This window comes from Mobula birostris, chromosome 32 (genome assembly GCF_030028105.1).
Source record: "Mobula birostris isolate sMobBir1 chromosome 32, sMobBir1.hap1, whole genome shotgun sequence".
Taxonomy (NCBI): domain Eukaryota; kingdom Metazoa; phylum Chordata; class Chondrichthyes; order Myliobatiformes; family Myliobatidae; genus Mobula; species Mobula birostris.
Window position 1 is genome coordinate 3,676,861 of NC_092401.1, and position 288,358 is coordinate 3,965,218.

Sequence of the window (288,358 nt, forward strand, 5' to 3'; positions counted from 1 at the left end):
TTCCTGGTCGCTCTCACTCGTGCTTGCACTCACTCTCTCTCTCTCTCTCTCTCTCTCTCTCTCTCGAGGTCGCTCTCACTCGTGCTAGCTCACTCCCTCTTGCTCCCTCTCTCTCTCTCTCTCGCAGTCGCTCTCACGCTTGCTTTCTTGCTCTTGCGCTCACTCTCTCGCTCTTCCTCACGTGTTCTCTCATGCTCGCTCTCAAAAAAAATCAATTTCCGGGACACTGTATATAATTTGCGGGCATCAGGGAGCCACTATTAATACGCGGGAGACTCCTGGAAGTTCCGGGAGAAGTGGGATGTCTGGAAGTGGGTCAAGTCATGGTCTCCCCTCACACCCAAACTTCAGGCCTTCCTGTGGTCAAAAGTTAACCCCAGTGATCCCTGAAGATTATGTTGGCAGAAGTGGATGGAAGGATTTTAATGACTGCCCCCTGCTGCTTTCCCAAGAGAAAGACAAACATCGTTCAGAGTTGACAGTCAAAACAAGTTTTATTTCAGAACACCAGTAGGGGTCATGGGTCTCTGGGCCTAGCAAATTGAAGCAAGCCTGAGGCAAAGTTACAGCTCCTGTTGGGAGCTTTGGAGATGGGACAGTCAGTTCATTCATCTCAATCTGTAACATATAAACTGTTGGCACAGGAGATATTCAGGTGTGTCTCCCGTTTGAAATACTACTCAGCTTGGAATGTTCCTCCCTTCCCTGAAATTGCCAAATCAAGAGTCCTTGGATCTGGAGATTTGTGTGGATGAAGGAAATTTCCAGCCTCACTGTGTTGGGGATCGCAAACAGCAAATGGGAAGGAACAGCACAAAATGGCTTGTAAATTACAACCCAGAATCAGGCCATTCAAACCAACTAGATTTTCGGCTCTGCATAAATCCACTCCCACCCCTTCTCCTTTCTCCCCCAGGTGTAGATCCAATTTCTCCATTGTATCCATTCCATTTGTCTCAAACGTTCCTCAAGGGAATGAGTTACACATTCCCACCTCTCAGAGGGTGAAGAATTTAGCCCAGAAACTGCACCCATTTTATGGTCATTTCTGTGCATTAAGTGTCCGGGAAAATCATTTTCCTTCCCAGTAAAAGTGGCCCGGGAGGAAATTGGCTCGGGGGCTTCTGGATATGATTCATCTTAAGTCAAACACTATTTTCTTAGTTTCACACAGTCCCACTGATCCCAGAAAGCCACCAATTCCACCATACTCCATACCAACACACTTTGTCAATGTCCTCAATCCTCAGACCACTTCGTGCCTTCCTAATATGAAATTTTCTTTGATATTCACAATGGATGACAGGAATTTTTCAACAGATGGAAGCAACCTGGAAAATCATGTTTTACTCTGGGGAAAAAGGATCAAATTTCAAATTTCAAATTTTAACAAAACATGGGAAGAAACTCAAAATACAATTCAGTTTCTGGACAAGGAGGATCTTAATTTACTGTCTACGACAGAGGGTCCATACCTTTTCCTAGCAGCTCCATTCCCCATCTTGTTTCCCTTCACTCATTTACGCATTCCCATCAGCACCTTTTAATCTTTTGTCATTTTCCTCCACTGGGGCATTTTGTAGAAGACAACTAAACCATCAGCACATGTTTGAGATCTAGGAGGAAGCTCGAGCACCTAACAGAAACCCATGTAGTCACAGGGAGAAGTGGGCAAAGCCCACACGGACTGCACCAGATATCGGGGTTGAGCACGGGTCACTGGAGCTGTGAGGGAACAGTTCTACTGGAAGCACAAGCACAGTAGTCCTAGTGAGACATCTCTAGCAACCCAGGTTCAATTCTGATATCTGGTGCTGTCTGTGTAGAGTTGGCATGCTTTCCCTGTGACAGCATACCAAAGATTTGTTGGTTAGCTAATTGGCTGACTACACTAAATTGTTCCTAGTGTAGGTGAGTGACAAGTGAATAAAAGTGGATCTGCTGAAGGAACTCAATGGGTCAGGTGGCACCTTTGACAGGAAATGGACAGTCAATGTCTTGAGTCGAAAGCCTTTATTTAGGCTGAAAGAGGGGAGATGGCATGAATAGAAAAGGTGGGGGAAAGGGACAGAGCAAGAGCTGGCAGGTGATGGGTGGATCATGTGAGAGAAGTGATAGACAATGGAGGAGGGGAGAGTGGAAATAGTGACGGGATGGAGGCAATAGAGGGCTGAAGATGATAGGATCTGACAGGAGAGGAAGACAAGATATGAAATGAAATAAGGGCCTTGGGGAAGGCAGATGGGAACAGTGGAGAGAGGGTGACCCAGTGGGAGGAGTGTATGGGTGATGGGCAGATGGAATAGTTGGTGGAGGGTGACCCACTTGGGAGGAGTGTATAGATGATGGGCAGTTGGGAACAGTGGAGACAGGGTACCTAGTAGGAGGAGTGTATGGATGGTGGGCAGATGGGAACAGTGGGGGGGAGGGTGTAAATGGTCATGTGTGAGAGAATAGATTGCAAGTAAGAGAGAGGGAGTGAGATTGAAAGGATTTTTCGGTTGGCAATCGGTGTGGATCTAGTGGTGTGAGTGGCCTCTTTCTGTGTCATATTAAGTAATAATAGGCATCCACTTCTTTGATTGATAAAAGGGTTAAGAGGCTTTAGGAAAAGAAATCAGTCATGAGTGAATGGTGGAGCTGAATAGATGGACTGAATAGCCTACTCTTTCTGTGATTTCTGTTGTGTGGCATCATTCCCTTCCAGAACTGATCAAAGACCCACCTTCTTAATATTGGGTTTGCTAATGAAATGATCCTGGGTGACAGGACCATTAAAGTACCTCAATGAATCATAAGACGTAGGAGCAGAATAAGAGCATTTGGCCCATTGAGTCTGCTCTGCCATTCAATCTTGGCTGATCCTTTTTTCTCCTCCTTAGTCCCACTCCTCAGCTTTCTCCCCGTAACCTTTGATGACGTGTCCAATCAAGAACCAGTCAAGATCTGCCTTATATACACCTAATGACCTGGCCTCTACAGATGCTTGTGGTAATAAATTTCACAAATTCACCACCCTCTGGCTAAAGAAATTTCTCCGCATCTCTATTTTAAATAGATGCCCCTCTATCCTGAAGCTGTGCCCCCTTGTCCTAGACTCCCCCACAATGGGAAATATCCTTTCCACATCTACTCTGTCTAAGCCTTTCAACTTTCAAAAGGTTTCAATAAGATCCCTTCTCATCCTTTTAAATTTCAGCGTGTACAGGTTCAGAGACATCAAATACTCCTCGTATGATAACCCTTTCATTCCCAGAATCACCCTTGTGAACCTCCTCTGAACCCTCTCCAATGCCAGCACATCTTTTCTCCGATGACCAGCCCAAAACTGTTCACAATATTCAAGGTAAGGCCTCACCAGTGCCTTATAAAATCCCAGCATCACATCCCTGCTCTTATATTCTAGACCTCTTGAAATGAAGGCTAACATTACATTTGCCTTCCTCACCCCCAACTCTACCCGCAAATTAACCTTTAGGGTGCTCTGTACAATGACTCCCAAGTTCCATTGCATCTCAGATTTTTGGATTTTTACTCTGCACATTTATCTCTACTACCAAAGTGCATAACCATGCATTTTCCAACACTGTATTTCACTTGTCGCACTCTTGCACATTCTCCTAATCTGTCTAAGTCCTTCTGCATCATACCTGTTTCCTCAACACTACCTGTCCCTCCACCAATCTTCGTATCATCTGCAAATTTGGCAACAAAGCTATCTATTCCATCATCTAAATCATTTATATACAGCATAAAAAGTGGTCCCAACACTGACCCCTGCAGAACACCACTAGTCACTGGCAGCCAACCTGAAAAGGATCCTTTTATTCCCACTCACCACCTCCCACCAATCAGCCAATGCTCGAATCATGCCAGAAACTTCCATGCAATACCATATGCTCTTAACTTGGTATGCAGTCTTATGTGTGGCACCTTGTCAAAGGCTTTTTGAAAGTCCAATATAGAACATCCATTTCATCCCCTGTATCTATCCTATGTGTAATCTCCTCAAAGAATTCCAACAGGTTTGTCAAGAAAGATTTTCCCTTAAAGAAACAATGCCGACTTTGTCCTATCTTGTCCTGTGCCATCAAGTGCTACATAACTTCATCCTTAGCAATTGACTCCAATATCTTCCCAGCCACTGAGGTCAGGCTAACTGGTCTATAATTTCCTTTCTTCTGCATTTCTCCTTTCTTAAAGAGTGGAGTGACATCTGCAATTTTCCACTCCTCTGGTACCACGCCAGAGTCCAATGATTTTTGAAAGATCATTACTAATGCCTCCACAAACTCTACTGCTACCTCTTTCTGAACCTGAGCATGCAGTTCATCTGGCCCAGGTGACTTATCTACCCTTAGGTCTTTCAGCTTTTTGAGCATTTTCTTTCTTGTAATAGTAACTGCACTCACTTCTCTTCCCTCACACCTTTCAAAATCTGGTACACTGCTAGTGTCTGCCACAGTGAAGACTGATTAAAAACACTCATTTAGATCATCTGCCATCTCCTTGGCCCCCATTATTATTCCTCCAGCCTCATGTTCTAGTGGTCATAGATCCATTCTCACCTCTCTTTCATTTTTTTACATACTTGAAGAAGATTTTGTTATCCACTTTGATATTGTTTGCTATCTTGCTTTCATATTTCATCTTTTCCCTCCTAATGATTCTTTCAGTTACTTTTTTTTAGAGTTTTAAAAGCTTTCCAATCCTCTGTCTTCCTGCTAATCTTTGCATATACATTAGCTTTGATTTCTCATGTCAGTCACGGCTGTACTATTTTGCCATTTGAGTATTTCTTTGTTTTTGTAATACATCTATCCTGCACCTTCCTCCATTTTCCTAGAACCTCATGCATTGCTGCTCTGCTGTCATCCCTGCCAGCATCTCCTTCCAATTTACTTTGGCCAACTCCTCTCTAATTTCCTTTATTCCATTGAAATACTGCTACATTGGACTTCACTTTCTCCCTATCAATTTTCAAGTTGAACTCAGTCATATTGTGATCATTGTCACCTCAGGGTTCTTTTACGTTAAGCTCCCTAATTACCTCTGGTTCATGACATAACACCCAATCCAATATAGCTGATTGCCTAATAGGCTCAGCAACAAACTGCTCTAAAAAGCCATCTCATAGGCATTCAACAAACTCACTCCCTTGGATCTATATCCAACCTAATTTTCCCAATTGACCTGCAAGTTGAAATCTCCCATGACTCCCAATCCATTAACATGACATGAATTTTCAGTTGTTGTTTCAGGTTTTATGAGTGAACAGGGGAAAGCCACCCAAATAGAAGTAATGAAACTGTGGGAGATCCAGCTGAGGCCCAAATGAAGCCAACTATGATTCAAGCTCCTTCCCAGGGTACTGATCTTGCGATCACTGATCCTCAAAACTCTATTCTGAAAATATGGCATCTAAGTGTTTGGAAAGCCCACATCTGGCTCACGCAGTACCTGGAATTTGATCTGGGGGTTGGCTGGAGCCATGGAGAAAATCCAGGGCATGGGGGTGGGGGGGTCAGAAACTACATGGATTTGCAGCAAGAACCAGTTCCCAACGTGCTGGTACACTTCCCATTCTCTCTAAACACTAAGTTCACTGGAACAGGCATTATACCACCATGATATAATTAAAATCATGTTTCTTATCACTGGCATACATTGTGAAAGTGGTTATTTTATTGAAGCAGTATTGAGCAAACATAAAAAATACTAGAAGTTACAATATAAATAAATAAATACTGTGAACAGGTTATAGTGAGGTAGTGATCATGGGTTTACGGACCATTTAGAAATCTGATGGCAGAGGGGAAGAAACTTTCTGAATCGTTGAGTGTGTGTCGTCAGGCTCCTGTACCTTCTCCCCGATGGTAGCAATGAGAAGAGAGCATGTCCAGATGGGGGAGGGGGGGTCCTAAATGATAGATACCTTGCTCTTAAGGCACTTCTTTTTGAAGATGTCCTTGATGGTAGGGATGGTGGGGTAGAAGTACATCTCTACCAAAGGAGGTGTAATGCGCGCCTTCCGTCCGCTAACCTGCAGGTCACCTTTGGACAAGGCGTGCCACCTGCTTAACCCCCATGATCATGGTCTCATGAAGCCATGGGAGCAGGTGATGGATGGTTGTATAAGCAGCCGGTGCAGATCACAAGTCCTGGTTATGTGACCACTGACATCAGGCAGACAATCTCTGAAGAGTATTGACGATGGCTGGGGTCACCCGTCTTGTAAAGACACTGCCCAGGAGAAGACAATTAGGTCACCCCTCATTCATCTAAATTCTAGTGAATACAGGCCCAGAGCTGTCAAATGTTCTTCACATGACAAGCCATTCAATCCTAGGATCATTTTTGTGAATCTCCTTTGAATGCTTTCTAGCTTCAACACATCTTTTCTAAGATAAGGGTTCCATCTTGCTCACAATACTCCAAAGGATGCCTTATCAGTGTTTATATAACTCCAATACTACATCCTTGATTTTATATTTTAGTCCTCTTGAAATGAATGTTAATATTGCATTTGCCTTCCTCACCACGTACTCAACCTTTAGGGAATCCTGCACAGGGACTCCCAAGTCCCTTTGCATCTCAGTTTTTTTTTGTCTTTTGTCTCCATTTAGAAAATAGACAACCAGTTAGTTTCTTCCACCAAAGTGCATGACCATATACTTCCCGACACTGCATTCCATCTGACATTTCTTTGTCCATCCTCAAAATCTGTCTGTCCTTCTGTAGCCTCCCTGCTTCCTCAAAACTAACTACTCCTCCACCTACCTTCATATTGTCTGCAAACATTTCAACAAATCCACTTATTCCATCATTAATATCATTGAACAATAATGTAAAAAGAATCGGTCCAGCAGCCAGCCAGAAAAGGCTCCCTTTATTCCTAATCTTTGCCTCCTGCTGATCAGCCACTGCTTTATCCATGCTAAGATCTTTCCTGTAATACCATGGGCTCATAGTTTGTTAAGCAGCCTCATGTGTGGCACCTTGTCAAAGGCCTTCTGAAAATCCAGCTACACAACATCAACCGATTCTCCTTTGTCTAACCTGCTTGTTATTTCTTTAAGAATTCTAACAGATTTGTCAGGCAAGATTTTCCCTTGAGGAAACCATGCTGACTATGGCCTATTTTGCCATGTGCCTCCAAGTAACCTGGGAACCTCATCCTTAATAATTGATTCCAACGTTGTACCAACCACTGAAGTCAAACTAACTGGCCTATAGTTTCCTTTCATCTGCCTCTTTCCCTTCTTGAAGAATGGAGTGACATTTGCCATTTTCCAGTCTTCCAGAACCATTCCAGAACCTAGTGGTTCTTGAGAGATCATTACTAATGCCTCCACGATCTCATCAGCCACCTCATTCAGAACCCTGGGTGTACACCATCTCGTCTAGGTGACTTACCTACCTTCAGACCTTTCAGTTTCCCAAGAACCTTCTCTCTAGTTATGGTACCTCACATATTTCATGGCCCTTGACACCTAGAACTTCCACCATACTGCTAGTGTCCTCCACAGTGAAAACTGGTCCAAAATACTTATTCAGTTCATGTGCCATTTCATTGCCCCATTACTACCTCTCCATCACTGTTTTCCAGCTGAAAAAATTTTTGGTATCCTGTTTAATATTATTGGCTAGTTTACTTTTTGTAATCCTTCTTTATCTTCTTAATTACTTTTTAATTGCCTTCTGTTTGTTTTTAAAGACTTCCCAAGCTTCTAACTTCCCACTGACTTTTGCTCTATTATATGCCTTTTCTTTGGCTTTTATGTTGGTTTTGAATGTGGGATTATCATAATTTTAAAGCATTCTATAGTAGTCACTCCCTTAATGCCTTGTTTCTATGGTCACATTATCCTTACTCCCCGCTGTACCTGTTGTAGAATGGCCTGAAATTGACTAACCAAATAACTGCTCTGTAAAACTGATAATGAGGCAGACATCTCTATGGCAACTCCTCCTTCCAAGACTGCAAGGAATTGTGGGGAGTTGTAAATAGACCCCAGTCTATCACACAAATCATTTTCTCCCCCGTGGACTCTGTCTATATTTCCCACTGCCCCAGAAAAGCAGCAACATGATCAAGAGCCCTCCGACCCTCTCTTCCCATTCCTCCCCCACCCCAAGGACCATGCAGGAGATACAAAAGCTTAAAAGCATGAACCACCAGGCTCAAGGACAGCATCTTTCCCAATGCTGTCGGGCTCCTGAGTGGATTTCCTGTGCGCTAAAATGAATTCTTTGTCTGCCAGCTCTGCACAGCACTTCCTCTAAAATTGCAACAATACATTCTGCATTCTGTTTTTTTTAGTACTTCAATATTCTTAAGATCTGTCTGAATGGCATGCAAGCAACAGCTTTGCTCTGTATCTCAGTATCTGTGACAATCATAAACCAATCCCATATGCCAGGAATTTGATAGTGCCAGACCAGTGGATTTTCCAGCCTAGAATTAAAACAACAACACATTTTGAAATGACTTGTTCTTAAGTGTTATACGGTGACATCCTGAGTAAGTCCATGAGTTTCAAGGGAGCTGGGGAGCTGTGTACTGTAGAAGGTGTGTTCAATGGGTCCCTGGAGAATCAATAGAGAATGTGTCAGAATCTGGTTTACCACCATTGACATATGTCATGAAATTTGTTAAATTGTGGCTCCTGTACTGTGCAAAACATAAAAATTATTATAAATTATAATATAAATAAATAGAGCAAGAGAAGAGTAGTGAGATGGTGTTCATGGATCTGATGGTGGAAAGGAATACACTGTTCCTAAAACACTGGGTGTGCATTTTCAGGCTCCTGTATCATCTAGCGAGCCAGACACCCAATTAATCAGAATCAGGTTTATTATCACCGGCATGTGATGTGAAATTTGTTAACTTAGCAGCAGCAGTTCTTCAATGCAGTATATAATCTAGCAGGGAAAAATAATAATAATAAATAAAATAAAAAAATAATAATAAATAAACAGGTAAATCAATTACATATATTGAATAGATTTTTTTAAAAATGTGCAAAAACAGAAATACTGTATGTTAAAAAAAAGTGAGGTAGTGTCCAAATATTCAACGTCCATTTGGGAATCGGATGGCTGAGGGGAAGAAGCTGTTCCTGAATCGCTGAGTGTGTGCCTTCAGGCTTCTGTACCTCCTGCCTGATGGTAACAGTGAGAAAAGGGCATGCCCTGGGTGCTGGAGGTCCTTAATGATGGACATTGTCTTTCTCAGACATCACTTCCTGAAAATGTCCTGGGTACTTTGTAGGCTAGTACCCAAGATGGAGCTGACTAAATTTACAACCGTCTGCAGCTTCTTTCAGTCCTGTGCAGTAGCCCCTCCATACCAGACAGTGATGCAGCCTGTCAGGATGCTCTTCACGGTACAACTATAGAAGTTTTTGAGTGTATTTGTTGACATGCCAAATCTCTTCAAACTCCTAATAAAGTCTTGCTGCTATCAATGATAAGAGATTGGAATTATTGGAGTTACATATATTCATTGATGAACAAAGAGGTTAGCTTGAATGTGGTAGGACAAAGAACCTACCATTATATGCTGGGCAACTCGACAACTCAATTCACATTCTCAGAACAATGGCAGGATTATTTGAGGCGATACTCACCAGCTACACTCTACCTCATCAGCAATCGGAAGTGTTGCCATCTTCCCAGTGCAAACAGTGGATAGATCCATGATGAATCACATCACAGTGGTGAGATTTTGTGCAGTGTACTCTCCGAGCAGAGAAGTGGCCAAACAATTAGGGAGCCATTGAGCTATACATCATGGAAACCAACCCTTTAGTTCAGTGCATTCTTGGATCAGAGTGTATAAATATTATTCCTCTTACATTTTCCTGGTAGTTTAACTTCCCTATGCTTTCTTGTATTTTATATATAATCACCCATGTACATAAAATTGTTTAGTGAATTTTCCAGCAATTATGGTACAGTTGCTTCTTTATTTTTCTAGAAACTTCTTAGTCTTATGTAGCAGGTATCGTGCGAGTTGGATCCGGCTATTCTATAAATTAATTGTTGTCGCTGGAATCTTGTTATCTCCATCTGGCCATGACTACATTTTCCTTTGTCTTTTCTTTGTTCTCTTCGTGCATCTTTCTTTTTTTGTTGTTTTGTTCTTGTAACACTTAATAAAGTTGCCTTGCAATACATTTTATACCTCATTCTTGACTTGTGAAGAACCTTTGGATTGCAAACTCATCGATGTCCATGCTGACCAGGATGTGTATCTGACCTAGTCCCAGATCCTTGCATTTATATTGTGTATGAACAGATGAGACTTTGGTGGAAAATCAAATGGAACTATTATTTTGTGCCAATTCCATTAAATTCCATTGTACGATATGATGAGTGATTATGGTTCTCCATTTTTATGGAGAATGTTGCATACTTCTGGGAAAGTTTGGGCATAATTTGCAATCTAAGGCAGACAACAAAAATGTAATTATGTTGAACTTGTCTCATAAATGACACTGAAGGAGTATTGAATAGACTATCAAACAGAAAGCTTTAATGCAGGAAGTCTCAATAATATTCATAGGGGTTGATGATATTCTGCCTTGGATCATAAGACATAAGAGCAGAATTAGGCCAATAGACCCATGGAGTGTACTTCTCCATTCCATCTTGGCTGGTTTATTATCTCTCTCAACCCCACCTGCCTTCACCCCTTAACTTTTGACACCCTTACCAATCAAGAACCTATCAACTTCCGCTTGGCTTCAATGCCGATGAATATTGTATTCTAGTAACTGACAACTTTTCAACAAATATTCCCTAACATTGAGTTTCCTGCTCTTTCTGTGATTTTGTGTGGATCACTGTTTGTTCTCTTATCCCAAAGCTATGTTGGATGTTAAACAGCTACAGTAAATTATCCTTCGTGTAAGTGGGTGGTGGGTGGTTCAGGGTGGTGTTGATGGGCATGAGAAAGAATACGGGAAGAATGTGGGGGGAGTGGGATTACTCTGAATGCTGGCATGAACTCAATCAGATAAGTGCCCCCTCCAACTCCTATGTTATTAATGAAAAACAGTTATAAACAAGTTCAGATGTGAAAAAGTCAAAGACCATCATGAGAGCCCTGAGATGTAAACGTAGCTGACAAAGAATTGTAAATACAGATAAAATGCTGGCATGGTACATTTTCTATGGAATATCACTTTCTTTTACTTTGAACCTTTACTGCTTATACTGATCAAAGATTGCAGTTCAAAAATGTTTGCTGTTTTATGTCATTAAAACATTATAATCTTAAATAGGATTTATCAATGTAAATACGTAACTACAAAAAGCCAAAATTATGCTGATTGTTGCAAACACGAGGAATTCTGCAGATGCTGGAAATTCAAGCAAAACACATCAAAGTTGCTGGTGAACGCAGCAGGCCAGGCAGCATCTCTAGGAAGAGGTACAGTCAACGTTTCAGGCCGAGACCCTTCGTCAGGACTAACTGAAAGAAGAACTAGTAAGAGATTTGAAAGTGGGAGGGGGAGGGGGAGATCCAAAATGATAGGAGAAGACGGGAGGGGGAGGGATGGAGCCAAGAGCTGGACAGGTGATTGGCAAAAGGGATATGAGAGGATCATGGGTCAGGAAGTCCGGGAAGAAAGAAAAGGGGGAGGGGGGAAACCCAGAGGATGGGCAAGAAGTATAGTCAGAGAGACAGAGGGAGAAGAAAGAGAGAGAGAGAGAGAGAGAGAATGAAAGAAAGAATGTGTGTATATAAATAAATAATGGAATTTATTATTTATTTATATTCTGTTATTCCGTTATTTATTTATATACACATTCTTTTTCTCTCTCTCCTTTATCTCCCTCTGTCACTCTCACTATACCCCTTGCCCATCCTCTGGGTTCCCCCCCCCCTTGTCTTTCTCCCCGGACCTCCTGTCCCATGATCCTCTCATATCCCTTTTGCCAATCACCTGTCCAGCTCTTGGCTCCATCCCTCCCCCTCCCGTCTTCTCCTATCATTTTGGATCTCCCCCTCCCCCTCCAACTTTCAAATCTCTTACTAGCTCTTTTTTCAGTTAGTCCTGACGAAGGGTTTCGGCCCGAAACGTCGACTGTACCTCTTCCTAGAGATGCTGCCTGGCCTGATTGTTGCAAGGAGTTTTCCATAGGCAAGTAAACAATGGATGGGCCAGTTGGTGTTGTCTCACCTTCTAGTGGAAACAGAAAATGTGAAGATGTTCCAGGTCTTGCAGTGCAACTCCACGACATTCCTCAGCTATCCCCACCCTCCCTGAATTCTCCGTGACTACTGCATGCAAATAGCACAGGGAGATCTAAATACTGAGACAGGTTAACAATTGTTCTTTTTTACCACATGCCTGGAGGAAGAGCATCAATGCTAGTTGTTAATAGTTGGATTCTTGACCTCGCAATCTACCTTATTATGTTACTTACTTACTGCCTGTTACGCTGCTGGCAGTACATTGGATTACACATCGGCTCGATGGAAGGAGCCAGAGAGTGGTAGTGGAGGATTGCCTTTTCTGAGTGGAGGCCCGATGCTCTTGGAGATGTTATCGAAATTCTGAGATTTATGGATTGGACTGTAGTTCATTTTGGCCTCTTTCAGTTCTATGTTTTTCGTGTTCTCGTCCATTCCTTTTTGTTGCTGATTGGCAGGCTGGAGTTTGGGGTTTGATGTTCTTGCTGTTTTTTCTCCATATGGGTGACCTGTTAGTTTTTGTGCAAAGGAATGGTTGGGGGGGGGGGTTGGGGTTTGTGAGTTTTTGTTTCATTTTTTTTCCATCGGGGTTGGAGATATGGATGTCTTTCTACTGCTTCTATAGGTTACTGTATTTTATGGTTATCTGGAGAAGACAAATCTCAGAGTTGTATTCTGCATACATAATTTGATAATAAAATTAACCTTTGAACCTTTGAACTTTTGAACAATCCAGGGCCATGAATCCACAGTAGCCAGTCTAGTTTGAATTACTGGTCAGGGGTGAACCCTATTGTTTTGATGGGAGATAATACTATCTTATTTGCTTGGGTGTGACAGAAACATTACCTACTACTTACTTGCTCATGTCTGAACATTGTCTAAATTTTTCATATGTAGCAAGGGACAGTATTGTCATCTGAGAAAATCTGAATGGAACTGATAATTGAGCAACCATCAATGTTCATCCCCATCTTTGACTTCACAATGGAAGAAACTCCAGCAGTAATGTTCCTGGGATATGATAATTTACCATTAATAACTTCAACCTCTTTTTATTATGTTAGGCTTGGCTTCAAGTGTGAAGAGATTCCTCAACGACAACTTTAGCCAGGTTCCTTGATGGCACTGTCAGTCAAAAGTGAAAAGCAGTCATACATGCAATGCACATAGAGCACAGAACAGGAGCAGGCCCTTTGGCTCATGATTGCACCTAATCTCTTCTGCCTATGCCGTGTCTATGTCCCTCTATTTTCTGCAAATTCACGTGTCTAAGAACCTCTTAAACACCTCTATCATATCCACCTCCATCGTCACCCCTGCCAACACATTCCAGGCACCTACCAATCACTGTGTAAAAATCTTGCCCTATACATCTTTGAACTTTCTCCACTCACCTAAAACACATCCCCTATAGTATGAGGCATTTCCATGAGACCACAAGGCATAGAACAGAGAAAGGCAATTCAGCCCATCGAGTGTGCACTAACATTCCATCATGTCTCAACCCCTTTCTCCGGCCTTCTCTCCCTAACCTTTGACAACCTTACCAATGAAGAACCTATCAATCTTCACCTGTAATATACCCAATGACTTGACCTTCACAGCTGTCTGTGGCAATGAATTCCACAGATTCACACTCTCTGCCTAAGGAACTTCCTCCTCATCTCTGTTCTAAAGGGATGTCTTTGTATTCTTAGACTGTGCCTTCTGGTCCAAGACTCTGCAACTATAGGAAGCATCTCCTCTGTGTCCACTCTATCTAGGTCTTTCAATATTCAATGGGTTTCAGTGAGATCCTTCTCATTCTTCTAAGCTGCAGTGTGCACAGGGTTTCAGCCATCAAATGCTACTCATACATTAACCCTTTCATTCCCTGGATCATTCACATGAACCTCCTCCAGATCATCTCCAAGACTGACACATCCTTTCTTTGATGAGGGGCCCAAAACTGCTCACAATACTCCAAGTGTGGTCTGACCAATGCCTTATAAAGCCTCAGCTTTGACTAGATTTTGACTCTGGATAAAAGATACCAGTTATCTGCTCTACATGTGCCTAAAACGATTTTGTAGCCTTCTATCAGGTCTCCCCTCAGCCTCTACTCCTCCAAAGAAAGTTTGTTCAACCTTTCCTTATAACACATGTCACCTAATCCGCACAGCAACCCGGTAAACCTCTTCTGCACCCTTCCTGAAGCTTTCACATCCTTCCTGTAAGGAGCCAATGAATGCAATCTCCCTCGGACCTGATCAGATTAAAGATCTGCTTAAAGCTGCATCACAGACACGGAGGTACAGACAATACACTGTACACAAATTATGCATAAAATTAGATAATTTAGTACAAAGTGGTAATGTAAATGGTGGCTGAGAATCAACATGGAGGCTGAGACAAAGCCGTCTGACTCCAGGATCATCTGGTCAGGTGTCAGTGAGCAAAAGACAATAAACGACACCACCATGGCATCTCCCTCTGGTTTCCCTCCTCCCTCCATTTCTTCCATGGTCCACTGAGCTCTCCCTATTACAGTAGACTCAGTATTGCTGAGGCTTTGTAAGACATTGGTCAGATTGGGTTTGGAGTATTGTCAGCAGTTTTGGACCCATTATTGAAAAAAAAAGGTGCAGACATCGGAGAAAGTTGAGAGAGAATAATCTACAAAATGAAAGGGCTTGCTGGAGAATGAAGGAAGATCTCATTGAAACCTATTGAAAATTGAATGGCCGTGACAGAGTGGCAGTAAAGAGGATGTTTCCGATAGTGGGGGGCTGCAGGTCCGTGGTTCCCAAGTATTTTATGCCATGGCCCCTTACCATTAATGGAGGGGTCCATGGACTCCAGGTAGGGAATCCCTGGTCTAGGATCAGAGGGCACAGCCTCAGAAAGGGACAGAGATTAGGAGGAATTTCTTTAGGCAGAGTGGTGAATGTGTGGAATTCATTGCCACACACAACCAAGTCATTGAGCATATTTGAAGCAGAGGTTGATACATTCCTGATTGAAAAGGGTGCCAAAGGTTATGGGCAGGAGGAAGGAAAATGGGGCTGAGAGGGATATCATGACTGAATGGGGATGCAGACTCGATGGGCCAAATGGCCTAATTCTGTTCCTATGTCTGATCCTCAGTGATGAACCACCTTCTAGAGTCACATCCCCTTGAAGATGTCCTGGTTGTGGGGATGGGGACTTAGACACGCGTCTGGTGCTGCTCAAGTGGGTGATGTCTACATCACAATGAGAGTTACACATATGGTGCAAATTGTAGTTACAACAGAATATTCACCCAGTTCTGCTCGGGATATTGGAAACAGGCCACAGTTGTGTTGGAACAGACACGGGAGCCAAGTGCTGAGCAGAATTGGATCATTCTGAAGCGGCAAATAACGCAAATGCTGCTCTGTCCTTTCGTTGCAATGTTTAAACTTCGTGCCCGGCGGTAGACATTGCCCTCAACGCTATGCCCTGGGTATTGGATTGCAATTCATATTGCATCCAATCGTGATTTGAGCTCCTCTGTTATCCCCTGCCAGTATGCGTGGTGAAATACGGAGAGAACTGCAAAGCCGAATCGCCTTGCTAACGCTGCGATTGCGGTGGGAGGCTCGAAGGGGGCGTTTGAGGGATATTTCAGATCTTGGTGGAAGGAAAGGGGCTGTGGAGAGCAGGCTGACTTTGGAGCGAGGGGGAGGAGAAAGGGGAACGGCTGACATAAGCTCAATACCATTGGAAAAACAGTCAGGGCAAGAAAGCAGCTGTGACTAAGCACGGAGCAATCTGACGCCTGAGCCAAGACTGCAGACAGACAGCGAAACAGAGCGCAGCACTAGCACAGACACACATAGAGAGCGATTTAAAAACCCCTTGGATATCGACTGAGAACCAACAACCATGCCAAAATCAGCAGGCGAGTATGTATCAAAGCATTGGGTTTTTGTTTTTCTCGTTTTGCTTAAGATGCACTCAATAAATAGACGGCCTTTCATGCAGGGTGCGTGCAGAATTTCCCTGCAAATCCTTAGAAGCGGCAGGAAAAGAGCCCCGAAAGGCAGAGCATATTGATCTCAGCAGCGATGCCAGTACGTTGGACACGGAGTGAGAGTCTAAACTAATTCTGGTTGCTTTCTGTGTGAAAGTGGGCCTCCATTAACATCTCAACTTCGATGAAGTTGGTTCTCTCTCGTTTCATTTGGGTCAGGAGTCACATGCTGTAATCTGAGTTGCTATTTTGTTTCCCGAGCGGACCGTCGGGGGTTGGGGAACTGGTGGGCATGATCAGACATTTTAATCTTTAAAAGTGGCTTGAAGATTTTGCTTTAAAAAACAACGAGGGCACAAAAAGGCCTGGGCTTGCATTTACTTTGTAAAAAAAAAATTGTCATTTCTGTTCTCTGTAAGACCTCCCTGGTTCTGTACGACTTGTATGAGTCGAGGCGGGGTACAGATGATTTGTTGACCTTCAGTCAGCGCACTGAAGCTGCAATGCCTGTCGTCAATCAACTCAACTATTCTTGAACACGCCACCAGTACAGCTGTCTGTCTATGCCACAACTTACCGTGACACAGGATTTATGTCCACCTTAACCATAACAAGGTACATTTGTGTAGTGTCTCAACACTAACGAGCCTCATTGACCGAATCTGGGCCCCCTAAAGAGAGATACAAGGGGAGAGTTCATTTTCATTTGTACAAATCCTTGCTCCCACCAGTGCCATGAAAAACTTTCTTGCAGGAACATCAGAAAAGCAGCATTCACAAGAAAACAAATATAAAAAATGTACACTTTTTAAATCAGAAAACGCAGGACAAAACATGCAAAGTGGTCATAGCATTGATAGACGAGGCCACCCTCAGGGTGGAGGGGCAGCACCTTATATTCTGTCTGGGTGCCCACCAACCTGATGGGATGAAGATCGATTTCTCCTTTGGGTGAACAGATTTCTCCCCTCCCCTCACCTTCCTCTATTCCCCACTCTGACCTTTACTTCTTCTGACTTGCCCATTACTTCCCCCGGGTTCCCTCCTCCTTCCTTATCTTCCATGGTCCAGTTCCCTCTTCTATCAGATTCTTTCTTCTCCAGCCCTTGACCGTTCCCACCCACCTGACTTCACCTATCCCCTTCCAGCTAGCCTCTTTCCCTTCCACCCCCACCTTTTTATTCTGGCATCTTCTCCCTTTCTTCCCAGTCTTGGCTGAAGACGTTGACTGCTTACCCTTTCCCATAGGTGCTGCCTGACCTGCTGAGTCCCTCCAGCATCTTGTGTGTGTTGCTCTGAACTTCCAGCATCTGCAGACTTTCTCATGTTACTGATATTGCTGCTCGAGTAGTGATCAGTGTTTGGAAGGTAGCTTTAAACTTGCTCTGAGAAGTATGATTTCTGGCAGAGGTGGTGAACCTTTACCAGAGTGTGCACCCAAATTGGTGATAATCTACAGAAAAAAAGCATTCTGCTTGTGTGCCGTGGTAATTTTGAGCAGAGATTATCGTTCATTAATACATTAAGGGAAGTCTGTAACTTGGAGGCATTTTGATGTGGCAGAACCAAGACAAGGCGGCCAAGAGAGAGGAAGACTCGAGGTTCGATGGTTTTAAGCGCTGTGGCGAAGGCCAAATTGAGGCGGCAGGGTCCAGGTAACAGAGTGTACCAGATTGACTGGACTCATTGTTTGGGTGGAGACTGAAACACAAGGCTGAATCGAAACGGTCAATCACTGGCTGAACCGAGGCAGTGGGGTCCTGGCCTCACAGCGTATCGAGGCGATTCAACCCGATGTTTGGCCATTGATTTAGACGCCGGGCCAGATTGAAAAGGTCAGGGTGTCAGCGCCGGAGGTGAGGGAGGGACCAGTTCAGATGGCTGCTCCAAGACTTGGCTCTGTGCTGAACTATGAGACTGTCTTTATAGGCTTCAGTCCAGAACACTACTTGCTCGTGGTTAATATGTGTGTGATGTGTTTCTTTTTCTCTCTGCACATTGAGAGTTCAGTGGTCTTTCTTCATATAGGCTCTTTTGGGTTTCTTTGTTTCGTGGCTGCCTGTCAGACAAATCTTAAAGTTGTATAATGTATACTTACTTTGATAGTAAACATAGTTTGCACTTTGAAATTTGAAATTAGTAGAAATAACTATGGACTTCTTAAAAGAAAAAAGACATGTCCCGTTGTTTATTCATGGTTTTACTAATAATAAAAAACATAAAGCACTTCAGGAAACTTGTTGAACATTATTAATATTCATCTTTCAAAGACAATTGAAAAATACCATCAACTTTAAATAGTGCTAGACAACGGGGTGACCCTTTGGGGCACCCTTTGAGAGAAGGGTAATGCAGTTTGATGTGACCAGAACGAACATTAAATTTTCCAGTATGCTATTGGTATCGCTTTGCTTTGGAAACTGAAGTAGAAAACCTCAGTATATTAAAGAAGAATGACGCGTAGCAAAGCAAATATAGCTCCTCCTCGTTTAACGAAGGACACTTTTGATGGCATCATTTCTGGTTTATCTGCCACCCTTGTGCCTCTTGTTGTCATTCTGGAGACGTGCAGTCCTTTCATCCCTCATCTCTTCATCTCTTCTGCTGTTTGTTGTTTGTCTCTGATCCTGGAGATGGGCATGCCTCTCCTCCTCTGTCTCTTCTTCTCTCATCTTTTTTTGTCCTGACTCTTTGATCCTGGAGTCGTGTGGCCCTGGCCTCATCCGATTCTTGTTCTCTCCCTCTCCTTGCCGCTTCTCAATGATGTTTGATGTCATCTCTTGACCATAATGTCCCCTTTCCCTCTCCACGCGGCATAATTAGGTTGACCATTTTTTTTTACCCTAATGCTGGATAGAAGCTACGAGGCAGTAACACCAAAGGATGCTGATTATTCTTGATGATGTGGTTGGCGCTCTCCTAAATGGATGTGATATAGTCACCACTGTCCTTTGACTGCAGCAAAGGGCTTTATGGGTGTCTCGAAGTATGTTATTACAATAAGATTTAATTATCTCTTATTGATGGGTGGCAGTTAGATCTGTCCCAATCCTGCACATGCTGATGGTGATTAGCAGAATGCGACCCCTCGAAATAGAGCTGCCCTGCCCTTTTGCTCCGGTAGGTATCGCTGGTGAGGCTGGCCGTGCTCATGCGTCGGGCTGTCGCGTCCCAATTTCCATGATGGCAGATCAGCTCTCGGGTTCAAAGGGAGCCTGTTGATTTTTGCGAATGTGCAATTTTATACAAATATATAATCTTGAAGTTTGCCTGCATTCTGTAAGTTAGCACATTTTAATTCGATTTAGCCAAAAAAGTGCCACTGTAATACACCGTTTGCGCTAATTGGAGGTGACAAACAGACAGAGCATGAGAGTTTTAGTAGTATATAGATTGTTATATTATTAATCCTCATCTATAACATAAGAAATGTGAACATGAAATTATAGGCATTGGTGCTTCGATGCTGTTGGCGGATGAGGCCGGATCAAGGTTTAAACAATGTGGATTGTAGACTTGGACTCTAATTCAGTTTTTGTGATGTTTTCTGGTTCTAGTTCCAGTGCTCCTTTCGTTATCACCTTTGGGCAGCTTTTGAATCGGGGCAGCCTACAGATAAGGAACACTGAGCTGAAATACACCTTTTGATTTTGTGTTTTGTATTCTGTGTTTGCACTCATTTTTTTTGCTGGCAGTTTGCATGTGGTGGGAAGGGACAGGGCTTGATGTTTGATGATTTTCTTGGAATGGTTTGGGTCCGTGATTCTTTGTTGTGTGATTGTGGGGAGGACTGCATACATGTACTTTGAATCTTTGAATATTCATAAAAGATCAAGGAATGGAACATAAAAACACCTCACTCTCAATGAGACTTTTGTTGCTGAAACATCAATGGCAAATATTTTATGTCAAGCTTGTATTTGGTTGTTTGGAGAGCTAGGCACGAAGTACTAATTTCATCAGTAAGTCTACTTCTATAATTAGACTTGTCCAAGTTCATTACTGAAGACAATGACTCAGGTGAATATTCATGGTGGTGCTAAACTACATACAGTATTTAATGCAGCAGGCCAGGCAGCATCTCTAGGAGGAGGTACAGTCGACGTTTCAGGCCCAGACCCTTCGTCAGGACCTGCTGCATTTACCAGCAATTTTGATGTGTGTTGCTTGAATTTCCAGCGTCTGCAGAATTCCTGTTGTTTACAGTAGTTAATGTTATTTTTGTGAATATCCAGTGTTCACTCATAAATGACAGGAGGAAAAGATACAAGCGAAGCCATTGCCAACTGTTTACTGTCTAAATACTGATGTGTACACCAGGCCTGTGAGGATTTCAAAACGAATCATCCAACGTCATGTGTTCTCACAGCCATCTAGCTGGTGCCAAGTGGGCGTGAGACATTTCCTGTGAAAGCACCTCACTGTTTTTGGGTCGCAAAAGAATCATTCACTGGTTCGTTTGACAGAAAAGATAATAATTAGGTATCTTTTTATTTTAGTTCAATAGTTCCATTTAATATCAGAGAATGTACACAATATACAACTTGAAATTCTTACTCTTTAGGTGGGGTTTAAAGAATTGAGAGACGGCACTGCATGCTCCATGTCAACAATTGTTTGCATGTGCCATAGGTTCGCCACCTCTTGACTAGACACTTATTAAACACTGTAGGCAACTGCTTCTCAAAGTTCAAGTTCGAACCAAATCTGTTATCAACGTACATAGACAGTGGCATGCAAAGGTCTGGGCATTCCTGGTCAAAATTTCTGTTACTGTGAATAATTAAGTGAGTAGAAGATGAACTGATCGCCAAAAGTCATAAAGTTAAAGATGAAACATTCTTTTCAACATTTTAAGCAAGATTAATGTATTAGTGTATGTAGGAAAGAGGACCGGGTCGAGACAACAGAGACTTATGGAAAAGAGGAATTCTCCACTTGGACTGCACGTGGACATACTCGACCAAAACTTTTCCATGGATGGCTTCCAGACCGTTCGGGCTGACCGGAGGTGCACTGAGAGCGGTAAGCGTAAAGGAGTTGGGGGCTTGCTGTTCTGGTTAACAACGGATGGTACGATCCTGGTCATATTACGATCGACGAACGTGTTTGTAGCCCGGATATTGAACTTTTTGCTGTTGGACTCCGCCATTTTCCACCGAGATCCAACACTGGGCGTCACGGGAGGTTGTTCCTGCCTGTGGCCATCGAACTTTGCAGCTCCTCCCGTGGAGGGTCAGACACCCTGAGCCAATAGGCTGGTCCTGGACTTATTTCCATCTGGCATAGTTTGCATTTTGTTGTTTGATTGTTTGTGGTTTTTGTATTGCTATATTTACGCTCTATTCTTGGTTGGTGCAGCTGTAACAAAACTCAATTTCCCTCGGGATCAATAAAGTATGTCTATGTCTATGTCTGTGTTATTTTTGTTTTATACTATTTTAGGATGAAAAAAAGGAAAGGAGCACTATGCAAAAGTTTGGGCACCCCAAGAGATTTGAGCTCTCAGGTAACTTTTACCAAGGTGTCAGACCTTAATTAGCTTGTTAGGGCGATGGCTGGTTCACAGTCATTGTTAGGAAAGGACAGATGACGCAAATTTCAAAGCTTTATAAATACCCTGACTCCTCAAATCTTGTCCCAACAATCAGCAGCCATAGGCTCCTCTAAGCAGCTGCCTGGCACTCTGAAAATTAAAATAAATGATGTCCACAAAGCAGGAGAAGGCTATCAAAAGGTAGCAAAGCGTTTTCAGGTAACAGTTTCCTCAGTTCGTAATGTAAATAAGAAATGGCAGTTAACAGGGATGGTGGAGGTCAAGTTGAGGTCTGGAAGACCAAGAAAGCTTTCCAAGAGAACTGTTTGTAGGATTGTTAGAAAGGCAAATCAGAACCCCCATTTGACCGCAAAAGACCTTCAGGAAGATTTAGCAGACTCTGGAGTGGTGGTGCACTGTTCTACTGTGCAGCGACACCTGCACAAATATGACCTTCATGGAAGAGTCATCAGAAGAAAACCTTTCCTGCATCCTCACCACAAAATTCAGCGTCAGACGTTTGCAAAGGAACATCTAAACAAGCCTGATGCATTTTGGAAACAAGTCCTGTGGACTGATGAAGTTAAAGTAGAACTTTTTGGCTGCAATGAGCAAAGGTATGTTTGGAGAAAAAAGGGTGCAGAATTTCATGAAAAGAACACCTCTCCAACTGTTAAGCACGGGGGTGGATCGATCAAGCTTTGGGCTTGTGTTGCAGCCAGTGGCACAGGGAACATTTCACTGGTAGAGGGAAGAATGAATTCAATTAAATACCATCAAATTCTGGAAGCAAACATCACACTATCTGTAAAAAAGCTGAAGATGAAAAGAGGATAGCTTCTACAACAGGATAATGATCCTAACTACTACTACTACATTGACTCAGGCCTAGGGGGCCGGCGTCGGGCACGATGATGGACTCTCCACTTCTCCCTCATCAGTGTGTTCAGTTCATCTACATTAGCCGTGCCACTGTCTTCTAGGAGCGTCTTGATCATGGTCTTGGGAGGGCGCCCAGGGTTCATCCTCCCGTGCTTGGGCTCTCATATGATGACTAGGCTGGCAGGTAGCTCGGGGTGGCGTAGACAGTGCCCCGCTAGTTGTAGTCTTCTTGCCTCGATTTTAATGGTGAGCATCAGTAGGTTGTCATAGAGCTCGACGTTCGTCATGTGCTGTCGCCAACTCACATCAAGAGCCATCCGGAGCATTTGTGTATAGCAAACATCAAGAGACTTTCACGTAGTCTTGGTGAGTGTCCACGTCTCGCATCAGTATGTGAGAATGGACTATGAGGATCTTCATAGCAGTCATCGTCCACCTCAAAATCTACAATGAACTACCTCAAGAGGCACAAGCTAAAGGTTTTGCCATGGCCCTCACAGTCCCCCAACCTAAACATCATCGAGAATCTGTGGATAGACCTCAAAAGAGCAGTGCATGCAAGACGGCCCAAGAATCTCACAGAACTAGAAGCCTTTTGCAAGGAAGAATGGGTGAAAATCCCCCAAACAAGACTCTTAGCTGGCTACAGAAAGCATTTACAAGCTGTGATACTTGCCAAAGGGGGTGTTACTAAGTACTGACCATGCAGGGTGCACAAACTTTTGCTTTGGGCTGCTTTCCTTTTTTGTTGTTTTGAAACTGTAAAAGATGGAAATGAAAAAAGTAATCTTGCTTAAAATATTAAAGAAATGTGTCATCTTTGACTTTATGCCTTTTTGGAAATCAGGTCGTTTTTTACTCGCTTAGCTGTTCACAGTAACAGAAATTTTGACCGGGGTGCCCAAACTTTTACATGCACTGTATGTCACCATATACTACCTTGAGATTCATTTTGCTCCAGGTCTTCACAGTAGAACACACAAAATGCAATAGACTCAATGAAGGACGACATACAGACTGACAAACAGCCAATGTACAAGAGAAGTCAAACTGTGCATATGCAAAAATAAACTAATAACAATAATAAAAAAAATAATGCAGAGAACATGAGTTATAGAGATCTTGAAAGTGAGCTCATGTGTTATGTTCAGTGTTGTAGTGAGTGAAGTTATCTACGCTGGTTCAGGAGCCTGATGGTTGAAGAGTAATAGTCATAGTCATAGTCAAAGTCATAGTCATACTTTATTGATCCCGGGGGAAATTGGTTTTTGTTACAGTTGCTCCATAAATAATAAATAGAAATAGAACCATAAATAGTTAAATAATAATATGTAAATTATGCCAGTAAATTATGAAATAAGTCCAGGACCAGCCTATTGGCTCGGGGTGTCTGACCCTCCAAGGGAGGAGTTGTAAAGTTTGATGGCCACAGGCGGGAATGACTTCCTGTGACGCTCTGTCTTGCATCTCGGTGGAATGAGTCTCTGGCTGAATGTACTCCTGTGCCCAACCAGTCCATTATGTAGGTGATGGGAGATATTGTCCAAGATGGCATGCAACTTGGACAGCATCCCTTTTCAGACACCACCATCAGAGAGTCCAGTTCCATCCCCACAACATCACTGGCCTTACGAATGAGTTTGTTGATTCTGTTGGTGTCTGCTGCTCTCAGCCTGCTGCCCCAGCACACAACAGCAAACATGATCTCACTGGCCACCACAGACTCGTAGAACATCCTCAGTATCGTCCGGCAGATGTTAAAGGACCTCAGTCTCCTCAGGAAATAGAGACAGCTCTGACCCTTCTTGTAGACAGCCTCAGTGTTCTTTGACCAGTCCAGTTTATTGTCAATTCGTATCCCCAGGTATTTGTAATCCTCCACCATGTCCACCCTGACCCCCTGGATGGAAACAGGGGTCACCGGTAACTTAGCTCCCCTCAGGTCTACCACCAGCTCCTTAGTCTTTTTCACATTAAGCTGCAGATAATTCTGCTCACACCATGTGACAAAGTTTCCTACCGTAGCCCTGTACTCAGCCTCATCTCCCTTGCTGATGCATCCAACTACGGCAGAGTCATCCGAAAACTTCTGAAGATGACAAGACTCTGTGCAGTAGTTGAAGTCTGAGGTGTAAATGGTGAAGAGAAAGGGGGACAAGACAGTCCGCTGTGGAGCCCCAGTGCTGCTGATCACTCTGTTAGACACACAGTGTTGCAAGCACACGTACTGTGGTCTGCCAGTCACAATATCCGTTCCTGACCCTGATGGTGTGGGACCTAAGGCTCCTGTATCCCCTGTCTAATGACAGCAGCAAGGAGAGAGCATTGCCTGGATGGTAGGGGTCCTTGATGATGGGGCTGCGTTCTTGTGGCAGCGCTCTATGTAGATGTGTTCAATGGTAGGGAGGGGTCTTTCTGTGGTGGACTGGGCTGGGTTCACAACTTTGTCTAGGCTTTTCCGTTCTTGGGTGTTGGTGCTTCCATGCCAGGCATGTGACACATTCCAGGGAGTTGCTGCTCTGTGGGTGAAGATGATCTACCTCAGATCCATTCTAAACCTTTCCCCCCTTATCCTAAACATGATGAAGGGTTCATTCCCCTCTGTAGACAGAGAGTTCCTCCAGCATTTTGTGTTTTGCTTAATATTTCCAGCATCTACAGTCTCACTCATGTCTTGTGTCAACCCATGTCCTCTCATTTTGTCTGATATGGGGGAAAGTTTTCTGCAGTCTACCCTGTTTATATCACTCATAATTTTATATACGTCAGTCATATTCCTTCTTGACCTTCTCCACTCGAGGGAGACCAAACCTTGCCTCTCTTCTTAATCAAAACTCTCCATCCCAGACAATGTTATGGTGAATCTCCTGTACACCTCTGTTTTAAACACCCTGACAGACTTCACTTCCACTGTCCCTGCAGACGGTGAGTTCCACGTCATCTCACTTACAACATGAAACAGTTTATCCTTTATCTCTGTCTCAGTCCAAAATGCTGACTGTTTACTCACCTCCATAGATGCTGCCTGACCTGCTGAGTTCCTTCAACATTTTGTGTGTTACTCCCTCCCTGTACCCTTGCTCAGTACTACAGTACTTTGCAAAATTCTTAGGCACATATATATAGCTAGGGTACCTAACACCTGATGTAGATTGGGCGACCTTCGTTGAGCACCTGCGCTCTGCCTGCCGCAATATGCGACCACCCATTTTAATTTCACCTCCCAACCCTATACCAACATGTCAATCTGAGGCCTCCTCTACACCAACCTGACGGCATGAACATCGATTACTCTAACTTATGGTTAAAAATACTTTGATCAAAAATGCATGTTATTTGTTATAAAATATGTCTTGAGGAAGAGACTTAGAGAGGTCAGAATTGCATGGATATCACGTCCACGTACTGGCCCATACCAACCTCCTCCCAGCTCCTTTCAGCTCACAGCACCAGCTTAACTTCAAGATAACCAGCGCTGATAATGTTTTCCTTTTTCCGTAACGCTTATCCATCTGGCCTTAAACATATCGTATGGTAGCCGCTTGATTAACGCAGTCACTTTACAGAAGCAACTGGAAGACTGCGTCCTGCTGCTGTCTGTGAGGAGTTTGTATGTTCCCCTACTGGGTTTCCTCCATGAGCTCAGGATCCTTCCCACATAACAAAGATGTATAGTTCTGTTTAGTGAGTGTGGGCATGCTGTGTTGGCACCATAAATGTGGTAACTTGCGGGCTGCACAGCAAAATCTTTGCTGTTTGAGTTCACGCAGACAATGTGCTTCACTGAAAGTTTCGATGTTAGCAGTTAGCAGAGCCACTTTACAGTATAGAAGACCTGGGTTCAGTTCCTGCCGTTGCCTGCAAGGAGTTTGTATGTTATCCACGTGGTTACGTGGGTTTCCTTCAGGTGCTCTGGTTTCCTCCTACAGTCCAAAGACATACCGGTTGGTGGGATAATTGGTAATTGTGCATTGTTTCATGATGAGGCTAGGATTAAGACAGGAATTGCTGGGGCAATGTGGCTCGAAGGGCTAGAAGGGCCTATTCCACGCCGTACCTAGCTAATCTTTAATCTCTATCTTTAAACCTCTTTACCCTAAAAGGATTTTGCTCAGTTCGACAGCTTGGTCTGCATAGGCAAGTTGGGCCTAAGGCCTTATTTCAATCCTGTAAAACTCTAGGATGCCAGAACGACTCCTGCTGTGGCAAGTTCAATTTTCCTGCTTGTTCTCTGAGTAAACAAGATTCTTCTGAGTGCCCTGCTGAGTTTATTGCATCTACAGCATTTAGTTTGGGTCTGCTCTAAAGTCTCTCTATGTCCACACTCCTGAAATACCTCACTAGTAGCCAATGAAGATCTTAAAATCTCCATTAGGGCCCCAGCTATCTCCAGCCTGTTCCTCATGACAGCCTAGGATACATCTCGTGGGATTTCAATTCCTGACTGTGACTCACAGACCCAGACCTAAAATACCCAGCAACCTAACCACTACACTATCAATTTCAATTGGTGTTTATAGCATAGTAAGGGTGAGGAGGAGTCATATTCGGACATATTCAGTGCAGTGCTCATGGAAGCAAACACACGGGAGAGGTCATCCCATAAATCACATGCAACACTGAAACAGGTCCTTCAGCCCTTTGAATAGATGCTGACCATCAAGCCCCATTTGCATTATTCTCTAATCTCTCCTCACTCCTATTGCTGGCATTTAAGAAGCTTTTAGACAAACATATGACTATGCAGAGTATAGTGGGATATGGACACACGCAGCAGAAGAGCTTTAATTTAATTTCATGCATTTGGTGCAGACATTGTAGGCCAATGGGCCTATTCTTATGCTACACTATTCTACATGGTGGCTTAGGCTGAGGTTGGTACCCCCATATCTCAACCATAATCCATTTATTTATTTATTGAGATACAGCACAGAATAGGCCCTTCTGGCCTATCATCTAACAATCCCCTGATTTAGCACTAGCCTAATCATGGGACAATTTAGGTTAATGACCAATTAACCTACCAACCAATTCCTCTTCGGTCTGTGAGGGGAAACCGGAGCACCCGGAGGAAACCCACGCTGTCACGGGGAGAAGGTACGAACTCCTTACAGGCAGTGGTGGGAGTTAAACCCAGGTCACCGGTACTGTAAGGCATTGCGCTATTGAGTGCGTGAGGACCGTGTCTCATACACTCATCACAAAGTGGAGGATCCCTACACTCAACCCAAGTTGCAACAGGCAGCCCAATCTGTGTATTTTGCTGGGCTATATCATACTTTCCCTTATAGTTTTCTAAAAGAAGAACGTTAAGGTGGGAGGGAGGGATGGAATAGTGAGTGGGAGGCTGGGAAAGGGGCTTGCGTTGCTGCTGTTTGTGTGTTTTGGTGGAATATTGTGGACATGCTATGCTGAGGCTTGTGGGCTGCCCCCAGCACATGATTAGGTGTGGTGGGTGTCAACATAAACGATGCATGTCAGTGGGTTATTTCAATGTATATGTGATAAACAAGTCTGAGCCAGAATTAAGAAAGGGACAACTTGTTCACTCAGCATCTGAACAGTTGGCTGATTCTCCCCCACTATGCATCTATTCGATAAGGGCAGATGAAAGTGTGCCCCGTGAATGACCTGTACAAGCCCGGTCACCGACTTCCCAAATATAGTAACACTCCAATAACCTGCTGTCTAACTATTGGGAAATCCTGATGGTTTGGTATCTGGCTGACTTTAAAATACCAGGGACCCAGATCCTATGCTCCTTTTAATCCTCCTCTAATCCCCTTTTACCCTCCCCCATTCCCATCAACTATCCACAGATTTGATTCATTCACTGAAGAATATTTACAGTGTCCAAACACATTTGGGGTGCGAGGAAAACTGCCACAAAACGTAGAAGATTGACCCAAAAGCAGAACATCAGAGACAATTTAGCAGTAAAGGGTATTTTCCTAGTAAATTGCAAAATAACAAGCCATGAAGGGACACAAAACAAGAAAGAACAGATTCTAAACTCACAGGTAACAGGGTAACTGATGACTAAGAGCAACTGGTTGAGGCTGGTTGGTTCAAAAGATTTAAAAAAATAGACTGCGGATGAAAGTTGGGTTTAAATAGGTTGCAGGTGAGTTGGAAACGAGTGGCAGGCAACTCTTGAGTGCTGGGTGGAGACTGCGAGGTGCCTGCCCGCGCGAGCCTGATAAGGACTGGAACATGTCGAGGAAACCAATGAACTCGCAAGGAGAACATGCAAACTCCTTGCAGACAGCGCCAGAGGTCAAGTTCAAACTCGGATCTCTAGAACAGTGAAGCATCAACTCTAGCAGCTGCACCACTGTGCCAGCTTTGTAATGCCTTTTACTTTATGCCAGAGTGATCTGTATGCAGTGAAGCACTTTTCAAAATGTGCTCATTTTGTAAAGCAACCAATTGGCACAGAGCAAGCTGTCGTAAGCAACAAAGTGGCAGCAATTGATTGGTTTGAATTTGTGTGAGGGAAATATGGACCACTGCACAGCAGAGACACAAGAAAATGCAGATGCTGTAATCTGAAGCAACACACAAAACAGTGAAGGAACTCAGCAGGTCAAGCAGCTCTTGTGGTGGAAAATGGGCAAGATCCTTCATCTGGACTGAAACATGGGGGGGAGATAGCCAGTATGAAGGGATGAAGATAATAATAATCTATGTAAATCTTCAGAAAGCCACAATACTAAACACCACTAGAGTAGTCTGAAACTTCCTAGCAATTGAGAAATGAACATGCTTGGCTATACCAGTACCTCAGATTTTACCAGCTTGAGCTGAGAAAATATAAATAATGATAGCTTATTTATCAAGCACTTTTTATCCAGACAAAGTGCTGTACAACGGGATAAAGTGCAAACATGAAAATAAGGGACAAAAAGATGTTAGTTAAAAGCAAGATTAAATAAATAGGTTTTGAGCTGGTGTTTAAAAGTGTCAATCGAGTCTGCATCTCTTATAGTTTTAGGCATTGAATTCCACAATTTAGGAGCCTAGTTCGAAAAAGCTGATCTGCCAATTATCTTTTGAGGGAGATTATTTAAAATTAAGAGCCCGGCGGAAGAGGACCAGAGAGCTCGAGCAGAATTATAAAATAAAAGCCATTCTCTGATATTGTCTAGTCCCAGACCAGTGAGAACTTTAAACACAACTAAGAGAACTTTAAAATCAATACTAAAAGATACAGGAAGCAATGTTCCTGCTAGAATTTTCTTACAGCTATATGAATTAAACATTGCTTTGAGCAGGAAATGTTTATACAGCCTGAAAACTGTATGGCTCTTTAATTTTTTTAATATGTATACTTTTAATATTTAAAACAAAAATTGAAAAATCACATACTTTTTTATTAATTCAAGGGTATAATGAATTACAGTACAACAAAGAACATCTTTCACATTTTGTAAACTTTTTCTCCTGTCTTTAGTACAAATCTAGATAAATTTTGCATCCAGATGAAAGATACATCTTAATCCTCTTCATCCAAATGTTCCGGTTCTAGTCTGTTTCTGGATTTACATTTAATCGATTTTATAAAACTGAATCCACATTCACAATCAGTGCTAGGAGACTGAAATGTTCCAATGCTGAAGTCAGAATACAGAATTTTTCGCATCAAACAAACAGAAACCATGACTCACAACACAAGTAAACGTTGTCAGGCCATCAAAACAACTGGCAGGCACAATGGCAAAAGTAAAGTCTTTTGACTGGACGGTGTTGGTGATCAGTGGGTCAGCAGTTTATTAACAATGAGCTACCGACTTCCATTCTGTGTTTATTATTACAATTTGTAACGGTGTTGCATCTTGAAATAGTGGCAGTGTAAATGTTTCAAAGTTTAGGTTGTGGTATGTTTATTATTTAGAAATTTTATAAAATATTTTATAAAGTAGCTATATTTATTAAAATAATTAATTGCAGGGCATTTCACAATCATATTAACATAGATATCAAAATTATATTGGCATAATTTTTAAATGATATTGACATGATATAAAAGAAAATTCCAGCTGAATGGCAACAAGGATTATGTGCACGGGAGCATTTCAGTTACTGCGTAGCCATGCATTTGCACACCTTAGAGGGAGCAGTAGCAGGAAGCCAGTGCATCATAGTGATGGGAGTCATATGTTCCCTCAGCTGAAGGTCTACAGAGGCATTCTGAATGAACTGAAGGGTGGATCCAGATGGGGGGAAGGGAGGGGACTGTGGGAATGGTGTCAGAAGCTGGGAGGTGATAGCTGGAAGTTTCAAAGGGCTGAAGATGATGGAATCTAACAGAAGAGGATAGTGCAGGATAGAATCAAGAGAGGGAGGTGTGGAGGGAATCTAGTGGAAGGTGTGTGTGGCTGATGGGCATGTGGAGAGAGTTGGAGGGGTAAGGAGATGGTAATGGGGGCCAGGTGCACTGGATGTATAGAGTAAAGGATGGAAAGGGAATAATTATTGGAAATTGGTGAATTCATTGTCCATCCCACCAGGCTGTAGACTACCACAGGTAATGGGGTTGCTGTTATCCATGACAAAGCCCAAGGGAGATGTTTATGTTCTTTCTGTAGTCTTGTGAGGGTGGAAGTGAATACATTTGAGTGCAAGGACATTGCTGCAGTGTTTCTCCAGACCCAATCTTCAAACCGCTGCCAACAGTTGCCCCAACCTGGAGAGCGGTCAGTTACGTGATGCTGCACCTAGCAAGATACAGGGAAACTCCAGTAGTCTGTGTTTGGAAAAATCGGAAATCCCAACACACAAAAGGCTGCAGATGCTCGAACCCAGTGTTAAAAATGAGCCTAATGAATCAGGCAGCATCTGTGGAGCTTCAGCATCGGGGTGATGCCAAGGTCTCTAACTGGAATGTTGAGTGTCATATTGCATCCACAGATGCGACCCAACCTGTTGATTTCCACCAGAGTATTTTTTGATTGGGATTTCCCAATAGTTTGACGTCTGACTTCCTGTGTGATATTTGCTGTGCACCTTTCCAGTCACTGGGAGCTCCGTTCACATACTCCCTTTCCAGCCACCTGGATTACTATTCCCACGGAATATGTGATTGCTATTCTGTATTTCAATTCATGTGATTCATTGAGATATTTATTCGTACTGTATAACATTTAAAAGTAATGCATTAAAGGACTGTCTGGATGTTAATCAATACAAAAGTCAATAGTTCAGGAAAAAAAGTAAATTCCAACTCATTCCAGGAAGTCCCCAGTGGCAAAGTCAAAGTTGAGTTTATTGTCATGTGGACAAATACGGTTTGCAGAGGTTTAATGAGTTTGAAGGTCAAACTTCATTTATCATCAGAGTACGACTATGTCACCATATACTATCCTGAAATTCATTTTCTTGAAGGCATTCACAGTAGAACAGAGAAATACAATAGAATCAATGAAAAATTACACACAAGCAAAAACAATGTAACACTACACACACACAAAGCTGGACAAAAAAAAACATGCAGCAGCATCCCAACAACATAGCATCAGATGCACAACATTAACAAGAGAAATATAAATGAAATATAAATTAAACAATCATTACAAGAAAGAACACAATTAGAATTTGCAATGCAAAGTGACTGGATTCCAAAAGTTTTACAGATAACAGGGTTGATGCAATGATCAATTATTAATTCTCAGGGCTAAATATGACATATAGAATCAGAATCAGGTTTATTATCATCGGCATGTGACATGAAATTTGCTAACTTCGCAGCAGCAGTTCAATGCAATACATAATCTAGCAGAGAGAGAGAAAAATAATAATAATAAATAAAATAAAACATAATAAATTAACAAGTAAATCAATTACGTATATTGAGTAGGTTTTTAAAAATGTGCAAAAACAGAAATACTGTATATTAAAAAAAATGAGGTAGTGCTCAAAGCTTCAATGTCCATTTAAGAATTGGATGGCAGAGGGGAAGAAGCTGTTCCTGAATCGCTGAGTGTGTGCCTTCAGGCTTCTGTATCTCCACCTGAATGTGCATTGGTCTAATGGCTTGCCTGTAAGACATTATCCCACTGGATTTCAATCACAGCCTTCCGCTATGGAGGTGTGGGTTGAGCCCAGTGTGTTTCAGCTGATGGAGGAGGATTCAATTACCAGGGTCTACCGTAGTCTTCACCTGACCACTTGGTAGGAACGATAAATGAGTCACCACCCAAAAGCGGGTGAATCTGCACTTCCTAGATAGAGTGGATGTGGAGAGGATGTTTCAAGTAGTGGGTGAATCTAGCACCAGAGGGCACAAACTCAGAATAGACGAACAACTCTTCAGAACAGAGATGAGGAGGAATTTCTTTAGTCAGAGGATGGTGAATCTGTGGAATTCATTGCCACAGATGGCTGTGGAGGCAAAGTCATTGGGTATATTTAAAGCAGAGGTTGATAGGTTCTTGATTTATAAGGGTGTCGAAGGTTATGGGAGAAGGAAGATTCAACCAGACATGATCAAATAGCAGAGCAGACTCGGGCATTGGGATAGAAATAAGCCGTGGCATAAATCCCAGACTCAGTGGCTGACTTTGCCCAGGCTATTGTCTGTGGGACCTCAAGGGAACAGAGCAGCCCAGTGACAGAGTGGAACAAAGAAGAGCTGGGATTGTCACTGTAAGGAAGGTCGCATTCAGAGTGAGATGAGGACCAGACTGACTCGTTGGCAACTCACCGAATTCTCATAGTCACCAAAGCCAGGATAAGTGAGGGCACAGAAAGGAATTCCAGAGAACGGGAAGAAATCCACTCATTGGGAGGAATTGTGGAGAACGAGGAGATGAGAGATAGAGTTAAAGCACAGGGTGAAATTCAGAGAAAGATGGAATTCAGAAATTGGGAAGAAAATCAAGTGGGCAAACTGACAACAAGGAATACTTGGTCTCGTCAAGAACCACATTGTCAACACTTGAAGCAGCCTGAATTTAATGTTCATGTGAAATTCTTCCCACTCCACTCCAAGGCTGTGAGGGAACCCCTGGGTGATGATTGTCCTCATATCCTGGATGTAGTCTGGCACCAGTTCAGGTCCTGTAGTCTTTATGTTGCCAGGGATGATCCTGGGAGTGAAAGGGTTATCGTATGAGGAGTGTTTGTTGTCTCCGGGCCTGTACCTTGTACTCAGTGGAGTTTCAAAGAATGTGAGGAATCTTGTTGAAATATGATGAATATTGAAAGGCCTGGATAGTGTGGCTATACCAAGCATGTTTCCTATAGTGGGAGAGTCCAGGACTTCTGGGCACAGCTTCAGAATAGAAGAACATTACTTTGGAACAGAGATGTGGAAGAATTTCTTTAGCTGGTGAATCTGTGGAATTCACTGCTGGAGACGCCTCTGGAGCCAGGTCATTGAGTATATTTAAAGCAGAGGTTAATAAGTTCTTGATTAGTCAGGGTGTCAAAGGTTACTGAGAGAAGGCAGGAGAATGCGGTTAAAGAGGTAAATAAATCAGTCATGGTGGAATTCTGGAGCAAACTTGTTTGCCCGAATGGCCTAGTTCTGCTCCTGTCACATGGTGTTAATTAATGAGTGTGGATTGACGTAAAGGGACCAGCGATGATCTGCTTTGTAAATGTCTCCTTGTCCCTTCATCACTGCGTTCCCCATGCACCATGTCTGGTACACATAGTGCCTCCGCCTTAAGGCAGTTTGAATAACAGAAGTTCTCCCTTACACAATACACACAAATCATTACCCAAAATTTTCAGATATAGAATATAAAATTGTTCTGATAAAATAAATAAACATAAAATATGAAAGAAACAGCACATTTTATCAGCTGTTATCAAGGGTTCACATGATAGAAAATCACAATATGAACATATTTTAGAAAGGTAAAGCGGGGGGGGTGCGGTGTTTTTCCAGATCTTTATTTTTACCAGGTCATTATTGCCTCAGTGGAGTCTGCCTGGCTTGGTTTGAATCAGATCGATGCTTCTGGCCTCTGTAAACTGACCACACACTCACTGTGATTTTATGATAGAAATCCCACCCTGGAGAGCGAACACAGAAATGTAGAGGAGGGTTAGGCAGCACTGAGAGATCACAGACCCTGATGCAGATACGCCTTTTCAGATTAGCTGTTAAACCCAATCCCCAACATGGGTGACCAGGGAAGATCCCATGTGTGGATATAAGAGACGGGCAACTACTGGATCCTCGAGCAGCAAACCTTTTGCAGCAGAGACTCAGCAGGGTGAAAAACATCCGTGGGAGAAAGAAATTGCTGATGCTTCAACCCAAAATGTTGACAGTTCCTTTCCTCCCACCTGTGCTGCCAGACCTTTTGAGTTCCTCCAGTAAATAGTTGTTTGAGATTATGTGTGTATTGTAGTTATTGCTGTGCATTCAGAGGGTGATGGGTGATTCAAAAGGCAGCACAGTAGCATAGTGGTTAGAGTAACACTTTACATCACCAGTGATCAGAAGATCTGGGGTTCATTTCCCGCCGCTGTCTATAAGGAATTTGTGTGTTGTCCCCATGACCTTAGGGTGTTTTGGTTTCCTCCCACATTCCAGAAAGGTAGCGGTTAGGGCGAGGAGGTTGTGGGTATGCCTTGTTGGTGCCAGAAGCATTTTGACACTTAGAGCTGTCCCCAGCACATCCTTGGGCTGTGTGGTCATTGACGCAAACAACACATTGGCACAGTGTCATGTGATTGATAGTGACATGCGATTGACAGTGTCAAGCGATTGACAGTGTCAAGTGATGTGGGTTGTAACAGTTGTAGAGAACTGCAAAAATAGAGCAAGAAAGCACTGGAGATTAATGGTCCAGCAGTGAGGCACCTGGAGTTATTGTTTTGGAATCAACATGATTGCTATAATTTCCTTCATAATCCTAAAGAACGACCATCATATCACCCGTTAATTCTTTTAAATTAGTAACTACTTCAAACAGTCACCTGTCATAGAATGATGCCTGTTATTGGAAGATGTTGAATTGGAATTGGGTTATTATTGTCACACAGACTGAGATACAGTGAAAAGCTTGTCTTTTATACTGTTCATAAAGATCAGCTGCAATATTAATATCAGGCAGTGTTCATCACTATCATAACCACAGTACTAGTCAAAGCCTGGGCCTCTGTACCTCCTGCAACTATATCCTTGACTTTCTTATCAGGAGACCACAGATGGTAATAATATCTCCTCCTTGCTGGCAAGCAACACTGATTTTCCAATCCTGTTTCAAAGGTATGTGGTTAACCCACTGCTCTCTCTATATCCATGACTGTGTGGCTAGGCACAGCTCAAATGCCATCTGTAAATTTGTTGATTATTGGAGGAATCTCAGATTGTGACAAGGAGGCATACAGAAGGCCATTGGATTACTAATATCTTTGGTTTGACACAACAATATGGGGTGGAGGACCCGTCCTGAGCTGTACTGATCTACGTTCAGTGTTCTGTCAGATTGATCAGCCAGATGAATGGTGTCACAAACAACCTTGCACTCAGTCAGCAAATCCCAGGAATTAATTGTGGGCTTTAGGAAGGGGAAGTCGGGGAAACACACACCAGTCCTCATTGAGGGATCAGCAATAGAAAGGATGAACAGCTTCAAGTTCCTGGGTGTCAACATCTCTGAGGATCTATCCTGGCCCCAATATATTGGTGCAATTACAAAGAAGGCACGACAGTGGCTATATTTCATTAGGAGTTTGAGGAGAATTGGTGGGTCACCAAAGACACTCTCAAATTTCTACAGATTTACCGTGGAGCTGGCTGCGTCACCATGTGGTATGGAGGGGCTACTGAATAGGATTGGGAAAAGCTGCAGAGGGTTGCAAACTCAGTGAGTTCCATCATGGGCACCATCCTCCCCGGCATCGGGCACGTCTTCAAAGGCCGATTCTTCAAAAAGGTGGCATCTATCGTTAAGGACCCCCCTCACCCAGGGCATGCCCTCAGCACTTGAATGGGGCACGACTGCACAAGCGCTCGTAAGTCGGACTGTGAGGCAGCGGGAGTGCTTAAAAGCATGAAGATTGTGGAAGTTGGTCGTTTCTTCGGCAGTTGAACGGGGCATGACTGCGCAAGCATGTGTAAGTCGGACTGTGAGGCAGCGGGAGTGTTTAAAATCGCGAAGGTTGACGGAGTGGGCAACGTTGTAGCGGGCGACAGAGTAGAGGGAGACAGAGTAGGAAGGCTTTGGCTCGAGAGGCTTCAGCGAGCAGGGGCTGAGGACGAGCTTTATTCCAAGTGAGGTAAGGCCGGGTAAGTTCCTTTAATAAATCTAATTACCTTAAGAGTAGGTAATGGAGGCAGCAGTTAGGGCAGTTGAGTGCTCCGTTTGCAGTATGTGGGAAGTCAGGGCGAGCACAATCATCCCTGATAACTACACCTGCAAAAGGCGCATCCAGCTGCAGCTCCTGACAAACCGAGTTAGGGAACTGGAGCTGGATGAACTTCGGATCATTCGGGAGGCAGAGGCAGAAATAAACAGGATTTACAGGGAGATAGTCACCCCTAAGAGTCAGGAGACAGGTAGCTGGGTGACTGTCAGGAGAGGGAAGGGGAATAGACAGAATGAGCAGAGCACCCCTGTGGCCGTTCCCACCAATAATAAGTACATCGTTTTGGATACTGTTGATGGGGACGACCTACCAGGGACAAGTTGCAGTGGTTCCGTCTCTGGCACCGAGATGGGACCGTCAGCTCAGAAGGAAAGGAGAGAAAAGAGGAGAGCAGTAGTGATAGGGGATTCGATAGTTAGGGGGACAGATAAGAGGTTCTGTGGAAGAGATCCAGAATCCTGGATGGTCTGTTGCCTCCCTGGTGCCAAGGTCCTCAATATCTTGGGTCGAGTTCTCGGTATTCTCAAGAGGGAGAGTGAGCAGCCGGATGTCATGGTCCATGTAGGGACCAATGATGTGGGTAGGAAGAGTGAGGAGGTCCTGAAAGGTGAGTTTAGGGAGTTAGGCACCAAGATAAAGGACAGGATCTCCAGGGTTGCAATCTCAGGATTACTACCTGTGCCACATGTTAGTGAGGCTAGAAATAGGAAGATAATGCAGCTAAATACGTGGCTTAGGACTTTATTCCCTGGAGCGTAGGAGAGTGACAGGAGTTTTGATAGGGGTTTACAAAATTATGGGGGCTAGAGATAGGGTAAATGCAAACAGGCATTTTCCGATGAGGTTGGGTGAGACTACAACTAGAAATCATGGGTTAAGGGTGAAAGGTGAAGTGTTTAAGGGGAACGTGAGTGAGAACTTCTTCATTCAAAGGGTGGTGAGAGTGTGGAATGACCTGTTATGGTGGATGCAGATTCAATTTCAATATTTAAGAGATATTTGGATAGGTATATGGATGGGAGGTCTATGCAGGGCTATAATCTGTGCGCAGGTCAATGGGACAAGGTAGAATAATCATTTGGCATGGACTAGACGGCTGAATGTCCTGTTTCTGTGCTGTAGTGTTTTATGACTCTATAGGTCCATGTAGGGACCAATGACGTGGGTAGGAAGAGTGAGGAGGTCCTGAAAGGTGAGTTTAGGGAGTTAGGCGCCAAGTTAAAGGACAGAACCTGCAGGATAGCAATCTCAGGATTGCTACCAGTGCCACGTGCAGACGGGTTTAGAAATAGTAAGATAGCGCAGATCAACACGTGGCTGAAGACATGGTGCAGGAGGGAGGGCTTCAGATTTATAGATAATTGGGCAGTTTTCCAGGGAAGGTGGGACCTGTTCCAGCAGGACGGTTTACATCTGAACTGGAGGGGGACTTGCAGATAGGTTTGCTAGAGAGGCTCCCGTGGATTTAGATTATGAAGACACGTAGTCCCCTTTTATTGTCATTTAGTAATGCATGCATTGAGAAATGATACATTATTTCCTCCGGTGTGATATCACAAAACACAGGACAAACCAAGACTGAAAAAACTGACAAAACCACATAATTATACATATAGTTACAAACGGTGTAACAATACCATAACTTGATGAAGAAAGTCCGTGAGCACAGTAAAGTTCAAAGTTTCTCAAATGTCCCACATCTCACGCAGGTGGGAGAAGGAAGAACAACTCTCCCGAGTACTGAGCGGCATCTCTGCCAGACGATTCGACCTCCTTCTCGGTCGCCAAAAGCAGGCAAGGCCGGGAATTTTGAGGTCTACCCTCTGAAAGATTCCCGACCACACAGTAATGACAGCAGCGGACGGGCTTTTCAGAAATTTCTCCAGATGTTCCTCCGTGCTTTCACGTTCATTCTCCATCAAATCAGAATTGTCCATGGCCCCTATTTAACAGATACAACATCATTTTTCACCGGAGAGCTGCGCACGCGCGGCGCACTGCCATCTTCTCCTCCTGCCAAGATTTAAACTAGATACAAGGGGGGAGGGGAACCAGAGTGCAGGAACAGATGTAGGGGAGAAGGAAGAAAAAGAAAATAGTAAAGTTGTTTGCACCGTTAGTGATAAACAGAGAGTAAGAGGTCGAAAATTTCTTGAATGCATTTATTTTAATGCTAGGAGCATTATAAGAAAGGTGGATGAGCTTAAAGCATGGATTTACACCTGGAAGTATGATGTGGTAGCCATTAGTGAAACATGGTTACAGGAGGGGTGTGATTGGCAACTAAATATTCCTGGATTTAATTGCTTCAGGTGTGATAGAACCGGAGGGACAAGAGGGGGAGGTGTTGCATTGCTTGTCAGGGAAAATATTACAGCGGTGCTCTGGCAGGATAGATTAGAGGGCTCGTTTAGGGAGGCTATTTGGGTAGAATTGAGGAATGGGAAAGGTGTAGTAACACTTATCGGAGTGTATTATAGACCACCAAATGGGGAGCGAGAATTGGAGGAGCAAATTTGTAAGGAGATAGCAAATATTTGTTGTAGCACAAGGTTGTAATTGTGGGAGATTTTAATTTTCCACACATAGACTGGGAAGCCCATACTGTAAAAGGGCTGGATGGCTTGGAGTTTGTAAAACATGTGTAGGATAGTTTTTTTGCAGCAATACATAGAGGGACCAACCAGAGAAGGGGCAGTGTTGGATCTCCTGTTAGGGAGTGAGCTAGGTCAGCTGACGGAGGTTTGTGTTGGGGAGCACTTCGGGTCCAGTGATCACAATGCCATTAGTTTCAGTATAATTATGGAGAAGGATAGGTCTGGACCCAGGGTTGAGATTTTTGATTGGAGAAAGGCTAACATTGAGGAGATGCGAAAGGATTTAGAAGGAGTGGATTGGGACAATTTGTTTTATGGGAAAGATGTAATAGAGAAATGGAGGTCATTTAAAGGTGAAATTTTGAGGGTACAAGATCTTTATGTTCCTGTTAGGTGAAAGGAAAGGTTAAAAGTTTGAGAGAGCCATGATTTTCAAGGGATATTGGAAACTTGGTTCAGAAAACGATATCTGCAATAAATATAGGCAGCTTGGAGTAAATGAGGTTCTCAAGTAATATAAAGAATGTAAAAAAAGTTAAGAAAGAAATTAGAAAAGCTAAAAGAAGATATGAGGTTGCTTTGGCAAGTAAGGTGAAAATAAATCCAAAGGGTTTCTACAGTTATATAAATAGCAAAAGGATAGTGAGGGATAAAATTGGTCCCTTAGAGAATCAGAGTGGACAGCTATGTGTGGAGGCAAAAGAGATGGGGGGAGATCCTGAACAATTTCTTTTCTTCGGTATTCACTAAGGAGAAGGATATTGCATAGTGTAAGATAAGGAAAATAGGTAGGGAAGTTATGGAAACTATGATTATTAAAGTAGTAGTAGTACTGGCGCTTTTAAGGAATATAAAAGTGGATAAGTCTCCGGGTCCTGACAGGATATTCCCTAGGATCTTGAGGGAAGTTAGTGTGGAAATAGCAGGGGCTCTGACAGAAATATTTCAAATGTCATTAGAAATGGGGATGGTGCTGGAAGATTGGCGTATTGCTCATGTTGTTCCATTGTTTAGAAAAGGGTTCAAGAGTAAACCTAGCAATTACCGGCCTGTGAGTTTGACGTCAGTGGTGGGTAAATTGATGGAAAGTATTCTTAGAGATGTTATATATGATTATCTGGATAGACAGGGTCTGATTAGGAACAGTCAACATGGATTTGTGCGTGGAAGGTCATGTTTGATAAATCTTATTGAATTTTTTGGAGAGGTTACTAGGAAAGTTGACGAGGGTAAAGCTGGGGATGTTGTCTGTATGGACTTCAGTAAGGCCTTTGACAAGGTTCCTCATGGAAGGTTAGTTAAGAAGGTTCAGCTTTTGGAATACTGGCCTTTATAACTCAAAGCATTGAGTATAGGAGTTGGGAAGTAATGTTAAACTTGTACAAGGCATTGGTAAGGCCAAATTTGGAGTATTGTGTACAGTTTTGGTCAGCGAATTATAGGAAAGATGTCAACAAAACAGAGAGAGTACAGAGAAGATTTACTAGAATGTTACCTGGGTTTCATCACCTGAGTTACAGAGAAAGGTTGAACAAGTTGGGTCTTTATTCTTTGGAGCGTAGAAGGTTGAGGGGGGAACTTGATAGAGGTATTTAAAGTTATGAGGTGGATAGCTAGAGTTGACGTGGATAGGCTTTTTCCATTGAGAATGGGGGAGATTCAAACAAGAAGACATGAGTTGAGAGTTAAAGGGCAAAAGTTTAGGGGTAACATGAGGGGGAACTGTTTTACTCAGAGAGTGGTAGCTGTGTAGAACGAGCTTCCAGCAGAAGTGGTTGAGGCAGGTTCGATGTTGTCATTTAAAGTTAAATTGGACAGCTATATGGACAGGAAAGGAATGGAGGGTTATGGGCTGCGTGCAGGTTGGTAGGACTAGGTGAGAGTAAGAGTTCGGCACGGACTAGAAGGGCTGCGATGGCCTGCTTCCATGCTGTAATTGTTATATGGTTATTGCTACCATCAGGGAGGAGGTTCAGCACCCTGAAGGTACGCACTCAACATTTTAGGAACATTTTCTCCTCCCCCGTTAGATTTCTGAGTGGACGTTGAACCAACCCATGAACTCTACCTCATTATTCTTGCTCTCATTTTGCACTAGTTATTTAATTTAATCTATCTACCTATCTACACATATATACAGTACATATATATTTTGTATGGTAATTTATCGTTTCCTTGTGTACTGCTGCTGCAAAGCAGCATATTTCATAACATATGCCAGTGATATTAAATCTGCTTCTGATTTATAGTGTATTTACATAAACCAAGGTAAAACAATTACAGAAAGTAGAAGAAAGTGTTACAGTTGCAGAGAAAGTGCAGTGCAGGCAGACAATAAGGGGCAAGGCCATGAAGAGGTTGATTGTGAGGTGAAGGGTACAAGAGGATTTTCCTGGTGGCCGCTGATGGAGTAACAGCTCTCTGCTGGTGCTCCTAACTTACTTACTCCAACCTTTTGAAATGCTACTGTTAGACGGGTTACTAAATTACTCTTACTACCAAAACAGCTTTGGAAGCTATTACGGGCTCAATTCAAAAGCTTACTGAGGAGTTTCATCAGTTCAGAAAAGAAGCGTCAGCTGATTCGCAACAAATCAGCTCTGAAATTAAACAAATAGGTACGAAATTAGACGATATTCAAGCAACTCTAACCGAGCATGACAAGAAGATAAAGGAACATGAAAAGGTTATTACTATACTGGACGAGAGGATGGATGATTTGCAAAAGGTGTACGGAAAACAATCCAAGTCCAACGAAATACTGAGACAGAAGTTTATTGATTTGGAAAACAGAAGTAGGAGAAACAACTTACGAATCTTGGGACTTAAAGAGCAAATGGAAGGAGATAATCCTAAAGAACTCTTTGCAAATCTTTTGATGGAATTATTCCCTGATATTATAAGGTTTCTGCCTTTGATTGATCGTGCTCACAGATTGCCTATCTATGGATCGACTTCAAAACCAAAACCAAGATCAGTCATTATATGTTTCCATGAATATCAAATAAAGGACCATCTGATTTGTGATGCCCGTGGAAAAGGTATGATTGACTACCAAGGTCAGAAGATTTATATTGTTGAAGATTTTTCATCAGAAGTTATGGCAGAATGTGTTAAGTTTAAAAAAGTTATGGCAGAGCTATACAGCCAAAATTTTAAGCCTTCTCTTCATTTTCCGGTTCGACTGAGAATAACAATGGAAGTTGGATCATTTAAATGGTTTTGTACGAAGGAGCAGGCACAAGAATTTTTAGACTCAAAAAATGACTGTATACATATATTGAATAGATTAAAAATCTTGCAAAAACAGAAATACTATATATTAAAAAAATGACTGTTTAATATTTTTCAGTATGAGTAATTGCTCTTTCCATTTGATAAACCTGTGTAAGCTTTTTTACTGTATATTGTTTAGTCTTGGTTGGAACAGTAAATAACCTTGAATTCTTTGGAGTGGTTCCAACAGGCTCTCTAAGGGGACGTTTTCAGTGGGGGTAGATAGCGGTTGTTCTTTAACCAATTTTCTCTCTTTGGGAGGAGGGAGGGGGATGGGGAGTTCTTTTTTCTTGAAGCTGATTTGGGAAGCTAGTCAATTCTGTTGCTTAGCTAATATATCTCAAGGTCTGTTATTTGGGTTTAATATACATTTCTCTGATTGCTACTTTAATGTTTCTTATAAATAGTTTTAAAGTGGATCAAAGTGTTAATTTACTTAGTTTTAATGTGAAAGGGCTAAATCACCCCGTGAAAAGAAATAAGATTTTTGCCTATATTAAAAAACTTAAGGTACCAATTGTTTTTCTTCAAGAAACCCATGTACGTAAGTGTGAGAATTCATGCCTTTTTAATCGATGGAGAAGTCTTATTTCCATTCCTCATTTCAGGCCAAAGCCAGAGGAGTTTTGATCCTTATAGATAATAAAGTTCCCTTTGTTCAACATAAAGTAATTTCTGATACTAATGGGCATTTTGTTCTAGTATCACGGAAACTAAATAACAAACTAATGGTATTTACCAATGTGTATGCTCCGAGTATAGATGACCCAGGTTTCTTTGACCTTTTTTTTCATTTTTGCCAGATCTAAGTCTGTACACATTGGTGGTGGGTGGAGACTTTAATTGTTGCTTAGATCCAGCTTTAGGTCGTTCATCTTCTAAACAAATGATTCCAAATAAATCAGCTGTGTTTATTAAATCTTTTTTTAGTGAAATATGGTATTGTTGATGCTTGGCGTTTTTTTTCATCCAGTAGACAAGGAATATTCGTTTTTCTCTCATGTCCATCATACATATTCCAGGATTGATTTTTTTATTATTGATAGTCAAATGATTCCATCAGTTGGATCCTGTGAATATAAAGAGTTTGCTGTCTCAGAACGCGCTCCTGTGCTCCTATCTTTAAATCTCCCTGGTCTTCTTCAAACAAATAGGTTTTGGCGATTTAATTTAACTTTGTTATCTGATAAAGATCTTTTAAAGTTCATGGAGAGACAAATTACTCTTTTTTTTGAAGAGAATATGTAAGAGGAGACTTCTAGTCTTATCAGATGGGATGCCTTTAAGGTGTATATTAGAGGACAAATTATTTCTTATACTGCAAGTATTAAGAAAAAAGCTAATAAAGAGAGAAATGATTTAGCTTATCAGCTGAAACTATTAGACCAAGAGTATGCCTTGGCTCCAGAACCTGCCTTATATAAAAGATGTGTTGAAACTAAAACTAAATATGATCTCCTTTTAACCTATACAATTCAAACCCAACTCCTAAAAGATAAAAGTCAATTTATATTCATGGAGATAAAACAGGTAAATTATTGGCGGATCAAATTAAAACCTTTATAGCTAAATGGCAGATTAAAGAAATATACAAAGATAATGGTGATAGGACAACTGGTTATTTAGAAACAAATAATACTTTTAGAGAATTTTATTCTAAACTCTATAGTTCTGAATCTTCTAAGGATAATACTGTAATGAATAATTTTTTAGACCAACTAAACATTCCTACAATTTCTGCCGACAACAGGAAGTTGTTGGGACAACCTATTTCTCTTGAGGAAGTTGTTGAGGCTGTGCGCTCATTACATGTGAGGAAAGCTCCGGGTCTAGATCGATTTTCTGGAGAGTTTTACAAGATCTTTTCCTCACTGCTTATACCTCATTTATGTTCAGTTTTCTGGGATTCATTCAAGTTGGGCAGACTCCCTCAGTCTTTTTATGAGGCTTCCATTTCGCTTAGCCTTAAAAAGAATAAGGATCCAACTGAATGCTCTTCTTATAGACCAATTTCATTACTTAATGTTGATACTAAGATCCTATCTAAAGCTTTGGCCCATAGGATTGAAAATATTTTACCACCTGTCATTTCTGATAACCAAACTGGATTTATCAAAAATCAATATTCTCACTTTAATATTCATCGGTTATTAAATGTTATTTATTCTCCTTCTGACATGATATCGGAATGTGTGGTATCCCTAGATGCTGTGAAAGCTTTCGACAGAGTTGAATGGAATTATTTATTTAAAACTTCAGAAAAATTGAATTTTAGACCCGTTTTCATTCGATGGATTAAATTACTTTATTTAGCTCCTTCCGCTAGGGTTATCACTAATTCTCATAATTCCAAACCATTTAAGCATCAACGTGGCACTAGACAAGGCTGTCCGTTGAGCCCTTTTACTTTTTGATCTGGCCTTAGAACCTTTAGCCATTGCCTTTCGAGAATCTAATGATATCACTGGAGAGACACTATTCACGAAGTCTCGCTGTATGCTGATGATATACTGCTATTTATTTCTAATGTTGAGACTTCATTACCTCATGTGCTTTCTTTACTCTCCTGTTTTAGCCAGTTCTCAAGTTATAAATTAAACCTACATAAAAGTGAACTTTTCCCTTTGAATAATTTGATACCAACAAATTCTAACCTTCCTTTTAAAATTGTAAGAAACCAATTTACCTACTTAGGTGTAACAATCACTAAAAACTATGAGAGTCTATTTAAAGAACATTTTCTTACCCTGTTGAATCACGTAAAAAGTATACTATCAAATTGGTTGCCTCTTCCGTTATCGCTGATTGGCCGAATTAACTCTATCAAAATTAATATATTACCTAAATTTATATATCTTTTTCAGGCAATGCCTGTTTTTATTCCTAAATCTTTTTTTTTTGATTCTCTTGACTATTATATTTTCTTTTATATGGAAGAATAAGCATTCTAGATTAAATAAAATTCATCTTCAGAAAGATAAAAAGAATGGAGGATTAGCCTTACCAAACTTTAGATTTTATTATTGGACAGTTAATATAATAAATCTTACATTTTGGTTATATTACATTAATAGTGAGGATTGCCCGATGTGGGTTTTTTTAGAAGCTAACTCTGTTAATAAATTTTCTATTATTTCTCTTCTTGGATCCTCACTTCCTTTGTCTCTGAGTAAGTTAACTGATGATCTGGTAGTTAAACACACTATGAGAATTTGGGTACGATTCCGAAAATGCTTGGGCTTATTGAGATTTTCTCTTTCGAGTCCCATTTTTTCTAATAATTTTTTAAACCCTCTATGATTGATGTGGCTTTTAAAGAATGGGATAGATTAGGTAGTAAATGCTTTCAGGACTTGTTTGTAGAGGGAAGTTTCTTTTCATTTGAACAACTGTCAACTGAATATAGTTTACCCAAAACTCATTTGTTTTGATACCTACAAATAAGAGATTTTTTACGGTCTCAAATAAATACAATTCCTATAAGTCCTGATAAGTACCTACTAGATGTAATTTTTAATTTGTAGCCTTTTTATAATGGATCTATATCTAATATTTATAATATGCTGATGAGAATGATAAGCGTTCCTTTAGATAAAATTATAAATCTTTGGGAACAAGATTTACAGATTTCAATTTCTGAGGAAACTTGGAATCAAATTTTTAAGTTGGTTAACACTTCGTTGTTACGTGCTCGCCACTCTCTCCTTCAATTTAAAGTGATCCATAGGGCCATATGACCAAGAATAAGTTGTCTCGTTTTTATTTAGGTATATCTCCGTATTGTGGTAAATGTAACAATGGAGAAGCTTCACTCATTCATATGTCTTGGACACGTCAGAGTCTTGGAAAATATTGGAAAGAAGTATTTCAAACTTTCTCGATACCTTTCAAAGTAAACTTTAAGCCTAATCCTTTGACCGCTTTATTTGGTATTGTTGGAGGAAAGGATATTATTTTGGAGCCATCTGATTTGCACATTTTGGCATTTATGTCTCTTATGGCCAGAAGGACGCTCTTGCTTAAATGGAAAGATGCGGGTCCTCCTACTCATGCCCAGTGGTTACGTGATGTGATGTCATTTTTAAATTTAGAGAAGATTCAATGTTCAATCTCTGAATCTAGCCAAGACTTTCAAACATTGTGGGGCCCTTTTTTGAATTATTTTCAAATCTTTTGATTTGCTGTTAAAGCACAGATGATGACTAATAATTTTTTTTCTCTTTTTTCTTTACTAATCAGCTTCCGTCTTGGTAGTGGGTTAGATTTTTTTTATATAATAAAATTACTATATTGCAATGTTACAAAATAATTAATCTGTATGAATATAGGGTAAGGAGTCTTTATACGCGATTTAGTATAATGTATTGATATTGTTTTCTTGTACTCTGTATTCTTATATGTAAAATTAATAATAATAAAAATATTGGAAAGAAGAGTACAAGAGAATCATTCAGTAGTCTTTTATTAATCAAGAAGGGGAAAGGAGTTAAGGGGCTGTGGCCATTCCCCTCAACAACCGGTATATATCACTTTAGATACTGTTGGGGGGATGACCTAACAGTGGAAAGTCACAGTGTTGGGTGTCTGACACTGATCTGCTTCTGCGACTCAGAAGGGAAGCGGGGGAGAAGAAGCATGCTGTGGTGATAGGGCATTCATTAGTTAGGGCAATGCACAGGAGGTTCGGTGGGTGAGAACCAGATTCCTGGATGGTACGTTGCCTCCCAGGTACCAGGGTCCAGGGTATCTCGGACCCTCAGCACTCTTATGTGGGAGGGTGAACAGCTAGAAGTCACGGTCCATTTAGGTACCAATGACATGGGTAAGACGAGTGATGAGGTTCTGCATAGGGAGTTCAGGGAGTTATGTGCTAAGTTAAAGGGCAGGACCTCCAGAGTTGTGATCTTAGGATTGCTACCTATGCCATTTGCTACTGAGGCCAGAACTGGGAAGATTATACAGTTTAATACATGGCTAAGGAGTTCTGTTGTTCGTCCATGGTCATCAATGAAGACCTCGACACCATTAGTCACTTTGAGACTGGATGCGGTGTGTCCGAAGGTGACTGATCAGGCTAATTCGGGCACAGAATGTCCTGGTACATGTTGGGCAGACATGCGTAGGCACTGCAGTTGTTGTGCTGGTGGCTCTGGACTTGCGCAGCTCGCGCTTATATTGTGCTTCAGCAATGCGCCTTGCTTCGTAAGCCTGACGGCCCTTGTGGATGAGGCCACGCCTGGTTGGGTGGTTTTGTGCCAGCTTTTCCCAGGTGGTCGTGTCTATGTCAAGCGACTTCAGGGAGGCCTTTTAGTGTGTCTTTGTAAAGTTTATTCTGCCCTCCCCTCCCTCCTGCCCACTCCATGAATCCCAGTGACTCCCTGCCAGGCTGCAGAGTTGCACCCTACTCTTGCATTGAAGTCGCCGAGCAAGATCAGCTTGTCGGTGCTGCTCACTGCAGATAGTAGGGCGTCCAGTTCTTCATAGAACCTGTCTTTCGTTTTGTCCGGGTTGGTCATTGTGGGGGCATAGGCACTGATCAGGGTGGCTTAACTTCTGTTCTGTAGCAGAAGCTGTAGTGTCATGAGCCGGTCGTTCACACCCTTGGGGAGATTAGCAAGTTTCCGAACAAGGTGACTCCTGTCGGTGAATCCAACTCCAGCATCACGACGCTCATCGCTGCCACGACCGCTCCAGAAAAAAGTGTATCCGCCTCCTGTTTCAGTCAGCTGACCCACGTTGGCAAGACGAGTCTCACTCAGGGCTGCAATGCCAATGTTGTATCTTGCAAGCTCTCTGGCAACTAAGGCTGTTCCTCTCTCTGGCCTGTTTGCTGTCGAGTTGTCCAATAGCGTGCGCACCTTCCAAGTGCCAATGGTGAGCGGTGTCACCTTGCGTTTTGTTGTGTTTGTTCGATCGCCAAGACGTGATCCCCGCCAGCTGTGGTAAACTGGCCAGGGTGTAATGAAGGGGCACCTTTTCTAGCCCCTTCCTCATACTACGGAGGTGAGCAGTGCTTTCCTAAAGAGGGCTGCTCAGTCGCCCAGCTAGACGCCGAGTTTCACCACTGCTTGGGTCAGCGAAAAACGACCATTAGCCCTGAGCCGCCTGTGTGCAGGTCCATGACTACAGCTCCCGGTGTATCCAAACCTACTGCTTCGTCGCTCGCCCACCGCCACAGGACTTCACAGGTTGAGGGTGATGATGATGGTGTCGAGACCAGCGCTTGGTTTGGATTTAAGTGAGGGAGAGTTGCGCAGCGTCAGCCTCACTCTCTCTTCCCAATTCCCATCTGGATCCAGTGGCAAGACAAGAGTCGAGATGACTGGAGATGGGACTAGGTGCAGTGGATGACCAGGACGTCTTCTGTGTCTTGTCCTGCTCTACACGTTCCACGACGCTTGCAGAGACTGCCTTCTTGACCGTTGGACCTTCCATTGGTCTCGTCCGCTCAATCCGCCGGAGTCTGTCTTCACATGCTGGGATAGACAACTCCCTATCTCACCGAGGGTTTGAGACCCGTTGTCTACCCTCACTTGGTTTAGCCGGCTTGTTGAGGCCGTTGCCTGGGGTGTGGCCGCTGTCACATGCAAACAGCTATGGGGAGCCACAGGTGAGAGCTGAGTGCCAGGTAGGGACCAGAGGTGGACAAACCGCCTGGAAAAGACATGTTCCCCCACCAGAGATGGTACCCCCCCCCCCCCGACACCCCATACACCCCGGCTAAGGAGTTAGTGTAGTTAGTGTAGGAAGGAGAGCAGAAGGTTTTTGGAACATTGGGCTCTCTTCCAGGGCAACTGGGACCTGTGTAGAAGGGACGGTTTGGACCTGAACTGGAAGGGAACTAATGTCCTAACCTAACGGAAAGGCTTGTTAATGCTGCACGGTGAGGTTTAAACTAGAGTTGCAGGGTGATGGGACCCAGAGTGCCAGAACTGTTAGTGGAGAGATTATGGAGGCAGATGTTGTTAAGACTTCAGACACAGTTAGGAATCAAAAGGTTGAGCATGGTGTGACCAATGTTCTGAGCTGCATATATTTCAATGCAAGAAGTATCGTAGGAAAGGCGGATAATAGTGCGGAACATGAGGTGGCTGGTATACAGACAGGCAAAGTGTAGGGAGGAAAGGCTGTTGATAAGGAAAAACTGTAGTCAACAGGGTGAGTTGCAACGTAAAAGGTGGATAAAATTGAAAAGTGCGAATACAGGACTGAAGGTGTTGTATCTGAATGCACGCAGTATACAGAATAAGGTAGATGAACTTGCAGCACAGTTGCAGACTGGCAGGTATGATGTTTGTGGACATCACTGAATCATGGCTGTACGATTATAGCTGGGAGCTTAACTTCAAACAATACACATTGTGTCGGAAGAATAAGCAGGAAGGCAGAGGGGGTAGTGTTGCCCTGTTGGTAAAAAATGTAATCAAATCATTAGAAGGAGATGACATAGGGTCAGAAGATGTTGAATCATTGTGGATAGAGCTAAGGAGCTGCAAGGATAAAAAGACCCTGATGGGAGCTGGACACAGTCCCACAAACAATCATAAGGAGATGACGTACAAATTACAACAGCAGGTAGAAAATGCTCGCCAAATGGGCAATATTACGATAGTCATGGGGATTTCAATATACAGGTTGATTGGGAAAATCATGTTAGTGATGGATCCCAAGAGGGGAAATTTCTAGAATGCCTATGAGATGGCTTTTTAGAGCAGCTCATTGTTGAGCCCAGTAGAGGATCAGCTGTTCTGGATTGGGTGTTAGGCAATGACCTGGAACTGATTAGAGAGCTTAAGGTAAAAGAACCCTTATGGGAAGTGACCATAATATGATCAAGTTCACCCTGAAATTTGAGAAGGAGAAGGTAAAGTCAGGTGTATCAGTATTACAATGGAGTAAAAGGAAATACAGAGTCATGAGAGAGAAATTGGCCAGGATTGATTGGAAAGGAACACAGGCAGAGATGACAGCAAAGCAGCAATGGCTGGACTTTCTGGAAGCAATTCAAAAGGCACAGGGTATATATATCCCAAAACGGAAGAAGTTTTCTTAAGGAAAGATGACACAACTGTGGCTAACAAGGGAAGTCAAAGCCAATATAAAAGCCCCAAGAGAGGGCATATAATAGAACAGAAGTTAGTAGGAAGTTAGAGGTTTGGGAAGCTTTTAAAAACCAACAGAAGGCAACTAAAATAATTAAGAAAGTAAAGAGAGAATGTTAAAATAGGCTAGCCAGAAATATTAAAAAGGATACCAAAAGTTTCTCTAGATATATAAAGTGTAAAAGAGAGGTGATAGTAGATATTGGACCACTGGAAAATGATGTTGAAGAGGTAGTATTGGGGGACAATGAAATGGTAGATTAACTGAATAAATATTTTGCATTAGTCTTCACCGTGGAAGACTCTAGCAGTATGGCGGAAGTTCCAGGTGTCAGGGGGCATGAAGAATGTGAAGTTACCATAACTAGAGAGAAGTATCTTGGAAACTGAAAGGTCTGAAGGTAGGTAAGTCACCTGGACCAGATGGTGTACACCTCAGAGTTCTGAAAGAAGTAGCTGAAGAGATTGTGGAGGTTATTAATGATCTTTCAAGAATCACGAGATTCTAAAATGGTTCAGGAAGACTGGAAAATTGCAAATGTCACTCCACTCTTCAAGAAAAAAGAGAGGCAGAAGGAAGGAAATTATAGGCCAGTTAGTCTGACCTCAGTGGTTGGGAAAATTTTGGAAGCAATTAATAAAGATGTAGTCTCAGGGTACTTGGAGGCACATGATAAAATAGGCCAAAGTTAGCATGGTTTCCTGAAGGGAAAATCTTGCCTGACATATCTGTTGGAATTCTTTGAAGAAATAACAAACAGGATAGACAAAGGAGAATCATTTGATGTTGTGTACTTGGATTTTCAGAAGGCCTTTGACTAGGTGCCAGCCCATGAGGCTGCTTAAAAAGCTACGACCCTATGGTATTTCAGGAAATATACTAGCATGGATAAAGCAGTAGCTGATTGGCAGGAGGCAAAGACTGGGAATGAAAGGAGTATTTACTGGCTGGCTGCTGGTGACTAGTGATGTTCCACAGGGGTCTGTGTTGGGACCGATTGTTTTTATGTCATATGTCAATGGTTTGGATGATGGGATTGATGGCTTTCTTGCAAAGTTTGCAGGATATGTGAAGATAGGTGGAGGGGCAGGTAGTTTTGAGGAAGTAGAGAGGCTACAGAAGGACTTAGACAGATTAGGAGAATGGGCAAAAGTAATGGCGGATGGAATACATTTGAGAAGTGTTTGGTCATGCACTATGGTGGAAGAAATAAAAGGGTCGTCTATTTTTAACTGGAGAGAAAATACAAAAATCTGCGGTGCGAAGGGACTTGAGAGTCCTTGTGCAGGATTCCCTGCAAGTTAATTTGCAGTTTGAGTCTGTGGTGAGGAAGGCAAATGCAATATTAGCATTCATTTCAAGAGGACTAGAATAAGTAAAGCAAGGATGTAATCTTGAAACTATAAAAAGCACTGGTGAGGCCTCACTTGGAGTATTGTGAGCAGGTTTGGGCCCCTTATCTTAGAGAGGATGTGCTGAAACTGGAGAGGCTTCAAAGGAAGTTTATGAAAATGATTCCAGGATTGAATGGCTTGTCATATGAAGAGCGTTTGATGGTTCCAGGCCTGTATTGACTAGAATTCAGAAGAATGAGGGATGACCTCATTGAAACCTTTCAAATGCTGAAAGGCCTTGATAGAGTGGATGTGGAGAGAAAGCTCCCCATGGTGGGAGAGAGGACACACCCACAGAATAGAGGGGCATCTTTTTAGAATGAAGATGAGGAGGAATTTCTTCAGCCAAAGAGTGGTGAATGTGTGGAATTCATTGCCACAGGCAGCTGTGAAGGCCAAGTATTTATGTATATTTAATGCAGAGGTTGATAGATTCTTGATTGGTCAGGACATGAAGGGACGTGGAGAGAAGGCAGGAGATCGAGGGTGAGAGAGAAATTGGGTCAGCCATGATGAAATGGCAGAGCAGACTTGATGGGCCAGGTGTCCTAATTCTCCTCCTACATTTTATGGTCTTATGGGTAGAAGCTGTTCTGGAACCTAACAGTATTGGCTTTCAAGCATTTGTATCTTCTGCCTGATGGGAGAGGGAAGAAGAGAGAATGTCGGGAGTGGGTGAGGTCTTTGATTATGTTGGCTGCTGTACCGAGGTAATAAGAATAATGAGGCCGCAGGGGCTGAAGGAAGATTATTAGAAGTATAGATAGGGTAGATAACCAGTAACTTTTTCTGAGGGTCAAAACGTCTCATACTAGAGGGCATGTAGTTAAAATGAGAGGGGAAAGTTCAAAGGAGATTTGTGGTTCAATTTTTTTATACAGAGTGGTGGATGTCTGGACTGTGCTGCAGAGGCAGTAGTGAAAACAGATAAGATAAAGGTGTTTAAGAGGGACCCAGATGGGTATATGAATATGGGCATTTTGTAGGCAAGAGGGATTAGTTTAGTTAGGTGTTTAATTACTAGTTTCTTTAGTTCAACACAACATCATGGGCTGAATGGCCTGTTGCTGTGTTGTACTATTGTATGTTCCCATGGTGACACAGGAGACTGCAGATGCTGCAGTCTGGAGCGACACACAATCTACTAGAGGAACTCCGTGGGTCAGGCAGCATCTGTGGGGGGGGGGGCGCGGGAGGAATTGTCACAGTTTCAGGTCAAGACCCTGCATCAACTCTCAGCCCAGAATATTGACAGTTCCTTTCTGTAACCACAACCCGTTGACTTCCTACACCGGATTGTTTCTTGCGAATGATACAGTAATACAGCAAAGAAAGAGGCCATTCGGCCCATCGGATCAGTTCAGTCTCCAGTTATTTCCACCTTCACGCCCTCCAGTCATTATGTTTGGTTGTTTGGTATCTTGACTTTACACAGGGAGAAGGGAAGTTGCACCCCCCCCCCCACTCCCTGTCCCTCTACAGGAACAATGGAAGGACTGATCAGCGCTTAGTTAACAAGTCATTCCATCTTTTGTCTCTGCAGTGCAAAGCCCGAAGATGTCTCGACAGCGATTCTACAGCAGAAGCACCGCCCCAACCGGCTCATTGTGGATGAGGCCATCAATGACGACAACAGCATTGTTTCACTCTCTCAGGTACCCATGGTCTTGCTATCTGGTCCCGTGTCCCAGCTGGGTGGGAGGTTTCACAGAGATGGATTCACTGAACCTGGAAACAGGCCCTTGGGCCTACAAGGTCCACGAGCATCATCGGATATACATTCCCCCTGGTCCTGTGCTCCTGTCTTGTACCACTCACCAACACACAGCAAGTGACAGTGGACAGTCAGCCCACCAATCCACTGTGGGAGGAGTCCTGGGCACCCCAGAGGAAACCCAGGTGTGTCAGAGGGAGAGCAGCAAATTCCATGCAGACAGTACCCGAGCTGGGAATTGACCCCTGGTCACTGGAGCTGTGAGACAGTGGCTCGACCAGCTGCATCAGTGTGCTGCCCAAGGTCCATTAATGTTATCAACCCGTAGCACCCTGTTGCAAAAGCAAACACTGGGATTCCCAGCAGGTGCTGGAGATCATTACCACCAGTAAACCTCATGGTCCAACAAGAAGGTGGATTTCAGTAGCTCGTGTGTGTGGCAGAGACTCTGCTTACAAGGACATCATATCGCCGAAGAAACAGGGAGAATTAAAATGAAAAAGGGCATGGTGAGTACTGGACCAGGAAGGATTTGTCAGAGGAAGTGGTAGAAGTGGGGATATTTGGATATGGAGGTGAGGTGCTTGGAGAGTCATCAGCTGAATGAGAGCAACTGGGACGAGCAAGAAGGAAGCAATGGTTGGCATGGAGTGGTTGTGCTGAAGGTCCTGTTTCCGTGCTGTTCTGTGTTCTGTAACTAGGAAGGATACGAAACAGGCCTTCAAGCTCAAAAGAGTGCGGAGGAGGTTCACAAGGATGTTGCCTGCAGCCTAACTGGACAATGAGGACCAGTTGAGCTAGTCCCATTGCTTGCTTTTTGCCTAAAAGTTTCTAAACCTTTCCTACCCATGAACCTGTCAAAGTACATTTTCAATGTGGTTAATGTACCTGCCTTGACCACTTCTTCTGGCGGGACAGTACGGAAGCAAGGCGGTTAGTGCAACGCTGTTATGGCACCAGTGACCACCGATCGGGGTTCAGTTCCCACTGCTGTCTGAATGGGCATGGGATTCCTCCATGAGCTCCCGTTTCAAAAATCAGTTGGTTTAATTCAAAGGGTTCAACTTAATATCAGTGAATGAAAACAGTATACAACCTGAAATTCATACTCTTCACAGACATCCATGAAACAAGAAACCCCAAAGAATGAATGATGGAAACACCTGGACCCCAAACCCCACCTCCCCACCCCCCCACACACACAAGCAGCAGCCAAAGCATCGGCCCTCCCCTCACTTGCACCAACAGAAACACCAAACCCCGCCCACCGAGCAAAAGTCCCCAAAGAGACCTTGGTCTACAGTCCCATCAAAAACTACAGTCCATAACCTATCACTACAGGTGTATTCACATTGCAAAAAGAGAGAGAGAGAGAGCGCGCAAGGGAACAATACACATGCATAGACAACCGATCAATACGCAGACATGGACTACAGTCCATACATAGTGCCAAGGGGAGTTGTTGCTCTAAAAGAAATAGATCCATACATTACGTCAGGGTTAGTAAGTTGTGGTCACGCTGTGTTTCTGCCGGAGATGTTCTGAGTTCTTCCCAGCACAGTCCTTGCCGATCTGACACACATGCTGCATTTCACTGTATGGTCTGATGTTCAGATGTACCTGTTACAAATAAAGATAATCTTTACCTTTATCTCACTCTAAGTGATGCCTGCGAGCTCGGCGACAACGTTTAAGTGAAGTTTGGATATGTACATGGATAGAATGGGTATGGAGGGCTATGGTCCTGGTGCGGGCCAATGGGAGTAGGCAGCTTAAATGGTTTGGCATGGACTAGATGGGCCAAAGGGCCTGTTTCTGTGCTGCACTTTTCTATGACTATATATACTGACCAGCCAGTGGGTTAAAATGTTTCCCCTCAGCTTCTTATTAAATCTCAGTCCTCTCATCTTAACCTATACCCTTCCTTGTGGGGAGAAGGGAGAAGAATTGGGTTGTAAGGAAATAATAAATCAGTAATGGAGCATCATCTTCCAGCAGTCCAATATCCATGCTCCCCTCTCTTTTACCCTTCATGTATCTGAAGAAACACAGTATTTTTTTTAATATTATTGGCTAGCTTACTTTCATATTCCATTTTAACCTTCCTAATGACTTTTTTAGTTGCCTTCTGTTTTAAAAGCTTCCCTATCCTCTAATTTCCCACTAATTTTTGTTCTATTATATGCCCTCTCTTTGGCTTTTATATTGGCTTTGACTTGTTAGTCATGGTTGTGTCATCTTGCCTTTAGAATACTTCTTCCTCTTTGGGATGTATATATCCTGTTCCCGAACTGCTTCCAGAAATTCCAGCCATTGCTGCTGTGCCGTCATCCCTGCCAGTGTTCTTTTCTTGTCAACTCTGGCCAACTCCTCTTCTCATGCCTCTGTAATTCCCTTTCCTCCACAGTAATACTGATACATCTGACTTTAGCAGCTTCTTTTCAAATTTCAGGGTGAACTTGATCATATTATGATCACTTGATCCTGAGGGTTCTTTTGCCTTAAGCTCTCTAATCAATTACATAATACCCAATCCAGAATTGCTGATCACCTACTGGGCTCCTCCAGGATCTGTTCTAAAAAGCCATCTCTTTGAAATTTCCCTTCTTGGGTTCCATCACCAACCTGATTTTCCCAATCTACCTGCATATTGAAATCCCCATGACTATTGTAACATTGCCCTTTTGGCATGCATTTTCTATTTCTCATTGTAATTTGTAGACCATATCCTTACTACTGTTTGGTGCTCTGTATATAAATCCCACCAGGGTCTTTTTACCCTTGCAGTTCCTTAATTCTATCTACAATGTTTCAACGCTTTTCAAACCTATGTCACCTCCTCCTAATCATTTAATTTGATTTTTTACCATCAGAGCAACACAACCCCCTCTGCCTTCCTGCCTGGCCCTACAATACAATGTGTATCCTTGGACATTAAGCTCCCAGCTGTAATCTTCTTTCAGCCGTGATTCAGTCATGCCTACAATATCATACCTGGCAATCTGTAACCGTTCTACAAGTTCATCTACCTTATTCCATATAATGTGCACAGTCAAATATAACACTGTCAGTCCTGTATTCACCCTTTTGAATTTTGTCCGCCATTTACATTTGAACTCATCCTGTTGACTTCAATTTTGCCCTATATCAGCTTCTCCTTGTTTGGAGTCTCACAACACATGGCTTTTGTTTGTAAACCAACTGCCTCATCCTCAGCACTATCAGTCTGGTTCCCATCCCCTGCCAAATTAGTTTAAACCCTCCCAAACAACTCCAGCCAACCTGCTTGCAAGGATATTGACCCCCCTTGGGTTCGGGTACATGTCGTACCTTCGCCAGGAGGGATCCCAATGATCCATATATCTGAACCCCTAATCCCTGCACCAGTTCCTCAGCCACGCATTCACTTGCCAAATCATCCTTTTCTTACCTCACTAGCACATGGCACAGGCAGAAATCCAGAGATTACTACCCTGGAGGTCCCTTTCTTTTTCAACTTTCTGCTAGCTCCCTAAAATCTCTCTCCAGGACCTCCTCACCTTGTCTGCCTAGATCATTGGTGCCAACATGTGCCAAGACACCTGGCTACTCACCCTCACCCTTGAGATGGATCCAATTCGAGACATCTCTGATCCTGCCACCAGGGAGGTAACATCCCATCTGGACGTTTCTAGGGAGCCTACAGAACCTCGCCTCTGTTCCTCTGACTAAGGAATCACCTATCAACACAGCACCAGACTCAGTGCCAGAGACCCAGTCACTGTGGCTCCCCCGGTAGGTCGTCCCCTCAATAGTATCTGAAGCTATGTACTTTTTCTTGAGGGAAATGGCCACAAGTGTACTCTGCACTGGCTGTACATTTCCCCTCCTTCTCCAGACAGTCACCCAATTACTGTCTCCTGCAACTTTGGGGTGACTCCCTCCTTGTAGCTCCTGTCTATCACCTCCTCATTCTCCTGTATGAGTCGAAGGTCATCGAGCTGCAGCTTCATTTCCTTAATATGTTCTCTGAGGAGTTGCAGCTCGATGCACCCGGTGAAGATGTGTTTATCTGGGAGACTGGAGGTCTCCCATACTTCCCACAACCAACACAGAATATAAAACACTTCCCCAGGAGCCACTCTCCATTAACTACTATGCCCTAACAAATAGGAACAGGAAGAGAGAAACTTTCCAAATATGTTACCTCGCCCAAGCCTGAAGAGCCAAAGCCACTCTAAACACTCAAGAGGATAGCCGTTCTGCTTGCACTTGAGTTATTTTTATTGCCCTTTCTAATGAATCACTCTTTCCGATTGATCGCTTCACAACTCAGAGAAACTGCCGTGAAGCAGTGCCTTTTAAATTTCGATCATTGTCCTGATTGAAAGGAAACTTCTTTTACACAACCCTGAAGATGATTGTCCAACTCAGGTGCCCTGACTGACGAAGACCAGTGTGTCAAGAGCCATTTCATTCTGTCTGTCTGCAATACCACTTTCTGAGGACAATGTGCTTCTATTGCTGGGACCATCTGTTCCGGACCCTGCCATTTACTGTGAAAATGCCACCGCCATTTACCTTCCCCAACTGATTAAGATCCCTCTGTAAATCCCAATAACCAACACTCAGAGTTCAAAATAAATTCATCATCAAAGTGCTTATATGTCGTCATATACAAACCTGAGATTCATTTTCTTGTGGGCATAGTCAGTAAATCCATAATAGAATAAAATCCGTAACTGAATCCATGAAAGAAGCTACCAACTTGGGCATTCAACCAGGTTGCAAAAGACAACAAACTGCAAATGCAAAAAAAGAAATAGTAATAATACATAAATAAGCAATAAATATTGAGAACATAGAGTCTACTAAGGGAACAAAATTAGCTTTATAAAGATCCTTATATTTTTTAGTAATTATAATACCTAAATATCTAAAAGAGTCTGAAACTTTAAAAGGAGTATTATCATATATAGAGACAGAATCATTTAAAGGAAACAATTCACTTCTACTAAAATTTATTTTATATCCTGAAAAACCTCCAAATTCATTCAATAATTTTAGCAAGGCAGGAATGGATTCGTCAGGGTTAGATATATAAACCAATAAATTATCAGCATAAAGAGAGACCTTATGCATGGTCTCATTCACAAAGATCCCATGGATATTTTTAGCCTCTCAAGTGATGCTATGTCTTAGTTTGGAGAAAATTAGAAGTCGAACCTTTGATTCTTTATTTGATTTTGAGAAAGATGGGGCTCATTTGCTCGTTATTATAATTTTTCCACGATCTAATTGTAAATTTTTTTAGTATATTTTCTTTTCTTGCTGGCGGTTTGATGTTTATTTTTAGAAGCTTTTTGTTTGACGCATGGCTCCGGGGTTGTACACCTAATGGGTTCTTTTTTTTCTCACTTTTCTGCTCAGTAGGTTTTTTTCTGCTATCGCAAAATTTTGTTTTCAATCTTTAAGATAATGTATTTTTTTGAGGCATTGTAAGTGTTGTTACTTCGATGTACTCATGTTATTTTTCCTATATATACAATAAAAAGATTTGAAAAGAAAAGAAATATTGAGAACATGAGATGAAGAGTCCCTGAAAGTGAGTCCATTAGTTGTAGGAACATTTCAGTGATAAGGCAAGTGAAGTTAAGTGAAGTTATCACCTTTGGTTCAAGAGCTAATGGTTGAGGTTTAATAACTGTTCCTGAACCTGGTGGTGCAAGACCTGAGACTACTGTCCCTTCTTCCTGACGGCAACAGCGAGAAGAGAACATGTCTTGGGTGATGGGGGTCCCTGATGTTGGATGCTGCTTTCCTGCAATAACGCTTTGTGTAGATGTACTCAGTGGTGGGGAGATCTTTACCTGTGATGGACTGGGCCATATCCATCTCTGTTGTAGAATTTTCACTGTCAATAACACAATCTGTTTTAGTGTCATTGGCACACTGGTTACCCATTGCTAATGGCCTTGAGATATTTTGCTACATCAATGCATGTTGGAGACTTCAGGGTAATTCTGGAGAGGAGATAACTTTCTTTTTATGAATTGTTCTTTGGCTGGCTAGATCTTCTGAGCATGCTCACTTGGGGCTCGGTATTTCTTGCAGGTCAAGATGGACGAGCTGCAGCTTTTCCGTGGGGACACCGTCCTGCTGAAGGGGAAGAAGCGGAGGGAGACGGTTTGCATTGTCCTGTCAGATGACACCTGCAGCGAGGAGCGGATCCGAATTAGCAGGGTGACTCGGAACAACCTACGGGTGCGACTCGGAGATGTTGTGAGGTGCACTTCCCCATCACACTGAGGAATATCTTGAAGCTCTTCGCAGGAGGGCTGATGGACAAAATGCAGTGGTCAGCCAGCTAAGAGATGTGGTAGAAAGCAAGTTCAAAAGAGAAATTTTTGAAAGCAGGGAAGTAGTTCCAAACAGGAAGGGAATTTCATCCTTGTCTGCTGGAACTAGGTTTAAATGATTAACTTTGGTGATGATCCAGGGTACCATCTTGGGAAAATGTAGAGTTGGAGGAGGCTATAGTGAGAGAGTGCAACCTATTTTCAATAATACAATAATAGTTGATGACACAGTCAGCATGTACAGATGACCGAGTTAGAGTTCAGAAGAGTTAGTGCTATTACCTCCTAGCGCCAGGGACCCGGGTTTGATCCTGAGCTCAGGTGTTGCCTGTGGGGAGCTTGCCCTCGCCACCGTGACTCGGCGTGCTCTCTCTGGGTGCTCCAGATTCCTCCCACACCCCAGGGAAGTTCATTGGTGAGTGGAAGTTACATCTAGTGTAGGTTAAGTGTAGGAAAGTCCAGCAGGGAGTTATTGTACATGTGCAGGAATTGTTGGACTGTAGGGGTATAAGGAGCTAAGGAGAGGGAGATTCATTCCAGTGAGGTTACTGATGGCCTCTTTGTTGTTATAAAATAAGATGGGAGTGATCTACATCAGAATTCTCTCTTTAAAAGCACCACTAAACCGAACAACACCCTGTGATAAAATGATGATTTTCTGGTCTCCATTATATTAATTGATTTAATGAATAAAATTTAGAACCCCTAATGGGATCCTTGTTCTGGTCCTTGATTTGCACTTCAGGATCAACATTACCCACATGTTGCTGTGCTGTTGACAGTAAGGAGCACGGTTTTAAATAGTGGTGCCAGTGTATGCCGGGAGTAGGGAGTGGCGTCAGGGTGAACAAGACTTGTGGGCGTTTTCAATGGGATGCAAGTTACAGGTGGTGGCAACTTGAGAGGCTGGGCGGCAGAACACAGGAATGACCAAGTGTGGCGTGACCCAGGTATGGAGACGAAATAAGAAAGCAATCTCCAGTAATAGCCAAGAACAACGCCAAAAGCTGTAATTAACACACAGCCTACAGATACATTTACCTACCTTGACACTAACCCTAACACTGTAGAGATAATAACAGAGTGCCTGAATGACTAGATGACCTTCAGAAGCACTGCCAAAGGCAATGAAACACCTGAGGTAAGGCAGTAGTTGTATAAGCAATAAGCCTAACAATGTCTTCCCTATAGCTGGGTGACCTGGACTTCAAATGGAGGGCTGATGCAGGTGAGGTGTAGGTGCTACTCTGAGGGTAGACGGGGAAGCAGAGAGATGCAGTAAATCCAATAATCCAGTACTAAATACTCCTACAGTATCTGATATTATGCAATAGTTTTTATCACAGCAGATTGCTTGAGATGTGTTAGATACACATATGCCTCCAGCATATATTTTATGTTTCTGGTACACTCTCTTGACTACTTAACTGTTAATAAAACCATAAGATCATAAGATATAGGAGCAGAATTAGGCCATTTGGCCCATCGAGTCTGCTCCACTATTTCATCATGGCTGATCCATTTCCCTCTCAGTCTCAATCTCCTGCCTTCTCCCTGTTATCTCTTCATGCCCTGACTAATCAAGAATCTTTCAACCTCTGCCTTAAATATACATAAAGACTTGGCCTCTACAGCTGCCTGTGGCAAAGAATTCCACAGATTTCCCACTCTCTGGCTAAAGAAATTCCTCCTCATCTCCATTCTAAATGGACATCCATTTGTTCTGAGGCTGTCTCCTTTGGTCCTAGACTCCCCCACCATAGGAAACATCCTCCCCACATCCACTCTGTCATGGCTTTTAACCATTCAATGCGATCCCCACCCATTCTTCTGAATTCCGGTGAGTAAAGGCCAAAAGCCATCAAACGCTCTTCATATGATAAGCTTTTCAATCCCAGAATCATTTTTGTTGACCTCCTTTGAACCCTCTCCAATGTCAGCACATCCTTTCTTTGCTAAGGGGCCCAAAAGTGTTCACAGTATTCCAACTGAGGCCTCACCAGTGCCTTATGAATCCTCAGCAATACATCCTTGCATTCTTGTTAACAGAATGTATAATACCCTGGTATACACAGGGCCTTGGTGGTAGTGAAATACCATGTTTTGCAGGCTGTCAGAGCATACCTTTCTTTCCCTTTTTTCCCATTAATTGTGGCATGCTTGTCCTTCAGTATCCAGGCATGCCCAGATGTGAAATACGGGAAGCGGATTCACGTGCTGCCTATTGATGACACCATTGAAGGGCTGACAGGAAATTTGTTTGAAGTCTATCTGAAGCCCTACTTCCTGGAGGCTTATCGGCCTGTGCACAAAGGTATGACCAACGCGCCATGACTAGATTAAATGAGCTTTATTCGTCGCACGTACATCGAAACATACAGAGGAGTACCTTGATTTGTGTTGACGACCAACGCAGTCCGAGGAGCGTGCTGGGAACGAAGCTTCTGATGCCCACAACTCACTAACCCTAACAGAACATCTTTTAGAATATGGGAGGAAACCGGAGCACCCAGATGAAACCCACGTGGTCATGGCAAGAACACGCAACCGTACAGAGAGTGGTGGGAGTCAGACCCTGATTGCTGGTGCTGTAAAGTTTGGCTTGAGTGTGGCTTCTGTAAGACTTATTTGATCAATGTAGAGTACACAGCACGTGAATAGGTTCTCCGGCCCACGATGTCTGTGCTCTACCTAATGCCATGTTCAACTGGTTCCATCTGCCTGTACATTGTCTATATCCCTACATGTTCCTGTATCTGTCTAAATGCCTCTTAAACATCAATAATCTCATCTCTTCCACCACCACCTGTGGCAGCACGTTCAAAGTACCTACTGCTCTTTGTGTTTAACACAAAAAAGCTTGCCCTGTGGGTCTTGCCCCCACTCTCCTATGACTTCTAGAGTTAGAGAGTCATAAAAACATGTTACAGTGAAGGTGGCCCGGGTTCAGTCCGTGCCACTGCCTGTCAGGAGTCTGTTCGCTCTCCCTGTGACCACGTGGTTTCCTCCTGGTGCTCCAGTTTCCTCCCACATTCCAAAGATGTACTGGTTGGAAGGTTAATTGGTCATTGTTAACTGTCCAGTGATTAGGCTCGGGTTAAATTGGGGATTGCTGGGCAGCACAGCTCGAAAGGCCAGAAGGCCTATTCCATGTTGTATCTCAATAAAAAAAATTAAAAAGGAAAGCACAGAAACAGGCCCTTCAGCCCATCTAGTCCATGCCAAACATTTAAACTGCCTACTCCCATCAACCTGCACCTGGACCATAGCCCTCCATACCCCTACCATCCATGTGCCTATCAAAACTTCTCTTAGGCATTGAAGTTGAGCTGGCATGCACCACTGGCAGCTCATTCCACACTCTCGTGACTTGCTGAGTGAAGAAGTTTTTCCTCATGTCACCCTTAAACTTTTCACCTTTCACCCTTAGCCCATGACCTAAGGTTGTACTCTCACCCAACCTCAGTGGAAAAAGCCTGTGTGCATTGACCCTAGCTACACCACTCTGGTGTTTCATATTTCCACTCTTGGAGAAAGCTTCTGACTGTCACCCCATCTGTGCCTCTCATAAATTGAGAAACTTCCTTAAGCCTCCAACACTTTAGAGAAAGCAATCCAAGTTTTTCCACTTTCTCCTTATAGCCAGTACTCCAGTCCGAGCAGTGTCCTGGTGAACCTCTTCTGCACACTCTCTAAAGCCTCCATCATATGCAACACAAAGAATTTTTTCTCTGTAGCTCAGTATGTGTGACGATAATGAACCAATTTACCATCTTACCGGGGTGACCAGGACTGCACACAACACTCGAGGTGTGGTGGCCTAACCAAAGTCTGGTGTCGGCGCCATTCAGAACAAAGCAAACTGTTGTTCAGTGCCTCATGTAGGTGAAAGGCGGAATACCTGATGGGAACCTAACAGGGATCTCCTTCACCGAGAGGGTGGCGAGAGTGTGGAACGAGCTGCCAGCGCGACTGGTGGATGCAGACTCAATTTCAACACGGAAGAGAAATTTGGATAGGTACAGTATGCGGATGGGAGGGTTTTGGAGGATTATACTCCTGGGGCAGGTAGGTGAGGTAGGTCAGGTCGGCATGGACTCATTTCTGTGTTGTGGTGGGTGAGGGCTCGATTGCAACATTTAAGAGAAATTTAGACAGATGCATGGATAGGAGGGGGATGCAGGGCTATGGTCCAGATGCAGGTCAACGGGACTAGGCAGAGTAATGGTTCAGCAAGGAATAGGTGGGCTGAAGGACCTCTTTCTATGTTGTAGTGCTCTATGACTCTATCTAGCATCCTAAGCATACTTCCCCTACATCACTGGCACACAGTGACTGCAATGTCCGCTGTTTATAGAATATTCTGTAGGTTCTCACCTGGGCTAATCTGACAGCACCTCCCAAACCCTCCAGCTTCGTGACCAAGAGTAGCAGGATACCACCAGCAGGTTCCCTTCTAGTTTATGCATCATCCTGACCTGGAAATATATTGACAGTCATTCAACATCTCTAGGTCTAAATCCCTACCCAGCAGGACTGGGATAACCTTCACCCCACAGACTACATTCGTTCACGGAGGAGGCTAACCACCAGCTTGTCAGGGTATGACCAACACCTCCTGATTAAATATATGGTGTATTTGACATCACATTGCTAACTGTCAGTCTGGATCAGAGAGGCTTCAGTAAAACTTAACTGACGAGGGCAATTGCAGACTTGGGACAGCACAACAGCACGACTAGTAGAGCAGTACCCTTACAGCTCCAGCGACCCAGTTGTGATCCTGACATCTTGGGTGACGTCTTTGTGGAGTTTGCACGTTCTCCCTGTAATCACGTGGGGTTTCCTCTGGTTACTCAGTTCCCCCCACGTCCCAAAGTCGTGTAAGTTAGTGGGTTAATGTGCCACTAAACACATTCTGAATCAGAGTCAGGTTTAATATCACCGGCATGTGTCGTGAAATTTGTTAACTTTGCGGCAGCAGTTCAATGCAATACATAAAAAACATGTATTACTATAAGAGTGTGTGTGTATATATATGTATATATCTTACAATAGTTAAATATAATATGTAGTGCAAAAATAGAAATAAAAAAGTAGTGAGGTAGTGTTCTTGGCTTCAATGTCCATTGAGAAATTGGATTGAGATTGGGGAAGAAGCTGTTCCTGAATCAGTGAGAGTGTTCCTTCAGGCTTCTGTACCTCCTTCCTGATGGTAACAATGAGAACAAGGCTTGTGTGTCCTGGGTGATGGGAGTCTTTACTGATGGATGCTGTCTTTTTGAGGTATTGCTCCTTTAAGATGTCCTGGATGCCAGGGCGGCTAGTGTCCTTGCTCGAGCCTGCCAAGGGCGTGCTGGGGGCAGGCCACAAGTGTTGCCACGTGTTCTGGTGCCAATACCACATGCACACAGTGTTCTGGCAGCAACATCAAAACTGAACAAGGCAACACAGCAAAACAAGCTGCTTTTCCCCATTCCTGCCACTCACTCACCCATCCACCCGGACAGGCCATCTCCAGGCCTCCGGTCCTTTCCCTGGATTCTCAGACTTGTAGACTTTGGGCCTCCAACTTCATCAGGGATATTTGTCGGTTCCTGTTCATCCAATGAAGCAGAGAGTGTGTTTGGTCTTCAGGTGGAAACGTGGATGATTTGAAGGATGAAGAAGACACACTGTCCCCAAATGGATGATCGGTCTCAACCATCTCCCTCCATAAGTGCTGCCTAGCTGCTGAGTTCTTCCGGTGCCTTTCAGGTTGATTTAAAGGAACGGTCATTGTTGTTGGTTGGTGGAGTGAAATTGAGGTGTTGAATAATATATTCACCTTTTTCAAACTAACTTGGGGACTGGACTTTTGATCTTCCCAATACAGGGTTTGTGTCGGGGGTAGCTGACTAACGACGGCCTCGCGTGTGTGTGTGTGTGTGTTCTTCTGTGTTTTCCAGGAGACATCTTCTTGGTGCGTGGAGGTATGCGAGCTGTGGAGTTCAAGGTGGTGGAGACTGACCCTTCACCTCATTGCATTGTGGCTCCGGACACAATCCTGCACTGCGAGGGCGAGCCAATCAAACGAGAGGTAAGGTCAACCCTGCTGGCTTTACAATCGCATCACACCTCAAAATTCAAAGTTCAAAGTATATTTATTATCAAAGTACTTATATGTCATCATATATGACCCTGAGATTCAGTTTCTTGCAGGTTTACAGTAGAACAAAGAAATACAATAGAATCAATGAAAAGCTCACACAAAGACTGACAAACAACCAATATGCAAAAATAGACAAATTGTGCAAATACAAACAAAAAGAAATAATAATAATAATTATTATTAAACAGTGAATTAAATAACTAAATAATACTGAGCACATGAATTGTAGAGACCTTGAAAGTGACTCCATAAGTTGTGTTCAGTGATCAATTCAGTGTTGTGCGGATTGAAATTTTTCATAATCAATAAGCTCCAAGACCTAGGCCTCGACATCACCTTATGCAATTGGTTTTTTGATTTCCTCACTTGCAAACCCCAGTCAGCCACCTCCTTCAGTGACGTCAACTCTTGCAGGCCAGATTTAACTGAGCCAATCACTCTTGTAGTTCAGCCTGACTGTTGAGATGGGGAAGAGGTGACATCTAATATTTGTTTGTTGAGATACAGCGCAGAGTAGGCCTTCCAGCCCCGATTTAACCCTAAGCTAATCATGGGACAGTTTACAATGACCAATTAACCTATCAGTACGTCTTCGGACTGTGGAGGAAACCAGAGCACCTGGAGAAAACGCACACGGTCACGTGGAAAACGTACGGACTCCTCTGGAACCGAGTCACTAGGTGATGAGGGCAAAGGATTCCTGATCATTTCGCGTGTCCCCTCATTAAAGGAACTAAAGGTCAGGCTGCACCTTGAAGCAAAATATTGCAGGAGGTTTGAATGAAGCTGGAAATACCCAGATGATCAGGTAGCATTTGTAAATGCTTCAGTTCTCTCCCTACAGAATATTCAGCCACATAACAGTCTCCCTTCCATTAACTCCATCTACGCTCTCCACTGTCTTACCAAAGCAGCCAACATAATCAAGGACCCCGCTCGTTCTTATCACCTTCTCTGCTCCCCGTTCCTGTTAAGCAGAAGGTGAGAATGCGTACCACCACAGTCAATGAATCAAAGTCAGAATCAGTTTTATATCAGGTTTAATATGTCGTAAAATTTGTTAACCTTGCAGCAGCAGTATGATGCAATACATAATCATCAAAAAATCCATGAGTTACATTGAGTGTGTGTGTATATATATATATATAATAGTTAAATTAAATAAGTAGGGCAAAAATAAAAATAAAAAGTAGTGAGGTGGTGTTCATGGGTTCAATATCCATTCAGAAATCAGATATCAGGGGGGAAGAAGCTGAGAAGCTGTTCCTGGATCATTGAGTGTGTGCCTTCAGGCTTCTGTACCTCTTCCCTGATGGTAACAATGAGAACAAGGCATGACCTGCGTGATGGGGGTCTTTAATGATGGATGCCATCTTTTTGAAGCATTGCTCCCTGAAACTGTCCTGGATTCACTGAGGCTAGTGCTCATGATGGAGCTGACTAAGTTTACAACTCTCTGCAGCTTACTTCAATCACAAGCCATGGATGGACCAGGAGGTTCATCATCTACTGAGGGCTTGATCTGTGGCATTAACGTCTGGCGACCCAGGCCTGTACCAGAAAACCAGGTATGACATGCGGAGGGCTATTTCAAGAGTGAAGAAACAATTCTGAGTGAGGTTGGAGGCGACATTGGATGCACGTCAACTCTGGCAGGGTTTGCAGGACATTACATCCTGCAAAACTAAACTTAATAGCACAAATGGCAGCGATGCTTCACTACCAGACGATCTCAACGCGGTTTATGCCCGCTTTGAAAGGGAGCATATAAGTACAGCTGTGAAGATGCCTGTTGCACCCGGTGGCCCTGTGATCTCTGTCTGGAGGCCACCGTCAGGTTGTCTTTCAGGAAAGTGAACCTTCATAAGGTGGCAGGTCCCGATGGAGTACCTGGTAAGGCTCTCAAAACTTGTGCCACTCAACTGGCGGGAGTATTCAAGGACATTTTTAACCTCTCACTGCTACGATTGGAGGTTGCCAGTGTGAGCTGCCTTAATGACAGTCGTCCAGTGGCACTGACATCTACGGTGATGAAATGCTTTGAGATATTGGTCATGGCTAGAAACAACACCTGCCTCAGCAAGGACCTGGACCCACTGCAATTTGCCTATCACCGCAATAGGTTTACAGCAGACACCATCTCAATGGCTCTTCACACGGCCTTAGACCACCTGGACAATGCAAACACCTATGTCAGGATGCTGTTTGTTGACTATAGCTCATCATTCCTACAGTCCTGACTGATAAGCTACAGAACCTGAGTCTCTGTACCTCTGCAATTGGATGCTCGACTCCTAACCGGAAGACCACAATCTGTGTGGATTGGTATTAATAACTGCTCCTCATTGACGATCAACGCTGGCGCACCTCGGGGGGGGGGGTGTGCTTAGCCCACTGCTCTACTCTCTGTGTGTGCGGCTAGGCACACCTCAGATGCCAACTGTATATTTTCTGAAATACAACCATTGTTGGCAGAATCTCAGATAGAGATGAGAGGGTGTACAGGAATGAGATATACCAGCTGGTTGAGTGGTGTCGCAGCGACAATCTTGCATTCAAGGTCAGTAAGACCAAAGAGCTAATTGTGGACTTCAAAAAGGTTAGGACAAGGGATCACAAACCAATCCTTATAGAGGGATCGGAATTGGAGAGAGTGAGCAATTTCAAGTTCCTGGGGGTCAAGATCTCAGATGATCTAACCTGATCCCAACATATTGAGGCAAGACAGTGGCTATATTTTATTAAGTGTTTGAGGACATTTGATTTGACACCTAAGACACTCAAAAACTCCTACTGATGTACCAGGGAGAGCATTTTGACAGGCTGCATCACCATCCGGTTTGGGGGGGCGGGGTTGCTGCCGCACGGGATCAGAAGAAGTTACAGAGAGTTGTAAAGTGAGTTATCTCCATCTTGTGTACTTGCCTCCATAGTATCCAAGACATTTTCAAGGAAGCGGTGTTTCAGAAAGGCAACGACCATTATTAAGAATCCCCATCACCCAGGGCATGCCCTTTTCCCACTGTTACCATCAGGAAGGAGATACAGAAGCCTGAAGGCACACACTCAGCGATTCAGGAACAGCTTCTTCCCCTCTGCCATCTGATTCCCAAATGGATGTTGAACCCATGAACACTATGTCACTTCTATTCCTGTTTTTGCACTATTTTTAATTTAACTACATGTTAAATTTAACAAGTAGTTAAATTTAAAATAGTGCAAAACTATATACATGTATATACAAATGTTTGTACTTACTGTAACTGATTTACTTATTTTTTCTCCTATATTATCATGTACTGCATCGTACTGCTGCTGCTAAGTTAACAAATTTGACGACACACTCCAGTGATAATAAAACCTGATTCTGATTAATGCCTGCAATTTACATTAAAAACCAAAGGCACCTCATTTAAATCAATCCCTGGTCTAGTCACATAATTCTCTAGCACTTGAATTCTCAACAGAATTGTTCATTTGTTCTGTGTTGTGTCGTATGATGAGGGCAATCATGGTTATTCTTCTACAGAAGTAGTTTGCCATTGCCGCCTTCTAGGCAGTGTTTTTACAAGACAGGTGACCCCCAACCATTATTAATACTCTTCAGAATTGTCTGCCTGGCGTTAGTGGTTGTATAACCAGGACTTGCAATATGCACTGGCTGCTCAAACGACCATCCACCACTTGCACCAGTGGCTTCACGTGAACCTGATCTGGGGAGCCAAGCGGGTGCAACGTCTTGCCCAAGGGTGACCTGCGGGCTAGCAGGGGGAGGAGCCCCTGATTCAACCTTCGGTAGAGACGTATCTCCAACCCAACAGGTTACATTTGAAAAAACACGGCTGCATAGGTTGCGAGGTGCCTGGGATGTCCTGAGGTGGCTGTCACCTTGGTTTTACGCCGGGTGGTGATGCTGTGTCTCACCAACAGGATGAGGAGGAGAACCTGAATGACGTTGGGTACGATGACATAGGCGGGTGCCGCAAACAGCTGGCTCAGATCAAGGAGATGGTCGAACTGCCCCTTCGACATCCAGCCCTCTTCAAAGCTATCGGGGTCAAGGTAGGTGCCGCAAGTGTGGGGTGCTAGAGTTCATCCCACCAGGCTTAACACCTATAAAATCGTGTTTAGGAGCTGTACTCGTTAACTAAACCCTCTTTCTGAGAGGGAATGTTGCCTGTGTCTGATGCACTCTTTGAACACGGCATGGAAACAGGCCAAAGCAACACACACAAAATACAGGCAAAGCTCAGCAGATCAGGCAGCACATGAGTAAACAGTTGCCGTTTCGGGCTGTGACCCTTCGCGATTGAGAAGGAAGGGGGAAGATGACAGAATAAAAAGATGCGGGGGGGGGTGCGGAGGAAAGGCTAGCTGGAAAGTGATAGTTGAAGCCAGGTCAGGGGCTGGAGAAGAAAGATTCTGATAGGCGAGGAGCTTGGACGAGAGGAAACAGTGAAGGAGGAGGGGACCTGGGGAGTGAGAAGAAGTAATAGGTCAGAGTGGGGAATAGAGGAAGTTGGGGGGGGGGGTGGGGAAGGAAATTTGTTCAATGGAAGGAGAAATAGTCCCTTTGTCTAAAATTCCAATGTCACCTGGTCCCATTTGCCCGTGTCTCCCTGACCCTTCCCTATCTGTGTACCTGTCCAAGCCTGATCCATATACAGACCACCCTCCAAGTGAAGAAGTTGCCCTTCAGATCCTTTTTAAATATCCCCCCATTCAACTTAAGCATATAGCCTCTAGTTTCTGGCTCCTTTAGTGATGATGGCAAGGGATTCCTGATCATTGCATTGAGTGTCTGCATTCAGGCCTCTGTACCTCCTTCCTGATGGTAGCAATGAGAACAGGGCTTGACCTAGGTGATGGGGGTCCTTCATGATGACCACCACCTTTTGAGACATCATTCCTTGATGATGTCCTGGATACTGCGGAGGCAGGTGCCCACGATGGAACTAAATGAGTTTAGCTTACTTCGAACCTGTCCAACAGCCACCACATCTCCCCCCACCCCTCATACCAGACAGTGATGCAACTAGTTAGCATGCTCTCCACAGTACCACATTGCCAGACTGAAGAATTACTGCCATTCTTGAACCAAATGGCACAACCTTAATTATTACCTGATTATAGAAACACAGTGCCCATTGGATCACTAAATTTTGCACTAAAATCGGCTGTTTTTGTCCTAATTGTGTCCTTTTTTGTAAAGATAGTACAGGTATATAATTTGTTTGTCCCTGTGAATGCCGATTATATGATGCTAAACAAACATTGGAAATACAGAATAATGCACACAAAATGCTGGAGGAACTCTGCAGGTCAGGCAACACTGTTGGAGAGAAATAGAGTCGATGTTTCAGGCTAAAACTTTTCATCCTTCCATGTAGAATCTTGGCCTGAAACATCAACTCTTTATTCCTCTCCGTAGATGCAGCCTGACCTGCTGAGGTCCACCAGCAGTTTGTGTGTGTGTCGTGTGTTGCTATATGCCTGCGATGCTGCAGCAAGTAGTTTCCTCTTCACCTGTGTGTACTGTACTTGTGTAAGTGACTATAAACTCAACTTTGGCATCCCAAAGGACAGATATAACCCACAATCAATTAATAAGGGTGTCAAAGGTTATGAGGAGAAGGCAGGGGAATGCAGTTGAGGGGGAAGTTAAATCAGACAAGGTAGATTAATGTAACAGACTTGGGCATTGGGATAGAAATAAGCCGCAGCATAAATCTTCAAGTCCCTTACCCAGTGGCTGACTTTGCCCAGGCTATTGTCTGTGGGACCTTGAGGGAACAGAGCAGCCCAGTGACAGAGTGGAACAAAGTATTTCAAGCAGGAGGTCTGGGATTGTCACTGTGAGGAAGGTCACATTCAGAGTGAGATGGGGACCAGACAACTCACTAACAACTCAAAGTTGTCACTTTGCCAACTCACCGAATTCTCATAGTCACCAAAGCCAGGATAAGTGAGAGCACAGAAAGCAATTCCAGAGAACGGGGAGAAGTCCACTCATAGGGAGGAACTGTAAAGAAAGAGGAGAGAGGTAGAGTTAAGGCACAGAGTGAAATTCAGAGAAAGATGGAATTCAGAAATTGGGAAGGAAATTGAGCGGGCAAACTGACAACAAGGAGCAAGAACCACATTGTCAACACTTCAAGCAACCTGAATTTAATGTTCATGTGAAATTCTTCCCACTCCAGTCCAAGGCTGTGAGGGAACCCCTGGGTGATGATTGTCCTCATATCCTGGATGTAGTCTGGCACCAGTTCAGGTCCTGTAGTCTTTATGTTGCCAGGAATGATCCTGGGAGTGAAAGGGTTATCGTATGAGGAGTGTTTGTTGTCTCCAAACCTGTTCCCTGTACTCACTGGAGTTTGAAAGTATGTGAGGAATCTCGTTGAAGTCTGTTGAATATTGAAAGGCCTGCATAGTGTAGGTACAATATATAGAGTATATTTCCTATAGTGGGAGTGTCTAGGACTTCTAGGCACAGCTTCAGAATAGAAGAACGCTACTTTGGAATAGAATTGAGGAGGAATTTCTTTAGCTGCTGGATCTATAGAATTCATTACTACAGACGGCTATGGAAGCCAAGTCATTGGATATATTCAAAGTGGAGATTGATAGCTTCTTGATCAGGAAGGGTGACAAAGGTTAAGTGGAGAAGGCAGGACAATGGGGTTGAGAAGAAAATAAAGGAAAATAAATCAACCATGATCAAAATGCAGAGCAGACCTGATGGGCCAAATGGCCTAATTCTGCTGCTATGTCTTATAGTCTTACTGGTGGTTTCTATCCTCTGGGGTTTTGCTGGAGGCAAACCCAGTACAACAGAGAAAACATAGGGTTGAATGGTTTCCTGTGGCCTTGCTTGTATGACTGTGGTACTGGTAGTGGGTTGGAGGAGTGGATGGAGGGTGGATAGATGTAAATACCAATGGGGGTGTTCTGTCGCCTTTGTATATCTGGGAGACAGAGAGTCATGTGAACCAATGTCAATGCACCCCCATAACCTCTCAATGCATTGCTCCAATCTGTTCACAGCCACCAAGGGGAATCCTGCTCTATGGCCCTCCAGGAACCGGGAAGACACTTGTCGCTCGAGCTGTAGCCAATGAAACTGGAGCTTTCTTCTTCCTCATCAATGGTGAGACATAAATCTGCTTGGAGAAGCCATCCACTTTGACATTGAACCCTCCTACACGGATTCCTGTATTGGTCTCCATATTGGTTCCATAGTTGGATTCCTGGATGACCTGTCTTCCAGGAGATCTGGTCCACAGGTCATATCTGTAGGCTTTTCTTTAAGGGCATTTATTTTCTTGATATGGGAGCCAACATTTATTGCTCCTTGCAAACAGCCCGTAATCTTTCTGGGATGTGTCAGAGGGCATTGAAATGTCAAAATGTTGTTGTGTGTCTGGAATAACTTAAAGCTCAGACAATTAAGATGGTGGGTTTACATCTCGAAACTACTTTAGCAAATCAGGTGACTTTTACGAGATACCCAGTGATTCCATTGACTTAAATAAATTAACAATTCCATTTAATTAATTCCATATTTATTTAATTATTCAAACTTAGATCTGCCAGCCGCTGTGATGGGATTTGAACTTGCGACTCTTAACAATCTGAGCCTCTGCGTAGTTGGCCAATTACCTAACCATGATTTCACAAAGGTAGCTCAGTGAGCAACTTTCTCACTTTGTTTGGAATCACGCTCCAGGAGCTTAAACGTCTATCCCAGGGTGACAGTGCATGTTTTTGATGTCCTATTGGAGAAGTCAGCTCTCAGCCGATGTGCCAACGTGAGCCTGTGTTTTCTTCTTAACAGGATCCCACAGTGCTGTGAGTTTTCCCCAGTTTCCAGCTCAATATTTGTCCCTCACTGTGCAGAGTCAGGAAGAGAGACAGCTCAGAAACAGATCGCTCAGTCTGTGCTAGCCATCAACCATCCATTTTTACACTAATCCTCCATTAATAGCATTTATGGCTTTCCCCAATTTCTACCACACACCGAGTGGTCAATTAACCTACAAACCTTTGGGATGTAGTAGGAAACCGCAGCAACTGGGGGGAAATCATGCAGTCACAGTGAAAATGTGTAAAATCCACGCAGTGCCCAAGGTCAGGCTCGAACCAGCCCACCCCTGAGCTGGGAGACAGTGGCACATTCTGACGGGCTGCTGTGCTGCCTGCTGGATTGTGAAAAATGACCTCAATTCGTACAGTAACTGATAATCACAGCCACCTTGGCAGAACAGAACTGTACCTGCTGGTAATCCAGCAGTCACTTTACTGAGTTGCTGTTGGTGTTGTAAGGAGGGGTAAGGTCTGGCACTCCTGAAACAATCTAACAAATCATGTCAGTCAGTCAAGGACGTAACTTGGTTAGGAGTGGGGTCACATCCAGTGAAACTTCATGAGTCGGGGCATTGCGTTCAAGGGAATGGAAAACTCTGGTTAGACCACACTTGGAGCACTGTATTCTGGTTTTGGCTGCCTCATTCTAGAAAGGACATAGAAGCTTTAGATAGGGTGAAGAGGTGGTTTACCAGGATGCTGCCTGGATTGGAGAGCGTACCTTATGCGGATAGCTTGGGCTTTTCTCTTTGGAGTGAAAATAGGATGAAAAGTGACTTGATAGAGGCATGAAAGATGATAAGAGGCACAGACAGAATGGACAGCAAAGCCTTTTTCCTGGGGTGGAAATGGCTAATATGAGAGGGCATAATTTTAAAGTAGTTGGAGGTAAGTACAGGGGCATGTCAGAGATAATATTTTCTTTTACACAGAGAGTAGTGGTTTCATACAATGTGCTACCAGATAGGCACATGGATGAAAGAAAAATCGAAGGTTATGTGGAGGGAAGAGTTAGATTAATCTTAGAGTAAGTTAAAGGGACAGCACAACATCGTGGCACTGTCTGTGCTGTAGAGTTCTGTTGAACAAATTCAAGGTGAAACTGGCCGACTCTATGCCTTGATGTTACTGTGACTTTGTGGAATTTCTTGCGCAGGTCCAGAGATCATGAGCAAACTGGCTGGGGAGTCCGAGAGTAACCTGAGGAAGGCCTTTGAGGAAGCTGAGAAGAATGCACCGGCTATCATCTTCATCGATGAACTGGACGCTATTGCTCCAAAGAGAGAGAAGGTGCTGTTGCCTGTCACAAACCCACTCTCTTCTCAGTGCCGGGAGCATAGGGAGAGTGTGACCGAGGGAGTGTGACCATAGGGAGAGCGTGACCAAGTTGTGGGTAGACCTGGAGTGGTTGCACACTGAACAGTAAATACTGGAAAGACATTGCAGGTCAGGCAGCATCTGTGGAAGGAGAGACGTTAACACTTCAGGTGTAAGTCACTTCATCAGATAAAGCCATAATGTTCAAATCAAAATCGAAATCAAATTCAAGTTTAATTACTGTTCAACCACACATGAATATAGCCGAATGAAACAGCATTCCTCTTGGGCCAAGATACAAAACTTACAGTGAGCAACACAGCACATTCAAGAAAGCTCACATACAATTACACCAAAAAATATACAGTGCCTATAAAAATTATCCACCCCGCCCCCCAGAAGTTTTCACGTTTTATTGTTTTACAACATTGAATTACAGTGGATTTAATTTAGCTTTTTTGACACTGAGCAGTAGACACTCTGACACTCAAAACTGTATATAGCCCCAAGTCCCTGATTCACATGTCCCTGAAATCGATGGTGCAGGTCCCGGCAGTCCGCGGGCAAACACATGCGATCAGTCCAGCTTGTCCTTCCATCGATCGAACAGTGGAGGGCAGCCCCGCCCTGACGGGAGAGGCCAGTCCCGCCCTGACGGGCGAGGCCAATCCCTAACTGAGAACGGATGCCCTGCTACTCCTTCCACAGATGCAGGCTGACCTGCTGAGTGTTTCCAGTACTGTACGATTTTATTTCAGATATACAGTATCTGCATTTTTTTGCTTGCTAAATGGACTGTTTTCCGCATTTTAAGTGATAAAGGTCATATTTTTTTGGGAACGTATTTACAGTTTGATTAAGGCCTCTGGATACCTTGCTTCAATACAAGGTTCTAAGAAGCAGTGAGGTGAGATTAAACAGGAGAAGGGTGTAGCTTTCAGAACCAGAACCAGAAACAGGTTTAATATCACTGGTACATGTTGACAAATTTGTTGTCTTTGCAGCAGCAGTACAATGCAGTACATAATAATAGAGAAAATAAAAAAATAGTGAGGTAGTGTTTATGGGTTCAATGTCCATTCAGAAATCGGGTGGCAGAGGGGAAGAAGGTGTTCCTGGATCATTGAGTGTGTGCCTTCAAGCCTGGATCCCGGATCATTGAGTGTGTACCTCTTCCTGATGGTAACAGTGGCTGATGGCTCTGTTAAGAAAAGCAAACACTGAACGTGCCTGATGAGGACTTTAAAGTTAAGAAAGGAGTTGTTTAGGGGAGACACCGAGAAGATATTTACACTTGTGAGAAAAGCCAGTGATCAATACAGAAAGTCGACATTTCAGCAACACTCACAAAATGCTGGAAAATGCCATTCTCTCAATTCCTCCGTCTCCACCGCATCTGCTCTCAGGATAAGGCTATTAATTCCAAAAGGAAGGAGATGTCCTCCTTCTTCAAAGAAAAGTGCTTCCCTTCCTCTACCATCAACCACTGCCCTCAACTGCATCTCTTTGTTTGGAGCACATCTACCCTCACCCCATCTTCCCACCACCCCACCAGGGATAGGGTTCCACTTGTCCTCACCTACCACACCACCAGGTTCTGTGTTCAGCACATAATTCTCTGTAACTTCCGCCATCTGCAATGGGATCCCGCCGCCAAGCACATCTTTCCCTCCCTGCCCCGCACTTCCAGTTTTCCTCAGGGATCGCTCCCTATGCAACTCCCTTGTCCATCTGTTCCTCCCCACTGATGTCCCTCCTGACATTTATCCTTGCAAGCAGAACAAGTGCTGTATCTGCCCCTACAACTCCTTCCTCACTACCATTCAGGGTCCCAAACAGGCCTTCCATGTGAGCTGACACTTCACCTGTGAGTCTGTTTGGGGTCATATACTTTGTTCGGTGCTCCCTGTGTGGCCTCTTGTGAGACCCAACATCAACTGAGAGACCGCTTTTCCAATCATCTGAAATCCGTCTGCCTGAAAAAGTGGGATCTCCCAGTGGCCACCCATTTTATTTCCACTTCCCATTCCCATTCCGAATGTCCATCCATGGCCTCCTCCACTGCCGTGATGAGGCCACACTTAGGCTGGAGGAACACCAGCTTATATTCTGTATAGGTAACCTTCAACCTGATGCCACAAACATTGATTTCTTGAATTTCTGGTAATGCCCTTCTCTCCCCCCCCCCCCACATTAACATTCCCCATTCCCATTTCTCTCTCTCATCTCCTTACCTGCCCAATATCTCCCTCTGGTTCTCCTCCGCCTTTTCTTTCTTGCATGACCTTCTGTCCTCTCCTGTCAAATTTCCCCTTCTCCAGCCCTGTACTGCCTTCACCAATCAACTTCCCAGCTCTTTGTTTCATCTCTTCCCCTTCCTGGTTTCACCTATCACCTCATGTTTCTTCCTCCCCTCATCCCCACCACTCCACACCACTTTCTAACTCTGACTCCCCATCTTTTTTTCTCCAGTCCTGATGAAGGGTCTCAGTCTGAAATGTCAACTGTACTCTTCCTCGTAGATAACACAAAATAATCTGCAGATGCTGGGGTCAAAGCAACACTCACAACACGCTGGAGGAACTCAGCAGGGCGGGCAGCATCCGTGGAAACGATCGGTCGATGTTTGGGGCCAGAACCCTTCGTCAGGACTGAAGAGGGAAGGGGCAGAGACCCTATAAAGAAGGTGGGGGTATGGTGGGAAGGAGAAGGCTGGTAGGTTCCAGGTGAAAAACCAGTAAGGGGAAAGATAAAGAGGTGGGGGAAGGGAGGCAGGGAGGGGACAGGCAGGAAAGGTGAAGAAGGAATAGGGGAAAACACAATAGGTAGTAGAAGGAGGTAGAACCATGAGGGAGGTGATAGGCAGCTGGGGGAGGGGGCAGAGTGAAATGGGGATAGAGGAAGGGAGGGGGAGGGAATTACCGGAAGTTGGTGAATTCTATGTTCATCTTCCCCATAGATGCTGCCTGGCCTGCTGAGTTCCTTCAGCATTTCGCCTGTGTTGCTTTAGATATTCAATGACTGGTTTAATTAGTTCAGCTCACCATTATGGGCCTGTTTGCCTGCTGTTTTCTGAAAAGCAGGAGTGTGTTTGATGGAAATTGGGTGAAGGAAAGGCATGAGGAAGGAGTGATGATAGGGTTAGATACAACATAGGGGATGGTTGCTCCATGTGGAGCACTAACGCTAGCAAGTAACGCTTAGAATGAATGTCGTGTTGTGTGCTGTAATTCTACGTAATTTATGCCCGAAAGAATAGGAATGTGGATTTGAGATGAAAGTAAATTAGGATTATATTGAATGGTGGACAGTTTGAAGAGCCAAACGATCTGTTCCTGTTTCTGGTCCGATGTCTCATTGTCTGGGCTGACTCGGGCGGGGTTCAACACGCACCCCTCAGCGGCGAGTGCTCAGGGTGACCTTCCTGATCCCGTATCCCCAGAAACAGCCTGACCAGATCTTCCAGACAGCACTGTTGGAAGCACTGGAGATTTGATATTCAGAGATATTTAAAAATTCCTCAAATATTCCCCAAATATATTAAAATATAGACAAGCAAAGTTAATGTACTTAGAAAAAATTTTAAAAACATTATAATTATGTAAATTAATTTAAAAGCAGTGTATGACTAATTCAATTACCTTTTCCCATTCGGAGTCACACGAGTCTGCAGATGCTGGAATCTGGAACAAAAAACAAATGTGGGATGAGCATCATCTGTGGAGGCAGAGGGATGACTGAGGTTTGGGGCCAGACTGAGAGTGTGGAGGGCAGATGGACGGTATCAAGAGGAGGGGCAGGGACTGCCAGCGGATGGGGTGCAAGCAGCTGAGGAAGTGGGTGACAGGCAGATAGCGCCGGGTGGGTTGAGGGAGGTGTGGAGTTGGGAGGCAGTGTCTGGTGGTTGGACACCGATAAGGGGAGAAGAGAAAAGAAAATGGGAGCTAAAGGAACTTTGCTCAGTTGTTCTAAAAAAAACTTGGGATCTATGGGGCGGGAGCCCCTACTCTGCAAGTTGAAAAACCCATTGGATTCTATGCACAGCCCACCAAAGGAGCGGAGTGATCGACATCCAGGGTTTACACAATGAATCCTGAATTTATTTATCCAGAAATGACAATTCCCACTGTTCCATTTGGGATTGCCAGATACAGCAGGGGCCAGCTCCAGGGATACACTCAGAAGCACTGAATACTCTTCCTAATATCTATTTATCTATCTCTATGTCTCTCATTCTCTCTCTCATACTTTCTTTTTCACACTCCTTCTTATTCTCTCTCACAGTCACTCCCACTCTCTCATATTCTCTCTTTCTCTCTCCCACTCTCTCGTTCTCTCTTTCTCTCTTTCTCATATTCTCTTTCTCTCTCTCCCTCTCTCATGTTCTTTCTCCCTCCCTCATGTTTTTCGTTCTCTCTCCCACTTCCTCATGGTCTCTCCCCCTCTCTCTCTCCCTCACTCCCCCCACTGTGCAGACCCACGGGGAGGTGGAACGTCGGATTGTCTCCCAGCTCCTGACACTGATGGACGGACTGAAGCAGCGAACTCACGTCATCGTCATAGCTGCCACCAACCGGCCGAACAGCATTGACCCGGCACTCCGGAGATTCGGTGGGTTTCAGGTCAGCTCCAGTCTGCCCCGTGGCAGGCCACTGTCGCCGTTTCTAGACCATTAGATACAGCAGCAGAATTAGCCCATTTTTGCCCATTTAGTGTGCTCTGCCATTCAATCATGGCTGTTCTAAATGCCATTCTCCTGCCTTCTCCCCATAACTCTTAACCTCATTACCAACCAAGGACCTATCAATCTTTGCCTTAACTGCATCCAAAGACGTGGCCTCCACTGGCCTCTGTGGCAAAAGGTTGTACAGATTCACCACGGCCTGACTGAAGAAATTTCTCTTCATCCTAGTTTAATTCTGAGGCTGTGCCCTCAGATACTAGACACCCCTACCAGTGGAAACATTCTCTCCACATGCACTCTATTCAGATCTTTCCGTATTTGGTAGGTTTCAATGTGATTCTCCCCTCACATAGTCATACAATACAAAGAAAAGCCTTTGGCCCACGTTCCACACTGACCATCAAATACCCACTTATGCTGTTAGTTGTCCGTTGTGTCGAAAGCTGGCAGGAGAGCCGTGTGGGAGAGTTGTTAAGGTGGAAAAGCCGTCGCTCTGGGGCAGTTCCACTCTCTCAACCCCGGAAATCCAGGCCCTATGGTCATCGCGATTGGGGTCTTCCTTGATTGCAGGGGATGAGCATGACTTCTTTGATGCCTCGGCTTCGATGTCCTTCGCTCTGCACAAAGCTTTGCAGAGCTGTCTTCCTGGCTGTTGATCTCGCCCACCCAGTGCGCCGGAGATGACTTTGCATGCTGGCACAGGTATGTCCCTGTTTCACTGGGGTATGAGGCTATCCGGTTTACCTCACCTGTTAAGTGGTGTTCCGGGGTGTGGCTGCTGTCACGGGCAAGCAGCTTCTTGGAGCCAGAGGTGAGAGCTGGGTCTCCTGTCAATGGTGAGTGAGTGGCCCCCAGAATGGACACGACAAGCCCCTTCACCAGAGGTGCTAACCCCCCGCCACCAGACACCAATCGCACCCCGTTTATACTAAGTCAGAAGGAAACTGTGTAGATGCTAGAAATCTAAAATATAAATAGAAAATACAGGAGATATTCATTCCCAGTTTTGACGAAGCATCTTCACTCTGACATGTCTGTTCCTCTCTGCACAGATGCACCCTGACCTGCTGGGTATTTCCGCTTGATTTTACCCATCCATGCTAATCCCATTTCCCTGCACAAAGCACAGTCCAGATGAAGAGTCTCAATCTGACATGTTGGCTGTCTGTTTCCCTCCACAGATGCTGCCTGACCCATTGAGTTCTTCCACCATCTGTTTCACTCCATTTTCCAGCCTCTGACACCTCTACGTACCTCACCCTACTGTTCCTTGGTGATTAAGTGCTTCGTTAGATACTTCTTCAAAGTGTGGGAGTCTCAGGCAGTGTACTCCAGATCCCAACACCACCCCTCACCCCAGATCTTCTGTAACCCTCTCACCAAACTTGTGCCCTCTAGTTTTAGATTCCTCTTTTTCAGGGTAAAGTGTCCTACAGTCTACCCCATCTTCACTGTTCATAATTTGTGGATGGGAAAGGTTCAGACAGGGTGATAGTTACCAAATGCAGTTATGGACTGTATAACATAGAACACACAGCACAGTACAGGCTCTTCAGCACAAGATGTTGAGCGGACCTTTTAACCTAAAAGCTGCTGCCGCATAGCAACTAATTTCATGACGTGGGTGATATTAAACATGATTCCAATTCAGGGATCAATCTAACCCTTCCCTCCTACATAGCCGTCCATTTGTCCTATCATCCATATACTTAACAGTGCTGTGTAAAGTCTTCAACTCCCACCCTAAGACTTTAGCCTAGTACTGTATCTAAGAGTTTCTGAACTGCCCAGAATGTAGCTCCTCTGTCGTTAGATGGGAATCTGACTGACATGGATTAGTTAGGTTGGAGGGCCTGTTTCACTGCTCTGTGAGTCTATGTGGAGGGCCACCTGAAAACCTCTTAAGACCCACAGCTGAACCTGGCTTTACAGTGGGCACCTCTGTCCATGCCAGCCAACTCACATTTTGTCCAACCCACACCCACCTCCGAGGGTGACCCCTGTAGCCTTTTGCTGTCTGTCTCGACAGGTCGCTTCGATCGCGAGATCGACATCGGAATCCCGGATTCCATCGGCAGGCTTGAGATCTTACAAATTCACACCAAGAACATGAAGCTGGCGGATGACGTGGACCTTGAGAAGGTGGGGAAGGGGGGAGGGGGAGCTCCTTGGGGTGGGAGAACGGGGACTGCGATTGGTTGCAGAACGCATCCACATAGTTAATTTTAACAAGTTAAGAGCTCAAAGTCACCGATTGCCATCAGAAACTGAAGATACATTTCCTCAATTTGCTGGCACCAACACAGGGATTTTAATGCTGATAAATGTGAGATGCTACATTTTGGTAGGACTAATCAAAATAGGACATACATGGTAAATGGTGGGGCATTGAAGAATGCAGTAGAACAGAGGGTTCTAGGAATAATGGCGCATAGTTCCCTGAAGGTGGAATCTCATGTGGATAGGGTGGTGAAGAAAGCTTTTGGTATGCTGGCCTTTATAAATCAGAGCATTGAGTATAGGAGTTGGGATGTAATGTTGAAATTGTACAGGGCATTGGTGAGGCCAAATTTGGAGTATTGTGTACAGTTCTGGTCACCAAATTATAGGAAAGATGTTAACAAAATAGAGAGAGTACAGAGGAGATTTATTAGAATGTTACCTGGGTTTCATCACCTGAGTTACAGAGAAAGGTTGAACAAGTTGTTTATTCTTTGGAGCGCAGAAGGTTGAGGGGGGACTTGATAGAGGTATTTAAAATTATGAGGGGGATAGATAGAGTTGACATGGATAGGGTTTTTCCATTGAGAGTAGGGGAGATTCAAACGAGGACATGAGTTGAGAGTTAAAGGGCAAAAGTTTAGGGGTAACTTGAGGGGGAACTTCTTTACTCAGAGAGTGGTAGCTGTGTGGAATGAGCTTCCAGCAGAAATGGTTGAGGCAGGTTCGATGTTGTCATTAAAGTTAAATTGGACAGCTATATGGACAGGAAAGGAATGGAGGGTTATGGGCTGAGTGCAGGTCGGTGGGACTAGGTGAGAGTAAGCATTCGGCATGGACTAGAAGGGCCGAGATGGCCTGTTTCTGTGCTGTAATTGTTATATGGGCAGGAGTAGAGGTGAGGTGTTTCAGCCGTTTGGGATTTCTCTACCTTCCAAAATGATGGGGGCTGATCAGCCAACTTCTCCCCATGTCCCTCGGTCTTTAAGAAATTTATCCAGCTCCTACTTTAATTTTTTAAAGTTCAAAATAAACTTGTTATCAAAGTATACATATGTTACCATATACTACTCTGAGATTCATTTTTGTATTCACAGCAGACAAAAAAATTACACCTCATCTCAGTCCCAAACCTTATCGACCCACATCCCCTCATAATCTTGAATTCCTGACAAAGTGGCCACATTTCTCTAAATCTTATGGGGTCAGACCAAAAGACTACGAGCAGAATTAGGTCATTCGGCCCTTTGAGTCTGCTCCGCCATCCCATCATGGCTGATTTATTATCCCTCTCAACCCCATTCTCCTGCCTTCTCCCATAACCTGTACAAATCAAGAACCTCTTTAACTACAGGCCCTTCTGACTCGATCTGTTGTCGTGTCAACCCCTCTTCCCTGGAACCAACCTGATTCATCCAGGCTGTTGTGAGTTTAGACCCAGGTGACTCAATCTACCTTCCTCCTACATGGCAGCCCAGGAAACAGGCTTTGCTTGATTTGATTCCCTTCTGCAGATTGCGCACGACACCCACGGGCACGTGGGCGCGGACTTGGCCGCGCTGTGCTCCGAGGCCGCTCTGCAGGCCATCCGGAAGAAGATGAGCATCATTGACCTGGAGGACGAGACGATTGATGCAGACGTCCTGAACTCGATGGCAGTGACGATGGACGACTTCCAGGTGAGGCCTTCCCAGTCCCCCAGACCAGCCCGCTTTCCAACCAACATCTTCCAGTTAAGTGGCATCATTAAAAACATTCCAGCCTGCTTCACAGGAGGAAATTGAATACAAATTGACTTGAAGGGTGGTCCGAATTTCAGGCTGAGAGCTTGAATTAGGACAATTGTGGTGCTGAGCTGGAGTGTTGGCCTAGATCTTTGTGCTTATAGAACGGGGAACAGTACAACCCAGGAGCAGGTCATTTGGCCCACAACCTTGATCCGAACTAATCAAATGGCTAACTAAACTGAACACTCCTGTGTACTCTATGTCCAGATCTGTGTACACTCTGCATATTAATGTGTTTACCTAAGAGCCTTTTAAACTGTGGCTCCTTGAGTTCCCTCCGAGTGTTCTCGTGTCCTCCCATGTTCCAAAGACACAGGGGGTTAGTAGATTCATTGCTGACACGGGCGTAATTGTGCTCGTTGGGCCAGAACGGCTTGTGTCTCGAAAGGAAATAAATGCCTCCGTGATATCGGCCTGCACAACCCCTGGCAGCACACTCTAGACATCTGGCACTGAGTGTTTAAAAAAAATAAAACATCTTATTCAGCACATCTCCTTTGAACTTAACCCCCCCCACACACACACGCCCCCATCTTAAATGCATGCAAGTGGAACTTGAGCCCAGAATGCTCTGACTCGGACAGAAGAGTTTGGGCCTGAAACCTCGACTGTTTAATCCCCACCCCCATAGAGGCCTGACTTGCTGAGTTCCTCCAGACTCTTGTGCAGATTTCCAGCACCTGCAGAATCTCTTGTGTTTACGAGAATGTATTGCCCACTGAGTTATGGCTGATGTGGGATTAGGAGTGAAACTAGGAGGGATCTCGGTGGGCTGAATGGCCTAATGCGGCTCCTAATGTCTTGTGGTCTTAAATTGAAAGAGAAGATTTAGGTGGGCAGAGTGAGGCTTACAAATTGGTAATAATAAGGACAAGAGATTCTGCAGATACTGGAAATTTTGGGTAACACACACAGAATGCTGAAGGAACTCAGCAGGTCAGGCAGCATCTTTGAAGGGAAATAAACAATTGACATTTTGGGCTGAGACCCCTCATCAGGACTTAAGAAAGGTCTCGGCCTGAAACGTTGACATTTTGTTCCCCCTCCGTAAATGCTGGCTGACCTGTTAAGTTCCTCCAGCATTTTGTGCGTGTGTGTCATAGACTGGTGCTTGGTTTAATTAATGCTTCCTGTCCTGTTTCCCCGTGTATTCCAGTGGGCACTGGGCCAGAGTAACCCCTCAGCTCTGCGGGAGACAGTGGTGGAGGTGCCGACGGTCACCTGGGACGACATTGGAGGCTTGGATGAGGTGAAACGGGAGCTCCAGGAGCTTGTGCAGGTGGGTGCGCAGGAAGACAGGAAGTGACAGGAAGTACTTCCCTCATCCGGGGAGGGAAGGCACGGTCGGTGGCAGAATGGTAGTGTAGCAGTCGGTGCAAGGTTTTACAGCGCCGGCTGTAAGATCAGGGTTCAATTCCCACCAATGTCTATAAGGGTTTGTACATTCTCCTCAGTGACCGTGTGGGTTTCCTCCAAGTGCTCTGGTTTCCTCCCACATTCCAAAGACTGATGGTCTGGATTACTGAGGAGTAGCCACGCTATTTTGGTGCCAGAAGCATGGCAATATTTGCGGGCTGCCCCCAGCACAATCCTGGCTGATTTGATTTGGTGCAAATGATACATTTCATTTTATATTTCGACATACATGTGACAAAAGAAGCTAATCTTTCACAGCTAGAAAGAGCTTGCATGTTGGAATGGCCTCCAGGGGCCAACGAGTACTAAATCCACAAGAACCCAAGGGGAGATGAGAGGAATGCCTTTATTTAATCACAGTGAGGCGCAATGATATGTTAATATTTGCTTGTTGGACGGTGAGGAATAGGGGTTTCCAGAACCAATGGCACTGGTATTGGTTTATTAATGTCACGTACTGAGACAGAGTGAAAAGCTTGTCCTGCGTACTGTTCATTCAGATCAGATCATTACGCAGTGCTTTGAGGTAGGACAAGGGAAAACAATAACAATACAGAACAAAGTATAAAAGCTACAGAGACAATGCAGAGCAGGTAAACAATGAAGTGTCAGATCACAGTGAGGCAGATGATGCAGTGAAGTCTGTCAGATTGTACTGTGATGTCCTGAACTGCATCCACAACTCTCGGCAGCTCCTTGCGGTCCAGTCACGTGCAGAGCAGCTGCCACTCCGGGCTGTGGTGCTTCCATACAGAATGCGTTCTCTTGTGCATCGACAAAAGGATATGCTGAATTTCAATGGGATAACTCCCAAACAGGAGGATCCAGCCTAGGCTGAATGGGGATAGCACTAAAATCTGACAATCTAAACCCAACTCAAGGACTTGGGATCTTTTCTCACCTCCTCCCACCATCAGGACAAAACAATCAGGAGCAGGGAGTAAGCCACTCGGTCCCTCTGGTCTATACAATCCCAACCTTGCCCTCAACGTGGCCCTCCCTTGCTTTCCCATACCTTTGTACTGTAAATGTCAAACTGTAAGGAAAGATTACAGCACAGAAACAGGTTCTTTGGCCCCTCTAGTCTATGTCAGCCTGGCCTTCTACCTAGTCCCAACAACCTGCACTGGGACTGCAGACTTCCATACCTGACAGGGTATTGGCTGAAACCAGAACCAGAGGTCAAAGGTCTAGGGTGAAAGGTAAATCTGAGGAGGAACTTCTTCACTCAGAGGGTGGTGTGAGTGTGGAACAAGTTGCCAGCAGAAGCGATAGATGCAGGTTCAGTTGTAGCTTCTAACAGAAGCTTCAATAGGTACATGGATGGGAAGGGTTTAGAGGAATCGGAGCAGATAGGTTGGACTCGGCGGAAGTTGAGGTCAGCATGGACTAGGTGAGCTGAAGGCTGCTTCAGTACTCTCTAACTCTACGATTAACTTCCTGCATTTGTTTCCATCCAGTACCCAGTGGAGTACCCAGACAAGTTCCTGAAGTTTGGCATGACCCCATCTCGTGGCGTTTTATTCTACGGTCCTCCCGGCTGTGGAAAGACCCTGCTGGCCAAGGCCATTGCCTCTGAATGTCAGGCTAACTTCGTCTCCATCAAAGGACCGGAGCTGCTCACCATGTGGTTTGGAGAGTCAGAAGCCAATGTACGGGACGTCTTTGACAAGGTACCAAGTTTCCTTAATTGCTTTGAAGGAATTTGGCAACTTTGTGTGGATAAACATGAGGTTTCCACTTTGCTGGATAAAACGAGGAGGCATTTATTATCTGAAAGGTGATAGATTGCGAAAAGGGGAGGAGCAATGGGGTCTTGTTACCCGGTATAACAGTTGCTGAAGGTAAGCCTCCAGGTACAAGGCTTATTTTTTGCTGGCTTTTGCAGTAAGAGGATTCAAATAGAGAAACAGAGGTGTCTTGTAGTAAGTGTAAAGGATATTGATGAGGCCACATTTGGAACGTTGTGTTCAGTTTACGTTATCGGAAAGGTGCCATCAAGCTGGAAAGAGTGCAAAGGAGATTCACCAGGATGGTCCCGGGACTTGAGAGATTGAGCTATAGGGAGAAGTTCAGCAGGTTGGGATTTTTTGTTTTGTTGGGGGGTAGGAGAATGAGGGAAGATGTTATTGAGGTAGTCAGTTTAAAGTAATGAGGGTCAAGGAGAGGGTGAATGAGTACAGTTTTTTTCCCAGGAGTGAGAATGAGTATAGTCTTTTTCCCGGGATTGGGAATTTAAATATGAGAAGGTATAAATTTAAGCTGAGAAGGGAGAGATTTAATGGGAGACTGAGGGGCAAAGTTTTCACCCAGAGGGTGGTCAGTACATGGAATGAGCTGCCAGGAGAAGTGAAGTGATTGTGGCAGGTACATTAACAAGTTTTAAAAGGAAGTTGGACAACTACATGAATAAGAAAGGCTGATGTGGGAAACAAGACTAGCTTAGATGAGATTTTGGTCAGCATGGACCAGATGGGCTGAAGGGCCATTTTCCCCTGCTCCCTAATTACACAGGGTCTTGATAAGATTGGATTGGGCCAATTAAGTGAATATATACTAGAATTAAGAAGAGATGTCACTGAAATCTAGTGATTTTCAACAGAACCTAATAAATTAGATGCAGAAAGGATGTTCCCGATATCCTGGAAGTCCATATCACAGTCTAAGGATAGGTTGTAGGCCATTTAAGAGGAGAGATTTCATCTAACAGAGACGAGACTATAGAATTCTTTCTAGCAAAGTGCACTGAAGCCAGATGATTAAATAGTCAAGAAAGAGTTAGATATTGGTTGGGTTACAAAGGTCAAGGTCTATGTGGGAAAAACAAGAACAGAAGACTGAATTTGAATGATCAGCCACATTCACGTTGAAAGATAGAACAGCAGTAAGGGGCCAAATGGCCTCTTTCTCCTTTTTTTCTGCATGTTTACATTGGTAACAGTGCTGTTGAGGAAGGATTTAAGTTGATGTTTGGGATGTGTGTGAACGTCAAGCCTGGAGAAGCTTCGATTATTCACTGTGGAACAGAGAAGGTTAAGGGGGGATTTGTTAGACGTTCCAAAATTCAAAGGGTGTGAGAGAAACACTGGTTCATTGGCTGATTGATGCCAAATGTACTGAGATGCTCAGAAAAGCTTGTCTTGCGTAGTTCATACAGATTAGTTTATTACGCAGTACATTGAGTAGAACAAAGAAAAATCATTAACAATACAGAATAAAATGTAAAAGCTCCAGAGAAGGTGCAGCACTGATAAGCATTAATGTACAAGCTCTGACGAGGTAGATGTGAGGTCAAGAGAACCTGAATCAGGTTTAATACCTCCAGCATATGTCGTAAAATTTGTTAATTTAGCAGCAGCAGTATATTGTGATACATAATAATTAAAGCCGTGAATTACAGTAGGGGTGTGTGTGTGTGTGTGTGTGTGTGTGTGTATATATATTTGTCAAATTAAAGAAGTAGTGCAAAAAAAGTAGTGATGTAATGTTAATGGGTTCAGAAATCAGATGGCAGAGGGGAAGAAGCTGTTCCTGAATGACTGAGTGTGTGTCTTCAGGCTCCTGTACCTCCTCCCTAATGGTAGCAATGAGAACTGAGCATCTTATCATACACGATTGTATAACAGTGGGACAGAAGCGGTCCCTATGCCTGGTTGAACATGCTTTTGGACCTTTGTATCTTCCAGCCGATTGGAGAGAGGGGAGAGGAGAGAATATCCGGGCTGGGTGAAGTGTTTGATGATGCCGGTACCAGCTTTACTGAGCCAGTGAGGGGTATGTTCCCACAGACAGCAGCTCCTCCTGTGCTAACCTGCTGGACAACAGGAGCAGATTCACTATCATTTCCAGCCAATGTCAACTATTCATATTTTCATTTTTCTTTCTGTTAACAAATCTAAATTATGGAGTAGCTGTGGTGTGATTGAAAGTCAAATGCATGGTGGTCGACTGGGAACTGTCGCCTCAAACCAGGGGCAAATAGGGATAGACAGTAAACGCTGGCCTTTACCAAGAAAAAAATAGCCCATAATGATTATCCCGGATCCTGGCACCAGTGTCTGCAGCAACATCAGTCAGAAATTGGTTAAATCTGGTCTCTTGTGGAAGACTCCTGTTCTGATTGGCCCTTGCTGTATTTTGTTCAGGCTCGACAGGCCGCGCCCTGTATCTTGTTCTTCGATGAGTTGGACTCCATCGCCAAGTCTCGCGGCGGGAGTGCAGGGGATGGTGGTGGAGCAGCAGACAGGGTGATCAACCAAATCCTCACTGAAATGGACGGCATGTCCAACAAGAAGAACGTCTTCATCATCGGAGCCACAAACAGGTAGATCGAAGGAGGGGCACTCACATACGTGCACCCTGTTCACTCCCACAGAGCCTTTCCCAGAGACAGACTCACTCCCACACACCCTGCCACAGAGGCACCATCACTCACACGGAAACTGTCCCAGAGACACGTTCACTCCCACAGACTCTGTCCCAGAGACATGTTCACTCCCGCAGACCCTGTCCCAGGGACACGTTCACTCCCGCAGACTCTGTCCCAGAGACGTGTTCACTCCCGCAGACTCTGTCCCAGAGACATATTCACTCCCGCAGACTCTGTCCCAGAGACGTGTTCACTCCCGCAGACCCTGTCCCAGGGACACGTTCGCTCCCGCAGACTCTGTCCCAGAGATGCGTTCACTCCCGCAGACTCTGTCCCAGAGACGCGTTCACTCCCGCAGACTCTGTCCCAGAGATGTGTTCACTCCCGCAGACTCTGTCCCAGAGACAGACTGTCTCCCACAGATATCTGCAAGGGCTCTAAGTCAAAACCAATTTTATTGTCACATGCACATGTGCAATGAAAAACTTACTTCCCTCATCATTGCGGGTACATAACATCAGATAAGCAGCATTCACAAGAAAAATATAAATAAAATATTCAATTTTTACAAGAAAGGCCATAATATAGAACAAAAACAAACAAAACCTTTTCAATGTGTGGTTGTGATACTGAGGGAGTGATTAGGGTTGTTCCGGTTTTCTCAAGAACAAAATGATTGAAAGGAAACAGCTGTTCTTGGACCTGGTGGTGTGGGGCTTCTCTATCTCCTGCCCGATAGGAGGTGCCCTGACCAAGATGGTAGGGAGCTTTGATGAATGCTGACTTCTTGTACAACTTTCTGTAGATACTACCGACGGTGGGAAGGGATGTGAGCCCATTACTCTCTGCAGGTTTTGACAGTTCTGCCATTCAGTTTGCAGCATCAGACCAAATTACAACCAGTGAGGACATTTTCAACATTACATCTATACAGCTTTGTCCGAGTATTTGATGGCGAACCAAACCTTCTCAACCTCCAAGGAAAATAAGGACCCTCGAGTCTTCCTGCTGGTTGTATCTATGTGCAAGTTATAGGACAGGTCATTTGATATGTTAGCACCCAGGAACATTACTGATTAACCTGATGCTCATCACTGCCATGCCTCTGACGTAGACTGGTGAATGTTTACTCTCCTTCCTCTTCCCCTTCCTGAAACCAACGTCAAGCAAAAGGATGTTACCATGAGCAGAAGTAGAAGTGGCAGCATTAGCCATTTCTACTTCCGAGCGCCGTCTTCCTGCAGGCCCACTCCCAGGGGATTTCTCTCAGGAATGAATCCCAGGGCCAGGTGCAGGGCTCACAGTCTAGTGCAGAGTCCAATCCCAGAGGCCCACTCTCAAGAACAGAGGTCGTACCAAGAGGTGTTCTGCTCAGGCCCAGCCAGGTTCACTTCCAGAAAGAGGGGTAATCCCTCAGAGGCAAGGGGTAGAGTGGTCACCATACACCAGACCCATTCCCATGAGGAAGACTCAGACAACCGGAGGACTCGTCTCAGTGGCAGGACTCACTCCCATAAGCTGGACTAGTCACTCCCCAGAAATTTGCTCCTGGGCACAAGGCCCACTCTTTCAGACATGGGCATAACTAAGACAAGGTTTTCATGATCCATATCCCTCAACACACTGCATATTCATATCTAATTGGCTCTTAAACATCATATCATACCTATGCAAACACCAGGAATTCTGCAGATGCTGGAAATTCAAGCAACACACATCAAAGTTGCTGGTGAACGCACCAGACCAGGCAGCATCTCTAGGAAGAGGTACAGTCGACGTTTCGGGCCGAGACCCTTCATCAGGACTAACTGAAGGAAGAGCTAGTAAGAGATTTGAAAGTGGGAGGGGGAGGGGGAGATCCAAAATGATAGGAGAAGACAGGAGGGGGAGGGATGGAGCCAAGAGCTGGACAGGTGATTGGCAAAGGGGATATGAGAGGATCATGGGACACGAGACATGGCATGAGCATCGACTTTTCTAACTTCTGCTAATGTCCCACCTCCCCCTCGTACCCCATCCATTATTTATTTATATACACACATTCTTTCTCTCACTCTCTTTTTTCTCCCTCTGTCCCTCTGACTATACCCCTTGCCCATCCTCTGCTTTCCCCCCTCCCCCTTTTCTTTCTTCCCGGACCTCCTGTCCCATGATCCTCTCGTATCCCTTTTGCCAATCACCTGTCCAGCTCTTGGCTCCATCCCTCCCCCTCCTGTCTTCTCCTATCATTTTGGATCTCCCCCTCCCCCTCCCACTTTCAAATCTCTTACTAACTCTTCCTTCAGTTAGTCCTGACGAAGGGTCTCGTCCCGAAACGTCGACTGTACCTCTTCCTAGAGATGCTGCCTGGCCTGCTGCGTTCACCAGCAACTTTGATATCATACCTATGTCCACCATCACCCCTAAAAGCTCATTCCAGGCACCCACCACTCTCCTCTTTTAAAAAAAGTTTCCCCACACACCTCTTTTAACCTTCTTTAGGAACAGATACGAGGGGTGATCGATAAGTTCATGGCCTAAGATAGAAGGAGACAATTTTAGAAAACCTAGCTCATTTATTTTTCAACGTTGTCCCCTCCTACATGTACACACTTAGTCCAGCAGTCGTGGAGCATACGGATCCCTTCTTTGTAGAAGTGGTCCATAGCAGGGATGATTGATAAGTCTGTGACCTAAGGTAGAAGGAGATGAGTTATTAACTTCAAACTTTCTGCATTATCACTCAAAGAGTTGAACTGCACCTGCATGTAACGAGAACGTCTTGGACCTCCAGGTGGTCCACAGCAGGGGTGATTGATAAGTTCGTGGTCTAAGGTAAAGGGAGATGAGTTATACAGCTCTCGTTACATACATGTGCAGTTCAACCCTGAGTGAAAATGCAGAAAGTTTGAAGTTAATAACTCATCTCCTTCTACCTTAGGCCACGAACTTATCAATCACCCCATGCTGTGGACCACTTCTGGAGGTCCAAGACGCCGACTTCTCCAAAGAAGGGATCGGTATGCTCCACGACCGCTGGACTAAGTGTGTAAATGCAAAAAACTAAATGTGCTAGGTTTTCTAAAATTGACTCCTTCTACCTTAGGCCACAAACTTATCAATCACCCCTCATATAACTAGGACAAGGTTCCACTGACAAGGACTCAGTCATACCCACAAATTATCCAGTCACCATCTCATGGGAGCTTCTTCTGCACAAACCAACTGTCCTATCATGCTCCTGCACTGCATTTCCACTTCCAAAGGGATTGGTTGGATGAAAGGTGCTTCGAGACCCCTGGGGTGGTGAGGGTGCTACAGAAATGATTGCACTTTCCTTTTTGGTTTACTTACAGACCTGACATCATTGATCCAGCCATCCTGAGACCTGGGCGTCTGGATCAGCTAATTTATATCCCACTGCCCGATGAGAAGTCCCGGATGGCCATCTTGAAAGCCAACCTGAGAAAGTCTCCGATTGCAAAGGTAGGGAGATCCAGGTTCAATACTGCCCACTGGTGCCGTCTTGTGTGGAGTCTGAGAGAAAGAGATTAGCTTTTTCTTGTCACATGTATATCAGAATCAGAATCAGGTTTAATATCACCGGCATACTTCGTGAAATTTGTTAACTTTGCGGCAGCAGTACATTGCAATACATGATAATGGAAAAAAGAAGACTGTGAATTATGATAAATATATTTACATAAAATACTGTAGTTAATAAGAAGTGCAAAAAGAAGAAATGAAAAAATAGCGAGGTAGTGTTAATGGGTTCAATGTCCATTCAGAAATCTGATGGCAGAGGGGAAGAAGCTGGTCCTGAATGATTGAGTGTGTGCCTTCAGGCTTCTGTACCTCCTTCCTGATGGTAACAATGAGAAGACGGCAAGTCCTGGGTGCTGGGGCGTCCTTAATGATGGACGGCACCTCTCTGAGGCACTGCTCCTTCAAGATACCTGGATATTCTGGAGGCTCGTGCTCATGATAAGTTTACAATTCTCTGCCACTTACATTCATCCTGTGCAGTAGCCTCTCCCCCACCCACCCCATCCCATACCAGCAATAAGCTCTGTTTCCAGCCATGTTCTGGCCATTTGAGAAGAGACTCCAATTGTAAGGTAGGAAGTCATGGAATTTTGTCACAGAACATGTAAGAGGCCAAATGATTTGGTAAAATCAACGGATTAGCTGTCGTGTCCAAGGCAAGGATACGAGAAGAAAATAATACAGATGATGAACAGCTGCCAAAGACCTAAATGACCTTTTCAAGTGGTTCAATTTAATATCAGAGAATGTATACCATATACAACTTGAAATTCTTACTCTTCACAGACATCCACAAAACAAAAAAAACAAAGAATGTATGACAGAAACATCAGAACTCCAAATCCCCCCTCCCCTCCTATACTCAAGCAGCAGCAGAAGCATTGACCCTCACCCTCCCCACAGCCTCCACCCCCCACTTTCACCGGCAAGTGATTCCTGCTCGGTTTGGCAACCACTCACCACGTGACTGTAAAAAACTGCAGAGAGTTGTGGACACAGCTCAGCACATCACAGAAACCAGACTCCCCTCCATGGAGTCTGCCTGTACCTCCAACTGCCAGCATAATCAAAGACCCCACTCACTGGATGTTCTCTCTCCCCCCCCCCCACCCCCTTCCATCAGGCAGTAGCTACAAAAGCCGAAATGCACATGCTACAAGTCTCAAGGACAGCTTCTATCCCACTGTTACAACTATTAAATGGTTCCCTTGTACGGCACAGTAGCAGAGCGGTTAGTACCAGCAACCTGGGTTCAATTTCCACCACTGCCTGCAAGGAGTTTGTATGTTCTCCCCTTGACCACGTAGGTTTCCTCCAGGTACTCTGGTTTTCTCCCACATTCCAAAGACGTACATTTGGCAGGTTAATTGGTCATTGTAAATTGTCCTGGAGTTAGCCTAGAATTAAATTGGGGGATTGCTAGGCAGCATGGCTCCAAAGGTTGCAAAGGCTTGTTCTGTACTGTATCTCAACAAGATAGATGGACTCTTGACTTCAGAATCTACCTTGGCATCATATTGTACGTTATTGTTTACCTAAACTGCACTTTCTCTGTAGTTTTTACACTTCATTCTGCATTGTTATTTTCCCCAGTTCTACCTCAGTGCTCTGATCTGTATAAACAGTATACAAGAGAAGCTCTTCACTGTATCTTGCTACGTTACAATAATAAGCCAACTCCAGTTGGCCACAGTCCAGTTTCCTCCCACACACCAAAGGTTTGCAAGTCAGGAGGTTAAATGGCCACTGTAGATTGTCACTTGCGTGCAGCTGAGGGGTAAACTCTGGAGAGAGTTGCTAACTGCCTTGAAAGCCAGTCCAGGAGGGACTCCGAACACAGAGGTGGAAAGTCGTGGTATTCGGGCACAGAAGCGATGGAATAATACTTTCCGGGAACTTCTGCCTGAGAACTTGGATAAGCTGGTATATACAAGCTCAGGCAAAACTAGGAGTTTTCGTTCCAGAGTTGTTCTTTAAGAGTTGTCACCTTATGTACAGATACTCTTGTACCTCGAGTCACTCTATGTACATACAGTCAGGCTATGTACCTCCTCTACCTAATAACGTGGCCACTGGTCTTCTGCTGATGTAGCCCATCGACTTCAACGTTTGAAGTGTTGCATTTTCAGAGATAATCTTCCACACACCACTGTTGTAACATGTGGTTATTTGAGTTACTGTCGCCTTCCTGTCAGCCTGAACCAGTCTGGCTATTCTCCTCTGACCTCTCTCATTAACAAGGCATTTTCACCCACAGAACTGCTGATCGTCCGATGTTTTTTTGTTTTCACACCAGTCTCTGTAAACTCTAGAGACTGCTATGTGTGAAAATCCCAGGAGATCAGCAGTTTTTGAGATACTCGAACCACACCGTCTGTCATCAATAATCATTCCATGGTCAAAGTCACTTAGATCACGTTTCTTCCCCATTCTGATGTTTGGTCTGAACAACTGAACCTCTTGACCATGTCTGCGTGCTTTTATGCATTGAGTTGCTGCTACATGATTGGCTGATCAGATATTTGCATTAATGAACAATTGTACAGGAGTACCTGGCAAAGTGACCACTGAGTTTATATAAGCTAAACTTGTGTATTTATACTTATTGTGTTCCTTATGCTTATTGTGGTTTTCCTGCTACATCAGATCCAGAGTAGCAATCACTTTGTTCTCCTGTACACTCCTATACTGAAGGGTGACAATAAATAATTTTGAGTCGAACCTGGTAATGATAATGGGGGGAGAGGATGGAGTAGAGCCGACTCATGCAGTCTTCTTCTGTTGTGTGGCAGGGTGTTGACTTGGGCTACCTGGCCAAGATAACCCATGGCTTCTCGGGAGCCGACCTGACCGAGATCTGCCAGAGGGCATGCAAGCTGGCGATCCGCGAGGCCATCGAGGCTGAAATCCGGAGGGAGCAGGAACATCGGCACAATCCTGACGCTGCCATGGTGCGTGATAGTGGGGGGTAGGAGGGTGTGGGAGTGGGAAGAGGGTGACTTACTGAGGGTGCTTTGGGATGCCCTGTACCAGGAATTGAAAGGAAGGCAGATGGTTCCCTGTGGTGCCACTTGGCAGGGGCACCTTGCATGCGATAATTCACTGGGTTCTGTCACTGTGGGAACCTCAGTGGCTGAGGTGTGCACAACGCAGTCCGCTGGGAGAGATGCAGCGTGCACGACGCAGCCCGCTGGGGGAGGTGCAGCGTGCACGAGGCAGCCCGCCGGGGGAGGTGCAGCGTGCACGAGGCAGCCCGCCGGGGGAGGTGCAGCGTGCACGAGGCAGCCCGCCGGGGGAGGTGCAGCGTGCACGAGGCAGCCCGCCGGGGGAGGTGCAGCGTGCACGAGGCAGCCCGCCGGGGGAGGTGCAGCGTGCACGACGCAGCCCACGGAGGGAGGTGCAGTGTGCACGACGCAGCGCTGGGGGAGGTGCAGCGTGCACGACGCAGCCCACGGAGGGAGGTGCAGCGTGCACGACGCAGCGCTGGGGGAGGTGCAGCGTGCACGACGCAGCCCACGGAGGGAGGTGCAACGTGCACGACGCAGCCCGCTGGGGGAGGTGCAGCGTGCACGAGGCAGCCCGCCGGGGGAGGTGCAGCGTGCACGACGCAGCCCGCTGAGGGAGGTACAGTGCTGCAGCGGGTAGAGCCACTGCCCTGCAGCTCCATCGATGCCGCGTTCAATCCCCAGCTAGGGGCGTTTCCCGGACACAGTTTGCACACCATCCTTGTGACCATGTCAATTTCCTTCTCTATCCCCAGCACCTGGGAGCCGGGAGGTTTATTTGTGGCTCCTGTACGTTGTGCCTGGTATGGGTGGGTGGAGGAACCTGTGAGAGTTGATGGGGATGTGAGAAGAATGGAGAGGTATTGGCATAGAAAATCAGAGTCAGAAGAGGTTCTGCAGATGCTCGAGACCTTGAATGACACACGCAAAGTGCTGGAGGAACTCAGCAGGGCGGGCAACATTGACTGAGGGGAGTAAACAAACAGCCTATCAGGTGAGACCCTTCATCAGGAGATCCAAAATGTCGACTGATAATTCCCCTCCGTAGACGCTGCCTAAGCCAGCTGGTGGTACAGGGTCACCCACACTGGACTTCGAGGCAAGTGGTCCTGGATTTGGATCCGGTTGACTTCTTGCATACTTTCCATCCATGCCAGGTTGAACATCGAGCTAGCAGCTTAGTCTTGGGAAAAAAAACAGACAAAATGATAGAGAAAGAGCAAGGTTGCTGCCTGAGGCACAGGCGCAGAAAGGAACGACAACATTGGATGCTGCCTGACTTGCTGAGTTCCTCCAGCATTTTATATAGTATTGGCATAGGGTTGCTGGAAATGGGTGCCTGGTCTTGATGGGCAGAAAAGCCTGTTTTCCTGCTCTCTGCACGCTAATGTGACCTAACACCACTCTACCAACTCATCGCAGGAGCTTTCCAGCCCCGGGTTTGCTCCCGTTCCCATTCTCACATCTGTGGCTCATATTTTCCAGGACGACGACTATGACCCCGTTCCTGAAATCCGCTCCGATCACTTCGAGGAGGCCATGAGGTTTGGCCGCCGTTCAGTCAGCGACAATGACATCAGGAAGTACGAGATGTTCGCCCAGACGCTGCAGCAGAGCAGAGGCTTTGGGAACTTCAGGTCTGTACCATCAGGGCATCTCCGTGCACCCCCCTCCCCATCCATCCATCAAACCCCCTCCCAGTCCATCCACTGCCGCCCCCCCCCAGTCCATCCATTTGTACCGACACCTCACCGACCGCACTGCTCAAGCCAGCTCAGGTGCCAGGTCAAAAATCAAAAGCACAGTTGAAATAAAGTCAGAAAAACCCAGCAGGTCAGGCAGCATCTGTGTAAGGAAAGCCATTATCAATTCAGGTCAGGAAGAGTTCTGACGAAGGGTTCTTTGAACATAGAACATTACAGATACATTCCCTTCAGCTCATGATGTCTGTACTGAATTATACTTATTCTCATCTGTGTGCATGTGATTTATCTCCCTCCATATTCATGTGTGTCTCTCGAACAGCCTCTTTAAGACCAGTAATGTATCAGTTATCAGCGCCATCACTCCCCGTGTAAAATCAGTTCACCCTACACATCTTTACATTTTACTGCTCTCACCTTAAATGTATGCTCTCTAGTATTGGATATTGTTGTGTACCGTTTGCTAGGTCTTATAACAAAGAACCAAAAAACACAGAGTAGATCTGTTCAGAGACACTTTAGTTGCAAGCATACTGATATCTCAAAATAGTGCCATCCATCATTAAGCACGCCATCACCCAGAACATGCCCTCTTCTCATTGCTACCATCAGGAAGGAGGTACAAGAGCCCAAAGACACACACTCAATGTTACAGGAATAGTTTCTTCCCCTCTGCCATCCAATTTCAGAATGGATATTGAACCCAAGACCACCACACTACTTATTTAAATTAACTTATATACAAAATCAGGTGTAATATCACCAGCATATGTCATGAAATTGCTGTTATGTATCAGTACAATGCATTACATATATATATATTATTTTATGTACTGCATTGTACTGTAACTTTTTTATTATTTATTATAAATAAAATGTATTATTTTTATTATTATGTATTGCATTGTATTGCTGCCACATAACAATGATACCTGATTCTATCTATTACCCACTGTGGTTTGTTCACCTCTCTGTCTCCAACACTCTACAGAATAAAGTCCTTGCCTGTCCAACCTCTCCTTCTAACTCAGTCCCTTAAATCATGGCAACATTCTTGTAAATCTTTTCTGCACTCCTTCTGGTCTAACGTCATCTTAGCTTCAGCATGGTGTCCTTACCTTCAACCTTTCTTCATCCCTCCCACCCCTTCCACCCACCCAATCCCATCTGCCTATCAACCCCTCCCCATCTCCCATCAGCCTCGACACACACTCCTACCCTCTGCATGTCAGTCTTGCCTCTTCCCTCTCACTCTCAGTGCAGGGTTATGGCCTGGAATGTTGACATAGTCCTTTTGCCTCTGCAGGCGCTGCTTGACCCATTCATTACTCCCACCGTTCCACCCCCGTTTCACGTTCCAGCCTCCCTGCCTTCCAGTGCTGCGCGGCTCCCATCACAGACTGTTGGGTGGGGGAGACCTCATGACGTCAGGGGATGGATGTCATCTCCAACAACTATCCCAAAGTCCATCAGCGTCAATGTCCTCTTCCTCTTGCAGGTTTCCGTCCGGTAGCCAGTCCAGTGGTCAGGGGAGCGACAGAGGGAGTGGAGGGAGCCTGTACCGTGAGGATGGAGACGATGACCTTTACAACTGAGGAAGCCGCCAAAGGTCAAGGTTGCACGGGTCATGATTTGGAACAGGCTGCCACCCAAGCCCTCCCCCAGTGCATTGCCAAGGACGTGAATACCAACATAAACTTTGGAGGAAAGTGGGATATTATCCACTAGGGTTTGGGCCTGGAACGTTGCTTCATTTTGGGACGTCCGACCTCATATCCCATCAGCTGTGTTCGATGAATGGTGGATGTGATTTCATCGATCAGCAGTTTGTACAGCTCTCAACCCAGGATTGTGCAGGTCCTGTGTGTGTGTCTGTGTGTATCCCCATCTGGCTCAACCCCATCACCCACCAGCCTCTACATAATATATATATCTTCGCCTCCTGTACATTAAGCTTGGTACTCATCCACACGTGGACTGGATGATTAGATATTTGACTCTTTGACTAAATATAAACTGAAAGGATGTTTTCCAAAGACAATCATCATTTTACGGAGTTACTTTTGCAGTGTGGTTCTGAATATTAAAGATTTTCAGTCGTTGGGAGAATAATTAAAATCTCGATTGTCACTGTAAACCTGTCATGTCAGACAATGATTGTGCAGTGTGTGTGTGTGTGTCTGTCTGTCTGTCTGTGTGTGCCGTGGACTGGTCTGTCCATAGAATTGACTATCTCTATGGACAAATAAATCCTCATGGACAAAACAACGCACACAAAATGCTGGAGGAATTTGGCAGGCCAGGCAGCATCCATGGGGAAAAAGTAAGCAGTCGACATTTCAGGCCGAGACCCTTCATCTATGTTGAAAAATCCTGAAGAATGGTCTCGGCCTGAAACCTTGACTGTTTGCTCTTTCCCATAGATGCTGCCTGGCCTGCCGAGTTCCTCTGGCATTCTGTGTGTTGCTCTTCATAAGACATGCTCCTCCTCATGATAAATCTTCTCTGCACCCTCTCTAGATCTTCTTTTTCCTTCCTATAAGGAGGAGACCAGAACTAAACACAATGCTCCAATCATTACCTGTATATGTGCAGTGATCATATTCCAGGCCACTTGTGTCAAGTAGCCCCCGTCCTATCTTCTAACAGAGAGCCGGTCGCCTCTGTTTCCCCACTGCACCTTCTGAACGCCGCACCTGTGGCTGCTTGGAAGTTTCAAATGAGGTACAGTCAGGCGTTGGGTAATATCATTTCCTGTCGGTGTTTAAGGCATCTCAATATGTTTATGTTATGTTAGTGATTTTAGAATACCACAGTGTTACAATACTTATGTGTATTTAAAGAGTGTATTGGGTACTGAGGGATTTCATCGTATCTGCATTTTATTACTTGTGGGAACGAAGCATTTTAAATTTTATTGTTCATTTAGAGAAATGGCCCTTCTGGCCCAGTGAGCCCACACCACCCATTTTACGCCCATGTGACCATATCAACTGGTACGTCTTTGGACTTTGGGAGGAAATCCACGTGGTCACAAGAGAAACCGTACAAACTCCTTACTGGCAGCGGTGGGAATTGAACCTGGTCTCTGCATGGTAATGCATTGTGCTAACGGCTGTGCTACCGTGCCTCATCCTCCTCTGATAATCAACTGTCAAGCCCAGTGTTTCCCAACTTCTTTTAGCCCAATGCCCCCCTAAAGCACTTTCATACTTGCCAATGTCTCTCTTAGGCACAATATACTTTCCGGCACCCCCAAAATGTAAAAACGTGTCTAACATACGCTAACATGAGAAAAATTATCCTACTTTAAATTTTTATTTGTCCTTAAACCTAGCTTACCTGTGTGCTGTACAGCAGCTTTGGCATAATGCGATCCTTGAGCTTGCTGGTTTTTAACAAGAGTTGAAATATCTGGTTCAAGTTGTGACAGAAAAAAAGCCTTAAATCCCCACACGTAACAATGTCCAAGCGGTTTCTGATCTTTGTGAGTATGTGGTTCACTGCACTGAAGTCTCTTCAACAAGGTAGGAGAATGAAAATGCAACAAAAAGCAATTTGGCTCTTCTCCAAAGTCCAGGAAACTTTGTATGACAGTGTAGCCACATACCACAAAAGCCAATATTTTTGAAAAGCTTTTTTGCTTCTTCATTATTCTGAATTTCAATAGTTTCTCTTGCAACCTTTCTTCCTATTCTTTCAGTTTGCAAAGAGATGGGTTAATTACCCAATCCGGAATGTCCAGATCGTTCAAATCCTTGAATTGATTCTGAAAATCCTTCCTCAGTGACTGCAGGTGTAAGCAGTACTCTTGCAAATCGCCATCTGTGAAGGAGAGTGCCATACTTTCCATGCAGGGAAACATTCTTCACCCAATGTTTTCAACCACAGTGTCAAAAACATCAAAGAAACATTTTAAGCAGCAGCCTTTGATAGCCAGTGCACTTCAGTGTGAAGAAGCAAGCCTTCAAACTCTTCATTATTATCTTGGTATAACTGAAATATTCTGCTATTTAATGGATGAGCTTTAATCTTGTTGAGAGCAGATATTTCAAGAGTCATGCTTGAAACAAGTCACTGGCTGAGGTTTTGGCTGTGAGATGTTGACATTGTATTACACAAAGGATTACAAACAGACTTGGAATTTTATTTTCATAAATACCACTAAACCAACATGGGGACCTGTCATACATGGTGCTCCATCTGTTGCACAAGGAATCGTGTTCCTGATCGGAATACTTTTATCCTCAATATACATTTTGAACTCATGGTAGATCGATTTTCCATTGATTTTTTTTTACTTTTTACAAAAGAGAATCTCTTCATAAACATTTCCATTTTTGATTAACCGTACATATGCCATTAACAATGCCTCATTGCCTCACACAGTTGACTCACCCAGTTGTATCCCAAATTCTGCTTTTTGCAGGTCTGTGCATAATTAACACTCAATGTCTTCACTAATTTTGTCAATATGACAAGCTACAGAGTTATTACTCAGAGGAATTGATTTTAAAACGCTGGTTTCCATTTTGAGAACAGTGGTGCACACTTCCGATACATCAGGCATTATTAATCTTTCACCAATTGTATGAGATTTTCCACACCTTGCTATCATTTTGGAAACGTTATAAGAAGCACTGAGACCACTATCAAGGTCATTTTTATCTTTCTTGGTAAATGACTAGAATGTGCAACGCTTTTCAAATGCTTCTTTCATCTTCTGGATCTGAGTAATACCATAAGTAGCCTTTTCAGGGTGTCTTTTACGGAAGTGTTCCTACAATCTTGATGGTTTTGTGCTTCATTAGACAGTACAGTATTACAAATAAGATACACGGGGCATCGCTGATCTGGCAGGAACAGAACAAAACCATACTTCAGGTATGTAGCATTGGTTTGACGCACTTTCTGTTGTTCATGTTCTTTAGCAGGATTAGAATTCAAGGCTTCTCCGCCTTCAGACTCACAGAAACTGTGCCGTATATTTTTATCCATCATTAACGGGGTTAAATTAAAATAATTAAAAAACACAAATTTCCCCTCACCTTTCTCGATCTCACTGTCTCTATCTCAGGAGACAGCTTATCCATCAATGTCTGTTACAAACCCACGGACTCTCACAACTACCTGGACTATACCTCGTCCCACCCTGTTATTTGTAAAAACGCCATCCTTTTCTCTCAATTTCTCTGTCACCGCCACATCTGCGCTCAGGATGAGGCTTTTTATTCTAGAACGAAGGAGATTTCCTCCTTTTTCAAAGAAAGGGGATTTCCTTCCTCCACCATCAACATTGCCCTCAACCACATCTCTTCCATGTCACACACATCTGCTCTTAGCCCATCCTCCCGCCACCCTACCAGAGATAGGGTTCCTCTTGTCCTCACCTACCACCCCACCAGCTTGTGCGTCCAGCACATAATTCTCCGAAACTTTCACCATCTCCAACAGGATCCCACCACCAAGCACGTCTTTCCCTCCCCCACCCCCCAACTTTCTGCTTTCCACAGGGATCGCTCCCAAGGCGACTCCCTTGTCCATTCGTCCTTCCCGCTGATCTTCCTCTTGGCACATATCCTTGAAAGCAGAACAAGTGCTACACTTGCCCCTACATCTCCTCCTTCACCACCATTCAGGGCCCTAAACAGTCCTTCCAGGTGAGGCGACACTTCACCTGTGAGTCTGTTGGGGTCATATACTGCCACCGAGTTCCTCTGCTGTGGCCTCTTATATATCGGCGAGACCCACGTAGACTGGGAGACTGCTTTGCCCAGCACCTATTTTCTGTCCACCTGAAGAAGAATCTCCCGGTGGCCAACCATTTTAATTCCACTTCCCATTCCCATTCCGATATGTCCATCCATGGCCTCCTTATCCGTTATTCCATAAGATCATGGTTGATCTGGGCATGGACTCATCTCCAGCTACCTGCCTTTTCCCTGTAACCCTTAATTCCCCTTCTATGCAAAAATCTACCCAACCTTGTCTTAAATATATTTACTGAGGTAGCTTCCACTGCTTCATTGTGCAGAGAATTCCACAGATTCTCCGCTCTCTAAGAAAAACTGTTTCTCCTCATCTCCATCCTAAATCTACTCCCCTAAATCTTGAGGTTATTTCCCTTACGTCTAATCTCATCTACTAATGGAAACAACTTTCCTGCCTCTATCTTATCTATTCCTTTCATAATTTTATATGTTTCTACAGGATCTCCCCTCATTTATCTGAATCCCTGGTGACTCAATCTCTCCTCATAGTCTAAGCCCCTCATCTCTGGAATCAACCTGGTGAACCTCCTCTGCACTGCCTCCAAAACCAGTATATCCTCCCTCAAGTAAGGAGACCAGAACTGCATGCAGTTCTCCAGGTGCAGCCTCACCAGTACCCTGTACAGCTGCAGCATAACCTCCCTGCTCTTAAATTCAGTCCCGCCAGCAATGAAGGCCAACATTCCATTTGCCTTCTTTGTAGCCTGCTGCACCTGCAAACCAACCTTTTGTGATTCATGCACAAGTACTGCCAAGTCCCTCTGCACAGCAGCATGCTGCAATTTTTTACCATTTAAATAATAATCTGCTCTTACATTTTCCTTCCAAAGTGGATGACCTCGCATTTACCAACATTGTACTCCATCTGCCAGACCCTTGCCCACTCACTTAACCTATCTATATCTCTCTGCAGACTCTCTGAATCTTCTGCACAATTTGCTGTTCCACTCAATTTAGTATCATCAGCAAACTTAGATATGCTACACTAGGTCCCCTCTTCCAGATTGTTAATGTATTTTGTGAACAATTTCAGGCCCAGCACCATCCCCTGTGGCACACCACTCACCACTGATTGCCATCCAGAGTAGCACCCATGTATCCCAACTCTCTGCTTTCTATTGGTTAACCAATCCTCTATCCATGCTAATACATTGCTCCCAACTCCATGCATCCTTATCTTATGGTTAAGTCTTTTATGTGGCACCTTATCAAAAGCCTTCTGAAATCCAAGTAAATAACGTCCATCTGTTCCCCTCTATCCACCGTGCTCGATATATCCTCAAAGAACTCCAGTAAGTTTGTCAAACAGGATGTACTTTTGCTGAATCCATGCTGGTTCTGCCTGATGGGTCCATTTCTTTCCAGATGTCTCACTATTTCTTCTTTAATGATAGCTTCAAGCATTTTAACAACTACAGATGTTAAACTAACTGAGCTATAGTTACTTTCCTTTTGCCTACATCCCTTTTTGAACAGTGTCGTAACATTCGCCATCTTCCAATCTGCCGGAAACTGCCCAGAGTCCAGAGAATTTTGTTAAATCATCACCAAAGCCTTTACTATAACGTCTGCCATTTTTTTCAGTATCCTGGGATGCATTCCATCAGGACCAGGGGACTTGTCTATTCTCAAGCCCACAAGTTTGCTCAGCACTTCCTCTTTAGTGATAGCTATTGTATCGAGGTCCACACCTCCCATTGCATCCATAACATCTCTCTTTGGCATGTTAGATGTGTCCTCCACCGTGAAGACCAACACAAAATGGTAATTCATAGCCTCAGCCATTTTTTCATTACCCAATATCAATCCCGCCTCTGGTCCTCCAAGGGACCTACATTCACTTTAGCCACCTTTTTCTGCTTTATATATTTATAAAAACTCTTACTGTCTGTTTTTATATTTTGTGCTAGTTTATTTTCATAATCTAGCCTCCCTTTCTTTATTGCTCGCTTAGTGGTTCTTTGTTGGTTTTTAAAATTGTCCCAGTCTTCCAGTTTCCCACTACTCTTAGTGACTTTGTATGCATGAGCTTTTAGTTTGATGCCTTCTTTTCTTTCCTTAGTTATCCAAGGCTGGCTCTCCCCACCCTTACTATCCTTGCTTTTAACTGGAATATACTTTTGTTGAGCACCGTGAAAATTTTCTTTGAAAGTCTTCCACTGTTTCTCAACTGTCCCACCACATAGGCTGTGTTTGCAGTCTACACTAGCCAAATTCTCCCTCATCCCATGGTACTCTCCATTGTTTAGGCATAATACACTGGTTTTAGATTGAACTATTGCACCCTCCATTTGTATGAGAAACTCTATCATACTGTGATCACTCTTTCCAAGAGGATTGCTAACTACAAGATCACTAATTTTACCTGTCTCATTGCACAGGACAAGATCTAAGATGATACATTCCCTTGTAGGTTCAGTGACATGCTGTTCAAGAAAGCCATCACGGATGCATTCTATGAAGTCCTCCTCAAGTCTGCCTCGGCCAACTTGATTCATCCAATCCATGTGCAAGTTAAAGTCCCCAATGATAACTGCTGTTCCATTCTTACATGCCTCAGATATTTCTCTTGTTTATTGCCTGTGCCACTGTAATGTTATTATTCAGTGGCTGATAGACAACTCCCACCAGTGACTTTTTCAGACATCCCACCCTGCAAAAACTCATTTCAGGGAGGTAGCACCAACACCCCCACCCCCCATAACCCCATATACCACCCCCCCCCCCCCCCGGTCAACCTCCAAGGGTACCTGTATACAGGACATTTGATTTGATTATGAAAGAACACAACAATTTATTTGATCACATATTGAAACTATTCACACACACACACATATTCCTTGTTGAGTATTTTGTTGGCAGTCTCAATGCTAATAGCTAAATGCTAATGCAAATAGCTTTTCTATTTCTTTTGCAAACTTTCCTTGTACTGTGATGCGGCTTGCTTGGCAGATTTGAGCATTTTGCCAGAAGTCTCAACCTCATAGCAGTCTGTGTCTGTGTCAATGAATTTGTTAATTCTGCAAGACATCAGATTCACAAGTGTTTTCTGAGACAGCTGACTTCTGAATTCTGTTTTAATGTGATGCACCATGCTGAATGCCCTTTCTACATCACAATTAGAATTTGGCAGCACCAAAAGCTGGAACGGCAGGTTATACTCAACGATGAAAGATGTAAAGTACACCTCAGCTCTAGTGACCTTCTCTGTCAGACTTTGGTTTTCTGCTGAAAAGAACTGTGAAATACTTGAGCAGCCTTCCCTGCGCTTAGCCTCCCTAATATGTTGTGGTCCCTAAAAGAAATAAAAGCATAAGATGTATCCTTATTATACTCGCAAACAACAGGAATTCTGCGGATGCTGGAAATTCAAGCAACACACATCAAAGTTGCTGGTGAACACAACAGGCCAGGCAGCATCTCTAGGAAGAGGTACAAACGTCGACTGTACCTCTTCCTAGAGATGCTGCCTGGCCTGCTGCTTTTATGTGTGTTGCTCCTTATTATATTGTCTTATGCAGAACATGTGACATTAAAATATGTACTTATATTATAATATATTATATTATTATGGAGTCACTTTTTATTCTATTACAACTTTAAGCAAGTCTACAGGGAGTTTGGCCTCATCACGTAGGACATCAATAGAGTAGCTCCTTAGCAGCCAGCCAGCTAGTTTAAATAACGTTAGCTATGGTAATGAATGAATGACACCTGTTAAACTCACCTCAACATGTCTTTTACAGTCTTAACCCACCATGGGCAATAGAAAAGTCACTGTTGCAAACAGTGCAGCGAGCAACACTGTCATTATTTTTGACCCCTATTAGGCAGGGGTACACTTTAGTGTAGTCTGGGGTGATGTACATTTTATATTTTTTTTTTGGAACACTCTGCCATGGCACTGAAGGACATTAAACTGAACTGATGGACAATGAAAGAGAGAGAGTTCAACTGTAAAGCCCGCCCCCAGATAAAACTGATAGGTCTGCTTAGCACAAAGAGAGACCAATCAGGATGCTCTCTCTGTCACTCACTCTCTCTGTCTCTCTGTCTCTCTGTCATCTGTCTGTCTCTCTCTCTTTCTTTCTCCCTCTTGCTAGTTCACTCTCAAAAAAATCGATTTCCGGGAATATTGTATATAATTTGCGGGCGTCAGGGAGCTGCTATCAATATGCAGGAGACTCCCAGAACTTCCGGGAGAGGTGGGACGTCTGCTTTTTCCCTTTACTATTCCGAACCTCTACCCAGATGGATTCAACATTCTGCTCCTTAGATCTTATATTGCCTCGCACTATCACTCTGATCTCATCCTTAATTAAGAGCGCTATCCCACCTCCCTTACCTTCCTGCCTATCTTTCCGTATTACCTGGTATCCTTGAATACTTAATTCCCAATACTCTCTACCCTGCAACCATATCTCTGTAATGGACACTAAATAATGCCTCTTTGTACTGATTTGTGCCACAAGTTCACTGACCTTGTTTCAAATACTACGGGCATTCAGATAAAATGCCCTTACACTCATTGTGCTTTTAAAACCTTGTAATCTTTTACTCTTTCGCATTTGACTTCTCTTCACTCCATTCTCACTTTTCTCTTTTTCTTATCCTTTGCTTTTTCTTTATCTTTATCCACACTTTTCATTTTTTCTTCATCCATACTTCTCCAATCTGTTGAACCCACCTCCCTACTATTTAGTTTAAAGCCCTATCCACAGCCCTAGTTATGCGATTCACTAGGATCCAGGTCCCATCAGGGTTCAGGTGGAGGCCATACCATTGGTACAGCTCCCTCCTTCCCCATTACTGGTGCCAATTTCCCATGAATTCAAACCTACTCCTCTTACACCAATCCTTGAGCCACGCATTTAACTCTCTAATCTTCTTGACCCTCTGCCAATTTGTACATGGCTCAGGTAGTAATCTAGAGATTACTACCTTTTTGGTTCTGCTTTTTAATTTGGTCCCTAACTGCTCAAATTCCCTATTTCCTCATTCTTCCTATGTCATTGGCACCCACATGGACCATGACAGCTGGATCTTTCCCCTCCCACTGCTATTTCCTCCGCAGGTCAGATGAGATGTCCTGAACCCAGGCACCGGGCAGGCAACACAGCCTTCGGGACACTCTATCCTCACGACAGAGAATTCTGTCTATTCACCTGACTATTCTGTCTCCAATTGCCACTACATTTCTCTTCCCCCACCCCCACCCCGCCTTGAGTGGCTCCCTGAAATACGGTGCCACAGTTAGGCTGCTCATCCTTCCTACAGACGCCACTCTCATCCACACAGGGAGCAAGAATCTCAGACCTGTTGGACAAGTTCAAGGGCTGCGACTCCTCCAGCACTGTCTCTTGGATCCCACCACCCGCCTCACTCGCAGTTACACCCTCTTGTCCCGGACCACAGACTGAATTTGAGGCAGCTAATCTAATCTAATGGGTGTGACTGCCTCCTGAAACAGAGAATCCAGGTAACTCTCCCCCTCCCTGATGTGCCACGGTGTTTGAAGCTCAGATTCCAGGTCATCAACTTTGAGCCTGAGTTCCTCGAGCAGCCAACACTTCCTGCAGATGTGGTCACCAGGAACCACAGTGGGGTCCACCAGCTCTCACATCACGCAACTACAGCACATCTCCTGATCCCGCATCGTCCCTACTTTGTTTAATTAGCTGCAATTTAGCGATTCAACCACTACAAAAGCCTTACCTGCTACTTAACTCACCAAAGCCTCAAGTTCCCACTCCTACACTGGTCCAGTCACACAATGGCCGCTCTGTTTTGACCCTACTTTACTTTTAATTGCTCCTGCCAATGAATCGTGGATCGATTGGTCCGTCGCTAATGTGCCAGAACGCTCCTTTTTAAAACTCTTCTTAGGACACGTAACCACCCCGTTGGGAAACTTTCAGAGACTTGCTGCAGGTAAAGTTTGCAATTCCCACAGAATTGGCCCCTGGTTCCTACACTTTCCACCCACTCGCAGCTCCCTCACCTCCACTCTCCTCCACATCCGCTTTCACACTCCCTGCAGGCTCAGCCGGTTCGCTTTCCTGGTTTCCTTGAACTGGGTTCACTGAAATAAGAGCATTTTACTGTGCGAGGAGTTGCTGAGCGTGCTGCTGTAGTTCCACTGTTAGCCACTAGGTGGTGGTGCAGGACCACGCTTAGTTCTCAAAACGCCACGAGCCAATAACTTCATTTTCAGTATTCTTTACTGTAACTATGACAACATCATAGCTCAATTTCTAAAAGCTGTATAAAGATCGTGATTTTTTACTGAAAGGTTCCAAGGACTGCTTTGTCGTCTTTCCCCAGTGTAGCACCACATTTGCCAGGTTCAGCAGATGCTTTTGATGTGCTGACACTCTGCCTCATAGCTGTACCCCTGGGATCTGCTTCATAAAGAGGGGTGTACAGGAGGCTCTCTTCAACTGGGTGGGTGTGAGAGGGGAGGTAGAAAGGGGGACCAGGATTGGATCGTGTAGATCATATCCCTAGGAGGCATCCCTGTGTAAGGCATTGATGAAGATCTCCAGGAATATAATCAGACGGTCCTGTCAGAAAACAATATTACCTGAATAATACTGGTAATATTGCCCCAATACTAATAAACATAATAATGCTGAAAGGGTTGGGTGGAGAAATCATGAGTTCGGGGAGAGCTGCATTCATTTTCCGCAGAATGTAAGTATTAAGGAGGAGGTGTTAGGAATCGTGGAACACGTAAGGTTGGATAAATCTCTCTCCTTAAATTCTGTCAGAAACGAGGGAGGAGATTGCTGGGGACCTGATGAGAGAATTTTGTTGTAGAATTCATCAGGTCCCCAGCAATCTTTTGTCTTTTCTGCTGAGTTCCTCCAACTCTCTTGTGTGTGTTGGTTGTCTTGCATACTGTCCATCCAGATCAAATCGTTAACACGATGTATTGAGGTAGAGCAAATTAGAACAAGAATAGAATGTAGAATAAAATGTAACAGCCACAGAGAAGGTGCAGTGCAGGTGAACAATAAAGTGCACGATCATAACAAGGTAGATTGTGAGGCCATGAGTCCATCTTATCATCCATTTAAGAATCTGATAACAGTGGGGTAGAAACAATCCTTGAGCCTGGTGGTATATGGTTTCCGGCTTTTGTACCTGTGGTCTGATGGGAGAGGAGAGAAGAGAGGAAGTCTAGACTGGGTGGGATCCTTGATTACCTCGGCTGAGGCAATTAGCAGTATAGACAGAGTCCATGGAATGGAAGTGGATCTCGTGTTGAGCTTCCTGCATTTGTGGTGAAGGGGCACAGTTGTCAAACCAAGCTGTGATTTGGCAACTCCAGACAGAATTCTTTCTAGGGTGCATTGGTAAAAACTGGTAAGGGTCGGTGGGGATGTGCCCAATTTCTCATCCTCCTGAGGAAGTTGATGAACTTACAATGCCGTGACAGTATTTGGCCGTGACAGGTTATAGGTGATGTTCACCCCTAGGAACTTGAACCTTCTGAAGCTCAACACTCCAGATGTTGACACCACCCCCCCTTTTCTGAAGTCAATGACCAGCTCTTTTATTGACCTTGAGGAAAGGGTCACCCTCATGACACCACGTCACTATGCTCTCTATCTCCTTCCTGTACTCTGACTCAGTGTTATTTCAAATGTGGTCCACCACAGCAGCATCATCTGCAAACCGTCAATGGAGTTGGAGCAGAATCTGACCACACAACCACGAACGTACGAGTCACTACCACACGGCTGCAGTGTTCTGATTTGCATGTTTTCCCTGTCACCATGTGGGTTTCGCCTGGGTGCTCCAGTTTCTTCCCACATCCCAAAGGCATGCAGGCCGGTAGGTTAACTGCTGGATGAAAATTGCCCCTGAGGTGTTGGCAGAATCTGGGGAAATGGAACAGGAGAGAGAACAAGTTACAGAGAGATCATTGAAAGACTGTGACTGATGGGTTTATTCTGAGAGCTAACATAGAATTTGTGGGCCAAATATTCTCCGTGTCATAAATAAATATAAAAACTATGTGGAATCATGTATATACCAGACCGGTTAAGGACTACGGACTTTTTCCTCCTGAATGACATTAGTGAACCTGATGTGTTATTCTGACAATATGATACTTCATGCTTACTTTTAAAGTAAGATAGCCAATAATATTAAAGAGGATATTAAAAGTTTCTTCAGATACATAAAGTGTTAATGAAAGGTGAGGGTGGATATTAGACCGCTGGAAAATGTTGCTGCAGAGGTTGTAATAGGTGATAACAAAATGGTGGATATACTGAATAGGTATTTTGCATGGATCTTCACTGTGGCAGACATTAGCAGTATGGTGGAAGTTCCAAATGTCAAGTGTGTGAAGTTGCCATAACTAGACAGAAAGTTCTAGGGAAACTGAAAAGTCTGAAGATTGATAGGTCACCTGGACCAGATGGTGTACAAAACGTTTATTAGTGTTCCAAAACTTTTTCATAGCTATGAGACTGTCATCTGCAATTCTGCACTGGCACATGCATCTACACGTCTTCAGCACATCAACTAAAATAAAACACTTGTCTTTATCCCGTGAATAAAAAAGCGGCAAAAATATCTCCCTCGTCTTTTTAGTGTGTACTGACCCCATGAATGACCAGAATCCCAATGAATCCATCAACGACCAGATCCCTCTGAACCCTTCGATAACCAGGATCCCGATGCACCCAGACCATACCCCTCTACGGACAATCACATCATCAAGTGTGTGACATCAACACACATTAGATAGTTTACGGTAAAGCACACTCACCTTTACCCCGTATTTCCAGTGTCCTTACAGCTGGTTTACTAGCTTCAAGACACATTGATACACCATCTCCAAACAGACTACAGTAGCAGAATAATTGTTTTAATGTGATCACGTCTGCTGTTTTACAAACAGTGGTGGTCAGAGCTTTAACTTTTCAAACATACACACTGTAGTTGCTGAGTAGCATGCATTACTAGTTTGAAAAAAGTCAGTATTCCAGTTTTATAGTGGCATGTACAAACACGTGTGCACAGACACACTCGAGAATAAACATTAGAATGCAGGTACACATGCACATAGACACACACATTCACACTCAAAGTTGTACACACATTCACACTCATTCACGTGTTCACACACACATTCACACTCAAAGTTGCACACACATTCACACTCACATATTCTCACACAAACACACACAAAACCTTGAACACACAGATTTGCACTGAAAGTCACATGTTCGCACACACATTCACACTCTAAGTTACACACGTCACATACACATACACAAAAATACACACACACAAGCACTCACAGACGTGTTCACACTCGAAGTTACAAACATGCACACACAACAGAACTGAAAATAGATCAACAACTATATAAGATGAGATATGCTTCAGAGTGGGCAATATACTAACTGTCAGTACATCCATTCTCCAGTGTAGTCTGGTGAGTCTATAATGAATCTTTTTCTCAGACAAACCTATACGTTTAGAAGCAGGACTATTGCATTAGAAGGCTGTCTGTTTGCTGTTTATATCCTTCCCAGAATTAGCCAAAGGATAGATCTCATAATTTGATTGCAATGGCTCCTCATCACAAATAAGACAGCCAACTTTTCCACTTTGTTTTCGATGGAAGTGCTGACGCTTAATTGGTCTGGAAAGTCACTCAGCTCTTTCACTGTTGCAGTTGTTCAATAAGATTGTTCACCCCGAAACCCTCAAGGGCATTAAGGCTAGGAGATTATTGCTGGCCTTCCCATTGATATCAATATCCAGTAAAAATTGCCAAACTCCTTCACGTTACTGGGAGCAATGTTAACTCAACCTTTCCAATTTAGCCAATGATATCAGATGGCACTCTAAAGGGGGAATGCAGCGTGCAAAACCAGGTGAGGTCAACCGAGTGTTAAAAGTGCACCGTGAACTACAGCAGTGAGATGGTTGTGGGACACTTGGGCTGGGCTTTGCAATTACAAAGAAGGCGGCAACTATATTTCATTAGGACTTTGAGGAGAATTGGTATGTCACCAAAGGCACTCGCAAATTTCTACAGATGTTCTAACTGGCTGCATCACTGCCTGATATGGAGGAGCCACTGAACAAGACTGGAAAAAGTTGCAGGAAGTTGTAAGGACCAGCAGCTCCATCATGGGCATTAGCATCCCCATCATGCAGGACCCCGTCAAAAGGTGATGCCTTAAAAGAAGGCAGTATCCGTTATTAAGGACCCCCATCACCCAGGACATGCCCTCTTCTCATTGCTACCATCAGGAAGAAGGTACAGGAGCCTGAAGGCACACACTCAATGATTCAAGAACAGCTTCTTCTCCACCTCCATCAAATTTCTGAATGGACAATGAACCATGGACACTACCTCAGTATTTTTTCCTCCTCTGCGTTACGTATTTAATGTAATTTTTAAATATACACTTCCAAATTTATATTTTTATTAATATATATTGCAATTCACTGCTGTCACAAAACACCAAATTTCACGATGTATGCCATTAAACCTGATTCTGATTTTGACTGATAGATTCCATAGAAACCATAGAAACTACAGCACAGAAACAGGCCCTTTGGCCCTTCTTGGCTGTGCCGAACCATTTTCTGCCTAGTCCCACTGACCTGCACACAGACCATATCCCTCCATACACCTCCCATCCATGTATCTGTCCAATTTATTCTTAAATGTTAAAAAAGAACCCGCATTTACCACCTCGTTTGGCAGCTCATTCCATACTCCCACCACTCTCTGTGTGAAGAAAGCCCCCCCCAATGTTCCCTTTAAACTTTTCCCCCCTCACCCTTAACCCATGTCCTCTGGTTTTTTTCTCCCCTTGCCTCAGTGGAAAAAGCCTGCTTGCATTCATTCTATCTATACCCATCATAATTTTATATACCTCTATCAAATCTCCCCTCATTCTTCTACGCTCCAGGGAATAAAGCCCTAACCTATTCAACCTTTCTCTGTAACTGAGTTTCTCAAGTCCCGGCAACATCCTTGTAAACCTTCTCTGCACTCTTTCAACCTTATTTATATCCTTCCTGTAATTTGGTGACCAAAACTGAACACAATACTCCAGATTCGGCCTCACCAATGCCTTATACAACCTCATCATAACATTCCAGCTCTTATACTCAATACTTCGATTAATAAATCCTCAGACTTCCCAGAGAAACCTGCCACCTCAAACCACACCATTCACTTTGGGCAGGACAGGAGTTGATTTAATTGATTTTTTTAATAAAATCTTAAGCGTGCTTAAATATTTTAAGTGTACTTGTATATTCTCTTCTGTAACTTTCATTTTTTTAGTAATTGCAATTTTTTAACATTATTTTTCACTTTTTGTCAGTGTTGATTGTAAATGTTATCAAGTGTCAGATGGGTAAAGTGAGTATCAATGTCCTTCACAAAGGAAATACTAAACTGGTGGCTTTAAGGAGTCCCTGTGAATGTGATCTCAATGGGGAGGCCTGGGGAAACCTCAACGATGGTCTGAGTCATACTTCACACCAAGGTTAAGGTCAATCAGTCCGGTGTCAGTGCATTACCCTGCTGATTCTTCATTGCAGTGTACAAACCCACCCAAAAGTTGCTTCATGAGCAGACTGGCTGTTATCAGGAAATCAGAACCGTGGGTGTTCTCTGATGATTGAACAGTGTTCTCTTCCATTCCTCGACAAACACAATAATTCCATTCCGATGCAATTGAGATGAAGGCATGCCAGCTGCTATGCTTCATTAGGGTTTGAGGAGATTTGGCATGTATTCAAAGACACTAGCAAATTTCTGCAGATGTACATTGGAGAGCATTCTGACTGGCTGCATCGCCGTCTGGTATGGAGACACGAATGAGTGCACAGGAGCGTTAGAGGCTGCAGAGGGTTGTAGACCCAGCTGGCTCCATCATAAGCACAAGGCTCCTCACCATAAAGGACACCTTCCAAAAGTGACAGCCATCACAAGACTCCTCAAAAACTGGGGCAGGCCCTCCACTCAGGGAGGAGGTACAGGAGCCTCAATGTTTTAGGAACAGTTTCTTCCCCTCTGGCATGAAATGTCTGAACGGTCCATGAATCCATCATCACCGCCTCACTTTTCCTCCTTTGCACTATGTATTTTTATTGTAACTTATAATAATTTATTATGCCTGCACTCTACTACTGCCACAGAATAACAACTTCCACAACTCATGTCGGCGACAATAGTTCGGATTTTGATTCCCACCTCACACAGCGAGATATAGGCATGGGCCGTAAGCAGGCAAGTAACTCACACCACACAAGAGCCAACTAATGACCATATCCAATAAGAGGGAAACACCATTCTTGACATTCAGTGGTGTTACTTCTGGAAAGTTTCTAGATGAGCATGTGAATCGCTAACACATAGAATCCCAAGTGCGGGTCACTGGGAGTAGTGTAAAAAGGCAGGGGCTTGATGGTCAATGTGTGCACACGGTGGGTTAAAGGTCTGTTTCTGTGCTGCTTGGCTTGGCTCCATGGCCACGTCCACCTCTGTCATACAACCATAAAACCACAAGACATGGGAGTAGAATTAGGCCATTCGGTCCATCAGTTCTTCTCCAGGCACGTACTGGCTGACTTAACCTCCCACAACTCCATTCTCCTGCCTTCTCCCCATAATCTTTGACACCCTTTTGAATCAATAACCTATCAACCTCTGCTTCAATTATACGCGATGACTTGGCCTCCACGGCCATCTGTGGCAATGAATTCCACCGATTTACCTTATTCTAGCTGAAGAAATTCCTCCTCATCTCTGTCCTAAAGGGACGTCCTTATGTCCTGAGGCTGAGGCTCCCGCCATTCGAAGCATCCTCTCCAAATCCACTCTATCTAGGCTCTTTGGTATTTAGGAGATTTCAATGAGATGTCTTCTCATTCTTCTAAACTCCAATGGCTACAGCACCAGAGCCAGCAAATACTTCCCCTTATGTAAACCCTTTCATTCCAGGAATCATTCTTGTATACCTCCTCTGGACCCTCTGCGATGCCAGTACATTCTTTCTTAATTGGGATTGGGGAAGCAACCGCCTGCAGGTCCCTTGTTGCAGCACACAGCAATCTGATTTGGGAATACACTCAGAGGCCACTTTATTAGCCACACCTGTACACCTCCTCATTATGCAAGTAGCTAATCAGCCAATCATGCGGCAGCAACTCAATGCATAAAAGCATGCAGACGTGGTCATGAGGTTCAATTGTTGTTCAGACCAGATATCGGTGGGACTAGGTGAGAGTAAGAGTTCGGCACGGACTAGAAGGGCCGAGATGGCCTGTTTCTGTGCTGTAATTGTTATATGGTTATATCAGAATGGAGAAGAATTGTGATCTAAGAGACTTTGACCGCGGAATGGTTGTTGGCGCCAGACAGAATGGTTTTAGTATCTCAGAAACTGCTGAGATCCTGGGATTTTCCACCACAACAGTTACTGGAGTTTACAGATAATGGTGCAAAAAAAACAAACAAAAAAAAAATTTAGTGTGCGGCTGTTCTGTGGGCGAAAATGCCTTGTTAATGAGAGGTCAGGAGGGAAAGTTCGAAAAGGTTCAAGCTAATGGAAAGGGGACAGTAACTTAAACAACCACAGGTTACAACAGTGGTGTGCAGAAGAGTATCTCTGAATGCACAAGCATCGAACATTGACACGGATGGGCTCCAGCAGCGAAAGACCACAAACATGCAGTCAGCGGCCACTTTTTAACGAGCCTCCTGTCCGTAATAAAGTGGCCACTGAGTGTAATCTCACCACATTTCCTTTGCCATCGGGTCTGTCCTGCAACTCTCTCCCACACCTTTGCCAACCAGGTCAGCAGATTCAAGAGGGCTGCTCACCAGCGCCATCATGAGGACAATAAGGGTAATGCTGGGTATGTCTGCGACTGCTTGGAATTAACATCAGTTCAACACCAAATACTGATGAAAAGATTTTTATTCAATCAGATCAAAGCCTTGACTAAATAGCCCACAATACAAAAATACACAGCACAATATATTTCCTTAAAAAACATTTTTAATAGTTCTTAAATATATTCATTTTCTATAGATACATTTAAATTCTTACAGCTGAAGTTATTATTTGCAATTTTGAACACAGGTAAACAGTACTGAGATCGTAGCAGATATAGATATTTCATTCTAAGTGCTACTCTTGTGAGATAAAGTGCAGTGATCTAAGGAGTTCAAAGTCAACAACTGTTGTGTGGAAGACATGTCTCCTTCACGTGATAAGTCACTATGTAGACTCCTTATGTATTTGGAATTTTCTAGTAAACAGTGACCTTTTAATATTTTTTGGTATGTGGCCCTTTGCAGGGAACATGTCTACCTTGTAGGAGAAGGATGAAGGTTGCCTTACGTAGAGTTTTGCAACAGAACAGTGCAACTGCTAATGTAACAGGAAGTTCCGAGCAAGCTTTCCAAGAACTACAGCAGATAGGCATGAAAGGTCTGCATTTGAAACACATTGGTTGGTGCCAATAGGATTTCCTATGCTCTCCATTGAAGTATTCCCATGAGATATTGTGTATCTCCTAAGGGAGCAGATGGGGCTTTTTGTTTAGCACCTCAATCTCTCCATCAACTCAAATCCCATGGCCATCATGGAAGGGTGTGGAGGCTTTAGAAAGGATACCAAAGAACTTTACTAGCAACTGCCTGGATTAGAGCACCTGAGCTATCAGGAGAGGTTGGACAAAATTGGGTTGTATTCTCTGCAGCAGCAGAGGCTGATGGAAGTCCTGATGGATGTTTATAAAATTATGAGAGGCATAAATAGGGTAGATAGAATCCTTCTCCCAGGGTACCAATGGCTAATATGAGGGACGTGCGTTTAAAGTGATGGATGAGGACCAAGTTTAAATGAGATGAGCGGGACAAATGATAAATGCCTGGAATGGGCTGCTACAGGTAGTGCACAAAGCAAACATGATAGTGGTGTTTAACAGGCTCTAAAGTATACACACAAATATGCAAGGAATGGAGTAATATGGATACCTTGCGGAAGGATGGAATTAGTTTTAATTGGGCACAGACAGCATGTGCCAAAGGGTCTGTAGAAGGAAAATAAAGAGTTAACGTTCCAAGCCAAGACCCTACATCAGAACTGACTTGTTGAGTTCCTCTATTCAGTTTGAGTGTGTTACTTAAGATTTCCTGTATCTCGTGTGTTTATGGGCTAACGTGTGCTTTCCTGTGCTCTGCTTTTTGATGTTCTATCTTTTATAACTATCTGACTTAAAGTGAGCCCAGGTTCATGCTTCGACCGTTGGTCTTAAAGGTCTCTTTAAGGATTTAACCTTTCTCTTGCTGGGATCCAAAATGGCAAGATCTCTTTTTCAACACACCACAATGTCCTCACTCATTGCGTGGATCCAACTGCACCGCAGTTACTGGCCAAGGGAACACTGAGAGCACCTTCCAAACCTGGGACCTCTACCACCAGGAAGGGCAAGGGTAACAGATCCAAGGGGAGACTACCGAGTTCGCACACCATCCTGAATTGAACGTGTCTCTTCCATGTGACCGGATTTAATTCTGGGCCCCTGCTTGCTTCCACAGAGGGGCAACAGCTCAGCTAATTGGGAAGCCCGTTGGTCACCGCCTTCTCAAGGGTAATCCAGGATGTGTGACTGATGCCAGCCAGACACACCTAGATTCCCAGGAAACGAGGGAAAGCAAAAGGTGCAGAGTGCTTGCTTTCAACACAGGTGTCACTGACAAATCGAGCAATACACAGGGGGCAAATCAAATGGTGCACAGAGGGGCAAATCCAACGGTGCACAGAGGGGCAAATCGAACGGTGCACAGATGGGCAAATCCAACGGTGCACAGAGGGGCAAATCCAACGGTGCACAGAGGGGCAAATCCAACGGAGTACAGAGGGGCAAATTGAACGGTGCACAGAGGGTCAAATCCAATGGAGCACAGAGGGGCAAATCGAACGGTGCACAGAGGGGCAAATTGAACGGAGCACAGAGGGTCAAATTGAACGGAGCACAGAGGGGCAAATCCAACGGAGCACAGAGGGGTAAATCGAACGGAGCACAGACGGGTAAATCGAACGGAGCACAGAGGGGCAAATTGAATGGAGCACAGAGGGGCAAATCCAACGGAGTACAGAGGGGCAAATCAAACGGAGTACAGAGGGGCAAATCGAACGGTGCACAGAGGGGCAAATCGAATGGAGCACAGAGGAGCAAATCAAATGGTGCACAGAGGGGCAAATCAAACGGAGCACAGAGGGTCAAATCCAATGGAGCACAGAGGGGCAAATCGAACGGTGCACAGAGGGGCAAATCGAATGGAGCACAGAGGAGCAAATCAAATGGTGCACAGAGGGGCAAATCAAACGGAGTACAGAGGGACAAATTGAACGGAGCACGGAGGGGCAAATCAAACGGATTACAGAGGGACAAATTGAACGGAGCACAGAGGGGCAAATCCAATGGAGTACAGAGGGGCAAATCCAACGGAGCACAGAGGGGCAAATCCAACGGAGCACAGAGGGGCAAATCCAACGGAGCACAGAGGGGCAAATCGAACGGAGCACAGACGGGTAAATTGAACGGAGCACAGAGGGCTTGTCCATTAGGATCTCACTGGCTACCAATGACATTGATGTTACGGGTCTGGGCTGAACATTGTGAACATTACCCCAGCTACCTTTTTTTTCATAGAGAGAGAACCCCCCCCCCACCAATAAAACAACTCTTCCCTCAAAATGTTAATTCCCACTGGAAAAGCTCTCTACCAGAGGGAATTCAGGGATGAGGAGGGTTTCCACTGAGGAGAGGTTGAATGGAATGGGCCCATGCACTTTGAAGATTAGACAAGTGAAAAGTTAAGGGTAGGAACTTCTGAGAAGGATTGACAACTAAGAGGTTACTTCCCATTTATGTAATTTCCTTCTCCAGAGGGCCTTGGAGCCTCAGCCCTTGTGTATTAAAAGCTGAGACCAAAATATGTCTGGGCATTGAGAGAATTGGGGCAGGTGATAGAGAAGGTAATTGAAAGGCATAAATAGAGAGGATGTCGAGAAGATGCATCCAGAAGTGAGGGAGTCTTGATCCAGAGGGCACAGCCTCAAAATAGAGGGACATCTCTTTAGGACTGAGATCGGTTGGAATTTCTTTAGCCAGAGGGTGGTGAATCTGTTGAACTCATTACCGCAGATGGCTGCGGAGGCCAATTCATTGGGAACACTTAAAGAGGAGGATGATAGGTTCTTGATTAGTAAGAGCATCAAAGGTTATGGGGGGAAGGCAGGCTGTAGAGATGGGCAAGCCCAATAATAGAATGTCAGCCAGTTAACCTCAAGCCACTGGTATGCAAGATCAGCCAGGGTGGAAGTCAAATGATCTCTCTACCCCGCTAATCACCAACCAGCAATCTCTTTACAATTCCTTCCACTGCTCCTCAGTGTCTGCTGACACTCCACTCTCCCATGGCTTTGCATCACGTGGGGAAGACTTGGGCAGATCAGGCCCTCTTCATTTTGCAAATGCCCCCCTTATGGTTAGAACCATAAGACTTAGGCACAGAATTAGGCCGTTCTGCCCATCATTTGTTCAGCCACTCAGCGATGGCTGATTTATTTTCCCTCTCATCCCCATTCTCCTGCCTTCTTCTGGTAACCTTTGACAGCCTTTGTACCCTCATCAAGGGTGAGGAGACCATTAACAACTCCAGGTGTGGAATGGGAAGGGGATCATGTGGGTCTGCGAGTCTCTCTCTTCCAAGGCCATATTCATGCTCTGGCTTCCCTGGAGAGGCTGTCCACTGCCTCATTCATGGTGGTTCAGTATTCTGTGCTCAGAATGGATTCATCAAACAGCAGGATAATGATACAACTCTTAAATAAAGTCCATGCTTTAACAGGAAAACACTCTGACGTCCCACCTGTAACATCTCCGATCACACAAGAGGGTCTTTCTCTGTGGTGGCAACCCGAGGACCAAAAGAAGATGTGTTTCCTTGAGTGGTGGGTCAATCTAGTATGGTGTCCTGGTCCACAGTAAAATGGTTTCACCCAACCCTATCCACTCAATTCCCTTTTGAACTCAATCTTCTCATCTGCAACGCCCTCTGGTCTCACTGAGTTCCTGAATGGTTCTGTCCTTGGGAGGGACCAAACCTCATCTGTGGGAAGTACTGTCAATTTTCCCCTTTCCTCTGAATCACTTTCAGTGCCAAAGTCCAGCTCCCATCGTGTGTGCTGTTTTCCACTGAACCAGGCTCAACCTGAACGATATCCAGGTCGGCCACCTTCTACAGCAACCACTTCCAAAGGTCGAGCACAGCTTTCCTTCAAAACCTCTTGACCACACTTCGATCAGAGCTCTGGAAGGAGTTGACCTCCCATCGGTCAAACATGGTCCTGCTGATGTCACTCCTTCTTAAGACAGTTTGGTAGATCTTCTTTAGGACTGCCCGTCTCAGAAGAATGTAGACCCAGGGGTCCAAGATCTGATTCCATGAAGCCATCCTCACCCCGAGTAAGCTGAGCTTAGCATAGTCCTCACAATTGTGGATCCGGGTAATAGACACATACACCTGAGGCCAAACAGAAAGGAAGAATTGTTTAGTGAAATAGAACTGAACTGCTCCGAGAAGATATGAGATCAAAAGAGAAATAACAGGCAAGTTTCCATAAGACCATAAGACTTAGGAGCAAATTTAGGCCATTCAGCCCACTGAGTGTGTTCTGCCATTCCACCATGCCTGATTCATTATCCTTCTCACCATTCTCCACTTTTTCTCTGTAACCTTTGACACCCTTGCTAATCACTAACCTATCAACCTTCACTTTAAATATACCCAGGACAGAATTCCACAGATTCATCACCCTTTGGCTAAAGAAATTCCTCCTTATCTCTGTTCCAAAGAGGCATCCCACCTTTCTGAGGCTGAGCCGGCTGGTCCTAGACTGTCCCATGAATGGAAATACCCTGACCATGTCCACTCTATCTAGATGTTTCAATATTTGATAGATTTCAGTGAGAATCTTCCCTTCCCCCACCCCAATTCTTCTAAGCTCCAGTGAGTATACGGCCAGAGCCATCAAACGTTCCTCATTGATTACTCCAACGGGAACAAGACACAGGAATTTGTCATTTAGAGATGAAACTGGTGTGAGGTGTGGCTCAGTGAGCTGACAGTTTGTGGATTCGAGTCCTACTGCCATAATGAAGCATTAAAATTGCAGCTAGTGCAACACAGAGGAGGAATCTTCATTTCAATAAATCATTAAACTGAGCCCTCAGGCATACTGTGTGTAAAACTACACGACATACTACCTTGAGGAAGGATATTAGTGGGGTTTAGGGTTTGTTCAGTGTCCTGGCATTCATTTCCTCAACCATTATTAGCTAACACTATCTGTCTCAATGTCACATAGTCAATGGGTCACAAAGTACAGAAATAAGGCTTTCAGCCATTAACCTCGCACGAACCACCAAGTACCCATTTCTATCAATCCCATTTTATGCTACCCACATTCCTCTTCAAATTCCTCCTAGCTTCTGCCTCGTACTTACCCAATGGGGATAATTTACAGTGACCCATTAACCCACCAAACTGAGTGCCTTTGGGACTTGGTGCTTATAGGACTTTCCGCACCCAAATGGAGTATTGTATTCGGTTCTGGTCATTTCATTATATGAAGGATGTGAAGGCTTTGGAGAGGATGCAGGAGAGGGTTATCGGGATGCTCCCTGGATTAGTGGGCATGAGCTGTAAGGAGAGGTTGGACATCCTTGGGTTATTTTTTTCTGGAGTGGCAGTTGCTGAGGGGAGACCTGATTGTAAAATTATGAGAGGCAGAGACAGCTGATTTCTTTCTCCCAACATCAACATTATCCAATATTAGAGGGCATGCATTGAAGATTAGAGGGAATAAGTTCAAAGATGTGCAGGGAAAGGTTACTTTTTACACAAAGATGTAGGTGTCTGGATTTCCTGCCATGGGTGGTGGTAGTCGCCGTCATGATCTTCATTATCATTATGTGCCATGTTGTATTGATGGGTGATAATGGTTTCAGTACCACGATTGCTCTTGGCAAATCTTTCTACAGAAGTGGTTTGCCATTGCCTTCTTCTGGGCAGTGTCTTTACAAGACGGGTGACCCCAGCCATTATCAATACCCTTCAGAGATTGTCTGCCTGACGTCAGTGGTCACCTCACCAGGACTTGTGACATGCACCAGCTGCTTATACAACCATCCACCACCTGCTCCGGTGGCTTCATGTGACCCTGATCTGGGGACTACACCTTGCCCAAGGGTGACCTGCCGGCTGGATGTACAGGTGTATCTCCGCCCTGCCATCCTGGTGGTGATAGATACAAGAGAGGTGTTTACGTGAGAGGCTCTTAGATGATCAAGGGACATGGACCACATGCACATAGAAAGGGTTCAGTGTCATTTTTAGATTAGATTTTTAGATTTTCTGCAACATTATGGCCGAATAGCTTATTACTGTATTGCACTGTTCAATATTGTATGATCTAGCTGCTACATTTTTGGAGTTACAACTATGGTTACACATCATTGGCCTTCTGAGGCACTCTAGCCACAGGGTGAGAGATACATATCGGCCAGGTCACAGCCCGCAGCACACAGGGAGAATTGGGGCAACACAGTGGCTTGGCATTTAGTGTAATGCTATTACGGTGCCAGCGACCCGGGTTCACTTCCCGCTGCTTTCTGGAAGGAGCTTCTATGTTCCTTCTGTGACCACTTGGTTTCATCTGGGCGCTCCACAGTCCAAAGAGGTACAGGTTAGCATGTTAATTGGGCAGTGTGGGCTTGTTGGACTGGAAGGGCCGTAGATCTAACGAAACAAAATAGAAAGAACATGCAAACTCCACACAGACAGCTCCAGGGTCAGGATCAAACACTCTGGAGCTGTGAGGAAGGGACTGAATGAATCGCTTCATCTTTGGGTATTATTGAAGTGGGTAGATTATTGATGAGTTTACCACTCACGGCAGGAACACAGAGTAAAGACTGGCATCAGATCAGCCTGACATTTGGTGCGTATAAGGGAAACATATACAGTAAATGGCAGGACCCTTTGGGGCACTGGTGTACAGATGAATCTTGGGGTTCAAGTCTATGGCTCCCTCAAAGTGATACCTTAATTAGATAGGGTGGTAAAGGTGGCATATTTGCATGCTTGTCATCATTAGTTCTGGCATCGAGTATAAGAGACAGGAAGGTACGTTCCAACTTTGGTTATGCCACATTTAGACTGCTGCATTATTTACCCCATTCCTGGAAGGATGCAGAGGCTTTGGAGAGGGTGCAGAGGAATTTATTGAGCACTGTCTGAATTAGAAAGTTTTAATTATAGGGAGAGGTTGGGTCGTTTTGTCTGGAGTGTCAACGGTTGAGGGGAGACCTGACAGGTTGGCAAAATTATCAGAGGCACAGACAAAGTCGACAGTCAGAGACCCCTTCCCAGGGTAGAACTGCAAACCATAAGCAGGCATAGCTTGATGGTGAGAGGGAAGTTTAACGGAGATGTGCGAGACAAGTTCTTTACAAAGACAATGGAGGGTGGTGGCCAGATTGGTGTGCGAGTAGATATTATAGTGGTGTTTAAGTGGCATTTTGACTGGCACATTAAGGGAACAGAGAGATAGGGAACATATGCAGGCAGAGGGGAGTAGATTAATTTGGCATCAGATGTGGGCACCAAAGGGCTTTTGCTGTGCTGTCACGGGTAAGAGATCGGTGTGAATTTTATATACAGGATACATACCAGCATAGGGCTCCAACAGATACACGAAGCCATCATGATCCCAACCAACTGGACAACCATTTCAATGTCATGTGACTTTGCCTTTCGGTTGTAGTTCCTCTTCTTCATCCGTGCCTGGATGAGTGACACGCCGCTGATGGTGTTGCAGACCAGAGACACAATAAGCGTGCTCACTCCGAGGAATGAGAAGAGCAAGGCAAAGCCACTGTCCATCCAGTTGCTCTGTGAGCCCACGGCGATGAAGCACCAAGTCTTTGAGTATTGGAGCTCGTACCTGCCAAAACCCAGAAAGGGAAGAATGGCCACGATGCCAGCCAGCGCCCACAGGCTGGCAATCACCAGTTTAGTCCTGGTGGAGGTGACCACCGCTGAGTGCAAGAGGGGTCTGGTGATGCCTACGCATCGCTCCACTGCCATGATGCAACCAAGGAAGAGCGGGCAGAGGCCAAAGAAGATCAGGCTGCCTCCCAGCAGCTGGCATATGTGGCTGTCATTCCCTATTTTCCCGGAGTAGAATTGGAGCACCAAAGCACCAGGAATGATGTGGCCTGCAAAGTCGGTGAGTACCAGGCTGCTGGCGAAGAGCAGGAATGTGGCCTTGGACCTCCGGCGGAACCTGGCGTAGCTCTTGAGCAGGATAAAGAGGGCAATGATGTTGGACAGGGCTCCCAGCGTCATCGAGAAGATAGGCACTGCCATGGACCTGGCAGGAGCGCCAGCAAACCATTGGGAAATGTTCACCTGTGGCAAACTGCTGTTGTCCAGGCCACCGCTGGAGTTTTTCACATGGCGCTGATGGAGTGTCGTCATGTTGGCACCTTGACTCATGATACAATCCATCATGTCCATAGCCCACACCGTTCCATCAATGCGCCTGTCACAGAGAAAGAGACAGTGTTATTCTATGCCTCTTATCATCTTGTACACCTTCACAAGTTGCTTCACATCCTACTTTTCTCCGAGGAGAACAGGATACAGAACACGGCATCACAGTGTGGACACTTAGGCCCATAATGGAGTTTGTTTACACCTCCCACATCCCATAAACATAGGGATTGATAGGTTACTGCCCGCACAGTGTGGGTGAGTATGTAGATTCTGAGTGGAGGTGATGAGGAAATGGGAAAATTGTATCGGTATAAATGGATACCTGGCGGTCAGTGCAGACATAAATGGGCTGAAGGGCCTGTCTCCATGTAGTCTGACTCTAAGAACATGTGAAAGGTAAGTAACAGAAGTCCAACCAGACCCTTGTGCCTTCTCTGCCATTCAAAGATCACTGGACAACCCCTATTCTTCTTTGGAGGCCTGGTCACAAAGTTCAAAGTTGGGATCGACAAAGCGAACCTTTAGCCCCATACCATTTTCCTGCACTCGCTTGTCCCTTGATCCCCTTCATATGCAAATCTGACGATCTCAACCTTGAACCCTCTCAGTGACCAGGCCTCCAAAGAGGAGCTCTTTGGAATGGGGGTTGTCCAGTGACCAGAGGTTAGGTGTGGCATTATGGAATTTAGAAGAATGAGAGGTGATGATATTTAATTAGGACGGACAGAGTCAGAATGAAAAGGAGAAAACCATCCCCGGTGGCAGAGATTTCAAAACCTACAGGGCTTGAGACACTCCAAAGTCACCACTACACCTTAAGGGTACAGGATTTGGAGGCAAAAGCACGACTAGCCTCTGTGATCTGTGATTAAGCAGGGCATCTGGCACCATTTCAGCAGTAAGCTCCAAAGGAGCTGGGTAACACATGAATAGAAAACATGGAACATAGAACAGGCCATTCGGTGCACAATGTTGTGCCAACCTTATTGACAATTTATACAAATGCCCGCCTCCTGTGTATCCTCCACATCCCTCCATTCCCTTCATATTCAAATGTATCTAATAACCTCTTTAAGCTCCACCAGACTGCCTGATTCCCTTACCCATTCCAGGTACCAACTATTCTCTGCACAGAAACAACTTTCCTCTGGTTTCACCTTTGAACTCCCCCCTCTAACCTTGAAAGAGAAAAGGTTTGGAGGTCTCTGGAGAGTGAGGGTAATGGGATGCTAAAGGAACAATGGGTCAACTGCCCTGCAGTGAGATTCTGTGATCCCAGTGAGTTTCTGTCCACAAGATCCAACTGTGTGGTTGGGTGGGAACATCAGTTTCTGCACTGTCTCTCCCTGTGGCACTATGTGCCAGAGTACAGCACCAGACGTCTGGGGCTTCCCGTTTGAAATGGGATCCACTACCCACTGTGTCGTCCGAATTTCAGATTTACTTTCTCTGAGTGTGGCGTGCAGGGACTGACTCAGTCTGTCACCAGCAAGGAAAGGAACATTTCGACGCCCTTGGTCTAAGAGAGAAACATCGGGCGTGAGCTGCTCCCACTTTCGAATGAAATTCCTTCGCGTGGGAGTGAGTGTGTGTGCAGACTGACCACTTCACCTCTGTGTTCCTGCCAGAAGACATTTTGGCTGATCTCAGGCGTGTGCTCCTGACCTGATAGCAGCAGGGAGTTGACTCACGCTTTCCTGTTGATACACAGCCATGGCGAAGGGCTTCAAACCTGCTCTGAATTCTACTGAGACCCTAACTCAGAAGTACACTGCTCTGAAAAATACATCCTCAGCAGTTACCACGGGAGCTTGTCAGGAAATTTAATCCGACTCATGGCTGGGGAGCTCACACAAAATGCTGGAGGAACTCAGCAGGCGAGGCAGCATCTATTGAAATGAGTAAACAGTCGACATGTTGGGCCGATTTCTTCTTCAGGACGGAGAAGGACGGGGAAAGGCACCAGAATAAAAAGGTTGGGGGGGAGGGGGAAGGAGGCTAACTGAAAGATATAGGGCAACCCAGGCCTGTGAGACACAGGTCAAAGGTCAGAGATTTTAACCCATATGTGGGAAGAGTTATTTGGTTGTTTTCCTCAAACTCACCATCTGCCCCCCTCTCAGAATCTATTCCACTGACATCAATATTAATTGAGGAACACAATTCAAGTTTACCTATCACATGTACACCAAAACAGGTGGTGAAATGCTTTGTTTGTGTTAACAAAGGCATGTTGGGAGGAGACCAAACATGAGAAAGTCTGCAGATGCTGGAAATCTAAAGCATCGCATACAAAACGTTTCGGTCTCGGCCCGAAACGTCAACTGTACCTCTTCCTAGAGATGCTGCCTGGCCTGCTGCTTTTATGTGTGTTGCATACAAAATGCCGGAGGAACTCAGCAGGTCAGAGTTAGATATGGCCCTTGTGGCTACGGGGGTCAGGGGGTATGGAGGGAAGGCTGGGGCGGGGTTCTGAGTTGGATGATCAGCCATGATCATAATAAATGGCGGTGCAGGCTCGAAGGGCCGAATGGCCTACTCCTGCACCTATTTTCTATGTTTCTATGTTTCTATGTCAGGCAGCATCTATGGAAATGAACAAACCATTGGCGGTTTGAGCCAAGATCCTTCTTCCCAACAAGCAACAACACAACAACAGTGACGTAAGCCCCCATCCTCACCTCTACACAGTCATCTGACTAATCTCTAAACAAGCTTGGAGTTAGTTTTTTATTGTCATTAGTACCGAGATAACATTGATAAGATTTTGTTTGCAAATATTTCAGAGGGATCTTTGAGTTAAGAAAATGGAATGCAGAATATCCACTCAGTCAGCATTTTATTGGGTACAGGAGTGGAATCTGGTGTGGCTGTTTTTTTTAGCAATATTCTCTGTAAACTCTAGAGACTATTGTGCATGAAAATTCCAGGAAATCAGAGTTCCTGAAATATTCAAACCACCCCATCCGGCACCAACAATCATTTCATTGTCAAAGTCACTAATATTACAGTTATTCCCCATTCTGACGCTTGATCTGAACAACAACTGAACCTCTTGACCATGTCTGCATGCTTTTATGCATTGAGTTGCTGCCACCTGACTGGCTGATTAGATATTAGTATCGACGGGCAGGTGTACCAGTGCATCTAACGGAGTGGCTACCGAGTACAGTGTTGCAGTTACAGAGGCAGTGTGCTGCAAGCAGACAACAAAGTGCAAGGGTCACAGTGAGGTAAATAAGGAAATCAAACTTTTATCTTCACAGCCTGTATTGTCTGTTGTGTTGCTGAGAGTAGAGCTTCCAACCAACCACCCTTTATTGACTCTTGACTACTGACAGTGTCTGGTACAATGACTCCATGTGTCTCACACCATACACCACATAACCCACCACCATTCTTAATGACGTACAAAGCCTCCAGCATCCACTCCAAGGATGTTACCTGGAGCAGCACTGTCTCAGTATCACACTGAAAGCAGCATCCAACATTAGGGACTCTCACCATCCAGGACAAGAGTCTGAAGACCCCCACTCAACATTTCAGAAACAACTTCTTCTCCTCTGCCATCAGATCTCTGAATGGTCCATGAACACTACCTCACTAACCCTCTTTTGCAGTATCTGTTCATTTTTGTGGAATAAATAGTAATAATATTAAGTAAATTAAAGTAATTAAGAATCTCTATACAGTCTTTCGGTAACTTTTTTATGTCTTACATTGTACAAAGCAATAACTTTGACAATATATGTCAGCAGTGATAAACAGGATCCTGGGTGATTTGCATTAAGTCGTTAGCACACAGGAACACTAACTGTGAGTGCGATTCAAACTCAGACAAGTATAACTATGACGTAATGGCAATTTTGAACTTGTTAAACAACATTATCACCACAGTTTGCAAGACCCAACACGTTTAAATCTTCATTGGAACAATATAGTCAATTAAATAAAGCATTCGGTTCCTGCAGGCTTCTTTTTTGTGATGTAGATTTATAAACGTCAATATTAACCCAGTTAATATGTGCTTCTGGCATTATGCGTAATGACCATCAAGGGAGCATAAATAAGGAGGAATGTGGCACGAAATCTCAGAGGTTACAGCACCCAGGGGAAGCTATTCGGCCCATTAAGTCTGTACTAGCCATATTGGCAAGGAACACTACCTCACTACTTTTTTATTTTTATTTTTTCACCACTTATTTAATTTAACTTTAATTCAATGTATACACACATACACACATTTTACTGTGCTTTAAGGTCTTTTTCTATCAATATATATTGTATTGTACTGCTGCTGCTAAGTTAACAGATTTCACGACACGTGCTGATGATAATAAACCGGATTCTGATTCGGATCCAGTAATAGTAACCCATCCAGTACCACTCCACAAATGACAAATGACTCAGGGTCCAGGGGTTCCCAACCTGTGGTTCACAGACCCCTTGCTTAATGGTGTTGGTCCGTGCTATGAAATGTGCTGGGAACCCCCGTTTCAGACACTTACCCAGTTCCCTATTTAATCTGCCCCATTGCTCTCCCATCATTGCATCCCAGATCCTAACCACATATTGTCTGAAAAACCTTCCTTCTCGGTAACTCCCTTCATTCCATTTATAACACTCTTCACTACTGGAACCATTCTATTCCGAGGCTGTGCTCAACAAACGTATGCCTGTTAGTTTTATATTACTCCATCTCATTATTCCAACAAAATGTAACACATCCTACTTCTGAGAATTAAATCTGCCACCTGTCTGCCCACTGTCCCGGCCCTCGAGTATCTCTTTGACACCTACTACCGCCCTCACTGTTCTATGCCACCAAGTTTTGTGCCATCTGCAGATTTGGGAATGAGTTTGTGTACGTGTGTGTTTGGCTCCTCTCCGCACCTTGTGGGGTATCAGGCGGCAACCCTGCCATCTATTTAGTTTTCTTACGGGGCCGAGTTGCTAGCTCAACACTCAACTCAGCATGGATGGAAAGTGTGCAAGGAGCCGGCCGGATTTGAAACCAGGACCACTTGCCTTAAAATCTGGTGTGGATATCACTACCCCACTGGCCAGCATTGTCTGTAGTCAGGTCCAAGTTATTAACATTCAGTATGTATAACTGAGAACTGAGTATAACTGATAACTGAGAGCTAAGGTACTGGTGGACCCCTGTTTCCATCCAGGGGGTCAATGTGGATATGGTGGAGGATTACAAATACCTGGGGATACGAATTGACAATAAACTGGACTGGTCAAAGAGCACTGAGCCTGTCTACAAGAAGGGTCAGAGCCGTCTCTATTTCCTGAGGAGACTGAGGTCCTTTAACATCTGCCGGACGATGCTGAGGATGTTCTATGAGTCTGTAGTGGCCAGTACTATCATGTTTGCTGTTGTGTGCTGGGGCAGCAGGCTGAGGGTAGCAGACACCAACAGAATCAACAAATTCATCCGTAAGGCTATTGATGTTGTGGGGATGGAACTGGACTCTCTGACGGTGGTGTCTGAAAAGAGGATGCTGTCCAAGTTGCATGCCATCTTGGTCAATGTCTCCCATCCACTACATAATGTACTGGGTGGGCACAGGAGTACATTCAGCCAGAGATTCATTCCGCTGAGATGCAGCACAGAGCGTCATAGGAAGTCATTCCTGCCTGTGGCCATCAAACTTTACAACTCCTCCCTTGGAGGGTCAGACACCCTGAGCCAATAGGCTGGTCCTGGACTTATTTCATAATTTACATATTACTATTTAACTATTTATAGTTCTATTACTATTTATTATTTATGGTGCAACTGTAACGATAACCAATTTCCCCCGGGATCAATAAAGTATGACTATGACTATGAACCATGGTAACTCCATTGCACAGCTCCCTACAGTTCCAAAAATAATTCTCCCCAACATGCAATGCACAAATAACCTTTTGCCATTGGTCTGATCCTGACAAGTTTCTAACCATGCAGCTTACAACGCCCTTTACTCTACAGGCTGCAGTCTTATAATCAAGGCTGCCAGGTGGTACCTTATCAAATGCTTTTTGCAAGTCCATATGTAAACCAGATTCTAGTCATCAAACCTTTCTGCTTCTTAACTTAAAAACCACACTCCAATTAGTTAACTATTGCTGGTCGCTGTCTCTGTCTAAACTTGGAAAGATGCAGTACCCCATTATAATGCCCCCTACAGATTTGCAGATCTCTGTAATTTCCCTGGAGATTTTCTTCTCTGTATCCTTTCTACAAATCAGTAATCCATAGATTAATCCAGCTGTATTATCAGAATCAGGTTTAATATCACCACCACATATTGTAAAATTTGTTAACTTTGTGGCAGCAGCGCAATCCAATACATGATAAAAGAGAGAAGAATTTGTGAATTACAGTAAGTATATGTGTTTTTAAATAGTTAAATAGTTAGTGTTCATGGTTCAATGTCCATTCAGCAATCTGATGGCAGAGGGGAAGAAGTTGTTCCTGAACCATTGAGTGTGCGCCTTTGGGCTTCTGTACCTCCTTCCTGATGGTAGCAATGAGAAGAGGGCATGTCCTGTGAGGTGGAGGCCCTTCACGATGGATGTCGCCTTTCAGAAGTCTTGCTTCTTGAAGATGTCCTGGGTACTGTGGAAACTAATGCCTATGATGGAGCTGACAATTTTACAACTCTGCAGCTTATTTAGATCCTGTGCAGTAGCCCCCACACCCCACATGCCGCACAGTGATGCAGCCAGTCAGAATGTTCTCCACTGTGCATCTAAGGAAATTTGCAACTATTTTTGGTGACATATAAATCTCCTCAAACTTCTAATGAAATATAGCCACTGTCTTGCCTTTCTCATAATGGCATCAATACGTTGGGTCCAGGTGAGATCCTCAGGAATATTGACACCCAGGAACTGGAAATTGCTCACTCTGTCCACATCTATGAGGACTGGTGGCTGTTCCCTCATCTTACTCTTTCTGAAGTCCGCAATGGCAATGGCAGATGGAGGACGTTAGTCATGAGGACTGGCTGGGCGGGCTGAGATTGCAAATGAGATTGAGGGATGGCATAATAGAGTTCTGTAAAATTATATGCAAACTGACAGGATCAATAGTCCCATTTTCTTTCTTTTGGTGGGGGTATCAAAAACAAGACGATATAATTTTATGGTGAGAAGGGAGAGTTATAAAGGGGACTTGGGGGGGGGGCAAGTTATTTTTAAACACAGATGGAAGTTAATACCTGGAGTGTGCTGCCGAAGGAGCTGGTAGAATTTCTACGTTTAATAGTCATTTAGAAAGATATTCGAATAAGCAGGCGTAAAATGATATGGAGATAAATGACATAAGTGCAGGTGAGCAGAAAGGTCAGCATGGGTGTGATGGGCCGAAGGGCCTCTCTCTCTCTCTGCGGGGTACAGCTCTATGAAATAGATACTGTTCTTAATTATTACAGCATAGAAAATAGAACATTGAACAATACAGGCACTTCAGCCCATGATGTTGTGCCCATCTATATAAACCCACTCATCGATCAATCCAACCCTTCCCTCCTACACAGCCATCACTTCCCATTTTCCTTACATCAATGTCTCTTAAATGTTTCAATCATGATCACCACCCCTAGCAGTACATTCCAGACACCACCACTCTGACATTTCCCCTCAACTTTCCTCCACTCTTAACTGGATGTCCTCTGCTGTTAGTAATTTCCACCCTGGGAGAAAGGTGCTGACTGTCCACTCCACCTGTGCCTCTCATAGTCTTATTAAGTTGCTTCTCATCTTCCTTCACTCCAAAAAGACAAGTCCTAGCTCCTACAGAAAATTATGGGTACAGCCAGTCCATCACAGGTGAAGCCCTCCCCACCGTTGAGCACATCTAGACGCAGCAATGTTGTAGGTAAGCAGAATCCATCATCAGACAACCCCACCACCCAGGCCATGCTCTCTCCTCACGGCTGCCATCAGGAAGGTGGTACAGGAGCCTCAGGACTCACACCACCAGTTTCAGAAACAGTTACTACCCCTCGACCATCAGGCTGTTGAACTAGAGGGGATAACGTCAATCAACTTCACTTATCCCACCATTGAACTGTTCCCACAACTTATGGACTCGCTTTCAAGGACTCTTCACCTCACGTTCTTGATACTTATTGCTTATTTATTACTACTATTACATTTTTATTTTTTTCTCATGCTGAGTTATGGGCTTGGTAAAGCGCACTCATTTCTCAATTGCTATGAGCTTTCAGATTACTTTAGTGATGTTTAGTACTGTGGCTTTCCGAAGATCTACATAGATATTACTGCGTGGACCTAGTTCTTTAATGTTATTGTATAGTGACTTTGGCATGGTATCAGTGGTAGATATTCCAATGAGGACAGCGTATACCCTGTTCATGTACCATAGTCTTTCAATTCAGCATATTTCTGGTGTTTTTCACTTATTGCTTTCTGTAAGTTATGTGTGTTTGGAATAGAAACATAGAAACATAGAAACATAGAAAAACTACAGCTCAATACAGGCCCTTTGGCACACAATGCTGTGCCAAACATGTACTTTAGAAATTACCTAGGGTTACCCATAGCCCTCTATTTTTCTAAGCTCCATGTGCTATCCAGGAGTCTCTTAAAAGTCCTTATCGTATCTGCCTCCACCACCGTCACCGGCAGCCCATTCCACGCACTCACCACTTTCTGCGTAAAAAACTTACCCCTGACATCTCCTCTGTACCTACTTCTAAGCACTGTGCCTTCTCGTGCTAGTCATTTCAGCCCTGGGAAAAAGCCTCTGACTATCCACACAATCAATGCCTCTCATCATTTTATACACCTCTATCAGGTCACCTCTCATTCTCCATCGCTCCAAGGAAAAAAAAACGAGTTCATTCAACCTATTCTCATAAGACATGTTTCCCAATCCAGGCAACATCCTTGTAAATCTCATCTGCACCCTTTCTATGGTTTCCACATTCTTCCTGTAGTGAGGTGACCAGAACTGATCACAGTACTCCAAGTGGGGTCTGACCAGGGTCCGATATAGCTGCAACATTACCTCTCAGCTCCTAAACTCAATCCCATGATTGATGAAGGCCAATGCACTGTATGCTTTCTTAACCACAGAGTCAACCTGCACAGCTGCTTTGAGGGTCCTATGGACTCGGACACCAAGACCCCGCTGACCCTCCACACTGCTAAGAGTTTTACCATTAATACTATATTCCGCCTTCATACTTGACCTACCAAAATGAACCACCTCACACTTATCTGGGTTGAACTCCATCTGCCACTTCTCAGCTCAGTTTTGCATCCTATCAATGTCCCGCTGTAACCTCTGACAGCCCTCCACACTATCCACAACACACCCAACCTTTGTGTCATCAACAAACTTACTAACGCATACTGTCACTTACTCATCCAGGTCATTTATAAAAATCATAAAGAAATGAGTCCCAGACAGATCCTTGAGGCACACCACTGGTGGCCGACCTCCATGCAGAATACGACCTGTCTACAATCACTCTTTGCCTTCTGTGGGCAAGGGAATTCTGGATCCACAAAGCAAGATCCCCTTGGATCCCATGCCTCCTTACTTTCTCAAAAAGCCTGGCATGGTGTACCTTATCCTATGCCTTGCTGAAATCCATATACACTACATCTACTGCTCTACCTACATCAACTTGTTTAGTCACATCCTCAAAAAATTAAATTGGACTCAAAGCACGAACTGACTTTAAAAACAAAACCATGCTGACTATTCCTAATCATATTATGCCTCTCCAAATGTTCATAAATCCTGCCTCTCAGGATCTTCTCCATCAACTTACCAACCACTGAAGTAAGACTCATTGGCCTATAATTTCCTGGGCTATCTATCTCTACTCCCTTTCTTGAATAAGGGAACAACATCTGCAGCCCTCTAATCCTCCGGAACCTCTCCCGTCCCCATTGATGATGCAAAGATCATTGCTGGAAGCTCAGCAATCTCCTCCCTCGCCAGTAGCCTGGGGTACATTTCGGTGGGTCCTGGAGACTTGTCCAACTTGATGCTTTCCAAAAGCTCTAGCACGTCCTATTTTTTAATGTCCATAAGCTCAAGCTTTTCAACTTGCTGTAAGTCATCCCTACAATTGCCAAGATCCTTTTCCATAGTGAATACTGAAGTAAAGTATTCACTAAGTACCTTGGCTATCTCCTCCGGTTCCATACACACTTTTCCACTGTCACACTTGATTTGTCCTTGAATGGCGTGGGTCTCTGGAGATGTGAGGCAGCAGCTCAGCTAGCTCTACCATCCCAACTTTATTCATCTTCAGAAGCAGTTTTTCATTTCAAAACAACCCTCTTCAGAGCACGGTTCTGAAGAAGAACAAGCCTGGGTGGTGATCACGAGTTGCAAGTGCTGACAGAAACCTTCTGCGGCTTGCAGTTCATATCTCCTGTCATGGAATTCCTCTAATTGTGGTTACGCAGAACACCAGAAGCACCTTGGAGATCCCACACAACACAAGATAAACATTTCCCAGGGGCGAAGAGACAATTAGTAACTGGTTTAGGAGTTGTACTGAGATGTATTGGAAAAGTTTTGTTTGCGTGCCATAAAAACAGTACGCCTAGATTTGAGTAACCCAACTAAGAAAGACATATTTAAAGTACTCTTACTGTTTATCTACCTTTAAGGAAATTTTCTAAATTTGCTGCCTCTTTGTTAAAACTAAGTTCACTAGAATCTATTTCCTGAATTCCTTTTCCATACTAGAACTGTTCTCTTCATTCCTTATAAACTCACCAGAGATTTTTCATCACTCCTGCCTAACACTTACAGAGATTTACAGGAATTTGTTTTCCCTACATTGAGTATGGGATGCGCTGTTCAGTGATGGAATAGATTCAACAAGAACTTTCCGAACTGGGGGTGGGGAGGAGAAAAAACAACCCTACATAATGATGGGTAAAGAATGGGGGTGTGGGATTAGTAAACAGGAAGAGCTGGGACATGCAGAATTTATTATATGCTGTTCCATGTTATGGCACAGCTGCAATCAGCCCACAAGTAAAATTGAGCAGGTTGGCGATTGACATGGAATGCAATATACAAGTTAAAGCATGTCAGGTTTCTGCATAAGAATTATTCTCGTTACTTTTCCAGGAGAGCACTGGTTCAAAGGATTAAAAGTCACTCTAAACTATGATCCAGGATAGTACTGAGAATCGAACCTATTGTTTTCCTTTGATCTATCTGTTTGTCCACATTTCATTAAATCAAAATGTTAATCCTGCTTTGCTGTCCATGGAAGCTGCTTGATTCACTGACTATCCCTGGATTTTTCACCTTTTGTAAGAATATCTAATCTTTTCCTCAGATTTCTTCCATCATTTCACTCTCCCTATCTCTACAATCAAGACCTGTATCCCCATCCTGATGAAGGATCTTGGCTCAAAGTGTCAACTGTTTATTTCACTCCATAAAGGCTACCTGACCTGTTGAGCTCCTCCAGTGTTTTGTATGTGTTACTCTGGATAACATACAAAATGTATTATCTGGAGTAGCACTCTTCTATAGCCAGAGAGTGGTGAATCTGTGGAATTTGTTGTTGAAGGCAGCGGTGAGACTTGGGGAGAAGGCAGGGGATTGGTGATGAGAGGGAAATAGATCAGCCATGATGAAATAACAGAACAGACTCAATGAGCCAAATTGCTTACTCCTATATCTTATGGTCTTATGGATTTCCAGCTTCTGCAGAATCTCTTGTGTCTATGATTCTGGCCTCTTGCACTTTCTGGAATCTAATTCTTTCCTGCTTATCAGGAATGCCTTCAATAGATGAGTCCCGGAACTCTGTAAAAACTCTCCTCATACCTTCCCATCTTCACCTCTCTTCGCTCTTCAAAACATACATCATTTGTAGTGAGCTCTCCAAACCTGTGCGGGGAGCTGGAGAACGTTGGGCTCTAAGGTTTCTAGAGTATTTAATTGGTTAATTGCTGATTAACCAGTATTGTTACTCAATACTGGGCATGTGGCCAAGTGGTTAAGGCATTGGACTAGCGATCCGAAGGTCGTGAGTTCGAGCCCCAGCCGAGGCAATGTGTTGTGTCCTTGAGCAAGGCACTTAATCACACATTGCTCTGCGATGACACTGGTGCCAAGCTGTATGGGTCCTAATGCCCTTCCCTTGGACAACATCGGTGTCATGGAGAGGGGAGACTTGCAGCATCGGCAACTGCTGGTCTTCCATACAACCTTGCCCAGGCCTGCGCCCTGGAGAGTGATGACTTTCCAGACGCAGATCCATGGTCTCGCAAGACTAAAGGATGCCTTAAAACCAGTATTGTTAATTTCTTAACCTTGCTAAGTTTATTTTGATAGGCTTGTGGATTCTGGGTCACCTGTGACATTTAAACAGACATTCCTTAGTGCTTATCATGGGATCCTGGTTTTGAGAATGTTTTACCTTGCAGTGTTGCTGGGTCGAGCCACCGACCTTCTGTTGGGATTCCTATGTATAAGCTCTGTTTGCCGTCTCTTCACGGGAGCCTGTCTTTCCTCCACACTTGGGTTCCATCATTGCCAGCATACACCGTGACATCATTCAATGTTTTGCCAAGGCTTATTTGACTAAGTGTACATTTTCTGTGTTATATTGTTCTTGTCGGGTCCCCAGAGACATTACATGATGATAAAGGCAGTCTATAGAGATCCTATTCATTGGTCACTCAGGGTGCAGTGGGCTGCGGGAGCTTCCTGTACATGAATCATACGTCATGCTTCCTACTTGACCATTTGGCTATACTTCAGAAGTATTTCACTAGTTTCTATCCACAAAATTCTGAAGGAAATCCACAGGTCAGGCTGCCAGACCTGCTGAGTTCTTCTAGCATTTTGGGTGTTGCTCTGGATTTCCAGGATCTGCAGAACCTTATGAGTTTATCACCAGCTGCAAACCACCTTGGCCCACCCTAAGGATATGAAAGATGGAAGATCTCCTTTCTCCCACCGTCACTTTTTTTTCTGTTAAGCTCCTTGTTCAGAGAGAACATTAGCCTGTGTTTGTCAAAATCAAAAAAAAACTGCAGATGGTGGAAATCCAAAACGAAACAGAAAGATCCCCAAATACTCAACAGGTGCAGCAGCATCTCTGGAAAAAGAAACAGAGTCAACGTTTCCAGCCGGAGACCCTGCATCAGGTTCTGACAAATGTTCTCCAAAGCAAGTCTCTGATCTGAAAAGTTGTCTCTGTTTCCTTTCCCACAGATGGCGCCTGGCCTGCTGAGTATTTCTGGAATTTTCTGTGTTTCTACTAGGCTGTGTTCATCGTGGATGTATTCAAACCAGAATAACATTTCAAGTGCTTTCAATTTTATTTCTGGATTTCTAACTTTTACTATTTCAAAGTAAAAGTCAAGTCAAAGTAAATTTATTAAGGAAGCACATGTGTGTTATCATATACCTCCAAATTAATTTACTAGCTGGCATTTACAGGAAAATGAAGCAGTACAACAGAATTTATGAAAAACTCTACAAGAACTAAGACAAACAACCAATGTGCAAAAGAGTGCAAATTAAAAAAAAATAATACTGAGAACGTGACTTGTAGAGTCCTTGGAAGTGAGTCCATAGGTTGTGAAATCAGTTCAGAGTTGAGTTGACTGAAGTTATCCACTCTGGTTCAGGAGCCTGATGGTTGTCGGGAAATAACTGTCCCCGGACCTGGTGTTGCAGGACCTCAGGCTCCTGTACCTCCTTCCCAATGGCAGCAGAGAGAAGAGAGCATGGCCTGGATGATGGATGTTGGTTTCTTGTGGCAGCACCCCTTGTAGAAGTGCACTGTGGTGGGGAGGGTTTTGCCTGTGACGGACTGGGCTGTATCTATTACTTTCTGTAGTTTTTTTTTATTCCTGGGCATTGTGTTTTCCTATCGGGCTGTGACGTTCCATGTGTTTTTTTTTGTGTAAATACCTAATACAATAAAATTTCATCTTCTCTGATATGGATAGGGCTCCCAGTGACATCAGCTGCTCCCTTTTTTAAAGGATGTTTGGGGAAACCGTCTTTGGGGAGGTTGAAAGGGGCTGCCCCCTCCCTGTGGCAGGCGGTAACTGCACCCTGCCGATGTGAGAGTGATGCAGTACAGTAACCAATGGCGTGTGTGCTTCATTGGAGAGAGAAACCTAGGCTCAGTTACCGGCCACAGTGGTTGCCATACTGCACGGCAGCTGCCAGTATGAGAAGGTGTAACAGCCTGCCAGAGGTCAGGGTTGAGGGCAGGGCTGATTCGTGGTGAGATTGGACAATTGGGGTTCAGGGCCTTGGACGTGGTATCCGAGTTATATCTGTAACTTCCAACATGAAAAACATACAACACTGTCATTTTGATCCACTTATGCCACACACACTCCAAGCCATCAACAGTATTACAATCCTCCTGTCCCCTTCAAAGTCTACTTATAGGAGGCAGCAGGCAAACCTCAGACTGTGGAACTGTTCCCTAGTATGATAAAATGGATTCTTGTCTTCAATCTGCTCTGCTGTGATCTTGTTCCTTATGGACACCCTCTCTAAGTGTAACACTGTATTGCATTCTGTTACTGTACAACCTCAGTGCACTGTTGCAATGTGTTGATCTGCATGAACTGTATTCTAGACAGCGGATAATAACAAAACAATTTATCAAATTTACCAACTTTCATTGCTCAGAACCCAACAAACTCAAAATTAATCAAAAGCCCTGTGTCTGTTCTTCTGATTTGTATGAGTGTTTGCTGTGTGTCTGTGAATGTGTATGGATCTTTGTGTTTGTGTATGTGTGTGTGTGTGTGTCAGAGTTTGCATTTGGGTGTATTCATGCATGGATATTTGTATGTAGGTCTTCTACAAGTCAGTCACACTGGGGCCTGGGGAGATGATAAGTGGGTAAGAGCAGGAGTCAGGGCTAGAGAGCACCCCTGTGGCTGCACCCGTTGACAATAAGGCTGCACCCCGTAACAACCCTGAGCCAATAGGCTGGTCCTGGACTTATTTTCCAACTGGCATAGTTTGCATTTTGTTGTCTGATTGTTTGTGGTTTTTGTATTGCTATATTTATGCTCTATTCTTGGTGCGGCTGCAAGGAAACCCAATTTCCCTTGGGATCAATAAAGTATATCTATCTACCTATCTAAGTACTTCTGCTTGAGTACTGTTGGGGGGGGGTACAGCCTACCTGGGGGAAACAACAGTGGCCGCACCTCTGGAACAGAGTCTGCCCCTGTGGTTCAGAAGGGTAGGGAAAGGAAGAGGATGGCAGCAGTGATATGGGGACTCTACAGTTAGGGAGTCAGACAGATAATTCTGTGGACACAGGAAAGAAACACGGATGATAGTTTGCCTCCCACGTGCCAGGGTCTGGGATGTTTCCGATCGTGTCCACGATATTCTGAAGTGGGAAGGAGAGCAGCCAGAGGTCGTGGTACATATTGGTACCAACAACATAGGCAGGAAAAGGGAAGAGGTCCTGAAAGCAGACTACAGGAAGTTAGAAAGGAAGTTGAGAAGCAGGACCACAAAGGTAGTAATCTTGGGATTACTGCCTGTGCCATGTGACAGTGAGTATAGGAATAGAGTGAGGTGGAGGATAAATGCGTGGCTGAGGGATTGGAGAAGGGGATAGGGATTCAGATTTCTGGATCATTGGGACCTCTTTTGGGGCAGGTGTGACCTGTACAAAAGGGTCAGGTTGCACTTGAATCCCAGGGGGACCAATATCCTGGCGGGGAGGTTTGCTAAGGCTATCGGGAGAGTTTAAACTAGAGAGAGTTTAAACCAGAGGAGGTGGGAACCAAACTGAAGAGATGGAGGAAGAGGTGGTTGGCTCACAAATAGAGAAAGCTTGGAGACAGTGCGAGAGGGAGGATAGGCAGGCAATAGACAAGGAACGCACTCAGACCGATGGTTTGAGACATGTCTATTTTAATGCAAGGAGTATTATGAACAAAGCAGATGAGTTTAAATCATGGATCAATACTTGGAGCTATGATATTGTGGCCATTACAGAGATTTGGATGGCTCAGGGGCAGGCATGGTTACTTCAAGTGCCAGGTTTAAAATGTTTCAGAAAGGGCAGGGAAGGAGGCAAAAGAGGTGGGGACGTGTTGATCAGAGATAGTGTCATGGATGCAGAAAAGGAGGACGTCATGGAGGGATTGTCTACAGAGTCTCTGTGGGTGGAAGTTAGGAATAGGAAGGGGTCAATAACTCTACTGGGTGTTTTTTTATAGACCACCCAATAGTAACAGGGACATCAAGGAGCAGATAGGGAGACAGATTCTGGAAAGCTATAATAATAACAGGTTTGTCGTGGTGGGAGATTTTAATTTTCCAAATATCAATTGGTATGTCCCCTGATCAAGGGATTTAGATGGGGTAGGGTTTGTTAAGTGTGTTCAGTAAGGTTTCTTGACACAATATGTAGATAAGCCTGCAAGAGGAGATGCTGTACTTGATCTGGTATTGGGAAATGAACCTGGTCAGGTGTCAAGATCTCTCAGTGGGAGAGCATTTTGGATATAGTGATCACAATTCTTTCTCCTTTACCATAGCATTAGAAAGGGATAGGAACAGACAAGTTAGGAAAACTTTTAATTGGAGTAAGAGGAAATAAGGGGCTACCAGGCAGGAACTTGGAAGCATAAATTGGGAACAGATGTTCTCAGGGAAATGTATGGAAAAAATGTGGCAAATGTTCAGGGGCTATTTGCATGGAATTCTGCATAGGTACATTCCGATGAGACAGGGAAAAGATGGTAGCTTACGGGAACCGTGGTGTACAAAGGCTGTTGTAAATCTAGTCAAGAAGAAGAGCTCACGAAAGGTTCAAAAAGTAGGTAGTGATAGAGATCTAGAAGATTATAAGGCTAGCAGGAAGGAGCTTAAGAAAGAAATTAGGAGATCCAGAAGGGGCCATGAGAAGGCCTTGGCAGAGAGTATTAAGGAAAACTCCAAGGCATTCTACAAATATGTGAAGAGCAAGAGGATAAGACGTGAGAGTCTAGGACCAATCATGAGTGACAGTGGAAAAGTGTGTATGGAACCAGAGGAGATAGCAGAGGTACCTAATGAGTACTTTGCTTCAGTATTCACTACAGAAGAGGATCTTGGCGATTGTAGGGATGACTTGCAGCGGACTGAAAAGCTTGAGCATTTAGATATTAAGAAAGAGGATGTGCTGGAGCTTTTGGATAGCATCAAGTTGGATAGGTGACTGGGACTGGAAGAGATATACCCCAGGCTACTGTGGGAGGCAAGAGAGGAGATTGCTGAGCCTCTGGCAATGATCTTTGCATCATCAGTGGGGACGGGAGAGGTTCCGGAGGACTGAAGGGTTGCGGATGTTGTTCCATTATTGAAGAAAGGGAGTAGAGATAGCCCAGGAAATTATAGGCCAGTGAGTCTTACTTCTATGATTGGTAAGTTGATGGAGAAGATCCTGAGAGGCAGGATTTATGAACATTTGGAGAGGCATAATATGATTAGGAATGTTCAGCATGGCTTTGTCAAAGGCAGGTTGTGCCTTACAAACCTGATTGAATTTTTTGAGGATGTGACTAAAGACATCGATGAAGGAAGAGCAGTAGATGTAGTGTATATGGATTTCAGCAAGGCATTTGGTAAGTTACCCCATGCAAGGCTTATTGAGAAAGTAAGGAGGCATGGGATCCAAGGAGACATTGCTTTGTGGATCCAGAACTAGCTTGTCCACAGAAGGCAAAGAGTTGTTGTGGACGGGTCATATTCTGCATGGGGGTCGGTCACCAGTGGTGTGCCTCAGGGATCTGTTCTGGGACCCCCTACGTTTCGTGATTTTTATAAATAACCTGGATGAGGAAGTGGAAGGATGGGTTAGTAATTTTGCTGATGACACAAAGGTTGGGGGTGTTGTGGATAGTGTGGAGGGCTGTCAGAGGTTACAGCGGGACATTTATAGGATGCAAAACTGGGCTGAGAAGTGGCATATGGAGTTCAACCCAGATAAGTGTGAGGTGATTCATTTTGGTAGGTCAAATATGATGGCACAACATAGTATTAATGGTAAAACTCTTGGCAGTGTGAAGGATCAGAGGGATCTTAGGGTCCGAGTCCATAGGACACTCAAAGCTGCTGCACATGTTGACTCTGTGGTTAAGAAAGCATACAGTGCATTGGCCTTCATTAATCATTGGATTGAGTTTAAGAGCCGAGGGGTAATGTTGCAGCTATATAGGAGCCTGGTCAGACCCCACTTGAAGTCCTGTGCTCATTTCCGGTCACCTCACTATAGGAAGGATGTGGAAACCATAGAAAGGGTGCAGAGGAGAGTTACAAGGATGTTGCCTGGATTGGGGAACATGCCCTATAAGAATAGGTTGAATGAACTTGGCCTTTTCTCTTTGGAGCAACGGAGGATGAGGGGTGACCTGATGTATGTGTATAAGATGATGAGAGGTGTTGATTGTGTTGATAGTCAGAAGCTTTTTCCCAGGGCTGAAATGGCTAGCAGGAGACGGCACAGTTTTAAGGTGCTTGGAAGTAGGCACTGGGGAGATGTCAGGGATAATTTTTTTAAACAGAGAGTGGTAAGTGTGTGGATTGGGCTGCTGGCGATGATGGTGGAGGTGGATACGATAGGGTCTTTTAAGAGACTCCTAGATAGGTATATGAAGCTCAGAAAAATAGAGGGCTATGGGTAACCCTAGGTAATTTCTAAGGTAAGGACATGTTCGGCACAGCTTTGTGGGCCGAAGGGCCTGTATTGTGCTGTAGATTTTCTATGTGTCTATGTTTCCATGTGTGAGTGTGTGTGACTGATTGTGTGAGTGTGTGTGTGTGTGACTGTATAAGTGTGTGTCTGTGTGCGTGTGAGAATGTGTGCATGTGAGAGGGAGAGAGTGTACATGTGTGTGTGTGTGAGTGTGTGTGTTTGTGCACTTTCTGGAATACCTAGTAATCAATCTCTGGAGTATTCAGAATCAGAATCGGGTTTAATATCACCAGCACATGTTGTGAAATTTGTTAACTTTACAGCAACAGTACAATGCAATACATGATAAATAAATACACAGAAAAACTGAATTACAGTAAGTATATTTCTGTCTATCAAATAGCTAAGTTAATGTAAGTAGTGCAAAAACAAAAACAGAAATAAAAAAGTAATGAGGTAATGTTCATGGGTTCAATGCCCTTTTATAATTCACAGACATTCGGAAAAGCCATAAAATGCTGCAAGAACTCAGAGGCATTTTCCTTTCTTGGTCTGTTGGTATGAATAAGCTCTGTGTTTATTTTTGTTTCTTGATAAGTTCCGTTTCATACTCCTATCAGTAAGCACCACAGCACTGGCACAGGGCTTGTCGCTATAATCTAGAAGTTATTTTGATTTTTCCCTGAATTTATTCATTAGCTAATGATTAATTACTGATTATTCATCTGTCTCTTGTGGTTCTTGTTCATTTTTGCAATGAAGTGAATTATGTGTCCACAAGTATGCTTCCTGGAATGTGGAGCTGGTGTACATTGGACCAAAAGAAGTGGTTAGAAAAGTCAACTTTACCATTCCTGTCTCCAATTCCACCCTCACTCCTTCTGAATGTACTGCTCTCCGCTCTCTCCACACTAATCCTAACCTCACCTTCAAACCCATAGATAAGGCGGGGTGGGGAGAGGTTGCTATAGTAGTCTGGCGGACTGATCTCTACTTTAGTGAGACCAAGCGACAACTGTTTGACAGCTCCTCTTACTTACCCCTCAAACAGGACCCCACTAAGGAGCACCAGGCTACTGTCACCTGCAGCATCACTGACCTTATTAACGCTGGGGATTTTCCATCCTCTGCCAGCAACCTCATAGTTCCCTTACACCTCACACCTCCCATCTCCACCTCCTAACCAAAATCCACAAACCTGCCTGTCCAGGTAGACCCATTGTCTTGGCTTGTTCTTTCCCACCCGAACTCATATCTGCATACCTTGACACTGTTTTATTTCCCCCGGTTCAGCACCTTCCTACCTACATCTATGACACTTCACACACTCTGTATCATCTCAATGACTTCAAGTTCCCCTGGCCCTGATTTCCTCATTTTCACCATGGGCTTCCTGCCCCTATAGACCATCAGGAGGGCCTCAAAGCTCTCTGCTTCTTTCTAGATACCAGGCCCACCCGTTCCCCAACACCACCACTCTCCTCTGTCCGGCAGAACTGAGCTTCAATATCAATAATTTCTCTGTTGGCTCCTCCCACTTCCTTCAGACCAAAGCTGTAGCCATGGGCACTCGCATGGGTCCCAGCTATGCCTGCCTGTTTGTCGGCCACGTGCAACAGTCAATGTTCCAAGCCTACACCGGTATCACTCCCCAACTTACCCTACGCTATATTGACGACTGCATTGGGGCGGCTTCCTGCACCCAGGGATAAGTTTTCAGGGGTAAGTTTTTTACACAGAGGGTTGTGGGTGCCTGGAATGACTTGCCAGGGATGGTGGTGGAGGCTAAAACATCAGGGGTATTTAAGAGCCTCTTGGACAGGCACATGGATGAAAGAAATATAGAGGGTTGTGGGGTAGTGTGGGTTTAGTACTTTTTTTAAGGAATATATGGGTGAGCACAACATTGAGGGATGAAGGGCCTGTACTGTGCTGTGGTGTTCTAGTCTAGTGAACCATGCTCAGCTCGTTGACCTCACCAACTTCCACCCAACCTTCAAATTTACGTAGTCCATTTCTGACACCTCCCTCTCTGCAGACAATTTATCTACTGATATCTTTTACAAACCCACTGACTCTCACGGCTTCTTGGACTACACCTCTTCCCAACCTGTCACTTGTAAACATGCCATTCCCTTCTCTCAGGTCCTCCATCTTCACCGCATCTGCTCTTAGGATGAGGCTTTTCATTCTAGAACTAATGAGATATCCTCCTTCTTCAAAGAAAGGAGCTTTCCTTCCTCCACCAACAACACTGCCCTCACCCGCACTTCTTCCATTTCACTCATCCGATTCTCCTGCTACCCTACCAGGGACACCTCTTGGCCTCACCTACCGCCCCGCTAGCTTCTGCAACCAGCACATATTTCTCCATAACTTCCGCCATCTCCAATGGGATCCCACTACCAAGCACACCTTTCCTTCCCCTCCACTTCCCACTTTCCTCAAGGATCTCTCCCTACACAACTCCTTTGTCCATCCATCCCTCCCCGCTGATCTCCCTCCTGGTACTTATCCTTGCTAGTGGAACAAGTGCCATACCTGCTCCCTCACTACGATCCAAACAGTCCTTCCATGTGAGGCAGCTTTCGGATAATTGCTCACCATTCCCATTCCCATTTCCCTCTCTCACCTTATCTCCTTACTCGCCCATCACCTGCCCATGGTGCTCCTCCCCCTTCCCTTCCTTCCATGGTCTTCCACCCTCTCCTCTCAGATTCCCCTTCCCCCTTTCATCTTTTTCACCTCTCGGTTTCCCAGCTCTTTACTTCACCTCTCTCCCGGTTTCACCTGTCACCTACCTCTTTGTACTTCTTCCTCCCCTCCCCCCCCACCTTCTTACTCTAACTTCTCACTTTTTTTTTTCCAGTACTGTTGAAGGGTCTCGGCCCAAATCGTCAACCGTTTACTCTTTCCCATCGATGCTGCCTGGCCTGCTGAGCTCCGGCAGCGTTTTTAGTGTGTGTTGTTAGTTTGAAAGTGTTATTATCTGAAGCTTAAGATGGGAAATTATAAAGTATATTCTCTGATAAAGTAATGTTATTAGACTATAAGAAATAGGAGCAGAAGTAGGCCATTCGGCTTATTGAGTATGCTCCACCATTTCATCATGGCTGATTGATTTTCCCTCTGAATCCCATTCTCCCGCCTTCTCCCCAAAACCTTTGAAACCCTGGCTTATGAGCCTCCAGTATATTAATTGTGTGTGTTCAGTGAGTGATGTGTATCTGTGTTTGTTCTTTGGATTAATCTATGCAAGTGGTGTATGTGTGTACTTTGTATCTGAGAGCTTTGTTTTGTGCACGTCAGTGTTCATGTTCACGTTCAGATATATTGCCATCTGACTGTACGTACAGACAACCAAACGAAACCACGTTCCTCCGGACCGCGGTGCACCCAATACATACAGCATATCACACACAGAACGTGAAGCAAAACATTACCACAAATAAGTTCATAAGATATAACTCAAAATGCACGTGGAGTGTGCAGCACAGGTAAACAGTTCACTATCTTAGGAATGAGACCTCGCTGGTGCCAAGGCATTCACTAGTCTCACAGCCTGAGGGGAAGGAGCTGTGACCCAGTCTGAGAGAGAGACGTAGTCCTGAAGTTTCTGTGCCTCCTTTCTGACAGTAGTGGGTTAGAGAGATTATAGGATGGGTGGTAAGGACCTTCATCAATTCTTCAGACCCTTTATGTGCAATGCTCACAGTAAATGTCACAAATAAGGGAGGGGAGACTCCAGTGATCCTCACAGTAGATTGTACTATTCCCTGGTCCGAAGCCTTGTGTTTCCATACCACACTGTGGCGTAGGTAGACAAGACACTCTCAATAGTATTCCTGTAGAAAGTTGTTAGAACGGGGGCATGGAAGGGGGGAGTGTGTGTGTGTGTGTGTATGCGTGCGCGCGTGTACGTGCACATATATATGGATGCCTATCTGCGTATGACCATTGTGTATCCATCGTTGCGTCTACCTGCATTAGAAGGCATGGGTCAGAGTGTCTGAAGGCTCTGAAGTTTAGAAGAATGAGGGGGATCTCATTGAAATCTATCAAATATTGAAAAGCCTGTATCGAGTGAATGTGGAGAGGATGTTTTTAATAATAGGAGAGTCTAGGGCCAGAGGGCACAGCCTCAGAGTAGAAAGATGTACCGCTGGAACAGAGATGAGAAGGAATTTCTTTAATCAGATGGTGGTAAATCTATGGATTTCTTTGGAGGTTGATAGTTTCTTGACTAGCAAGGGTGTCAAAGTTTGCAGGGAGCAGGAAGGCGAATGGGGTTGAGAGAGATAATAGATAATAGATAATTAAATGGTGAAGCATTTATTCCACCGATTCAACATGCTCTGATTAAATTAATTATTCCTTATCTCTGTTCTAAAGGGATGTCCTTCTACTCTGAGGCTGTGTTCTCTGGTCCTCCATGTCCACTCTATCCAGGCCTTTCAATATTTGATAAGTTTTAATGAGATCCCTCTCATTCTTCTAAACTCAAGCGAGTACAGGCCTAGAGCCATCAAACACTCCCTATACATTATTAACCGTTTAATTCCCAGGATCATTCTTGTGAACCTCCTCTGGACCCTCTCCAATGCCAGCACACCCTTTCTTAGATATGGGGCCCAAAACTGCTCGCTATACTCCAAGTGCCATCTGAACAGTGTCTTATAAAGCTTCAGTTTATAATGTATCAGTTCAACACAATGGTCAGCCTGTTCACTGTTACCTTGAACTAAAGTTAACCAAGATAACTATTATCTTGTACACTAAAGATGCATCTGGCATTTTATTTGTTTACCTGCACTCTGGAACTGCAACACTGTATCTTTATTCTGTCTTTACTACCACAGTGTATTTATGTTCAGAATGATCTGTCTGGATGGCGTACAAACTCAATGAAATGTTATACCATGTTTGCACTGGTTACTTATTTACATTGATGCTCTGTTCTGTTACTGCAAAGCAATACATTTCATGTCGAATCAGTCTGAGATAACAAATCAGATTCTGATCCTGCATCTCAGTAGTCTGACAATGCTAAAGTAACACTGTACAAGACAGTGTAAGACACTCAGTGTCCACTGTAAGTGCCTCCTGTCCCTGCCACAGAGTGTATGTTCATGGTCTTCTGCTACTGTGCCCCGTCCACTTCAAGGTTTGACATGTTGGGCATTCAGCGATGCTCTTCTGCACACCACGGTGGTAACGCATTGTTATTTGAGTTACTGTCACCTTCCTGTCAGTTTGAACTAGTCTGGCCATTCTCCTCTGACCTCTCTCATTAGCGAGGCATTTTCACCCACAGAACTGGATTTTTTTTGATTTTTCACACCATTCTCTGTAAACTCTAGAGGATGTTGTGAACAATCATTCCACTGTTAAAGCCACTTAGATCACATTTCCTTCCCATTCTGATGTTTGGGCTGAACAACAACTGGACCTCTTGACCGTGTCTGCATGCTTTTATGCATTGAGTTGCTGCCACATGATTTGCTGAATAGATATCTCCATTAAGGAGCCGGTGTAAAGTAGCCACTGGGTGTTCGGCTGATACCTTATCCATTATCCAACACCATTTCCACTACCACTGGCGCACAGAGGCTGCATTGTGTAGATGCACTGCAGTTACCTGCAGTGGATCGCCACCGTCAACTAGTTGCTTTGAAAGTTACGCAGCGTCCTTACTAGGAAAAGTATTACTGCCCTTTCACTGTCACTGGGTATGTATCCCGCAACCCCTTCCACATCAGCGGAAGAACTGCGGCAGGTGAAGAAGGCTGCTCGCCCACACCTTCTCCTGAACAGACGACAGTACAGTATCGAGATGGAGTGATATACACAGTCAAAACGTTTCAGATAAGAGGCAGGTTGGAACAAACGCACAGTAATGACAATCTCAGTTAAGAGGAGAATTTCTTCACCTCACTTCCTTTCCGCACCGCAGGAGAGCTGAAAGAATTTGCGTGTAACAAGACCTTCCAACTTCTGACAGCTTTCGGTGCTGACTCATTCTGTTGTTCTGCTGAAGCCTTCCTCTAGTGCCTTTCATCTAAACGCTAACAAATTAATTAATCGAGGCCCTGTCTCTCAAACAGTGACACCTCCCCGCACCGAAGCAACACATTAGAGAATTCAACTAGAACACGGTGTGTTTACAGCAGAGTTTTCTACAACACATGCAGACATCTGGCGGGACGACATAAAAACACAGTGCAGGGGTTGGAAACTGAGGGGAAAGAAGGCAGAAGAGGTCAATAGGCAAATGAACGCATTGCTATACTGTCCAACCGTTCCCTTTCAGGACACCTTAAAGAACTCACGGACAATAACGTTACTGTACTTTGAACCTTTTCTGTTTAAGGTAGGACGCATGACAGCCTCTGCACACAGAAAGTTCATGCAAACTTCAATATTTTTAGAAAGGCATTAGTTCTAAGTTCGCTTATAACACAGACTGTCCCATCAATGTCTGTCATCGTTCACAGAGCGACCCCTTTCCCCCGAATTGTAATTTCCTATCCTATCAACACCCTCCCCCTGTCCACACAGTGCCCCCCACCAGACTTTACCACTCACCAGTGGCCAGTTCACCCATCAACCCGCACCCCTTTGCGATGATGCAGAGGAACCCCCACATGTTCACAGAGAGAACTTGCAAAGTCCACGCATTCAGCTCTGGAGCTCAGGATGGAACCCGGGTCTCGGGAGCTGACAGGTAGCAGCTGTACTTGCTGCCCACAGATTTAGCCCGGACAACAGGGACAGGTCCATCAATTGCGCATGAGACTGAGAGCTCAGAGTCAGAATCGGGTTTAAAGTCACCGGCATATGTCATGAAATTTGTTAAAGTTCAATTCAATACATGATAAATATATATATAAAAAAAATCAATTACAGTAAGCATATGTGTAAATTAAATACTTAAATTAAAATAGGACAAAAACAGAAATAAAAATAATAAAGTTAGGCAGCTTTCATGGGTTCAATGTCCATTTAGGAATCGGACGGCGGAGGGAAAGAAGCTGTCCCTGAACCGCTGAGTGTGTGCCTTCAGGTTTCCATGCCTCCTTCCTGATGGTAACAATGAGACGAGGACATGTCCTGGGTTATTGGGTCCATAATAATGGACGCCGCCTTTCTGAGCCACCGCTCCTTGAAGATGTCTTGGATATTACGAAGGCTAGTACCCAAGATGGAGCTGACTAATTTTATAACTTTCTGTAATTTATTTCGATCCTATGCAGTAGATTCCCTCTCATACCACACAGAGCCTGTGCAGCCTGTCAGAATGCTGTCCGCGGGACATCTGTAGAAGTTTTCGAGTTAGATGACAAACCAAATCTCCCCAAACTCCTGATGAAACTTTGCCTCTATCTTGCCTTCTTTAGAGCTACATCGATATGTTGGGACCGGGTTAGATCCTCAGAGATATTGACCCCCAGGAATTTGAAATTGCTCACTCTCTCCGCTTCTGATCCCTCTATAAGTTTTGGTTCGTGTTCCCTCGTCTTACCCGTTCAGAAGTTCACAATCAGACGGAGCCTCGGTTAAATTCACATTGGAGAGACAGTAAGTACCCCCGTTAGACAACAGCCAGAGGGTCTCACGGTTCTGATAAAGGATCAAAGTTCTGAAACGGCAGATTTGAAGGGCAAACTAGCAGCCCCCAAGGCGCGGCTGACAGCTTAGATATCGGGTTACGGTTACCGGTGCTCGCTATCCGTTTCCAGTGGATAGGAGATGAGACCACGGCTTCCGAAGACTGGGGATGGTCTAACCCAACACCCAGCCGGAGCACAGATCCCCGGCGCTGGAGCAGGAACACCACTACACACCGCTTCCCTGCTGCTAGCTCTCCCCTCCCTGCCGGTGACAAGACACACAACCAACACGGAACGGGAATCCGCTCCCATTCCCGCATCCCGCATCCGGAAAAAGCCATTCGGACCACTGCCCCTATTCCTACTCTTTAAAAGAAACTAACGACAACCCCCCGTCCCACTCACCTCTTCTCTAACAACACCGCAAACGTCCCCCTTCGATAGTTATTCAGTCGTCCCGCCGGCTTCCAGAGATCATGACAAACTCGCGGTGTGAAACGGGCAAGTGCGGGAGGGACTCAGTAGGTCGAGTCATTCAAGGGGAGGGGAAGGAACTGCCGAGTTTCGGGGGTGGGGACCCATTTTTCTCCGGTCGGTCTCCCACTCGGGACCACGATGCCTAGAATAGCCCGAGAATATTTCACTCGAGACCGTACCTTTGTGCCGGTGGCCCTCCCGCGGACGAGCAGAAGTAGCCTGATAGACTGAGGCGAACGCGGAGCTCCTTCGCAATGACTCCTCCCGTGTGAGCGGCTCCTGCTGCAAACGGTCCCACCCCTGGGCTGGCGGCTGCTGCGGGGTTGGACCTCCTCACAGGCGATCAACTTGAAAGGGCTGAGGAACACGTTCAGTCGCAACTCTCTCCCCCTCTCTCACACACACACGCACTCTCTCTCTCTCTCTCTCACACACACACACACACACACACACATACACACACACACACACACACACACTCACTCTCACACACACACACACACACACTCACTCTCACACACACATACTCTCACACACACACACACGCACACACACACTCACTCACACATACACACATATATACACACTCACACACACACTCACTCACATACACACTCACACACACGCACGCACACACACACACACATACACACACACACACACATACACACGCTCACTCACACACACACACACTCACTCTCACACACACACTCACACACACTCACTCTCACACACACTTACACACACACACACACATACAAGCAATAGCAGTGGGTTATTTGGAGTTTCCGAGCGATAAACCAGGGTAGGGCACTGCAGCAGTTGCTAGGGGGACGGTGGAGACATTTCTGCCCTCACTGGGCGCTCTGCAGCAGGTCGAGGAGAGACCGGTAGGGGAGTGCGGTGGGGGAGGGAAGAGGAGGAGGAGGGAAGGGGTTGGGGAGGCAGAGAGGTGGCGAGGAGGTGCGGAGGTAGAGGTGCTGAACAGAAGGTGGGGAGGAAAGGTGGAAAGAGGCAGACGAAAGGGGAGAAGGGGTGGTGGAGAAGGGAGTAAGGGAAGATGAAGAGGGAAGGAAGTAGCCAGCGAGTGAGAGAGCAGACTTCTTTAATCAAGCTTCTTGGAGATTTTGTAAATAATCTTCGAGATACGCTTCTCTGCTGTCACTAGAACAGCCGCGTCCCCGCTTTGCCAGCGCGGAAACCGTCGGCGCTGAAAGCGAAAGTCTTTCTCGTTTGAAGGGGACTGAGTTTTAAACAGGCGCACTATCTGCTACAGATGTCCCGCTCTCTGATCTCTCTCTCTCTCCCTCTCTCTCTTCCTCTTTCTCCCTCTCTCTCTCCCTCCCTCTCTCTCTCTCTCCTCCCTTTCACTCTCTCTCTCCCCTCTCTCTCCCTCTCTCATCCTCTCTCCCTCTCTCCCTCTCTCCCTCTCTCCCACTCTCATCCTCTCTCCCCTTCTCATCCTCTCATCCTCTCTCCCTCTCTCATCCTCTCTCACTCTCTCCCTCTCTCCCTCTCTCATCCTCTCTCCCTCTCTCCCTTCTCATCCCCTTCTCATCCTCTCTCCCTCTCTTATCCTCTCTCTCTCTCCCTCTCTCATCATCTCTCCCCTTCTCATCCTCTCTCACCCTCTCTCCGTCTCCCATCTCCGATCCTCTCCACCACTCAGCAAGGAGAGGGTCTGTGTTTCAAGGCTGCAGAGAGATATTTCAATCAATTCTGATTTCGCTGATAGTGCAAAAGGTTAAAGTAATTTTACTACCATGTACTATTTTGAGGTTCATTTTCTTGCAGGGGAAATGCAGTAGATTTCCAAAGTACCACATGCAAAATGCTGGAGAAATTCAGCATGTCAGGCAGCCTCTATGGAGAGAAATAAACTGTGTTGAGCTGAGATCCTCCAAAAGGGCTGGAAAGAAATGGGTAGAGGTAGAATTAGAAGGTGTGTGCACATGTGTGTGTGTTTAGGGGGTCGAGTAAGGAGGGAAGGTCGATGTTCAAAGTTCAAAGTAAAGTTTATTATCAATGTACATATATGTCACCGTATACAACCCTGAGATTCATTTTCCTATGGGCATACTCAGCAAATCTATAGAATAATAACTCCAACAGGATCAATGAAAGATCAACCGGAGTGCAGAAGACAACAAAGCATACAGATGCAAATATAAATACATAGCAATAAATAATGAGAACATGAGATAAAGAGGTAAAGAGTCTTTAAAGTGAGATCATTGGTTGAGGGAACATTTCAATGATGGGGAAAGTGAAGTTGAGTAAAATTGTCCCTTTCATTCAAGACCCTGATGCTTGAGGGGTAGTAGATGTTCCTCCTGAACCTGGTGGTGTGAGTCCCAAGGCTCTTGTACCTGCCTGATGGCAGCAGCGAGAAAAGAGCATGGCCTGGTTGGTGGTGATCTCTGGTGATGGGTGCTGCTTTCCTGTGACAGCATTTCATGTAGATGTGCTCAATGGTGAGGAGGGCTTTACCCGTGATGTACTGGGCCAATCCACCACTTTTTGTAGGATTTTCCATTCAAAGGCATTGGAGTTCCCACACCAGGCTGTGATGCAGCCAGTCAATATACTCTCCACTACACATCTATAGAGGCTTGTCGAAGTTTCATACATCACGCTGAATCTCTGCAAGCTGCTAAGGAAGTAAAGATGCTGTGGTGCTTTCTTTGAAATTGCACTTATGTGCTGAGGGCAGGACAGGTCCTCCGAAACAGTAGCACTCTTGCCATCAGGTTGGAGGCTACCCAGATGGAATATGATGTGTTGTTCCTCTAATCTAGGTTTGGTCTTATCATCGCAGTACCTCGTTCCCTCCACCGCCACCCCACCTTCTCATCTTGGCTTCTATCCCTTTCCTTTCCAGTCCCGATGAAGTGTGGTCTTTTCAGGTAAAAGGCATCTACCCTATAGCAGAGTGAAATAGGACACAATATTCAATGGTTCAATGGTCCGATCTAATATCAGAGAACATGTATGGTACACAACCTGAAATTCTTACTCTTCACAGACATGCGCGAAACAGAGGGAAAAACCCCAAGGGATGAATGACAGGAGAATGTTAGAACCTCATCGTTTCCCTCCCCCTCCCATGTATAAGCAGCAGCAAAACACCAACCCTCCCCCCTCTCCCTCACCCACTTATTCCAGCAGAAAACATCACCCCCCCCCACCACCCACCATGCAAGCAAGAGCAAAGCCTCCAAAGAGACAATGATTGAGAGTTCGTCAAAAACCACTGTTCTTCCCATTAGCTCGACATCCCTAAAATTCTTTCTTGCTCACTAATGAGGCATTCAAAGTATTTGGAATATGATGTTCTATTAGCTGCGCCCTGTACTGTCCCCATAGGGCACAAATGGTTCAAGTGGCATCTAGATTGCGGGAACTAAGCCTCCGCCCAAGGAACACATGATGATCTTTGACAAACTGTCTTCTAAGATATAACACACACAAAATGCTGGAGGAGCTCAACAGGTCAGACCGCATCTGTGGAAAGGAAGACCCAACCACTGGAGTGGAAAGGAAGGGGGAAGAAGCAGGAATAAGATGAAGGGGGGAAGAAGGAGTACAAGCTGGCAGGTGATAGGTGAAGCCAGTTGAGGGGGGAGGTAGATGGGTGGGGGAGGAAAATGAAAGGTGGAAAAGGATAAAGGGCTGAAGGAGAAGGGATCTGACAGGAGACAAGAGTGGATCACGGGAGAAAGGGAAGGAGGAATAGTAACACTCCAAACATGCTGGAGGAACTCAGCAGGTCGGGCAGCATCTGTGGAAATGATCAGTCAACGTTTCGGGCCGGAACCCTTCGTCAGGACTGGGAAGGGGCAGAGGCCCTATAAAGATGGTGGGGGGAGGGTGGGAAGGAGAAGGCTGGTAGGTTCCAGGTGAAAAACCAGTAAGGGGAAAGATAAAGGGGTGGGGGAAGGGAGGCAGGGAGGTGATAGGCAGGAAAGGTGAAGAAGGAATAGGGGAAAACACAATGGGTAGTAGAAGGAGGTGGAACCAAGAGGGAGGTGATAGGCAGCTGGGGGAGGGGGCAGAGTGACATAGGGGTAGGGGAAGGGAGGGGGAGGGAATTACCGGTAGTTGGAGAATTCTATGTTCATACCAAGGGGCTGGAGACATCCCAGATGGTATATGAGGTGTTGCTCCTCCAACCTGAGTTTAGCCTCATCATGGCAGTAGAGGAGGCCACGTATGGACATATCTGAATGGGAGTGGGAAGCAGAGTTGAAGTGGGTGGCAACCGGGAGATCAAGTGATTGACAGGTGAGGAGAAGAGAAGGGGTGAGAAAGGAAAATAAAAAAAGAGAGGGTGGAAGTCGGAAGTGTTTTCCCAACATTGGCCAAGTCTCCGAACATCAGTAACATTTCAAAGCGGTCAAACAAATGAGCACTTTTAAAAAAATTAAAATGAATAACTTGATTTCAAAGAGCATAAAACTATACTTATTAAAGTCAAAGCTGAGTTTATTGCCATCTGCACAAGTCCATGTGTGCATAGGTGCAATGAAAAGCTTACTTTCATCGGCATCACAGGTATATTGCATAAGGTGAGCAGCATTCATGAGGTAAACGTAAATTAGTGAAATAAATTATACAGGAAAGAACACAACTAGAACAAGATAAGCCAGCACATTGCGGTGTAAAGTGGTCACAGTGTTGCTATACTGGGTTGGAGGGAAGTAACTCTCCTTGACCTGGTGGTATGGGACATCAGGTTTCGGTTCCTCCTTCCCAAAGGTGGCTGGAAGAAGATGACGTGGACTGGATGGTGGGGGTCTTCGATGACAGATGCTGCCTTCTTGAGAGAAGGCATATCAGTTAGCATGGCACAATTACGGTCCCAGCAACCTGTGTTCAGAATCGGCGGCTGTCTGGAGAAAGTTTGTATGTTCTCCCCGTGACCATGAGGGTTCCTTCTGGGTGCTCCAGTTTTCTCCCACATTCGAAAGAACATACAATACTGAACAATAGCCAATAGGTGCAGGAGTAGGCCATTCGGCCCTTCGAGCCAGCACCGCCATTCACTGTGATCATGGCTGATCATCCACAATCAGTACCCTGTTCCTGCCTTATCCTCATAACCTTTGATTCCGCTATCTTTAAGAGCTCTATCCATCTCTTTCTTGAAAGCATCCAGAGACTTGGCCTCCACAGCCTTCTGGGGCAGAGCATTCCATATATCCACCACTCTCTGGGTGAAAAAGTTTTTCCTCAACTCCGTTCTAAATGGCCTATTCCTTATTCTTAAACTGTAGCCTCTGGGTCTGGACTCACCCCTCAGTGGGAACATGCTTCCTGCCTCCAGCGTGTCCACTCCCTTAATAATCTTATATGTTTCAATAAGATCCCCTCTCAGCCTTTAAAATTCCAGAGTATACAAGCCCAGTCGCTCCAATATTTCAACGTATGACAGTCCCACCATCCTGGGAAATAACCTTGTGAACCTACGCTGCACTCCCTCAATAGCAAGAATGTCCTTCCTCAAATTTGGAGACCAAAACTTCACACAGTACTCCAGGTGTGGTCTCACCAGGGCCCTGTACAGCTGCAGAAGGACCTCTTTGCTCTTATACTCAATTCCCCTTGTTATGAAGGCCAGCATGCCATTAGCTTTCTTCACTGCCTGCTGTACTTGCATACTTGCTTTCAGTGACTGATGTACAAGAACACCTAGATCTCATTCTGCTTCCCCTTTTCCTAACTTGACTCCATTTAGATAATAATCTGCATTCCTGTTCTTACCACCAAAGTGGATAACCTCACATTTATCCACATTAAACTGCATCTGCCATGCATCTGCCCACTCACCCAGCCCATCCAAGTCACCCTGCGTTCTCATAACATCCTCCTCACATTTCACACTGCCACCCAGCTTTGTGTCATCGGCAAATTTGCTAATGTTACTTTTAATTCCCTCATCTATATCATTAATATATATTATAAACAGCTGCGGTCTCAGCACTGAACCCTGCGGTACCCCACTGGTCACCACCTGCCATTCCGAAAGGGACCAGTTAATCGCTACTCTTTGTTTCCTGTCAGCCAGCCAATTTTCAATCCATGTCAGTACTCTGCCCCCAATACCATGTGCCCTAATTTTACCCACTAATCTCTTATGCGGGACTTTATCAAATGCTTTCTGAAAGTCCAGGTACACTACATCCACTGGCCCTCCCTTGTCCACGTTCATAGTTACATCCTCAAAAAATTCCAGAAGATTAGTCAAGCACAATTTCCCCTTTGTAAATCCATGCTGTTAGTAGGTTCATTGGTCATATGGGTGAACGGGCCAGTGTGGGCTCGTTAGGTTGGAAGGATCTCTTACCATATCTCTAAGTAATTGAAAGAAAGTGTTTCCTATGGATGCTACTGATAGTGGGGATGGATGTGTCCATGATGGATTGGGTTGAGTCCACTATTGACTACAGGCCATGGTGAACCAGTCAGTTAAAATACAGAAGTACATTAAAATGAAGTTAAACAAAAAACACTTCCTAAAACTTAAGACTCAGTGGTACAGCTAGCCGAGCTGCTGTGTCCACCTCAGCCACCCAGCTTTAAACATGATTCTCAGCGCTGTCTGTGTGGAGTTTGCCCACTCCCTTTATTGACTTACGGGTTCCCCCTCCACCACCCACCCCCTGCCACCAGAACCATAATGAAGAGCCTGCATCAGCCAGGCCATGCTCTCTTCTCGTTACTGCCATTGGGAAGGAGGTACAGAAGCCTTAGGTCCCACACCACCAGGTTCAGGAACAGTTATTACCCTACAGCCATCAGGCTCCGGAACCAGTGTGGATAACTTCACTCACCTCAACACTGAACTGATTCCACAAACTACAGACTCATTCTCAAGGACTTGACAACTCATGTTCTCAGTATTCCTTATCTACTTATTTATTATTATTTTCTGTACATTAGTTGCCAGTCTTTGTGCAAATTTTTTACAAAGTTGTTTCTATTGTAGTTCTGCAAGAAAATGAATCTCAGGGTAGTATATGGTGACATAAACAATCTTTATTAATACATTTACTTTGAACTTTGAATACAGTAGGTTAAGATTAGATTATGAGAACACTCAGTCCTCTTTTATTGTCATTTAGAAATGCATACATGCATTAAGAAATGATACAATGTTTATCCGGAGTGATATCACAGAAAACAGGACAAACCAAAGACTAACACTGACAGAACCACATAATTATAACATATAGTTACAGCAGTGCAAAGCAATACCATAATTTGATGAAGAACAAACCATGGGCACGGTAAAAAAAGTCTCAAAAGTCCCCAAGTCGATCGACTCCCGAGTCCCTGATAGCGGTGGCAAAAGGAGAAATTCCCTGCCATACATCTCCAGGCACCGTCAACTTGTCGATGCCTTGGAAGCAGCCGACCACAGCCGACACTGAGTCCATCCGTCCGAAAACTCCGAGCTTCCAACCAGCCTCCTGAGCGCCTTCGACTTACTCTTTACTCTACTATCACGTTGTTATCTCAATGTTGTTATTGCTTTTTCCTTGTATTACCTCGATATAGCGATCGTGAGGCGGCCCAGGAGCATAATGTAAAGCCCAGCGCTTTACAGTACCAGTGACCTGGGTTCAGTTCCTGCCGCAGCCCTGTAAGAAGTTTGTACGTTCTCCCTGTGATCGCATGGGTTTTCACCGGGTGCACAGGTTTCCTGCCACAGTCCAAAAACGTACCAGTTGATAGGTTAATTGATCATTGCAAATTGTCCTGTGATTATGCTGGGATTAAATTGGGGGACTGCTGGGCAGTGTGGCTCAAAGGGCTGGAAGGGCCGATTCCATGCTGTACCTCAATAAATGGTATGCAAAAGAAAGACTTTCCCTGTACCTCGGCACCTAGGACAGTAATATATCAATGTACCAATTTCTACTCTTACTGAATAATGAGGAAGTAGAATAAGAAGGGTCACACACAGAACTAATTGATGTGCATTCTTCCCGTGAGCAAGTTCAAATGCCAACAATAACATTACGATGAAATCAGATGACTTTGCAATCTGGATTTCCAACATTCCTTTCAAATACTTGTTGTTAATTATGGCAAATTATTTCCTACCTCCACCCCATGTGGCCTTTGGTGACATGGCACTATTCTATAAAAGTTCTGGAAAGGAAGGGGGCAGGTGATGTGTCTCAACCTAAAATGTTGACTCTCCTGATGAAGGGTTTTGGCCCGAAACATCAATAGTTCACTCCTCTCTATGGATGCTGCCTGCTTTGCTCAGTTCCTCCAGCGTTTTGTGTGCATTGCTCTGGATTTCCAAAATCTCTTGCATTCCCCATGATCGCTCCTTCCCTTCACACATGCTCTGCATCTCATAACATGATTTTTTGCCAGATCTGCTGAAACATCACTGACTGGAAATGATAATTCTGTTTTCGTCTCTGCAGGCACCACCCACCCTGCCTTGTGTTCCCGTACTTTGCCCTTTTAGTGTAATTATTCCTGTTGCATAGAACAACTTCATTACAACTCCACTCAACTCAGCACTGAAATGATTCCATAACCCATTGGCTCACTTTCAAGGACTCTACAACTTATCTTCTGAATATTATTTATTATTATTATTTTGTTTTCCTTTCTATATTTGAACAACTTGTCATATTTTGCACTTTGGTAGTTTGTAGTTTTTCATTGATTCTATTGCGTTTCTTTGCATGCCTGCAAGAAAATGAATCTTAAGATAGTATACAATGTCATATATTTACTTCAATAATAAATCTACTCTGAACTTTGAACATTGAGAAGTTCAGCATAGTACAGTCCTCTCAGCCCATGATGTTGTGCTGACCTTTTAACCAACTCCAAGTTCAGGCTAAACCTTCCCTCGCACATAGATCTCCATTTCTTATTCATCCATGTGCCAAGACTGGCTTTTTTAAGATTCCACATGTATTTATGAACTATGTTTAGTTTATTGTCTATGTACGAAGGCGGAATGAAATTAGTTGCCCGAATGGATTGGAACCTTGGAAACATGCCCTTCAACCCATTCATACTAATCCCACTTTATTCTCCCCACGCCCTCATCAACTCACCTGCACGCAAGGGGCAATTTTCAGTGGTAAATGAAACTACCACTCGTATACCCGTTGTGATGTGGAAAGGGCCTGGAACATCCAGGGGAAACCCTCGCGGTCACAGCTAGAACATGCAGACTCCGCACAGACAGTGCTGGAGGTTGGGATTGAAATTGGAGCTTTGGGAAGGTGAGGCAGTGGTTCCATGGGCTGTGCCAGTGCAGCACCGTGTGCCTGCATGTCCAGGGATCCCAATGACTATCTGAAGGTCTGAGGGATGTGTGGTTATGATACATGCTCATTTCCCCATGCGGTGGGTTTCCTGGACCGAAGGGGCCAGCCACTCCTTTCCAACATTCTGTTTCAGCCCTCTGCTGTATTTTTTGTACTTATACTGCTACATGCATTATTTACTCTGTAAGCTTCACACCAACAAAGGATTCGCTTACCCAGTGCTATATATGACAATAACCAATCTGAACCCATATTTTTTTCTGTAAGCTTCACGTCAACAAGGAATTTCCTTGCTCAATGGAGTATATGACTATAAACTAATCTGCATTTGAACATTAATGTCCAAACAAGGAACAGCAGTTGTCGGAAATCATGATGCTCAGCAGGTCAGGTCAGGCAGAAAGAGCAGCTATTAGTAGGACGGGGTGCACAGATGACTGGGCAGTGAGTGATGGAGAAATGCTGGTTAGATGACAACATATCCCAGAGATCCGTGCTTGGATCAGGCAGTATCTATGGAAAGAGAAACAGGGTTAATATGCCAGATCTCCATCAGAAATGGACAAGTATGGTAGAAAAATGCAGTAGGAGTAGGCCACTCGGCCCCTCAAGGCTACTACCCCATTCAATATGTTCATGGCTGATCTACTCCAGGCCTCATCCCCTTTTCCATTTCAGTGCCTACTGCCCCTCAACTCTCTGATGGAGCTGTTAAACAATGCATCATCACCAGAATCTGACGTAGAGTTTAAAACTATTTGTTCCTGGCAATTTTACAAGGCTAAGGAGCTGAATTGTGGAGGAATTGTGAGAGAGATTGCCCCAGGTATTGACATTAACTTAATTCAACTCTTACGCCCTAGAGGATTTAACTCCCAAGACTGCTATCTTAGCTTGTCTTCTCTTAATTTTTTACAGACTTTCTAATGTACTACACTATAGTCCAATACCCTTAACCTTGGTATCTCACACCTTGGCAATCTTCAGTCATGGGCTGGCAAATGGCAGCCTGTGACTAAATCTCACAGCTCAAAGTCTATATCTTTTCCCTTAATACGTTCTGTCCCCAAATTGTTAAGCCATGTCATTAAATAATATTTGTTCCCTCAATTGATAAAAATAACTTAAGGCTGTTCACTTGTTTAGAATTTATCTGATTGCAAGGCAGACCATCTCCAATGAATTATTTTGGAAGAGATTTGCAAGTGCATAGCTCAACTCTTATCTATATGACTATAGGATATTGGAGCAGAATTAGGCTATTTGGCCCATCAAGTCTGCTCCACCATTTCAACATGGCTGATCAATTTTCCCTCTCAGCCCCAATCCCCTGCCTTCTTCCCGTATCCCTTCATGCCCTGATCAGCCACGACTCTATTAACCTCAGCCTTAGATATTCATAAAGACATGGCCCCCACAACTGCCTTTGGCAACAAATTTCACAGAACCACCATTCTCTGGCTGAACAAATTCCTCTTCATCTTTGTTCTGAAAGGATGTCCCTCTGTCTAGCTCTTCCACCCATCTTTAGGATAAAATACATTCATTGTCCTTCGCTCTCAAGAAAAATAGATATTTAATCCCAGATTGATCAATAGGCGTATAGATTTACCCTATGGAAGATCTCCAATTAGTTCTTCTCTTGGTCCTGCAAGATTTTCCTCTCCAAATATTCACTCGATTTGCCTTTGAAACTTAGTGTCTTAATTGCTTCTTGCAGTCTTTCAACCATTCCATTCTAGGTCACAGCAATTCATTGTGGAATGATAAAAATTCTCCTCATCTCCCATATGAATCTTTTGCCAGTTACTTTAAAACAACTCACTGGTTCCTCTACTGACATTTAAGCTGAAAAAGATTTTTCATCCTATTCAACAATGTCCACCCCACTACAGAGTTTCCACTTGCAGCTTAGGTCTGAATATGGACAAATAGTGTGTATTCCGGAGGAAAGGAGAAGAGTGGACTTGATATTAAAGCAACACTTGACTGAACCACAAAAGATGTGGCAGATCTGTTTGTTCCTCTCCATAGATGTTGCCTGACCTGCTGAGTTCCTCCAGCATCTTGTCATATTTGACTGATGGTAGCACCAAGAAACCTCAGTAAAAACCAAAATCTATTCGAATCAAGGGAAAAGGGATTTTACATACTTTGCTTCTATAGTTTGCCATTATACCTTGTCTTCTCTTACACTTAAGTTTCCTCACAAAGAAGGCAAAACACCAGCTATACAAGCACCCTGTGCTTCATTAGGCGTTTTGATATGTCAGCAAAGATGCTATCAAATTTCTATGAATGTACGGTGGCTGGTTGATTCATCAGCTGGTATAGAAACCAAATCACTGAATTCACCAGCTGGTATAGAAACCAAATCACAGGATTCATCACCTGGACAGAAACCAAATCACAGGATTCATCACCTGGTATAGAAACCAAATCACAGGATTCATCACCTGGATAGAAACCAAATCACAGGATTCATCACCTGGATAGAAACCAAATCACAGGATTCATCACCTGGTATAGAAACCAAATCACAGGATTCATCACCTGGATAGAAACCAAATCACAGGATTCATCATCTGGTATAGAAACCAAATCACAGGATTCATCACCTGGTATAGAAACCAAATCACAGGATTCATCACCTGGATAGAAACCAAATCACAGGATTCATCACCTGGATAGAAACCAAATCACAGGATTCATCACCTGGTATAGAAACCAAATCACAGGATTCATCACCTGGATAGAAACCAAATCACAGGATTCATCACCTGGTATAGAAACCAAATCACCTGAAGCTGTAGACTCAGCCAGCTCCCTCATGGGCACAACTCCCCCCACCATCAAGGACTCCTTCAAATGGCAGAGCTTTAAGAAGGTGGCATCCATCATCAAGGACCTTGCCATCTGGGACATGTCCTCTTCCCATTATTACCATTGGGGAGTGGATACAGACATCTAAACACGCACACTCAACACGTTTGGAACAGGTTCTTCCCCTCTGCCATCAGATTTCTGAATGGTTCATGAACACTACCTCACTACTCCTAATTTGAACTATTTATTTATTTATTTATTTATTTGCAACTTGATAGCAATTTTTATGTCGTGCACTATAGTGTGCCACAGAACAACAAATTTCATGACATATATCAGTGACAATAAACCAGATTCTGATTCTGATGTCTAAAAAAAATAGAGATTTTCATTGTTGAAGGCCACCAGTTCAGCCTAAAACCTCACAGCACTTCAAGGCAGTGTCCGAAATCCAAATGCTTCAGTGATGTCCTTGACTATTCTCTGGTCAGAAGTGGGGTTGTTCATTGACGTTTGCGCAATGCTCACTTCCATTCAAACACTTCAGGAAATGAAGTTGTCCGTGCCTGTGCAACGTGGCCTTGGCAACCTTCACTCAAACGGCAAGTAACATCCAAACGTACTGTTGGACCCTGATGCTTTTGTAATCCAAAGGTTCTTCAGAAGTCAAGAAGAAGGCAGAAAAAGAGTTGCTCATGGCTGTTCTATTACATGTCACATGAACAAAGAAACATGAGGCAAAAGAACAAAGAGGCAAAGGAAAATGCAGTTGTGTCATACTCAGACAGCATTCCAGTGATAACAATGATCCTATTAAATAGCCAGATCCAAGTAGTGTGACACCTGCTACAAGGAACTAGGAAGTTCATAGAAAAATACAGAAGCAACTGCACTATTATTGCTGAAAAATTCACTGAACAATTGCAAGTATATAGATGATCAAATAAAATAAAGCAAGAATAGGAAAGTTAAACTACAAGAACAATAACAACGCTACATCACAATCCAACAAAACAACAGTACAATGTGCCAGGCAGTGCCCAGCTCCAATATGAGGGCATTGGGGCATTGCCAAATGAACTACAGTGACTCAGGAAAGCACCTCACTACCAGCTTTTTAAAGGCAATTAGGATAGGGGTGGTGCTTTCACATAGCAGGTAGTGCAACACTTTACAGCTCCAGTGACCGCAGATTGAGGTTCGATTCCTGCCACTGTCTGTAAGGTGTTTAAAAGTTCTCTCTGTGACTGTGTGGGTTTCCTCTGGTTGCTCCAGTTTCCTCCCACATTCCAAAGATGTATGGTTAAGATCAGGTTTAGTAAATTGTTGACATGCTGTTCTGGTGCCCTAGGTGTGAAAACGTTTACTGGCTGTCCACAACACATTCCTCGGATTGTGTTGCTCCTTAATGCAAATAATGCAGTTCTCTCTGTGTTTTGATGTTTCAATGTACATGTGACAAATAATACTAATCTTTTCTTCACATTTTTCAATAATAAGTAAATTAATGAACAAATTAATAATAGCCATTTGAGTACTGCTTTGTACTTGAATGTAGAAGTCCTCTTGGCTTCTTCCGTTGACATAACTTACAAGCATAACGTGGGTGTGAACAGCCCTTACATGTCTTTCCTACTAAAGATACAGAGGTGGTTTTTTTTCAGAAACATTTTGTTCTTTATTTTCATGGCCATGAAATTTTGCAAGCCCATAAATCAATAAAATTTCAACTTGTCCTAAAGATTTGAAGTGGAACATGTCCAATTGGCTTCACTCTGCTGGCCTACGGATTATAGACACAGGGCCTCCCTCATTTAATTTCTTCAATTACATTTTACAATTGCACTTTATTAGATTGCTAATAAATCAGGATTTTTATTACAATTACAATGGCAGTAGAAGATAATAATTTCAGTTATTTTAATGGAAAACACTGACAATTAAAAACGTCTTAGAATTGACAAGCCCGAAATCTCTTGCTGCAGAGTGAGAGACAGCTCATCCTCACTCATTGTTCAAAGTTCAAAGATAGATAGATAGATAGATAGATATACTTCATTGATCCCCAGGGAAATTTGGTTTTGTTACAGCCGCACCAACCAAGAATAGAGCGTAAATATAGCAATACAAAACCCCCCAACAATCAAACAACAAAATACAAACTATGCCAGATGAAAAATAAGTCCAGGACCAGCCTATTGGCTCAGGGTGTCTGACCCTCCACAGGAGGAGCTGCACGTTCGATGGCCACAGGCAGGAACGATCTCCCGTGCCGCCAAGTGTTGTATCACGGTGGAATGTGGCCGAAGTCCAACAGTAAAAAGTTCAATATCTAGTCTGCAAACACGTTCCTCGATCGTAATGTGCCCCGGATTGCACCATCCATTGTTAACCAGATCAGTAAGCACCGAACTCCTTTACACTTACCGCTCGCAGTAAAGTAAATTTATTATCAAAGTATGTACACATAATGACACCGTATACTAAATAAATAAATAAATACTATCCTGAAATTCATTCTCGAGATGGTATTCATAGTCATAGTCATACTTTATTGATCCCGGGGGAAATTGGTTTTCGTTACAGTTGCACCATAAATAATTAAATAGAAATAAAACCATAAATAGTTAAATAGTAATATGTAAATTATGCCAGTAAATTATGAAATAAGTCCAGGACCAGCCTATTGGCTCAGGGTGTCTGACCGTCCAAGGAAAGAGTTGTAAAGTTTGATGGCCACGGGCAGGGTTAGTGCAGAGGTTAGCACAATGCTTCACAGTACCGGCAACCCGGGTTCAATTCCCCCTGCTGCCTGCAAGGAGCTTATACGTTCTACCGGTGACCACGTGGGTTTTCCTCTGAGTTCTCCGGTTTCCTCCCACGGTCCAAAGTTGTATCGGTTGGGAGGTTAATTGGTCATTGTAAATCGAGAGGCTATTGGTCTGATTAGAACGGGGTTAAATCGGGGGGTTGCTGGGCTGCACAGCTCAAAGGGCCAGAAGGGCCTACTTCACACTGTATCTCAATAAATAAACAAACAGAACAGAAAAATACAATAGAAGCAATGAAAAACTGCATAAAAGCAAAGCTGGGCAAACAACCCATGTGCAGATAAAATAAGTAATAAATAATACCGAGAACTTGAGTGGTACGCTCGTAAAGTGTTGAGAGGGAAGATCCAGAGTGTAGACCCAATGAAGGTGAAGGAGCGCTGATAAACCTCCAAACCACTGGAAATGCTGCAATATATTGTTCCACTGGCACACACTGCGGATCACTGTGGAGGGAGTGAGTGTTTGGAATGGTAGATGGGATACCAATCGATAAGCAAGGAATGTTGCTGGAAATGCACTTGTCTGACGTGCAGAGAGCGTTCCATCACGATGAAGAACTGTGCTTTCTGGGCGGTGTGGAGCCATGAGCAGCCCCACTCACTGCAGAAAGCCAGGCTGAGTCTCTTTGCTGGACACCTGGTCCCTGACCTGCCATTGTAATTACTCTGTTGTGTGTTTTTAAAGTCTGGTAGGGGGTAAAACTTTCTCAGGTGGACATGCAAAAGGTTGGTTTGCAGGTACAACAACCTATCAAGAAGACAAATGGAATGCTGGCCTTCATTGCTAGAGGGATTGAATTTAAGAGCAGGAAGGTCATGCTGCAACTGTACAGGGTACTGGTGAGGCCGCACCTGGAGAACTGCATGCAGTTCTGGTCTGCTTACTTGAGGGAGGATATACTGGTTTTGGAGGTAGTGCAGAGGAGGTTCACCAGGTTGATTCCAGAGATGAGGGGGCTAGACTATGAGGAGAGATTGAGTAGCCTGGGACTGTACTCGCTGGAATTCAGAAGAATGAGAAGAGATCCTGTAGAAATATATAAAACTATGAAAGGGATAGATAAGATAGAGGCAAGAAAGTTGTTTCACTGGCAGATGAGACTAGAACTTGGGCCATAGCCTCGAGATTCAGGGGAGTAGATTTAGGACAGAGATGAGGAGGAACTGCTTTTCCCAGAGAGTGGTGAATCTGTGGGATTCTCTGCCCAATGAAGCAGTGGAGGCTGCCTCAGTAAATATATTTAAGACAAGATTGTATAGATTTTTGCATAATAGGGGAATTAAAGGTTATGGGGCAAAGGCAAGAAGGTGAAGATGAATCCATGGCCAGATCAGCTATGATCTTATTGAATGGTGGAGCAGGCTCAACGGGCCAGATGGCCGACTCCTGCTTCTATTTCTTATGTTTGTATGCAGAAAGTAGACCAGTATAGGGCTGTCATCCAGATTGCACTGCCTGCAGATGTAGCTTCCACTGAGGTCTTTGTGGGGATGTTGGATAGATTTTGCGAGGCTACGGAGGAGGAGTTGGTACTAGTGGAATGCACCTCATAATTATCCTGGTAGAGGACCGCTTTAGATGTAACAAACAACCTGCTGGTGGAACAGAGGTTCAATCAGCATCTATGGGGGTGGAAGGGATTTCAACACTTTGGAACAAAGCTGTGCATCAGGACATGGGCACAATGTCCCTCCTTCTATTCTGTAACATGTCTATGGTTCTTCTAGTTGCATCTTCGACATTGCATCTCTACATTCTCATAATCTTCTCCATTTTATAAATGATGGTTTTCACTTTAGCTCACTACTGACAGGCAAGTAAATCCACACCAAATGCTGGAGGCGCTCAGGAGGTCAGACAGCATCTATGAAGGGAAATGAACAGTCAATGTTTCAGGCTACCGCCCTTTGTCGTATATATAGTCCTGATGATGGCTCATGGCCCAAAACATTGACTCTTCATTTCCCTCCCCAGTTGCTGCCTGACCTCCTGAGTTCCTCTCGCATTGTTGTGTGTGTTGATCCATATTTCCAGCATCTGCAAACTCTCTGGTGGTTCTGTTAAGAAAACCCCAGCAGTACTTTCTGACTATCAGTGTCATAACCTCTGCCTGTGCTGAGGCTTTTTCAGGTCATGTCTCTGAGTTGTTCCATGACAAAGTGTTTACAATGTTAATCTTGGATCAGAACAACAACTTTATTGCCTCACTCTCCTGCTTGCCATATTTAAATTCAACCCACGTTGCCTTTATGTCTTGGAATGTGCTGGGAGAGTTGTGCATCTTTTCAGTTTTTTTTGTAAACTGTATGGGAAGTAGAATTGCAATCCAAACAAATGTTTGGGAAGGGATTCCAAGAACTCCTACTGAATAAGGAAAAACAAGGTGGCTTGTTGTCAATAATGGCAATGTTACAGAGCCCACATTCAACAAGCTATTTCCTAAATCCCTGCTGAATCTGCACTATTAGGTAACTTGGCAGATTGTGACTTCAAAAGGGATTGTTTCAATGTTTCTGCTAGTTGATTCGATGATGTAGAGAGCTGACAAGAACAGTATTGTTTGCTCATCTTGAATTCGCCTTGAAAACAGTTCAAGAACTGAAAAAAGATCCAGTGCTCTCCTGGCATATATGACAAATAAACTCTTCTCGGGCTTTCAGCTGGGTACAGGTCTCAACTTTAACCAACATTTCAATAAAAGGCCCTGCCACCATCATCAGAGATGATGCCTGGGCATGTCTAGTCCGGTGGTATATATTTACCCCATAGTCCGTCCCTCCTGATTGGATAGTCCTCATCCAATCAGGTTTCCGCTGGTCCATCTTGTTTACAATTGAATTCCAGTTCTTACTTAGAGCAAGACCTTCATCTTTGTGAAAATTCTTTGCCTCTAGCTTTATTTCAATGGCTTCCTTCACCAGGCAATCCCAAAAACACCATTGGTGGGTCACAGTAGTTTTGTGCCGTCAAAGTCAATCCTATGGCCATTGTGAATGCAATGTTCTCCTACCACCGATTTATCCGGGTAACCCAAATGGATACACCTCCTGTGTTCCTTGATGTGGGTTTCCACCGTGCGTCCCATCGGGCCGATATACGGAAAAACCAGGAAACCTAACAATGAGGAGGGACCCGTCACTATAGCCTGTCTTCCCTACATTTCTCAGGCTTTTGGAATGATCACCAGATTCCTGAAGGAATACTGGTTTAATACCATCCACAAACCCGTAAGGAAGTTCAAATCACAGCTTATGCGGGTCAAAGATAACCTGGGACTCAGGACAGCTGGCGTTTACAGGATTTCCTGTGAATGTGGAGTCAGACAGGATGCTCTATGTAAGAACTGGAATTCAATTGTAAACAAATGGCAGAGCAGAAACCTGAATGGATGAGGACTAACCAATCAGGAGGGATGGACAACAGGGGCATAAATACCACCGGACTCGACAAGCCCAAGCATCACCCCTGATGAAGGTGGCAGAGTTTGTCATCAACATGTCAATAAAAATCGATACCTGTGGCAGGCTGGAAGCCCAAGAAGAGTTTATAGTTCAAGAACCTCTGGCAAAGGAGCTTTTTACAGATTGCTGTGAGGGGTTTAATCATAGTCGAAGAAGGGACAGCAATGGGTGGATGTTGTGTCACAGAGAGTCACCACATTCTATGCCTCCCAGTTTTTTTGAGAGGTAGAGCACAGTAACAAGCCGTTAAGGTCCAACGAGCCCACGTCGTCTAATTACACGCATGTGACCAGTTAACCTATTGCTCTGTACGTCTTTGGAACATGTAGGATTAAAGAAAACCCCAGGGCATTCTACATATGTGTGAAGAACGGGACGATGGCCAGAGCGAGGGTTGGATGGATCAGGGAGGCAGAGGAAACATGTGCCTGAGTCAGAGGTGTTAGATGGTAAATGGAGGGAATTAGAGGAAAGTACAGGGGAAGTCAGAGTAAAGTTCTTTACACAGAGAGTGGTGGGTGCATGGAACGCTCTGCCGGTGGTGCTGGTCGAGGCAAATACATGAGGGACATTTACGAAACTCTTAGATAGGCACATGGATGATAGAAAAATGGAAGGTTATGTAGGAGGGAGGAGTTAGATTGATCATAGAGTAGGTTAAAATGTCAGTTCAACATCATGGGCTGAAGGGCCTGTGCTGTAAAGTCCTATGTTCTATGTCCTATGTTTGCTGCCCCTATGTCATGGGTATGGGAGGTACTACCAGAGGTGTCTTGGCGAGTAATATCAGTGCCTTCATAAATGGTACACATTACAAAGGTAGTGTGCCTATAATGGAGGCAGTGAATCTTCAGGATGATAGATGGTGTGACGGTCAAGAGGCTGCTTTACCCTGGATAAAGCTGAGGCCCTGGAGTATTGTTAGAGCTGTACTCAAGTGGAGAGTATTCCATCCCACTCCTAGCATGTGTTCGGTAGATGGTGGAGAGGCTCTGGGCAGTCAAGAGGGGAGATACAAGCTATTATGAGGCACTCTGCCTCTGACTGGCCCTTGCAGCTGCAGACTCATGTATCTTGTTCATATGAGCTCTTGTCCATGGTGACCTGTTGCACGTAGCTGGACAGGGATTGGGGAATAGAATATTAACGACTCTCTCTACTATTGGGTTTGACTGGCACTTGTTCTGGATAAATATTGCTTATTCCTGACGACCCTGAATGCAGGCCTAGAATAACACCCTACAAATCGTTTCAACTTTCAAAACTCTTAACAGCCAACAACTATGCCAATGTAAGAAACGCAGTAAACGGAGATAGTAGTTGTGCCAAATATCTACATCTGATTTCTGAACAGTTCATGAACTGCAAGAAAATGTATCTCGTGGTAGTCGGGACCAGGACATTCTGGCTCGATTAAGCAACTGAGGTTTCATCGAAATAGTTTAAAAGTTATAAAAATGATAATCTATCATTTAACTCAGTAACAAATTATATATTTAATCAGAATCAAAATCAGGTTTAATCTTACAGGATATGTCATGAAATTTGTTGTCTTCACAGCGGCAGTACATTGTGATACGTAGTAATAGAGAAAAAGACTGAATTACAGTAAACAGATATATAAATGTTGTTGAGTGCCATCAAGTTGTCGTCGATTCATGGCGACCATATGGATAGTGTAGTTGTCCATAGGGTTTTCATAGCATATATATATATACACATATAGTAAATGCCTGTAGTTAAATTAAATGAGTGGTACAAAATAGAAATTAAGAAGTCGTGAGGTAGTATTCATGGGTTCAATGTTTAGATATAAAACACTATGGTCAACATCTTCATAGAAATTGCATCTTGAACACAAGAGATTCTACAGATGCTGGAAATCTTGAGCAATATCGGAAGAATCCTGCAAGTCAGGCACCATCTAAAGAGAGAAGGAACCAGTCAATGTTTTGGACTGAAACAAGACATTTGTTTTGTTTCCGTCCAAAACAAAACCGAACTGGCAAGTGAAAAATGATACCAGGTAAGGGGGAAGAAGGGTGGGTGGGGAACGGAGATGTGAAGTAAGAATCTGGGAACTGATAAGTGGGAAAGGTAAATGGCTGAAGAAGAAGGAATCTGATAGGAGAAAAGAGTGACCAATGGGAGAAGTGGAAAGGGAGTGGGGGAGGGGGAAATGAGGGAGGTGATGGGCAGGTGAGGAGAAGAGATGGGGTGAGAGGGAAACCAGATTGGGGAATGGAAAAAGAAAGAACGGGGAGGGGAAGGGAATTAATTGCTAGAGGTTAGAGAAACTGATGTTCATGTCATCAGGTTGGAGGCTATCCAGGCAGAATATGAGGTGTTGTTCCTCCAACCTAAGTGTGGACCTCATATGGCAGTACAGGCCACAGAACCACATGTCAGAATGGGAATGGGAAGTTGAATTCAAATGCATTTGGAAGTTGTAATGTGCACACTTGAGAAATCCAGATCTTCCTTGGGTAGATGATGTGACAAGCAAAGCGCTTGCAAACCATTCACAGGTCAAGGTTGTTTATTGAGTCTCTCCATTTACAACAAAACTCACATACACAATGATTACTCACCCTCTCTCCTGGCCTGTACAGACTTCTTGAACTAAAAGTTTGTTGCTTCACTGTATACATCAGTCCTCCCTATCTTAGAGGTCCACCATTTTCTTTTACTCATTTCATTGGTGATTGACAACATGGTGGAACACAGCACAGCTAGTTGAACTGTTGCCTTGCAGAGCTAGAGACCTAGGTTCAATCCAAGCTTTAGGTGTTGTCTGCATGGAACTGGCATGTTCTCCCTGTGGGTTTCCTCTAGGTGCTCTGGTTTCCACCAACATCTGAAAGACATGAAGGTCAATACGTCATTTGACCATCATAAAATTGCCTCTGGTATGTGGGTGAGTGATAGAATCCAGGTGAGTTGATGGGAATATGGGGATGCGTGGAAAATGGGGATCAGTCTAAGAGTTAACAGATGGATGATGGCATAATAAGCATAGAGTTGATGGGCTGAAGGATTAGGTTTCCCTCCTGTATCACTCTGTGACCCTCACACAACTACTGATGACATCACAGTCAGCATCTGATCCTTAATCTTTTCATTCCTATATTAAAATTACCTTTGTAATTTGACCCAAGATACTGACCACTTCCCTGATCCCATCTGTAGTTCAAAAGACTTTAAGAAGACAGTGCTCTCCCACAAATGAACTTTGATGATGTTAGGAAACAGTGAGGCCCCAAGCATTTCCACAGCTCCTGTGACTTTGTGGTTTTTCGAACTGAAAGAGATGGCAGCCTTGGAAATACGTTGCTTCCTGAATGTTATCATACAAAAATTATCATAGACTTAAATTAGCAAAAAAAGTTATCATAGACTTAAATTAGCATAAATTATACATAGGTTACATGACAAAGTAAAATAAATATAATGACATTAGTGCAAGTTGAGCGGAATATACACTCAGTAGTCACTTCATTAGGTACTTAATAAAGTGGCCTCTGAGTTTACCATGGTCTTCTGCTGTTGTTGTCCACCCACTGCAAGGTTTGACATGTTGTGTGTTCAGAGATGCTCTTCTGCATACTACTGTTGTATCACGTGGTTATTTGAGTTACTGTCACCTTCCTGTCAGCTTGAACCAACCTGGCTATTCTCCTCTGACCTCTCTCATGAATAAGGTGTTTTCGCCCACAGAACTGACACTCACTGGATTTTTTTTGTCTGTTTATTGCACTGTTCTCTAGAGCAGTGGTCCCCAACCACCGGGCCGCAGACCGGCACCAGCCGGGCCGTGAGGAAACGATATGAGTCAGCTGCACCTTTCCTCATTCCCTGTCACGCACTGTTGAACTTGAACATAGGGTTGTCAACTGTCCCATATTTGCCGGGACATCCCGTACATTAGGCTAAATTGGTTTGTCCCGTATTTCCCCTGCTAAGGTAGAGCGTTCCTATGAAACCTTTTGTGCTGAAATGGCGTGAAACAAAGAAGCAATTACCATTAATTTATATGGGAAAAATTTTGGAGCGTTCCCAGACCCAAAAAATAACCTAACAAATGATACCAAATAACACACAAAACCAAAAGTAAATAACACTAACATATAGTAAAGGCAGGAATGATATGATAAATACACAGCTTATATAAAGTAGAAATAATGTATGTACAGTATAGTCGGGAAGATGAAGGCAAAACGGATTTGTGGGGAAAAAAATCGGTACATACGCGCATGCGCACGTCACGCATGTGCACACAGGTGCCCGCGCAAGACTTCATGGTCATGGTAGTCTTTCCTGGGGTAACGTGTCCTGGGATTTGACTGTTACTTTTGTCCCTTATTTGGAGTGAGAAAGTTGGCAACCCTAACTATAAAAGACATGTTGAGGTGAGTTTAACCCCACTTGAACACCCCGCCCCCCCCGCCCCCGAGTCGGCCATTCCGCAAGAATATTGTCAATAATAAATCGGTCCGCGGTGCAAAAAAGGTTGGGGACCCCTGCCCTAGAGAGTGTTGTGCGTGAAAATCTCAGGAGATCAGCAGCTCAAATCACCCCGTCTGGCACCAACAATCATTCCACAGTGGAAGTCACATAGATCACATCTCTTCCCCATTCTGATGTCTGGTCTAAACAACAACTGAACTTCTTGACCCTGTCTGCATGCTTTTTGATTGAGATGCTGCCACATGATTGGCTGATTGGATATTTGGATTATTGTGCCTCTGTACAGGTGAACCTAGTGAAGTGACTACTGCATGATCCCAGGTCAAGATGACTGTCACTAGACAACCACTTCTTTCCTGGTCTTCCACCTTATCTCCTGGGAATACCAACACCTCTCCAAGAGTGGGAATTTGGCAGGATTGTGACCATCAATTGAAGATTAGATTTATTTGTCAGATGGACGTTGAAATGTGGAAACATTCAGTGAAATGCATCATCTGTATCAATGACCAGCACAGTCTGGGGATGTGCTGAGGGCAGCCAGCAAGTGTCACCCTGCTAGGGAGCTGGGGTGGGGATCAGTGGGATCAGCTGTCCAGGTGGAGGATGGAATCAGGAGCTGGCTTGCAGGAACAAGGGCTGCAAAATACAGTGGGGGGGGGGGCTAGAATATGGACAAGAGAGAGACTGTAGAAGGGCAAAAGGAGATCAGAAAGCAGAGACTGGATACTCTAAGAGAAGTGGTTGAGGGGCAGGGGACTGAGAGGATGAGGAGGAGCAAGAAAGAAGCCAATGGCCAAGGGCACTCGTGGCTGTGTGTGTGTGTGTGTGTGTGTGTGTGTGTGTGTGTGTGTGTATGTGTTTGTGTGTGTGTGTGTGCGTGTGTGTGTGTGTGTGCGTGTGTGTGTGTGCGTGTGTGTGTGTGTGCGTGTGCATTGAAATTGTATAAGGCATTGGTAAGGCCAAATTTGGAGTATTGTGTACAGTTCTGGTCACCGAATCATAGGAAAGATGTCAATAAAATTGAGAGAGTACAGAGGAGATTTACTAAAATGTTGCCTGGGTTTCATCTCCTAAGTTACAGAGAAAGGTTGAACAAGTTAGGTCTTTATTCTTTGGAGCATAAAAGGTTGTGGGGGGACTTGATAGAAGTATTTAAAATTATGAGGGGGATTGATAGAGTTGATGTGGATAGGCTTTCTCCATTGAGAGTGGGGGAGATTCAAACAAGAGGACATGAGTTGAGAGTTTAAGGGCGAAAGTTTAGGGGTAACATGAGGGGGAACTTCTTTACTCAGAGAGTGGTTGCTGTGTGGAAGGAGCTTCCAGCAGAAGTGGCTGAGGCAGGTTCAATGTTGTCATTTAAAGTTAAATTGGTTAGCTATATGGACAGGAAAGGAATGGAGGGTTATGGGCTGAGTGCAGGTCGGTGGGACTAGGATAGGGTAAGAGTTTGGCACGGACTAGAAGGGCCGAGATGGCCTGTTTCTGTGCCGTAATTGTTATATGGTTATACGTCCATGTGTGTAACTGTTGCGTAAAGATGCTAAAGTACTGTTGGAAAAGTTGTGGGAAGGCAATGATATTTTGCAGTCAGCCCAAGGTTTTAAGAAAGCTCTTAGATGAGCATGCTTTACCCTTGCACAAAAGGGGACTAAAGCCATTTGGCATATGTAGACAAGATAAGAACCAGCTACAGTAAGGGACAATTACTTTACTAACTTCAAAGGATCATAGGTTGTTAGCTTGTGATTTTTATTGACTTTAACACCTGCATTTTGACTGGCGACTGATTCTGCAAATAAGAAACTTCAACATACACAGTTTACCAAATATCCATAACTGCTAGTCAATTCTGAATGAAAATGGCATTTCTCTGTTCTGACTTCAGAACTGGGTGGGTGACAGGGGCCATGTTGTTCTCCTTGTGCTCAAGTAAATGAGGTGAGATTGAGGAGTGAGTGTGAGTCTTCAGTTTCCAGTTAGCGAGTGTCAGCACTGTGAGGCACCCTCCTGAAGAAGGCTCTCAGCCCAAAACCTTGACTCTTTATTCAGTCCTATAGCTGCCGCCTGACCTGCTGAGTTCCTTCAGCCTCTTGTGTGAGAAACTTTACTGGTCATACCACTGTGAGGCTCTTTAATTGGGAATGGCATTAGTGGGATACGTTGTTCTGCAGAGGAGTGTTGTGGGGTTTGGCAGAGCCAGGAAAATAGTCATAGTCATACTTTATTGATCCCGGGGGAAATTGGTTTTCGTTACAGTTGCACCATAAATAATAAATAGTAATAGAACCATAAATAGTTAAATACTAAAAAGTAAATTATGCCAGTAAATTATGAAATAAGTCCAGGACCAGCCTATTGGCTCGGGGTGTCTGACCCTCCAAGGGAGGAGTTGTAAAGTTTGATGGCCACAGGCAGGAATGACTTCCTATGATGCTCTTTGTTGCATCTCGGTGGAATAAGTCTCTGGTTGAATGTACTCCTGTGCCCACCCAATACATTATGTAGTGGATGGGAGACATTGTCCAAGATGGCATGCAACTTGGTCAGCATCCTCTTTTCAGACACCACCGTCAGAGAGTCCAGTTCCATCCCCACAACATCACTGGCCTTACGAATGAGTTTGTTGATTCTGTTGGTGTCTGCTACCCTCAGCCTGCTGCCCCAGCACACAACAGCAAACATGATAGCACTGACCACCACGGACTCGTAGAACATCCTCAGCATCGTCTGGCAGATGTTAAAGGACCTCAGTCTCCTCAGGAAATAGAGACGGCTCTGACCCTTCTTGTAGACAGCCTCAGTGTTCTTTGACCAGTCCAGTTTAAGTATTCAACATAGAGGACCCACTCAGAATGGCCCCACCACCACCTTCCTTGGTCCAAGCCTCTCCATCTGAAGCAGTTCTACATGCTATAGCCAAGGCCAACTTCTGCAGATTCACCCCACACTGTCCATGTTACGGACAAGCATGACGGACAATCGCAAAGGTATCTCTGTGTTTAGTAGAATTCCATTGCTCAACAACTCACAGGGTTTATTTATAGAAAACTATTCACAGGAATTGAATCTCACAGCGCAGATTAACATGGCACCGCCCAGCAAACAGTCTTGGTTCATTGTTGTCAACAGCTTCTGTTTCCATGCCTTCCATACAGGTCATTCTATAAATAAGAATGACCAGGTAGTTCAAAAGGTCAAACAGCATTGAGAATATGGTGTTACAGTTACAGAGAAAATGCAGAGCAGGTAGGCACAGAAGAGGCAAGGGCCAGAACAAGGTAGACTGAGAGATCAAGAGTATATCTTTAGCATATACGATGTCTACTCGAGAGACTTGTAAGAGCATAAAAGCTGTCCTTGGGCCTGTTGGTACATGTACCAGCTTTTCTACTTTCTGCCCAAATGAAGGGGAGATGATAGGGACGGGAGGAGTCTTTGATTACGTTGGGTGCTTTCCCGAGGCAGCGGGAGGTGTTGACAGAGTCAGTGAAGGGGGGTTGATTTGAATGGGCTGTGTTCACAACTCTTTGCAATTTCTTGCCGCCTCAGGCAGTGCAGTTGCTCATTTAAAGCTGTGATGCATCTCAACAGTATCTCTATGTTACACCAGTCAATTTGTACCTCAGTGTAATTTCACTGAAGCGCCAGCATGAACGCCCATGCAGAGAACATGAATCTGCTAATTAAATCTGCCGAAGAATCTAGCCTTATCTCAAACAATAACGAGGTGGCCTACAGGGAAGAAGTCATCTCTCTGACACAGTGATGTCAAGAAAACACCTCTCCATCAACATCACAAAAACAAAGGAGCTGGTTGTGGATTACAGGAGGAATGGAGACAGACTAACCCCTATTGACATCAATGGATCTGGGGTTGAGAGGGTAAACAGCTTTAAGTTCCTCCGCATCCACATTACTGAGGACCTCACGTGGTCTGTACACACCAGCTGTATGGTGAAAAAGGCACAACAGCTCCTCTTTCACCTCAGACGGTTGAGAAAGTTTGGTATGGGCCCCCAAATCCTAAGAACTTTCTACAGGGGCACAATTGAGAGCATCCTGATTGGCTGCATCACTGCCTGGTATGGGAACTGTACCTCCATTAATCGCAGGATTCTGCAGAGAGTGGTGCAGACAGCCCAGCGCATCTGTAGTTGTGAACTTCCCATGATTCAGGACATTTACAAGGACAGGTGTGTAAAAAGGGCCTGTAGGATCATTGGAAAACCGAGTCACCCCAACCACAACCTATTCCAACTGCTACCATCCGGGAAACAGTACCGCAGCATAAAAGCCAGGACAAACAGGCTCCGGGACAGCTTCTTCCACCAGGCCATAATACTGATTAACTCATACTGATTTGAATGCATTTCTATGTTACATTGACCGTTCTATTCATTATAAATGATTATAAATTACTATGATTGCACGTTGCATATTTAGATGGAGATGTAATGTAAAGATTTTTACTCCTCGTTATGTGAAGGATGTAAGAAATAAAGTCAATTCAATTCAATTCAATTTGGCCCCTCACCATTGCTACAAGAACCATACAATGGGAGTAGTGCAGCGATTAGTGTAAATGGTTTCTTCATGGTCAGTATGGACTTCTCTAAAACTTAAGATTAGCTTTTTTTGTCACATGTAGATAGAAACATAAAGTGAAATGCATCCTTTTATGTTAATGACCAACACAGTCCAAGAACTGTGCCAGGAGCAGCCTGCAAATGTTGCCACACTTCCAGTGCCAACATATCTTGCCCACAACTTGCGAGCCCTAACGACACGTCTTTGGAACGTGCTACGCGACGGCAGGGAGAAGATACTATTTCCTTACAGACAGCAGTGTTAATTGAACGTTGGTTGTGATCACAATCTCCGATGCTCTAAAGACTTACGCTATGCTGCCCTGTTGGGGGGCTGGGGTGCGGATCAGCTGTCCAGCTGGAGGATGGATTCAGGAGCTGGCTTCAAGAGCTGAGGCAGGAACAAAGGCTGCAAAGTGCGGGTGGGCGGAGGATGAGTGAGAGTATAGGGAGGAGGGAGACTGTAGGAGGGCAAGGGGAGATCAGAGAGCGAGGGCTGGATACTCAAGGGGAAGTGGTTGGGGATCAGGGGGACTGAGAGGAGGGGCAAGAAAAGAGTGTGTCACAGACAGCGGCAGGAATTGAACCCTTATCGGTGATTGTTGGTTTTGCAAGGTGATTGCACTAACTGCTACGCTCCATTCAGCCCCAGGGTATGGGCATGGTGGGCTGAATGGGCTCTTACTGTGCTCTCAAAATTGAATGCATAACTGTCAATTTTGTGTGAGAGGTAGTGCATAACAGTTTACCCCATGCTAAAGAAAGGCATACCAGGTAACTGCTATTCCATTTACTTGTTAATGCAGAAAACTTATCATAAAAACTTGGTGCAAATGCAAAATGTTGCTGATCCGAAACAAGCTAGAAAAAACTAAGTATGGAATTGTGACTGAGGGAAGACATCCGTGATATTAGTTACTCTGCTTACATTGTTCATAACTCCTGTAAAAGGCTAAATGTCTTTCTCTTGACGTGTAGTCTTTTGTTTTTACATGTTTATAAATACTTTCACAGTTAGACTCTGAGGAAAGATCAGAAAGGTAAATGCTGATTGGTGAGCTTTGGAAATTCTAACAGTCTAGTCATGGCTTCAGAAAATTCCTATTTCTACGGCAAAATGTTACTGATTATTGAGAAGCTGGAACTATGCCCAATACTGTTAGAAAATATCCTTGGTCTCTTTCCCACAAATCGTGGCTTGTTTTTGCTTGTAACCAAAGATTGATCTTTCCAAACAACGTAAGGGCAACTGAGGGAAATAATCCTCTGTTTAACCAAGACACCAGAGAAAAGTTGGTCACATCAGAAACAGAGATACTCCTGAAATATAAAAAGTCTCCAGTTGATGTATATTTAGGGATACAGCACAGTAACAACTCCTTCTCACCCAACACGCTCTCACTACCCAATTATGCTCATGTGACCGATTAACCTGCTAACACTTTGGAATGCGAGAGGAATTGAATTGACTTTATTACTTACATCCTTCACATACAGGAGGGGTAAAAATCTTTACGTTACGTCTCTGTCTAAATGTGCAATGTACAATCACAGTAATTTATAATAAATAGTATGTGCAACAGGACTGTCAATATAACATAGAAATACAGCTGTGTCAGCATGAATTAATCAGTCTGATGGCCTGGTGGAAGAAACTGTCCCGGAGCCTGTTGGTCCTGGCTTTTATGCTGCGGTACCGTTTCCCGGATGGTAGCAGCTGGAACAGTTTGTGGTTGGAGTGACTCAAGTCCCAATGATCCTTTGGGCCCTTTTTACACACGTCTTTGTAAATGTCTGAATCATAGGAAGTTCACAACTACAGATGCGCTGGGCAGTCCACACCACTCTCTGCAGAGTCCTGCGACTGAGGGAAATACAGTTCCCATACCAGGCAGTGATGCAGCCAGTCAGGATGCTCTCAATTGTGCCCCTGTAGAAAGTTCTTAGGATTTAGGGACCCATACCAAACTTCTTCAACCATCTGAGGTGAAAGAGGCGCTGTTGTGCCTTTATCACCACACAGCTGGTGTGTAGAGACCATGTGAGGCCCTCGGTGATGTTTATACCGAGGAACTTAACGCTGTTCACCCCCTCAGCCTCAGATCCATTGATGTCAATAGGGACGAGCTTGTCAATAGGAACACATCGAAACAGCCACAAAGAAAGCACAACAGCAGCTGCATTTCATTAGGAGTTTGAAAAGATTTGGTATGTCACTAAAAACACTTGAAAGTTTGTACAGATATACTGTGGAGAGCATTCTAACTGCCTCTCTACTGTGTAGTATGTGGGTGGAGACAGGGGTTGGCTCCTGCACAGAATCAAACAAAGTTACAGAGAGTTGTAAACTCGGTGGACTCCTTTGTGAGCACTAGCCTCCGTAGTATCCCTCAACCATCAGGCTCTTGAACAAAGAGGTTATCTACTCACTTACTCATCCATTGAGATGTTCCCACAACCAGTGATCTCACTTTAAGGATTATTTATATAGTCATCTCATGTTCTCATTATTTATTGCTATTAATTTATATTTGCATCTGCACAGTTTGTTGTATTCTGCACTCTGGTTGATTTCATTGATCCTGTTATAGTTACTGTTTTGTAGATTTGCTGAGTATGCCCACAGGAAAATGAATCTCAGGGTTGTATATGGTGACATAAATGTACTTTAATAACAAAATTTACTTTGAACTTACTTCAGTATAAAAATAGAACTCTGGTTTTTTACCTCTTCTCACCTGCTTATCACCTCCCCCTGGATCCCCTTCTCCTTCCCAGTCTCCTATGGTCCGCTCTCCTCTCCTATCAGGTTCCTTCTTCTCCAGCTGTTTACATTTCCTACCCACCAGGTTTCACCTATCACCTTCCAGCTTGTCCTCCTTCCCCTTTTCCCACCTTTTTATCTTGGCATCTTCCCCCCTTCCTTTCCAGTCCTGCAGGGTGATTCCAGATTCAAGATTCAAGATTGTTTAATATCATTCCAGCACACAAGTGTAAAATAGGACAAAATAATTATTACTCCAGATCTGATGCAGCACAAAAAACACGAGATAAAGAACACAATAATTAAAAAAACACAATAAATATAAATATATAAAATAGCTTATATACATCAAGTGATTGTATGTCCATAAAGTGATGCTAGGCACAGGAGTGTCTGTAAGTATTGTGACTGTGACAGGAAATGATGAAGTAGTGGTGGCTGGGGTTGTGGAGGTCCTGACAAAGGGTTCCGGCCCGAAACGTCTACCGATCTTTTCCATGGATGCTGCCCGAACTGCTGAGTTCCTCCAGCGTGTTGTGTTGCTTCGACCCCGGCATCTGCAGATTATTTTGTGGAGGTATTGATCAGCCTTACTGCTTGGGGAAAGTAATGGTTTTCGAGTCTGGTGAAAGGAAAAGAAATCAGCAAGTTATAGTGTCAGCCAGCGCTGAAGCAGGCCCTTCTGCCCAACGAAACTATGCTGACCATCATGACCCAACACTAATTCTGCACTGATTTCATTTTATTCTCCATACTTTCCTGGCATCTTCCTCCCAGGTTCGACCACTCACCTGCACACCAGGGCCAGTTTGCAGAGACCAATTAACTGACCAGTGTGACTTGAGAGGTATGTGGATGTTCCGCATTGTCACAGGCAGGACATGCAAACTCCACGCAGACGGCACCCGCAAGTCAGGATTAAACCTGGGACTCTGGAGCTTTACCAGCTGCACACTGAAATTCCATCCAGTTTAGCTCAATTGTGTCACCTTCTTGATTTGATGGAAACATTTAATTAATGAAGAGTTTAAACAAATAGTTTTCAATAGCAGAACGGTCAATAATTTGCAGGCAGGCCTTGTTCTGTTGAAAGAAACTGGAAAGATTAATGTTTATCTCATTAAACTTGACAAGTTTAAAGCCAGGAGAACAATCAAATTGACTATGCTCTGTGGGCGAGTATTGGCTTGTAGGAAGGCAATTTTATGGATTAATTTGACATTGAATCATAATGTCCCTATTTTGCTTTGATATTTTGTGAAGGATGATTTTGTCTGAGTTGAGCAGGTGTCTAGTACAGCATTTGTCAAATAAATTTCCGTGTTTTATTTAATTGAATGCTCCCTTTATAATGAAAAAAGATGACATTACTATCTTGGACTAGAACAGCATAGACAGGAACCAATCAACTCCATTGAGCCTCGGCCATTTCCTTTGAAAACAATGTTTGGCTCGCTCACGACTTTTTCTCTAACTCTCTGCTGTATTTTTTTTCCTTTGACTGATCACCCATTTCCTTTTGAAGACCTGGTGCCTTCAGCTCAAATCTTAACGTTCTTTGGCTGCAAAATTGTTTTCCTTTCTTCCGTCGGGCTGTCTTGCCACTAACATAAAATTTGAATCCTGAAAGTTTCACAGCTTTTCTTATAATTTGCTCATAGGATGTAGATGATCTTAATTGAAGTGTGGGCATTCCTAGGCAGTTCCTGTCAAAAGTCAGTGCTGTCTGGTCATATATAGCGGCAGTGCAGTCACTCGAGCTGAGTATGGTGTTCTCCAAATGGGTTGTCTTTTCATGGGTCCTCAGTTAGCTGTAGGGCTGATCCAGGATCGACGTTCGGGTAGATTCACTTAATCCAGAATGGCTGTGCACGACCTTGATTAACATGGGGAGCAATCACTACATGGTCTCTGACAGATTGGGGCCAAACTCCAGTGCCATTGAGTGCATGATGGCTGGGGGCCTTCCTCTTCTGCAGCTTTTCTCCGCCTTCGTGCCATTGTGATGTGACATCATCTTTCACCAGCTCCACCACTGAGGATCTGGTCAGATCGCTTTTTATTTGGAACCTTCCCATTCACTTTACAACCAGAAGTCAAGCCTCGATGGCTAAATTCCAGACGGCATCACTCTCAGGGTCTCACAAACTCACATACCTCTCCGTCACGATATGGTGACAATCCTAAGGAAGAAATCAACCATGTATGAAGAGTAGTAATTAGTGATTTAGCAGAGTTTTAGCATTCAGTCCAGTAGTTACACCATAACTGTTGATATTAACTTTTTATTCCAGAAATGAATCAATTAATTGAATCTAACTTCACCATCTGCTGTGGTCGGATTTGAACTCACGCCATTGGATTGTTAGACTGGACCTCTGGAATGCTTATGCACTAATCTCGGATATAGAGCATGAAGCATAGACCAGTTCAACACAGGAATAGACCCTTCAGCCCGTGATGTGGGGCTGTACAGTTTAACCTAACAGCACCTAATTAAACCCATTCCTTCTGCCTGCGCAAGGCCCATATCCCTCCATTCACTGCATATTCCTGTGCCTGTCTAACAGCCTTTTTAAATGCTTCTATCAGATCTGCCTCTACTGCCACCTCTGGCAGCTCATTCCAGGCATCCACCAGTCTGTGTACGAAATGTACTCTAAACATTTGCTTTGAATACGTGTATTTTGATCCTGGCGAAAAGATGCAGGCTATCTTCCCTATACTGTACATCATTGTCACATCTAACTCTATGTTCTCTTTATTTATTTGATCCAAACTTTGCCTCAATGACCCAGAGAGCTATGTTTGCTGGAGTCTGGCCCTTGTAGAGTGACCCATGCCAAACAGGTCAAACAGTAGAGGCCAGACAAAGAACAGTCCACCAGTCGTCCAGGTTTGGGGGTTCAGCTCAGGGCTAACAACCCTGTCTGGTCAAAAAAATTATGATGGAAACAGCAATGAAGAGTCCTTCTTTATCTGTGTGTGACAGTATGGACAGACAGAGACAGAGGACCTTCATTGCCGCCCTAATCCAGCAACAGTCCAGCCCAAGGCACATGCTGAGCAATTCCAGAGTGTAGAGAGCCTCCTGATACCAGCACTAAATTTATGGGTTCATACTTGGACCAAATGTCACATTTCAGTTTCCTGACATTTATCTCTTCAACCCGACTTTATTCAGTCTTCCACACATCTATAAATTGACAATCTAATCGCCTCCTCTCAAAAGTTGAAGGCCAGGATCAGGGTCAGATTCAGAATCGGGTTTTTATATCACCAGCATATGTCCTGAAATTTGCCTTTGCAGCAGCAATACAATGAAATACATGGTAATAGGGTGAAAAACTGAATTACAGTAAAAATGTATACAGTATATTAAATAGTTACAATAAACAAGTAGTGGAAAAATAAGGGATAAAAAATTAGTGAGGTAGTGTTGCTTGCGAGGGCAAGGCTGGTCTGGTCTTAGATCTACATGTATGTCCTCTTGCTTTAACTCTGCACTGTACATCCTCCCACATCTATTTCTAAATGTCTCTTGACCTGGGCTACATGGAAAGCAATGCAATTATCTCAGAATCAGTTTTGATATCGCTGGCATATGTCATGAAACTCGTTATTTGGCACCAGTACATTGTAATCCCTAATAATAAAATCTGTGAACATATAAAAAGTTAAATAAAATAAGCAATGCAAAATAAAAATTAAAAAAAGTAGTGAGGTAGCGTTCATGGGTTCAATGTCCATTCAGAAACTGGATGGCAGAGAGGAAGAAGCTGTTCCTGAAACGCTGAGTGTGTGCCTTCAGCCTTCTGTACCTCCTGCCTGATGGTAACAATGAGAACAAGCTATGTCCTGGGTGATAGGGATCCTTATCGATGAACAGCGACTTTTTAAGGCACTGCTCCTTGAAGATGTCCTGGATACTATGGAGGCTGGTGCCCCTGATGGAGCTCACCGAGTTTACAATTCTCTACGGCTTATTTCCATTCTGTGCAGTAGCCCCTGTGTGCCCTGACCCCATATCAGATGGTGATATAGCCAGTCAGAATGGTGATGCAGCCAGTCAGAATGGTGATATAGCCAATCAGAATGCTCTCCATGGTACATCGGTAGAAATCTGAGTGTTTTTGGTAACGTGCCAAGTCTCCTCAAACTCTTCATGAAATATGGTCGCCGTCGTGCCTTCTTTGTCTGGTGAAAATGCCCGTGTGCAAGTGTGTGTTCACCATACATGCACACTCTCTAAAACTGCACTTGACTTCATGCAGGTACAAATATTTGCATTTGTCTAGTGCTTTTACTGCAAATTGCTCCAAGATATTGCAGAGCAATGGCTATCAAGCAGCAAGGGATTTGGGGAATAAGTTGTCCTAATAGAAATAAAAGCACAGAAAGAGGTCCCTCAGACTACATGTCAATGCTAACCAGGATGCCCATTTAAGCTTGTCTCATTTGGCCCATGTCCCTCAATCCAGACCTAAACAAGACTTAAAATCCTTCACAATGTCCCAAACATCATTTTCAAAGCCCAAAACATCTTTCTTTTTCAATCTTTTTATTAATTTCAGAATATAGAAACAAAACATAGCAATAATACAAATAGTAGGAGCTATATTGTTACACTTAAAAAAAGTAATTGCAAAACCAAGTAGTGTAAATTAACAAAGCTCCCAAACATGTAGAACTAACCATGGATAATACAAAGCAAAAAAAAACTGGAAAAAAAAATAATGAAAAAGAAAAAAAACAAAACAAAAAAAAAAACAAACCCCATCCCCAAAGAAAAACAAAATTAACTAACTAAACTAAAAGACTTGGGCAAAACTAACAACTTAAAAATGGAAAAGAAGAAAACCTTAGTGTCGACGACTCCATTCCCCTCCAACAACAGTACAGAGGGATAAAGCAAGTTTGGAAATGATCAAATTACATCAAATAAAAATGCTGAATGAATGGCCTCCAAGTTTTTTCAAACTTAATGGAGGGGTCATAAACTGCACTTCTAATTTTCTCCAAATTCAAACACACCATAGTTTGTGAAAACCAATGAATTACAGTAGGAGGGTTAATCTCTTTCCAATTCAACAAAATGGACCTTCTAGCTATTAAAGTAAGAAATGCAATCATCCTGTGATGAAGAGGTTAAATTATTTAAGTCTATCATTGGTAGTCCAAAGATAGCAGTAATTAGATGAGGTTGTAAGTCTATATTTAGGACCATTGAAATAATATCAAAAATATCTTTCCAATATTTCTCCAACAAGGGACATGACCAGAACATGTGGGTTAAAGAAGCTATCTCGGAATGGCATCTGTCACATATTGGATTAATATAAGAGTAATAACGAGATAGTTTATCTTTGGACATATGAGCCCTGTGCACTACTTTAAACTGTATCAACCTATGCTTAGCACATGCAGAGGATGAATTCACCAACTGAAGAATTTTTTCCCATTTTTCAGTCGGTATATTAATCTCAAGTTCTCTTTCCCAGTCAGCTTTAATTTTATTAGAAGCATCAGGACATAAATTCATGATTATATTATATATAATTGCTACTACACTTTTCTGAGAGAGATTTAAATCTAAGATTTTTTTCCAAAGTGTCCATTGGATATGGGTGTGGAAAATTAGGGGACACAGTAGTTAAAAACTTTCTAATCTGTAGATATCTAAAAAAGTGAGATCTGGGTAAGTTATATTTATTAGAGAGTTGATCAAAAGACATAAAACAATTATCCAAAAATAAATCGCGAAAAGATATTATACCTTTGGTTTTCTAATCAAAGTAAGCTTGATTCATCGTAGAAGGTTGAAAAAGAAAATTTGATATAATGGGACTTGCTAGAATAAATTGATTAAACCCAAAAAATCTTCGAAATTGAAACCATATACGTAAAGTATGCTTAACTATTGGGTTGTTCATTTGTTTATATGATTTAAAAGAAGTAAAAGGAAGTAAAGTTCCTAAAACCGAACCCAAGGAAAACCCTTGTAATGAATTAGATTCAAGATTTACCCAATGAGGGTTTAAAGATGCATCCAAATCTTGTAACCAAAATTTTAAATATTGAATATTACTTGCCCAATAATAGAATCTAAAATTCAGGAGGGCGAGCCCCCCCTCCTTTTTAGATTTCTGTAGATACCTTTTACCTAACCTAGGATTTTTATTCTGCCAAATATATGAGGAAATTTTTGAATCTACGTTATCAAAAAAAGATTTTGGGATAAAAATTGGAACCGATTGGAATATATACAAAAATTTGGGCAAAATGATCATCTTAATAGCATTAATCCGACCAATCAAAGACAAAGAGATTGGGGACCATTTGGTAAATAAAAGTTTAATCTGATCAATTAAAGGTAAAAAATTAGCTTTAAATAAATCTTTATATTTTTTCGTAATTGTTATCTCTAAATATATAAATGAATCAGTAACCAATTTAAATGGTAAACGCCCATAAATAGGTACATGCTTATTTGAAGGGAATCTTACTAAGATTCAATTTGTAACCAGAGAAGTTACTAAATTGAGCTAACAGATCTAGGATAGCAGGAATTGACTTCTCCGGGTTAGAGATGTATAACAACAAATCATCTGCATATAATGATAATTTATGTATTTCGTTTCCACGGGTAATACCAACAATATTTGGCGAGTCACGAATAGCAATTGCTAAAGGTTCAAGAGCAATATTAAATAGTAAAGGACTAAGAGGGCAACCTTGCCTAGTACCACGAAAAAGACGAAAAAAAGGAGATCTATAATTATTTGTACAAACCAAGGCTACCGGGGAGTAATATAACAATTTAATCCAAGATATAAATGTCAAATTAAAATTAAATTTCTCAAGAACATTAAATAAATAAGGCCATTCAACTCTGTCAAAGGCTTTCTCAGCATCTAATGAGATAATACATTCCGGGGTAGTAAATGAGGGGGTGTAAACAATATTCATTAACCTCCTAATATTAAAGGATGAATAGCGATTTTTAATAAATCCAGTTTGATCCATGGAAATAATTTGAGGTAACACCTTCTCCAGTCTAGTTGCTAGAATTTTTGAAAAAATTTTAGAGTCTACATTCAGAAGAGATATTGGTCTGTATGATGCACAATCAGTAGGATCTTTATTCTTTTTAAGAATTAAGGAAATAGAGGCTTCATAAAACGATTGTGGTAATTTACCTAAACTGCTTGCTTCCTTGAATATTCTAGACAACTTAGAAGAAAGAATGGAGGAAAAAAGTTTAAAAAATTCCACTGTAAGCCCATCCAGACCGGGTGCTTTACCGGAATTCAATGATGAGATTGCAGTTATTATTTCTTCCTCTGAAATGGAAGTTTCTAATGATAGGCAATCTTCGGGAGATAGTTTCGGAAAACTCAATTTACTTAAAAAATCATGCATGAAATTAGAATCATGAGGAAAATCAGAGTGATATAAAGAGGTATAAAATTCTTGAAAGGTTTGGTTTATCCCAGCATGATCAACTATGAAAGTATCATCTTGTTTGCGAATCTTAGTAATTTGACGTTTAACCGAATCAAATTTCAATTGGTTAGCCAGTAATTTACCCGATTTATCGCTATGAATATAAAAATCACTTCTAGTTCTCATTAATTGATTTTCGATTGAGAATGTTAATAATAAGCTATGTTCCAATTGGAGTTCAACTCTGTGTTTGTACAGTTCCTTACTGTGAGAAATAGCATATTTTTTATCGACTTCTTTAATTTTATCAACCAACAGAAGTATTTCATTGTTAATACGTCTTTTCAAACCAGCGGAATAGGAAATAATCTGACCACGGATATAAGCTTTAAAGGTGTCCCAAACAGTTCCATTGGAAACTTCTTCCGTAGTATTAGTTGAAAAGAAAAAATCAATCTGCTCCTTTATAAATTTGACAAAGTCCTGATCTTGAAGCAAAATAGGGTTAAATCGCCATTGTCTGCTAGTACAAGAGGTGACTCTTGATTGACTCTCGTTTGATTCATATGTAGTTGATTGTAATTATGACATTATTGCTATTTCAAATCATGCTCCAATGAAACTTTCCATCAAGTTAATGGACAGCCCAAAACAATCTACAGCCAATAATTAGGCAGAGTTCCTGCTACCTCAAAATTAGCTTCTACCTGTCCATGAGTTCCTCCATTTACAATAGCACTGCCTCAAAGATTAGCCTTCCGCAGGAAACTGGAACTATTGGTGTGGCAAAGTGCAGACTGGGGACTGTCCCAGTGTGGACATCCAGCTGCCATCACATGATGGCTTCAACAGCCGGCTAGGCCACTCCCCCAGCTCGTACCTGAAGCCACATACAAGATGCTGGAAGAGTTCAGTGGTCAGGTAGCATCTATGGAGGGAAATGAGCAACCAATGTTCTGATCAAGACCGTCATTAACATCAGCCATTAATGGGTTAAGTCTCAGTATGATTTGTACCACCAAGGGAGTGTGACACTATTGAGAAGATTCTCTCTTGCCTGAGACTAGCAAAACACATAATTAATTCCAGTGTCTCGCTTTCCTGTCCCAACTGAACCCAGCTGAAGATTAATGCCCAAACTAACAAATATCAGAGATTGCTCAATCGACTTTAAGATTTAGGCTGTATCTGCAGACTGTAAACAGGAGACTCAAAACACAGTGAAATGCCAAGGACTGAATATTGTTTATTTACCATGAGAATTGCTCTTATTCATCTCCCTAATGTCTCCCCATCAAATGTCACTGTTTCAGAAACTGTGTTTGTAAAGCGCAATTCGTCAGGAAGTACTGATTGATCTGAAAGGCAAAGCATTTAACCCGTGCGTAATCGAATTTTGAGCTCCCACTACAGAACTTATTTGACATTGACAAACATTTAAAATCATTGGCGACCTCTTGAAAAAAGTTATTGCCAGTTGTTGGAAGTATTTTAAATGAAAAACAAATGGCATTTTTGAACCTTAAGAGCACACACGTATTCTCGTGCAAAAAAATTGAGACTAATTTAAATATGTGGTCTACAACCTGAGCACTCCCTGATCCAGACTGTCCCACATAATCTTTCCTTCCATGTGAACCTTGTACACGCTCATGTCATAATAGAATACACAGGAATGATGGATCACAGTGCAGGCCCTCAGCCCACAATCTTGTGCCCACTTTGTTCAATCTAATGCTTCCCTTCTGCATTGCCCGACATTTTCTATCATCCAGGTGCCTGTCTCATGTACCCGCCTCTACCACCACCCCTGGCAGTGTGTTTCACATGTCACTTTCTGAGTGAACATGCCCCCCCCCCCATACTTTCTTCCAATCCCATTCAACCCTTTCATACCAGCCATTTCCACTCTGGGACAAAGGTTCTGGCTGCCACAAATAGACTTCAATAACTAACAAAATTAATGTCATCAAAAATAATTTACCTTAAAAGATTATGAATTAAGATGGTATTAAACTAAGCTGAAGTAATTAAAGGTGTTACTATTAATTAAAAAAACAAAGTAAATGATGGAAGAAATATGTGGAGCACTTCCCGAGGTGCTGTTGTATCATATACAGTCACTATCTTTAAGAAGTATTTACATACTCAGTGGCCACTTTATTAGGTACACCTGTACACCTGCTCGTTAATGCAAATATCTAATCAGCCAATCATGTGGCAGCAACCCAATGCATAAAAGCATGCAGACATGGTCAAGAGGTTCAACTGTTGGTCAGACCAAACATCAGAATGGGGAAGAAATGTGATCTACGTGACTTTGGCCTTGGAGTGATTGTTGGTGCCAGACGGGGTGGTTTGAGTATCTTAGAAACTGCTGATCTCCCCGGGATTTCCACGCGCAGCGGTATCTAGAGTTTGCCGAGAATGGTGCGAAAAACAAAAAAAAATCCAGTGAGTGCCATATGGGTGAAAGAGCCTTGTTAATGAGAGAGGTCAGAGGAGAATGGTTGGACTGGTTCATGCTGACAGGAAGGGGACAGTAACTCAAGTAACACATGGTACACCAGTGGCATGCAGAAGAGCGTCTCTGAATGCACAACACATTGGAACCTTGAAATGGATGAGAAACAACAGCAGAAGACCACACTGGGTCCTACTACTGTACCTAATAAAGTGGCCACTGGGTGTACAATGACATGTGTCATTTGCAATAACAACCAACACAACCAAGGAGGTGCTGGGGGCATCCTGTAAGTGCCTCCACACATTTCAGCACCAACAAAGCATGCCCACAATGTTCAGCATTACCACATAGAACACAACGAAACTGAACACAGAATAATCAAACCAAGCCCCTATCCTCCCTCCCACCCACACACTGGACAGTCCTCCAACAGCAGGAGAGCCCTCTAGGCATCCAGTATTCAGTCTCCAGACTTCAGATATCAGGCTTCAGCTTCCGGATTTCTGGTCAACTTTTGGGCTTCAATCTTCGGAACCAATCCATGATCTAGCCGATACTAGAACCCCAAACTCCAGGCTCAAGATATGGGCTTGCTGATTGACCAACCCTCATGCTTTCTGCTTGCATGAACCTCCAGTCCTGGGCCCACTGATCCGGGATAGTCTGACATCCATGGACGTCATCCGTCACCTGACCACGTCGTTGGCCTTGAAACGGAGAGCAGAGGCTCATCTCTGAACGCTTTTCTCACTTCGAGCGCAGAGACCGAGAGTCTGAATGCTTTCATCACTTCAAACGCAGAGCAGAGGCCTAGACTCTGAATGTTATTCATATCTATGAGCGCGGAGCAGAGGCTAATCTCTGAATGCTTTCATCACTTCAAGTGCAGAGTGGATGGCTAGACTCTGAATGCTTTCATCACTATGAGCGCAGAGGCCTAGACTCTGAGTGCTTTCATCACTTCGAATGCAGAGGCCTAGACTCTGAATGCTTTCATCACTGTGAGCGCAGAGGCCTAGACTCTGAATGCTTTCATCACTTTGAATGCAGAGCAGAGGCTAATCTCTGAATGCTTACATCACCATGAGCACAGAGGCCTAGACTCTGAATGCTTTCATCAATGTGAGTGCAGAGGCCTATACTCTGAATGCTTTCATCACTTCGAGCACAGAGTGGTGGTACTTTCTCTGCCTCCCTTAGCATTATTGAGTTTAAGAGACAGGAGTGAGACATGAACCCACAGAGAAGTGTGTCATCTGTACCTTAATAATCCAGCCAACCATAGTACAAGAATTATTAAGGATGGCAATAAATCTTGGTTAAATGCTGTCATTCTGACCCAGTGGTTATGAAATGTCAAGCTGTACTGAGCGGGCTTTGAAATCCCAGTAACAACTTCTTTACTTTTCTGTTTTTTCTTTAGCTAAATTGCTTAAAATTCAGTTTGCACTGGTTTGTTGATGTACCTTTTGGTTGTTCCAACTAAGTTTGTATTCCATTGTGCCCACAGTATGAGGGGGCCAGGTAGATCATTTCACTTTAATAAGTCATAGTCATAGTCATAGTCAGACTTTATTGATCCTGAGGGAAATTGGTTTTCGTTACAGTTGCACCATAAATAATTAAATAGTAATAAAACCATAAATAGTTAAATAGTAATATGTAAATTATGCCAGGAAATGTCCAGGACCAGCTTATTGGCTCAGGGTGTCTGACCCTCCAAGGGAGGAGTTGTAAAGTTTGATGGCCACAGGCAGGAATGACTTCCTATGATGCTCTGTGTTGCATCTCAGTGGAATGAGTCTCTGGCTGAATATACTCCTGTGCCCAACCAGTACATTATGTAGTAGATGGGAGACATTGTCCAAGATGGCATGCAACTTGGACAGCATCCTCTTTTCAGACACCACTGTCAGAGAGTCCAGTTCCATCCCCACAACATCACTGGCCTTACGAATGAGTTTGTTGATTCTGTTGGTGTCTGCTACCCTCAGCCTGCTGCCCCAGCACACAACAGCAAACATGATCTCACTGGCCACCACAGACTCGTAAAACATCCTCAGCATCGTCCGGCAGATATTAAAGGACCTCAGTCTCCTCAGGAAATAGAGACGGCTCTGACCCTTCTTGTAGACAGCCTCAGTGCTCTTTGACCAGTCCAGTTTATTGTCAATTCGTATCCCCAGGTATTTGTAATCCTCCACCATATCCACACTGACCCCCGGATGGAAACAGGGGTCGCTGTTACCTTAGCTCTCCTCAGGTCTATCACCAGCTCCTTAGTCTTTTTCACATTAAGCTGCAGATAATTCTGCTCACACCATGTGACAAAGTTTCCTACCGTAGCCCTGTACTCAGCCTCATCTCCCTTGCTGATGCATCCAACTATGGAAGAGTCATCCAAAAACTTCTGAAGTTAGGGGAAATTAGGGGAAAAATAAACAGCCAGATATAGAGTAATACCTTCTCTGATGGACATTTCGGAAACAAAATGTCATTATCTATCAGAACCAAACCACTGCATCAAAACACCAGGAATCATTTCTTCAAATGCAGTAGGAGTCAGAGGAGTTATTGCCCTTTCTCCAGAAGCACCAGACCATCTCTACTGGTTTAGGATGGTGGTGAGGCGTTTGATGCTGTGGTGTTTGCCGAGCTTGGCAATTAGCTTCTGGCTAATGGTTTTATGGTGAGATTTCAGAGGAACTTGAGGGTCAGCTTTTTGTTTTAACACAATGAGTGAGGATTCAGCTGCTGAGGCAGGCATAATAACAACATTTAAAAGACGGGATGATACTGAGACTGGAAAGGTTTAGGAAGTTATCAGCCAAATCCTAGCAAACGGGATTAGCCTGGATGGGACATCCTGGTCGGTTTGGCTAGTTGAACTGAAAGGCCTGCCCCCATGCAGTATAATTCTATGAATCTATAAGTATTTAACATTTGGTGTAAAATAGTGTTCTTACTTCATATAATTTCACCTTTCCTCATGACATAGAAGAAGGCCTTTCAGCCCAATGAGCTGTTCGTTGAAACAAGCCCAACACCTCACTTACTTCCCTGCAACCTATTCTGCCTCATATGCCCACTAACACTCCTCAGATTCCGCTACAAGGGAAGGACTGTCATCAGCCTGGTCACTTTCACCAGCTCAGTGACCGGTGAACTATAGCTGAACAGTCACAAATACATTTTATTAAGCCTCAGAACAATTAATAGATGCTGTTTGTCACAGGCTTGTTTTGGAATGGGCAATCCCAAATAATGAAAATTGGATATATTTGCCCAACTCTGTCAGAGACCCCAGATTGTTAACTTGGATCGCCTTGCTGCCAGCCTATCTTTAGAACTTATTTATCTCCAGGTTATTTTGAGCACACATTTTCACTCAAGTGACTAACTAATATGTAACATAATTATTCAATGCTTAAGAATGCAGCAATCAGTTAAAAATATAGCATCTTTAGCAAAAGTTATCTAATATTTAAAGTATTTCATCCTGTCATTAACTTCCTGCTTTATGAGATCCGATAAGAAATACTGGGAAATGACAAGTCAGTGGGGGCTAGGTAATGAACTCATATCACTATTTATAGGTTTTAAACAAAATGGGTTTCAAATGCTAAAAAAACTGTAACGTTTGTTTTTCCCTTTTAACTGCCCCGTCTGACCTGCATTGTTACAGGATTGATACTGGAAGTACAGCCCAATTGTGCTTTGAGAGATGTCTCCAATCAATCTCGGTAAATGAAAGATAAGTAATATGAAATAGAAGTGTTCCTGCGCAGGTCTGGAGCAGAGCCTGAGAAAAGAGGGGTACTGGACCATCTAGTGGAGCGTTCGTCATCAGAATGGTCTGTGTCTGAGTGATAATACTTCGACTTAACAGGCTTCGGAGAGAACACGCAGAGGCATTTACTTTTCATACTTAACTCTTGAAAGTTAAATATCTGCACGGCCTCTCCGGTGATGAATATCTGTTATCTGTCAAGTAGGGGACCATGCGCAATCCTGATTTGATGGAGACGGACATGAGAGAACAGCGGAACATCTGGAAATCTTCTGAAATGTCTGCTTTGCTACCGCTGCTACTGTGTGGTAACCGGAATCTCCGGAGCTGAAGGCCCCGAAATCCTCAGCTTTGCGTGTTTCAGAGGCTGGGGAGAGGTCGAAGGCGCTCGGCAGAGGATGGCGCTCGGGAGGCTGTATCGGAGGGGCTGGTTGGAGGCTGGAAGTTTTCGGACGGATGGACTCAGTGTCGGCTGTGGTCGGTTGCTTCCAAGGTATCGGCAAGTTGACGGTGCCTGGATGTTTATGGAAGGGAGTTTCTCCCTTTTGCCGCCTGCTATTGGGGACTCGGGAGTCGATCGACTCGGGGACTTTGAGACTATTTTTTTACTGTGCCTATGGACTGTTCTTCATCAAATTATGGTATTGTTTTACACTGCTGTAACTATATGTTATAATTATGTGGTTTTGTCAGTGTTAGTCTTTGGTCTGTCTTGATTTCTGTGATATCACGCCGGAGAAACATTGTATCATTTCTTAATGCACGTATGCATTTCTAAACGACAATAAAAGAGGACTGAGTGTTCTCATAATCTAAAAAAAAGAACAAGGGGTCTGTCTGCAGGGCCAGTGTTCTGTTCTGCGAGTCAGATGTGGGATTTCCAGGAGACTTCCACCCTCTCTGACGGTCACATCTGCACCAGGTGTATCGAGATGCAGCTCCTTAGAGACCGTGTTAGGGAATTGGAGATGAAGCTCAAAGACCTTCAGCTTGTTAGGGAGAGTGAGGGGGTGATAAACAGGAGCTACAGGGAGGTAGTCACCCCAAGGCTACAGGAGAGGGATAAATGGGTGACTGCCAGGAGAACGTTAGATAGTGGAGAGGACCCCTGTCCTCCCCAGCAGTACTCAAAATGGAGTCCTTATTGTTGAGAGGGACAGCCTACCTGGAAGAAGCAACAGCGTCCGTACCTCTGGCACTTAGTCTGGTCCTGTGGCTTGGGAGGGTAGGGAACGGAAGAGGATGGCAGCAGTAATGGAGGACTCTGTGGTTAGGGGACATATAGTTGATTCTGTGGACACAAAAAAGAAACATGGACAGTAGTTTGCCTCCCAGGTGCCAAGCTCCATGATGTTTCTGAATGCATCCACAATATCCTGAAAAGGGGGGGTGAGCAGCCAGAAGTCGTGGTACATATTGGTACCAACAATGTAGGTAGAAAAAGGGAGGAGGTCCTGAAAACAGAATACAGGGAGATAGGAAGGAAGTTGAGAAACAGGACCTCAAGGTTAGTAATCTTGGGATTGCTGCCTGTGGCATGCAGCATTAAGGATAGGAATAGAATGAGGTGGCAGATAAATGTGTGGTTGAAGAATTAGAGTGGGGTGGGGGTCCAGGGATTCAGATTTCTGGATCATTGAGACCTCTTCTGGGGCAGGTGGGACCTACACAAAAGGGATGGGTTGCACTTGAATCCGAAGGGGACCAGTTCAGTGATTTGGAAATTTTCTTGTATCCATCTCCTGACTTGTGCTTTTCAATAATCTTTCTGCGCAGTTGCTTGGAGTGTTCTTTTGTCTTCATGGTGTAGTTTTTACCAGGTTACTGACTCACCAGCAGTGGGATCTTCCAGATACAGGTGTATTTTTACTACAATCTATTGAAACACACCTTGACTGCACACAGGTCATCTCCATTTAACTAATTATGTGCGCTCGAAGACCAATTGGCTGCAGCAGTGATGATTTAGCGTGTCATATTAGGGGGATGAATAATTATGCAATCAATTATTTTGTGTTTTATATTTGTAATTAATTCAGATTACTTTGTAGAGATCTGTTTTCACTTTGACACAAAAGAGTCTTTTACTGTTGATCAGTGTATAAAACACCAAATTATTTCCACTGTGATTCAATGTTGTAAAGCAATGAAGCTTGAAAACTTCCAAGGAGGAGGTTGAATATTTTTTATAAACACCGTAGGTCAGCGTTTAACACCATCATTTCTAAACACAGAAACGTAGAAAACCTACAGCACAATGCTGTGCCGAACATGTACTTATTTCAGAAATTACCTAGAGTTACCCATAGCCCTCTATTTTTCTAAGCTCCATCAGAAGACTCTTAAAAGACCCTATCGTATCCGCCTCCACCACCATCGCCAGCAGCTCATTCCACACACTCACTACTCTCTACATAAAAAACTCACCCCCAACATCTCCTCTGTACCTACTTCCAAGAGCCTTAAAACTATGCCGTCTTGTGTTAGCCATTTCAGCCCTGGGAAAAAGCCTCTGTCTGTCCACACAATCAATGCCTCTCATCACCTTATACTCCTCTATCAGGTCACCTCTCATCCTCCATCGCTCCAAGGAGAAAAGGCCAACTTCACTCAACCTATTCTCATAAGGCATGTTCCCCAATCTAGGCAAAATCCTTGTAAATTTCCTCTAGACCTTTCAATGGTTTCCACATCCTTCCTGTAGCGAGGTGACCAGAACTGAGCACAGTACTCCAAGTGGGGTCTGACCAGGGTCCTATATAGCTGCAACATTACCTCTAGGCTCCTAAACTCAATCCCATGGTTGATGAAGGCCAATGCATTGTATGCCTTCTTAACCACAGAGTCAATCTGCAGGGCAGCTTTGAGTGTCTTATGGACTCAGACCCCAAGATCCCTCTGATCCTCCACACTGCCAAGAGTCTTACCATTAATGCCATATTCTCTCGTCATATTTGACCTACCAAAATGAACCACCTCACACTTATTTGGGTTGAACTCCATCTGCCACTTTTCAGCCCTCCACACTATCCACAACACCCCCAACATTTGTGTCATCAGTAAATTTACTAAACCATCCCTCCACTTCCTCATCTCAGTCATTTATAAAAATCACGAAGAGAAGGGGTCCCAGAACAGACCTCTGAGGCACAACACTGGTCACTGACCTCCATGCAGAATATGACCTGTCTACAATCACTCTTTGCTTTCTGTGGGCAAGCCAATTCTGGATCCACAAAGCAATGTCCCCTTGGATCCCATGCTTCCTTACTTTCTCAATAAGCTTGCATGGAGTACTTTATCAAATGCCTTGCTTAGATCCATATACACTACATCAACGGCTCTACCTTCATCAACGTGTTTAGTCACATCCGCAAAAAATTCATTCAGGCTCGTAAGGCACGACCTGCCTTTGACAAAGCTATGATGACTATTCCTGATCATATTATGCCTCTCTAAATGTTCATAAATCCTGTCTCTCAGGATCTTTTCCATCAACTTACTAACCACTAAAGTAAAACTCACTGGTCTATAATTTCCTGGGCTATCTCTGCTTCCTTTCTTGAATAAGGGAATGACATCTGCAACCCTCCATTCCTCCAGAACCTCTACCATCCCCATTGACGATGCAAAGATCATCGCCAGAGGCTCAGCAATCTCCTCCCTCGCCTCCCACAGTAGCCTCCAGTACATCTCGTCCGGTGACTTATTCAACTTGATGCATTCCAAAAGTTCCAGCACATCCCCTTTTTTAATATCTACATGCTCAAGCTTTTCAGTCTGCTGTAAGTCATCCCTACAATCGCCAAGATCCTTTTCCATAGTGTATACTGAAGCAAAGTATCTCCTCCGTTTCCATACACACTTTTCCACTGTCACACTTGAATGGTTCTATTCTCTCACGTCTTATCCTCTTGCTCTTCACATACTTGTAGAATGCCTTGGAGTTTTCTTTAATCCTGTCTGCCAAGGCCCTCTCATGGCCCCTTCTGGCTCTCCTAATTTCTTTCTTAAACTCCTTCCTGCTAGACTTATAATCTTCTACATCTCTATCACTACCTAGTTTTTGAACCTTTAGTAAGCTTTTCTTTTCTTCTTGACTAGATTTTCAACAGCCTTTGTACACCACGGTTCCTGTACCCTACCATCCTTTCCCTGTCTCATTGGAAATTACCTATGTAGAACTCCAAGCAAATATCCCCTGAACGTTTGCCACGTTCCTGCCACACGTTTCCCTGAGAACATCCCTTTCCAATTTATGCTACCAGGTTCCTGTTTGATAGCCTCATATTTCCACTTACTCCAATTAAACGCTTTCCTAACTTGTCTGTTTCTATCCCTCTCCAATGCTATGGTAAAGGAGATAGAATTGTGATCACTATCTCCAAAATGCTCTCCCACTGAGGGATCTGACAGCTGACCAGGTTCATTTCCCAAAACCAGGTCAAGTACAGCCTCTCCTCTTGTAGGCTTATCTACATATTGTGTCAAGAAACCTTCCTGAACACACCTAACAAACTCCACCCCATCTAAACCCTTTGTTCTAGAAGCTATATAGAAACATAGAAAATCTACAGCACAATATAGGCCCTTTGGCCTACAAGGCTGTGCTGAACATATCCTTACCTTAGAACTACCTAGGCTTACCCATAACCCTCTATTTTCTAAGCTCCATGTATCCATGTATCCAAAAGACCCTATAATTTCCACCTCCACCACCACCGCTGGCAGCCCATTCCACTCTCTCACCACTCTCTGCGTAAAAAACATACCCCTGACATCTCCTCTGTACCTACTTCCAAACACCTTAAAGCTATGCCCTCTCATGCTAGCCACTTCAGCCCTGGGAAAAAGCGTCTGAATATTCACACGATCAATGCCTCTCATTATCTTGTATTTGGGAAATTAAAATCTCCCACCACGACAACCGTGTTATTATTACACTTTTCCAGAATCTGTCTCCCTATCTGTTCCTCAATGTCCCTGTTACTATTGGGTGGTCTATAAACCCCCCCCAGTAGAGTTATTGCCCCCATCCTGTTTCTAACTTCCACCCACAGAGACTCGGTAGGCAATCCCTCCATGACTTCCTCCTTTTCTGCAGCTGTGACACTATCTCTGATCAACAGTGTCACGCCCCCACCTCTTTTGTCTTCCTCCCTGTCCTTTTTGAAACATCTAAAGCCTGGCACTCTAAGTAACTATCCCTGCCCTTGAGCCATCCAAGTCTCTGTAATGGCCACAACATCATAGCTCCAAGTACTGATCCACGCTCTAAGCTCATCCGCTTTGTTCATCATACTCCTTGTGTTAAAATAGACACATCTCAAACCATCGGTCTGAGCGCATCCCTCCTCTATCACCTGCCCATCCTCCCACTCGCACTGTCTTCAAGCTTTCTCTATTTATGAACCAACTGCCTCTTCCGCTGTCTCTTCAGTTCGGTTCCCACCCCCCCAGCAGTCCTAGTTTAAACTCTCCCCAATAGCCTTAGCAAACCTGCCCGCCAGGATATTGGTCCCCCTGGGATTCAAGTGCAAAATGTCCTTTTTGTATAGGTCACACCTGCCCCAAAAGAGGTCCCAATGATCCAGAAACCTGAATCTATGCCCCCTGCTCCAATCCCTCAGTCACGCATTTATCCTCCACCTCACTCTATTCCTATACTCACTGTCACGTGGCTCAGGCAATAATCCCGAGATTACTACCTTTGTGGTCCTGGTTCTCAACTTCCTAACTCCCTGTAGTCTGTTTTCAGGACTTCCTCCCTTTTCCTACCTATGTCGTTGGTACCAATATGTACCACGACCTCTGGTTGTTCTCCTTCCCACTTCAGGATATCGTGGACGCGATCAGAAACATTCTCGACCCTGGCACCTGGGAGGCAAGCTACCATTGGTGTTTCTTTCCTGCGTCCACAGAATCGCCTGTCTGACCCCCTAACTATAGAGTGCCCTATCATTGTTGCCATTCTCTTCCTTTCCCCTACACTTCTGAGCCACAGAGCCAGACTCTGTGCCAGAGGCGCGGCCACTGTTGCTTCCCCCAGGTAGACCGTCTCCCCCAACAGTAATCAAACAGGAGTATTTATTGTCAAGGGGTACTCTAGTATCTGACTCTTGCCCTTCCTTCTCCTGACTGTTACCCACTAACCTGTCTCCCAAGACCCCCGTGTGACTACCTGCCTATAGCTCCTCTTTATCGCTGACCAGACGAAGGTCATTGAGCTGCAAACTGGTGAGACTGGAGTTGAAGGCCTAGTGCCTGGGGTCTCATCATGAGCAAGTGTGAAGTTTGAGGCCTGATATTCAACGTTCGGTGGGTCCTGGGGTCGATGCTGAGGATTGAGGCCCAGCAGTCGAATTGGAAGTCTGAAAGTCGATGCCCATTTGCTGGAGCCATGTTATGTTGGTACTAGAATGTATGGCAACACTTGCAGGCTGCCCCCAGCACACCCTCCGCTGCTTTGGTCATTAATGCCAACACAAACAAAGCATTTCACTGTATTTAAAAACGCAAACATGAGGAAATCTGCAGTTGCTGCGTTCACCAGCAAGTTTTATGTGTGTTGCATTTCACTGTATGCTTCGGTGTACACATGAAACATTAAGAACTGTTGTCCTTGATACCTGCTCTGTCTTCTTGAAGTCAGGAAAGTCAGAAAACAAACACATGCCCTTGCCTTGTAAATTCTGACCCTCTGGGATATTTATTAGCTTGTGGGAGACTATAACAACTTTAATAATTCTGCAACAAATGGTAAATAAAAGAATGCAGATGAGAAATTGTTAACTAATTGCTGTCAAGGCATAATTTAAATCATTCCAGCATACATACATTCTCCTGTCCAACAATCATTTACTCTGAGTGCTGTTAATGATGCAACCTAGGTGAAGTCTGCCAAACAAATTTGGCTGGAAACTGCAATATTATAACAGGCTTCCTGTTAGCTGAACACCAATGCACCCATTGCTAACAGGGAGTATTTAACAGCATGAGACTAAGGAGCATGCAGGCTCGCTTGGGCGAAAGTGAATCTGTGCCACACTGTGGGCAGTGCTTGACTCACTGTGAATTGAGGAGCCTTGAGTCAAGGGCCCATGCCAGGAATGAAAACACCATGAAAGGACGGGAATAAGGAGCAAGTTTCCATTAAAGGAGCTCCTGAACCCATCCTTGGATTTTAAAGCCATTCCACATGGTGTTTATCCAGAGCAAAGCAGCTGGCAGGGAAAACCATTGCAAACACTCTACACTGAAACCTGCCTTTTCCAAAACCTCCCTTCTTGAAAGTTCTATAGAGCTATTAAAACAAAACACTCTCACCATCTTAAAAATTCCTTCCCTCAGGCAGTTAATCTGATTAAGCATTCTAGTTAGCCACCCCAACCCACTCTATCTATTGTCCTGGATGCACTTTGAACCACTTTTTATAATACTGTTTACATGCTGGTATTTATCTATTTATGTGCATTTTATTCCATAAATAAATAAATAAAGGCATCCGTTAGTCTTGCAAGACCATGGATCTGTGCCTGGAAAGTCTTCACTCTCCAGGGCGCAGGCCTGGGCAAGGTTGTATGGAAGACCGGCAGTTGCCCATGCTAAAAGTCTCCCCTCTCCACGACACCAATGTTGCCCAAGGGAAGGGCATTAGGACCCAGACAGCTTGGCACCAGTGTTGTCACAGAGCAATGTGTGATTAAGTGCCTTGCTCAAGGGCACAACACATTCCCTCGGCTGAGGCTCGAACTCACGACCTTCAGGTCACTAGTCCAATGCCTTAACCACTTGGCCACGTGCCCACACGATTATTCCATATCTATACTTTAACCTCTAACTTCATTTTTATTTAATTCCTTATTCTTTATGTTTGTGAAATGTTCTTGTTTCTTTGTTATATTTCACACCCCGACCGACTCACCACAGCAAATTTCTAATGTATTGTTTGTGTATCCACAGGCATCTGTAGATTTTATCCTTACTTTCCTAAACTATTGTGTGTTGTGTATACTACTATGCTTTACACTCTGGTCTGGAGAAATGTTGTCTCGTTTGATGGCATATTGTTAAATGACAGTAAACTTGACTTGACTTGACTTGATATGGTGAATAAAGTTGATCTTTGACCCCCCCTGCTCCTTAATCCTAAAACAAAATGTTCACAACAGGATGATAATTAAGCTTTCTCATCACATTGCCATTTCTACCTCCCAGACTGGCCTTGTCAACCACCTAGAAGCTCAAAAAGCCTCAGTACAAGCTAAATCATCCCTGAGCTGTGTGTTATTTGCTTGTTTTTGCAGTTAGTTTCTTTTTCCCCTGTTGGGTGTTCAATGTTTTCTTTGAACGGGTTCCTTAGAGTTTCTTTGTTTTGTGGTAGTCTGTGGGAAGACACATCTCAGGGTTGTATACTACATACATACTTTGATAATAAATGTGTTGACCATTCATCAACGGAACTAGGTTAGGAAACTCACTGTGCAACTCGTAATTAATGGAAGCTTGCACTTTGATGTCTCTGCACAAAGAACAATGTAACTATGTTGACTCCAGGCAAACAACTTAGAATTCTGCTGTTCCCTCTGTACCAATACTCACTCAGACAACTTGTCCAATATATAACACTGAAATAGGGGATCTCCCTATAACTCATCTCCAGGTCATCGATCCTTTCTTCTCCCAGCTCCTGGCATGGGGGTTCTTCCTTGTGATGGTGAGTCTCTTGAGAGAGTTATTGCTGATAGCACACTCGGTGTCGACTTTTATATTTGTTCCTTACCAATCCAAATATTGCGTTCCTGTGGCATTGACTATAGGTCATCTTATTGACAATTGACACCCTTTTTATTGGCTTTGCTCCAGTCCAACATCCTTTTATTACCCTCTTTCCAGCAAGTGACAGTTGGTAATTTATGGCTCTTTGTTCTCCTCAGTAACCAAGCAGGCACAGACCCCAACATTTACAAAGCTGCATGTTATATCAAAAATACCTCACAAACAACTTATCATTTGGAAATGATCTCCTGGTCCAGCAGTTTACCTAAAGCAACATTGTGTTTACTTTAAAACACAGAAAGCAAAGCAGCTCCATCTCGCAAAATGGAGGATGTAAAACAGTTCCACAAAATGGCAGCCTCCATCTCCAAGCACATGGCAGGAACAAAGAAAATTGATCTGTCTGCTTCCACCATCCTTGAGCCATTTGAGTTCGACATTTTCATCTGTATTTTAAATCCACCATGACCAACAAATGAACTTTGAATCTTTTGATCTTTTTGGATCTAAAGGCACAATCTCTGAAGAAAGTATGAACAGCGTTGAACGGAAGAACATGTTTCACTACCCTCTGCTCTCTGAATTTCTGTTTTACTTAGATTGGGAGTTTGTTTGCTACATTTTCTGCATTAACTTCTGTTTCTTCCACTCTTAATGGGTAGTTTGATTGACCTCACCAGATGCAGAATCTGCTCTTTGTAGTGAGCCTGAATATATGTCCAACCTCGTGCCTCTGCACTGGATGACCCAGTGGCTAACAGTGTCTCTGCTTCATTTAAAAGATGCCATTATCAGTTATCAACACAGACGTGCCCCCCCCACCACATTATAGCCCTTCGAGGCATGAAATCTGCCCCTACAGCATTCACAGACCTTCCCCCAAAAAACTTGAAAGATAGAATAAAACTCACTCTCAGGAATTTAAAGAAGTAAGTAAATAACTTCTTAGGTCCCACCATCAGCTCTTGGGCCCTTGAAGACTCCATCTTCCTCTCACCCCACCATCCCTGAACACCTCAAACCTCCCTTCTCCTCGGACACTACCAACCCCTTTTCCCCCTCCAATCCCAGCTCTCATCCGTGCCAGGTCTTCACTATTCCCTCTGACCTTCCCCTCTTTGAGGCAGAATGCTCTGTCCTCAGTAAGGGCCTCACCTTTGTCCCCCTGTGCCTACTACGCTCAGTGAGTTCCGTGTCCGCCATGACGCCAAGCTTTTCTTCCGCCATCACTGTCTCCGAGCCTACTCCTTTGGCAAGGAACACTCCACCCCACACTGATGACCCTTCTCTCGTCTTCAACCCTCCTCCTCTTCCTGCCCTGGTCTTCTGCCTGCTCTGGATCTTTATGTTGCCAACTGCTGACGGGACATCAACCGTCTCGACTTCAACACTCCTCTCTCCAATTCCAACCTCACCCCTTCTGAATGCTCTGCTCTCCAGTCCCTCCACACTAGTCCGAACCTCACCATCAAATCCGCAGATAAAGGACGTGCTATAGTAGTCTAGATGGACTGACCTCTATCTTGCTGAGGCTCAGCAACAACTCTCAGACACCTCCTCTTACTCACTCCTCATACAGGACCCCAGTAAGGAGCAGCAGATCATTGTCTCCCACCCCATCACTGACCTTATTAGCTCTAGGGATCTCCCATCTACTGTCACCAACCTCATAGTTCCTACACCCCACATCTCCCGTTTCTACCCACTACCCTAGATCCACAAACCCACGTGTCCAGGTACCCATTGTTTCAGCTTGATCCTGCCACACTGAACTCATATCGGCATACCTCGAGTCTGTCTTATCCCCCCTAGTTCAGTCCCTTCCTACCCACATCCATGATTCTTCACATGCTCTGGATCTTCTCAATGATTTCAAGTTCCCTGTTTCCATCATCTTATCTTCACTATGGATGTCCATTCCCTATACACTTCCATCTCCCACCAGGAAGGCCTCAAAGCTCTCCGTTTCTCTCTGGGCATCAGACCCAACCGGTTCCCTCCACCGCCACTCTCCTTCACTTGTCCTCACTCTCAAAAATTTCTCATTTGGCTCCTTCCACTTCCTTCAAACAAAAAGTGTAGCCATGGGTATTCGTATGGGTTGGCTACATGGAACAGTCTATGTTCCAAGCCTACACTGGTACCCGACACCAACTTTTCCCACGCTACATTGATGACTGAATTGGTGCTGCTTCCTGCACCCATGAAAAGCTCATCGACTTCGTCAACTTTGCCTCTTTCGCCAACTTCCACCCTGCCCTCAAATTTACCGGGTCCATTTCCGACACCTCCCTCCCCTTTCTCAATCTCACTGTCTCTATCTCTGGAGACAGCTTATCTACTGATGTTTATTATAAATACACGGACTCTCACTGCTACCTGGACTACACATTTTCCCACCCAGCACACATCAAAGTTGCTGGTGAACGCAGCAGGCGAGGCAGCATCTCTAGGAAGAGGTACAGTTGACGTTTCAGACCGAGACCCTTCGTCAGGACTGACCTGAAACGTCTACTGTACCTCTTCCTAGAGATGCTGCCTGGCCTGCTGCGTTCACCAGCAACTTTGATGTGTGTTGCTTGAATTTCCAGCATCTGCAGAATTCCTGTTGTTTACATCTTCCCACCCTGTTGCTTGTAAAAACACCATCCTCTTCGCTCAATTCTTCCATCTCCACTGCATCTGCTCTCAGAACGAAGCTTTGCATTCTAGAACAAAGGAGGTGTTCTCCTTCTTCAAAGAAAGGGGCTTCCCTTCCTCTACCTTCAATGCTGCCCTTAACCGCATCACTTCCATTTCACACAGGTCTGCTCTCACCCCATCTTCCTGCCACCCTACCAGGGATAGGGTTCCTCTTGTCCTCACCTACCACCCCACCAGCTCATATTTCTCTGAAACTTTCACCATCTCCAATGGGATCCCACCACCAAAAACATCTTCTTCGCCCACCCCATACTTTCTGCTTTCCGCAGGGATCGCACCCTACGCGACTCCCTTGTCCATTCATCCCTCCCCACTGATCTCCCTCCTGGCACTTATCCTTGCATACTGTGCCTGGTACTCCCAGTGTGGCCTCCTGTACATCGATGAGACCCAATGTAGATTGGGAAACCGCTTTGCCGAGCACCTAAGAGAAGATCATTGCCAGAAGAAGCAGGATCTCCCAGTGGCCACCCACTTTCGTTCCACTTCCCATTCACATTCCGATAGGTCTATCCATGGCCTCCTCTACAGTCATGATGAGGCCACTCTCAGGTTGGAGGAACAACACCTTATATTCCATCTGGGTAGCCTCCAACATGATGGCATGAACATTGATTTTTTGAACTTCAGGTAATGCCCCTCCCCACCTCTCCTTCACCATTCCCCATCCCCCTTTCCCTCTCTCACATTATCTCTGGGTCTCCTCCCCCCTTTTCTTTCTTCCATGGTCCTCTATCCTCACCTATCAGACTCTTCCTTCTCCTACCCTGTATCTCTTTCACCAATCAACTTCCCAGCTCTTTACTTGCTCTCTTTACGGCCCTCCCCCGCCAAGTTTCACCTATCACCTCGTGTTTCTCTCTCCCCTCCCCCACCTTTTAAATCTACTCCTCAGCACTTTTTCTCCAGTCCTGCCAAAGGGTTTCATCCTGAAACGTCAACTGTACTTTTTTCCATAGATGCTGCCTGGCCTGCAGAGTTCCTCAAGTCTTTTGTGTGTGTTGCTTAGATTTCCAGTTCTGCAGATCTTCTCTTGTTCGTGAAGTAAATAACACAATCTTTTCTCATTAAATTCACTTTGTCACATGTACATTGAACCATCAAAGGCAAGATAATCACTACCTCAGTATCTCTAAGATACAGGAGGATAACATGTAGTGTAATTAGACAAGATAAGATATCTAAGGAATTTACAGTGTAATTCTGACAACAGTTTCAGGACAGACAGTTTCTAAAGCAATGAATCGATAAAAATAGAAACCATTTTAGTCACAAATTTATGAAAGTGTACTACCCGATAATCACATCTGGTTCAATCACTTTTGTAATGTAGTATACAGATGTGACAGCTTTAGCACAATAAACATTGTTAGAATAGTAACAAGCTGACCTGCTTTAGTGATGTTGGTTGAGAAATGAATGTAATCTGATTTGACCATTCCGGGACCCAAACCAACACCCATCACAGCTGAAGCAGCGATTTGCCTGTTCTTCTTCTATGTAGCACACAAAACACTTGACCTTCACAATGTCGTATCTCCTGCACCGGAAGAAAACAAACGTCAATGGACCGAACACTTTCAGAACACTCCCACGGTCTGCATTTCTTTGGAACGTAGGTGGAAACTGGAGCCCGTCCACATAGGCAGTTCCAGATGTCAGGATTGAACTTGTACAACCTTCCCTCCTCTCCCCTACCCCCCCCCCCACTTCCTGCTTTCTACAGGGATCGCTTGCAAGCAGAACAACTGCCTCACCTGCCCCTACACCTCCTCCCTCACTATCATTCAGGGCTCCAGACAGTCCTTCCAGGTGAGGCAACACTTCACCTGTGAGTCTGTTGGGGTGATATACTGTATCCGGTGCTCCCGGTGTGGCCTCCTGTATATCAGTGAGACCTAATGTAGATTGGGAGACCTCTTCGCCAAACACCTATGCTCAGTCTGCTAGAAAAAGCGGGATCTTCCAGTGGCCACTCATTTTAATTCCACTTCCTATTCCCATTCTGATGTGTCAATCCATGGCCTCCTCCACTGTTACAATGAGGCCACACTCAGGATGGAGGAGCAACATTCATATTCCACCTGGGTAGACTCCAGCCTGGTGGCATGAACATTGATTACTTGAACTTCCGGTCCAGCCCCTCCACCCTCACCTTCACCATTTCCCTCTCTCACATTATCTCCTTACCTGCTCATCATCTCCCTCTGGTGCTTTACCCACTTTTCTTTCTTCCATGGCCTTCTGTCCCCTCCTATCAGATTCCCTCTTCTCCAAGCCTGTACCTTTTTACCAATCAATTCCCAGCTCTTTACTTCACCACCCGCCCCTCCCAATTTCACTCATCACCTTGTGCTTCTTCCTCTCCTCCCCCCACCTTCTCACTCTGACTCCTCATCGTTTTCTCTCCTGTCCTGATGAAGGGTCTTGGCCCGAAATATTAACTGTACTCTTTTGAATAGATGCTGCCTGGCCTGCTGAGTTCCTCCAGCATTTTGTGTGTGTTGTTTCACTGGATCTGAGGTTAGCAACCCAGCCAGCTGGGCCACATGCTCTTCTTCTTCACTAGCCACTCAACATTGTGGAGTACTTGCAACCAGTCCAATTCTGAGACCAGTGTCTGCAACTTATTGTGCACAATGTTGGTCACTCCATTACAGGGAGGATGTGAGGATGTAGAGAGGTCTACTAGGATACTAACTGGATTAGAGAGCATCATCTAGAAGGAGATGTTGGGCAAACTTGTTATTTTCATTGAAATATCAGACTTTTTAATAAGACCATAAGACCATCAAATACCTGGAGTATTGTGTGCAGCTTTGGTCCCCTAATCTGAGGAAAGACATCCTTGCCATCGGCGGAGTACAAAGAAAGTTCACCAGATTGATTCCTGGGATGGCAGGACTTTCATATGATGAGAGACTGGATCGACTAGGCTTATATTCGTTAGAATTTAGAAGATTGAGGGGGGATCTTATTGAAACGTATAAAATCCTAAAGGGATTGGACAGGCTAGATGCAGGAAGATTGTTCCCGATGTCGGGGAAGTCCAGAACGACAGGTCACAGTTTGAGGATAAAGGGGAAGCCTTTTAGGAACGAGATTAGGAAAAACTTCTTCACACAGAGAGTGGTGAATCTGTGGAATTCTCTGCCACAGGAAACAGTTGAGACCAGTTCATTGGCTATATTTAAGAGAGAGTTAGATATGGCCCTTGTGGCTAAAGGGATCAGGGGGTATGGAGAGAAGGCAGATACAGGGTTTTGAGTTGGATGATCAGCCATGATGTTACTGAATGGCGGTACAGACTCGAAGGGCCGAATGGCCTACTCCTGCACCTATTTTCTATGTTTCTATAAATATAGGAGCAAAATTAAGCCATTTGATTCATCAGGTCAGCTCTGCCATTTCATTATAGCTGATCCATTTTCCCTCTCAGCCCCAATCTCCTGCCTTCTCCCCGTATACCTTCATGCCCTGACCAGTCAAGAACCTATTAACCTCTGCCTTAAATATACCCAATGACTTGTCTCCAAAGCAGCCTGTGGCAATGAATCCCACAGATTCACCACCCCCTGGCTAAAGAAATTTCTCCTCATCTCTGTTCTTAAAGAACACCCCTCTATTCTGAGGCTGTGTCCTCTGGCCCTGGACTCTCCCCTCCAAACCCACTCTATCGAGGCCTTTCAACATTTGGAAGGCTTCAAAGAGGCCACCCTTCATTCTTCTAATACCACTGAATAGAGGCCAAGAGCCATCAACACTCCTCATACGACAAGCCTTTCAATCCCAGAATCATTTTGTGAACCTCCTTTGAACCCTCTCCAATGTCAGCACATCCTTTCTTAAATACGAGGCTCAAGGTCCTCCTTTATGGAAGACCTGATAGAAATTGATAACATTATATATTTTTTTATTTAGAGATATCAAGCCCTTCAGGTTCAAGGAACCCACACCACCCAGCTATTTTAAACTAATCCCAATTACGCCATGTGAGCAGTTGAACTATTAACCCAAATGTCTCTGGAATATGGAAAGGAGCTGGAACACCCAGAGAGAATTTAAATCTAATATCGATAATGGACAAATTTGAAGCATTTTGTATACCAAAGCGTAATGTGACGTATGAGTGGTACAAATTTTTTACATGTATGCAGAGAATAGGTGATACTATTGATCAATATGTTACTGAGTTGAGACACTGCAGTAAAACATGTGAGTTTGGAGTACTGACAGACTCTCTCATTAAAGACAGAATTGTTTGTGGCATTCTGGATAATGGTCTGAGAGAAAGACTGTTAAGAGAACAAGCCTTAGACTCGGAAAAAGTTTTGATGCTCTGCAAAGCTTCGAAAATCATGATGTCACAGGCTAAAGAACTTTTCATTGAGAACTGCAACGTATTCGCTGTGAGGTAACATGAACATATTAGAAAAAATAATAAGACGACAACAAAAACGACAGAGAGCAAGACGTCATCTGAGAGAAAAAAGCTATGTGATCGCTGTGAATGGCAGCATCGGCCAAAACAGTGTCCAGCATATGGGAAAATGTGCAATGACTGCGGTAAGAGTAATCATTTTTCACGCTGTTGCAGAAATAGAAAGAAAATAAAACAAGTAAATGCAGTGCTTGAAAATGAACTTGAGGAGTTTTATATAGATGTGCTTTGTGAAAACAAGCAAAGTAAGAATGACTGGACTATTCCATTGCAAGTGAACCAAATCAATATTCTGTTTAAACTTGATACTGGAGCACAAGTAAATGTTTGTGCAGAATCTGAGTTTAATGCATTAAAGCCAAGACCAAAGTTACATAAAACAAAGTTATAAGTGACTGGGTATTCAGGTGCAGACATTCCAGTTAAAGGAATATATGTAGCAAAAGTATCACACAAAAATATTGTGCACATGCTTTCATTTTTGGTAGTGCCAAGGAATGTACAGTCAATACTGGACATATCTGCCTGTGAGAGACTGAATTTGGTGAAAAGAGTCTTAGTCCTGGACAGTGACACAGAGTCAGAATACAGTGACTTGATGAAAAAGTATGTGGACTGGTTCAAAGGGTTTGGTTGTCTTCCAAGAGAGCACATAATTAAATTTGACAACACAGTGCCACCTGTAGTACATCCATGTAGAAGAGTGCCTTTTGCATTACGTCATCAACTGAAAACAGAGCTTGACGGAATGGAACGGCTAGAAGTCATAAAGAAATCTCCCAGACCCATCCCCTTGTTACCAGCATCTGACAAAGTATTACTACCAAAACCAGGAGTTGCAATTTTGCCCTCTGGAAGTAGCGGTCATGCATCAATGGGCCATGCATTCCATCACAATCTCACCTCTGCAGGAGGACAGAGGCCAAACTTGCCGGTACAATACAATACCGATCTGAAGCCGATGAGTGAAAAGAATCAGGATCCAATTGAAGAAGTGAAAGCACATGAAGGAATTGAGAAGTTTTATTGAAATGATGAAGTCTCAGCATAAAAAAGAGATTACACAGTTAATGAATGAACTAGATGAAGAAGATTCGTATTTCAATACAAATGGAAGTGGACGGAATTAAAAAAGCTAATTTAAGTACTTGAAGAAGTACAACCCAGTTCATACATGGTCCAAACAGAAGAAGGAGCAGTGTTAAGAAGAAGTCACAAAGACCTCAAGAAACAGCCAACTTCAGAGTTTCAGTTAATTGATGCAGACCAGACAGAACATGGAAATAACGACAGAACACAAGAACTGTGTGTCTACTCGTGTTTGTAAACCCCCAGAGAGACTGATAGAGACATGTTAAATTATGCATTTGCTCTGGTCAATGTTGCTAATTGTTTTTCTTTTTAAGAAAAGGAAGATGTGGTGATATCATGTGTAAGGACATGATTGGAGAGAGTTCTGAGCATGTGCAGAAATGATAGAAAGATCTGGAAGCATGGCACTGCAAGACACAAGTGGTTGTTGTTGTTAAGTAAGCATTCTATTTCTTCCAGAATATAGTTATTTATTAGTAACCCACAGTACATGTTAATATAAAGATATAAACAATGTGGGGGAAAGGGAATATGGCATGTCTCTCTACATCACTTACACATATTTTCACTGCATTCCTGGCACTTGGTGTTGAAATCCTACTGCCCAGTAAACCATGTGTTTTGTGCCATGCTTGTGGTCTTAAATCTCCCTTTACATATTGCTGAGGATTTGTACACAGGGACAACTTGGAATGTATTAAACATGGCACATTTTCAGGAGCCTTTATTAAACAGAGAAAGTGAAACACTGAATTATGTTGACAGGCCAACCTAGAGAGGAAATTTCATTAGCCTGACTCATATTGTGGTTTATGTCAAGGTCTGTAATAATAAATTGGAGTGATACTTCAGAGAAGGTCAAATCCTGATCAGTCCTATCAGCTTTTGGGTTTCTTACAAACATCACACTCATAGAGTAACAGAGATGTACAAGAGAAAGACAGGCCCTTCACCCCTATGTCCATGTGCTTCTTTGTACTGATCTAAATTTACCTCAATAGACAATAGACAATAGGTGCGGGAGTAGGCCATTCGGCCCTTCGAGCCAGCACCACCACTCACTGTGATTATGGCTGATCATCCACAATCAGTATCCAGTTCCTGCCTTATCCCCATAACCTTTGATTCTGCTATTTTTAAGAGCTCTATCCATCTCTTTCTTGAAAGCATCCAGAGACTTGGCCTCCACTGCCTTCTGGGGCAGAGCATTCCACATATCCACCACTCACTGGGTGAAAAAGTTTTTTCTCAACTCCGTTCTAAATGGCCTATTCCTTATTCTTAAACTGTAGCCTCTGGGTCTGGACTCACCCCTCAGTGGGAACATGCTTCCTGCCTCCAGCGTGTCCAATCCCTTAATAATCTTATATGTTTCAATCAGATCCCCTCTCATCCTTCTAAATTCCAGAGTATACAAGCCTAGTCGCTCCAATATTTCAACGTATGACAGTCCCGCCATCCTGGGAATTAACCTTGTGAACCTACGCTGCACTCCCTCAATAGCAAGAATGTCCTTCCTCAAATTTGGAGACCAAAACTTCACACAGTACTCCAGGTGTGGTCTCACCAGGGCCCTGTACAGCTGCAGAAGGACCTCTTTGCTCTTATACTCAATTCCCCTTGTTATGAAGGCCAGCATGCCATTAGCTTTCTTCACTGCCTGCTGTACTTGCATACTTGCTTTCAGTGACTGATGTACAAAAACACCTAGATCTCGTTGTGCTTCCCCTTTTCCTAACTTGGCTCCATTTAGATAATAATCCGCCTTCCTGTTCTTACCACCAAAGTGGATAACCTCACATTTATCCACATTAAACTGCATCTGCCATGCATCCGCCCACTCACCCAGCCTGTCCAAGTCACCCTGCATTCTCATAACATCCTCCTCACATTTCACACTGCCACCCAGCTTTGTGTCATCTGCAAATTTGTTAATGTTACTTTTAATCCCTTCATCTAAATCATTAATGTATATTGTAAACAGCTGCAGTCCCAGCACTGAACCCTGAGGTATCTCACTGGTCACCGCCTGCCATTCCAAAAGGGACCCATTAATCGCTACTCTTTGTTTCCTATCAGCCAGCCAATTTTCAATCCATGTCAGTACTCTGCCCCCAATACCATGTGCCCTAATTTTGCCTACTAATCTCCTATGTGGGACTTTATCAAATGCTTTCTGAAAGTCCAGGTACTCTATATCCACTGGCTCTCTCTTGTCCATTTTCATAGTTACATCCTCAAAAAATTCCGGAAGATTAGTCAAGTATGATTTCCCCTTCATAAATCCATGCTGACTCGGACCTATCCGGTTACTGCCATCCAAATGTGTCGTAATTTCATCTTTTATAATTGACTCCAGCATCTTTCCCACCACCGACGTCAGGCTAACCAGTCTATAATTCCCTGTTTTCTCTCTCCCTCCTTTCTTGAAAAGTGGGACAACATTAGCCACCCTCCAATCCACAGGAACTGATCCTGAATCTATAGAACATTGGAAAATGATTACCAATGTGTCCACAATTTCTAAAGCCACCTCCTTAAGTACCTTGGTATGCAGACCATCAGGTCCCGGGGACTTATCAGCCTTCAGACCCAACAGTCTACCCGACACCATTTCCTGCCTAATATAAATTTCCTTCAGTTCATCCATTACCCTAGGTCCTTTGGCCACTATTACATCTGGGAGATTGTTTGTGTCTTCCCTAGTGAAGACAGATTCAAAGTACCTGTTCAACTCATCTGCCATTTCCTTGTTCCCCATAATAAATTCACCCTTTTCTGTCTTCAAGGGCCCAATTTTGGTCTTTACTTTTTTCCTTTTCACATACCTAAAGAAGCTTTTACTATCCTCCTTTATATTCTTGGCTAGTTTACCTCCGTACCTCATTTTTTCTCCGCATATTGCCTTTCTAGTTATCTTCTGTCGCTCTTTAAAAGTTTCCCAATCCTCCGGCTTCCCATTCATCTTTGCTATGTTATACTTCTTCTCTTTTATTTTTATACTGTCCTTTACTTCCCTTGCCAGCCACGGCCTCCCCTTACTCCCCTTAGGATCTTTCTGCCTCTCTGGAATGAACTGATCCTGCACCTTCTGCATTATTCCCAGAAATACCTGCTATTGTTGTTCCACTGTTATCCCTGCTAGAGTATCTTTCCAGTCAACTTTGACCAGCTCCTCCCTCATAGCTCCATAGTTCCCTTTGTTCAACTGTAATACTGACACTTCTGTTTTTCCTTTCTCCCTCTCAATTTGTAGATTAAAACTTATCATATTGTGGTCATTAGGTTTGTAGCCTTCAGGTTCAACTTCATAGTCGTTGACAGTTATAGATAAATACAGCACGTAAACAGGCCCTTCAACCCATCTAGTCCATGCCAGAAAACCATTTAAAGTGCCTACTCCCAACACCCTGCACTGAGACCATATCACTCCATATCCCTACTACCATATCCATGTAAACAATGCTTATTGTCATGCAAAGGTTCAAAAGCCTCATTTTATTATCCAAGTATGTACACAGAATGTAACTCTGAGATTCGTCTTCTCTAGATGGTCATAAAATACAGAAAAACATGGAACTCATCGAGGACCCTTTCCACATGAAAAATTGTCCAGGGTACAATGCATGATGTTGTGGATGAGGAACTATAATTGAAATAAATGGCCTTCTGGTTAAATTACTGAAATAGTAATCCATAGGGCTGCAATTTAGAAGACATGAAATCAAACTCTGCCTTTATCATTTGGATATTTAAATGTATTTAATAGTTTAATTTTTAATTAAAATTTGGTATTAATATTGGTGCCCATGGAATTACCAGGTAGTCATAAAAACAATGTAGACGTTGCAAATCTGAAATAAAAACTGGAAATTATCACCAGATCAGGCAGCAACAGTGGATAAGGGAACAAAGTTAACACCTCAAGTCAGAGACTTTTGTAATTCCAATCCCAGTACAATGGATTTGAATTCTTTCATTTGTAATCTCATTATTATAACTCACTCCACATTGCTATCAACTTCTGCCAAGCCCACTGCCCCAGATTCCTCCACACACCTCAACACTAGATGGATCTGGAATACTAACCCTTAATTCCTTGAAAGTGGCATTACAGGTAGATAGGGTCATAAAGAGATCTTCTGGCATATTGCCCTTCATAAATCAAAGTGTGGGGTACAGGAGTTAGGATGCAATGTTCAATTGTATAAGATGTCAGTGAGGCCTAATCTGGGATTTCATGTGCAGTTCTGGTCAGAGAAAATTTACAAGGATGTTGTCAGGACTTGAGATCTTGAGCTATAAGCAAAGGCTGAATAGCTTAGAACTTTATTCCCTGGAGCATAGGAGAATGTGGGGAAATTTAATAGAGGTAGATAAAATTATGAGGGGTATAGATAGGGTCAATGCAAGTAGGCTTTTTCCACGGGGGTTGGGTGAGACTAGATTAAGGATAAAAGACTTCATGTTTCAGGAGACCATGAGGAGGAACTTCTTCACTCAGTGGGTGGTGAGAGTGTGGAATGGGCTACCAGCAGAACAGGTGGATATGGATTCAGTTTCAACATTTAAGAGAAATTCAGGTAGGTACATGGAAGGGAGGGGTATAAAGGTCTATGGTCCGGGTGCAGGTCGATGGTACTCGGGAGATTAATCGTTCACCGCAGACTGAATGGGTCGAGGAGTCTGTTCTGGTGTTGTGGTGTTCTATATAATTAGAGACAATTCAACTATCAGCCTGCATTTCCTTGGAATGGCTAGGATAAGACATAGTGCCAAACAAAAGATGAGCATGTAGAGGTAACCCATGCATTCATAGAGAGAACGAGAAGGACCTGTTTCTAAAATGGTGTTTCTTAAGAAGATTCAACATTACTTGTCCATAGGATTACCAATAACACCTCATGATCTGATCTCCTAGGAATTGTGATTTGTACATGGATAATCAAGATGAGGAACAGACGCAAAGTGCTGGAGGAACTCAGCAGGTCAGGCAGCAACTACGGAGAAAAAGGACGTAGCTGACATTTTGGTCAGACACCCTTCTCAAATAGAAGACAAACTTCTGCAGGGTAGGCATATCTCAAAGAAACTTTAAAGTGAGACAGCAAATTGTAAAGAAGAGATTCTGCAGATGCTGGAAATCTTAAGGAACACACAAAAATTATGGGAGAACTCAGCAGGTCGGGCAGTATCTTTGGAGAGGAATAAACAGCCAACATTTTGGGCAAGCAACACACATCAAAGTTGCTGGTGAACGCAGCAGGCCAGGCAGCATCTCTAGGAAGAGGTACAGTCGACGTTTCAGGCCGAGACCCTTCGTCAGGACTAACTGAAGGAAGAGCTAGTAAGAGATTTGAAAGTGGGAGGGGGAGGGGGAGATCCAAAATGATAGGAGAAGACAGGAGGGGGAGGGATAGAGCCAAGAGCTGGACAGGTGATTGGCAAAAGCGATATGAGAGGATCATGGGACAGGAGGCCTAGGGAGAAAGACAAAGGGGGGAGGGGAACCCAGAGGATGGGCAAGGGGTATAGTCAGAGGGACAGAGGGAGAAAAGAGAGAGTGAGAGAAAGAATGTGTGTATAAAAATAAATAATGGATGGGGTACGAGGGGGAGGTGGGGCATTAGCGGAAGTTAGAGAAGTCGATGTTCATGCCATCAGGTTGTAGGCTACCCAGACGGAATATAAGGTGTTGTTCCTCCAACCTGAGTGTGGCTTCATCTTTACAGTAGGGGAGGCCGTGGATAGACATGTCAGAATGGGAATGGGATGTGGAATTAAAATGTGTGGCCACTGGGAGATCCTGCTTTCTCTGGCAGACAGAGCGTAGGTTTTCAGCAAAGCGGTCTCCCAGTCTGCGTCGGGTCTCGCCAATATATTCCAGGATGAGACATCTGCTCTCAGGATGAGGCTTTTCATTCCAGGACGAGGCCTCTCTTTAACATTTTGGGCACGATCTTGGCCTGAAAATTCTTGTGCATGCATGGTTGCTAAGGTCAAAATTAAGCAGCTTGAAAAATGAACCTGGTATTCTCCAACCATCCATCCCTGAAGAAACCTAAAGAAATCAGCAGAATATGCTAACGGACACCACCCTCACAGAACTGATTAGTCAGAGCATGAAGAAATATGGGGAGAAGGCAGGAGATTGGTGATGAGAGGGAAAATGCATTAGCCATGATGAAAACAAACTTCCAAATGGCCTAATTCTGCTCCTATGTTTTATGGTCTTATCTTAAACAATTTTATAATCTGAGTGTATTGATGAGAAGTACGAAAATAAAAATCTTGGAGACTGCCGGTATTTTAGTTGATGTGCAAACACTTGTATCCCACACAGAATCAAAATGTTATTCAGCAGCAAAATATGATTCATGTGATGAATAACTTTAAACATTCCATTCTTCTAAATCTAAAAGTTCAAAGGTCTCCTTGAAGTGTAGACACTAAAGACTACAGAGCAACACTCAAGATGTTGGAGGAACTCAATGGGTCAAAAATCATCTGTAGAAGACTCCTTGAAGTTTGTATGATTGTATTTTAAGATGTTTTATCTATTTAACCCTTGAGAATAAATCACCCTTTGCTTTAAAATGTTTGAATGCTTTGTGAATTTTCAAATCTTCAACACACTCAAAATGCTGGAGGAACTCGGCAAGAGGCAGCATCTATAGAGAAGAATAAACAGTCGATGTTTTGGGTCAAGACCCTTCATCAGGACATTCTGTTAGTGACCTTCCTGTGGGCAAAAATGCCTTGTTCATGAGAGAGGTCAGAGCAGAATGGCTAGACTGGAGCAAGCTGACAGGAAGGTGACAGTAACTCAAAAAACAAGTATTACAACAGTGATGAGCAGAACAGCATTTGTGAACGCACAACACTTTGAACCTTGAAGTGGATGGGCTACACAAGCCCATTACTACCCAGTTATAGAAAGGTGTGCCTAATAAAATAGCCACTGAGTATATAATCTGCATTCTGTTCTTGCCTTCCCATGTGCTACCTCAATGCACTGAGGTGCTGAAGTGATCTGTATGGTTTGCACACAAAACAAGGTTTTTCACTCTACATTGGTATATGTGGCAATATAAACCAATTTACCAATTTAATGATAAACTCAAGAAAATTTGCAGATGCTGGAAATCCAAAGCAACACACACAAAATGCTGGAGGAGCTCAGCAGGGCAGGCAGAATCTATGGAAAAGAGTAAGCAGTCAATGTTTTAGACCGAGACCCTTCATCAGGACTCATGATAGAAACATAGAAACATAGAAAATAGGTGCAGGAGTAGGCCATTCAGCCCTTCGAGCCTATGATCATGGCTGATCATCCAACTCAGAACCCCGCCCCAGCCTTCCCTCCATACCCCCTGATCCCCATAGCCACAAGGGCCATATCTAACTCCCTCTTAAATATAGCCAATGAACTGGCCTCAACTGTTTCCTGTGGCAGAGAATTCCACAGATTCACCATCCTCTGTGTGAAGAAGTTTTTCCTAATCTCGGTCCTAAAAGGCTTCCCCTTTATCCTCAAACTGTGACCCCTTGTTCTGGACTTCCCCAACATCGGGAACAATCTTCCTGCATCTAGCCTGTCCAATCCCTTTAGGATCTTATACATTTCAATCAGATCCCCCCTCAATCTTCTAAATTCCAATGAGTACAAGCCCAGTTCATCCAGTCTTTCTTCATATGAAAGTCCTGCCATCCCAGGAATCAATCTGGTGAACCTTCTTTGTACTCCCTCTATGGCAAGGATGTCTTTCCTCAGATTAGGGGACCAAAACTGCACGCAATACTCCAGGTGTGGTCTCACCAAGGCCTTGTACAACTGCAATAGTACCTCCCTGCTCCTGTACTCGAATCCTCTCGCTATAAATGCCAGCATACCATTTGCCTTTTTCACCGCCTGCTGTACCTGCACGCCCACTTTCAATGACTGGTGTATAATGACACCCAGGTCTCGTTGCACCTCCCCTTTTCCTAATCGGCCACCATTCAGATAATAATCTGTTTTCCTATTTTTGCCACCAAAGTGGATAACTTCACATTTATTCACATTAAATTGCATCTGCCATGAATTTGCCCACTCACCCAACCTATCCAAGTCACTCTGCATCCTCTTAGCATCCTCCTCACAGCTAACACTGCCACCCAGCTTCGTGTCATCCGCAAACTTGGAGATGCTGCATTTAATTCCCTCATCCAAGTCATTAATATATATTGTAAACAACTGGGGTCCCAGCACTGAGCCTTGCGGTACCCCACTAGTCACCGCCTGCCATTCTGAAAAGGTCCCGTTTATTCCCACTCTTTGCTTCCTGTCTGCTAATCAATTCTCCATCCACATCAATACCTTACCCCCAATACCGTGTGCTTTAAGTTTGCACACTAATCTCCTGTGTGGGACCTTGTCAAAAGCCTTTTGAAAATCCAAATATACCACATCCACTGGTTCTCCCCTATCCACTCTACTAGTTACATCCTCAAAAAATTCTATGAGATTCGTCAGACATGATTTTCCTTTCACAAATCCATGCTGACTTTGTCCGATGATTTCACCGCTTTCCAAATGTGCTGTTATCACATCTTTGATAACTGACTCCAGCAATTTCCCCACCACCGACATTAGGCTAACCGGTCTATAATTCCCAGGTTTCTCTCTCCCTCCTTTTTTAAAAAGTGGGGTTACATTAGCCACCCTCCAATCCTCAGGAACTAGTCCAGAATCTAACGAGTTTTGAAAAATTATCACTAATGCATCCACTATTTCTTGGGCTACTTCCTTAAGCACTCTAGGATGCAGACCATCTGGCCTTGGGGACTTATCTGCCTTCAATCCCTTCAATTTACCTAACACCACTTCCCTACTAACATGTATTTCGCTCAGTTCCTCCATCTCACTGGACCCTCTGTCCCCTACTATTTCCGGAAGATTATTTATGTCCTCCTTAGTGAAGACAGAACCAAAGTAATTATTCAATTGGTCTGCCATGTCCTTGCTCCCCATAATCAATTCACCTGTTTCTGTCTGTAGGGGACCTACATTTGTCTTTACCAGTCTTTTCCTTTTTACATATCTATAAAAGCTTTTACAGTCATTTTTTATGTTCCCTGCCAGTTTTCTCTCATAATCTTTTTTCCCCTTCCTAATTAAGCCCTTTGTCCTCCTCTGCTGAACTCTGAATTTCTCCCAGTCCTCAGGTGAGCCACTTTCTCTGGCTAATTTGTATGCTTCTTCTTTGGAATTGATACTATCCCTAATTTCTCTTGTCAGCCACGGGTGCACTACCTTCCTTGATTTATTCTTTTGCCAAACTGGGATGAACAATTGTCGTAGTTCATCCATGCAACCTTTAAATGCTTGCCATTGCATATCCACCGTCAATCCTTTAAGTGTCATTTGCCAGTCTATCTTAGCTAATTCACGTCTCATACCTTCAAAGTTACCCCTCTTTAAGTTCAGAACCTTTGTTTCTGAATTAACTATGTCACTCTCCATCTTAATGAAGAATTCCACCATATTATGGTCACTCTTACCCAAAATGATCTTTTCTTCCCTTCTATGAATAATAATATTAGTTGTGGTTGTTAATGTTCTACCAAGTTTTTAACATAGACTTCACATGTGAGTTCCAAAACTTGAAAAGCATTTTCTGCTCACATTCTGTGAGTTTATATGGTGCAAGAGTAACCAAATTTCCAGTAAAGTTACTCCTTTCTTCTGATTTGTTTATTGTTTACATTGCCAGGCTCCCAAAAGTGACAAATCACCCACTTGGGATCTTACATTGATTACATGTGACAATGACTTTTTAACTGTGAGGGGTAGCCTAGGCATTACACAAATTCAAACACACCCATCTGCAGATTTGTGGCATAGTGACAATTTCCTCTTTAAGATTTTGTCTGTAAGGACTTAACACATTCAAGTTGTTTCTATTTTCTGAAACAAGACGTACAAACAGAAATATAGCTTAAATCGAAGGAAATGGGGATGTAATCAAAGTCTGAGTGCCGATACAAAAGGTGAGGTGTATTGAGTGTGTGTTAATGAATAAAGTTTTAACTGGGGAAAGCAAAACAGAACTTTGACAAAATGCCTACCTTGGATTTTTTCCTCGCTCTCAATCTTACATTAGTATGGGTTATTTTGTTTATTTTTCACACAGTTTGTTGTCTTTTGCACATTGGCTGTTTGTCCGTCCTGTTGGATATAGTCTTTCATTGATTCTATTGTGTTTCTAGGATTTACAGTAAATACTTCCAGAAAATGAATTTTAGTGTTGCATATAGAGACGTATATGTACTTTGATATCAATTTATTTTGAATTTGAACTATGCTCTCATTTTTTGTCTTTTAATTATTTTTTATTTGCACAGTTTGTCTTTTTCATATTGGCTATTTCTCAGTCTTTGTGTGTAGTTTTTCACTGATTCTATTGTATTTCTTTGTTCTACAGTAAATGCCTGCAAGAAAATGAATCTCAAGGTAGTATATTATGATATATACATACATAGGAAATTTACTTTGAACTTTAAACCTGGATTTGTCCTCATCTTGTAATGTAATGAGCTGTCATGCTGTAAAAAGTTCATTGGAATATAAACCCTGGATATGTATGTCCATGATAAAAATAAACTTGAATTTCAGCCTGTCTCTGTAACAATAGGTAAAAGTAAATAAAAATACAGGTAAATATTAGGACATTTCTGGGACTCAAATACCCAAAGACTGTAATGATTACTTGACATTTAAGTAGTTTTGTGGAAGTGTTATATGTTCAGTAACTATTTTCTAGCCTAATGAATAAGATGAAAAATAGTTTAAATTATATCTTCTCTATCACAAATGGTACTTCACTCTGTTAATGGGGAGGTTTTCCAGTTGTATTTTTAATGACATTAAATTAATTTGATAACTACAGTAGTTATAATTCATGGACAGATATTACTTTTGTTCCCAGTAATGTTCTCTTCCGCCACGGTCTGTAGGGAGTTTGTGCTTTCTCTCCATGACTGCATAGGTTTCCTCTGGGTGCTCTGGTTTCCTCCCACATTCGAAAGAGGTATGAGCTGGTAGGTTATTTGGTCATGTGGATGTACAGTAAATGGACGACACAGGTTCAATAGGCTGGAAGGGCCAGCTCCTGTGCTGAATGTCTAAACAAATAAATGGATTTTAGTCAAGATAGTTATACAGTATGGCTGAGAATAGCTAATTATTCTCTCTTGGAGACACTTGGTTCCCTGTCTGGGAGCATTTAAAGGCCACCTCACCACTATCTAAGTCATGGAAGGAAGCTGAGACTTAAAGTTCTTTTGAGAATCACCTGAAAGCCAGTGATTGGCTCCAATTAGATGATGCCTGACCCTGGCAAAACGCAGCAAGGTTTGTAAATGTGATCAGCTGTAAGGAAAGCACCATGCCAGGGAAATAGGTGGTTAAATTGTACCGAAGAACAGGTTGCAAACGACCTCAGTTACATAGCATAGCATATCAGTTACATAGTATATCATTCATGGATTGATTGACACAGTTCAGAAGAGAGATAACAGCTTACAGTACTGTGCATGTTTTAGGCATATACGCACATATAGCTGGGTGCCTGAGGCTTTTGCACAGTACTGTAGTAATTTTATATATTGCACTGTGCTGCTGCTGCCACAGAATAAGATCCTGGCATATGCGAGTGTTGATAAACCTGAATCTGATATGGGTCTATTGTGGACTGAGAGTGGGAAGGGGGCAGGGAGAGGGGAATCATGGTTGGGAGAGGGGGAAGGGAGAGAGGAGGGAGCAGGAAACACTAGGGAGACACTCTGTAATGATCTATAAACCAATTGTTTGGGATCAAATGACTTTGCCTGGTGTCTCAGGTCTGGGTGTGTGTGCACCCGCGCTGCACCAGCACCCTTGGCACTCCTTCACTGCCACCAGTCCCATACCCCTCAGGTGGCACTCCATCCTCGCCATTTCCAAAATCCTTTGTTCCCACCAGATTTACAATCTTGCTCTCTACTCCATGTTGACAAATACAGTACTGTGCCAAAGTCTCAGGCATCCAAGCGTTATATATATGTGTGTGCCTAGGACTTTTGCTCACTAATGTAAACCATCAAAACCTTGACACAAATATTGAAAGAGGACACAGATTTCATAGAGAATCTGATTTTCAATCTATTAACTATTATTAAGCATCATCAAAATCAAAGTTGGGGATAAAAAGGGATAATGATTTTGGATTGAGACACTGAAGGCATCAAGAAAGCAATTTCCTGGGACGGGGATATCTGGAAATAAATACTTCTAAATCTTTTATAAACGCTGACAAATCCTCTCTGGCATGCAGAAACTTTTACAGCATTTTCCATTTAATTTTCTTAGTCTATGCACGTCCCACATCTCATTAACTCAGAACAAGGAGCTTCATATTCTTGAACCAACATGCACAGCCCAAGTCACCACCTCCACATAGCAACACTATGAACATTTTAAACTACAGACTTTGTATTTTTGATCTAATTTTATACTTTCTTGCACACTGTTGTATAATTAATATTTACATTTATACTTTTCTTGTGAATGTTGAGTCTATGAATGCTGCAGCAAGTAAGTTTTTCTTTGCACCTGTACATACATGTACTTGTGCTGATGACAATCAACATGACTTTGACTCTGATTAGTGTCCCCATAAACCCATTTCAGCTCATCCTGTCATGGATCACATCTTTATTCCACACATCCATCTCCAACTCACCCTCCTATTAAAAACCTAATTTCCCTGTTCTACTGAAGGGTCATGGACTCAGAATGTTGAGTGCCTGTCCTTTCCACAGACACTGCCTGACTTGCTGAGTTTCTCAACTGATCTTTGTTTTTGCTTCTGATTTCCAGCATCTGCGGTATATTTTTTGTTAACTGGAAAATCTTTTTGCCAGAGAGGCATTGTGATTTTCTTTCTCTGCATGTCAGTTATAGCACATCATTAAGAAACTAAAGAAGTGATCCCAGCATTAACTTAACATCTATTGGATGACAACGAAATGATGTCAAGTCTAAAATCAAAGTCAAGGTAAAATTTATTATTAAATTACATATAAAGTCCCATATGTTACCTTGAGATTAATTTTCTTGCAGATGTTTACAGGAAAATAAAGAAATAGTTTCCATTATTTAAAAAGTGTTCTAAGAGTAAACCTAGCAATTATCGGCCTGTGAGTTTGACGTCAGTGGTGGGTAAATTGGTGGAAAGTATTCTTAGAGATGGTATATATAATTATCTGGATAGACAGGGTCTGATTAGGAACAGTCAACATGGATTTGTGCGTGAAAGGTCATGTTTGACAAATCTTATTGACTTTTTTGAAGAGATTACTACGAAAGTTGACGAGGGTAAAGCGGTGGATGTTGTCTATATGGACTTCAGTAAGGCCTTTGACAAAGTTCCACACGTAAGGTTAGTTAGGGAGGTTCAATCGTTAGGTATTAATATCGAAGTAGTAAAATGGATTCAGCAGTGGCTGGATGGGAGACGCCAGAGAGTAGTGGTGGATAACCGTGTGTCAGATTGGAGGACGGTGTCTAGTGGTGTGCCTCAGGGATCTGTACTGGGTTCAATGTTGTTTGTCATATACATCAATGATCTGGATGATGGGGTGGTAAATTGGATGAGTAAGTATGCAGATGATACTAAGATAGATGGAGTTGTGGATAATGAAGTAGGTTTTCAAAGCTTGCAGAGATTTAGACCACTTAGAAGAGTGGGCTGAAAGATGGCAGATGGAGTTTAATGCTGATAAATGTGAGGTGCTACATTTTGGTAGGACTAATCAAAATAGGACATACATGGTAAATGGTAGGGCATTGAAGAATACAGTAGAACAGAGGAATCTAGGAACAATGGTGCATAGTTCCCTGAAGATGGAATCTCATGTGGATAGGGTGGTGAAAAAAGCTTTTGGTATGCTGGCCTTTATAAATCAGAGCATTGAGTATAGGAGTTGGGATGTAATGTTGAAATTGTATAAGGCAGTGGTGAGGCCAAATTTGGAGTATTGTGTACAGTTCTGTTCACCGAATTGTAGGAAAGATGTCAACAAAATAGAGAGAGTACAGAGGAGATTTATGAGAAAGTTACCTGAGTTTCATCTCCTAAGTTACAGAGAAAGGTTGAACAAGTTGGGTCTTCATTCTTTGGAGCATAGAAGGTTGAGGGGGAACTTGATAGAGGTATTTAAAATTATGAGGGGGATAGATAGAGTTAACGTGGATAGGCTTTTTCCATTGAGAGTGGGGAGATTCAAACAAGAGGACATGAGTTGAGAGTTAAAGGACAAAAGTTTAGGGGTAACATGAGGGGGAACTTCTTTACTCAGAGAGTGGTAGCTGTGCGGAACGAGCTTCCAGCAGAAGTGGTTGAGGCAGGTTCAATGTTGTCGTTTAAAGTTAAATTGGATAGATATATGGACATGAAAGGAATGGAGGGTTATGGGCTGAGTGCAGGTCGGTGGGACTAAGTGAGGTAAGAGCTCGGCACGGACTAGAAGGGCCAAGATGGCCTGTTTCCGTGCTGTAATTGTTATAAGGTTATATGGTTATATAGAATAGAATAGAACAAGCACTATACATAAATAAACACTGACAGAGAATGATGTGCAAAAGAAGACAAACTGCAAATAAAAAAATACAAGAGCATGAGTTGTGAAGAGTCCTTGAAAGTGAGTCTGTTATATAATCAGACCACAGTTGTGGTGAATAAGTAAGTCTGTCTAATTAGTATGACAATTATGTTTGGAACATTAGGTAATTGACTGAAATTGGTTCACTTAAATATGAGTGCCCCAATCCAAAGTAATTGGAACCAATTCTGAAATGTACCGATGCTGACAAAGAAAACTTGTAAAAACTGTGGGAAATGCGGTTAATGTTTTCCCTGCATTAAAATTTCTTCACACATTGGTTCACCCTGTCCATTGAAGCTCATTATGCAATAAACAACACTAAAACTAAATATGATTACAACACCAAATTCCAGGAAAACAAACACATATGGGAAATGGAAGCAGACAGGAACATAGCTTGAAGAGTTGGCATTAATGTGATTTGTAAGATGTCCCACTAAATAGTGAGAAATACACACAAAATGCTGGAGGAACTCAGCAAGTCATGATGAAGGGGCTCCGCCAGAAACATTGAAAGTTTATTTTCTTTCAGAGAGGCTTAGATGCTGCCTGACTGACTGAGTTCCTCCAGAATTTTGTGTGAATTGCTCAAGATTTCCAGCATCTTAAGAATCTCTTGTGTCTCATAAAATAGTAAAATATTTTAAATAAATAAACCTATTTTTAAATGTACCCAAAAGTCTTAATGCTGTTCCTGTAAAGATTCACATTAAGAAAAAGATTGTAAAGCAAATAGACATGCATTAACTCTGTATTAAAATGGTGTGAGATTTTACTTTTTATATATTTATTGAGGTATAGTGCAGAATCATCCTTTCCAACCCTTTGAGCTGCACTGCCCAGAAAACCCCTGATTTAACCGTAGTCTAAGGACGGGACAATTTACAATGACCAATTAACCTACCTGCCAGTATGTCCTTGGACTGTGGGAGGAAACCAGAGCATCTGGAGGAAGCCCACACAGTCACAGGGAGAACATCCAAACTCTTTACAGGCAGCGGCAGGTATTGGACCCAAGTCACTTGCACTGTAAATCATTGGCTAACTACTACGCTGCCGTGATCAAGGAGTAAAACATGATGGTGAGCTGTATCATAGATGATGCTAACTGCAAAGAAAGGGATAAGATTATGTTTGAAACTCACAGAAAATGATTCAGGACACTTCTTCAATCACTGAGCTTGTGGTGTTATATTAGAAATAGATGTATACCAGGGAGAGATGACGTACATTAAATCTACCAAGAAGATACTAATAAAGTTTGGAACAGATGAAAACAGAGCCAGAGAGAACTAAAGGGCCATGGAGTTAAAACAAGCAACAGTTGTGATGGAATTCTATACAGTAGGTCTAGGTCTTTCTGCAAAAAAATGTAAATCATGCCTATAAAGTGGGAAATGTTACATAAATAGCTGAGCGATCTATGTTTTAATGGGATCCTCTCTTGAATGATGTTTTAGTACATCTGTTTCAATAAAATGTAGAGGAATGTAATACAAAATATTTGAAGTTCCCCTGGCTACTATCTAAAATAAGTTTTTTTTTCCCTACGCACCTTTTCAAAGTGCCAAGTCTTTGGATTGCCTTGGGAATAGTTTGTGATGCCTCATTTCTTTGAGCTCTATTTTACCAAAAGTGACTACACCCCTAAGTTTCCAGTTTGAAAACTTCCCTTGAATGTAACAAGCTAATCTTTCATTGTCCCTGGGGCCAACTTAGGCTCTTCCCTCATCAGATGTACTTGTCGAAAGAGGAGCAGAGGAGTGAGCTGCCAAGCATGGAAACATTATTCCTATCATTGCACTGTACCACACCTACAAGCAATGGAGCCAATAGTTATCATAAATCTACACTCTATGGCCACTTTATTAGGTACAACTGTTCTCCTGTCTAATGCAAATATCTAATCAGCCAAACACGAGGCAGCAACTCAATGCATAAAAGCATGCAGATGTGGTCAAGAGGTTCAGTTGTTGTTCAGATCAAACCTCAGAATTATGAAGACATGTGATTTTGACCGTGGAATGATTGTTGGTGCCACATGGGGTGCTTTGAGTATCTCAGAAACTATTGATAGAGCATAGAACACTGAACAGTATAGCCCAGGAACAGGCCCTTCAGCCCACAATATTGTGCTGAACCAGCTAAAGAGTAAATTAAAAAAACACAAAACTAATCCTTCCATTTCTGTCCATCTTCCTCACACTTGTGTGCCTATCTAAACATCTCTTAAAAGCCTCTAATGTACAAATCAGCTGGTTTAAGATGGCATTGCCAAAGATGGGTGACAGTTTACTGGTAAAACATAAGACAAGAGATTTGACTTAAAGCATTACTTGTAATGTCTTTTCTGAAGGAAATTGTGGTGAACAATCACTGCAGACAGTGAGGAGGCAGGCGGTGGCGAGACTGGTTCGGGGGATGAGCTGTGCTGGGCCATTGCGAGGCACAACGTTTTCAGCTGGTGTTGCAGATGGAGTTGGTATTGCTGCAGGAGACGGAGTGGACAATTTGGAGAGGAGTTGATGTGGAAGGGTTTTGATGCCCGTCCACCTAACTTGGGTGCGAGGATGGATCCAAACCGAGCCGATTTGGTGATATCGAAAATGGCTTCAGGCTGGGAGGCCCAAGCAATGGGGGGGACAGGATCTGGCTCCTGGAAAGTGGCACAACCTGGTGTTTGGACAATTTAAATGCCAGCACAGATAGAATGGAAGCCTGAATATCAGTTATGGAGGTGAGGGTCGGGTTGATTTTGCTCACTCTCCCTCAAATGTTCATTGCTTTCTCCATGGAGCTGAGACTGTGAACTGATCCCATCTGGTGTGATGAACTGGGGACTGAGGCTTGGGCCGACTCCAACTGCTCCTGGAGCACATCTGGGACGGTCTGATCCAGGGTGCTGTTGGCTGGCTTCCACTGTTTGCATGATGCTTGTGTTCCTTTGTCTCTCTACTTCTCTGCTCAGCAGCTTTTGGTCTTTTGTTCAATTCAGCTGTTCAGGTTTCTTGGTTTGTGGCTGCCTGTAAGCAGACAAATTTCGAGCTGTACAATTTATATATTCTTTGCTAAGAAATGTGCTTTGAATCTTTGTATTTGCCTCTACCACACCACACCAGGCAGCACATTCGAGGCATCCACCACTCTCTAAGTAAAAAACTTACCCTCCTCAACCCTCTGTGCCAGGATTTTCATGCACAACAGTCTCTGGAGTTCACAGAGAATGGCATGACAACCAAAAGAAAATCCAATGGTGGCAGTTCTGTGGGTTAAAATGGCTTGTCTGAGAATAGCCAGACTGGTTCAAGCTGACACTAATTCAAATAACCATGCAGAAACACTTCTCTGAATGCACACCATGTCGAACCTTGAAGTGGATGGGCTACAGCAGCAGAAGATCTTGAGCATGTACTCAGTGGCCACTTTATTAGGTACAGGAGGTGATCACTGAGTGTGTAATCTACAAGGCTGTGCAAAGTTGCAACACAAGTCCCTGGGAGAAATGACCAAGTAATTTCCCTATCGCATGCCCTGCTATCGTTTTGAACTAAAGCACGGGGTTTACATGATGTAATTTTTCTCCCCTCATTGCAGGGTATAAACCTGCTTTCAGGAGCCCTTACTGCCGTTTCAGTCATGAATCAGTTATTGGCAACTGTCTAAATAGTTCCTGTTGGCTGTGAAACACTGCACATCTGTACACTGTGGCTCTGTCTTAATTATTATATTTTTGCCAACTGTGTCCGCTAACTGAATGTCAATGCTTGTTACATTAAACATGAATTTTCACAGACTTTTCTACAACCATGTAATGAAGGGGAACTGATGAACCAAAGGTCAAAGTTTAAAGTTCAAAGTAAATACATTACCAAAATACGTATATGTCACCGCATACCTTGAGAATCGTTTTCTTGCAGGCATTTGCAGGAAAATTTTAAAAAATCAATAGAATTCATGAAAACTATAAATAACAAAGTCTGACAAACAACCAATATGTGAAAGAAGGCAAATCGTGCAAATAATTTTTAAAATAGGCCATTAAATAATACTGAGTTGTAGAGCCCTTGAAAGTGAGTGTACAGGCTGTGGGGTCAGTTCACCACTGAGGTGAGTGAGGTTATCCAAACAGGGCAGAAAGCTTGTCTGTAAAAGTTCTTACCCTCAGTACACAGGAGGGGTGGTACAGCTGCTTACGGATTCCATAATCATGGAAGTACAGACAGACAGAGAATAGGATAAGAGAATATTCCTTGTTTATTATCCCATTCTTTGGCTCTGCGGAAAGTTTCTCATTTGCACTGTTTCTTATGCACAAGCCTATTCCAGCTGGTTCACATCAGAAGCAGTTATTAGTGTACATTTAATTGCTCAGCTTAGGCAAATATCACGGCCTTTCTCACTTCCTCTTTCAGACAGTGAAATTCTATTCCTCCCCTGCACTGATGTAATCTAGCTTTCAATGATCCTTGACCCAGCTGGCACTTGTCGCTCCCTGAGCGGATGGTGGTAAGCCAACTTATTGAACCTATTGCAGATCATGAGGTGAATGGTCAGAGCTTCAGCATCGTCAATGATAAAGGTCAGGCAATGTTTATCCAAGTGAGAATGGTGCATGGCCTGAGAAGGAACCTCCTGGTGGTGTTGTTATCATGCGACCACTTCCTTTTCCCTTCTAGGTAGTGGAGGTTTGAGAGTTTTGAATTATGGTTCAAGAAACCTTAGCAAGTTACGAAGAGGATATTAATGAGTGGAAAGATTAAAAATGGACAACTAGTATATTAATTGGTGCTGTGGAAACCTGGATCAGACAATAATTTCAATTTGGTCAACTATGCAAATATCTTCTTACATGAGTTGGTGTCAGAGCTGCATTTGTGAAGTACCTTTAGCAGATCAAAACTATGCTCAGTGGCCAGATCCATCTACCTGCGAGTTACTTTTCAAAATGTTTCAAAGGACATTTCAAAATGCATTTATTATCAAAGTACGTATGCAGTATACAACCCTGAAATTCGTCTTCCCTACAGGCAACCATGAATGCAGATATTTAATTAGCCAATGCATAGAAACATGCAGACATGGTCAAGAGATTCAGTTGTTGTTTGGACCAAACATCAGAATGGGGAAGAAATGTGATCAAAGTGACTTTGACTGTTGAATGTTTGTTGCTGCCAGACAGGACGGTTTGAGTATCTCACAAACTGCTGATCTCCTGAGATACTCATGCACAACAGTCTCCAGTGTTTAAATAGAATGGGGCGAAAGCAAAATAAAATCATCCAGTGAGCAGCAGTTCTGTGGGTGAAAACACCGTGTTGATGAGAGAGGTCAGACTGGTTCAAGCAGACAGGAAGGCAACGGTATCTCAGATAACCACAGGTTACAACAGTGATGTGTAGAAAAGCAGTTCTGAATGCACAACATGTTGAAACTCAAAGTGGATGGACGACAGCAGCAGGAGACCACATCAAGTTCCACTCCCCTATCTAATACAGTGTATCTCAATGTGCTTCATTAATAACAATGACTAAAATCATTGACAGCAAGTCACATCAGAAGATATTTTCACAGTTGATCAAAGATCCATCAACTGTAAATCGGTGCTGGGAATCGGAAGTAAAAATAGAAAAAATTGGAAGCAGTCAGCAGGTCAGGCAGCAAAACCTGGAGAAAGGAAAACAGAGCTAATGCTTGAGATTGAAGACCCTTCATTAGAACTGCCCAGGCGGGCAAGTTAGTTTTAAATTGCAGAGACAGTGAGTGAGGACGGATAGGGCAAAGGGAATCTCTCTGTTAGGATGAGGCTAGGGTTGCCAAGGTGATCATTGCTTATGGAGGCTGCTGTTTGGCAGATCAATGAAGACAATTAAAGAGTGAGAAAGCAGGCAAAGGGGTAAGAGAGGGCTGTGAAATGCAGGTTAGTGCTGATGCTGAAACCCAAACCCAGAAACTTAATATCTAAAATAAATGCCAGCAGATCAGGCAGTGTCTGTTGAGACAGAAAAACTGATTCTGTATTGCAGATAAATAACAATGTATGCCAAGGGCATAAAGGAGTTCTTTCAGCAACAATTTGACCAAGACAGAGGTGTGTCAGGGATGGAAATGGACATGCGTTTGTAATAGGTATAGTCCAGTGTTCATCACAGGCTTAAACATGACTCCTAGACTAAGAACAGTCTTTTTCAGATTCAGATAATTGCATACAGAGAAACAATGCCGGTAATATAGCTTGTGATAGGATCAAAAAGTATGGCTCCAGTCTTCCTGATACTTAGAGCATCAAAGAAAGTTCTGAGTGAGAATGAGGGTAAATAAAACTTCCAGATAAGTATGTTGAAGAAATGATTTTTTTTTTGCAGAATTGCTTTACAGAGTGATAATTACAAAAGAGGTCATGGATGTATGATAATTTTGATAAATAAGGATCAGGAACATTTACTTAACGTGTCTATGAACTGTTTGAAGGAAGATATTCAAAGCATGGTGTAATCCATGCATGATACCAATTACTGGAGATAAAGGTCAAAATAACCAACTCACAGAGGGAATCGAGGAAGGCGGATGCAGGAACCATGCACTCTGGAAAATGGAAAGGTTTTTCTTTGAAGTAGCAGACAAATTGGGCATGAGTTTTCCAAACTTCATTTGAGGTGGGATTTGTACAAACTTGCTTCATCACAACAAGAGGCATTTGCTCTCATGGGCAATCACTGAGCCATGAGTACAACTCACAGAGATTAAACAAAGATCACGGAGGTGTAACACACACAAAATGCTGGAGGAACTCAGCAAGACAGTCAACAGTTGACATTTCGGACTGAGATCCTTTCTCAATCCTGTTTACTCTTTTCCATAGATGCTGCCTGGTCTGCATTTCGCGTGTGTTACTTTGGATTTGCTGCATCTGCAGATTTTCTTGGTTTTTTTATCACAGGGGTGTGTTGTAGATTTAGATCAGAAGCTGTCAACAATCATGCTGGACATTAAATTCACATTCCTCAGTGGGTTGAAATAGTTGCTCATAACAGAAGGACAAATGCTTGTGAAAAGAGTAAAATCAAAATTATCTTCCTGTCGTGCCTTTCCCAAAATGTTTTGAGTGTCTTTGTTCATACTGATGAAGGTGCCTTTATGAATTAGTCAGCTAGTCCCACTTGTTTATACTTGGCCCATATCCCTCTAAGTAAGATCATAGGACACAGAGGCAGAATGAGGCCACGTGGCCCATCCAGTTTGCTCCTCTATTTCTTCATGGCTGACCCAATTTTCCTCTCAGCCCCTATCTCCAGCCTACCCTCCGTATCCCTTCATACCCTGACCAATCGAGAATTTATCAATCTCTGCCTTAAATATACATACAGCCTTGGCCTCCACAGCTGGCCATGGCAACAAATTCCAGAGATTCACCACTCTAGCTAAAGAAATTCCTCCTCTTCTCCATTCTAAAAGGATGCCCCTCTATTGTAAGGCTGTGACTCTGGTCTTATACACTCCCTCCATAAGGTTGACACAAAGGTTGAAGATGTTGTGGATAATGTGGAGGGCTGTCAGAGGTTACAGCAGGACATTGATAGGATGCAAAAATGGGCTAAGTGGCAGATGAAGTTAAACCCAGATAAGTGTGAAGTGGTTGATTTTGGTAGGTCAAATATGATGGCAGAATATAGTATTAATGATAAGGCTCTTGGCAGTGTGGATGATCAGAGGGATCCTGGGGTCCGAGTCCATAGGACACTCAAAGCTGCTGCGCAGGTTGACTGTGTGGTTAAGAAAGCATATGGTGCATTGGCCTTCATCAATCAATCGTGGGACTGAGTTTAGGAGCTGGGAGGTAACGTTGCAGCTATATAGGACCCTGGTCAGACCCCACTTGGAGTACTGTACTCAGTTCTGGTCACCTCACTATAGGAAGGACGCGGAAACCATAGGAAGGATGCAGAGGAGATGTACAATATGTTGCCCAGATTGTAGAGCTTGCCTTATGAGAATAGGTTGAGTGAACTCGGTCTTTTTCCTTGGAGCGATGGAAGATGAGACATGACCTGACAGAGGTGTATAAGATAATGAGAGGCATTGATCGTGTGGATAATCAGAGGCTTTTTCCCAGGGCTGAAATGGCTAGCACGAGAGGGCACAGTTTTAAGGTGCTTCTAAGCAGGTACAGAGGAGATGTCAGGGGTACATTTTTTTACGCAGAGAGTGGTGTGTGCATGGAATGGGCTGCTGGCAATGGTCGTGGAGGCGGATACGATAGAGTCTTTTAAGACATTCCTGGACAGGTACATGGAGCTCAGAAAAATAGAGGGCTATGGGTAACCCTAGGTAATTTCTATGGTAAGGACATGTTCGGCACAACTTTGTGGACCGAAGGGCCTGTATTGTGCTGTAGGTTTTCTATGTTTCTATAAGAAACATCTCGCCACATCCACTCTGTCAAAGCCTTTCACCATTCAATAGGTTTCAATGAGGTCATCCCTCATTCTTCTGAATTCCAGTGAATATAGGCCGAGAACCGTCAAACACTTTTCATATGACAAGCTGTTCAAACCTGGAATCATTTTCATGAACTTCCTTTAAACCTTCTCCAGTTTCAGTGCATCCTTTTTAACATAAAGTGTCCAAAACTGCTCACAATACTCCAAGGGAGACCTCACCAGTGTTTTATAAAGTCTCAACATTACATCCTTGCTTTTATATTCTAGTCCTCTTGAAATTAATGCTAACTTTGCATTTGCCTTCCTTGCCATTGACTCAACTTGTAAATTAACCTTTAGAGGATCCTACACAAGGACCCCCAAGTCACTTTGTGCCTCAGCTTTTTGTATTATTTCCCATTCATCAACCCGTCCAACCATCTTTTGAACATTGTAGTTGTACTCACCTCTACCATTTCATCTGGTGGGGTGTTCCATATACACAACACCCTCTCTTATATAGAAGGACACAGTATTTCGACATATTCACCGTTGTGAGTTCAAATTTCAAAAGTTCAAAGTACGTTTGTTATCAAAGTATGTATACATGATGGAACCTTGAGATTCATCTCCTTACAGGCAGCCACAAAGCAAAGAAACCCAAACAAAAACCATAAAGAAAAAAGACAGTCAAACACAAAATGTGCAGGGGGAAAAAAAGAGTGGGCTTCCTCCAGGGACCCCAGTCGTCTCCAACACCCTGAGTGGGTTGCTGGGTTAGGTAGCCACTGTAAATTTCCCTGAGTGTGTAGGCAGGTTGTAGGTTCTGGAATGGTGAGCATGTGGGGAGAATAAAAAGCTGGAAGTGGTGATTGATTTAGACTGAATACAGTCAAAGTCTTTTGCTTGCATGCCATCCATCCAGATCATTGCCATGGTCAGGTGGACATGGTGGCCCATAAGGCCTGTTTTGTTCTGTATCTCTCTATGACACGTCTAAAACGTTTGTTGACAGGTGGCACGCAGTGCCACACCTTGATTCTCCCCACCCGCGATGAAAAGATACATGATGATTGTCTGCGTATTGCCAAATGAAGCAGTGAATGATAAGTGACAGTCTGAAAGTGCTGAGATATTTTCACAAGAAACATTTCACACCAGCTCACTGCCAGCTGGACGGTTGCGAAAATACGTGACGTTAGATGCAGCATTTTGCAATCCTTACAGACTTGGTGCACGCATCAGTATATGAAAGCAAATGATTACAATAACAATACTATGTAGAAATTACATTACTTTTCAATTGTCTTTTTAAAGTATTAATATTTTGAACAGGTTTTCCAAAATGCTTCATTTATTTCAGTCTGTCTCTGTTATAAGACCATAAGATATTGGAGCAGAATTAGGCCATTTGACCCATCGAATCTGCTCTGCCATTTCATCATGGCTGATCTATTTCCCTCTCAGCCCTAACCTCCTGCCTTCCCTCCATATCCCTTCGTGCCATAACCAATCAAGAATCTGCCTTAAATATACATAACGACTTGGCCTCCACAGATTCACCACTCTCTGGCTAAAGAATTTCCTCCTCCTCTCCTTCCTAAAAGGACAAACCTCTATTTTGAGGCTGTGATCTCTGGTCTTAGACAAATCCACCATAGGGAACATCCTTTGAGATTCACTCTATCAAGGCCTTTCACCATACAATTCAATTCGATGAGGTCATCCCTCATTCTTCTAAATTCCAGTGAATACAGGCCTAGAGCCATCAAATGTTCTTTATATGACAAGCTGTTTAATCCTGGAAACATTCTTGAGAACCTCCTTTGAACCCTCTCCAGTCTCAGCACATCATTTCTAAGACAAGGGGCTCCAAGGTGCTCACAATACTCCAAGTGAGGCCTCACCAGTGCTTTGTAAAGTCTCAAAATTACATTTATATTCTAGTCCTCTCAAAATGAGTGTTAACATCACATTTTCCTTCCTCACCTCAAACTCAGCCTGCAAGATAACCTTTAGGGTATCCTGCACAAGGACACTCAAATCCCTCTCACCTCAAATTGTTGTATTTTCTCTCCATTTAGAAAATAGTCAATCCTTTCACTTCTTCTACCGAAGTGCATGACCATACACTTCCTGACACTGTATTCTGTCTGCCATTTTTTGTCCTATTCTCCTAATCTGTCTAAATCCTTCTGTAGCCTCAAAACTATCTTCGCCTCCACCTATCTTCATATCATCTGCAAACTTCTGCAAAAAAACCATCAGTTTTAACATCCACATCATTGACATATAACGTAAAAATAACACCACTAGTCACCAGCAGCTAGCCAGAAAAGGCTCACTTTATTCCCACTCTTTGCCTCCTGCCCATCAGCCACTGCTTTATGCACGCTAGAATTGTTCCTGTAATACCAGGGCTTGTAGCTTGTTAAGCAGTTTCATGTGTGACACCTTGTCAAAGGTCTTCTGAAAATACAAGTGCACAACATTGACCTGCTTGTTATTTCTTCAATGCATTCCAACGGATTTGCCTGGCAAGATTTTTCCTTGAGGAAACCATGCTGACTATGGTCTATTTTATCATGTAACTCCAAGTACTCCAAAACCACATCCTTAACGATCAACTCCAATGTCTTCCCAACCACTGAAGTCAGACTATTGGCCAATAATTTCCTTTCTTCTACCTCTCTCCCTTCTTGAAGAGTGCAGTGGCATTTGTAATTTTCCAGTCTTCTAAAACCATTCCAGAATCTAGTGATTCTAAGAAAGATCTTTTCCAGTGCCTCCACAATCTCTTCAGCCACCTCTTTCAGAACTCTGGGATGTACAACATCTTGTCCAGGTGACTTATCTACCTTCAGACATTTCACTTTTCCAAGAACCTTTTCTCTAGGAATGATAACTTCACATACTTCAAGACCCCTGACAGCTGGAACTTCCACCATACTGCTAGTGTCTTCTACAGTGAAGACTGATACAAAATACCTATTCAGTTAGCCCGCCATTTCCATATCCCCTAACACTACCTCTCCAGCATCGTCTTCCAGCAAACCAGTATTCACTCTTGCCTCTCTTTTACACTATATGTATCTGAAGAAACTGTTGGGATCCTCTTTAATATTATTGGCTAGCTTACTTTTGTATTTCATCTTTACTTTCTTAATGACTTTTTTGGTTGACTTCAGTTGGTTTGTAAAAGCTTCCCAATCCCCTAACATCCCACTTATTTTTGCCCACTACATGTCCTCTCTTTGAGTTTTATGTTGGCTTTGACTTCTCTCATTAACCACGGTTGTGTCATCTTACCTTTAGAATACTTCTTCCTCTTTGAAATGTATATATCCTGTGCCTTCCGGATTGCTTTCAGAATTACCAGTCACTGCTCCTCTTCTGTCATCCTGGCCAGTGTTCTTTTCCACTCATTTCTGGCCAACTTCTCACTCATGTCTCTGTAATTTATTTTACCCCACCTCAATACTGATGCATCTGGCTTTAGCTTCTCATTCTCAAATTAGATCACATTATGATCACTTGCCCCAAAGGGTTCTTTTACCTTAAGCTCTCTAATCAATTCTGATTGATTGCACAACATCCCCTAGTGGGTTCAACCATGAGCTGCTCTAAACCCCATCTCATAGATATTCTAGAAATTCCCCCCCCCCCTGAAATCAAGCACCAACCTGATTTTCGCAATCTACCTGCATATTGAAATCCCCCATGACTATTGTAACATTGCCCTTTTGGCATGCATTTTCTATCCCCCATTGTGATTTGTAAACCACGTCCTCACGACTGTTTGAGGGTCTATATATAACTCCCAGCAGGGTCTTTTTACCCTTGCAGTTCCCTAGCTCTATTCACAATGATTCAACACCTTCCGATCCTGTCACCTTCTTCCAATGATTTAATTTCATTTTTTGCTAACAGAGCAATGCCATCCCCTCTGCCTTCCTGCCTGTCCTTTCGATACAATGTGTATCCTTGGACATTAAGCTCCCAGCTATCATCTTCTTTCAGCCATGACTCAGTGACGCCTACATCATACCTGCCAATCTGTAACTGTGCTACAAATTCATCAACCTTATTCCGTATACTGCGTGCATTCAAATATAACAGCTTCAGTCCTGTATTCATCTTTTTTGATTTTGTCTGCCTTTTACATTGTAGCTCATGCTATTGACTGCAATTTTTCCCTATCATCGGTATCTCCTTGCTTGGAGTCCCACTACACATTGCCTCTGTTTGTAACCCAATTTCCTCAACTTCAGCACTACCACTCTGGTTCCCATTGCCATGCCAAGCTAGTTCAAGCTCACCTGAACAAGTCTAGCCAACCTGCCTGTAAGAATATTGGACCCACTTGGGTTCAGGTGTAACCCGCCCCTTTTGTCCAGGCCATACCTTCCCCAGAGGAGATCCCAGTGATCCACAGATCTGAATCTGCCCCCAGCACCAGTTCCTCAGCCACACATTCACATGCCAAGTCATCCTATTCTTATCCTCACTGGCACACGGCACAGGCAGCTATTTAGCGATCACTACCCTGGTGGTCCTGTTTCTCAGCTTTCTACCTAGCTCCCACTTCAGGACCTCCTCACCTTGTCTACCTATGTCATTCATGCCAATATGTAGCAAGAATTCTGGCTGCTCACCCTCACCCTTGAGAAAGCCATGGACACAATCCGAGGACAGTCGATTATAGTTCAGAAGTTCAAAGTTCAAAGTACATTTATTATCAAAGAATGTATAAATTATATACCATGAGATTTATCTGCTTACAGACAGCCACAAAACAAGAAACTCAAAAGAACTCAATTTAAAAAAAGGCCAGCACCGGGAGAGAAGAAAACACAAATCATGCAAACAATAAAAGCAAACAACAGCATTCAGAACAAAGTTGAATCTGTGGACATGAAGCCTGGAGCAGCTGACGCAGACTCAGTCACCACGCAGCGAGACGAATCGCCATAATGCTCGCAGACCATTGCCGCAGACTCAGTCACCACGCAGCGAGACGAATCGCCATAATGCTCGCAGACCATTGCCGCAGACTCAGTCACCACGCAGCGAGGCGAATCGCCATAATGCTCGCAGACCATTGCCGCAGACTCAGTCACCACGCAGCGAGACGAATCGCCATAATGCTCGCAGACCATTGCCGCAGACTCAGTCACCACGCAGCGAGACGAATCGCCATAATGCTCGCAGACCATTGCCACAGACTCAGTCACCACGCAGCGAGACGAATCAGCATAATGCTCGCAGACCATTGCCGCAGACTCAGTCACCACGCAGCGAGGCGAATCGCCATAATGCTCGCAGACCATTGCCGCAGACTCAGTCACCACACAGCGAGACGAATCGCCATAATGCTCGCAGACACGAAGCCAGGAGCAGACAGAGCAGGCTCACAGCCTCGGCGCTGCTGAGGGAGGAGTAAACGTGACTGTGGCGAGACTGTGGTGAGAAGAAAATAGGATTTATGTAGGATTAGTGTAAGCTGGTTAGCAGAAGGGCCTGTTTCTGCATGTGCTTCCTGTGTAGCTCTACAACTTCATGAATGTCACCCCAAATCTTCTTCTTCGGTTGTCCATCGAAATCCGATGATGACGTCCACTCCTTTAATGGTGAGATCTTTGATGACTGTACAGTCCTATCCTGGACCCACAAGCTCTATTGCAGGTGGGACATGTATATGTGGTAGTGTTGGCAACCATGGCTGCATTTCTCCTGGCTCTCTTCTGCTGTCTTCTGGTTGTTCTTTCCATCTCCAGAATACAAACCCTGTCCCTGCACAGCTGTCTCCAAGTGGTACGGTCAGCAGCAACATCCTCCAGGTCCTCGGGTCTGATCTTCCACTTCCTTAAGTATAGCTTTGCATAAAACCACTTCCATTTTAGATCAGTATACATTGTTGCTCCCAATATATTCAAATCACATTAACACATCTCTGACTATTTCTATGGGAATGAGACACAGGCACACTGTATACATACATGCTGGGTATGACTGTGAAACAGTTGACAATGTGAAACACACACATACACAAAGAGAGCAAAACATATTTATGTTTAAAGATACACGCAAACTTCATCTCTCTTCCAGTTCAGTAATTAGTCACACTCATTGTCTAGGAGGGATACAAAAAGCTGGAGAAACTCAGCAGGCCAGGCAGCATCTATGGGAAAGAGTAAACAGTTGATGTTATGGGCCAAGACCCTTCATCACAGCACAAAATGCCAACAGCTTACTTTTTTCCATAGATACTGCCTGACCTGCTGAGTTCTTCCAGCATTTTTAGTGTGTTGCTGCAGATTTCCAGCATCTGCAGACTTTCTCATGCTTGTGATCTCTGTTCATACTTGCCTTTCTCCCAGATATTCATCCCTTGCCCATCTTTAATCTTTGTCAATCTTTAGCTGTGTGTTTTTTTTCATTGATCCTATTGTATTTCTCTATTCTACTGTGAATGCCTGCAAGAAAATGAATCTCAGGGCTGTTATTGTATATGGTGACATATATACACATCAATAGTAAATTTGCTTTGAGCCTCAGAACTTTTCTCTAGCAGTGTGAGGAGAAGAGGAGAGGCCTTGTTCACACTCACTCTGTCACAAAGAAATATCTCAGCTCACACTCACTGTCTCCCAATTAGAGTTCACACTCATGGTCTCCCAGCACAGATTTGCAAGTACTCAGCTAGAAGATGAAGCATTGTCAACAGCAGAATTAACATTAAAGATGTAACAAAGGTCCCAGGAGAGTGTTTACACTGCATTGTACTGGTGTGAGCATTTGAACTGTCCCAAACATTAAATCTGTGTCAGAGAAGGATGGTTTGGAACAAGGCTCAGTGAAACATTACACTCCATAAACTCTTCCTCCTCCTGACTAAAATTTATTATTTAACTTTGGTTTGGAGTTTCCCCTCCAATTATTGCAATCATGGTTGGAATATAGAAATATCTTGAGCAAACACTGGTTGTATTGTGATAGCATAGAACATCATGAACTTAAAATCAACCTTAAAACTACTGAAGTATTTTCAATTATGCAACCTGCTTTACATCAAAGGCTATATTTATCCAACCACATATAGGTGGAGTTGAGATACAGAGATCTCGTTACATTTGACAAACGGCGCACTAACAAGGTTATGTTACGTGAATCTAGTTAAAAGAGCAGCTAATTTTCTTGGAATATTTGATATACTATGATACACTGAAATGATTGCACTGCTTTAAGGTAATAGGGTAATGCAAAGAAACATATTGGTACGGAGGAGCGTAATAATGGGTGACAGATAACACATATTGTTCATAACAGAAACTCCTCTGCGTAATTCACAAATACCATCATGGAGTTGTGGTAACACACATCAAAGTTGCTGGTGAACGCAGCAGACCAGGCAGCATCTCTAGGAAGAGGTACAGTCGACGTTTAGGGCCGAGACCCTTCGTCAGGACTAACTGAAAGAAGAGCTATTAAGAGATTTCAAAGTGGGAGGGGGAGGGGGAGATCCAAAATGATAGGAGAAGACAGGAGGGGGAGGGATGGAGCCAAGAGCTGGACAGGTGATTGGCAAAAGGGATATGAGAGGATCACGGGACAGGAGGCCCAGGGAGAAAGAAAAGGGGGAGAGGGGGAAAACTCAGAAGATGGGCAAGAGGTATAGTGAGAGTTACAGAGGGAGAAAAAGAAGAGAGAGAACAAGAATGTGTGTATATAAATAAATAACGGATGGGGTACGAGGGGGAAGTGGGGCATTAGCGGAAGTTTGAGAAGTCAATGCTCATGCCATCAGGTTGGAGGCTACCCAGACGGAATATATGATCCTCTCATATCCCTTTTGCCAATCAACTGTCCAGCTCTTGGCTCCATCCCTCCCCCTCCTGTCTTTTCCTATCATTTTGGATCTCCCCCTCCCCCTCCCACTTTCAAATCTCTTACTAGCTCTTCTTTCAGTTAGTCCTGACGAAGGGTCTCGGCCCGAAACGTCGACTGTACCTCTTCCTAGAGATGCTGCCTGGCCTGCTGTGTTCACCAGCAACTTTTATGTGTGTTGCTTGAAATTCCAGCATCTGCAGATTTCCTTGTGTTTATGGAGTTGTTGTGTTCACTTAAGAGACAATGCCTGACGTATGGAGGACTGTTTGTAATGGAAGTAAAGGACTGCGGATTGTATTAAGCCCAGGAAACAGCTTTTGCATTTTTTATTCACAAGGTCCTGCAGGAGCATCAGGCAGTTCTCGACAATGGATCAGAGAACGTAGGGTTTAAATGAAGGAGGCTCATGATTTGAGGAGGGCAGATCATGCAAACTATCTACAAAAAAGAGTGTTAGCAACTCATAAGCTTCCTAGTGGATCACATACCACGACTCCATATCCATTGTTCCCTTGTTCATTCATCTCAGGTTTAAGGTACCAATTGAGCAGCTATCCACCATTTACCAGAGTTCCAAAATTCAACCTTCATTGAATGAAGTGGTGCTTTTGATGTTTGATTATTCACAGGATGTGGCTATTGCAGAGAAGACTAACATTTGTTGCAGATTGGTAGTTTCGAGTGGTTTTGCTGAGCCATGTTGGGAACAGTTAATAGTCAACCACATCACTGTAGTCTGGGCACTTCTTCAGTCTAGACAGAGTTTGAGTGGATCAAATAGGCTTGGCCAGTGAAGGTAGTGTTCAAGGATTTATGGACTATTCAGAGATTAGATGGTGGAGGGGACGCAGCTGTGCATCTTGAGGCTCCTGTAGTCCTCCCTGATTGCAGTGATGAGTAGAGGGCATGCCCTGGATGGTGAAGACTCCCAGTGATGAGTAGAGGGCATGCCCTGGATGGTGAAGACTCCCAGTGATGAGTAGAGGGCATGCCCTGGATGGTGAAGACTCCCAGTGATGAGCAGAGGGCATGCCCTGGATGGTGAAGACTCCCAGTGATGAGTAGAGGGCATGCCCTGGATGGTGAAGACTCCCAGTGATGAGTAGTCATAGTCATAGTCATACTTTATTAATCCCAGGGGAAATTGGTTTTCATTACGGTTGCTCCATAAATAATTAAATAGTAATAAAACCATAAATAGTTGAACAGTAATATGTAAATTATGCCAGGAAATAAGTCCAGGACCAGCCTATTGGCTCAGGGTGTCTGACCCTCCAAGGGAGGAGTTGTAAAGTTTGATGGCCACAGGCAGGAATGACTTCCTATGACGCTCTGTGCTGCATCTCGGTGGAATGAGTCTCTGGCTGAATGTACTCCTGTGCCCACCCAGTACATTATGTAGTGGATGGGAGACATTGACCAAGATGGCATGCAACTTGGACAGCATCCTCTTTTCAGACACCACCGTCAGAGAGTCCAGTTCCATCCCCACAACATCACTGGCCTTACGAATGAGTTTGTTGATCCTGTTGGTGTCTGCCACCCTCAGCCTGCTGCCCCAGCACACAACAGCAAACATGATCGCACTGGCCACCACAGACTCATAGAACATCCTTAGCATCGTCAGGCAGATGTTAAAGGACCTCAGTCTCCTCAGGAAATAGAGACAGCTCTGACACTTCTGGTAGACAGCCTCAGTGTTCTTTGACCAGTCCAGTTTATTGTCAATTTGTATCCCCAGGTATTTATAATTCTCCACTGTGTCCACACTGACCCCCTGGATGGAAACAGGGGTCACCGGTACCTTAGCTCTCCTCAGGTCTACCACCATGTGTCTTTTCACATTATGCTGCAGATGCCATGGATGGTGAAGGTGCCCGGTGATGGATGCCACCTTCTTGAGGTATCCACTTTTGAAGATGTCTTGTGACTGTAATGGAGGTGGCTGAGTCTAAAGACCTCTGCAGCTTTTTACAACCCTGTGCATTAGAGACTCCACATCAAGCTAACTGTGACTTGTAAACGACAAGAAGGTAAGTAAATAACCTTAATCAGTACTACCCGAGTTAGGTTCCCAATATCTGACTAAGGCTTTCTCCTGCAGCAATGGTCTACTGATTGAACGAGCCACTCATAGCCTACCGAAAATCTCAGTAGTCACAACTTGTGATCACTTTGGACACTGCAGCATATATCAGATCCGCAGAACAGCAAGGGTTAAAGGTCACAGATGAGAGTAAATCTCCAATTTTTATTGTCTTTCATTGAAGTGGGATCAATGGAAGACATTGCACTAACTACACCAATTTCAAGACACTTTACACTTTTCTTCAATCTGGTATCACTCATAGAGTCATAGAGGAGTACAGTACAGAAACAGGCTCATCAACTCATCTAGTCCACGTTGCCCTGCTCCTCTGCCTACTTTCATAGAACATAGAACTGTACAGCACAGGAACAAGCCCTTCAGACCACAGTATGTGCCCAACTGCTAAAATGTAAATAAAAAACCCAAAAACTAATCCTTCCTACCTACACAATGTCTATATCCCTCCAACGTCCTTACACCCATGTGTCTATCCAAATGTCTCTTACAAACCTCTAATGAATTTGCCGCTACCACCATACCAGACAGTGCACTCCAGACATCCACCACTCTCTGAGTAAAAAACTTACCCCTCTCATCCCCCTTGAACCTATCCCTTCTCACCTTCAATTCATGCCCTCTGGTATTAGATATTTCAACCCTGGGGAACAGATACTACCTGTCTACTCTTCCTACGCCTCTTCTAATCTTATAGATCTCTATCAGATCTACCCTCAGCCTACCTAACCTTTACCTGCACCAAGACCACATCCCTCCAATTCCACACTCCCACCATGCTCTGAGTGAAGAAGTTTCCCCTCCAGACCCCCCTTAAATACTTCACCTTTCACCCTAAACCAATAACTAGTTCTAGGTTCACCCAGCCTGAGGGGGAAAAGTCTATATGCCATCACCCTACCTGTAACCCTCATAATTTTGTATACCTCTATCAAATCTTCCTTCATCCTCCTGTGGTCTAGGTAATTAAGTCCTAACCTTGTAGAAATTGTGTAAGGAGTTGGCAGTATGGAGTGCAGTTTTTGGTCACCTATCTACAGTAAAGATGGCAAGATGATTGGAAGAGTAGAAGGGCAACTTACAAGGGTGTTGCCTGGACTTGAGGACCTGAATTATAGGAAATAGATTGGGACTTTATTCCCAGGTGTGTAGGAGGTTTAGGGAGGTATACAAAATCATGAGGGGTGTAGATAGGGCTAATGCAAACAGACCTTTATCTTGTTATCTCATGTTCTCATTATTTTTTGCTATTTATTTATATTTACATTTCTCCAGCTTGCTGTCGTCTGCACCCTGGTTGATCTTTCATTAATCCTGTTAGAGTTACAATCCTAGGGCTGTGTGTGATTTCATATATGTACTCTGAAAATAAAATTTACTTTGAACTTTGAACCCCTTCAGCATTTTGTGTCTGTTACTCTGGATTTCCAGCATCTGCAGCAACCCTTATATTTGTAGTTTTTCAAATGTCACATGAGGAGTAGCAACTTTTAAGTTCCTTTTAGGCTACTTAAGTAGGTAGGATTACTTTGTTAATGAATGAGGAAGTGAAAAATCAGGTCTCGGCCTGAAGCATTAACTGATGCTGCCTGACCTGTTTGTTCCTCCAGTGTTTTGTGTGTGCTACCCTGGATTTCCAGCATCTGCAGAATCTCTTGTGTTTCTGATCCCCAATAACTCTGGTACAGAGACGGTGAAAAAATACTAACATTTCCTCTTTAGATTCATAACTTCATGCATAGGGATCAAATTGGTAATCTTGGATGTTTGCCACAAATGCAACTATTTTACTTCTATTTCCTTTCCCTTTTTACGCAAATACAAAATTTCTTTCTGTTTATACTAAAATTGTAATGATCTAACAATCTATTGCACAATACATTCTGTACATTCTGACAACCTTTAACTAACACCCCAGGGACTGGTGATTGAGGTAATGACTGGATGAAATTTTAAGGAGCGAGTTGGGTTGCTGGCTTAGTTCATACCGAATTGCACTGAGTCTTACAAAACAACATGCCCCATCACAGCAGTTAGAATCATTCCCTGTATTAATCCCTGGGTATGAGACATTGGTACAGAAACACCAATGCCCCTTGAATAGGAAATTCTACAAAAAATTGTGGATTCAGCCCAGTACATTGTGGCGAAAGCCCTCCCCACCGTCGAGCACATCTACACGAAGTGCTGTCGCAGGAAAGCAACATCCATCATCAGGGACACGCCCACCACCCAGGACATGTTCTTTTCTCACTTCTACCATCAGGAGGAAGGTACAGGAGCCTCAGGACTCACATTCACCAGGTTTAGGAACAGTTATTTCCCCTCAGCCATCAGGCTTTTGAACCAAAGGAGATAACTTCACTCAACTTCACTTGCCCCATTATTAAACTGTTGCCACAACCGATTAACTCATTTTCAAGGACTCTTCATCTCATGTTCTCGATACTTATTGCTTGTTAATTTATTATTATTATTTCTTTTCATCAGGGTCTCAGCCCGAAATGTCGATTGTACCTCTTCCTAGAGATGTTGCCTTGCCTGCTGCGTTCACCAGCAACTTTGATGTGTGTTGCTTAACATATGGGAGTTTGATTGCTCTGTCCTCACTGAAGTTCAGAAGGATGCAGGGAGAGCTCATTGAAATCTACCGTATACTGAAAGGCCTGGATAGAGCGGATATGCAGAGGATACTTCCATTAGTGTGAATGTCTAGCACCTGCGGGCACAGCCTTGGAATAAAGCAATGCTCCTTTAGAACTGAGATCAGGAGGAATTTCTTCCTGTCACCTTCAGGTGGTGAATTTGAAATTTGTTACCACAGAGAGCCGTAGATGTCAATCCTTGAGGTGTATTTCAGGAGGAGATTGATGTGTCCCTGAATGGTAAAAGCTTTAAAGAGAAAAGGCAGGATAATGGGGTTGAGAGAAAAAGGTCAACCATGATTGAATGGTGGAGCAGGCTTGAGCCAAAAGGCCTAATTCTGCTCCTATATCTTATGGTTTTATTGTCTGAATTGCTTGTCTCTCAGTAGTAACATTCTGAGTAATAGCAGTGATGGCAGAAAGTGGTTCTCTCCCAACTCTGTATTCACCACTCTCCAACCAAGCCTCCAAGCTCCCATCATTGAACCTCCAAGAGGACCACAACCTTGCTGTGGTTTGGAGGCTTGCGAGCCTCAATGACCCCAAGAGCCCTGTTGACTGGCATAAAATACTCTGCGGATGCTGGGGTCAAAGCAACACTCACAACACGCTGGAGGAACTCAGCAGGTCGGGCAGCATCCATGGAAAAGATCGGTCGACGTTTCGGGCCGGAACCCTTCGTCAGGACTGTAGGGGGAAGGGGCAGGAGGCCCTATAAAGGAGGTGGGGGGAGGGTGGGAAGGAGAAGGCTGGTAGGTTCCAGGTGAAAAACCAGTAAGGGGAAAGATAAAGGGGTGGGGGAGGGGAGGCAGGGAGGTGATAGGCAGGAAAGGTGAAGAAAAAATACGGGAAAACACAATGGGTAGTAGAAGGAGGCGGAACCATGAGGGAGGTGATAGGCATCTGGGGGAGGGGGCAGAGTGACATAGGGATAGGGGAAGGGAGGGGGAGGGAATTACCAGAGTTGGAGAATTCTATGTTCATACCAAGGGGCTGGAGACTACCTAGACGGTATATGAGGTGTTGCTCCTCCAACCTGAGTTTAGCCTCATCATGGCAGTAGAGGAGGCCATGTATGGACATATCTGAATAGGAGCTGACTGGCATCAGGGCTTTATTCTTCAGCTCTTGGTAGGGTCACCCATGCCAAACAAGTCAAAGGATAGAGGACAGAGTAAGAGTGATCCACTGGTCCTCCAGGTTTGGAGGTTCAGCTCAGGGCTAAAAACCCTCGCTGGTCAAACAGAATTGTTACAGAAACAGCAATAAAGAATCCTTCTACATCTGAATGGCCAAGAACAGACAGAGATGGGGGACCTTCATGACCGCCCTAAATGCCAGCTGCGTAACCGGCAGTAAGTAAGTAAGTCCCATTATTGATGCTCTTCTGGGACAAAATCATGATGGAAGCACTAAGCAAGACAGGCAGCATCTGTGAAATGAGAATCAAACTTAATGTTTCAAGGCGGGCTGATCTGGCTTTCAGTCTCTGCCAGAGGGAGTATCTGCAGCTTTATCGCTGATGTTCTTTCCCTAAATGACACATCGAGTGGCAATGAAGACCGGGGAAGGTTACAGCAGTGAAGGGTTCCATGCTACTGCACCCTGACCCGGATCTGTCAAGGACTGTGCAGTGACAGCCCGTGCATCAGTCTTCCAAGTTAAACAAGGTCACGCACAGGCATTAAGGGAGTCCAAGTTCAAGTTTAATTGTTAATTAAGCCATTGTGAATGCAACCAAATGAAACAGTGTTACTCCAGTGTTACTCCAGGGTCATGGTGCAAAACACAGCACCAAAAGTCACACACAGCACAAGCACATATAAGATAGCAGTAAAATACAATCACACACAAAAAAAAATCCACTCTAACATCTCAGATGTTGAATCAGCTTCTACAGCCGCCTGTAGACCCACTGATAGACAATCCCTTAAAAAAAATCACAGTCAACTCGAGCGATCGCACCACGACTCTCTCTGAAACAGCTTGTGTTAAACCTTCCTTGTACGCAGTCTCTTAAAAGACAAAGACCTGTTTGTTTCCAGAAACTTGCTGAAAGCAGCAGAATTGTTGGTCACTATCCAGCCACAGCTGTGCCTCCTGGACACGAGGTGGTGATCTCAGTTTAGTTCCGTGAAGTTCAGTACGAAGACCATTGGAAGGGACAACGGACTCTCCTGATACGTTTTCCAGGAAGAACTGAAGGATTTTTTCTGACCTCCAGCTCACTCCTGTTATTGCCTCATATATTATCCTATTTGCTCGGCATGAGGACAAGACCAGCAGATGCCGTCTCTGAAAACTGGCTGCATATCAGAGCAACTTCAGTCGAAGGATGAAATAACCAAAAATAAAACCAGACAGCTTCCATTTATATAGCACCTTTAATGCAGTGGAAAGGGGCACTGTGAAGACAATATTATTTATTTATTTATTGAAACATACTGAGGAATAGGCTCTTCTGGCCATTCGAGCTGCATGCTCCGCAACCCATAGCTGAATCACAGGACAATTTATAATGACCAATTAACCCACCAGCCAGTCTGTCTTTGGACTGTGGCAGGAAACTGGAGCTTCTGGGGGAAAACACAGACATTCAACGGGAAGAATGCACGAACTCCTTACAGGTGATAGATGATGAATTATGGAGGACAGCATGTGTGTAAATGTCTCTCTCCAGCAGACTTCATCATGATCATCATGACTCCAGTATTTTTACTATTTTTTAATGTTTCTTAATTGTACATATGATTTTTTTGTGTTCTATCGCTGAGCAGCAGTGAATCATCTGATTGGCCTATTAGAGTTCTCTTTGGGAACTAGTAGACTTGATCAGCTTTTCTGGTTTGGCTATTGTTCACGATTGCACTTAATGAAAAAAAAATGCCGGAATTGACCTCTCAACTCTGATGCCCCAAGCTGTAATAGTGTCGCGCTAACTGCTACATTGCCATGGCGCCTTGTGGCCACCATGGCTACTGTGGTTTTATGGAGATATTAGGGTAGGATTAATCAGAGTGATAAGATTTTAGTTATGAAGTCATACAACACGGAATCAGGTTCCTCAGCCCAATTCATCCATGCTGATGGAATTGCCCGATAAGCTTGCCCCATTCATCCCTGTTTGGCCCAACAGCCCTCCTAACTTCTCATATCTATATACTTATCTAAACGGCCTTTAAATGTTGCTAATGCGCCCACCTCAATCAATATTTCTGGTGGCCCATTTTAAATAGGTATCACCATTTGCATGGAGAAGCTGTCCCTGGCTTTTGCCTTAAATCTCTTACCACCAATCTTTAACCTATGCATTCTTGTACTTAGCACCTTCTCCCTGGGTAGGAAGGAACATTCCAAAGGAGAGGATGAGAGGGGAGAGGTTAGGGAAGGAAATCGAAGCTACAAATTAGGAACAGAAATAGATCCCTTGAACCCACCCTGCCCTTCAATTCCATCATAGCTGATATGTCATGGTCCGTTCCACAAAGTCTGTATTCCGGTTCACGGTCCGGTCCATCGACCCTTGCTCCAGGTTTTCCTGTCTACCTTGTTTCTGTTCTTGTTGAGCTCTAATTGAGGCAGCTGATGCTCATTGGGGCTGGCTGCATAAATACCTTCATAGACCAGGGCGTGGCTGCTGGATTGTTCTTGTCCTTACTCCTTGTATCCCTTCCTCTGCCTTCTGTTTCCTTGCCTGAAGCCTTGCCAGTAACTTTCGCCTCGCCTGAAGCTCTCGTTTTGCCTTGCATTGCCTGAAGCCTTGCCTGGTCTTGCTGGTAACTCTCACCTTGTCTCGCCTGCAGTCTTGTCCTGGAGCCACCCCGTACCTAGCTCCCTTCCTGTCCCTTGCCTCCGCTGGGTAAGTCTGGCCGTCTTGCCATTACACTGCGGTTGATTCTGTCCCTTCCTGTCCCTAGCCTCTGTCAGTTAAGCCAGGCTGTATTGCCATTACCTATGGTTGGTTCTGTCCCTTCCTGTCCCTTGCCTCCATTGGGTAAGCCAAGCCATATTGCTGTTACCTAAGGTTGATTCTGTCCCTTCTTAACCCTTGTCTCTGTCGGGTAGTGATCCGTGCCCTGCCCAGGAGTACTGCACCCTGCCCAGAAGGAGCCTCCAGCCTCCAGTCTCTAGCGTCAAGCCTGAAGACTCCAGCCTCCTGCCTCCTGCCAAGCCTTGCCTCTAGTCTCTAGCCTCAAGCCTCAAGCCTGAAGACTCCAGCCTCGTCCTGCCTGCCAGCCAAGCCTCGTCCTTGCCTAGTTTTGGGGTCCGAGCCAGGGGCAAGACCCAGGTACTGGGTCCTTGTCCAGTCTCTGGCTCAGAGTCCAAGCCTGGGCTCCTAGCTCTCTTGTCCAGTCCTGTTCCGGGTTCCCGGTTTTCGTGTCCATGTCCTTGCCCTCACCCTGTATCCTAGTCCTGTCCCTAGGACTTCAGTGTCTGTGTCTTGCACTTGGGTCTGTTCCCAGCCACCGCCATGTGACATGATAAGGGGCAACACACAAACCTTTGGAAGAACTCAACAGGTCAGACAGCATCTATGGAGAGAAATAGACAGCCCAGAATTTCAGGTATCGACGAGAGACCGTACAGGAGTGAGATATGCCAACTAGTGGAGTGGTGCTGCAGCAACAACCTGGCACTCAACATCAGTAAGATGAAAGAGCTGATTGTGGACTTCAGGAAGGGTAAGACGAAGGAACACATACCAATCCTCATAGATCAGAAGTGGAGAGAGTGAGCAGCTTCAAGTGTCTGGGTGTCAAGATCTCTGAGGATCTAACCTGGTCCCAACATATTGATGTAGTTATAAAGAAGGCAAGACAGCAGCTATACTTCATTGGGAGTTTGAAGAGATTTGGCATGTCAACAAATACACTCCAAAACTTCTATAGTTGTACCATGGAGAGCATTCTGACAGGCTGCATCACTGTCTGGTATGGGGGGGCTACTACACAGGACTGAAAGAAGCTGCAGAGGGTTGTAAATCTAGTCAGCTCCATCTTGGGCACTAGCCTACAAAGTACCCAGGACATCTTTAGGGAGCGGTGTCTCAGAAAGACAGTGTCCATTATTAAGGACCTCCAGCACCCAGGGAATGCCCTTTTCTCACTGTCACCATCAGGTAGGAGGTACAGAAGCCTGAAGGCACACACTCAGCGATTCAGGAACAGCTTCTTCCCCTCTGCCATCCGATTCCTAAATGGACATTGAAGCTTTGGACACTACCTCACTTTTTTTAATATACAGTATTTCAGTTTTTGCACTTTTTCAATTCTATTCAATACATGTAATTGATTCACTTGTTTTTCTGTTTTTATAAATTTATTTATTTGTTCGTTTATTTATTCATTCATCTTTTTTTTCTTTTTTTTCCCTCTCTGCTGGGCCATGTATTGCATTGAACTGCTGCTGCTAAGTTAACAAATTTCACATCATGTGCCAGTGATAATAAACCTGATTCTGATTCTGATAACACACAGAAAATGCTGGTGGAACGCAGCAGGCCAGACAGCATCCATAGGAAGAAGCACAGTCGACGTTTCAGGTCGAGACCCTTTGTCAGGACTAACTGGAATTCTCATTCTGATTCAGTGTTTCGGGTCAACAAACATTCACCTGGGCTGAAAGATAAGGGAAGTGATATCCAGTATAAAGGGCTAACAGAAGGGGTGATGTAAAATTGGCAGGGTACAGGGAATAGGCAGATGAGAGATGGGGAGAGTGGAAGGGAGGCAGAAGCTTGGAGAGAATAAGACGACAAAGAGACAAAGGGCTGAAGATGATAGCCTAGTGATGGGCTTTGCACAGCACTTTAGCATTACATTCTGCATTCTGTTACTGCTTTCCCTTGGACTACCTTGATGCACTGTTGTCTAGAAGTCATCTGCACCTTGGTACGTGTGACAACAGTAAACTAATTTACCAATTTATGGGGGAAGGTGGAGCTCAGAATCAAGGGGAGGAGATGGGGAGGGGAACCAGAGGGAAGTGTATAGGTGATGGGCAGAGGGAGACATTGGGGAAGGGGAAAGAGATGGGGTGGTGGATCCAGATGTACCAGGAGGAAAGATAAAAGAGAAAAGGGACACAGGTGTAGCGGTTAACAAAAAGGGAAAAAAAAATCCGTGCTTCTGCCACCAGATTGGAGAGTACCCAGGGAGAATTTGAGGTGCTGTTCCTGTCACCCCAAAACATCATCGCTCTGTTTCCTCCATAGGTGCTGCCTGATCTGCTGAGTCCCTTCAACAGTTTGTGCATTAATCCACATTCCAGCATCGGTATTAGGGTTAGGATTAGGTTCTTGTGTCTCCATGGCTGATAGCAACCTCAGCTCCATGTTCTCATCTAACCTCAGTAACACTGTGTTGACCATTCATCAATTGAACTCACTACGCAACTCTTAATATATCAAAGTTCGTACTTCATTGTTTGCACAAACAACACTGAAACTATTTTGACCCCAGGCCTACAATTTAAGACATGTTCCCCTTGTGCTAACCACTTTTTCAATTTATAACATCAAAATGGGGATCTCCTGTTGACCAGACGATCCTTTCTTCTCCCAACCGCTGACCAGGGGTTCTTCCTTACAATGTTTAGTCTTCAGAGTTGTTGTGCCTTTGCATTTGGAGATCCTTATTTTGAACACTTCTTATCAGATCAAATGATGCACTTCATTCCTGTTGGCTTGAGGTCATCTGACTGACCTATAACACCTTCCCATTGGATGTAGTCCTTATGTGACTTCTTCTGTTCTCTTCAACTCTGGTTCAAACCTGTCAAAGCAGGTCACTCAGACACTGGGTTGAGATAATGAAATCATTTCTGCAAATCTGCCCTTGTACACAATACACAGCTTCTCTGAGAATGATCTCACATTTAGTAGGTCAATAGTAGAAGCTCCTTGTGTCCACATTTAAACACTATGATCGAGTTTTCCCAGAGCAAGAACCAGTGTATCCAACAGTTCACAAAGTGGACGATACAAAGCAGCTTCACAAAATGGGAGCCTCCATTTCTTCAAGCATGTGGCAAGAACAAACTCAATTGGTTTATCTACTTCCATTCTCCTTGACACATTCGAGTTTGATGTTTTCTTCCGTATTTTAATTCCTCCATGGCCAACAAATGGAGTGTCTTGTTAAACAGGAATCTATTTATCTCTATCATAAAGAGCAGTCACTGCCTTTGAGGAAGAGCTCCAAAGATTCACCACCTCCGTTTTAAAAGGCGACATCTTAATTTGAGTTGTGGATTGTTCCACATTTCTCTGGAATACCAAAGTCTGAGGGGTGATGTGATAGAAATCTACAAAATGAAAGAGGTATAGGCAGGGTAGGTAGTCTTTTTTTCCAGGGTGGAAATGTCAAATACTATCAGCCATTACTGTCTAGTTTGGTGTAGAATCCTCTCAAAATATACAAAAAAATACAGCAAACTGTTAGGACAGCAGGAAAGGCTGTAGTCTACCATCCCTTGATATCTTTGAGTTTCCTAATGCACAAAGAGCAGTTGAAATCGCTGTATCAATGGAACAGCAGATAGAGATACAATTGTGTTGCAGTCAGGAATGAAAGTGAGTGCCACAACATTCCTGTGGCATTGTCAATTACCTTTTTCCATTTTCTTTCGGTTGAATCTATTGCAGAGGATATGGTATGTAAATGGTGGATGATTCTCCAATCAAGTTGTAGTCTCAGCTACTCACACCCCACAATGCTGACCCTCCTGTTTTTACCACATAAAAGCCCATACAATCTCAATTTTAAATCCCCCTTGTTTTGGTGTATGTGAACTCCTGCCACAGCAGTAAAATAATTTGTTTGGCCAGGCCGGTTTCTGTTTAGACATTGCAATTTTATTCACACTCACTTTCATTCCTGACTGCAACTCAATTGCAGCTCTATTTGCTGTTTCCATTGATACAGCGATTTCAACTGCTCTTGTACTTCCACGAGAAGTCATTTTTGAATGAATGCTTTCTTGTAAAATTGCACGGGCTAAACAATCTCCCTGTGCATTATTAAGCCCATTAATGAACTAACAAAGCTCAGATAACTTCTTCAATTCAGCCATGTATGCTGAAATGGACTCTGCTTCCTTTTTATTCTGCATACGAAACTAAAGTGTTCTGCAATCAGCAATGGTTTTGTTTCTAAGTGTTTCGGCATTACTTTTACGATATCAGCGAAGCTCATTTCTGTTAGCTTGGTTGGTGCAGTTAAACTTCGAAGCAAGCTGTATGCTTTTAAACCTAATGCACTCAACAAAGCTGCTACTTGTTTCTCATTGGCTATTTCATTTGCTTTAAAATACTGTTCAGTCAGTTCAGTATATATTTTCCAGTTATCTCTGATGTAAGTGGATGTGTCTATCTTTCTGATGTAGACAGCTATTTCAGTTTCTTTTTCCTAATTTCTGATTGTTATCACTGTTATCACTCATTGTTTATGAACCTGTGAATTTGTCTGTTTACTGCCTTTAAGATTTTTACTCAATCATCTTTCCTTTTGTGAAGAAATATGTGCTGCGCATTTTTTAACTCGAATGCCTCACTGCTCTTCAGCAGGGTCAGTGGTTCATTCAAAAATCTCTGAGGATCTAACTTGGTCCCAAAATATCAATGCAGCTATAGAGTAGGAAAGACAGTAGCTATCTTTTATTAGGAGTTTAAAGAGATTCGATTTGTCAAATAAAACACTTGAAAACTTCTATAGATGTACCATTCTGACATTCTGAGAGGCTGTGATGTCTATTCCCATCACCCAGAACATGCCCTCTTCTCATTGTTACCATCAGGAAGGAGGTACAGAAGCCTGAAGGCACACACTCAGCGATTCAGGAGCAGTTTCTTTCCCTTTGCCATCCGATTCCTAAATGGACATTGAACCCATGAACACTACCTCACTTTTTCTTTAGTTTATATTAATTCTGATTTGCACTATTTTTAATCTATTCAATATACATATATATACTTACTGCAATTGATTTACTTGGTTATTTGTTCTTCTTTCTATATGATCATGTATTGCATTATACTGCTGCTGCTAAGTTAAAAAAATTTCACAACACTTGCCGTCGATAATGAAACCTGATTCGGATTCATAAAAGTTCCTCGTTGCCACTGTTATGTTTTCTAACTCCAAAAAAAAATTGAAGGGAAAAGATCGAAGCCCAGCAATTACTTTTGTACTTCATTTTTACTTTATGCAAGGCACACACATTACACATGGTAGCATCATGATGTATGCAATTCAGAATTTTTTACATAAAACATGCAATGAATTATGTAAACAAACAAAAATGCTTAATCAAACAATATTATTCAAATACTATAGAAATAGTAAATTCACATATTTTGTATGTGAAAACACTCTCTCCACATACACTTTGGGATACCTGAATGGCATTTGTTGCCCTTTCTATATTCCAGCACATACAAACATAACCTGTATAACCTTCCCCACCCTCCATTCAGGTTTCTCACCTTTCTCGTCCCACAATGATCTTGTCTATCTCTGCAACACCAGCCAACTCTGTTTTGTAATTTGCTATACACTTTGCAACACTTCAAAAGTATGCCATTAGCAATAAAGTACCTTTCTCTGTATCAAGAGCTCCTCGATTTCAATTTATGCAAATGAAAAACTACCAGGAACTTTATTTGTGTTTATCATATGTTCTGCTTCCATCAGCATGCAATCCTGTCACATTTTTGACAGAGGCATTTTAAGGCCAGTTTAATCACTATCTCCATTAATATATTAAAACCTGAAATTATCAAGGACCTTGATTTTACTATAACATACTCAGTTAACTATTGATCTCAGAGGTGAAACATTCCCCACGTACAGGACTACTTTCATTAAGGATTAATCTGCATTGATTACTGGCTAGCCTCAATTTGAATGTATTTGGAATGACCAGTGGTCCATTTACTAAGTGGGAGACTTCAGCATTCCAACTTACTCTGCCTTTTGTGATTCCCAGGTTCCTTGATAACACCATAAGATGTAGGAGCAGAATTAGGCCATTTGGCCCATCGGTTCCATTTTCCCTCTCAGCTCCAATCTCCTGCCTTCCTTCCTTTTCCCTTCATGCTTGACTAATCAAGAAGCTATCAACCTCTGCCTTAAGTATACCCAATGAGTTGACCTGCACAGCCACTTGTGCCAGTAAATTCCACAGATTCACCACTCTCTGGCTTAAAAAATTCTTCATCATCTCTGTTCTAAAAGGGCATCCCTCTATTCTGAGGCTGTGTCTTCAGGTCTTAGACTCCCCCACCACAGGAGACATCCTCTCCACATCTACTCTATTGAGGCCATTCAACGTTCAATAGGCTTCAATGATGTTATCCCTCATTCTCCTGAATTACAGTGAGGAGAGGCCCAGAGCCATCAAACACACTTCATCTGACAAGCCTTTCAATCTAGGAATCGTTTTTGTGAACCTCCTTTGAACCCTCTTTAAAGTCAATACATCTTTTCTTAGATGAGGGGCCCAAAACTGCTCACAAGTGAGACCTCACCAGTGCTTTATAAAACCTCAACATTACATCTTTGCTTTTATATTCTAGTCCTCTTGAAATGAATGCCAACATCGTATTTCCTTTCTTTTCCACCGACTCAACCTGCAAATTAACATCTAGTTAATTATTTTCTTACCAGAATGAATAAATTTGCATTTCTGAACATTATACTCTATTGGCCAGGTCTTTGCCCATTTAGTAACCTATCAATATCCTCTTGCGACCTCCTTACCTCTTTCAGAATCAGGTTTGTTACCATTGGCATATGTTGTGAAGTTTGTTGCTTTTTTGGCACCAGTAGTGTGAGTGCAAGACATAAAGAAACATATTGGAAGTTACAATAAAGAAACAAACTAAATAAATAGTGCAAAAAGGATGGTGAGGTGGTGTTCATTCGTTCATGTGCCATTCAGGAATCCAATGTCAGAGGAGAAGTAAAACATTGTGTGACTTCAGGCTTCTGTACCTCCTACCTGATGGTAGTAATGAGAAGAGGGCATGTTCCAGATGGTGAGGGTTCTTGATGATGTTTGCCGCCTTCTTGAAGCACCGCCTTTTGAGGATGTCCTTGATGGTGGGGAGAGTTGTGCCTGTGATGGAGTTGACTACGTCTACAACTCCTGGGCAGCCTTTTTTAATCCTATGTATTGGAGCCTCCAATACCTGGTGTTGATGCAGCCAGTTGGAACATCCTCCAAAGTACATCTGTAGAAATTTGCCAGAGTCTTTGGTGACAATTTGCTCGAGTCTTTGGTCTTGAGAGCGTGGAATGAGCTGCCAGCATGACTGGTGTATGCAAGCTCAATTTCATTGTTTAAGGGTTGGCAGGAGGATGAAAGGCTTTGGTCCAGGTACAGGTTTATGGGACTGGACGGTTTAAATGGTTCAGCACAGATTAGATGGGTTTATGAGCTGTATTTTTCTAAGACTCTATAACCTTAGACATAAAAAATCCCCTCAGACTCTTAATACAGTGTAGCCACTGGCATGTATTCTTTGAGTTTGCATCAATATGTTGGGCTCAGGTTAGATGCACTGAGATGTTGATGCCCAGGAACTTGAACTTTCAGCCAAATAGTCTGCCCACCTTTGTGTCAGTTCCAAATATAGCAATCATGCCTTTTGGTTTTTGATATAAATTACATCCAGGTTTTTGATATAAATTGTAAAAAAACGAAACGTCAACACTGTTTCATGTGGTAACCACTCATCAGCAAGGATCTCACGTGGTCTGTACGCACCGACTGTGTGGTGAGAAAGACACAACAGCGCCTCTTTCACCTCAAATAGTTGAAGAAGTTTGGTGTGGGTCCCCAGATCCTAAGAACTTTCTACAGGGGCGCAATCGAGAGCATCCTGGCTGGCTATATCACTGCCGGGTATGGGAACTGTACCTTCCTCAATCGCAGGACTCTGCAGAGAGTGGTGCGGACAGCCCAGCGCATCTGTAATTGTGAACTTCCCACTACTTGGGACATTCACAAAGGCCGGTGTGTAAAAAGGGCCCGAAGGATCATTGGGGACCCGAGTCACCCCAACCACAAACTGTTCCAGCTGCTACCATCTGGGAAATGCTACCGCAGCTTAAAACCAGGGCCAACAGGCTCCAGGACAGTTTCCTCCACCGGGCCATCAGACTGATGAACTCACGCTGATTTGAGTGTACTCTATATTACATTGACTGTTTTATTTATTATAAATTACTGTGATTGCACATTGCACATTTAGATGGAGACGTAGCGTAAAGATTTTTACTCCTCATATGTATAAAGAGTGTAAGTAATAAAGTCAATTCAATTCAATTCAATATTCAGTTCATTCCATGTTCCCATATAAAGGCCCATTCACTCCTAAATCCGTTTCTGTCAGCTAGGCAATCTTCTAGCCACACCAATGTGTTAAGTCTACATCATACACTTATATTTTTCACAATAATCTTTGATCTTATCACATGCTTCTGGATATCCGGGTATAGTACATTCAGTGGTTAGCTGATATTCACCACCCGAATTATGTTTTTCAGAAACTGCCAATAAATTTGTCAAACATTAATTTTTTTCATAAAAACTCATTAACTTTGCTTTATTTTTTTCAAACTGCTTGACTGTAATATCTTTAGGAGAGCTTCCTGTACTCTCCCTGTAACAGGCTCAAGGATAGTTTGTCATTTGAACCATAAGTAGAGAATGTGGGGGAAAACAACTCAACAGGTCAGGCAGAATCTGTGGAAAGAGAAATACTCAATAATTATAATATCTGAGAGTCTGGTTAAATATTGCAGACCCAAACTGTTGGCTGTTTCTCCTTCCTCAGATGCTGACTGATCTGTTGAGTTTTACCGCATTTTCAGTTTGAGTGTCGCGTTTCCAGCATCTGCAATTTTTGACTTCTATTGCTTGTACTTTCCTGTTCCCTGCCTTTCTCACTGTTTGTTAATAAAGGGATTACATTTGTTCCTTTACAGCTCCTCTCCAAATTTCGCAGGGTTCCACTCATATGAGCCATTCATAAGCCGAACCATCCACGAGTCAGAAGTATATCCATGGATCGAGTTCCCACTCAGCAGAAGATGCCTGAAGCCCTGTAACAGATGGCAAATCAATCCTGCTGGTCTCCCTAGTGTTTGCTCATATATACAGGCTGTAAATAAGTCAGACGCTTGTAAGCTGGGAAAGGTCTGCACTAAACATTTACCAAATCAAAGGTACTTTGAAAAATTAAAACTAGCCATCATACTGACTGCTTCATTGGAGACTTCTTTGATGAAACCCTCCCAAACCAGAGGTCACCCATTTTCTCAGTTCCCTGTCCTTGATGACGATTCTTTCACTGAGTCCCTCTCTCCCGTCTAATTCTTGATTTACAGCTATTTCCGGTATCCTTATTGACTTTGTGCAATTTTGTACTTTTTCTTCAATTTTTTTACTCTCTTGAAATTGTTTAGTTAAACTCAGATAATGCATCATCTGTTTGGAATTATTCTTTCTGGCCAGAATGAATCAAACTGATTCGTTAACCTAACTTGCCAGTTCATATCTGTGGGCTCTGCTTTCATTGTCAGGGAATATTCTGGAGTTATGCAAATATAGCAGATATTAATTCAAACAAGTCATCTTCAGCTCTTGATGTAAATCGTAAATTGCAGGTAATAAATTGAAGGTAAAAGATCAGACTGGTCAATGGGTTTACGTTAATTGGCTTGAATGAGATCATGGTATTCTTTGCTATTTTAAGTAATTCATTACGGGCTATATGTAAAAATTAGTGAAACGCATATGTCATGACACTATCATGTGACACGTGCATGCCTTGCTTAAAGTAATAATGAAGTTACACTCAGATTCCTGGCTCTCTTGTTTTCCTTTCAATTGGTTTCATGTTTTGGAGTTACAATACAGAGCAACTGTGAGAGGAGTGAAGGAGGTAATGAAAGTGTTCGATTGCTGCCTCAACTTCATACAACACTGGCGGCCCTAGTGCAGACTTTGGTCAAAGGAGGGAAACCTCCTTCGGAGGAAGTGAAGTGGGGGGAGGCAGCCAGTAGAAGAGAAGGCCTTCACAGATATTTAAAAAAGCCCAAGTTTCTGAAACTTCTTTAGGTTTACCGGCTGTGAGTCGCCCCTTTCACCTTTACTGTAGCAACAAGGAGGGTACTACAGTGCAGTAATAGTACTGGACCACAGGGATACAGAAAAGTCCAGTAATATACGATTCAACAAAACAGACTCCTCTTGTAGCCAGAATTGCTTGGTGTTCTGCAGCTTTGGACTGTGCAGCTTGGGCTGTGCGGGTTTGTGAGCCTGTGGTAGTGGTGGGGCAGTTCATATTACACACTCTGCACAGCATTGTAGAGCTCCTGAGTACTGGGAGACTGCGAGCAGCCACAGACCGTCAGAGGGCAACTTGGAAGGCAGTCCTCATCCCCAAAGACCAGTCAGTAACAATAGTGAGACACACTAACCGAGGATGCGACACACAGGCATCAGCTGGAGGTAGAGGAGAAGGACAATACTGGTGTAAAGGAAAAACCACTGGACGGGGAAGTAGAGGAGACTTTTATACATGGGTTCTGGAGGTACGTAGAGGGAAGCCACAGACTGGATGGACCATGGTGACAGTGACAGGAGAGGAACGAGCTGCAGCAGCGATGTTGGGAGGATGCTCAGCTCAGGAGGCAGAACACTACGCGGGGTGGGGGAGAAGTAAACGTAGACACAGACAGCAGGTACACTCTTGGTGTGGTGCATGATTATCTGATGTCAAGGGCATTGGGGAGGGGAATTCATAACCTCAACAGGTGCAGATATTCAACACGGACACCTAATACAAGAACTGCTAAGAGCTGTGAAGTTGCCTGCAGATGTAGCAGTGATTAAAGACTCACCAGAGAGTGAAAAGGCAATAAGTGGGCAAACCACAGGGCAAAAAGAGCAGCAGAAGGAAGAAAATGAGCCAACAGAAATCGCCAGCGTAGGAGGAACACCTACCGAAGTCGATCTAGTAAAACCATACGGGGACGTAGAGGCAGAGGAGGAGGAGAATTGGAGACTAGAAGAAGCAAAGGAGGGACCGGATGGTGGCTGGATACATGGGAGAGGAGTCGCTGTTACCACAGCATGTTTTAGACAGATACCGCGAGTGATATCACAGGGTGATGTATCAGGCCTGGGAGAACATGGTGCCCCTGCCAAAAAGCAGGGGGAAAAGTCACCGTCTAGAGATCACCCAGTGGGCAGAGGCTTTCCCCACAAGAGATTGTACTGCCAGCACAGCAGCAGGGGTTTTAGCTCAGGAGACCCTCTCCAGGCTGGTAACCCCAGGCAACGTGGACTCGGATCAAGGAGCAGATTTCACAGAGAAAGTGATGAAGAGGGTGTGCAGTCTGGTTGGGATTCAACGATGATTCCATGTACCCGCCCACGCTCAGAGCTCAGGAATAATAGAAAGGATGAACCGAACACTCAAGACTGCCTTAGCTAAAACTACAATAGAGAAGGGAAGAGATGGGGTGATGTATTACAAGGAATCTTGATTTATGAAGTCAATGTGCCAAAAGTACTCTTCTCTTTACGACCCTCTCTACTTGTAGATACCTTCCAACAACTTTCCCTCTACTGATTTCAGGCTCACTGGCCCATAACCTGCTGATCTATAGGCCTTCTAAATCTGACTCTTCATCTTCCGTTCTCCAGTCCTGATGAAGGATCTTCGCCCAAAACTTCAACTATGCTATTTTTCAAAGATGGCGCCTGGCCTGCTGAGTTCCTTCAGCATTTTGTGTGTGTTACTATAATTTCCTTCTTTTAGAACATTAGACCACAAGACATAGGAGCAGAATTAGGCCATTTGGCCCGTCGAGTTTGCTCTGCCATTCATGCACGGCTGATCCTTTTTCACTCCTCCTCGACCCCACTTCCTGGCATCTCCCCGTAACCTTTGATGCCATGGCCTACCAAGAACCTATCAATCTCTATCTTAGAAATTTCTCTGCATCTCTGTTTTAAATGGATGTCCCTCTATCCTGAGGCTGTGCCCTCTTGTCCTAGATCCCCCCCACCATGGGAAACATCCTTTCTACAGCTACTCTGTCTAGGCCTTTCAACATTCAAAAGGTTTGAATGAGATTCCCCCTCATCCTTCTAAATTCCAGTGTGTACAGACCCAGAGCTATCAAATGATCCTCATATGATAACCCTTTCATTCCCGGAATCATCCTTGTGAACCTCCTCTGGACCCTCTCCAATTCCAGCACATCTTTTCTTAGATGAAGAGCCCAAAACTGTTCACAATACTCAAGGAGAAGCCTCACCAGTGCCTTATAAAGCCTCAGCATCACATCCTTGCTCTTGTATTCTAGACCTCTTGAAATGAATGCTAACCTTGCATTTGCCTTCCTCACTACAGACAGTACCTGCAAGTTAAATGTTAGGGTGTTATGCACAAGGACTCCCAAGCCCCTTTGCTTCTCCGATTTTTGGATTTTCTCCCCATTTAGGAAATAGTCTGCACAATTATTTCTTCAACCAAAATGCATGACAATGCATTTTTCATCATTGTATTTAATTTGCCACTTTCTTGCCCATTCTCCTAATTTGTCTAAATCCTTCTGCACCCTACCTGTTTCCTCAACACTACCTGCCCCTCCACCAATATTCATATCATCTGCAAACTTGGCAACAAAACCATCTATTCCATCATCGAAAACATTGATATGCAGCATAAGAAGAAGCAGTCCCTACTCCAACCCTTGTGGAACACCACTAGTCACTGGCAGTCAACCAGAAAAGGATCCTTTGATTCTCACTCACTGCATCCTACCAATCAGACAATGCTCTAACCATGCCAGTAACTTTCCTGTAATACCATGGGCTCTAACTTGGTAAGCAGCCTCATGTGTGGCACCTTGTCAAAGGCCTTCTGAAAGTCCAAATATACAATATCCACTGCATCCCCTTTATTGATCCTACTTGTAATCTCCTCAAAGAATTGCAATAGGTTTGTCAGGCAAATTTTCTCTTAAGGAAACCATACTGACATTGTCCTATCTTGTCCTGTACTTCATGATCTGCAAGTACTCCAAGAACTCATCCTTAATCATTGACTTCAATATCTTGCCAACCACTGAGGTCAGGTTAACTGGTCTATAATTTCATTTCGGCTGCCTTCCTCCTTTCTTAAAGAGTGAAGTGACATTTGCAATTTTCCATTCCTCTTGAAAGTGATTTTTGAAAGATCATTACTATTGCCTCCACAATCTCTACTGTTACCTCCTTCAGAACCTTAGGGTGCAGTTCATCTGGTCTGGGTGACTTATATAGCTGTAGCTTTTTGAGCACCTTCTCTCTTGTAATAGTAACTGCACTCACTTCACGTCCCTCACACCCTTCAACACTTGGCACACTGCTGGTGTCTTCCTCAGTGAAGACTGATGCAAAATACTCATTTAGTTCAGCAGCCATCTCCTTGTCCCCAATTATTATTTCTCCAGCCTTACTTTCTAGTGGTCCTATATCCACTCTCATCTCCCTAACTTATACTTGGAAAAGCTTTTACTATCCATTTTGATATTGTTAGCTAGCTTGCTTTCATATTTTATCTCTTCCATCCTAATGATTGTTTAGTTGCTTTCTGGAGGTTTTTAAAATCTTTCCAATCCTTTAAATTCCTGATAGTTTTTGCTTCATTTTATGTGCTGTCTTTGGCTTTTAGATTAATCTTGACTTCCCCCATCAGCCACAGTTGTACTACTTTGCCACTTGAGTATTTCTTCATTTTTGGAATACATCTATCCTGCACCTTCCCCATTTTTCCTGGAAACACACGCCACTGTTGCTCTGTTGTCATCCCTGCCAGCAGCTCCTTCCAATTTACTTTGGCCAACTCCTCTCTCATACCACTGTAGTTTCCTTTACTCCACTGAAATACTGCTACATCAGACTTTACTTTCACCCTATCAAATTTCAAGTTGAACGCAATCATATTATGATCACTGGTTCTTAAGGGTTCTTTTACCTTAAGCTCTCTAATCACCTCCAGTTCAATACTTAACACCCAATCCAGTATAGCTGATCCCCTAGTAGGTTCAACGACAAACTGCTCTAAAAAGCCATCTCTTAGGCATTCAACAAACTCATTCTCTTGAGATCCATTACCAACCTGATTTTCCCAATCGACCTGCATGTTAAAATATCCCATGACTACCATAACATTGCCTTTTGACATGCCTTTTCTATTTCCCGTTGTAATCTGTGGTCCATCTCCCAGCCACTGTTGGGAGGCTTGTATATAACTGCCATCAATGTCCTTTTACCCTTGCAGTTCTTTAACTCAACCCATAAGGATTCAACATCTTCCGATCCTATGTCACATCTTTCTACTGATTTGATGCCATTCTTTACCAGTAGAGCCACACCAGCCCCTCTACCTACCTTCCTATCCTTCCGATATAACATGTAAACTTGGACATTCAGCTCCCAACTACAACCATCCTTTAGCCACGATTCAGTGATGGTCACAACATCATACCTGACAATCTGTAATAGTGCAACAGGCTCACCCACTTTATTTCTTATACTATGCACATTTAGATACAACACCTTGAGTACAGTATTTGCTATCCTTTCTGACTCTGCATCCCTAATGATCTGATACTCAGCCTGTTGGCTTCAACTAAGTCCCATCACCTGCCTGCCCTTCCTGACAGTCTGAGTGCACGCTATCTTTACTTTTTTACCATCCGTCCTATCCTGAGTCCCTTCACTCCGGTTCTCATCCCTGCCAAATTAGTTTAAACCCTCCCCAACAACTCTAACAAACCTGCCCGCGAGAATATCGGTCCCCCTTGGGTTCAGGTGCAACCCGTCACTTTTAAACAGGTCATACCTCCCCCAGAAGAGATCCTAATTATCCAAGAACCTGAATCCCTGCCCCCTGCACCAGCTTCTCAGCCACGCATTTATCTGCCAAATCATCCTATTTCTATCCTCAACCGGCATGGCACAGGCTACGATCCAGAAATTACTACCCTGGATGTCCCCATTCTCAGCTTTCTACCTAGCTCTCTAAATTTTCTCTTTCCTCTTTGCTTTTCCTTCCTATGTCATTGGTACCAATATGTACCAAAGCATCAGGCTGTTCTCCCTCCCCTCCAAAATCCTTAGAGCCTTTCTCAAACAGTGGAAGAACATTAGCTATCCTCCAATCCTCTATACATCACTTGGCATTAAAGACTATTTAAATAACTCTGCTAGGGCCCCGACATCTTTGGCACTTGATTCCCTCAAGGTCCGAGAGAACATCTTGTCAGGCCTTGGGGATTTATCCACCCTAATTTGCCTCAGAACAGTAAACACCTCCTCCTCTGTCATCTGTATAGGGTCCATGATCTGCTTGGCTTCTCTTCTTCAGATTCTGTGTCCCTCCTCACTAGTAAATACAGATGCAAAGAATTAGTTTAACATCTCCCCATCTCTTTTGGCTCCACACATGGATTACTATTTCAATCTTCCAGAGGGCTAAATGTGTCCCTTGTAATCCTTTTGCAATTAACATATCAGTAGAATCCTTTAGTAGAATCTACTTTGTCTACTAGGACAACCTTGTGCTTGCTTTTAGCCCTCATGATTTCTTTCTTAAGTGTTCACTTGCATTCCTTATACTCCATTAGCACCTCATTTGATCCTACCAGGCCTTCAATATCTCTTGAAAACCAAGGTTCCCTAAACATGTTAATTTATCTTTTACTTTGATGACACACACAAGCTTTGTCCTCTCAACATTTCATTTTTGAATACTTACCAACTACAGCTTTGCCAGAAATCAGCATGTCCCAATCCAAACTTGCCAGATCCTTTCTGATACCATTAAAATTGGCCTTCCTCCAATTTAGAATCCCAGACCTTGACCATACTTAACTTTTTGCATATTTACTTCAAAACTAATGGTATTGTGATCACTAGGTGCAAAGTGTTCCCCTACACAAATGTTTGGCACCTGCCCTGTCTCACTCCCCAATAGCAGATCAATTATCGCATATTTTCTTGTTGGGACTTCTACGTACTGATTAAGGAAACCTTCCTGAACACAGTTCACAAACTCTATTTCTTCTAGTCTCTTTACAGTATGGGAGTCGTAGTCAATATGTGGAAAGTAAAAATCACCAACGATAACAAGCATATGCTTCTGGCAACAATCGTTGATCTCTCCACAAATTTGTTCCTCGAAACCTCAAGAACTATTGAGTGGTCTGTAATAAAGCCCCATTAACATGATCATACCTTTCTTATTTCTCAGTTCCGCCCACAGCACTTCACTAGACAGGTTTATTCAAATAGACACTAGCTAAACTCTCCTATAGATCAATCAAAGGGACTGAGAGACTTATTGTCAGATTCTTCTGTCAATCTTCCATCATGGCATGGAGTGGGAATGTTACCTGTGAACCAGAAGCAAGTTTACCTCACTGTGTCCCTGCCCGCAGGGTAACTACTGACGGCCACTACTGAGTTTTATTTATCAGATATGGAAGCGAAGGTGATGAGGATATGTGAGCTGCAAACGGCCTGCAGGGAAGGAGGTCGCGCACACGTGAATGACAAAGCTGCGCTTTAAAGACAGTTTAAATCAGGAAGACAGAAATTTCCAAAAAGAGGTGTGGTCGTACGTATTTCTGGAATGTTTTATTGCCACCTCTGCTAATGTCTCAACCAGGGTCCCTGCCATGGAGATTGGGCACCTTGCAGTGGGATAGCAGAAGGGGTCACCAACCACGCTCGATGAGAATGCAATTTCTAGCCCCTCAGGAGTAATTGGTGGCTGTATTCAACTCCCTTCCTTTCATCTCAGTCTAGTCAAGCTTTAACCGAAGCACAGTGACGGTAATGTTCCCTGCTTACCTTAGTCCACGTTCCGGGTGAGAAGATTACGTTTTAGATTGACTCTGTAATGCCTTTAGATTTTAGTTTGAGAGTTTTAGTTAGCGGCACTGTTGGCCTAGTGTTTATTATTTTCCTTTTGTTCTGTTCGGTTCTTATTAAAACTTGAGTGAATTGTTCATCTGCTTCAGTGTCTCTCCCTCTGCACTTGGTCCATCACCGTACGCCATATCGATTGTTAGGGATGATGCTTCAGAGTTTTGAAGGGACGTGGTAAAATAGGCCAAAGTTAGCATAGTTTCCATAAAGGAAAATCTTGCCTGGTAAATATCACAGAATCAGGTTTATTATGTGTCGTGAAGTTTGTTAACTTAGCAGCGGCAGTTCAATGCAATACATAACATAGAAGAAAAAAATAAAATAATAATAATATAAATAAGTGAATTAATTACAGTATGCATATATTGAATAGATTAAAAATCATGCAAAAAAAAATCATATATATTAAAAAAGTGAGGTATTGTTCAAGGGTTCAATGTCAATTTAGGAATCGGATGGCCAAGGGGAAGAAGGTTTTCCTGAATCGCTGAGTGTGAGCCTTCAGGCTTCTGTACCTCCTTCCTGATGGTAACAATGAGAAAAGGGCATGTCCTGGGTGCTGGAGGTCCTTAATAATGGAAGCTGCCTTTCTGAGACGCCACTCGTTGAAGATGTCCTGGGTACTTTGTAGCCTAGCACCCAAGGTAGAGCTGACTAAATTTACAACCCTCTACAGCTTCTTTCGGTCCTGCGCAGTAGTCACCCCCCACCACCCCCCCGTACCAGACAGTGATGCAGCCTGTCAGAATGCTCTCCACAGTACATCTATAGAAGTTTCTGAGTGTATTTGTTGACATACAAAATCTCTTCAAATTCCTAATGAAGTATAGTCGTTGTCTTGCCTTCTTTATAAAGGCATTGATCTGTTAGAACCAGGTTAGGTCCTCAGAGATCTTGAAACCCAGGAACTTGAAATTGCTCACTCTCTCTACTTCTGATCCCTCTATGAGGATTGGTATGTGTTCCTTCCTCTTACCCTTCCTGAAGTCTACAATCAGCTGTTTTGTCTAAATGACGTTGAGTGCCGAGTTGTTGCTGTGACACCACTCCGCTAGTTGGCATATCTCTCTCCTGTACGCCCTCTCATCACCACCTGAGATTCTACCAACAATGGTTGTATCATCAGCAATTCTATAGATGGTACTTGAGCTGTGCCTAGCCACACAGTCATGGATATAGAAAGAGTAGAGCAGTGGGTTAAGCATAGACCCCTGAGATGCACCAGTGTTGATCATCAGCGAGGAGGAGATGCTATCACCAATCCGCAAAGATTGTGGTCTTCCCGTTAGGAGGTCGAGGATCCATTTGCAGAAGGAGGTACAGAGGCCCAGGTTCTGTAACTTCTTAATAGGGATTGTAGGAATGATGGTATTAAAGGCTGAGCTGTAGTCGATGAACAGCATCCTGACGTAGGTGTTTGTGCTGTCCAGGTAGTCTAAAACCATGTGAAGAGCTATTGAGACTGGCAAGTCACAATTGGTCCAGGCCCTTGCTGAGGCAAGAGTTCAGTCTAGTCATGACCAAACTCTCAAGGCATTTCATCACTGTAGATATGAGTGCTACCAGACAATATACATTAAGGCAGCTCACATTATTCTTCTTAGGCACTGGTATAATTGTTGACTTTTTGAAGCAAGTGGGAACTTTTGCCCATAGCTGTGAGAAGTTGAAAACATCCTTGAATACTCCTGCCAGGTGGTTGGCACAGGGTTTCAGAGCCTTACCAGGTACTCCATCAGGACCTTCTGCCTTGCGAGGGTTCACTCTCTTTAAGGACAGCCTAACATCAGCCTCTGAGACAGAGATCACAGGATCATCAGGTGCAGCAGGGATATTCACAGCTGCAGTTATATTCTCCCTTTCAAAACGGGCATAGAAGACGATGAGTTCATCTGGTAGTGAAGCATCGCTCCATTCATGCTAGTGGGTTTCACTTTGCAGGAAGTAATATCTTGCAAACCCTGCCAGAATTGTTATGCATCTGATGTTGCCTCCAACCTCATTCAAAATTGGCTCTTCACCCTTGAAATAGCCCTCCGCAAATCATACCCGGTTTTCTGGTACAGGCCTGGGTCACCAGACTTGAGTGCCACAGATCTAGCCTTCAGCAGATGACATGCCTCCTGGTTCAACCAAATCTGTTGGAATTCTTTGAGGAAATAACAAGCAAGATAAAGAAAGGAGAATCCGTGGATGCTGTGTACTTGGATTTTCAGAAGGCCTTTGACAAGGTACTGCAAGTGAGGTTGCTTAGCAAGACAAGAGCTCTTGGTATTACAGGAAAGATTCCAGCATGGATAAAGTAGCAGCTGATTAGTAGGAGGCAAAGAGTGGGAATAAAGGGAACCCTTTCTGATCGGCTGCCAGTGACCAGTGGTGTTCCACAGTGGTCGGTGCACGTGTTCTTTTTTTCATTATATGCCAGTGATTCAGATGAAGGAATTGGCTGCTTTGTGGCCATTTGCAGACAATAAGATAAATGGAGGGCAGGTAGCACTGAGGAAGCAGAGAGGCTGCAGAAAGACTTAGACAGATTTGAGGAACAAGCAAAGTGGCAGATGGAATACAGAATCAGGAAGTGTATGGTCATGCACTTTGGTAGAAGACACTCAAAGCTGCTAAGCAGGTTGACTGTGGTTAAGAAGGCATACGGTGCATTGGTCTTCATCAATCGTGGGATTGAGTTTAAGAGCCAGGAGGTAATGTTGCAGCTACATAGGACCCCGATCAGACCCCACTTGGAGTACTGTGTTCAGTTCTGGTCGCCCCACTAGAGGAAGGATGTGGAAACCATAGGAAGGGTGCAGAGGAGATTTACAAGGATGTTGCCTGGATTGGGGAGCATGCCTTATGAGAATAGGTTGAGTGAACTCAACCTTTTTTCCTTGGAGCGACGGATGATGAGAGGTGACCTGATAGAGATGTATAAGATAACGAGAGATATTGATCATGTGAATAGCCAGAGGCCTTTCCCCAGGGCTGAAATGGCTAGTGCAAGAGAGCATAGCTTTAAGGTGCTTGGAAATAGGTACAGAGATGTCGGGGTAAGTTTTTTACGCAGAGAGTGGTGAGTACGTGGAATGGGCTGCCAGCGGCGGTGGTGGAGGTGGAAACGATAGGGTCTTTTATGAGACTCACATGGAGCTTCGAAGAATAGAGGGCTATGGGTAAAGCCTAGGTAGTTCTAAGGTAGGGACATGTTTGGCACAGCTTTGTGGGCAGAAGAGCCTGTATTGTGCTGTATGTTTTCTATGTTTCTATGTTTTCTAAATAAAAGCATAGACTACTTTCTAAGTGGAGAGAAAATTTAAAAATCTGAGGTGCAAAGGGACTCCCTAAATGTTAATTTGCAGGTTGAGTCGGTGGTGAGGAAGGCAAATGTAATATCAGCACTCATTTTGAGAAGACTAGAATGTAAAAACAAGGATATGATGCTGAGGCTTTATAAGGCACTGAAGAGGCCTCACAGAGTATTGTGAGCAGTTTTGGGCCCATTATCTAAGAAAGGATGAGTTGACATTGGAGAGGGCTAAAAGGAGGTTCATAAAAATGATTCCGGAAATGAAAGGGTTACCATATGAGAAATGTTTAATGGTTCTGGGCCTATATTCGCTAGAATTTAGAAGCATACGGGGGGAGTCTCATTGAAACCTATCTAATGTTGAAAGACCTAGATAGAGTGGATGTGGAGATGATGTTTCCTATAGTGGAGAAGTCTAAGACCAGAGGGCACAACCTCTGAACAGAGGGATATCCATTTAGAATTTGTTGCAAAAGGCAGCTGTGGAGGCCTGGTCATATTGCGTATTTAAGGTGGAGTTTGATAGAGTTTTGATAGGTCTGGGCATGAAAGGTTGTGGGGAGAACAGGGTTGAAAGGGAAATAGGTCAGCCATGATCAAATGGCAGAGTAAACAATAGGCCGAATGGTCTTATGGTCTTATTGAAATGTCTAACACCAGAGCACAGGGATTTAAGGTGAAAGGAGGTAAGTAAGTTCAAAGGAGATGTGCAACACAAGTTGATTTACACAGAGTGGTGGGTGCTTGGTATGCTCTACCAGGGTGGGGGTGGAAGCAGAGGTAATGGGGGCATTTTCAACGTTTTTAGGTAGGCACATCAATGTGCACGGAGTGGAGGGGCACGGACCGTGTGCAGGCAAAAAGGATTCATTCAATTCCACGTCATTAGCTTAACCAGTTCGGCACAGCTTCGCAAGTTGAAGGGCCTTTTCATGTCCTGTACAGCTATACTGCTTTTCAGATCAATTTTACTTCTATCTATTTATTAATTATAAATTCATATTTAATTCTTAAATAATTTGTTGATATAATTATTGCTTATAATTCAAACATAATTTAAATGTTATTTTTATATATTAGTTACATATTTTCTTTCTATTTATCTATACTTATTTCTCTTTGCACTTTCAACCTAGCTGTTTGTTCCTCAATGCTACCATATTAAGACACAAAGCCTGTTGTTTTCGTCCCACTTTAATAACTTTTAGCCATATCTACTAATCTACATTGTGCTCTCAATCACGGCCTGTTTGCCTTTCACCACAACAGTTATGTTTGTTTCTACTAGTTTCGTTGTTTTCAATTTTGATCCCTTGCCCTCGCTATTTAGTATAAAATCCTCTCTGCTTCCTTAATTAAGCAGCTTCTTACAACATTAGTCCAAGTGCTGTTGCAGTAATGGTCTAGTCCCCACTATCACAAGTAGAGTTTCCAGCACTGTGTGAACTAGAACCCACTTCTACCACTCCAGTCTCTGAGCTACGTACTAACTTCCTTCATCTTATTTTATCAAGGACTGATTTGCACGCAGTTCATGTAATCCAACTTTTGTGGTCTGCTGCGTCCAGTTTGTCATGCTGATCACACAGAACTGCTTCCTTACTCCATCCTGTCGTTGTCCCTATGACATAGGGACATAGGACAATAAGAGGAATAGTTAGAGTGGACAGCCAGCGCCTCTTCCCCAGGGCACCACTGCTCTATACAGGAGGACATGGCTTTAAGGTAAGGGGTGGGAAGTTCAAGGGGGATATTAGAGGAAGGTTTTTTACTCAGAGAGTGGTTGGTGCATGGAATGCACTGCCTGAGTCAGTGGTGGAGGCAGATACACTAGTGAAGTTTAAGAGACTACTAGACAGATATATGGAGGAATTTAAGGTGGGGGCTTATAAGGGAGGCAGGGTTTGAGGGTTGGCACAACATTGTGGGCCGAAGGGCCAGTACTGTGTTGTACTATTCTATGTCCTATGATCCCCCTCTCTCACTGTAGTCCCTCTCGGAATCAGGTGTATCATCACTGAGCAACACACAAAGTACTAGTGGAACTCAGGAGGTCAGGCAGCATCTGTGGAGAAAAATAAACAGTTAAAATGTTGGGCCAAGATGTTACAAAAGTCCTGATGAAGGGGCGGAAGAACCAACTGTTTATTCCTCCCCATAGATGTTGCCTGATCTGCTGAATTCCTCCAGCAATGTGTGTGTGTTACTCTGCATTTCCAGCATTCGCAGAATCTCTTCCATTTGTTATTACTGACATGCATACGTCATGAAATTTCTGGTTTGGTGACAGCAGTATCGTGGAATACATAAAAAGAAATTGCAAGAAGAATGTTAAAAGAATGATAGTGCAAAAAGAGAGGAAATTAGTGAGGCAGCATTCAGTTTATGGACAGTTCATAAATCTGATGGTGAAGAGGAAAAAAGTATTGAATGTATGTCTTCAGGCTCCTGTAGCTCCTCCCTGATGGTAGGAATGAGAAGAAGGCATGTCCTGTGTAGTTGGGGTCCTTCAAGATGGATGCCGATTTCTGGAGGCATTGCTTTTTGAAGATGTCCTCAATGACGGGAAGGCTAGTGCTCCTGAGGGAGCTGTCTCAATCTACAACACACTGCACGTCTTTTCCAAACCAGCTCTGAACTCTGGCTCGAAGTCCTTGACCTGAGGGAGATGTTTGATGCTAAAAGGAGCCAATAGTAATTGCAAAGGAAATGAAGGGGAACCCAGAACTAGAGGTCACCATTGTAATTTAACCAACAAGAAATTCAACTGTAAAGGAAGAAAGATTTTTCAGAGAACTCTGAGAAGGTGGAACGTATGGCTACATTGGGATGAATCATCAAGATATGTTTAAAGAGAAACTGAAGAAAACACATAGGGAGAAAGGGTTGCACGCTACAGTAACAGGCCTTTCAGCCCATCTGATTCCTGCTACTACACCTGCTCTACATGAACTCCTGCCATTCCATCTCGTTTGTCTTCATCAGTATGCATACATATGAAAATATTTAGCTCTGTTACAAGTGTTTGCTTGGCAGAAGACAAAGTGTACAGTGCTCAACTGCAGATTTCTGTGGCATTTATGGCTCGAGTCTGAACTTTTTTATTGCATTGCTATATTTTACTGATATCTTTATGTGCCTTCTATCTTTGTGCTTTGTGCTTTGTGCTGTGTAGGCTGTTGGTACTGTGTTTTGCACCTTGGCCCCGGTATAATGTATAGATCTATTCCTCTTGGTGCAATGAGTCCCCTTAGCACTAATTATTGATTGATAACTTATATATGTGCATTGCTTTTTTGCTTTCTCTGCAAAGTAAATAAAAATGATAACTTCTTCCCCAAGTCCGTGCTTTTATTTATTTATTTGGTATGTAGTTGTCTGAACACCGCACATTGGCGATGAGTATGAACCTGAATGTCAGCGGATATCACCAACTGCACCGACAGTTATGAGGTGACAGAATTCTGCGGAAGGGAGAGAGACAGCGAGAGGGAGAGTGAACTGAACCCGTACATTGATGGAGAAGGCAGTCGCTGATGCTAGAAAAGAGCGAGTGAGTAACAGCGCATAGTACACAGAGAAAGACGCACAACTAGCAAAACTAAAGTGAAAATAACGTGACGGTGGCCTTAGTCGGGAAAGTTGACAAATTTAATAGTGTTAATGAGGACTGGGAATTATATATCGAGAGGGTTAAAAGGTATTGGGACGGTTGTAATGCTAACAATGTGGATGAGGTAAAGACAATTTCCACATTTCTTAGCTTAATGGTTGCTAGAATGTACAGACTCTCACACAACTTTGTATCTCCTGATAAGTGAACAAGCAAGACTTTCAACAAAATTGTGGCAATTTTTGCAAAATCACTTGAGCCCAAAATCACTAGTAATTGCTAAGAGATTTACAGGTCACAAAAGAAACCAAAGGATGAAAACAGTTCTAACTGAAAACATTGCAGAACTGCATAAACTTTCCCGATATTGTGACTTAAGAGATGGACTTTCTGATGCATTAAGTGACAGGCTTATATGTGGCATGCATCATCAAAGCACTCAAAAGGGGCTACTGTCAGAAAGAGACATAACTTTAGAACAGGCATTGACCATTACAATATTGCCAGAGGCTGTGCAAAGGATGCAGTAGAACCACAGGAAAACAGTTTAGAATGTGAAATGCACAAAATGTCCCTGAATGGTGTAAGTAGCCAAAAATTTTATTGATGTGCCAAACCCTCCCCTGAAGCAAATGGTTGTTGGTTCAAAGAAAAAGCTTGCAAGAAGTGTCACAGACAAGGTTACATAGAGGGAGAGTGCAAGGCAGACAAAAAACACAACAAAAGAGAAAAACCACACAGAGGGACAAGTGTCAAACACAAAATTAAACAAATGCATAAAGTAACTGAATGTGAAACAGAATCAGACAACACGTAGTACACTGAACTGTACAGCATTACTGAAAAAGGTTACAAACTCATCTGCATCACAACAGACGTGTCTGGTGTAAAACTAAAAATGGAGCTGGATACAGGGTCAGTTTTGTTTATAATTTCAGAGGCTGACTACAACAGGCTGCTTTCTAAGCTACCTTTAGAAAAGACCTACCCAAAAGCAAAATAAAAGTAAATGTGACATTCAGCAGCAAAACACAGCAGTTAGAGCCTTAGGTGTTGAAAAGTGGAGGGCCAGCACTTTTTAGGTGTGAATGGTTGAGAAAATCCACTAGACTCGCTCACGATCAAAGCTCTCAATGTGTCATCACCAGGCAACTGTAGCCCAAATGGTAGCACTAACCAGAGACTGTCACAGTTGCTTAGTGCTAATGAGAAAAAGTTGGAGAAGGGTATTGGTAAACTCAATGACATAAAGGCCAGATCTGAACTGGATGAAGCAGCAACACCAAGATTCCAAAAAGCACGTCCAGTACCGAATGCACTACATCCTAAAGTGAATGCTAACCTTCAGAGCTTGGAGGAATCTGGCATTCTCTCCAAGGCTGTGTGGAATGATTGGGTGATGCCCATTGTCCCAGAAAGGGAAAGCCAGAGCTGTTCTCATATGTGGAGACTCCAAAGTGATCATCAGCTCTGTCCTGCGTGCTGTGCATTATCCCCTGCCACAAATAGAAGACACACTTGCATCTTGGCAGGCAGGGAGAGGTTTTCAAAGATTAACTTGTCACAAGCCTATATGCAAATTGAGATTGAGGAGTCAAGCAGGAAGTTCCTCACAATCAACACCCACAAAGGACTGTTCCAGCACAATCGTCTCATCTTTGGTGTCATATCATCTCCAGCAATCTTGCAAAGAGCAATGGACCAAATGCTCCAAGATATCACAGGGGCACAATACGACCTTGATGATATCTTCATGGCTGGCAAGAATGATGAAGGGCATCTCCCGTGCTTACCAGATTGAGTGAGTATGGTCTGCGCGCAAAGAGAGAGAAATGTGAGTCTTTCAAGAATGGAATGAGCAGGAAGCTCAGAATCAAATATCACTATGATGATTGTACATTCTAGTATCAATTGTTTGGCAACAATAAAGTATAAAAGTATAAAGTATAAAAAGTAAAAAGTAATATTGTGGACATGTCATTGACAAGCACGGCTTACGTAAGTCACAAGAGAAGATTGATGCAGTGCTACAGGCACCCAAACTGGAAAATGCGTCACAACTTGCATCATACTTGGGTCTCGTAAACTCTACCACCAGTTTCTCCCAAACATTGTGACAGAGCTGCATCCGTTGAACAAACTGTTGCAGACAGGAGCAAAGTGGAAATAGTCAGAAAAATGTGAAAGCGCATTCAAGGAAACAAAGAGACATAACATCAGATGAACTGTTCAGTCGTTATGTTCACATCGCTGCCCATCAGACAGGCACCTTATGGCATTGGTGGCGTTCTGTCACACACTATGAAGGATGGATCTGAACGCCCAATTGGATTTGCATCTAGATCACTGATGAGCTCAGAACACAACTACGCGCAGATCAACCAGGAGGCCTTTAGTCTAGTATAGGGAGTAAAGAAGTTCCACCACTACCTCTACGGACAAAAGTTTACTCTCGTGTCAGTCCACCAGCACCCTGTGTCCATGTTCAATCCCAGGAAGGGAATCCCAGTGATGTCTGCTACCCAGTTGGAACATTGGGCACTTTTCCTAGGAGCCCACTCTTATGACATAGAGATCAAGGGTAACAAACAACACAGCAACACTGATGGCTTATCACACCTTCCACTGTTGGCAACTGAAGAAGAAAAATCTCCATTCTGTGACCCAGCAGAGGTGTTCCACACAGCATTGGTGGACCAACCGTCAGTAACAAATTCCGAAATACAAATAGAAGGAAGGGATGACCCAAAATTGTCAAAAGTCTATGGCATCACCATGCAAGGATGGCCAGCTCATGGTAACCTTATGTTTCCAGAGTCTCAGTGAGACGAAGCCAGCTGTCAGTATGTCAAAGTACCTTAATGTGTGGATCTCATGTTGTGATTCCCTCTGAACTGCACACCAGAGTGTTAGAGAATCTGCATGAAGGACACCTGGGTACAGTCAAGATGAAGAGTCATGTCCACGTCTACGTGAGGTGGCCAGGAATCGACAGACAGTTTGAAGACTTAATCAAAAGCTGTTTGGGATGCCACAAAGTTCAAAATGCACCCTTACGGACACCGCTACACCTGTGGGAGTGGCCACCTTCACCATGGCAAAGAGTACAATTGACCTTACTGGGCCATTCATGGACTCCATGCATCTGATTGCTGTGGATGCTCATTCAAAGTGATTGAAGGTCATACCAATGAAGTCAACCACCTCAGCAAAGACTATTACCACTCTGAGGACTATCTTCACCAGAAATGGCTTACCAAAACAAATTGAGAGTGATAATGGATGATAATACATGTCAGAGGAGTTCAGACTGTTCATGAAGTAAAAATGGCATCAAACATTTCCAGTCAGCTCCTCACCACCCTGCAACAAATGGGTTAGCTGAAAGGTTTATCCAGACCTTCAAAGAGCCCATTAAAGCTATGGATAAGAGTGATATTTTTTCTACAGCACAAGGTGGACAACTTCCTTTTTGTATATCAGAACTCTGTTCATGCAAGAAGTCAAACACCAGCAGTGCAGCTCATGAACAGGAATCTGAGGTCTTGCATCGGCTTCCTGAAACCAGATCTAGAGGGAAGTGCAGAAATACACAGTTCAGCCAGTTGCCAAGTAAATCAGCAAGCAACCTTGAGGTTGGACAGGAAGCCCTTGCACGTCAGTACCGTGGAAGACGAGTTGATAGGCAGTAGGATAGCTACAAGAATTGAAACACTGACATGAAATGGAGGTGGCTGAGTTTACACCCTTCTGAAGCTTGCTCCAATCCTATGCTATCCTCCATGCTGGCTGGTGATGCAACTGCTCAGATCACTCTCTACTGTGCCTCAATAGAAATTTGCTAGAGTCCATGATGACGTACCAAATCTCCTAACGAAATATAGCTGTCCGTGTGCCTTCTTTTTGATTGCATCATTAAGCTGGACTCAGGATAGATCCTCCGAAATTTTGGCGGCCAGCAGCTTGAAGCTGTTCCCCCTTTCGACCTTTGACCCCTCAGTAAGGACTGGTGCGTGCTCCTTTGACTTCCCCTTCCTGTAGTCTACAAGAACATGAAGCTGCCCACTCTTTTCAGTTTAACGTCTGTCCAGAAATCAGCACATCCAGCTTCGTGTTCCCAATTGGTTTTGTACTGGAGCGTGGCTTAGAATGAGTGACCTCACAGCAAAGAGATTTAACTAGTAAACAGTGATGTTACTACACAAATCATAAGGGATGTTTCTGCCCTTGACAGGCTACGTGAAGCTGTGGTTTAATGTACGCTGCTTATTAAATCAGTTCACCACAAAGCACAAATCTCCTGCTGGTCCCCATGTTGGATAAAATCTGGATCCATTAATAGGAAGAGTGGAATGAGGATAAATATGTAGGTTCACTGCTGTGAAAATCAGCAAAATGTTTCCCCCAGAACACTCCAGAGAAAGATAACAAATTGCTGCTGTTAATCTACTTCTTTTGTATCTCTCTGTAAAATCAGTACAGAAAAACAATCTCACTAATACAGCGTTCTGGTTTTCCTCAGAACCCTGATCATGCTTTGCAAGTTACTAAGTGCTCTCCAAGTACAGCCCCTCCTGATTCGAGGGAGAAATCAGCTCATGGAAAATAAATCCCTCATCCCGCAGGGGACAGATGATCTCTTGCCCATCGGAGATGTTGGTCAGAGGGTAAGGGCTTATCTGGTTCTGGAAAACCTTCCCCATTTGTTTAGACAATCGAGTTGACTTTAGCATATGATCAGGCAGAAAAATTGCATCTCAGTAGAAAGTGTAACACTTTTGGCAGCCCTATCCCTCAAGAGCAGTGATCTGGTCCAAGCAGTTCCTTGGTTCCACAGAGTCAGCCAGACTGGTCCAGAATTAGAACTGGAATAAAGATGATTATCACTGGCATGTGTCACAAAATTTGTTGGTTTGCAGCAGCAGTACGGCGCAACACATAAACATTTACTCTAACTTACAATAAAATTATTTTTAAAATGTGCAATTAAACAGGAAGAAATGAGGTACTGTTCATGAGTTTATGGTACGTTCGGAAACTGATGGCAGATGAGAAGAAGCTGGTCCTAAAATGCAGAGTATGTGTCTCCATGCTCCTGTACCTCCTCCCTGATAGGAGTAGTGAGAAGAGGGCATGTCCTGGATGCTGAGGGTTCTCAATAATGCTGCCTCCTTGAGGTGTCACCTATTGAAGATGTCCTCAGTGATGGGGAGCATTGTGCCCTTGATGGAGATGGCTATGTTTACAACAATCTGCAGCTTTCTCTGATCCTATTCCAACCCAATGCATAAAAGCATGCTGACACCATCAAGAGGTTCAGTTGTTGTTCAGACCGCTGTTACTGTGCTGCCCTAACTGTATTTGATTACTAATTTAATTTGGATCAACATTGTGGGCTGCAGGGCCTGTTCCCATGATGCACTGTTCCACGTGGTATGTACCTCTCAACCAACACCACCAACAACAGGTCTTGTGCAATCTCGGTGCGCATAATTTGGCTGCCTTGCTTCTTGACAAAGAGGATGAAACCGCAGTTTAACAGGGGCTTTTTTTGAGGCATCGATTAGCCTGCATTTGGAACATTGTGAGAAATTTTGGGTCCCATATCTGAGAAAAGATGTACTGGCATTAGCGAAGGTCCAGAGGAGATTCATGAGAGTGATCCCAGGATTGAAAGGGTTAACATAAATGTAAAACGTGTGTAAAAGGCATTTTCAGTTTGTAAGAGGCAGAAGACATGAATATTCACAAAGCTTCCTGAGTGTCTGATGGCTGTGGGGCTGTACCTGCTGAAGTTTGGAAGAATGAGAGGGAATCTCATTAAAGCCTATTGAATACCGGAAGGTGCAGGTAGAGTGGATGTAAACAGGAAGTTTCCTATAATGGAGGAGTATAGGACAAGAGGGCACAGCCTCAGAATAGATGCTCATTTAGCATAGAGGTGAGGAGGAATTTCTTTAGCCAGAGGGTGGTGAATCTGTGGAGTTCATTACGACAGACGGCTGTGGAGACCAAGTCATTAGGTATATTTAAAGCAGAGGTTACTAGGTTCTTGAAGTCAGGAGACTGTAGTTGAAAGGGAAAATATATCAGCCATGATCAAATCATGGAGCAAACTTGATGGGCTGAATGGCCTAATTTTGTTTCTATGTCTTATAATCCTATTTTATCTTAAACCTGACTGTTCCAGCAGCAAACCCTGCCTTAATGTAATTGAGGAGATACTTCTCATTGACTGTGTGCCAGATCAAGGGATTAAGTTAGATTGGGTCTCTAGAAACCAGCGTTTTTATTTCCATTTTTCATTGTCACCTTGTTTGCTTTGGTGTCAGCATCATTTCCATACCTTCCAGGAAATGATGCAGCTAAATAATCCTCAGGCTGTGGTTTGGTGGGTTTGCGGCGTATTGGTTTCTCGTATGCAAGGTACCGAGTGGATCTGGGTTGGTGTCATGGTGACCGGAGAGGCCATTCGAGCTGGAAGCTCCATGCCAGTGTTCATTCACAATGTTCTCTGCTCTGCACAGGAGGCAATGAAGCAGCTGAATTAGATGCTTCGAGATGGAATTGCAGTTGTAGGTTGAAGTGGGGATTTTGGTCAACAATGGAGTTCAGTGAGAAGGGAATATCCAACAAGATTCTTCAATTTCATTTTCTTTCCTTTCTTTGGTTTCACTGGTTGTTAAGAGGGGTGGTGATGTCAGCCAGCAGGGTGGACTGCTCCTTCTGTGAGATCTGTGAGATCGGGGAAAATCCAAGAGTCCCTGATGACTATGTCTGCAAAGAGACCTCTCAGGCCGCACTAATTAGTTGGAAAGGCAACGGGACTTGCTGAGGAGCTCATAGGATGCAGAGAATGTGCTGCACAGGAGATTCAGGGAGGTGGTCACATTGAAGGTTCAGTCAGAAAAATAAGTGACCATGGGGAGAGGCAGACCAGTAGTGCTGGATTCACCTGGGGCTGTTCTTCCTTCAAGTATTCCACCTTGGGATGCTGTTGGAACATAGAACAGTACAGCACAGGAACAGGCCCTTCAGATCACAATGAAGTGATGAACCGGCTAAAAAATAAATCAAAAAATCCACAAGGAACTAACCCTTCCTACTTACCCTCAATGCACATATCCTTCCATCTTCCTCATATCATAGAAACATAGAAAATAGGTGCAGGAGTAGGCCATTCGGCCCTTCGAGCCTGTACCGCCATTCAGTACGATCATGGCTGATCATCCAACTCAGAACCTTGTACCCCCCCTTCTCTCCATACCCCCTGATCCCTTTAGCCACACGGGCCACATCTAACTCCACAAGGGCCATATCTAACTCATGTGCTTATCTAAACATCTCTTAAAAGCCTCCAATGTATTAGCCTCTACCACCATACTTTCAGACAGCACAGTCCGGGCATCCTCTACTCCCTGAGTAAAAAAATTGGAGGGGGATAACCTCACAGGAGATAATGAGGCGCAATTCTCGGTTGATCAGCAGGGTACAGCAGAGTCTAGGTTAGCCATAGCAATAGGGGAGCTCCATAGTCAGTGGAACAGATAAGCGTTTCTGTGGCCACAAGTGAGATTCCAGGATAACGTGGTTCCAGAATTAATGATGCACCTCAGAGAGCCTGGGACATTCTGAAAGGGAGGGTGAGTGGCCAGCGGTCATTGTCCGTATTGGCACAAAGGACCTAGATAGGAACAATGAGAGTTAAAGAGTAAGACATCTATAGATTGATAGATAGATAGATACTTTATTGATCCAAAGGAAATTACAGAGTCACAGTAGCATTACAAGTGCACAGATATAAATATTAGAATAGAAGTAGATAGAATAAAAAATAAGTTACCAAAAACAATCTAGTAGGAGTGGATCTTCACTTCCCCAGCTGTAGACTGACTCATTATAGAGCCTAATGGCTGAGGGTAAGAATGAACTCATATAGCACTCTTTGCAGTAGTGCAGTTGTCTTAGTCTGTTAGTGAAAGTGCTCCTCTGTTCAGCCAAGGTGGCATGCAGAGGGTGAGAAACATTGTCCAGAATTGTCAGGATATTCCAGAGGTCCTTTATTCTACCACAGTCTCCAGTGTGTCCAGTTTGACGCCTATAACAGAACCACAATCAGAATCAGGTTTGTTATCACCGGCATGTGACGTGAAATTTGTTAACTTAGCAGCAGCAGTTCAATGCAATACGTAATCTAGCAGAGAGAGAAAAAAAATAAAATAAAACATAATAGTAAATAAACAAGTAAATCAATTACATATGCAGCCCCCCCGGCCACCCTCAGGGTCGCTCGGCTCGCTGTCGTCTAGGGAAACAGCCTCGGCCCCGCCAAACTGGGTAATTCGTTTGTGTGGATGCTGTGTGAGGTACCCCACCCCGCCCAAATAACAGACATTACACCAGATGCAATTAAATGATTTACAGTTTATAGATATTACTGGAACTATATAATTAATAGAGAATAAAATATAAAAGGAAAATAAAAGGCGCCACACTTATCAAAGTTCAATCTCTTCGTGCACAAAAACCGTTGGAGCTCAAGGACCTTCTTCTTCACCCTGTGACCCCCTCGGACCACCTCGACCGGCCGCCTGGGACCAACAACGGTGGTGGACCAGACGCTCCACACGAGTCTGTCTCCTCTCCTCGCCGAAAGTCCCGCTCGGGGTCCGACCCTGTTAGCGGACTCACAGCATCTGGTCCATCCTCTGTCTCGCTCTCCCGCCTTCTGCCCCAAAACCCCGCGCATACAGTATCTTCAAATACACCAAAACCATAACAACAATCCCAATTGGTTAATGGCACTCTCTTATCACCCTCTAAACCACAATAAGCTGCTAGCGCAAACTTTCTCAGCGTTAAAGCACAACAAAGCCGCATTCCCCAGATTAACATAACAAAAACGCCATTTTAATTAGCCTCCACAGTAACATAAAAATCGAAACCCCCCCTTACACTCTCCCCCCACCAAATAAAGTCATGTCCTCATGACTTCTAAATAACCCGCCACCCAGTCCTACAGACACACAACACACACATACACAGATACACACAGTGACAGTGCTCCCCAAACAGTGGACATTACTCCCATCCCACGGGCGCTAAATAGGCCAACCTATCTGGGAGCTTCTTAACCCTCTGAGACCTCCGTACCCCCTCACCTAAACCCAAAAGGCTCAGACACTACTAGGGATACCACGGGCCTGCTTGCCAACTCCTCTCTCACTCAGGCCACCACTACAGATCGGAGCCCCCTGTCCCGTGTCCGGGGCCCCACCTCTCCTCCTTCCTGATCCTGCCGTAACTCAGACTGCCCACATCTAGCCCTCCCCACTACACCAGACTCAGTGGGAGAAGGGCCAAAGGTCTCTTCCTCAATCACGGGGAAGTTAGAGAAAGGCAGCATCTACCACATGTGCAGCACATCATCCTTCGAATCCGTACCCTTCCTCATTCCCTCGATCGATAGCTGCTGGTTAAGTTTCTCCAAACTGAAACATTTAGCCGGGGCTACCCCTTCAGCCTCCTGCAGTCGCGACGTCAGCTTCTTCGGGGACTCCTTCAACTCTCGCCACAGCCTCAGCAGTTCTGACTCAGAGTTCCTGGCCATCTCAATCTGGGACGCAGTTACCCCACCAGCTTCTTCCACCCTGAAATGAAAAGCAGCAGTTAAAGGATGTTCAGCCTCCGGTTGTTTCTTCCTGAGGGTGTCTTCCAGGTCAACTTTCAGTTTTTCCACTTCATTTAAACTCGCGATAGTCATCTTCAGGTTCCTTTCAAGCGTCCGCCTCCCTTTTCTGACATCTGTCCTCCATTTCTTTACCTCCTCGGGAGTGTAGTCAAACTCCCCTCCCTGGGCTCTCGGTTTTCTGTTGACCTTAGTCAGAACACTTTCTTGATCTTCCCCAACTTGTAAATCTTCCAATCTGTTCTGAATGGACGTCTTGAGTTTCTGCTGATCCCTTCGAAGGTGGGTCATTGTTTCTTCTCGCTGGATTAATTCGTCAGTATATGACCGCAGTGCGGTGCAAATCCCCTCTCTTCCCTGTGTCTCATTCAGATTGACGACCTGGGTTTCCATCCCCCAGTCCACCACCGTCTGTCCCAACACCAGGAAGTTCAACTGGTATGTCGGGTCATTTTCCTC

The 288,358-nt window shown here is 43.8% G+C and overlaps 2 protein-coding genes across 4 annotated transcripts; one reads left to right on the forward strand and one right to left on the reverse strand.

Moving 5' to 3' along the window:
• The first annotated feature begins 15,917 nt into the window (after positions 1–15,917).
• Positions 15,918–100,522, forward strand: LOC140191025 (transitional endoplasmic reticulum ATPase-like). 2 transcript variants are annotated; one of them, XM_072248065.1, is made up of 18 exons: positions 15,918–16,122; positions 53,850–53,961; positions 60,114–60,286; positions 62,530–62,672; positions 66,307–66,437; positions 70,440–70,571; positions 73,554–73,656; positions 75,529–75,662; positions 80,165–80,300; positions 82,403–82,515; positions 84,108–84,272; positions 85,537–85,659; positions 87,257–87,469; positions 89,942–90,120; positions 93,501–93,630; positions 96,483–96,641; positions 98,181–98,332; positions 99,897–100,522. In XM_072248065.1, exons 1-18 carry the CDS (start codon positions 16,103–16,105, stop codon positions 99,991–99,993), a joined length of 2,415 nt encoding a protein of 804 aa, XP_072104166.1. In that variant the 5' UTR covers positions 15,918–16,102; the 3' UTR covers positions 99,994–100,522. The 2 variants fall into 2 exon arrangements, with proteins under 2 accessions (XP_072104166.1, XP_072104167.1); XM_072248066.1 differs by having other exon boundaries at positions 15,918–16,118.
• Positions 100,523–118,167: 17,645 nt separating this feature from the next.
• On the reverse strand, positions 118,168–153,924 carry LOC140191105 (prostaglandin E2 receptor EP1 subtype-like). Of its 2 annotated transcripts, none has more exons than XM_072248205.1 (3): positions 153,764–153,924; positions 125,978–126,851; positions 118,168–122,767 (listed from the first exon to the last, which is right to left on the reverse strand). In XM_072248205.1, exons 2-3 carry the CDS (start codon positions 126,824–126,826, stop codon positions 122,522–122,524), a joined length of 1,095 nt encoding a protein of 364 aa, XP_072104306.1. In that variant the 5' UTR covers positions 126,827–126,851; positions 153,764–153,924; the 3' UTR covers positions 118,168–122,521. The 2 variants fall into 2 exon arrangements, with proteins under 2 accessions (XP_072104306.1, XP_072104305.1); XM_072248204.1 differs by having other exon boundaries at positions 153,513–153,903.
• Positions 153,925–288,358: the final 134,434 nt, after the last annotated feature.

Excerpts from the sequence above, each read along its gene's own strand:
- LOC140191025 (XM_072248065.1), top strand. The coding sequence starts at position 16,103 with ATGCCAAAATCAGCAGGCGA. Across the intron at positions 75,663-80,164 it reads TTGCTCCAAAGAGAGAGAAG|ACCCACGGGGAGGTGGAACG; the intron begins GTGCTGTTGCCT and ends CCCACTGTGCAG. Across the intron at positions 96,642-98,180 it reads ACAATCCTGACGCTGCCATG|GACGACGACTATGACCCCGT; the intron begins GTGCGTGATAGT and ends CATATTTTCCAG.
- LOC140191105 (XM_072248205.1), bottom strand. The coding sequence starts at position 126,826 with ATGGACATGATGGATTGTATCATGAGTCAAGGTGCCAACATGACGACA. Across the intron at positions 122,768-125,977 it reads TCTGTTGGAGCCCTATGCTG|GTGTATGTGTCTATTACCCG; the intron begins GTATGTATCCTG and ends GTTTGGCCTCAG.